This window comes from Tympanuchus pallidicinctus, unplaced genomic scaffold, assembly GCF_026119805.1.
Source record: "Tympanuchus pallidicinctus isolate F22 unplaced genomic scaffold, pur_lepc_1.0 scaffold11, whole genome shotgun sequence".
NCBI lineage: Eukaryota > Metazoa > Chordata > Aves > Galliformes > Phasianidae > Tympanuchus > Tympanuchus pallidicinctus.
The window spans coordinates 13855611-14143968 of NW_026294627.1; the positions used below are offsets into that span (position 1 = coordinate 13855611).

The 288358-nt window shown below is 40.8% G+C and overlaps 2 protein-coding genes across 2 annotated transcripts; both read left to right on the forward strand.

The window, feature by feature from the left end:
- Positions 1–903: 903 nt before the first annotated feature.
- Positions 904–166151, forward strand: DDX10 (DEAD-box helicase 10). Its single transcript, XM_052671318.1, has 18 exons — positions 904–1131; positions 7358–7418; positions 7622–7752; positions 8674–8832; positions 9272–9392; positions 10475–10664; positions 12764–12890; positions 14204–14366; positions 15928–16012; positions 28135–28236; positions 36708–36795; positions 41826–41914; positions 46887–47346; positions 94337–94450; positions 96773–96934; positions 111272–111328; positions 151888–152021; positions 165014–166151. The coding sequence occupies exons 1-18, from the start codon at positions 937–939 to the stop codon at positions 165201–165203; spliced, it is 2628 nt and encodes an 875-aa protein (XP_052527278.1). The 5' UTR covers positions 904–936; the 3' UTR covers positions 165204–166151.
- Positions 166152–260804: 94653 nt separating this feature from the next.
- Positions 260805–266589, forward strand: CUNH11orf87 (chromosome unknown C11orf87 homolog). Its single transcript, XM_052671325.1, has 2 exons — positions 260805–260922; positions 261186–266589. Exon 2 carries the CDS (start codon positions 261325–261327, stop codon positions 261787–261789), a length of 465 nt encoding a protein of 154 aa, XP_052527285.1. The 5' UTR covers positions 260805–260922; positions 261186–261324; the 3' UTR covers positions 261790–266589.
- The last annotated feature ends 21769 nt before the right edge of the window (positions 266590–288358 follow it).

A 288358-nucleotide genomic window follows, 5' to 3' on the forward strand; every position in this document is an offset into this window, starting at 1 on the left:
TGTAGGTTGACTAAATTTAGTTAATTTTACAGGTGTGGGTTTTTTATAAAGACCACTCTTGCCCTGCGCAACCTAAGGCTCCTTTGCCTTTTTTTTGTAGTATTCATTGTGATGTTCTGCCATCCCTTTGTGTATTTTAATGCTTTTAGCTGTGACCAGTGATAGTAACTGGAACTACATTGAGAAGGGTTAAAACACACACCAAATGAAGCTTAAATCCAGCGGGACATACCACGCTACCTTCGCTATGCATAAACACTGGGGGATGAAATGCAGGAGAGCAGCCCTGCTGACAGGGATTTGGTGGTCTTGGTCAGCAGGAAGTGGAACGAGGCAGCAGCTTGCCGAGGCAGCAGGAAAGGCCAACTATGCCCCGGGGTGCATCACGCATGGCACTGCTGGCTGGGCGAGGGAAGGGCTTGCGCTACGGCCTCGCTTCCAACACTGGGTGCAGCTTTCGGGGCCACAGCACAAAAAGGATATATAGGAGGGTGTCCAAAGGAAGGCTACAAACACGAGTATGGGTCTGGAGGGCAACCGGTGTGAGGAGCACTGGAGGTCCCCTGGTTTGCTCAGCCCAGAGCAGAGCAGGCTGAAGGAAAGGCTCTGCACCAGAGGGCGGTGGGCATGGAACAGCCTGCCCAGGGCAGCGGGCACGGCCCGAGTGCCAGAGCGCCGGGAGCGTTTGGACTGCGCTCTGAGACGTCGGCTTTTTCATTTGGGTGGTGCCGTGCGGAGCCTGGGGCCGCACTCAGCGACCAGCTGTCCGGCGCCCGCGAGTCTCCCACGCACGGAGCGGGAAGCCCGGGCCGCCGCGCAGCGCCCCCAGCGGCCGCGCCGAGCCGTGCCGGCCGAGCCCTCCCCCAGCGGCGCGGACGTGACGCACTACAACGGCGACCGGCCCCTGTGTGCGTCCCACGCGGAGCTGCGCGGAGCATGGGGCGGGCTGGCGGCGGCGGGGACGGCGGCGGGGAGCCAGCGGCACTGGAGGCGGTGCGCAGCTTCGAGCGCTGGAAGAAGAAGTACAGCCGGCGCACCAGGCGGCTGCGGCTGCAGCGCAAGGAGCGGGAGCGGCCCGAATGGCAGGTGGAGCGGGACGGCATCGAGCGCCTGGTGCAGCGATACCCGCAGGTACCGGGAGCGGGGCCTGGGGTGGTAGAGAAGGAGGGAGATGCACCTCCGTCGCCAGGGAGCGGGAGCGTTCCGTGGCTGCTGGCGGTAACGGGTCGGTGTGTGGTGGCAGACCGGAGGGCTTCACCTACGTAAGGCGGCTCTGCGCCTCCCCGCGGGCGCTACGGCGGTAGCGAGAAGGGACGGGAGAGAGCGGGCTGAGGCGGGAGGGGTGGCGGTGTCTGTGAGCCGCGTGTCCCGCTGACCTGGCGGCGGTGTCCGCGTGCTGGAGGTGGGGCACAGCTGTCCCCGTAGGTTGTGCCGCGCAGGCAAGCATCGCACGTTCTGGGAGTTACTGGAAAAGCGCCTAGAACACTGTAATGTCATTGGTCACAGCCAGCGGGGGGTCACGAGGAGAAAGGCCTGTTGGATGAGCTTAATCTCCTTTTACAATAAGGATGCCCACCTGGCTGTCCGGGGGAAAGCCGTTGATGGAATGGGTAAAGATTACAGAAAATGGAATTATATAAAGCAGGCAGTCGTTTACTAGAGGACTCCCCAGGGCCATTTCTCTTTAGTGTTTTCATCAGTGACTGGATGAAGAACCTGAAGATCTACTGAGTTTGAGGATTGTATTAAATTGGAATGAGCTGTTGACTCCTGTGAGTCCAAAATAGCTTTGTGGAGAGATCTCAGCAAACTGGAGGTCTAGGTATTCACCAGCCTCTTGGAGTTTAACCACAGCAAGTGCCTGATCCTGCGCCTGGGATGGGGGCAGCCCTGGATCTATGGGGAAAGACTGGGGAATGGGAGGCTGGGAACAGCCTTATGAAAAGGGATTTGGAAGTCCTGGTCCATAGAAAGCAGAATGTGAATCAGCAACGTGTTCAGGCAGTCTAAGGGGCCAACCATCTCTGGGAAATAGCCATCTCTTAAGCTATACCGTACAGCGAGCAGAACTGTAATTATGGATAATGACTTCGGGCAACCATGCATGCTGAGCACATGTCCTGCCAACTTTTGCTGAATTTGGTGGATAAGGAATTTGCTAGAAGGGCACAGCCTGAGGATTGTGGTCAATGGCTCTATGTTCAGATGGAGGCTGGTAGTGAGTGGTGTCCCCTAGGTTCGTCTTGGATCTGGCACTATTAAACGTCTTTATCAATGACAGAGATGTTGGGATCAAATGCACCTTCAGCAGGTTTGCTGATGAGACCAAGCTGATGCTGACATTGATACAGCAGAAAACACCATTCACAGAGACTTCGATAAACTTGAAAGCTGGGCTTTTGTGAACGTAATGAAGTTCAACAAAGCAAAATGCAAAATCTTGCACTTGGATAGTGGTAGTCCCAGATATGTATCCAAACTGGGAAAGTAATTCCTTGAGAGTAGCCTTGCTGAGAAGGACTTAGGGGTTCTGGTGGATGAAGAACTTAGCATGAGCCAGCAGTGTGTGCTTGCAATCTTGAAGGCCAGTGGTATCCTGGGTTCCATCAGAAGAGAAGTGGCCAAGCAGGGTGAGGGAGGTGATTGCCCCCCTCTACTCTGCCCTTGTGAGGCCCCATCTGGGGTAGTGCATCCAAGTTTGGGGCCCCCAACATGGGAAAGATGTGGAGCTGTTGAAGGGGGTCCAGAAGAGGGCTACAAAGATGATCAGAGGGCTGGAGCACTTCTCCAATGAAGACAGGCTGAAGGAAATGGATTTGTTCAACCTGGAAAAGAGAAGGATGCAGGGAGTTCTTATTGCATCCTTCCAGTATTTAAAGGAATTTATAAACAGGAGGGAAATCAACTTTTTACCGGGTAGATAATGACAGAATAAGGAGGAATGTTTTTAAAATGAAGGAAGGAAAATGTAGATTAGATGTCTGGGAGAAGTTTTTTCCTGGTGGGAGTGGTGTTGGAACAGTTTGCTGAGAGAGGTTGGATCCCCCTCCCTGAAGGTGTTTAAGGCCAGGCTGGATGGGACCTCAAGCAAGCTGATCTAGTACTCGATCTAGTGGCTGGTAGCCCTGCCTGTGGTGGGGGGGGGGGGTTGGAACTTGGTAATCCTCGAGGTCCCTTCCAACCCAAGTCATTCTATGAGTTTGCAGCCACTACTGAGGAGGATCCGTGGCCGTTGTACTTGGTTATGCAGCACTCAGCAGTGCTGATGAAGAACTGTTTTATTGGTTATAGTTTGACTGAGTAGAAAGTAATGAGACTAGGAATGGGAGAAACATGTCAGCTACCATGAAGAGGTCATGATGGCTCCTTCGGTTAAGATTCAGCAAGGTGATAGTGTAGAGCTTCATGCTGTCATTGGTTTCACTGATCTGTAAGCTTCAAAAATGGTCAAGTTACTATCTTGAGTCAGATTATTCCTGAGGAAAAAGATGGGCTAATTGCTTCCGCTCTGTGATGTTTTGGTGATGATAAGTAAAAATGATTAATGCAGTCTGAGTCTCAACTTGTTTCAGCAAAGCACTTTTACTCACTGTAGAGATGGAAGTCCTACTTGCTGACAGAAAGAAGAGGAGTTGGTAGTGGTCAGGCATTTATCCATTGGAATGAAGACTGGGTAAATGTATGTTTGTATCAGGATTGTTCTGGGGACTCGCTACCTCAGCTGATTGGGGTTTTTTGCTTTTATTTCTCCAGGAGTGACTTGTGGTGAATACAGATGTGTGATTGCGTAGGTTCCTGTCTCAGTTCTTGTCTCCTTTTTTTTACCTGAAAAGGTTTTTCTCTTGGTCATCTGCATTCCTTCCTTAAGTCCCTAGATGTGGTTACAGTCAGGGTGGGGATTTTGAGGAAGGGGCCATGTTCTGTAGGAGACGGATCCCTACTTAGGGGCAGGGAAATCAAAATGCTCTTCAAGAAGCTCCCCTTTTCACAAAGATCCTTGGCACTTCAGCTATGGCTGGGTTAGGTCTTTCACATACCTTAAGATGCCCGTAGATGCAGTGTGGAATAGGGGTAGCACTGCTGCTGGACACAATGCCACACACCTCCTTCTCTCTCTTGCATTGTCTACAGCTTCCAGCTTGAGAACCACTTCAATCAGTAATACAAGACAGGATTAAACAAAACTAAACATACTAGAAACACATAACATGAACATGCATTTATTGTTGTCACTGTTGGTATGGAGAATGTCTGGCAGGGTAGCCAAAATCGTAGAAGTTTCAATGTGCCCAAGTCTTGGGACCGTTGTTTGTGGTGTGCTGTTGGATTATCTGTTATTTGTTGAGCAAGTGAATATATTGCCTGAGTGGATAAAGCTGTTGATGGACATCGTCTTCTCTGTTCAGTTGTGCTCACAGCCGAGTTAATGTGCTGGGAAATGACTGTGTGAGCTCCTGGTCTGCTTTGTCAAATTAGGTTAGGTCAGACCACCATCTGAAGTGTTTGAAACGAGCGGGCTCTTCTCATCTGGAACAGATCAGAGAGCTCACATGGGCACATTTCCAGCGCGTTAAAGCAGGTAATAACTTCTGACAGGGAAACAAACTGAGAAGCAGAAATTGTTATTGTCTTCTACTGGTGCATGTAGTTATGGAAGAGATTGTCTATCAGCAGATCTGCCTCTTTAGCAGCCATCCCTCTTACTTCTGCCATTCTGATTTGATTTAATGAGGAACCTGTCTCCTTGGAATTTTAAGTAACTTCAGCAGATAGTTTTTGTGTGCCTAGATAGCAGGGCCAAGAAATAAACTGGGAAGCTTTGTGATATGGCCATTCCTGTGCATGCTCTTCTAATACTTTTCTCCCTCCTTCTTTCAAGTCTTTGAAAGAGCTTTAGAGGAGTTCAGTGTAGAAAAGCAAAATAATGGTTGTGTCCACTGTGATTAAGATGTCAGTTCCTTTTAACTCTAGGTGACCCAGCAATAAACTGTACACTGAAATCCTTCAAGCAGCCTCTAATTATTTAAACAGTTTTGGGCTATTAGAGTAGTCTGTTTTCTGTGTCAAAGCCTAATACATTTTAATAATGTATTCCTTTATTTGCACATAATGAATTGCTTTGATGTCAGTGAAATAGTTTTACCTCCTGTGGACGCACTGTTTTCTGACCTAGTGTCTTGATTGGAATGAAATGGAACTTCTGCACATCAATGTGTTGTGATCCTTTAGCATACAAAGTAGTAAGACTGGGAATTGGTGCAACTTGCAGTATTGCATACAATAAAACATCTTCAAAATTATCAATGGAGTTTGGGAACTATAGGTCCAAAATTCCAATTTGTGAAGGTCAGACATTCTGACAGTGATTTCATATGGGAGTTTTCCCCCCTGCCCAGAGATGTACTAGCTTAAGGTCTGTGCTCTAAGCACAAGCAGTTATTATGATAAATAGTTTCATTTGAAAATTTGGTGAAAGTAGAATTGCTCTTCAGGGACACAGTGGAAGTTTGAAGTCAGTCTTGCAAGAGCTAAGTTCTGAAGCGTGTCAAAAAGGGGTTTTAGTACAGGGGTTACTGCCTTTGATCTCAAGGCCAAGTTCATGCATTAAATTACTTACTGTTACTAGCAGGAATTCAGCTGAAAAGAGTAGTGTTGTGATGCTTTAAGCAGGTATAGGTGCTCATAAGAAGTACAGCGCACAGTTTTTTAATAGATAGGGCTGGCAGAGTGCTTGGTGCTTCAAGTGCATGTAAGTGTGATTTGACAGCTCAGTAACTCTTCATCTGAGGCTTTCTGTAAGAGTTGCTATCATAAGTTGTCAAAGACATCTGAGGACCATTTTGCTTGGCTCGTTTGCTGGGAGATTTCTGCTCAGCAATCCGTGAAACGATAGCCATTAGAAATGCACGAGTTGTGTAAGCACAAGGATTGATGTTTGGAAATTGCAGTTTGTGGTTGCTAGTCAGTGTGCACTCAGAGCTGTGTGATCTACTCTCTGCTCAGGCTTTATAGCTACAGGAGTCTTTATTTATTTCCCCCTGAGTTCTCTGCTTTTTTTTTTTCCTTTCTGTTGTTGATTGTTGTGAACTTTGCCAGGAGAAGCTGTCTGCTTCTTTTGATCGGCTGTTGACGGGAGCAGGCTGGAAAGCATTACCTTTGCCTGAAGATCTCTACTTGACTTTTCAACATCTTTATAAATCATTCAGCCAGCTAGTCTGATCAAACATACACCCTTGGGTGTTGGTGTGTGTGGATTTAACATCTCTCAGGTGCACTCAGGTGGATGTATACAGAGAAGTAAATTAGTAGGTGTCAGGACATCAAACTACGTCCTTGTGTTCAGGTAGACAGTATCCATTGCTCTCCCCACGTCAGCCAGGCCAATTACTTTGTGTAGAAGATTAGCATGGTGTCTCCTTTGTGATTCCTTGCTGAGAGCACTAGATATGCAGCAGCAGCGTAGAGATGCCCATCTTAATAGCAGGGACAGTGCAACAGCACATAAGTGTTCCAGATGGCGGTAGCTTCCTTTTCCAAGTGATAGAGAAGCCAGTGAGGAGATTAGACTTCATTCTTATCAGGGAAGGGCATCAATATACTGGAGAGCCACCAAAGTAGCAAGAGCTGGAGCATTTTCCATATGAGGGGAGGCTGAGAGAGCTGGGCTTGTTCAGTCTGGAATGGAGATGATGTTGGGGGGACGTTATGGGGGACCCAGTGCCTGAGACATCATCAAGGAGATACTGTGTCATGTAAGGACAAGAGAAAACAGACATAGAATCACGGAGTTGTTAAGGTTGGAAAAGACCTCAGAGATCATCTTGTCTAACCATCGACCCCTCTCCACCGTGCCCACTAACCCATGTCTCTCGGTGCCACCTCTCCACGGTTCTGGAACACGTCTAGAGATGGTGACCACCACCCTGGGCAGCCTGAGCCAGCACCTCACCACTCTGTCTGAGAAAATCACGTGGAAGTAGAGGCCCAGCATGGGAATAAGGAGACACTTCTTACCGAAGCCCTGAGCAGTCTGCATCAACATCAGAGCTGAGCCTGCTGTGAGCAGGATGCTGCACTGGAGACCTCAAGGCCCTTTCCACCTTCAGTTGTTTTTGTTTTCATGATGTTACAAGTTTTAAATTGCACTGTTTGCCCATATTATTAAAGTATGTCTTATTCCTTTCTAAACAGTTTGTTAGAAGAGTTGTTTGCTGTAGGTCAAGGTAGTATAGATTGTGACCCGCTATTTTGGATTAGGTCACACTGAACTATTACATAGTTTAATAGCAACTTAAAATACTGTTTAATTTCTCTGTTATGATTAATTTTAGCACTGATCAAACTTATTTTGTTTCAGATAAATGCAAATGAAATACAGAGATTTTCAGATTTTCCACTGTCGAAGAAAACCTTGAAAGGTCAGTGTAAAAATTTTCTTTAGAAAGTAATTATATTAGGAATGAATTATTTCCGTATGAATAAATTTTTGCCTTAAACAAACTTTTAGATCATTATTGCCATATACAGTGTTTTGTAAATGGAAAAGCGTAGCTCTGGGTGAGACAAAAATGATTTTTTTTTTCTCTTCCCTTCCATTCCCTTCCTATTCCCCAAATACTAGGACTGCAGGAAGCTCAGTATCGCATGGTGACTGAGATACAGAGGCAAACCATAGGTTTGGCTTTACAAGGTAAAGATGTACTTGGAGCTGCCAAGACTGGATCGGGGAAAACCTTGGCTTTTATTGTACCGGTAAGTAGTTGACATCATTTGCACTTAAGCCTAAGAAGTTACCTGGGAATAAGAGGATGTTAAATACTTATGGTTAATGAACTTGTGAGAAAGGTTGTAACTCAAGTGATGTAAGCTTTCTTAGTCTGCCTTGGCATTCTAATATAAGGAAAGTGCCTGAGGTTCTAGGAAAGGTATATCTTTGTACCTAGGATGCTTAGAAATCTCATTTTGATCCTTGTATCAGTGGGCCTTGTGTGAACTGGGAAGACCTTTGTTTTTCTTTCAGCAATGTATTTTCTTTGTGCAACTCTTGTTGTCAGATTCTATTGAAAACTATGTGTATGGATTACAACTATGGATTAGGCTTCTCCGGATGTTTGGTTTTCATACAACTAAAATTTCAACATTTGGCCCTTATCAGATAAACTGAAAGACAGCAGAGACTGTAGATTTCCTATTCTTGACTGTGTTTTTGGACTCCTTGGAAATCACTTCCAGGTCCAACCAGGAAAACAATAAATCCCCCACTGGGAGTGGTGCATTTGCTCTTTTACTCAAATTATTACAAGCTGCAAATTCCTTCAATTCCTTCAAATTGAAAATATAATTGAGAAGTTTCTGTGTTTCTTTAAAGTGCACATATAAATGCATGCAAAACCCATCATCTTGTGATTGGAGGAAGGGAAGACAAAGTGTGGTTTTGATTATGGAGGTTTTTTGATTTAAACACTATTTGGCATTTTTGCAACATTAAATTGCTTTGGAGTCTGTTCTGTCACCATCAGTACCATCAGAATTCATATATAACCAAACCATGTGAAATGCACGCAGATGTTTCTTCATTATGTACATTAGGAATGCTTTATCTTTTTCTATGACTCTTCTTGTTACATATTTTTCTTTTGAGTTTTTTCTAATGAGAAAGATGTTTTTGTTCAGGCTTTGGAACTCCTCTACCGCCTTCAGTGGACTTCAGCAGATGGACTGGGAGTTCTGATCATATCGCCCACCCGGGAGCTGGCCTTTCAGACTTTTAAGGTGCTGCGTAAAGTGGGGAAGAATCACGACTTCTCAGCTGGCCTTATCATTGGAGGAAAGGTGTGTTCTCTGTTGGAGCCTGCTGTGAGGGAGCATAGATAAGTGCTGTAATAAGGGCTAGTGTAGGAAGGAAACTGCAAAACAGAAGAAAGTAGAAGGAAGAAAGTAGTTAATTGGAAGCAATTAGAGGGACACTAATTTTCCTGTCTAATTTTCCTCCACTATGTCTTTTAAAGCTCTTGTATATTTACCATCTTTACAGGTTATGTGACGGGTCAAACTTTCTCCCAGCCCTTCCTGTCCTACTAAATCAGATTGCTCTGAAAAACATTTGCACAAGCCTCTAGAGTGCGTGCACTGATAAACTGATGTGTGTACAAAACAGGGAAATCTTGATTCTTTCTGTAAACTGTCAGTAGGTTGAGCTGGGCTGAGATCTCTGCTACTGGGCTTCTAGTATGAAAACAACCAGAGCTCAGCTGGTTTAACATATTTTCAGGATCTGAAAGAAGAATCTGAGAGAATCCACCACATAAATATGCTCATTTGCACTCCAGGACGGCTTCTGCAGCACATGGATGAGACCTCGTATTTCTATGCATCTGATCTGCAAATGCTGAGTAAGTTGTTGAGTGCGTCACAAAACATAGAAATATTATGTAGTAGTACATAATTAAGAGGGGCACTCTCTTGGTTATTAACTTTATTCTGGTTTTTGTATGTAGATAAAAGAACATTTAAGTTTGCACACGCACAAATTAAAGTGGGAAGCAGCACAATTCCGTTCTTTTATGTACTTGCTCTCAAAGCATTTGCTAAGAGTTGTGTTCCTTAGGACGATAATAACAAGTAGGTGAGTTAAGTAATGAACCAAAACCACGTGCAATATCCCATATTACCCTTCTGGTATGTTTTAGCTACAAGATGGCCTTTGCTTCCTGCCCCTGGCTCTCGTTTTTCATGGTATGATAATGAATGTTTCTTATAGTTAATTACAGCATATGTATTTTGGGCTGATTCTAGAAAACATACTTTTTGAATTTTAAGCCAGATTAATGCTTCTTCCAACCTGAATACAAATTTCAGCTTAATGGGAGGGTTTGCTCGCCTGTAAGAACTGTGCATAATCTTTAGCATAGCTGAGGAACTTAAAAGCAATTAATAAGCTAGTGAAGCTGATAAATTGCAAAGCCAGGCTTGTTATACTCAGTGCTGTTCATGGCAGTTAGATTAGATTTGCATTAAATGTAGACTCTTTTCTTCAAGTTTTGTTTCTGTTCCATCCCTATGATGCAATGGCTAATTGAGCTTAGGCACAGAAGAGCCTGTTTTTCTCTGTCTTTTATGGTACAGCACTGTTTTATATTGCATGCTTTTGTTTTAGTAGTCGGGCGGGGAGTTGGTAATTTACAGGCTGTCTGCATATTACTGAACTTTTTATTTGGAATACTTAGCTTCCTATGCTTCAGCATGTGAATGGAGGGCTGTAGTGCACAGGTTATGGAAAATGCAATGACTTACACTGCAGCTTTTTAAACCTATTTTATGGAGTATGTGAATATCCGTAGCAAATCCTGTCATATATGGTAACTAATCTCTGCAGTTTAAGCAGGCGTGGATTTTTGTGCTTTACGGATTTAAAGTCTTCAATAACAAAAGGAAAGCTAAAAACAGGTTTTCTCAAATCTGTTTCTCAATTCAGTTCTTGATGAAGCTGATAGAATTCTCGACATGGGTTTTGCTGATACAATGAATGCAATCATAGAAAATTTGCCTAAGAAACGCCAGACTTTGCTTTTTTCTGCAACGCAAACAAAATCAGTGAAGGATCTCGCACGGTTGAGTTTAAAAGATCCGGAGTATGTTTGGGTTCATGAGAAAGCCAAATTCAGGTATGTTGATGATTTATTTTTTTGTGGGAAGGTTAAACAGATCGAGATCCTAGTTCACTTGCTTCTCTGAGTGTTGTTTTCCTGAATCTGAAGTCATGCTTCCTTCTCCTTCCATCACTGTCAGACCTTGCTGCGTGCCATCCTGAAAGCAGGCTGTTGCAAAAGAGAAGTTACTAGTTCTGGCTGGTGTGCTATGGGGACATTGAGCCTGCACTTTGTTTGTGGCTCCTTAGGCTCCTCTTCTGGCTGCAAGTTTATTTTCCTTGGCAATAAGCTGCAGACTGGGCTACGTCCTGGATGAAGTGGTGTCCTGGCTGTGGCATGTGTCACTTCTGAATTGCTACTTGTTGTCTTCTTTGTCTTCCTTCACGCATGTGTGTGCATACTAACTGTGTGGGGGCAGCAGATTTGTGGAATGAACATGGTTCTTCAGTATGTAGTTAATGAATCTGCTACTCTATTGGGACCATGCAGAATGACAGTCTTGTTTGCATATGCAGTATTGGTGCCCAGCAGGAAGTGTCTGGCATATGACTGTGTGCATCAAGACCTGTTGCTTCCAGAAGAACTGAGTTTACTGTGCACGATCAGGACTGCAGCCCTGTGCACACCCAAAATAAAATTGACATGCTGTGCAATTTGGCTCTAACTGAAAAAAAGTGCATGTTCTTTTTTTATGGCAGATAGATTTTGAAAAGGGGAAAAAAGTGAAGAATTCTACCTAAAGCCCACAGAAAAGCAAAATCTTATTCTCTTGGCGCCGAAAGGCTTATGAACATGTATGACTTTTTTACACCTGTCCTAAGGAATGTGTAAATGTTTCTGTACATAAAATGAAGGTGGAGAAAGGTGGAGCACACTGATAAAAATGGCTTACCTCAGAGCAAATGAGAAATCATTGCCAAAATGAACAGTAGAAAGAGGTTGAATCCTGAGGCAGTGTTTTAATGAACTGCTTGTCTGGATTCTCTTTATTGCTCTGCTGATGCCTTCGATAGTATTTTCTTTTCCTTCCAGTCAGTATATTAAATAAACATGATTGCTGGAAAAAAAATGTAGTTACTCTCCTTGTGTCAGAAGAAGTTGTAGGCTTAGCATGGAGTGTTCAGTTTGAGGACTGTCTATTTCACAAATGGTGTTTTTTGAGAAGTCTACTTAAAGTACACTTGAGGTTTTTAAAATATTGGGGAAATACAGTTAGATAACAAACTGAATCAAGAAAAGGAAACTTCCATTTGTTTTAGAGTTTATGACTTCAATACATAGTACATTGTTGTGTTATAGGGACAGTTTCCTCTGAAAGATCTACAGGGCAAAGATAATAAAACAATGCTGTGATGTAATTCAAATTGAGTAGTGAATAAAAACTGGAGCAGCATCTTGTCATTTTGTTCTTCTAAGTGGCACCTTCAATACAATAAAGTAAATTTAAATACCCTTGGTCTGTCCAAGGAGAAGCAGAGGGACTGAGATGAGAATTTAGATGTATTTCCAGGGCAAAGATGCCTTTTTTGAAAGAAGTTATTTTGCAAGTAACTGCAAGGTGACTTAAGATCATAGTTCGGTGCTTTACAAAGCGACTTCACATGTCAGGATGTAATCAGTAATACGTCAATGCTTTTTTTTGTCTGCAAGTTTAGATTGTGCTTTGACATTGCCTGGAGCACAAATGGAGCTTTAATAGCACTAATAGGCAAAATTACATTTTAAGTCAAAGCAATTTGAATGTCGCTGCTTTGAGATGGAAAGAGTTGGTTGTGCTGCTAATAGATGAATTGAGAAGTAATGCCAGAAGTTGCCTCCTGCCCTTCTTCTCTCCCCTGACATTTTCTCAGGAGTTTGATTCTCCTGATAATAGCTTTCTAGTTGGTCTGCCAAAGACTTGTTTCTCAAAGCAGGATGACTTTCCAGCCTGACTTTTTTTTTTTTTTTCCATTTTGTGGGTGCTTGTCAGACACTTGATTTAAAAGTAAAGAAAAGGCAGGCAGCTCTGTAGAATATAAATACCTGTATTTTCCTCTCTTTTATTTCTTTGCTTTAATGTTACGATTACTGTGGTACCTGATTTTTTTTTTTTTCTTTTAATATATTTTTTTAAGTACCCCAGCAACTTTGGATCAGAACTACATTGTTTGTGAGCTTCAACACAAAATAAATGTGTTGTACTCTTTCCTGAGAAGTCACTTGAAAAAGAAGAGCATTGTGTTTTTTGCAAGCTGTAAAGAGGTATGACTATTTTATTTCACTGTATTTTCATTTTCTCTGTAGCGTTCCGGGTTACAGAGTTGAATATTTTGCAGCTGCTTTCTTTCAAAGATTTTAAAGGTGGTTACGTAAGAAAGTTTAATTGTGAAATAGTATGGGAAAGAATCGTAGCATCATCAAGGTTGGAAAAGACCTCTGGGATCATCTAGTCCAGCCAACCAGCCACCATCTCCATTTCTCCATGAACCGTGTCCCTCAGCACAACACCTAGTTTTTTCTCTTGAATGTCTCCAGGGATGGTGACTCCTCCACTTCTATGGGCAGCCCATTCCAGTACTTGACCACTCTTTCACAGAAGAAATTCTTCCTAACATCTGACCTGAACCTTGCCTGGTGCCATTCTCTCTCATCCTGTTGATAGTTATGCTGGAGAAGAGGTTGACACCCCCTCAGCACAGCCTCCTTTCAGGCACTTGTAGAGAGTGACAAGTTTTCCTCTGAGCCTCTTCTCCAGACTGAACAATCCCAGTTCCCTGAGCTACTCTTTGTTAGACTTGGGCTCAGTGTTTTTATTCTGGTTATCTAGGAAATAATCCTTGAGATGTCTGCTTATAGCGCTGTCTTGGGATCATTCTGTTGAAGTTATTAGTATGTGGTTATATGGCACAGGTTTTCATATGACTTTTGTGTTTATCTAATATTTTACTGTGTATTTTCCAAATACAATTGTGAAGTAAATATTCACTGTTCATCCAGTGTGAGAGGTTACAGTATTTTTTGTACTGTGGTTGGCTACTGAGCACAGTGAAGTTGCAGGCTCACTTGTACAGAAGTTCTCTGTGTTGCAGTTGTTATTGAACAGTTTCTGTAACTATCTTTAAAATTATTAGGTATGTCTACTATAAAGTAATGCTGTCTGTAACAGTAAACACTGTCTAGGAGAAGCTGTTGAAGCTGTGTTAAGTGCAAGCAGAAGATACTGTATTCCTCCAGCAGTGTCTAAAAGCAGCTCTTCAGATGGATTGTTGATACTTTGGTCCCTTGCATATGACATCACTATTTGTGTCCAACCTCATTCTTGCTGCTACAGGTTTCCATTTCTGTTAGGAAATTCCATCAGTAGGAATACCAGAACTTTACCACAGTTTCTTTCCTATTATTGTACCTGAGTGCATGACAGTGTTTGTTATTGCGTGTCTTATCTCTGATGTGGAGGAAAATGTTTTTTACTCAGAGTGCTAAGTCTGTTGTGATGTATTGGATGTTTTATTGTGTGATGTTAAATCTGTTTGTTGGTTTCCCTCCCACCCCTCCCCCCCCAATTTGTTGGATAGGTCCAGTATCTGTTCAGAGTGTTTTGTAAGCTCCAACCTGGTCTTCCTGTACTGGCACTGCATGGCAAGCAGCAACAGATGAAGAGGATGGAAGTCTACACATGTTTCGTTCGGAAGAAGGCGGCAGTACTTTTTGCTACAGATATTGCAGCACGTGGCCTGGGTATGTACCCACAGAAGTAGTCATTATTCACAAAGTTAAGATTTTATGCCATTAAAACTCTGTCAGTGACAGTATGTTTTGATAACCTGATTTGTAAGAAATGAACCTGCAGTTTGCTTGGGAGCCAAAACATGCTTCTTAAAGAGTTCTGCTGTTTGTTTGCTGGAGTTGCCAGCTTCGTTTGCTCTTAGTTTTTGTCCCAGAAAGACCTAAACTGTCACTAGTCTTATTGTGATGTTTATTAATAAAATAATCAGTGGAAGCTATTTTTTTTTTCCCCCTCCAGTCTGTGGACAGTTTAGTTTTCCTAGCTGGAAGGCAGTCTGGTCTTTCCAGCCATGTTGTGTGACGAATATCCAGAATGAAAGAAGATGGAAGTAGTGACGTATTGGCTTACTGCATGCCGTAAGGAAGATTTCAGCAGCTTTAAATATTTCTGATGTGCCTGCATCCTGTGGGTTATTCCATAGCATGTGTTCAAGAGGTGTCTGGATGAGGAGCTACAAGGTAGCAATGGTAGTGGGAGGCCGGTTGGACTAGATGACCTTGTAGTCCTTTCCAACCTTGTGATTCTATGAGTAGCACTATAATGCTGTATTCTTAAAGAGGCAGAATAATAGATGATGGGCAGGAATATTTTATAGGCCTGTTTTAGTTTGAGTTTCTTTTCTTTCATCATTGCTTGCTTAATTATGATTTTTTTCTTCATATATTTTATAGATATTTGGACTTTACTTTTTTGTACTTGGCTGATTTTATGTATGACATGAGAACCTTTTTAGGAGTTTACTATTTCTTCTTTCAAATAGGAAGCTCATTGTCCAAAATCCAAGATTTTGTCAGTAATTTGCAAGAGGAAGGTACTCAGAAAATAGAAAACAGAAGTGCAGATGGCTTCTGCACTGCTGACATCTCACTAGTGAGGGGCTAATGTGGGTATTGGTTAGGTTTCGAGAGTATGTATAACTGTCCTATGGCATATGCAGACTTGGTCAGGGAGTAATACTAATTATTTACTGCAGTGCAAAGCATGCTGCTTCTGCATGAAGTACAGCAGTTGGAAGGGTCTCGTAAATGCTATAATTCACATAGAGAGGTGACTCCTTTGGCAGGGTTGGTCACCCCCTCAGTTTTGCTGAGTGTGTGTGATATTTCTGTACTTGAATGGCTGAAGTAGTGCTGTATCACCATAGCCAACTTCAACCCCAAAGAGTCTGTTGGATCTTGTTATTTATTAATGTAGTGTTTTATCATCTATGTGACACAAAGCTTGTCTGCTCTTGTCAAGTGTGAAATTATGTTCCATTCAGTGCACTGTCATAATTTGGAAAATGAAGACACCATTAATTTTAGCTTTCTTTGATGAAGAGGATGACTGTTTATGATATGCTAATACATGCAATTAATTTTATTTTTATTTCAGAGGTTGCACTTAGTGTCTATAAATTGGTTTAAATGATGGTTCCTACAGAAATTAATGCTCCAAAATATTATGTTGCCCTTGATTAGGAGGGTTTTGAGTCAAGTGAGCTTAAATTTTGGCATCTTTTTTTCTTTGCAGATTTTCCAGCAGTGAACTGGGTCATTCAGTTTGATTGTCCAGAAGATGCAAACACATACATCCATCGAGTGGGAAGAACAGCCAGGTTCATATTCACTCCTCATTAATATTTAAATGTTTAAAATTAGATAGCTATCAGGACAGATAATTGGCTGGCTGCATGCTTGCTTGAGAAAAATCAGGACAAAAATTGGAAGGAAGAGAAGGGCTGCTGTCACCAAAAGACGCTTTTGATTATCTAGAAATAATGGTCTAACTTAATCTTTCATTAGTGAGAGACTCCTTACAGCAGAAAGACCGACCATGTCTAGTTGTTTATTCTGATCAGGGAAGATTAAGAGTGAGGAAGTAAAAGTCTTCTTTTGTACTTGGCAGGATTACCTCACTAGCTGAGCTGACCAAATCTGTGAGTGGAAATGCTTGTTTTGCCAATGCAGCGTATAGATAAATACAACTTAAAAGTGTGTGTGCTTTTTCTTTTTGTCATTGCAGACTCTTCAAAAGAATGGAGGTATTTTTTTTTCTTATTTTGATTTGAGGAGGAAGGAATTGAACAATGTTATCTACGAGTTAAATTTTCAATTTTCTAAGTCACTGGTAGAATTCTATTCACAGGGCTAGCCTTAATTAAAATACTTGTGGTTGAGTCCTTCTGAAGGAAAGGAGTTACCTAAAAATGCCTATGAGAACCTCATCCTTGGTTTCTGAAATGGGTTTTTAAAAGAAAGTGAAGTTACTACTGCATAATTTGGTAGATGAAAAACTTTACTCAGTTACCTGAAGGATGACATGCAAGACCTGGCGTTATGTCTTGTACATCACTGAACTTGTTTGTAGTAGGCTTTTATCATCTGTGTTGCAGTGGAAGTGGAAGTCAAGCTTAGTGACAGAACTGTTTCCTAGAGTAGGATTTAGTAGTCAGCACTACCAAATCTGTGTTTCTGGATCAGATTGCTTCAAATTTTGTACTTCCAGAAAATTCCAGAATCTGGAATTTTTAGCCAATACTTTTAAATCTGCTTGGTATCTTTTCTGCCCTACTCTTTCCTGTGTACTGTATTTTGCTATCTACTTTTTGTTGTAGAAGGGACCAATGAATTTTTAAATGCTCTTAGGAACATCTATGAGCAGAATCAGTGACTGTTAGATGTAATTAGATGATATATATAGCTAATTCCATGGGTCCCAACTTAGGGAAAGAAGCCATAGACTTAGAGGTCTGTGAAGTGGTATTTTGTGTTTGTTTTGTTTGTATTCTATGTGTCTTCCTATGAAAGCTTGTAATTCTGTCTATGGTATAATGTCAGAGTGGAAAGGAAAGCAATGCGTTTAGTGCTGTTTAATTGGAAGATTATAAAAGGCATGTTGAGACGTTTTTGAGCTACATCTGTGCTTTAGCACAACCCCAAAGTGTAGCACAGCCCTACACCTTTTCCCATACTTTTTAAGTGCCAAGAATCATTATTAGTAGTTCTAGAAGGCAGGAACTACTATGTAAAGATAAGGACCACCCATTTTTCTCAAAGCTTTCAGTGAGGTACCACTGACTGGGTCCATATTCTTGCATCTCTAAGGGTAGCCAGACCTTACCTAAACTGTGTGTACATCTGGACAAATTATTTGGCTCTGGGCAGCCTGGTCTAGTGCTTAGTGACCCTGCCTGTGGCAAGAGGGTGGAAACTAGATGATCATTGTGGTACTTTTCAACCCAGGCCATTCTATGATTTGAACTGGCAGAATTGAGTCTAATACTGAAAGCAAATTCCTTCTATAGGGAAAGTTTTACAGGTATTTTCTGTCTTATAATCTTGTGCAAAGATCAGAGAAGGTTCTGCCCTACACTGGGCTTTCATTTTGGACAAACGTTAGGCTCTCTTTCCTTGAATTAAAGCATTTCTGGAAATATGATGTAAAGATCACTGGATGAATCTCAAATAAACCATAGAGGGCGGAAGATGTCTACTAGCGTTAGGTACATACTGCGTGCTAAGTAAATAGTGCAGTTTTGGACATGGGTAGTTGAGAACATGTTTCTTTGTAAACTCTGAATACTGAGTAGGAAACTTCACTTGTTTTCAGTAGCCGCAGTTAGGATGACAGAAGCTTGGTTTTTTTTTTTTTTCTTCTAGAAATGTGATAAAAGTGAACTGTAGTTTAGTTGTCGTCATTCATGAAGTTAGATTTAATTACAAATTTTCATGGGTTACAAGAGTGTATAATTGCATGGAATGAAAGCTTAATTAAATATCTCAGCTAATTAGGAGAGTGTGTGAAGCTGTAATTAAAATTGGGGTGCCAAATACTGTTTACTTCTGAAATCAAATTATTTTATGATATGAAAGTAAATATGAAAGTCAAGAAAGAAATTATTTTCGGAAGGGGGTTGAAAAATATTTGACTAACTTAACACTTGTGGATGAGTTCCCACATCTGTTTTTTTGGCAGTATTACTAAGCAATATCTAAAATGAAAGATAAAGATTGATTTTTTTTTTAATTTTTTTAATTTTTTTATTTTTTTTAATGGAAAAGACCACCATGTTGTGTAGGTAGCATTTCACTTGCATTGCATTCTACTGAAGCATAAATTGTGGTTTTAGTTTTTTTGATTTATGGGACAGTAAGATCAAGAACTTCTGAATGTTGGCCAGTAATGCTTTTACTTCATAGTAGAATTGGCATATCTAGATTTTGATTTGTTTTAACTTGAAAAGTATGCTGCTGTTGGAATAATTGAAGCTATTTCTTCCAGCTGCATCTTAAAGTATTTTTGTAAAGTCTTAACTAGTTCAGTTATAAAGTTTCTGAATGGCTGACAATATTGCAGCCATGCCCAAAAATATTTTCTGGCTTGATTTTTGTCATACGGTCTCTTAGTGAAGTCTATTATTTAAAATATCACATCAAAGTATTTTTCTGTGGGTTTTATTTTCAAAAATTCTTACTAAATAAGAGATTTGTAGCAATTATCTGCAAAACCCTGTTCTGATTCTTAATTGCACTTTATGGCTGCCTTTCCTGTAGTCTGTGAAGCCAGAATTGAAAATATTCTTTGATCACTTTTGTGAAACAAGTTGCAGTGCCACTAGGGGACAGCAGAAGATAATACTATATGAAGCACACTGATAACCCTTTTTTTTCCCCCCAAATTGTTTTTCTAAATATAACTGTATATAAGTCATATAGCATGAAAGTAGCCTACACAGGGAAGTTCTTTCAGTCATGATTACACTGATGAGTTGAAAAGATGTTGAAATGTCTATTCTATCCCTCCATTCATGCGTAAATATCTTGTATTTTGGCTGTACTCATCCTGGGGTGTCTCAATAATTAATTACCTTCTTTCCTAGTATTGCATTCTCCCCTCTATTACTTTCCTTCAGAGGAGACTATAGAATCTGTTTCTTGAGTTTAATGATTCCCTCTGTTGCGAGTCTTTTTTATAATGACATGAAAGCTGAAATTTAAAACAGAATAAATCTTTGCTCTATATTTTTTCTCTCTGCTATATCCAGAGCTTTATATGAGTCTGACCCAGGCTCTGATTTCTCATAGTTGTGATATTTAGTTCTGGTAAGGGGGTAGGTTTATTAGGTGCTTAAATTGATTTAGGAAAATCACTGTGGGTTGTTACTGTTTTTTGTTCTTGTTAAGTGTAATATGTGGCTGCAAATGGGCAAATATATTTTGTTTAGCCATATATGTGCAGTTTGCCATATTTTGAAAATTGGAAAGTAGAAAGTCTCACTTTCTGAAGTGAGATACTCTGTTACCTACTGCTGTGTGCTAGCTGGTATTATGATCTAAGCCAAGAAGTACAAGTGATGACTTAGAGCAGTAGCCTCTCTCGTGCTATGTGTATGCTCAAGAATGCATGCCAGCTTCATGTTTGACAAGGCCAAGGGCAAAGTCCTACCCCTGAGTCGAGACAATCCCAAGCACAGATACAGGCTGGGTGGAGAACGGCTTGAGAGCAGCCCTGAGGGGAAGAGTTTGGGGATGTCAGTTAATGAAATACTCAACATGAGCTGTCAATGTGAGCTTGCAGCCCTGAAGGCCAACTGTGTCTGTTGTAGGCGACTGCGAGACCCCCCCACGGTGTCCTGGGTTGCATCAAGAGAAGTGTGACCGGCAGATTGAGGGAGGTGATTCTGCCCCTCTGCTCTGCTCTTGTGAGATCCCATCTGGAGTATTGTGTCCAGTTCTGGAGCCCCCAGCACAAGTAGACATGGAGCTGCTGGGTGCAGAAGAGGGCCATGAGGATGATCAGAAGGCTGGAATACCTCCCTTATGGGGACAGGCTGAGAGAGCTGGGGCTCTTCAGCCTGGAGAAGAGAAGGATCTGAGGACACCTTGTGGTGGCCTTCCAGTACCTGAAGGGGCCTACAGGAAAGCTGGGGAGGGCCTTATTTTAAGGGTGGGTAGTGATATGACAAGGGGAAATGGCTTTAAACTGGTAGAGGGTAGATTTAGACTAGATAATAGGATGAGATGCTTTACTGTGAGGATGGTGAGACATTGGAGTGAGTTGTCCAGTGAGGTTGTGGATGCCCCCTCCCTGGAACCATTCAAGGCTGGGCTGGATGGGGCTGTGAGCAAGCTGGTCTACAGGGAGGTGTACCTGTATGTAGTCGGAGGGATTTTGAAGCTAGATGATCTTAAAGGTCCCTTCCAACCCAAACTCTGCTATGAATTCAATTTATGATAACACCAGCAGAGTACAGCTGATGAGCTACTGCCTGTTCTTGTCTTTTGTTTTTTTCTGACTGACTTGAAAAGAGTGACAACTAGCCAGTATGGCTAAATGGAGGGGAGCATGGCTCTGTGACACAAACAAAACCGAGCTGCGTGGTTCTCAGAACTTGTTAGTAGATACAAGCGCTGCTCTGAAAGTGGTGCCTCCCACTTTACTGTATTGGCTAATGACAACTGAAGTGGATGCTGGAGGTATGGCAGTAGAGGTTGAATGTTGTTGGGAAGGTTCCATTGCGTTTTGTTGCTGTGGCAGAGGGACAGGCTGACAAATGGTGTCTGACATGGAAGTGCTTATGAAGCAAAGGCGTGGAATTGAATTACTCTGTCTGTAAAAAATGGTACCCATTGACATTCATCAATGCTTGCTTAGCATTCATGGAGACTGAACAAAGGCTGTGAGTGCAGTGTGGCAGTAGGTGGTGTATTTCAGCAGTGGTGGCAGTGGCAGTGTGGTCACTCTGCTGGTGCAGATTTTGATGAGTGCAGCATGCAGGCTCTTATTTATCACTGGTGAAAATGCACAGCTGATGATGGTGACTGTTGAAAAATAGTGTCTTGTAGCTGAGGATTGGCTCTCTCAAATAGTATTGTTGTTCTCTTTGTACCTGTTGTAGTTTCCATGGAAATAAATAGGAGGCATATCTTTCAGAGTGACCTACATATAAATAGGTTACTGTCCAAACAAGAGAAGGAAAAGGATATGAAATGATCAGAGAAAAAAAAACAACAAAGCAAACGACAGATGAACAAATCCCTAGGCAATCTCAAACTTCAGAGCTGTATTTACCAACATTTTTTTGTAGGATGCTGGGCTCAAGCCTATGCAACAGAGAAAAAGGAGTGACCAAGGCATTAGAAGAGAGCTAAAGCAAGGAAAAAGAGTGAAACCGTTCACTTCTTGTTGTGTGTTGATTTTTTTTTTGCAGCCCACGGGAAAGAGCTCTTCTCTCTGAAGCCAGAAACCATTGGGGGATGCAGTCTAATTTACTGTTTACTCAGAAAACAATCCTACACTACTGTGTTTACTCAGCTGTATAAAGCAGGCAGACTTCCTGGTCAGTTGTGATTTTTCTTGTTGGGCTGTGTTGGTAAGACCCTCTAGGTGGCAGAGCCCAGTTTTAGAAGTACTCATTGATGCTATTTTTAAAGAAAAATACCTATTCTGAAAAGAGACTCTTGATCATGTAGAAAGGACAGAAATTCTGATATTAGTGTATTTGTTTACAGTGCTCTTTTCTCTCTTGAAAAAAATTCAATGACATTGCCACAATAAGGAAGAAACTCGTATAGAAGATGTGATGAACAATAGATAAAACTCATCTTGCTCTTGGGCTTGGAGAATAAAGTTTTTTTGTTTTTTTTTTTGTTCTGAAGCTTGAAGATTTCACCAATCCTCTTTGTGTGAGAAGGCCTGAAGGTAGCATAAAAAGTTTTACCTGAATTGAGCCCAATATGAGAGACCTAAAGCTGTAATTTTGTTTAAGAAATGTTTTAAAATGGCAGCTTATATAATCAGATTTAATAGTTGAATTTTAAAACAAAACTGTGAATTACTGTGTTTCTGTGGAAGGCCTTAGGGGATAAATATGGATATTAGTTCCTCTTTGTTGAAGAGCATGTGGGTTAGCAATTTTATTCATATGAATATCAGGTTGAAATGGGCTTTCTCAGAATAAAACTCTGTTTTGACATTTTTTGTGGTTTTTTTGGTAGATGTCTTATATTGTTGCTTTACATAAAAAGAGTGCAATGCAGATGAACATGTATGTTAGTGAAATGCTTTTCCCTTCGCTGCTGCAGCAATTTTATCAAGGAACTCGGCATAATTTAGGAACAAATTATGTGTTAGAAACGGTAAAACTTGACTCATTTCACTTTTATTGTAGTCCTTATTATGTGAAGTATGATTGTTGTGTTTTTGGCTAATCTACTGAAAATGCAGATCAGGAGTAGGCCTGGTGATTTGCTCCTGATCAGTGAGGGTGCGTCTCCTGCTGCCATGAATTTTACTGTTACTGTTCTTGGGTTTTGTTTGAGTTTGAAAAAAAAACAAAAAAGATTCTCAGAGCTAAATTATTAAACAAGTAAGATTAAACTCATAAATTTACTTCATGTCTTTGCAGATTTAGATTTCGATCGTCAAATGAATACCAGGCAGTGACGTTCTGTATAAATACTAGTAAGATGCTGCCTGGTTGTAAAGCCCAGCTAGAGAATCTTTCTGAAATCAGTCAAATTTAGAACTGCAGTCTGTTAATTTGATTCAAGCGTTCAGCTTTTGTCTGAGGAGCTAACCACAGGCTCAGAACCTATTTACCAACTTCTTTGGATTTCAAACCATACACGTTACTTTTCTCCCCGAGATGCAAGGTGGTACAACAGGAATGTTACTGAAAACCACTTTGTATGCAGTAATTTAGTTTATTAGGTATGAATCATATACTGTTATTGTAAAACTGTAGTTACGCTTCACTTGGGTCCTTATGAGATAATATGGAGCAAAGTTTTGATTTTTAAACTTGTTCTTCTGGTTTTCTTTCTCTTCAAAAATTTTATGAGAATTTACCTCCTTGCAGGCATGTAGTTGTGCCTTCATCTGAAAGTTTGTTGAGCAAGAAATAAGATCCATTATTTAGGACTATGCAATACTGGCTAACTGTAGTAGAGAGAAATAGTTAAAAATTACCAAGAGCACCATTTCCCTAGCAAAGAAACAGAAAGAATTGTGGAAGAAATATAGTTTCATACCGAAAGTAAATAAAATCAAAAGGAAAGACTGTGTCATGATGGATAAACTACCTTAAACTTTTGCTAAAGATCATTTTGAGCTATCAGTTAGCATTAACTATGAAGGAAGCAATAGCATGGCAACCACTCATTGACAAGAGAATGAGGAAAAACACTTTTTGTGGAGGGCAAATTGGCCATCAGTTGTTGCTAGTCTTAAACTGTCTTCTAACCCGCGTTCAGTATAAATACATCACTCCTACCCTTTGCTTTATAGTGCTAGTGGTGATTTATCTCTGCTTCCATGCTTTTAAGTCGGGATAGAGTTGCAAAGAAGTTACTTGTCTTTTAAAAAGTATTCACAGTCAGCAGGCTCTAATGAATAAATAGATGAACTAGTAGTACGTGAACATTATTTTCAAAGATTTTTTGCAAGTGAGATGCAATTTTCTATAGAATTTGAATGAATAATGTGTGGTATACTAAGGGACCGTTAAAATCACAATGCAAAGATTAATCCCCAAATTGTTTGGTTGAACACTTGAAAGTATGATGACTAATATTGTCAATTAGTAAACAGCTGGGAAAATTGGTTTACTTTGGGGTGAACTTATTTTTTCCAGTACAATTTAGGGACGTACTTAGCAAATAATAAATCATCAAATGAATTCATCTTTTAAGACAGTTGTTTGGTTTTGGTGATAGCATGAAGACTGCAGTCAGCAGGATGGGGATAAATTATAGTTATGTTCAACTCTGTAGAAGTAATCCTTGTGCTGAAGAGTTGCTGTAGCTGAGGCCAGCTCTTGGCTGCTTTGTCAGCTGTATCTCAAAGATAGCTTTCCAATGCATCCTCTCATTTGGTGATTATCTTTAGGATCATAATTTTCTCATTAGTACATTAACAAGTTGTTCTTTTCCAGGAACAAGATAAAACTCTGTCCAAGGAAGACTTCTTTTGATAGGCCTGCATATTTTTTGGTAACTCAACACCTGTGTGAGATAAAACTGATACAAACCTTTCTAGTTTGTACTTAAGATCATTTGTTTTTCAGCCTACTCAATACTGTGATTATTCCATTGTAATGCTTGAGTCTAAAGATCAGCATTAATATTAGACCATCTGTTTTAATTTATTAAATTGCATTCCCAATATAAATGGGCAAAGACTGTTCCTTAAGTATATTTTTAAATATTTAAATAATATTTATATTTATTTATATTTATTATATTTATTTATATTTATGTTTAATATTTATATATAAAAATAAACATATTTATTTATTTTTAAATATTTAAATAATATTTTAAATAATTAAATATTAAGTATTTGAGAGTGGATATTCCCAAAACAGGTGAGGAAAAGGTAACCCAGGTAACTGCACTGATAGTTACTCGAAGTCTTTGAGTCCCTCTAAATTTTTGAAGTCATCTTTGAAAAATATTTTAATTTTCCTTTTTTTTTCCATTGTTTTTCTCATTAGTTGTTAAAAGATGAAATAGTATAGGTTTGGAAACCTCTGTTCTTACCCTTTTTTCATGTGATGATACTACAGCAAAGTAAAGAAACAATTTTTTTTATTTTTAATAACATTTTTAATAACAATATGAAAATAACAATTTTTATATAAAGGCTATGCAGAACTTAGTGTTAAACACTGAAGTTACCTTTGTCCATAGATTCAGATTGAATGTTTGTTTTCTTTTTCTAAATTATGTAAATATGCCTTAAGAATTACATCTCCTGAGCTTGTGCTTCCTGACAAGGATAACTGACACAGCATATACAATTTTAGCACTAACAGCACAGGGCCCTTAATTCACGCCATTCAAGGGTCAGCTTGAAGGTTCATGTGATCCTGCTTGATGTTTTGAAAATGACCTTGGGGATACTGAAGAAAAGGTACAAAAGAAAAATCGAGATAGAACATTTCCTGCTCTGTATTCTTCTGGAGTTTGGGTCGGTGGCTTTCAGAGAGGGTGTCTGCTTTCATTGGCCCGTGACGGGAATTTCTTACGTGATTTATATGGCACTGGCGTTGCATAGTGTGTTGCATGCTGAATATAAGAAATACGTGTAAGCAGAAATATAAGAATGCTAAGTCAGGCACTCAAAGGTGAGAAATGCTGGAAACAAGGAACTGTCCAAACCACTTCTTTCCATTCACTGTATTTTAAGTATTCTACAAAGACTGTCCTACCTAGGTGTATACATATGGTAACATTGAGATTTCTTGTTGCCTTGATGAAAGTGTTCCTCATTTATCAAGAGATTAGGCAGGTATTCTTTCCAGATGTCTGGTCATTCTCATAAATCTTTTGTGAATCCTTTCCTGTCATAGCATCCATTGTGATGGAACTTGAAAAAGGGTGTGTATTGCTCTGTATTCTGAGTTGATGACAGTATTATTGGTAGTGATATCATGGCTGTCTTTCTGTCTAATACAAGCTTTGGGTAAATAAAAGCAACTGTTTTTCTTGTATTTTTAACGGTGCCTAAAGTTCTTTGTGATGAATAATTAGCTGCCTTGGAATTGTGATTATCAACTTCTACCTAAAATGCAAAGGATTCTGAGGTTCAGTAGCTTTCCAGGAATCTGTTGCTTGTTCAGATGCTGCAGAGGCAGCATCCGATTTGTGCCTGCATTGTTGAAGTATTGTCTGGAATTTGGTTAGGTTAAAATAAATAGAGCTTTCTTACAAAGTGAACTTGATCTCGACATACAAGTCATTCCCAGCCCTAATTACTTATTGTATAAAGGAACCAAGAGTTCATGGGAAGTTTTGTCAGTAGTAGCTTATGGTTAGCTATGTTACTGGTGAATCACAGAATGGCCTGGGTTGGAAGGGACCTCAAGGATCATGAATCTCCAGCCCTGCTGCCACAGCAGGGCCACCAACTTCCACAGTTAATCAGGCTGCCCAGGGCCCCATCCCATCTGCCTTGAACACCTCCAGGGATGGGGCATCCACAACCTCTCTGGGCATCCTACCTCACCACTGTCATGGTAAAGATCTTCCCACTGACATCCAACCAAAATCTAGAATGCAGGGGTTACATTTCTGTGATGAAAAATCTTTGTAAAAATTTTTAAAGGCAGGATATTTTTTTTAAATCATCTTCGGTTCCCAAACCCGTTGTGTATAGTAGCATTGAAGGAAAAAAAAGAAATAAAAGTCACCCAAGAACATCTTGTTGTGATGCTTCAAATTCATCAAATGAAAGCAGAACTGTAATAAGAGCTGTCAGACTGTTTTAACTGCAGATTTTGTTGCTGCTTGCATTGCTTACTATACTGTGACAGTGTTTATAGTTTTCAAACAGTTTTGTAGTTCTGTTTTTGCCAACTGCTTATACTTCTAGAGAAATGTGGGCTCCATCTATTCCATCTGAAATGGTTTTTCAGCTAATGGTATGACTGTCATTTGCTTTATGTTAGGATTTTTTTTTTTGCACTCTTTGGGCTCCAGTAAGCTGTCTGACTCCATCACTTCTTACATAGCGTTTCTTTTCCCTTTTCTGTGCACAAGGACTGGGCTGGTGATTTCTTCTGTCACTGGAATTTTTCTTGGGAAGTTATGTGACGTACCTCGTCACAGTCTTGTTCTCTGTGCTTTCTCACTCAAAGCAAACTGGTAACATCTCCTACTCTTTTGCTGACAGTCTGTATAGTGTCCTTTTCCTTGACAGTTATTGGTCGTAGGTGTGTGGTTAGAATAGGTGATCTTGGAGGCCTTTCCCAACCTTGGTGATTCTATAATTCTGTGGGATTTTCTGATGGAGAAAACTGTATGCAATGGAGTTGAGACCAAACAGGAAAATGCATTGGAGTAAGAGCAGCCAAAGGTTATTGTAATGGCAAGATAGAACTGGATGGATAGGGGATAGGAGAGAGAGAGGTATTGGTGCGGGGACAGTCTTGGAATAAAGGTAGATAACAAAGTTAATTTCCCATCCAGAGTACAGAAAAGATAAACCAGTTGTGTTTGAGCTGGATAAAAAAAATTACCAGCAAGACAACTATGAATGGAGTAGGCACCAAAGTTCTGTTTAGTTAGTAAATAAAAGATGATGTTAAAAAGAAATGAAAAATATTTGTTTCAAACAAATGGACTGCTGATATCCATGGCCGTTTGCAGGCTTATCATCTGCTTCTGCATAGGGACTTGCCTCATAGCACCTCTGTCAGTTTAGAGCTGTTCTACACAGTAAGAGGCTGTGGCTCATAACTGAATCTGTTTCAATGCTTCTGTTACAGTAATTCCTCTGTGATCTTTTAGAAAGTAGTCTGAGTTCAACATCCAAATAGAAGTAGTTGTTTGAGTTCAAAGCACTTAATGCCTTTCTAATGCTACATTCTTATAGTTGTAGATGTGCAAAGGAGAACCTGGTGGTAACAAGAGTTGTGATTTTCCTGTTGTACAGTATGAATGCAAGTAGCTGGATCTTGTAATATTTGATCAAGCGTCATTTGATTACCACAGAAACATTTCTAAACTAGGAAAGAATAGGATCCTCTGCTCTGACTTCTTGTCTTAGACCCAGGCATATAGAACTCAAGGTGTAATTGTGAAACCACGTGGAGATAGTGACAAGTCATTTAACTGATTTGGCTTTTCCCTTTTTGGAATGAGGATGGTTGTCTGATTTTTGGGCTATTAATAAGGAAGCAAATGTAATTCTCATAAGTTGTTGAAAACATTTTTTGTTTTTCCCTTTGGATAGGTACAAAGAAGGTGGTGAAGCTTTGTTAGTACTGCTGCCCTCAGAAGAAAAAGGCATGGTAGAACAGCTGGCACAGAGGAAAGTACCTGTCAATGAAATAAAGTAAGTGACTAATGGCTCATCTGTTACCTTTCCTCAGGTATAGTGTGTAATGAGTATGGCAACAGTGATGAAGTCAAATGCTTGATTTGCTTGGGGAGATGGCTTGCTTTTGATACTAATGAAGAAGAAAAGACCTTGAGAGGTTACCTATTCCAGCCCTTCTGTTGAAGATGGGATCAGCCATACAAATTACTTACACTGAATGCCTATTTAATTTGCCAGTGAATATCTATACCATTTTCCCAAGTGATCTCATCTATACTCAGCAGTTCCTGTCATTAAGGCTTTTTTCTCAAGTGTCTGATAAGTTTTACAGTAAATGTATGTGAAATATTTCTTTTATCCTTTGCCAGGAACTTATGGAAAATGACATTCTCATACTTTCTGCAGCTACTTTTCATGTAGCTGAATGTTATCACACTATCTCCTTTTCTTTTGCAGATTAAATAATTACAATTTCTTTAATCTTGCCTTGTAATGTTTTTCAGACCATTTATCATTCTTATTTCTCTTGACTGGAGCTTCCTTACTTCTGGAGAATTTCTCCAGTTTGTCATTGCCTTTCTGAATCAGTTCCCTGATGAACAAGATTTAAAAAAAAAAAAAAAAAAGCATTACTAAATGATAATTTCTCATATTTCATAAAGAAGACCTGCTCTGTGCTTTCTGTACTAATGAAAACTGATTTTGAAAGAGCTGGGGGGAAAAAAAAGAAGCAAAACAAACAAACAGCTTATTTCCAATATCTGTTAAATGCGGAGTAATATACTTGTAGAAAAGGAAAGCCTTAACTCTGAAAGTAATAAATGGAACACAAAAAGCAGTAAATAATTTTTTCCTTAGCAGCACTATGTTTTTTGGTGCTGTCAGCCCATTGGTAAGTCAGAAGGAAAAACAGAATCAGAAGGAAATGTAGGAAAAAAAGTGAAATAAAACCAGCAAATACACTGTGAGCTGGACTCCATTTTGGAAACCTGTGTAGATGGGGTTACCTCATGTCAAAAATGATTGAATAAATCAAGAGAAAGATGGATGAGAGGTAGGAAATAATTTCCATACCAGTAGATAAGAACAGTTAGAACTGTTCTATTTTTGGGAAGGTGTGATTTGAAGGTGAAAATATCTGAGACTGAAATGTAATTAGCTGTATGCAGAGAATCTTGGTGGAATAATTGTTTTTGAGAATAACACAAGACAGGATGAAACTTTAAGTGGCTATTATTACCTTAGCACTTAGACCTTTGGGTTAGCCAAAAATTGTACTGTATTCTTTGAATTCTAACGTAACGATTGAAGGTAAGAAATAGCTGCTGCTTTTACTGTTAGATGAGATTTCTTACAGCTTACAATACAAAATCATTTGAATTAAGAAATGCAAGTGGCTGCAGTTCAGGTTTTGTCATTAGAATCTATTGAGCAAGACTTTCTTAATTTAGCTTTTTTATTGTACATTTAATAATGGGGTGCGTTAAGGTCAGCTAGGATTATGTAGTTGATTGCAACTTGATACGATAGTGGCTTCACAAACTTTAATTTGTTTTTGTAAATGAAGAGGAAGGCACGTGGTCTGCTGCTATGGAGGTGGTAAGCAAAAGCTTGGACTGATAATCACAGACTGATAATCACTGCAGTTTCTACTGAATCTTACTCTTCTGAGTGCACCAACCAGCTTCACAAGGCTGTGAGCTATGAGCAGGACTTTGCGGATGGTTTTCAATGCTTTTTGTCATTTTTAATGTCGAAGTTAAGTATAATTATTCTAAATATGCAATCCTGGACACAAGTTGTCATTTCTGCAGTGTGGAAAAATGTACACGTGGCACTTTGCAGATTTAAAGTTTTAAGATGGACTGCTTCAATTTTAGTGGTTGGCAAACTGTCCTTGCACAGAATCACAGAATCACTGAGGTTGGAAAAAAACCTTCAAGATCACCCAGTCCAACCATCCACCCATCACCAACAGCTCTCACTAAACCAAGTCCCTCAACACAACGTCCAAACATTCCTTGAACACCTCCAGGATCGGTGACTCCACCACCTCCCTGGGCAGCCCATCCCAGTGCCTGACCACTCTTTCAGAGAAGTAGCATTTCCTAACATCCAGCCTGAATCTCCCCTGGCACAGCTTGAAGCCATTCCCTCTGGTCCTATCACCAGTTACACGAGAGAAGAGGCCAACCCCCAGCCCTCCCTTCAGGTAGTTACAGAGAGCAGTGAGGTCTCCCCTGAGCCTCCTCCTGACTGAACATTCCCAGCTCCTTCAGCCACTCCCCATAAGCCCTGTGCTCCAGACCCCTCACCAGCTTTGTCGCCCTTCTTTGAACATTCTTTACAAGCATTACTCCTGTGTAACAGACTGACTGCAGAGCAGCCAGTGAAATACACCATTTCTGGGCAGATGTGGTTATCACTTCTGTGTGGAATATGCACAAATCTCAGATGTTAGACATCTTTTGATAGGACTGTAAAAACAAAGTCAAGCAGCTCCTAAAAGTCTAATTGCTGAAGTTTTCTTTTGACACTGCTGATCATTAAAAAAAAAAACCAAAAAACACAACTGGATGTGGACAACATTTGTAATTTGTAAGATGTCTTTACATCTGCTGTTTTCTTTTCCTTTTAAGCATTGTAGCACCTTACAAGGACCAGCAGTATAACCACAACAGTCTAAGTGAATGTTTTGCTACAAACAGCTATTAATATTTCTTCATTTTGTTTATGTAGGGCTATTAATTTACAGAATTCATGGGGTGAATCTTTCATTTTCCTAAATACCTGTTTAAAAGGCTAAAGGCTTTTTTCCTGACTTTGAATTTCATATCCAAGCTCCCTGTAGAGCCTGTTACAGAAATCAGTCTTCTCTAATCACTACAAGCTGCAAATTTATAGTTAGTGCTTTTAATGATACGTTTCTTCATTGTTAAAGCAGAGCAAGAGAAACTGTAAAATATACAATAATAAATGTAGTGGTATTCAAATAAGGCAGAAAGCTACTCTGAAAGTGTTTAAATGTTATATAGGCATATTTATAATCAGTCTATAACTTTAAAGTTTTAGATGTAAACTGAAATGATTTTTGATAGTACCTTGAGATTGCTTCATTGCATGTAATTTTGTTGACTAGATAAAAGCTGCTTCTGAAGGAGTTATCCTTGCTAAATTTGCTTCTCTGGAAAATTTTACCCAAGGAAGAGCAGCTCTGTAGATATCCAGTGTGAAATACTGCTAGCTTCAGTCTTAGGATAAAAATGCAATTACTGAAAAAAGCTCTGCTTTTGTGTCTCGTGGTGGAGAATACTTGGATACCGATTCTATATAATGGTATTTTTAATACTTGGGAATCCATTAAAACTTGCTGCCTTTTGGAAGCCATCGGTGCTGTATGAATACCCATTCGTGTCAGTGCCCCCAGCTGTACGTGCTGTGCTGTGTGAGGCTGGCAGCTCTGTGCAGCCGCTCCCTGTCCCAGCTCTTCCTCCTCTCTGCAGCTTGGAGGTTGTCCTTGCTGTACAGGAAGCCAACTTCCACACTGAGAGCATGGAGCAAAAATCGCTGCTGCTTGGAACCTGGGTGAAATACTGAGACTATACAATGAAATAAATCCACACCCTCCTAAGTCTGCTTTTTAAACATTATTAATACATGTGCATTAAAGATTAAAATCTGCGAGCAAAGCTTTTCTAACAAAATAGCAATATGATCTTTGCGTTGGCTCCCTTAGAGGCTTCCTGATATGAGCATTTCCTCTGGAGGGTTCAGCATTGGATGAATTACCATCTAAATGCTCAGATGCTGTTTGTGGGAGTTCTTAAAATAAGTAAAAGAAAGAGGTGTTTGTAAGATATCTGACTTACTCTGTACAGTCAGTTTACAGTCAGCAACTTTAGACCATTATTTTTCTCTTTTTTTTTTCTTTCTTAGTTTAACCAGCAGCTTTTCTCTTAGATGTATTGCATGCTGCTGAAATGAAGCTTCACTGCATGTTTCCTCAGAAATCCTTACAAGGGGCGATAGGAGCAAAGTGACTGGGGCTGGAATTGACTTGCACAGCGCAGAGACCCTGTGTGTCCGCGTGATGTGTATGCTGAGTGTGTGGTTCGGTGTCCAATTTGCTGACACTGTGCAGTTTAACATTATTTACGTGTTTCTCATTTTCTCTAAAAGGGATGTTTTATCAGCTGCTTCACACAGTTTCATAGAATCATAGAATGGTTGGGGTTGGAAGGGACCTTTAAGGTCATCTAGTTCCAACCCCCTGCTATATGCATGGACTCCTCCCTCTACACCAGGTTACTTGAGTTTCAAAGGTGTGTACATTACATGTTTGAAAGAATAATTTTGTATGTTTTATAAAAATAAGTCAATACAGATTTTGTAGACAGAAGTTGCGTTGAAAGAAGGAAAGTGCAGATGTTTCTGTGGGTGAGAATCTGCTGAGTCCTGTTGTGTAGTGTCTGTGCTGGCAGCATGTTCATCACTAAAGCTATGCACAGATGTGTCTAAAGCAGAGTACTTCTAACCCAATGAGTGGTAAAGGGAAAGCATCTTGTTTTAGGGAATCATTTGGCAGCATGGTGTTTTTGGTGGTGATTTAATTGTTTTGCTTAAATTGCAATTTAGGGAAGATGGAGAAGACAGAGTATCTACTTAGAGCAGTGCTTGTATCCTGATATTAAAAATGAGGGGAAGGAGAGGAAAACAAGAATGAGTGTTGGCCGGAAAACTCATAGGGCGCTGTCAGATACGGTCTGAGATGGAAGTAGCTGAAATTATTTGTATATCATGACATAGTCAGGAGTGGCCAAATGGCCATTTATGCAGCTGCTGGGCAAAAGTGCAGTTCTAGAAAGTTATATTACTTTTTAATTATAAATTGAGTACATACCGAGTAAGAGAAGGAAAAAACAACCTAGTTAAAATGACAGACAGTGCAATAAATTCCTCTCCTATGCTTTTGGTAGTGGATTCTAGCTCGCTGATTCTTAATTGCTCAGGCGAGCTCGTACATCATCAATTAAGTGTTTGGATTTATTAGGTTTGTCTCCTCACACAGTTACATGCCTATAATTATTGTAAGGAGTTTCATTTGTTTGGAATAAAATAACATACAAACTCATTAAAACCAGAATCCGCTTACTAGCTTTTGTATTTTTGGAATCCCACCATAAGACAAAAACAGCAGTGGTTGATTCTCTTGATGCAGTGCTGTAGAGAAGAGCATCCAGAGTTACAACTTTTTTTGGGGGATTGCAAATTGACTCATTCATTAGCAAATGCACAACTGCAGAATGTGCTTGGGGCAACGTGCACTTTTTAAACATTGCTTAGATTTACACTACCATATATTTCCTTTTAACTTAAACAAAAATCAGTGTGCATTCAAAAAATTGTTATAACCTGCCTGAGATTATTGTCCTTTGTGCCTGAAGCTCCAGTGCCATATTGTATCCTGAAAGTAATGGATCATATTCTTATGATTGACAAATCATTGTAGAAAATAAGTAGCAGCGGGCCAGGTGGGAACTGGATCTTGCCCTGTATTTTGATTTCAGCATTGTGTCAGTCATAGGCATAGCAGCTCTGCAGCTGGTTTTGCCTTACTTTCATTTTCCTTGCAGCTCAGACACGTCCAGCGTGTGGGCTGTGTGCATCCTGGCCCAGCTCATCCTGCAGCCATCCTGAGCTGTCGTGGTGCTGGCTCTTCTCACTGTGGAGCCTGGCCTGGCCATGAGCACACACCCATTGCTCAGCAGCAGCTGAATGTTGGTGTGTGATTGGCACTGGGGGCTGTAAGCAGGGCATGGAGATGGGAAAAGAGCAATGCTAACTTAAGTTATGGCAGATAATTGCATGCATTGTGGTACACTGGCTAAACACAGTCCTGTGAACAGTAAAAAATATGCCACTGCACGTTTCCGTTTTGATAAAGGAAATTGGGAATAGTTTGCAAAAAAACTACAAACCCTCAATTTTTTGTTTTCTTTCTTGTTGTATTTCTAATTCCATTTTCAGTTGACATGCATACATTACCTGTGAATTTTCAGATGGAACGTGCAGAGTTGCAGTCAGATACTCGACTCAAACATTTGATCAGGTCCCTTTACCAGGCTTTTCTAAGCCCTCTCTCACCAGAGTGAGATATCCCTCACTTCACAGTCGTGCCCTGTTCATGGCAGCGTTTTGTGGCTGTGAGAACACACTGAGAACTGCAGCCACTTCCATCAGACCAGACATTGATGCGTTAGTTTCACAAAAACAAGATTAAATATTCCTCTAGTTTTATTTTCTTGTTGATCTTTTTTTTTTAGTGTTTTAATTAAAAAAAAAAATTATTTGTATACACTAACTATTATTTTATATGCGGCCCAAGACAGTTCCTCTTCACTCATTGTGACCAGGCAGGCCAAAAGGTTGGATGCCCGTGATGCAGACAGTGTTTCTATAGCTTCTGAGATTGTGAGGTTGCTGGATATTTTGCCAACATCAAGAGAGGACATTTGCTGCTACTTTCATATTCTTAAAGCCAGTTATAGTATGAAGGATAATCAAATTGATTAGTCATGTTTTGCTTCTAAGCTGTGTTGGCTATTATATGTTTGCTTGTTTTCTTTAGGTGCTTACAAATCAATTTTTCAGTATCAAGTGCAGCAAAAGCACTGCTGTAACTTCTTTTTTTTGCCACCTTTGAAGATGAGCACTGGGTTTACCTGCCCCGTCTCGAAGATCTTTATCTCTCAGTGAGCTGTCTAGAATAGATGTAACTGTGGCCCTAACTGCTCTTTCTTGCTATTGCCAAGTTTCTTTTCACCCTGTGTGTTTATCTAAGTGCCCATTAACCCATGATTTCTGGTTCTGGCTTGAGCTTGGGCTGCACTGGTGCTGTGTGATGGCACCTGCAGCTTTGAGTGAAGACCAGGAGGGGAAAAATTTGAATGTGTGTCATCTCTTAGTAATTTTCCTGTAACTTACCAGTAATTCAGTTTGTTTCTGGGATTATTGAGTGTTAATTTTAAGGCTTATTGTTGATTATTCTTGTGCTCACTTCTTCATTATACCTCATTTTGTGCTTGTGTTCCTTTATCCCGGGGTACTTGCAATGGTTTTTGTACTTGTATTCACTTGAATCTTTCCTTTTGAGTTTCAGGTCATTGTGAAACTCTTGATTTCATCTAGTTAGATTTTTGTTATTCTTCCTGTATTTTGTCTGCCTCAAGATGGTGTATTTTGCACTTGTACCTTCTAATATAATTCAGTGTCACTTAAGCCACTGCTTTTATTTTGCTTTTCTACCATTTTTCCTGTGTTGGAAAAATTTGTTGTTCCTTTCCTCGTTCTTGTTTGATAGAACAATCTCTGTTTACTTTTTCTGTGTTTGGTATTTTATGTGTATTTCATCTGCACTGCATTTCAAGGACTTGTTGGTCACTTTGTATCTCGTTGAGTTTTTCATGCCTCTTGATTTCTGTCTTCCATTTTTACATGTTTGGAGTGAGCTTTTACATGTTTGACTGTGTTTTCACTATTGGATCTTTAATAGAAACTGCAGCCAAACAGTTCTTATGTCCACTGCAGTCTTCTGCTGTCTGTTTCTGATAGACATAGGAAATATAAATAATGAAGGAATAAAGCTTTGTTATCTCAAATTGTTACTTGGTAGCACTTCCAGCCTGTTTAATGGCTTTTTTTTTCATGTTTCACAGTCATAATAGTTTATGTTACCAAAGAAATTACTGTAAGATATTTCTTTCCTAATATTTTAATCACAGCCATGTTTTCTCGACTGACGTATGTGAACAAACCTTCTTTTTTAATTTTGTTTTCTTAAGAGCTGTGTGTTGCTGTACAGCATAGGATGATGTTGCACACAGCAGCAAGGTTCACTGTGAGAAATATGATGGCTGTGTAGAACTCCTTACCAGCTCTAATATCATTTTCTGTGATATAGTGGCTGTTCTCTATTTTCCTGATTGATATCTTGAGGAGGTCCTAAATCTGTTTAATCTGAACGTCCTTTGTTTTTGCTCATCTGCCTGTAACAGAGAAGATAATTTCACTATTCCCAAGGCGATGGATTCTTTTTAAGCTTTCAAAAGTGCTGAGAATTTCCCTAGGAACATTATTATCTCAGTGTAAAGTAGTCCTGTGATTCATTGGGCTTTTTTTTTTTTCCTCATCATTTTTATAAATTCCAGAAGTATTTTAATGATGATTTTGGCTTTGGAGAAAGTTTCACATCCTTCACCAAAAACTGTAGCTGAATAAAAAGTCTGAGCTCCTGTTTCTTTCTTCTGTATTATTCATATAAAGAGTGTGTGCTTCATCCTTAATATGGTTCCACTGTAAACTTTTCAGAGTGGTGATATGTTTGCATTTTTAAGTGATGTGGAAAACATGAAGATACTCCTGAGAGCTTAATAGGTGGTTATTTGTTGTAATTGCTACAGCAAACTACTTTTTTTTTTTTTTAATAGAATTAATCCTGAGAAGATTACAGACATCCAAAAGAGAATGCAAGCTTTCTTAGCTCAAGATCAGGAGTTAAAAGAGAAAGCTCAAAGGGTAAGTAGTCATCTGCAGCTTCTTGAGACATGCTACTTAAATAGATCTGCTGTTAGAATAATTGACCTGCAGGAGTGACCTAGCAGCAGTGTTAGGAACTGCTACATTTTTCTCATGCTTTACAACATGACATCAGTAGAAAGAATAAGCTTGTTTTAGCAAGTGGTGGTACATAATAAAATCTTTCAGGTCACTTTGTTGTACATATAGGTGACATTTAAAGAGCATTACCAAAAGCCAAATGGTGGAAATTTGGAAGTGCCAAAGTCTGAGGAATACAAGAAAAGCAGAGATTCTGGATTAGCATTGGAAACTATTGATTTATGTGAACCAGCATGGGAACAGATGACACATGAAAAGATTCTACTGAACCTGAGTGAGAGTGAAATGAGATTGGGATTGTGACCAGGAGTTGTAGTCTTTCTGTTGAAAGCAAGTTGCAATATTTCAGACTGTAAAAGGAAGGTTGCAGCTTGTGGAATGTCAGTGTAAGCTTCCTCATATTGCACAGGCCAAGTGCACTGGTGACAAATTATGATCATCAGCAACTGCCACAGGAAGTTGTAATTACACACATTTACATCAAAAGTGGCGGAGCAGCTGACTGAAGGAGGTTGAGAGTAGGGGGAAGCCAGCATTATCTTTCTTGGAATGAAAATGTTAACAAGTCTTTCTGGCTTTTTTTTTTTTTTTTTTTTTTTGTGTTTTTTAAGATCTCTTGAAAGGAAGAGAAAGATCTTTCTGAACTGAGCAACAGAAAATAATGAGAGCTTCAAAATAGCACAAGAACAAAATCAAACAGGGGGCTGTCTGTCAAGGTTGCAAATAAGGTCTTTGACTAATTTTGAAAATTGTAAATTGTAATTTCATTACCATGTTGAGCAATTTTTGTTGCAGTTTTTCATTTATGGCCATTAGTGCAATGTCACCTTGCAGGCAAACTGTGTATATGTTCAGTTTTTGAGAATCTTAAAATATGGACAAGTGGTTTGTCGTTGTTCCTCCTTGAAAAGATTTGAGTGTTCAAACAGTCTACAGTGTCCTCCAGTATTCATACATATTAATGTGAATAAAACAGTAGTAATAATGCAGCTGAAATCTTGACCTCAGATTGTTAACTGAAATGTTCAGTTTATCAAAAAATGGGCCCTGTCTGTTGGAAGCTGCGAGGTCTTGACGGTTATAAGAAATAAATTCTCCTCGAGCACCAGAGTGGATGAGACAGCAGTGCAGGGGTGTAGTTGTGCACAGAAATTCAGGTAGGATGTATTTTATTGTGTTGGGGGCATGAGATCTCAGTCAGTGTGTCCTGCGCTTTGGAGGATAAAAGCAAAAACCCTGTTTGAGAAGCATACTTAAAAGGGATAGAATTAAATTCTTGGTTACTAATTGCGTTAAGGAATTTTGCAGTTCATCTTGTGGTTTGTTTGCTGTTGGTTGGAATGAGACAGGGTGAATCAGGCTGATGCATCATCTGCATCATCTGTAGTTCTCATGGACTCATACCACCTTCTGTTCTTTTAATTTTGGTGTTAGATCACCTAGTCTGAGAAACTTCAAAAATATTTTTTCTGCTAACTTGAATGTTTTTGTGTGGGAGGAGATGGGACAGCAGGGTGATGTCTGCCACTGCATTCTCCATCTCTCCTGCAGGGACTTGCTGGGTGCTGTGGCAACATAATCAGTTACAGTTCGAGATTCCAGTCCAGCTCCGTTACTTTGAATTCTGTCAAAATAGTACATAAATTGATTTTTTTCTTAATGTTTAAAACAGTTATCCAAGAAACACACTAATAAAATAAAACTACAGATATGGCAGATTAATACAGCACAGTACTTGATGTGTTTTCTTTTTCTAGTACTTCTGCTAGTCAGAACCATTTTTTTAGCTGCTCCTGTGATACAGCTGTGATATGTTTCTGGTATGTTTCTGATCTGTGATATGTTTCTGCTCAGCATTAATGTTACCCATGAGGGTATGATTTAATTCATGTGATAGTATTTTTGTAACGTTTGGTTGCAGTAGGAAACAAAAACTGACAAACCATCACAAAAGTTAGATCAAAACAGTAGAAAAAGCAGTGGCTAATATAAAATGATAAAAGAGAAGGAATAGAGCTCATACTGACAAAATTCATCTTCCCTCAGCTCTCCAGTCTGGATGCGGAGATGTGACCGAATCTGAGGAGAATTGGATGAAATCCAGAACAGACAGTGTTTTAGAACTTGAAGTGAGGGCACATGAAATCAAATCAGAATTTGGATTAAGTTGCCACAGTTTTGAAGAAGTTATTTGCTTTTTCTGTACTTAATGCTTCTTAAAATTAAGTAGAATAAAGTCAAGTTTCTCTTCCATTTTACACACGCATACAAACACACACACCAGATATAAGATTATATATATATATATATATATGTATGTATAACCTTTTTATTTTGCATTAAGGCTTTGGGGTAGAGAATATCTCTTATTGGAAGTGTTCAGAGTGTGAAATAGCAAGTGAGGTCAGCAGAAAGCTTGAGTCATCACCATCCCTGGATGTGTTTAAAAACTGTGGATGTGGTGCTCAGGGACATGATGTAGCAGAGGGTTGTTAGAGTTAGGGTAGTATGGTTAGGTTGTGTTGGACTCGATGATCTTTAAGGTCTTTCCCAGCCTGAGCAATTCTGTGCTTCTATATTACTACAGAATTATCTTTGAAGCTTCTTATCTGAAAGAGATGCTAATTTATTTGAATGCAGAGCAATACAAACCTGAATCCAGTCTGTGAGAAAGCTGAAAAAAATTGTTTCTATTATCAAAGGGCTGAACCCTGATAGCTGATAAACATTACAACATAATGCACTTGTTTGGTTCATTCTCAGTTGTAGAATCATGGAATGCTTTAGGCAGGAAGTGTCCTTAAAGCCCACCCAGTTTCACTCCCCTGCCACAGGCAGGGCTGGCCCCCACCAGCTGAGGCTGCTCAGGCTCCTATCCAACCTGGCCTTTAAGGCCACCAGGGATGGGGCACCGCAGCTCTCTGGGCAGCTGTGCTACCGCCTCATTGCACACTGAATGAAGGATTTTTATTAACATCTAATCTAAGTATCCCCTTACACAGGCTTGGTACATACACAAAAGATGTGTTCTTTCCACCCCTTATTGATAATTTCTAGACTGTGTGTATCAAAGAAGTACTAGTAAAGTAAGTTACCCAAAAGGCACAATGAGCTTTCTGCTCTGTGGGTGCACTGACCCACGTAGACCTTACAATCTGTAGATACTGCAACTTTCAGATTCACAGAAAAGGTAGTTTTTGTTTAACATAATTTTTCCCATCTGTCACAGAAAGAAGGGACTGTCATTTCTTTTTGCTGTCACTTGCTAGACAGCAGTAGATTAATGAGATCTGCCAACTTTCATGTCTCTTTCTGTAGGTTTCTAGTTATCTTGGTAAAATGTTTAATAATTTAATGTGAGAAAACAAGTATTTTATTTGTACCTTACGATTGATTGTAGCTGAGATGGGGTGTGATAAAATCTTCCACCCCAAGAATTGAGAGATGATCAGCTATGAAGCCACCTGAAAACCTCAGCATTTAAAAAAGCAGACCAGTAAAAGAAAGCTTCTCTAACCAAGTGTAGGACAGCTTGAAAAGCATCTCTCTTAGCTCTTTGCAGAAGTTCTTACTTCCACTGACCAAGGAAAGAAGTATGACACTGTGACTGCTTAATCTATGGTCTCATAGTTCTCACATCTGGAAAAGTTTTTCTCTGGAGCGTTTCACCATAAAAGCTTGGTGTTTCAGATTTTTGTGTCTCTCCTCTGTCTTAGGTTAACAAGCAGTAGGAACTTTTTTTTCCACTTGAATTACCAAGGCAAAAGTTTTCTCTGACAAGAGTGCAGGTAGCAGAACAGGGGTGTGTTTGTAGTGTACTTGAATGAAACTGTGTGCTAGTTTAATTAGCTCTTGGTTCTAGTGCTTGCTGGTTTAAAAGAAAAAAATATACTGTAGTAGTGTGTAACCACAGGAGGCCAGCTCAGAATTCTGCTAGTGCATAAGGAAAGCAGTAAATGGCCAATTTAGCAACCAACTGCTACTTTGGAACAAATGATACAATGTATTGATGAATGAATGTTAGCTTATCAGAACATCACCTGCTTTTGCTGCAGGAGAGAGTGGTGAAATTCTGCAAAGCAATTTTCTATTATTTTATTACAATTGGAATAGGACTAAAACTGTTTATAGAGCTATCAGTCGTGACAGAAGTGCTAATTTCAAGAAATGGTAGGCAGAAATATACTACATAAAAGGAAGGTGAATGCTAAAAGAAGAGCAGGAATCTGTCCTTTGGAGAAGGGTGGAGGGAAAAATACAGCAGAGGATGAAATTGTCCTGTTAAGTGATGTTTCCAGTTTTCCTGGTGAGCATCATGGATTTATTGCAATGTCAAGCTTGGGCTCATATTAATAAATGTCTTGTAGTGAATTTATGCTGACCAGTTGAGCTACATTCATCAACTGCAAGTGTATGATTAGCTGGTGGCAAAGGCAAGGTGATATGAATTATCCTAGGCTGTAGTGAAAGACAGTTACATTGAGTTGAATTGCTTTGTTAGCCAGCGGCTACAGTTAAGGCTGATACACTTCAGACTGATAGCACCTTGGCTTCTTTTTGTTTCCATGTGATTCAGTTGTCAAAATAGAGGAATGTCATTTAGAAATTCAGGAAATGAGGAAAAAAAAAATGTCAACAGTGTTTCTTTTTTGGCTAAGTTGCTGTGTTTGCTTTCTAGTGAAAATAAAAGGGCACACTACTGGCAAATTCAGCCTATTCATGTGCTTTAATGAAGTATTTGCATATTTGAAGTTGTATCACTTCGGTAGCACCAGTAAATTTTGACTGATGGATATGAGGTAAAAGAACTTCAGCCTGAAATCCATTTAGAGTGAAATTTTATTTCTGTTTAGAGCAATGATATAACGGTGATTTTGTGTGTCGGTAATTGAATGAAAAGCTTTTAAATACTTTTATTTTCTTTTCAGTGTTTTGTATCCTACTTGCGTTCAGTTTACTTAATGAAGAACAAGGAAGTATTTGATGTTTTCAAATTGCCTCTAGCAGAATATGCCCTGTAAGTATGGCAGAAAATATGGAGAGTGAAAAGTGTAAAAAGAAGCCTCAATGTGTGTTATAGCTTTAAAATGCTTGTTTAGCTGTTAACACATAACATTGGAAAGTTTCTTGTATTCATATTTCCATGTTTATGCAGTGCTCTTTCCTATTTTAAAATACATTTTAAGTAAGAATGATGTGTAAAAACAGTGTACCTCTACAAAGAGAGGTGAATCGTACAGCAGAAGATACAATAAAAGACAGAACTTGCTGAGTAAAAGGATAGAGAACAAATAATTCTTGTTCAGGTACATCCTCCAACCACGTAGCTACATGCTGGCTATTATCTAATGAGAAATTGAGGTATTTTGTAGTCCGGTTTTGGGTGTGAAAGAAACATTGTTCCCTCGATATAAATTACTTTTCAGAAGATAATTAGGGCTGGGTAAAGATGAAGCAGTTCTTCACAGGTCTGAATAGTGTGCATTTTACTATAGAAGCTTTTGTACATATATTCCACATTTTCTTATGGGAGGGAAATTAATTTTGACAGTTTGACATGAAAGATGACAGCCATCTGAGGTTGTTTTAAAATGTGAAGCTTTGAAACAATCTCAGGGGACATAGGGTAGTCAGAAGGGAACAGGAGGGTGATCAAAGATGCATAATAAATTGATTTTGTGTGTCTTTGGAATTATATACAGAGAAGACCTAAGTCTTCAAACTTGTTAGTAGATGGCATAATGAACTAAAATGTGACAAATTACTTGACTGTGGAATACCTGGTCTTCCTGTGCTATGCTTCAATTAACACGATTTTGGTTTTTTTTTAAGGTAATAAACCTGTTATAAAAATGCTTTGTGGACTAGGAAATTTCTAAGACAACTGGGAAAAATTTCAGCAATTTCCTTACATCTGTTGCCTGCCCCTTCAACACTGTGGTTTGTCAGTGTCTCTAAAACTGAATTGTGGGTCTTGCTGTGCTGAATGACAGAAGATGAGGACTGAAAGGACTTGTCACAAAAACTTAACCAGTGCTTTAACAAGCCTACTAACAGATGGTGGTAGTGATGAAGTCTAGGAATCTCAGTACCTCTTTCTGAATTTCAGCATTTAGTATCAGATATTTATGTAGACAAAATACTCCATAGTTCCTGTTGGCCATCTGAGCCAGAATTTGACCCTTCATGAAAGATAACTCTAATCTCAACTCAGCCAAATTACTAATATGCCATTGCTGTGATAAAATGGAAATAATGGGCAATTTTTGGGTGGAGTAGAACATACAATATGGACTATATGGAAGCATAATCAAAAAGTCAGAAGATAACACATTTAAGAGATAATTTGGAGATTCTGCTCTGAGCAGTTTCTGTTGCATCTCTTCTTTCCCTCTTTCCAGACTGTAAGGCTTGCCTACAAACACCCTGCAGCCCTCTGTCTTTCCATTCACTGCACATGCCATAGCACACTGAATCTCCTCAAAGTATTTCAGACTTTCTTCAGAGACTTACTGCTAGCCTGATAGCTGTTACTGGGCTAAAATCCGATAGAAAAAACATGCTGCACTCAAGTTTGCATTTCAGTATGTCAGGCCTCCGTTGCTCTTTTACCTGGCTTGTCTGTGCACTGAGATTGTTTTCAGTGCTGCTGACAGTCTGCAGAAAAGCAGTGGTCTTTTTTGTGCATCTGTGTGTATACGTGTGCATTTAGGTAGATAACTCTGAAAGTAATGCCTCCAATTTATTTCCATGGAAACTGCAGCAGACACAAAGAGCACAATAACACTGATAGAGCAAATTTACAGCTACAAGACACTGTTTTTCAGCATAGCCACCACCATTAGCTATGCATTTTTGCCAGCAATGAACAAGAGCCTGCATGCCCTGCTCAAACTCTGCACCAATGGAGGTGACCCCCGATTTCACCCCTCATACATAAGTATTCTAGAGATACTGTGACCTTTGAGCTATGATAGTTAATGTTGTATCCAATATCCTTTCATTACAAATTGCTATCAGAAATAATTTGCTGAGGAAGACTTAATCAGGCCTGTGACCAGAGCCAGCCTTCAGGTTTCATGAAGGAGAATCTCCACACTACATAAAAGAGAATTTGTGTTTTCATTGCAAAAGCCAGTGTTGAAAATGTGAACGAAGGTAAACAAATAAGAGAGAAAAGGAGTAATAAGTCACTCTGGCCTCTTGGTTAGGAGTCAAGGTAAAAAAGAGGTGGGGGAATATTTATTTTTTCTTCTTAGGCTATCTAACATAGCACATTTCAATCTGGGGGAGTATGTTAATAGGCAAGTCTGCTGGATTTAGGCTAGTCACTGCTCTAAGGAGCTGCTAAGGAAGTAATTCCCTGTTTTCCTTGTGATTTCCAGGAGGAATGCAGCATATTTTTCTGTTTATCTCTTCACTGATACACAGAGAATAAAGATAGCAGGCTGAAGCCAAGTTGTTTGGGAAATATCTAATGCAGACAACTTCGTACCCAGCTGAATATAGCATTGTTGTTACAGATCGGTGTTACAGAATAGCAGGTATCTGCAGGTGCTGTCAGACCTGAAGTGAGTGATACTAGAATGCACAGTCCATCTCTCTAAACCTGTCTGTCCTGTCACTGACCAGAGAAATAGGGCACTCCACTGCAGCTATAGCCTTGATCCTTATGATGTGGTCAGGACAGAGGTTTAGTTTGTTTTTCTGCTCTGGCTGCTGTCAGCAAGCACAGAGCTGCCCAGTGTTCTGCAGACAGTGCCAGGTATGGCTTTGCACATCTCAGCCCTTGGGTACTGCTTGGCCTTCCTTTTTGCTGTCATTGTGCATCTTTTCTTAAACTCAGGCTTCCTTTGAAATTAATGGCCTGGCCTTAATTACTTTTTCCCAGTTGGTTGCAATTTTGTACACCTGTAAGCAGACAAGGTTATTTCCCATGCCGTTACCAAGATCCTCTCTAGTGTTCTGTGGAGTTTGGGCATTTTTCACATTGCTCTCCCTCAACAGCCTGTGAGATCCAGCCTTCCCTTTCTGATCTTTCTATGGCTACTTCCGTGAGCATCTGAGCTTTCTGGTCCTCTGCAGTGGCAGAGATGTGCTGGAGATGAGGCTGCACAGCACAGAGCTCCCCCTGCCGGGCTCTGCTGGCCGTGCGGTACCCCAGGGTCTGGTTGGCCCTTTGGGCTGCCTGAGCACTGCGTGCACCAGTCTGTTCATATATCCAGGGTTGTCCCAGGTGCAGAATTCAGCAGAGAAGAACATACTTTGTTTTTCTCAGGGCTTGGGCTGTAGAACATGAATCCATGATAGCTTCTTTGTGGCATCATCTCTGATTCTGGCCCAGAAACTCTTGATGATCTTGGTCCGTCTTTTTATTAGTTAAGCGTCTTGCATTTTATCTCCTTAGTGTAGACTTGAAGCTTGCTAATCAAAGAACACAGCAAAAGCCATTTTTCTGTTTGTTTTGGTTATTAATCAAGCCACCTGGAAAGACTGTTAAGTCAGATTTGTATCACTTCAATTGATTTGATTTCTCCTGTTTTCAAGTGCTTTGTACATTCTGTCATCTGAAAACATTTTAAAAGCTGTAAACAAATAATGCATATATTTTCTTTTGAGATTCTGGAATATTTACTTTTCTCAGACTATTTTAAGTCATTTCCTGAATCTGTTTTACTTTAGAAGAAATTGCTGCGTTGTGCTTTTGTGCATTCCTATAATTCTGAACAAGTTTAAGATGCAGTGTGTTTGTGTTTATTAACTGCTGTAACTTCATATCAGAATGAAAAGCTAGTTTGCATAAGAATTGGTATTCTGCAGAAACGATGACAGGTTATTTACAACTGTCTTGTGTTTCAAAAAGGACTGGAAAGAAAAGCTCATTTATATATGAAAATCTTTTAGTGCATCTGAACTTTAGATTGGAAAATTGATTAAGAATTGTATTCTGAGGAAACTATTGCATCTAACAACATGAGGAAACTTTCAACAGTTGTAGAATGCCTTTCTCAAAGTGTTCTCAGTTTGGAAGATACTATAAAAAAGAGATGGTAGTGACCTAAAATCCTCAAGTTTCTTTGGGAATTCTTATAGTAAGAAGTGTTTGGAGGATTTTTATGTGCACAGATTTGTCTAAGATTATCTGCTATTATTTTCTTAGCAATATTAAACCTCTCTACCTACCTCCAAGACTAAGAGCTGTGCTGCTTGGCTTATGGGTCATTTCAGTTCTTGTAATTCTAGTCTTCTTTTCTAGGATGGATAGGAAAAACTGGCAAAATATCTGTTCACATACAGATATGTTCACATGTTCTCTTGTTCTTCTCCCATATAATATTTCTGAATTCTGAAAAGCGGAATTTTTGTCTGCTTTTATAAAGCATTAGCATAGGAATAACTGGGTTTAATAATAGCGCCGTGGCACTCAGATATATGTGCCACAAAGCCAAGGCTTTGCTGTAGGAATAAAGGCAGATGGGATTTCTTTTAAGGTACAAATGTCTCTCCCAGAGCTTTTCCTGCAGCTTATCCATACTGTTTGTTCTTCTGATCACCACGAGATGGTAGGGATGATGTTCTGGGTGTAGTTCTAGCAGCGAAGGATAACGACTTGATGAGTGCTCAGTGCTTGACGTGCCATCCATGTATCTTCAACACCAAATTATATTGGTGTTTCTTCTGCTTATTTCATTATAGATCATATTTAATTTGCTCTTGTCTGCAGGTTTTCATGTTCTTTGTTTTCTTGGTCTTCTCCAGTGTTATCTCAATTGTTTCATCTTCATTCCTCATTTTCATTTGCGTCTTTCAACCTACTGTGTTCTGTTGAGTACCAAACACTATTCTGTAAATATGTTGATCAAAGTGTGTAAGTTTAAATGATCGTAACTACAGTGGAAGCACTTGAGCTGTTAATGAGGTCTTCTAATTTAGTAAAATTTTTGTATCTACCTTTCAGATTAATGTATTTGTTTAATTCCATGCTCTAGATCACTTGGGCTTGCAATGGCACCTCGTGTGAGGTTTCTTCAGAAAGTTCAGAAACAGTTATCAGCGAAAGAGACATCTGAACAGAGAAATCTCTTGAAAGAAACGGAGCAAAACAAAGATACTGTCTCCTCACTGAAGAAGGAAGGAATGGAAGAATGCAGAATTAATTCAAGTGGAAAGTTGTCTGTTAACAGATCAGACGAAAAGGAGAGAAGGAAAGAAACTCAACAATATCCTTCTTCCAGTGAAGGCACTGAAGAGAGTGAGTCTGAATGTGAATCAAAAGAGGCATTTGAGGAGGAGGAAAAAGAAGGTGCTTTGTCAAGCCGCGTTCCAAACACAAACTCCATGCAGTTCTTTGAAGATGATGACGACGACGACGATACTAAAGATCTTGATTTGCTGACAGTGAAACGGCGGGATGTTTTTGACTTGGAATCTAAAGACAGTCCAGCACTGGTAAGTGCGCTTTACAGTAAGACTTATGAATTTCAGTGATTTGATTTTGAACACCCTCTGGAAAGGAGAAAATTCTGCTCTTAGCAGTACACTTGCTTGAAGTCACGTGTGTTGCCCTCAAATATTAGAGATCAGAATTGCTCCCAGAAGATAAGGGGTGTGACTTATGCTGTTATAATTTTATATTCCTAGCATAAAGTAATATTATTTGCATGACATATGTCTTTGTAGTAGTTATAATTTATGAACGTGACCTGAATACTTGGCAATTTTTTGACAGAAAGTGTCTATTTAATACTTTTAAATACTTTAAATACTTTATGTATTACTTTAATAATACTTTAATAATACTTTAAATATTTTATAAATTAAATAATATTTAATTTATTTAGTGTCTATTTAATACTTTGCTTTTACCTTCCTACTACAACCTAGCTATAAACTTTAGTCCTAATTTTGATGATGTTATTGGGTTTATGACACCAGGAACCAAATTGTTGTACATGATGAACTGTTTCCTAATACTGATGGTAACAAATGATCTTTACATTAATGTAAAAGATCCAAACCATCAATGTAAAGATCTTCAAAAATTTTCCTTTCAACAACACCTCTGCTAGTAGGAATTGATCCAAATCAGATGGGAAAACAAGTGAGCACTTCTTATAGAACATGATTATAAAGGTTATTAAAAATAATTATGTAGAGTTTTATTTCCTTGATCAGGAACTATTAGCTGTACTATTGGGTTACTCTGTGCTCAGTATTCTGAGATATGTTGCTTTCATTTAATCTTAAAGATAATGTCTTAGTAAGGTGTTTTTTCTTCCTTTTTTTTTTTTCCTTCCATAAAGCACATTTGGTAAGTGCGTGTTGTGAATCCTTTCCTACCTAGCAACTATTTCTCTGTAGAAAGGATATCCAGATAGCCATCTGCTTCAGCAAGGTGTTTTTTCTAACATGCAAGGGGAGTCTCCTGTTAAGCAGTGTACTTATTTTTTCAACTGATATTTGAATTTTTTCTTTTTCTGTGCTGTTATTTAACAGCATGGGGCACTTGTCATGAACTTTTGCTAATCAGCTGACTAACTGCATTTTTTATAAACAGCATTTTTCCTTTAGTATTTAGTGTGCATAAAATAGTCTTATCAGCTAACTTTATCAAAGCTGAGCACTTGAACTCTCTGCTACCTTCAGGAGGTTGTCACAGTTTCCCATCTGTGGCCAGAAATGTGGAGGAGGATGGGTGTACTTAGGGGAGTAGGTTGGATTTGGGATCTTACTTCTGTTCCTCTAGTTCTAAAACTGAATTGTCCTCTGTCAGCCCATGGCTGGCCAGTGTTAGTACTTGGCAGATCTGAGTGAATGTGATAGGAGCTTGCACGTAGGTTGCTCTGGAAGTAATGCCTCCTATTTTTTTCTTTTTTATTCTGATTGGAATTTCATTACCTTCTGTTCCATGCAGTGAGATACATTGCTTTTTCTATAAAGATGAGATTGGTCAAAATCTGTTTGAAGCATCATCTTCTTCCTCTTACCAGTTCTTCTTAACTCATATTCTTGAATGTAAATTCATGTCAAGTGTGTGACCTGGTCTCCTTGATGCTCTTCTGGAGATGGCAGGCTAGAAAACAACAAAGGATGCAAAAGAGAAGGGGTGAAGCTGGCTGACTTGAGGTGGTGCTGATTCCCTCAGGGATGGCCCTCTGCTCCTGCTGTAGCAGCATCTGCTATCTGAGAGAATAAAGCTGTTCCTGGGCAGCCTGCTAGAGCAGGAAAGCATTATTCCTTGGAGGCACGTTGCAAGGTTAGCATTCTGGCTGAGTAAATACCTAGGTTGTTTATTTTTTAAATTGCAAGTCAATATGCTGATACGCCATAAATCCTTCTTACAAAACTGGCCTTAGGTTTCTATCCTACTAACTGCGTGCTTGTGTGTTTCCAGTTGAATTGAAGCAAATTACAATTTATATGAAATACAAAACATTTGCATAGAAGTGAAGTGGGCCTACATTTGGATGTAAGCCAAAGTGCTGTAAAAGCAAAGTGTTATGAAAAAATGTCTTACGTCAGCCATAAGTGGGAATTAAACCTGCTGATAGAACCTCTTTATGCACAAAAGCAAGTGCTGAAGGCATCCTTTAAAGTGGGTGGAAAATTGTAAGGAAATCACAATTTCTTAGCATGTAGTTTCAATAACTTAAGTATAACTGGAACTTGTTGTATAAGAAACAGTGTGATGTTCAGTTATATCAGATATAAATCAGATATCAATCATGTCACTGAGGAGTGCCTTTGGAAGCTATCTGTGGAGGCAGTGCTAACCCAGGGACAGGAGTCAGCGAAAACATTTATTTCTCTTCTTGGACAACTTTTCAGGTTTTCTTTTTGCCTGTCATCATTCTGTTTAAATCATAGAATCATAGAATCACAAGCTTGGAAATGACCTATAAGATCATCTAGTCCAATCGTCTCCTCATTACCATTGCCACCACAAACACTAAACCACATCACACAGCACGTCATCCAGACCCCTCTTGAACACCACCTCCCTGGGCAGCCATTCCAGTGCCTGACCACTCTCTGAGAGAAAAAGTTCTTCCTTATGTCCAACCTAAACCTCCTCTGATACAACTTGTGGCCATTGCCCCGTGTCCTGCTCGTTGCCTGGGGGAAGAGGTCAAATCCCTCTTCACCACAACCTCCCTTCAGGAAGTTGCAGAGTGCAGTGAGGTCTCCCCTGAGCCTCCTCTTCTCCAGACTGAACATTCCCAGCTCCCTCAGCCGCTCCTCATAGGATTTGTGCTCCAGACCCCTCACCAGTTTTGTTGCCCTTCTCTGGACACGCTCCAGGACCTCAACATCTTTCCTGTAGTGAGGAGCCCAAAACTGAACACAGTACTGGAGGTGCGGCCTCACCAGTGCTGAGTACAGGGGGATGATCACCTCCCTGCTCCTGCTGGCCACACGATTTCTAATGCAGGCCAGGATGCCGTTGGCCCTCTTGGCCACCTGGGCGCACTGTCAGCTCATGTTCAGCTGAGGATCAACCAACACCCCCAGGTCCTTCTCTTCTTCACACTCATCCAGCCACTCATCCCCAAGCCTGTAACACTGCATGGGGTTGTTGTGGCCAAAGTGCAGGACCCGGCACTAGGCCTTGTTGAACCTCATCCCATTCACCTCAGCCCAGCAGTTCAGCCTGTCTAAATCCCTCTGAAGGGCCTCCCTACCCTCAGGCAGATCGACACCACCTCCCAGCTTGGTGTCATTTGCAAACTTACTGAGGATGCACTCAATCCCCTCATCACTTGAAGCAGGTCGCCAGCTGGACTTCACTCCATTCACCACGACCCGCTGGGCACGGCCCTCTAGCCAGTTCCTTACCCAAAGAAGTGTATATCTGTTCAGACCACAGGCAGCCAGTTTCCCCAGAAGAAGCCTGTGAGGGACCGTGTCAAAGGCTTTGCTGAAGTCTGGAAAGACTACATCAACAGCCCTTCCCTCATCTCCCAATCTGGTCACCCGGTCATAGAAGGAGATGAGGTTGGTCAGGCACGACCTGCCTTTCATGAACCCGTGCTGGCTGGGCCTGATCCCCTGGACACTGCGCGCATGCTGTGCAATCTCACCCAAGATGATTTGCTCCATAACCTTCCCTGGTACTGAGGTCAGGCTGACAGGCCGATAAATAGAACATTCGTGCAATTCTTGTTAGGTTGAAGTGTGTAACAGGGGCTTTTGAGGCAGTCTTTTGAAAGAACTCGTAATCAGTTTTAGGTTCCAGATCTGTTGATCACTTATTATTTTAAGATAATCGTGTTGCTTCTTTGTTGTCCTTTCAAGTTTGGCTGATTTGGCAGCCCTTCTTTTTGCTTCAAATGCATCTTCAGATTCTTCTCTGTTGATTTCCATTTCAATTAATTTTCTAGGGAGTCAGTAAAATCTTCTGTAGTGTATGAAGAATTCACTGTAATTGTTTATTTTGCCTCTAAGGAAGCTTTCCAGATGTTTGTGTCAATTGCTGTGCTGTGTAGGAAAGCTGAAAAATCCACAGGATTAAAATCTTGTCTCTGAGTTACAGGTGAGACTTCAAATAAACGGCTGCTATGCATCTCTTAAAATGGTCATCCTAAATGCTTTTAGTCATGTTTCAAATCTGGGTAAAAAGTATTATTTAGGAATTTCATTCTAAAATTTGCCCTCCTTATAGATCTCAGCTGTATGTGTCGTAAGCTACTGAGTAAGTACTTGATTCTGATGTGGATGATTTTGCTTCTGTGAAAAGTTTTACATTTGAAACTGCTTTTCAACCATTGTGAGCTGTGTTTGTTTTGATGTCTGCAGTGCACCTTGTGAACCTTTGGTGGCTTTTGTAATGAAGAATGCAGTATAGAAAGATGTCGCATCTGTCAGGGGCTTGCCTTTAACCTTTCAGTTACAACCTTTGTTAAGCACATTCTGCTATGAGCCAGGAAAAGCTTCCTCAGTTCTGATGTCAGTTGCTCATAAGTCATTATCTTTTCTATGATTGTGCTGCTCATCTAGCAGAAATGCTGTTTACAAAGTTGCTAATGAATGGAGCTCCTGAACCAAGCAGGGCCACCTCTTTATTATAGGTGCTGGAACTATGGCTTAAAAATTCCTTAACTCCATGTGCTCTCTAAAGCAGCCTAACAAGCCTTCTCCACTGCACTGAATCTACTGCAGTATTACACAGGTTGTTGTCTTGGCAAGAAAAAGCTGTTTTGAGAGCATTTCTGTGGTTAAGTTACACTGAAGCACTGTGAAGCTCATATTTAACCACAGAAGTTTTGAAACTGTTTTTTGAAGATGATCTTTCTGGTGTATCTATGATAGCAGTGTACCACACTGCTTATGTGCTCATGTTGCAGCGTGTAAGCTGGTGTGAGTTCAGGTTGCAGCAAGGCACCCTTTGTCTTTTGATTAAATGAGACCCAAGGTGACTGAAATGCATGGTGTTGTATCAGAAATTATGAGGATATCAAATGATTTAAGATGATTCATTAAAATATCATTCATTAAAAACTCCTAGTAGATTATTCAAGCCTGCAGAAATACCCTCAGTTTCATTGTCTTTAATCGCTGATTTATAGCTTTGTTTGATATGTTGCAGTAGTTTCATAGATGAAGATGAGTGAACCAAAAGCTAAGTATTAAAACTACTTTGTTTTGATCAATATTCTCTGAATCTTCAGGATTTGTATATTCTAAAGCTGCAATTTCCTTTAAGATTATCAGTGCCTGAATGCTTGCTGGGTGATGGCAGTGGCGTTATAAATAACTGTTACATGCTTTTTACATGACTGATTTTCTAAAAGTTAAGTGCTAATACTGTGAGATGCTACTAGAAATTATGGAGCACTAATTTTCCAAGGAAATGCTGTTTCCTGCAATAGTAATAAAGCAGAACAACTGATAAATGCATACTCAACGTATCCTGACAACTGTCAGCAGTGCTTATAGTAAATATCATGAAAACCATTCCTCAGTTCTTTATGTGGATACGTTCCCTGATGTGGACACCTGTTGCTGCAAACCTGGCCTAACAAACTGCCCATACGTATTTTTAACAAATTTTTGGGGCAGATTTCTGAATTCTTGTCTCCTGTGCAAAGTTTAGCTGGAACAATTCAATGACTGTGGAAAGAAAATCATGGTTATGATGAAGATTTATGAGCTGTGAGCCAAAATGAAGATCTGGGTAATTCATTACAGTATCACTAATATGCAAATTGTAGTTTAATTGCTATTTTAAAGGGAAAATGTGTACTATTTCCATATTCTGACGTGAAGACTGATAGGAAGATAGGACAAAGGTCGAGAAGGCTCCTGTGTCCCTTGGAGCTAATGCTTCTCGTTCTCGTGGGACTTTGGTTTGTACAGCTGTGAAGTGATGGGGTGGGTGAGCCCAGCATGGGTGGCCTCCTGCCTGCTGCACGCTGGGCTCTGCTCCAGCTTGGATGAAGGAACAGCTACGGCCTCTGGGGTAAAGGTCTCTTGAAGGAGCATTAATCTGAATGAGTGAGAGGAAAATAAAGCAATTAGGGTGACAGCTCCTAGCCTTACTTATGTCAAAAATAAGTGAGCTATAGATTGCCTTGGGCCAGCCTGGCACGGAGGTTTTAGTGGTGTCCCATCCTTCATTATCTATAGCACGCTGCTCCTTTGCTGGCTGTCTGCTTATTTCAGTGTAGGGCTGCTGCCCTCTTTGCTTAAACTGCATGGTTTTTAATCCTCCTACAGGAAATGTCCATCTCCTTGGTGCTTTCCAGATCAAGACAGGTTGCCTCGCCTGCTCCTTTGCAGCCCCATTTGCTGTGCGTAAATGCTTGGATGTTAACGGGGCTGTGCTTGGGCCATGAGATGTCTGGCAAATGTGCCTCTAGAAGCTTGAGGGTGTACTGTAGGAAATCCCTCAAAGCAGTGTATGGGTGGGAGAATATTATGGTGTTTTTGAGTCGTGAACCCCATAGGTAAATGACAAAAATGGCTTTATAATTTTTCTCAGATCCACCATACATGACCATAACCACAAAGTGTTGTTTAAAATGCTGTTTCAGAGTAGAAGTGGAAGAGAAGGAATAAGTCAAAGGTACTTCTGCCTTGCTGATTTTGCTGTGAGCATGCTGACAAGAGAAAACAAATGGCTACGTATGTGCAATGGCTAGCTAGTGCTACCACAGTTCGTTCCAAACCAGGGCTGTAGAAACTGCCCTCTCTGCAGAAGCTGCTGTCTGACCCCTGTGCTGTGCTGCTGGCACACCAGCTCACCTACTGAGCTGATGTTCAGAAAGGTTGTTCTTGAAAACAGAACTTGACTCTCTGAGGAAGTGCAGCTATATGTCCTTGTTGACTTCTTAGAGGGATGCTGTGAAGGACCTTAATGGCTTTCCTGTTTCCCTAATCTCCAATTCACTGAGCAAAAGTAATATTAGTTGCTGTTTTGTTTACACTGACAGTTCCATATCCTTGGCTCAGAGATAAAGAGTGCCTTTAAACACCGGCATTATGGCAGTTTTCCATCAAGTTCACAATGCAAAGGCAGTGTCTTGCAGCCATGAAAGGACAATGTGTATTTCTGTCTCTGTAGGTCTTCTTTTGCCTTGGTGGAGAAATTACACATCTACCTTATGATTTCAAAAAATACCATTTTTTTTACAGTAAATCCCTCTTCCCACACATACAGTCCTAGTATGAGTTTTGTTGGTCTGTTCTTAGGGTGATAGTTTTCCATTGCTACAGAAATGACAAATTCGTGAGGCAGCTTTCCAGCCTGATCCCTCAGGAGCTCACATCAGCCCTGTCAGCAGATTTTTTGTCTCCCTTAACATCATTTGATGCAGATTTGTACCATTTTTACACATTGACTTTTGAATATATGTTAGTGTGTTGATCAGGGCTGCCATTTTGAATCTTGATGATTCATCTAGTATGTAATTTTTCTGCAGATCTTTAGTGCTACAGTAGTTACATTTCGTGGATATGAATGGAAGTGATTATGTGGTCTGAGCTCTCCGGGTACCATAACCCTGTTAATTTACTCTGGCACTCCTTTCTTGAATGCAGCAAATTTTGGTTTTGGTTTCAGGAGGCATCTTACCTGTATCTGAAGACATGGAGAGATTCAGAATCCACCACTGCTATTAATTTGTTCCATGATTTAACTTGGTGTTAGTGTTGTATCAGAGAGGTGAATGGAGGGGGAAAGGATGGGAGCTGAGAATAGCAACATTGCAGCAAATATTCCTTTGGCCAGCAGGGGAGAATTATTTTAGCATTCAAGAATCTGAGAAATGTGGTACTGTTATGGAGGAGGTGAATGATATGGTATAAATTGAAAGTGCAATGTGTGAACACAAATAAAGAGCATTTAGCTTAGGGACACTTCATTACTGAATGTTATCAAATGTTGCAAGTGACTTGGAAGGCATCCCATAGTTCCTTTGGAATGGAAAAGATGGTGCAGGTGTTGAAGGTTGAATATTTTGACTGACTGAACTTGAGTCAAGTTTCTGCTGGCTGGGTCAGGCGTTACAATTAGCTCAAGAGGGCAGGCATTAAAACAAAAGGAAGTTTTATGTAGCACATCTGCAGGTAGTTTTTCTGTGTTTGGTTTCAAGGTCAATGTTTACACTAAGCCAGGGAAAAGTTTTGCTTTCATTAGCCAGCATTATTCTTGTAATCCACTCTCAATCCTTTTTAAAATGGTGGAAATTTAAATCATGAATTACTTTAGCTTCTGTCCTTTTTAAGAAGCATTTTATTTTTAGTACAGCAGAATTTTTCAGTGGGTCAGTGAAGCTAATCAATCGTGACATTTCTCTGTTACTGCTAATCTTTCAATGTGGTTGGAAAAACAACATCTTATTTTAATTTACCTTTGGACACTTTTTAATACACTTTTAAGCAATAGAAGCCTTCTTAACCCATTTATGATGTAAAGGAGAATGTTGCTAATGATGAAAACTGAGACAGCTGTAATGGAATATTTACTGGATATAAATAGATTAATAAATACTGATGCAAGAAATGCTAAATTATTTAGTGGAAAAACATTGGAGAAGGAAAATGTAACTTTTGATTGAGTTTTTCTATCAGATATGATCATGTCACCGGAATGCAGGCCTTAGTTTCTCATTTGTAGATCTTCCATTTGGTGCTGGAATATCAGCTGAAAGGAATTTCACATGAAGCTGTTGTTGTGTACTTGCTTTCCCCGGAGGTGAGGACACATTTGCCTGCTTTCATGTGACGAGACCCTGTGGTCTCTGAGCTGGGCACTGCTGTACTGGCATTTGTGCTCCTTCAGGCGGAGAGCGAACTGGTGTGGCTGAGAAGACTCTCAGCTGTTGTTTCTCACTTAGATTAATTTCTTACCTGTGTGGCTCTAAGAAATTTCCTTCACCTATCGCAAGGCTTCCTTGTGCTGGGACTTTGTGACCGTAATACCTGTAGAGCCAAGTGGTTCTTCAAATCTTCAGATTCTTCTTACAGGCTGAAAGAGCTGAGGTTGTTCAGCCTGGAGAAGAGAAGGCTGTGAGGTAACTTTTCAGTTTCTAAAGGGGAGCTACAGGAAAGAAGGGGACAGACTCTTTAGCAGGGTCTGTGGTGACAGAACAAGGGGAAATGCTTTCAAACTTAAAGAGGGGATATTTAGGTTAGATATAAGGAAGAAGTGTTTTATAGTGAGAGTGGTGAGGCACTGGAACAGGTTGCCCAGAGATGCGTTGGATGCCCCGACCCTGGAGACTGTCAAGGTGAGGCTGGATCAGGCCTTTGGCAACACGATGGAGCTGTGGTGTCCCTGCTCACCGCAGGGGAGTTGGACCAGATGACCTTTGAAGGTTCCTTCGAACTCTGAAAGTTCTGTGATTCTGTTGTACTGAAAAAAGATCCAGAATAAATCGGAGCCGATCACACTTTACGTCAAGACTTTGTGCCTGTTTCAGTGTTAGGAGGGAATCGAGAAAATTATTTTCTTTCGTAGGATATTGGCTGTCAGGTCAGTATAGCAATTAATAGATGCAAGATAATGTCTTCTTGGAAAGAACATACTGTGAAGAGGATGAAAGTCAAGGAGCAATCGGGTTTGCTTGAGTCGTGACATGTGGTGGATTGGGAACCAATTTTTTATTTTCCAGTTGCTTGTTGCTACTGTTGTGTCCTCATAATGAAGGCTAAAGTAAAGGGCAGGACACATCCCTGCTTTTGTGCATCTCAGCACTGTCTGCATCTGTTTTTTGTTGTTTTTTTTTGTACTCACAGGAACAGAACACTTGAGCATTCCTTCTGTCCCAGAGGAGTGATTTGTTGCACGGTTCCTGGTGAATTTTATGGTAAATTTGAAGAAACCCCATTAGTAAAGGGGTAATAATGGTAAAGAATTGAGCATCTGAACTAGAGAAACAGATGCCGGTACTGTGGCTTCTAGCTCTCAAGTCTGAATGCTAGGGAGAAGTGAGGTCAAATCTGCAGAAAATTATGAGAAGCAATTTTTTGCAAGTGTAACCGTATCTAAATAGATCTCTTACAGCTGAAAAATCACTAGCTCTTTCCTGAAATTATTCTTCTGTAAAAAATATTACTTCTAAGACATACATTCCCAACTAAATTACTTCTCGTTTTGGTGGCAGGAAGGCTCAAATCTGTCTTAAACTCATTTTATCAAAAAGAAATTAAAAAAAAATCAGACTGAAGTTCTATAGTGATGGATATTCACCCGATTGATGTTCATATTAAACAATCAAACTTTAAAATCTTGGTTATTGATCAAAGTCTTTGCATGTATTCCAGGTTGTCTTCAGTGATGCTTGTGTAGGGTTATGGAGGACTTGTGGTGGGTGGGGAGGTGATCTACAGCTGTGGAGCTGAGCAGAGGGACTGCAGGAGATGGAGCATGTGGTAGAAGTGTTCACTTTCAGAAATTATGTGGGTGAATACACAAAGAAAAGGGGGGAGAGTGATATTCCAGGTTGGGATTTGTGAGGGAGAAGGAAAATTATAAGCTACACTAATAATGCTTCAGCATCAGCAAAACAAGAAAATCTACTAGATTTTCTTTAAGAGTAAAATCAAACTTTTCGTATTCTTAATTCTCTTGTGCCCTTTTGATCTAGTCCTTTAGAATTTTGTGGAAGGAATGGATGCCATTCAGAGGGGCCTCAACAGGCTTGAAAGGTGGGCCTGGGTGAACCTGATGAGGTTCAACATGGCATAGTGCAGTTTTGGACTTGGGCCAGAGGAATCCCAGACATCCATACAGACTGGAAGGAGCGGTCCTTGAGAGCAGCCCTGCAGAGGAGGACCTGGGGTCCAGATGGATGAAAAACTTAATATGAGCCAGCAGTGTGCTCTTGCAGCTCAGAAGGCAAATGGTGTCCTGGGCTCCATATAAGCGTGGAAGAGGGGTGGCCAACAGGGACATGGAGGTGATTGTCCCCGTTTACTCTGCTCTTGTGAGGCCCCATCTAGAGGACTGTGTCCAGGTCTGGAGCCCCCAGTACAAGAAAGACAGGGAGCTGTTGGAGAGGGTCCCGAGGAGAGCCACAAAGATGATCAGGGGACTGGAGCACCTCCCCTATGAAGACAAGCTGAGGGAGCTGGGCTTGTTCAGCCTGGAGAAAAGAGGGCTGTGATGTGACCTCGTTGCAGCCTTTCAGTACCTAAATGGAGCTTACAAAGAGGAGGGGAATCAACTCTTTGAAAGGGTAGATAACAGCAGGACAAGGGGAAATGGTTTTAAGTTGAGGGAGGGAAGATTGAGGTTGGATGTCAGGGGGAAGTTCTTTCCAGAGAGAGTGGTGAGGTGCTGGAACAGGCTGCCCAGAGAGGTTGTGGATGCCCCGTCCATCCCTGGAGGTGTTCAAGGCCAGACTGGATGGGGCTCTGGGCAGCCTGGTCTAGTATTAAATGTGGAGGTTGGTGGCCCTGCATGTGGCAGGGGAGTTGGAGATTCATGATCCTTAAGGTCCCTTCCAACCCTGGCCAGTCTGTGATTCTGTGTGATTCTGTGATTTTGCCCTCCTTTGCTTGTAGCCTTCATTTATGATATGCATACAAATACTGTATGTTGTTGGAAGCCCTGAATGTGAGCATATTTGCAAAGAGGTGTGAAGCTCTCTCAGAGTCCTCACATGATGTCAGTGGCCAGGTTTACCTCAGGGACTGTTTAGTGGGGCTGAGCGTAACAGCAGCAGAGTGGCTACATGGATGTGGGCAATGTAAAGAAATGCACAAGTCTAACTATGTACTTAAACATAGAAATTTTACTGTGGGGCGATAAGAGTTCTTCAATCATGAGAAATTATACTGTGGTTAAGCAATTCAGAGTAATAAGAGAAACCTGGTTAGTATTTTTAATTGTGAAGCCATTACTGCTTTGTTCTCCCATGCCTGGTTTGCTCACTCTTGGAGCATGGTTTTCCGGCTGCATAAAAATACCCATTTTTCTTGTACAAAGGTTGCTTGCAATGTCTGAGTCAGTTCTGTGTTTGCTAATGTCCTGTTTGTGAACAGAGTGTCTGGAGCTCCTCTTGATTGCATTTGTAAAATGATGGAGGAATGCTGAAGGTCTAAAGCTTTCATCTCTTGTTATCCGGTAATATGAATATGAGTTGTAAATTCAGGCTTATGAAACAAACATCCTTTTTTTAATTCTTTCTGTATATGTTAATAAGTAAAAATTCTACCTGATGATCTCTACTGTGCTTTGAAATCAGGATTTCCTGTTGGATCAGTGAATTATTACTGAGTTTTGCTGCCTTGAGAACTCTTGCCATGCCTTCTCCTTCAGTGGAGAGGCTGAAATTCATTAATGAGAGTGGCTAAGGACTTTCCATCTGTCTGCTATTCAGATGGACCTTCCTGAAACCCAGATGAAGTGTACAGCCTACTGAATTTGCCATGTTCAATCCAAAATGACTTGGTACAAAATAGAAATTCAGTGCTTGTGCTGTGAGACCTGGGGCACCTGAATGTCAAACTCTATCCGATGAAATTGCATTCTTCTCCTGCTTTAATAGGATTGTGAGGATAATATAGTTTAAATTTATAGTTGTCATAAGGATAAGGTCAGCAAGTAGATCAGAGATGAATTGGAATTGACCCTGTTTTCTTTTCACTTGAGTTAATTTACTGACTAGGCTACCAGGATTCAGTCCATGACTAAATTGTGTGACAGATGGGAGTTGTCTTAAGCTTTTAAAAATATATTTATATCTACATAAAATATTTAACCCTTATGTGTATTATATGTACAAAGTATATTTCATGCATAAAGATATAAATCTTATATATTGGTTTATACGTATTTCTTTTATATACTTGTGCATTTGTGCATAAATGAAAAAACCACTGTCCAGATACTTCTGCCCCCACTGTCTTTCCTAAGAAAGTTTACTGTTTAGTCCCTGAACTTAGCACATTTTACACGAGGTTAATTTTGCCATTTAAGTGGCAAGAGCCTGATGATGAATGTTTTAATTTCTGTGGTACTTCTTGCTCAGCTAGGAGTAACAAACTGCGATAGCGATTCTTCTTCGTTTTGTGATTGTCTGGAAGATGCCTCCCGACACAATGCAGTCAGCAAGGGCTGCAGAGAAACAGTGTGTGCCTCTTTCAGTCAATTTTGGTATTGAAGATAAAGATAAAGATAAAGAAGTTATAGGATAAATGGATACAATTGTACAGAAGCTGTGCCTCGCTTCACGGTCCCTTCTCTCATACTTTATACACGTTGTTTTTCCTTTTGTTAGTTCTGACTCAGTCACAAAAACAAGAGGTGGCTGACTCAGAAGAAAGATTTCTTACAGCTCAATTTTCTTTCTGCAAAAAGAGAAATCTGCCCACTCTCCTTTCTTCATATTTATTTTAAAATGCTGGTCATTAGATTCTTGGGAAAGTAAGGTGCCTCCATCTTGAGTTTATTTTTCTACATAATTAGTCTTGATGCAAAGATTCCTGAGAACAGTTGTATTTTGTTATCCCTCTCTCAAGAGTAATTGTAGCAGCACAAGCAATCCTGTTTAACTTCTCTGTTCATTGGGAGGCCTTAGGAGAGGGCCTTATGTTAACCTCTGTAAGGTAAGAAGGAACCAGACTTCAGGAAAACCAAGTCATCCCTTCTGGATTCTTCAACCTGTGTTTATATGTATTCCTTCAGTTCAAGTGGTTGTACTGAGTAACTCTGGTGCATGCCTGTGGTGTGACAGGAGGGGCAGGACGAGACATGGAATCATAGACTGGTTTGGGTTGGAAGTGACCTTAAAGACATCAAGTTCCAACACCTCCCCACTAGACTGTGTTTCCCAAAGCGCCATCCAGCCTGGTCCCTCCAGGCATCTCGAGGCAGCCTGTGCTATAGAATCATAGAATCACCAAGGTTGGAAAAGACCTAAAAGATCATCCAGTCCAACCGTTCACCTATTCCCAATAGCTCCTACTAAACCATGTCCCTCAACACAACATCCAGCCTTTCCTTGAACACCCCCAGGCTCGGTGACTCCACCACCTCCCTGGGCAGCCCATTCCAGTGCCTGACCACCCTTTCTGAAAAGTAATACTTCCTCATGTCCAGCCTGAATCTCCCCTGCCATAGCTTGAAGCCATTCCCCCTGGTCCTATCACTGATGACACGAGAGAAGAGGCCGACCCCCAGCTCACTACAGCCTCCCTTCAGGTAGTTATAGAGAGCAGTGAGGTCTCCCCTGAGCCTCCTCTTCTCCAGGCTGAACATTCCCAGCTCCTTCAGCCTCTCCTCATAAGCCCTGTGTTCCAGACCCCTCACCAGCTTCGTTGCCCTCCTTTGAACACGTTCCAGGGCCTCAATGTCTTTCTTGCAGCGAGGGGCCCAAAACTGGACACAGTACTCGAGGTGCGGCCTCACCAGTGCTGAATACAGGGGCACAATCACCATTGCCTCACCACTCCCAGCGTGAAGAATTTCTTCCTTGTATCTAGTTCGTAATTTATTTGTACATTGTATGTGCACATACATTTATAAATTACATGTAAAAATTTGTAAATGATATCTAAGATGACTTATGCAATTAATGGGAGTTTACCAGTGGCAGTTAGTTTTCTACTTTTTCTGGGATATGAGTTATATAAAAAATGTATACACTGTTAATACTTCACCTTTTTATTACTGTATTTCTTCATAGTTAAAAGTGATGGAACCTGCTTTTGTTTCATGCAAAATCTTTTGCAGCTCTCTGACTTCATTTCATGATCACCTGTCACTTTCACTTTTTATACTGGACTGGCAAAACCCCAAATTGTTGATGAATAAATAAATTCTAAGATCTGAGTGGTCTGCTTGCACCAGAAAGCTTTGGGGACTGGCTGCATACGGAGCAGGCAGTGCTTCTAATTACTGAGTCGAGACTAATTTGGCTATTCTGACAATGAGTTACTGGTGAAAGCTAAACTTTCATCAAATAAAAGTCTTACAAATGAAAACTTTGTCTACCCACTAACTCCAGGGAGATTCAAATTTAAGATATTGATAATCCCAGCTGTGCAGTCAGTAACATCCCAAGCTGTCCCACAGCTGCATTTAGCAACTGACTGAGGTAGGCGCTGGCAAATGGTAGCCAATAAAAGACATCATCTTTCATACTGTTTGGGAAAAACCCTCACTGTGTAAGTTTTTGAAGAGTCACCCAAGACAGAACATTTGAGAAGGTATAGGAGCAGTGATGGCCTCCTTTATTGGCCATGCAGGCGTTGCCAGGTGGCACACAGTGCAGTGCTGCGTTCAGGTAATGTGAGCTATGCAGTAACATGGTTTTTTTCTCAAGTGTCTTAAAGGCACTGAGATACACGGGTAAAGGTGGATGAAGATTCTGGGTAGATGTACTTCAGAAAGAGAAAAAGGGTTTGTTTTGGAAAACTGGGGGCTGTTCTGTGTAGCACTGGGGTGCATCCCCCGCCTTTCTGCCCCTTTTGCAAAGAATTTATATGGATGTTCAGGCCTAAATGGCTGCTCCTCAGTGCATTCACAGATTTGCACATCGACATATCTGAGACAAGAAAGGGTCTTTATGCACCTTTGAAAAAAGACAATATGCTTTTGGATTTTAAGGTGGTAAATTGTAGCTGTCTTTGGTATGTTTGGATAATTACAGTAATGGAAGCAGTATTCGTGCTGGTATTAAAGATACAGGCAGACAAACCAACTTGCTTTACTTCTGTGCTGGCCACATGGCGACCTGCAGCCAGTCATAGCAAGTGCAGATGATTCAGTGCTGAATGGCTCTGTGGACCCAGTAAAAACTGCTTTTAGGTTTAGGGAAAATTTTGGCACGCTGATGTTTTTCTTAGTTTAAAAAAAAATGGACAGACAGACATACCAAAATGCCTCAGCCTTAACTGCATCCTTCCACTCTTCTAAAATATGACTGAAATCTCCCTTCAAAATCGTACTTCAAAAGAAAACCAACAACATTCTGCTGAAAAGTACATCCAGTATTTCACTAGCAATCTAGAGCATTTATTTTCAGCTTTAACAGTTTTTAAGAAAACAAAACAAAACCCCCAAAAACATGGAGAGGGAAGTTGAATAAATTCTTTTTTCCTATTTTTCCTCTGTTGGTAGATATTATTATATCCAAACACACCAGTAGTTTCCGTAAAATCTGACGCATTTTTGATCATGGTGAGTTCCTGGTATCAGCTGCTACCTGTGTGATTTTCACAATCGAATCAGATATTGTATGAGAAAGTATTTCCTGCCTTTTGTTTAGATTGTGACTTTTTAATTTCATATAGTGTCATTTTCTTGTGCTGTGAAACAGAGTGCATCTTTTCACTTATTAAATTATATGCATTGCCAAATTCTTAGTGTATTTCTTTTCAGAGACAAAGATTTGCAGTGATTTCATTTTCTCTATGTAAAAGTTATTTTAGATTTTCTCCATTCCAGTCTGCCTTCTCTGAACTTACAGTCATTACTTCTCAACAGACAAAGAACAAGTTCACCAGGAAATCCAAATAAATGTTACAAAGTAGTAGTTGTGAAGCTGGGACTTCTGGGAAGTTTGTAGCCTGGAGAAAGAATTGTTTCACTTTCTTCAAGAGCGTATTCATTTGTTCTGGTTACCTTTATGCTTCTTTCATTCTAATGAAGAAATCATTGATTGAAGATTGCGTTGCATAAACCATAAAGTTGTTGGTCTAATTTGTGTTCTCATGCTGAAGTTTCATGGTCAGAAGTATCCAAACAAAGAAGAGTGGCAAAAGTCCCTTGCTTGATGTGCAGAAGGCGACTGTGGTTATAAATGAAGTACAAGAAATCTGGAAGCAGATATTTACAATAGGAAGTTGTACATAGTGAAGTAGCAAGTAGTGCTAGCTACTTCTGCTGAGCACAAAGTCATTCTCCATCATCACAGAGAACTCGATAGCCTTACCAGGTATGTTCCATGAGTTAGCATTTAAAATGTTCTAGAACTCCTTTACTTTATGATTCTGCATATATCTACGTGTTAAGATATGCTAATCATAAAAGGTAATACTGTAGCTTTCACTAAATTAAAGGCTAGAATAAAATGCATTAGAGAGATCTAATAGAACCTTAGATTAACTTCTTCCAGCAGTAGGAGATAGGAAGTAAATTGGCACATTTTATCTACATAATTTCCCAGGAGAAATGTTAAGACTTAAAATCTGTACTGTTACAATGAAAAAACCAATACATATTTAATTGTGGTACTGGAAGGACTACTGTCTGAATTTGTCCTTGGAAAAAAAGATACTTCAAGAAAGTGTTCTAAATATCTGTTGATTGTTAACTGCTTGTTTGGCTTTTTGAATTAATCTTAAGATGTAATTTCCAGTTTGACTTAGTAATTTAGGATAACAAGTAGTAACATTTGAGAATCAGTAAGTCATGAGGCAAAATCAGAGGTTTATTGGAACAAAAGTACCGATGTTAAAGATCCTTTGCATCTATGACTCTTTGCATAACCGTAAATATTTGCAGGTAATCTGCTAGAAATAATTGTGAATTTCTTGACACTGGTAAACCCCATGCAAAGGAGAAGGAAGAAGCTTTTTTTCATTGATATTCTTTTAGATTGAGACCAGAAACATCTTTCTCATTTAGCTTCAGATTTACATACCAGCTAGAGCTATCTTACCTAAAGCCTTGAAAGTTTAGCAGTTATTCCATACTTCTTTTTAAGCAATTTCCCCTTAGAAGGAAGGATTTTTGTTGCAAACCTCTAAATTAGGAACCAGTATTCTTCATTAGCTGGAGGGTGTTTTTATTTTTAATTACTGTGTAGCATGTGCTTAGACATCATTAGTATTCCTGAAGGGTGTTAATTTTGAGCAGTTACTTGGCAGACAAGATTGAGAGAGGAAGTACAGTGCTCAAAGCGTTCTTATAAAACTGTCTGAGTGGGCAGTGATGTTTGGGTAATAAAGAGGATAGGGACGTATTTTCGGCTGTGATGGGTGAGTGATGGATGTGAAATACACAGCACAGTCTAGAGACCATTATTCCTGCTGTGCAGTGAGCAGCAAAGTCTGTGCTGGCTGTACCCTGAGATGAGCTTATTGATTCTGCTTTGGTATCAGATGTTGGGCCGACTTGATTTAGTTGCCATTCTGATTTCATTGACTCCCATGCATGTGTGATAAAGGGCAGTTCCCTAAGACGTGTCTCCTAGTCTAGAAAAGGAGGAGCTGAACCAATCTGCAGATGTTATTTCTCTGTTAAATAGTGCAATTAAGTCCTGAGTTTCTTTTTGTTTGCCTACTGACAGGTCTCATTGTGCATGACTTTGATTGGAACTTCCAAGTGCGTTGTTTGGGGAGGTGTTTGGCCTTGCGTCAATGAGCTGCTTTAGGAGAGCAATAGTAGCTGTATGTCAGTGTTGAATCAGAGTTCCTCATGGATAAAATAGTTCTGAGCTGTATGCTGGCACCTGCACGGAGAGTTTACCATATTAAGCTCTGATTCTCATAGTTAGAAATGTATTGTGTTTTAATGAGCCCCTTTAATTCACTTTTGACTGCTAGTCTAGACAAAATGCAGTGAATAAACTTATATCCATTATGACTGTTGAAAATACCATTTATCTTATGTATGAAATGCTCACATTTCTTGCTGTATCGAATGGTTTCTAATAAGTTTCATTTCTATTTTTCCCCTTTAAAAGTAATGTTTAGCAATGACTTGCTTCTTATGCATCAAAATAAAGACAACAAACAAAAAGAAACAAGCAAAACCTCCCCAACCCTCATCTTCCCTCCCCTGCCCCCCAGAATGACGAGGTGCCATGAAGAATTATGTCCCTTCCCATATTTTTCCCTGCAGATATTTTACCTTTAACTTCAGACCATGAATTTTGTGTATGGTTGCAGTGTGATGTTCCCTAAAGTCTTTTCTGGTTTATTTTGTTGTAGTCACATATCACATTGTAGATGTTGGCACTCACCAAACAAGCTAATTAAAAGGAAATTCTCTCGTTTGTAAATGATGTGAATAATTTAAGCTTCAGAATTTCCTTCTTAACCATTTGGTAGTTTTCTTTCATTTGCTTCAGCAATCTCTGCTTACTAAAGATTTTTAGATGAAGAACTCAGGAGAAAACTACATTGAGAGGTCAAATCAGTGTTGATAATGCACTTTTCTGCATGCAATTTTTTAGCCTGGGCAGCCTTGCTTTTTGAATTGGTGCCTGAAATTTTGTTCCTCAGCCAGCAGAAAGCTCCATGTGAGGAAGAGCCACGTTCCCTTGCTGATCTTCTGCCTCAGTTATCTCATTCCCTTGTAATGAAAAGGAAATATATTAAGAAAAATTCTTTGGGGAATGTTAGTTTTATATATACTGTTTGTGTACACATAACTTGAGAGGGTTTTCATTACCCTAGTTTTGTCTTTTGATTCTGATGGCAATTCAGGAGAAAACACGAGAACAGAAGTCAATACAAAGTGGCTGAATTATGACTTAAACTGGGTGTTTTGTAAGGGCAGCTGGAGATGAAAAGTCTGGTGTTACACTGTGTGTTGGCTCGCCCTACATTCATGTGTGTCTTTGCCATTGAGAATTTTCAGATCAAGCTCTTTTGTGGGATGGGATTTTGGGGACCAGTCATGCAGTGAAGCTGTGGGACACATGATATGTTCACACGACTTCTACACACCTGTCTAGAATCATAGAATCCTTGAGTTGGAAGGGGCCATTAGAAATCCTCTAGTCCAACTCCCCTGCAATGAACAGGGACATGCACAGCTTGATTGAGTTGCCCAGGGCCTGATCCAGCCTTGCCTTGAAAGTCTCCGGGGATGGGGCATCAACCACATCTTTAGGCAAGCTGTTCCAATGCATCACCACCCTTCTTCAGATACCACAGGGGTAGAAGGGAAGCCTTTCTTCCTCATTTATAGAAAAGTCTTGTTTCACTGCTGTAGATCACAATGATAAAGAATGAAGTTGTAGCTGGTACTTTGGTGTTTTTGTATTCAGAGGGAGCAAGTAGGGAGCTGTGAAATAGAGTTAGTAGAATTTGGTCTTACTTTTTACAGTCTTACCAAAGGGAGTTAATATCCCCTTGAAATGCTGCTTTAAAACAAATATTTTGTGTTCTTTCCACCTCTTCTGAAAGGAAACAACTGTAGTGCTGGAAAGCCTGTGTAACTCAGGTGTTGGTAGATGCACAGTGAGACCTGACCTCAGATACAGTTCAGTGCATGATAAAGATGACATGGTACACCGTTGCCTGTAACTTTTCCTGGCAAAGTCATTGCTAAATATAACGTTTGACAGGAAACCTGAATAACTTCACAGCTGTGAGAAACAAGAAAAAGTAACCTATATGTACAGTGTAAAGAGCTGGAGTTTGAAATATAAATGGATCATTTATTTTGACACTAGCTATATGTATGCAAATCTTTAGAATCCTCCTGTTGTGAAGCCTGGTAACTTTGTAGCAATAGCTTTTTTATGGGAAGTTTTATGAAAATGTTGCAGTCCATTGTTATGCCTAAATCAGTTCTGTGACACAGGTTGAAATACTGCAGGTTATTTGGCAAACAGCGACAATAACTTGACCTTGGCAACTGGCTGAGTATTATAGCCTCATATATAAATTTGAATGCTGGGGTTGCCAGACTGCTGTATGTGCATTCCCATTGCTGGCATTTTGGATGCTCAGCAAGGTAAGCTCCTGTGGTAGGTAGTTTCTCTTTTTCCTTTCTGCACGTTGCTGTGAATAGGCGATACATTTTTGAAAGTTTATGTACAATTTGAGGCTTCTCTCTTCTAAGCAGTGTTAAAACCCCCCGAAAAGCACAGATCTGGTCTCTGCACTTTCTTAGAAAGTATTCATTCCCTTTGAATGAACTTGAGTCAACTCATCTGGTCCAGACCATGTATTATTTGAGTGGGAGTGGTACTTACATGCCTGAAATAGGAAAGCTAAGTAACTTATATACCTTTAAATGTAATAACTTTGTGTAGCCACTTCTGTGCCTGATGATCCTCCTCTCAGAAATGCTTCTCACCAGCTGCAGAGCCAGCCACCTGGCGTTAGCTAGCGCTGTATTTCCTTGCTTTCACTTGAGTATTAAGATGCACTTCAATAGACCAAAAGTTTAAGAGCACTTTGTGCAGGGTGTTATCAAATAATTGAATTTGTAATTTTGTGGTTTACTGAACTCTGTGAGTATACTTGTCTCAGTGATGTGTCCCAAGGGATGCTTTTATTGCACATTGAATGGCAATCTAAGTGCTCTACTCAGCCACCTTAATGAGTGGGCTGAGCGTGCGATTGCAGAATGAAGCTGTTACTGACAACAGGCTCTGTTTAGATTTGGTTAGAGCAGTAAATAAAAGGTACATAATTTGCATAAGCTTGTTAAGTGCTGTTCTCGAGAGAAACAGCAATAATTTCAGATGGTGTTTGTGGTGCTGACAGCTGACCCATTTACAAATTAGATATTGGGAAGGGTTACAGTGAAAGATTCCAGTCTGCTCCACAGGAGTCTCAGGAAAATGCAGGAAGTGATGAGTTATCCTGTGAGGAATAAGTGTCCAGTCTATACAGATTGTCAGAGGTGAACAGAAAAAGCAGTTTATACTGTACTGTAGTTTGGAAAGTAAGGTTATTTCAAGTATTTTTAATCTCTTGTGTAAAGAGATTTAGTTAGCTCAGCATAAATTGCACGGGGATAACTATTTTAACTGAGAGTTTACATGTTTGCTTTTCTGCCTAAAATAAACCCAAATGAATCCCAATGAAATTGTCTCTAAGTTATTTGCACTGCTTTGATTAAATGTTTTACAACAAACCTCTGTTTGAACCACTCAGATTTCTGTGAGGAAAAGGCTCTTGTGATTTATGGTCTTTCTTGAAGTGGCTGATTGAAAAAGTTCAATATATCATTCTTGTTAAATAGGAGGTTTCTGTATGGCATCTCTTCTATAAGAAAGAAAGAAAAAATAAAGACTTTTAGATTAACTTGATTTGAAAAAGTCAATGGAAAATATCATACCAAAGACAAAAGTAAACTTTCCTGTGAGTCTTTATGTGATTCAAGTTTCTCATTCGGGTGTCCTCTATACGAAGCCTCCTCTTCTGTTTCCTTTCTGTTCCAGAGGATGACACAGTGGCAGTGCCATTGAACATCGATGTTTAGGCCTCGCATGCCACTGTCTCCCCAAAATACAAAAGTCTTGCTGATAAGCCTAGTTATGAAATAAGCATATTAAAATCTTCTCCTTCATTCAGAGATGAGAAGTTCATCTCTCTTGAATCGTGTGCCAATGTGTGCTCAGAACAGAGCTTTAACTTTTGCTTAAGAGGTCTATAGCAAATGTTTGTAGTTTTGTTGTACTTTAATAAAAATGCACAGAAGATTTTTCAGTACAAGGAGTCTTGAAAAATGTAGGTGGGTGTAGAAGAATAAGCTGCAGAAACTGAGACTTGCACTGTTTTATAAACCTTCATTATTCTAAGAAAATATTTGACATAGCTTAAAACAGATTTTAATTTGCAGAATAGACAAACTTTATTCTAAATCAACATTGGATTGTGTTCTTATGGCTTGAAATCATGATTTTATTAGTACTGTGTAATTAGAATAACAAGTGGAAAATTAGGACTCAGCATTTGGGAATAATTTTGGTGATGTATTCCAGGATGTACTTTGTGAGCTCATCCAGCCTGCAAGTGTGCATAACTTCTTAGGCTTTTGGCTACTGAAACTGAAATTAATGGAGGCCTATTGTCCAGGTGCTACATGGCAGTCAGCAATAGGTGTTGATTTTGTGGTAATGAGTCAAGCTATAATTTCTTGTGATCTACAAACACAAACACAGCGAGTTGTTTCTGTGTCACAGAAATGCTTTAACAGATGTAGGTTGTATTTATTGTATGCTATCTGATTTGAAAATGTAGTATGCCCTTGATTAACATCTGATCGTTGCCTCTGCAGTTTGTAGTTCTGTGCCTTGGTTTGTGTGGAAGCGCTTGTAGCTTTGCCCCTGTGATTGAGAGTGATGGAAATAACAGAGCAAGCCTGACGCACAGGCTTGCTTAATCCTCCATTTCCTGTCTTGTAGCATGGCATGCAAAAGGCAAGATTTGCTACTGATTTCAGAATTGTTCTGCCTTGCACTCTGGGATTGTCACGGTGCTCCTTTTTTCTTGACTTTATGTCCAGTTTTAAGCAGAAATTGAGGTAGACAACAGTGCGTGCTGGTGTAGGTGCCTGTGCAGATGCTGGGGTTAAGACTGAGTTAAAACTTATGGACCGTTGTTCTGCTTCTTCAGGTTGCTATGTTTTTCCCTCATAGATTGACACTCCATTGGCTTCAGGAGACTGAGTGCGTGTGCAAATCCTCCCAGAAAGATCAAAATTACCAGTCTGTTCCTAAAATGGATCCAGGTTGAAAAGGTTATACTCTTATAGTGCTGTTATGAAAACAGCAAAATGTTGAAAGAGCAGAGCAGAGTTCTTTTGAAAATAATATAATAGCAATCGCCTAGTTTCAGAACTAACTGGTTAAGTAAAAAGATCTTTCTAAACTAACTGTTAGCACTTAAAATAAAGCAAAAATAGGTATCTACATCCTTGTATGTATTTTATTCTTCTTAGATGTATAGCTTTGAGTCATACAGTTGGGGGAGAAAAAAAGAAAAAAAAGAGGGGAATTTCTTTGGATTCCCGAAGACTGCATGGACTTCAGCACCAAGCCAAAATGCTTGTCTTGTTCCATGTAGCACATACAGCTTCCTAGTGTCATACATGTTTCTGTCAGAAGGGTATTGGAAAACCTGAAGTACAATCAAACCTGAAATTAGTTTTGCTGACCCATCTACCTGTAAGGATGGTTTGTTATAAATAGGAGACCTTGTTATAAATAGAAGCCCTTTATATCAGTACAAAATCCTTTATATAAGCATATGCGAAAGGATTATTTCCTTATATGAGACCTGATGCATTGCTCAGGTGCTTTGTTCCGAAGGCAAGCTGGGTGCTCTCTGTTTTGCTTCCTTAGAAACAACAACAGAAAGCCTGCAGTTCTTACTCCGAATCCTTGCACTGCCCTCGCAGTGACTCTGCTCTCAGTGTAAAATCAGAATTGAGCATTGGTTTGGTAAAGTGTTAAAGTTGTCTCACGTGTGGAATGCGACTTACCTGTCTGATTTGCACATTGTATTTCCCTGTAGCTAAAGAAGGCTTTATGGCTTCTGCACGGGTGCTTTTCAGGTCACCCAATGACTGCGTGCAGCCACATCTGATGGCATGGTGGGAAAGAAAGGGTGCAATGTGACCTCACGTGGTTGGGGTCCTGGTGGAAAGCAGACCTGGCTGTCATCAGTTGCTGTGGCCTCCTCTGTGTCCCTTTCACTAGAAGCATTGTTTGCCACATATGTTGTTGCCTCATTCACCTGATGAGAAGGCTACTGGCATGTCCAAGCTTGCTGCCTTCTACTTAAATAATGCCAAGCATTGTTACAGGTAGGAACATGTCTTCCATCTCTCAAACGTCAAAACGTTCTGTCAAACATTTTGTGAACTTTAACAGAGGTATGTTTAATGTATATGATAGCGAGTTGTTGTCCACACAAATGGATTTCTTGGCCATTTCCCCTTAAAGGATGCTCATATGTGATCAGATTAACCTTTAAAATATTTAGGCTTCCATTTTCTGACTGACTATATAACGTTTTATATAGACAAGATATAAGTTCAAGAGCAAAAGTTTAACAAAGGTAAAATGCACCCATACAAAATACATGAGGAGTTTTAATAATCTGAAACAGTCTTCACTTATTGCATTAGGAAAAGCAATACCTTTAAGTGCCCAGTCCTTGGTCTATTCTGGTGCTTTTGGTCCAGCAGGACTTTGTTTTCTTGAATTATTCATTGTGCCAGAAATCTCCTTGATGGGTTTCGATAATGATATGTCCTAACATAGTTGGTTTAATTCTAAAGATGCCATTATGAACCTTTATTTCTGGCAGGATAGCCCTGTAACACAGATGTCTCTCATTCAGGTATGAATAAATTCTCTCTCTAGCATATTGTCTTTGTTTCTCAAAAATCCTCTGATCCTGTGTTATTGTGTGCCTGCTAGTAGTGAGTTCAGCAGGCCTAATTCTTGTACATAGGATGAATTTTGTGATGAGTCAAGTAATTACTGATTAGTTTCATAGGAACTAACATTGCAGTTGGAAGGAGATCTTTGTAAGTAGCTTGCAGGGCTTTTTTGGTGTGCAAAATGAGTTTAGCTAGTAAATACTGCTTCATGCTGTCAGTGTTTTCTGGCCCTTAAACGATCATTTCTACCAAAATATAAATCAGTGTGTTATCATTTTCTCCTGTATGTGACAGCACATAGAGAGGTTGTGTTCTTTAGAAGACTGTGTACCATGATGGCATGATGAGAGAGGACATATGAACTGGCAAGGCACTTAACATCTGTGAAATCTGCTGACTCCTGCTTTTGTTTCTTGATAGAGTGGAAGTACAGAATTATCCAGTTCTGTGGCAGCAGAAGCAAGCAGTGGGAGTGAATCTACCATATCAATTTACTTTCATGTTTGGGAGTGGAAAACTTAGGTGAATATGTGCATGCCTATTCCTGAGAATATGTAGGCATATACTTTCAGTAGACAGTTTTTGTGTTCAGTAGGTGATAAGGTCTGTTGCTTCTGACCCAGTATAGTCCCAGTAGTGATTAAGGCAGACATTGAGGTTAGAGCACTGTCCCAGTATTAATGATAAGCAGTGTGCTCTTGCTGATGTCTTTACTGCATATATGCAAGTCATGACCCTTACTGACTTCAGTTTGGCATTATAATCAGGTGGGTTCTCTTTGTCTGGAAGAAGGCACAGGGCCAAATGCTTGAACAGGCTTTGGGTAACCTTTTGTTGACCTCCTACTCCCATTAGTCCTTGCCTTATGGGTTTCCTTCAAGGAGTGGAGCATCATGACTTCTAAACATTTTACAAGGTCAGTGATTTTTCATGGCTTGTTTATGCAGTTTATAATGCAGTTCCCATTTTTTGTCTCAAGATGTTACTATAATGTGACTTCTAATTTGAAGGAGACAAGAGTTCAGAATTGTTCACTATAATTTGCTTATGAAAGCTTTAAATATGAAAATTTGAATACCCAAAAGTCCTATTAGTTATTTAGATTCTTTGCTTCCATTGCTTACATAAAAAATGGCAAGCCTTTGAAACAGATGACTGGGATCAGAAGACAAAAATGTTTTCACAGTTTACCCAGCTGCAGTCAGAACATCCAAAAGTGGATGTTTTAACATACAGTTGACCTTGAAGCATTTGGATGGAATTTAACTTCCTGTACCAAGGTGAGATGCTATTTCTTCAACTGTGCATGAGGCTGTCTGGCTGTGGAGCTCTACTGCCCAGTGGTATCGGCCAAGTGGGATCTGCTGTGGGGTTCTGGGAACTAAGCACAGCATTTCAGTCAGGCTGAAATCAAGTTGCAGGCTGTGTTTTATTGGAGGGTCTGTTGGGATTCAAGCCTCTATCTCAGGGCTGTTTGCCAGTGGTGGTATGGACAAAACTGGGAAACTGTAAAGCTAGCACCTCCAGACTGAAACTCAATTGCGTTATTAAGAGCTTCTCCAACACTGAAATCCGCCTCAGCTTTTACAGTGGAGATGAGGCAGAAAATGCCACTTCTCTGTTCTTCGTGAAGTATAGGTATATCAGTAGAGAGAAGGGGAAAATTAAATCTCTCTCCAGGAACAGAAATTTGAAATGTTATTAGCTATCTGGTGCAATTTGTAGAATAGCAGAGATTGAATTTAGTGGTTCTGCAGTTGAAATTTACTGTACCAAAAAAGTATGTTTTTGGAATCCAGCAAGAAGACAAGACAATCCTAGTATCAGATCTATATTGGAACAGTATTGGGTTTGTCAAGTCTTTATGTGCTTTCTCTCTTGTTGAATGTAACTATTACTTCTGCTTTGTAAGGTCACAGTCTCATATGTCACCAGGATATTTGTCACAGTAGAGTCCTTCAAAATGTTCTTATTTATCTCAGTTAGTTTAAGTCCTGCTTTGTATTTGGTTGCAGTCTAAGGATGGAGCATTAACTTTATGAATGGCCAGTCTTACACTTCTTGCCTGAATTACATTTGGGAAGCCATACTTCTCTAACGATTAAAAATGTCTTCTGGTCTACAGCTTAAATATTTTTGGCCTTTAGTTTAGCCTTCTCATTTCAGATTTTAAGTTTAATACTGAATAATGTAAATCGTATATATCTTTCAGCATTTTAGAGGTATATCATTTGATTAATGTCATGTGAAGGAGTATTGTTTAGACCTTCATCATATACATAGTCATTAACCAATATTTACTCCCATCCCTTTAGTCCATGTAATGTACAGGACTCACTTGTGGTTGCTGTGTCCTGAAGCTGTGTAGTACTTCTGACTGTCTGTGTTTCTCTATCTGTTGCAAAGAGTCTGCATTTCTCAGGCAAGATGGTCGGAGCTGATACTGTCATCAGAATGCAGGGGGTATCCAGAATGATACGGCAGTGTTTGGGGTTCTCTTTTGTTCTTGGTTTGTTTGCCTTTTTGACTGCACTCAAGTGGTTAGTTCATGTGTGAAAAATTACACACAGTGATTGGAAGGTCATTCTGTGGATGACAGAGCTAATGTAGAACTCATCACTCTGTATATAATGTCATACAGCTATTTTTCTGTTGTTATGCATTTTCTGTAATTCAGTACATCATTTTACTGTCAAGTTACTTCATATCCCTGTGATCATTCACAGGTAAGCTTCTTTACAGATTTTCTTACCTCGTTATTTATTCATACTTGCTTCAAAATTTATTAGGAATGTATGGAGCTGAAATCTTCGTAGGATCCTGGTACCAGCTTCCTGACATTGTGAAAAGCACTCTTTGAATCTTCACCTTTTACTGTAATTTAACTAATTTTTGATAGATAAGGCATCTTCCTCCTTATCCTCCAGTCTTCTTTTTTTTTTTTTTTTTTTTTTTTTTGCAGGCTGTTTGCTGTTTGCAGTTTGGGGGTAAACTGATGTCTTTACAAAACTAAAATGAATTTCAGAAGATGCCTGTTTGGATTAATGTTTTTTTTCTTTTTTCAGATGGCTTCTATTTTCAGAGCTTGCTGTTTGTCTTCTGTGCTTTTTATTTAATGTATTGTTAACTGTTACTGTAATGTGTATGTTAACTGCTGAAATTGCTGTTTCTGCCTTATGAGTACATTATTTTTCAGAAATACTTAGTGTTGAAGTAAAACTTTATTGAAATTTCAATTTATTTAAGAAATGTGTCTCTAGAGACTAGAGGAAACAGTATGCTGTTTGAGCTGTGGTGTTTCTGAAGCATTGCTTTAAAAAGACATTACAGAGAAGGAAAGTAGTGGAATATTAAATTTGCAATCAGCATAAAAGTTGCGTTATGGGTATAATTTGAAAGACATGTAAGGTATTAGAGTAAACAGCCTCACTATCACTACTTTCATTTAATGATGCACAGGCAAAGTCAGTAATGGATTTATAAATAAGGCTTGCTTCAGTTAGAGGTTAACATCTGCATTTGGACAAAGAGACCAGTATAAAGGCTTGACACGTGCAGCATCTTTTTAATTGCATATTAAAACAACCTGCCAGATACTTTCTTTCAGATTTGTTGCTTGCTTTCATCTTCTCTTAGCCATGTATTTCACTAATTTAGAGTGATATTTTAGTTTGGTAATCGTTCACCAATAACACTGTGTCTCATCTGGCCTTGAAGGTTCTGTATTTGGTGCTGTGTTTTCTTACCTGCTACAGCATCTAGGACATAATGAGGACTTGTAAACTGTAAAGCAGAAGGTTGGAACACAAAGGAGGTGATCTGCCTCACAGGGATAATTACTGAAGAATTATCTCAATGCAGACTTGAGATACAGATACAGTGGCACAGTAAATGAGAATTTCCTTTGCAGGCTACAACTACTGATAAATGATATTAAAGAGACCGGACAAGAAATGTTTAATGTAATCACAGTGCTGGCAATGGGGAGCTGACCCAATAAAAATAAATGCTTTCTATTTCACTGTGCCTTTTATTACTATAGGAATGGAAATTTTTATATGTTGTAAGAGCAGTGGGAATTTTTGCCCATGGATGTCTTGGGCTGAGTCTGTAGAATTTTAGTGAAGCATTTCAGCTCCAGAATATTTCTAAAGTTGATGCTTCCTCAGTTTTGGTCTGTGGACCAACAGTAATCTGTGAGGTTTACTGGCGGCAAGCTGGGCACTAAACAGAGTTAAAAGAAGCTAAGAGGCAAGGTAATAAAAATAAAAGTGTATTTATCTTGATTTTTGTAGACTGTGTTGTAGAAGAGGAAATGCTGACATGAAAGTCTTGCATTTGAGAGCAGGGGAACTTTACAAGTATGTTTCCTTTATTAAGTAACTAAAAACACATGATCTGCGGATGTCAATAATGTGCATTTTAAGTAATCCACATACGTTCACAAGTAGATTCAATTTATAGTTTGTTTAGTATAGGTCAGAAAATCTTAAAGCAGAATCTGGGACTTCATTGCATTAGGCATATGACATACTGTATGTATGCTGTGACACTTTCAGTTTAAGGCAAGAAAACAAGTGGACATAAGACAGACAGGGAAACACAAGATAATGGAGACAATTATGGCTATTGCAATAAGCTGTAGATGTGACACATCACGTGCCCAGCTACAGAAGGAAGTTTTTGTTGTAGTGTTCTATTTTTTCATTCTGCTTTAGATACATAGCACTGTTTGTATATAACTGTATACCCGGACAGCATTGGTTGGTAAAGCCTGCTAGGGCAACAGAGTTCTTTCTCAGCTGTGTCCAGCATGCATGCGTGTGCCTGAGGCATGCTGCCTGGGCCTACATTTGGTGGGAGGATGTTGCTGAGTGTTATCTGTGATAGTAATCCAAGCAGTATTTGTTCCTCTCTTGGGGCATATTTTTTCAGTGCTGCATTACTGTCTTTACCAGCTTGACTTTTATTTTCATCATTTTGCCCAGACAGACTTTGCTAACACTAGTCATTTTCCATGCAGTGCAATAGTGCTCGGCACATGAAGGGGAGAGTACTTGTGTCTTACATGTGGCATTCTCAAGTTTTCCTAGTTTAGAGACTTCAGATGAATTTTCAAAAGGACCCACAGTGCTTTGCTTCCATTTAAATAGCTGGGACAGTTAAATGTCCCTCTTTCCTTAAAAAGCACTTTCCATCAGGTCTGGGAAGTTGCTGACCAGTTAGGCGCTGGGCTTAGGAACAAGCTGACCATGGTGACTAATAGAATGTCTAGATCAGTCGCAACTGGATGTGTAGCAGGATGCTGACAATCCACTACAGTCAATTAATCATCAACATGTGATTTGGGAGGACTGGTGAAGCTTGTTTTGCATGGAGAGAATGAAGAGAGATCATGAATGTTTCTGTAGAAAATATGGTTTGATACAGCTGTTACCTTACCTAGAGATTTCCATGATCTTTTTGGCCACACCAGTAAGAAGCTGTACAGTTGAGATGCTTTAACAAGGCTAACAGCAAAGCAGGTGTGACTGTTTCTGGAATGTTTTCAGGTCTTTCTGCTGTGACTTGTCCTGGACTGTCTGCTGATGGTAGGGCAGGGCCTGCATCGCATGCAGTAGTATGAAGAGATCTGATGAGCATTTGTGTCATCTTCAGCCATTGCTATGGATGAAGCTGTAACTGCTGTGAGAGTTCCTTGCTTATGGGAAGGGATTTTGCTGATGCAGGGTGCTCTGTTGGGCCCAGCAGGGCGTATCAGTAGACATGGGTTGGTGGCTGAGGCTTGTGAAAGGAGCCCCATGGAGGTTTGATGATGTGACCACTCTGACTGCAGCCTCAGTGCTCCGTGGACAACTGCTGACCCATGGGAAATGTCCTTTCTGGACTGATGCTTTTGTACCAGGAAAGTGTAATACACTCTTTGTTGGTTGTTTGTGAACATGGAGGCACGTGACGTTTCTTCAGTGTGTTTAAGTTGTACTTGGCGTGTTGGAAACAGCTGAAAATTATATAATATGTCTGAAGTCCCAGAGGGTCGCAATAAATATGTACCAGTATTTGTTTCTGGCAGCTTAATCTAACTTGTGTCTTCTAGGCTTTTGTATGTCAGAAAGTCATATGAATCTTTCATGTGGAGATCTTCAGCCTGAAACAAAATTTCTCAGCAAGAATTGAGTACAATGAAATTGTGTCCTATGCTAAGGGCAAACTCAAAGTTAAGTAGTGGGATTCTGAAAAGTGGTTGTGGAAAAAGGAAAAATAGCAAAGAATCAAGATAATTGTGTGGAAAAGACTGATGCTGATAACTTTTGCCATTTGAGCTTGAAGAGCACTGCAGTCCAGTGGCACATCACATTATTGGGGGCTACTGGTGCAAAGAGCACAGCCAAAGGCTTGTTGGGATGGATAAAGGTTTCTAGCAAAGCAAATATTCAGTAAAGAACCAGAGCATTTTGTGTGAAAGTCACCCAGACACACGTTGGGTGACAGGCAGTGAGGACAGGAAGGATACTCAGAAGCTTAAATTTCCCTTAAGTAAACCAGTCCTGTAAGATTGCTCCCAAAGGGAATGCTTCTCCAGGGATTCATTCAAAGCCTGTAATGTGTACCTTCAGCTCGGAATCATTCCTCTTGATCTGCAGAGGTGGCCAGTAGAAATTACTTTTAATTTGCTTTGCTGTGTGGTTCTCTGCTCTTCCAGTTGACTTTGTCCACACTGTGTTTGAGAGTCCATCTTCCTTGTTGCTTCAGGCAGAGAGGTGTGAAGTCCTGTGCTCTTACGGAATGCCTGCCACTTGCTCAGCAGAGTATTCAGAAGTGAATGTAATCAGAAGACAATGTAATCTAGGTAATCTTAGAATGGCTGGTTGGAAGGGGACCTTAAGGACCATCCAGTTACAATCCTATGCCGTGGGCAGGCACTGCTTCTGCTGGATCAGCTTATCCAGGGCCTCATCTAGCCTGAACACTTCCAGGGATGGGGCATCCAGAACCTCTCTGCGCAACCTCTTCGAGTGCCTCATCACCGTCTGAGTGTAGATTTTTTTTCTTGAATTTCCCCTATTTTAGTTTAAAGCCATCACCCTATGTCCTAATACGCTTTCCTGGTACATAGTTGGTAGTTATACTGCATTATGAATTGTACCTATACCTTCTAAGTTGAAATGGCTCCTCTAAAGCAGAAAAATAACATCTCAAACAGCAACTGACTGCTGTGCATGTTAGGGTGAGAGGGCTAACCCACAAACAAAACAATTTGCTGCATAGTTTTTAAAACTCTGCCAGAGTAAATCTTTAGCCAAAAAGCTTGCTGAATCATTGTCCTTTTAAATGTGGAAGTGGCATAATGATTGCAGGTTTTTTACATGATCTGGTCTGAAGTTTCACATTAATGCTTTTGATTGTGATAACATATCCAGCAATACTCCAACTATTGTATAGATGCCTGCTGCTCAGTAAATTGCTCACCACTCCATATTTACATCCTGAGTTATGTAAGAATTGCTGATGACTAAAAGCGCAGTATGCCCTGAAGTTAGAACGTGGTAATGATGAAAACTGTTTCAAGTATTCTAAAACGTTTTTTTTTCAGTTCACCTTTGAAAGAAAAGTGTCATTCTTAAGGCCATTTTATTGCTCTCTGTTGTTTTCCTCTATTTCTTATCTTTCCAGTAATGTGGTGATGTTTCAGACAGGATTTTCAGAAGTTATGAGAGGTGCCTAATGTCTAATTCCCTTTAAAATTAAGTTTATTTCTCAGACAGGCCAAGTAATTCAGGAGCATTGTTGACTGCCTGGAATTTGAGGTACTTATGATCTTGAAAATCTTATGCTAGAAAACAAACCCACAGTGAGTCCTTCTGAAAATCCAAGCTTTACATTTCTGCAAATGAAAGATGTATTAGTCTCAAATCTCCAGAATGAAAAATTTGAGGCTGTCTGAACCACAGTCATTGCAGATGAGCAATCCATGAAACTATGAACAAGTGAAAATTCACTGAGTGTTCATGAGAAGTGTTTGTTTCTGCTGTGAGAAGTGTGGCCTTATTTTCCATTTGTATAGTTGAAGTCATGATTTTTTTTTTAGGGCAAATATCTGCTGCACTTTAACCATTTATTTATTTATTTTCCCTTTCAAGAAGGAGGAACAGTTTCTTGCCTGATTTTTACAGTATGGTTTACTGGATTTTTTCTTTTTCAATTACAAGTATGATTTTTATTTTCTTCACATTCATTTATTTTAAGCAGTGAGGATGGGCCTTATCAAAAGATAAATTCCACCAAAGTGGTGTAAATAAGTGAGCAGATGGATTCTAAAGTTAATCATCTATTTTACATAAGCATATATTAAAGGTAGGTATAAAACATATTAAGAGGACATACTTGTAGACTGGCTGTGTGTATTTCACAGTTTTGATTACTGAGCACTCAAGTCTTATCCTAGCTGAAATATTGATCTCTTTGCACTAATGGCCCATAGCTGCCTCATTATTTTTCCCATAGCTGTACTAAATACTGAAACCTACTGATGTTCAAAACAGCAAAGTAGATAAATAAGATAATAAATTATGGCAGTTATCTTCTGGGAACTGCTAAACAGATAGAAAATGTATTATGGTTATGTCCTTGGAAGAAGGTTGCTTGTGCAGTGTGGTATGAACTTTTTATCACACTTCTTGTCGTGTCCTGATTATTGACTACTGAATACTCTGAAGTGCTTTTTCAATTTAAAAACAAATCAGTCAGATTTCCTTATACAAAAGAAAAGTTTCGTGTTAGACAAAGCGTGAGACCATTGCACATTAGATGAATTGAAAGATTACTCTTTATCTGTAATGATCTCTCAAACTCTTCTTGTCTACATTAGCCTGTACTTGGATATGCTTTTTTTATGGTTTTCCTCAGAGCAGTTGAAAATGATAGATTAAAAAGAATCTTACCCACATTTCTGTAAATGGCTATGGGAATAAAATCTGTTGAACACATGATAAAAAGTTACTGCGTCGTAAAAAGACATACTGTTCAAGCATGGAAGAACTGCAAAAAGTGCTTATAAAAGCATTTCAGATTTTTTTTTTCTCCTCCCAGACTAGAAGTAAGTCATAACATCTGTTTTCTTTTAAAAGAAATCAAAACAGTATTTATGCAGCAATACAGAGGGATAACCTCAGTTTCTGCAGATTGAGTAGAAAAAATTGCTTCCTTGAGTTCGCCTCCTGTTATGTATTATCTTAAGTCTGAAATGCTGCGAGTGTTATCTCAAAGTAATGTACTTTGTGGTTTTAAATTCAGTGGCATGTGCAGAAGGTCAAATTGGCTGTTCTTACAAACAGACCTGTTCACAGCATTTACATCTGACTACATTATCATAGTTACATAACTTGAGAAAATACTTAGGAGAAGAGGAATTTAAATTACTCTTTATCTCAAGTAGTTCTATCTTGGATTACTGCTTTTAGAAGAAAAAGATAACTAGCAGTGTGGAGAACACGTATGCCTTCTTACTCATCACTGTTTCTTTTTTAAGATCACAGATCTACAGAAAGAATTTTTCAGCCAAAAAGTTTTGAGAGGATGTTTTTGCTTAATCTTCTACAATAAGATGTGCAGTGTGAATGCATGCTTAAAATCTGTTTTCCACATCGGCAGTTGATTTGCTGTTGTTTTTGATTTTCTTTCTTTTCTTAGCTTTTCCTTGGTGTTGACTCTCTCCATCTACCTTTACATTCTGAAGTTGTGCACTTTCTGAGTAAGCAATAGTGGGGATTCTTCTATCTGTGATCAATGAATGTCTCTTGATATGATGTGAAAGCATTTGAATATTTGCAAGAGAAATGGGAAACAGTTCTTACCATCTTAGAAATCTTGATTTTTCAGGCAGATTGTTCTTATTGGAATAAATATTCTCTACCATACTTATTCCATGCATTCTCTGTAACGACTTCAGACAGTGTTTTTCTTTGTAAGAGACAAGTATTTCCCTTATCTCTCACATAACCTATCTGGAGATTTTTATGGAGACCTCTAGTGAGATGGCAGTAGGACTAACATGTTAGCCCACAGAATCCACTGCATAGGAGTACATTTGTCAGCAGTAACTGTCCTCCCTAAGTTGTGATAACTAATGACTGAGCATAAAGCTATTTTTTATCCTTTTTTTTTTTTAACCTTATCTGTTTCAGTTATTTTTTAAAAGTCCTAATTTTTCACTGCAGCAGTTGACTTGAGTTGCAGCCTGTAAGTCTGCTTCAGCCAGGCTGGGAGGGAGGAGGCTAGGAGTGGGAAGTATCACGGTTATTGTGCATTCCCACTACGTATCCTGCTCCAGACTGGTTTTCTTATTTTTTCTCTCCCTTTTTTTTTTTTTTTTTTTTTTTTTTTTTTGATGGCTCAAGCTTAGTTTATCACTTTGGGCAGTGTAGAAATTTGTGTGCGCAGGAGTTTAGTGAAGTCTCAAACAGGATGACTCTTTGGCGGCAGAGATGTGCAATAAAGTCCAACTAAGAGACATCTGTCAAGAGAGGATTTTTCGACTTAGAGCTATTTCTCAGAAGACCAATACATTTTTTGAATTACGAAGATGAGAAGTAAGCTTGAAATGGAGAAATCACAGCTTTTGTGGCAGTACTCAGAAAAATGTTTCAGGAATGGGAATGTATTATTTAGTCTGTATGGCTTAAACTGTTTCCATCCAGTTATTGACCTGTGTACCAGATCTATCCTGCAGGAGACTTTTCGGCAATTCACTGTGCTTCCAGTGGGAAGGCTGGCAACATCTTTGAGCAGCAAATGGTCTCTACTGCGTCTGCACTTCTAATGTCACTCCCAAGTCCTGCCTTGCACCTGCATGTGAGCTGTCTGCAGCATTGGCTGTGGTGATGATGTGTGGAGAGGTGGGGGTGACTGGTCAGTGCCATTGATCAGGTTTTCTTCCCTTTGCTGCTTTACAGCATTCTTTGCTAGGAGAGTGATATACTTACATCATCTGGTTTGTAAAACTTTGTTCTTAAACAGTTTTCAGTTGACACAAGAGAGGTCTGAGCTATATCTATCTATATCTATTGGTGAATAGCTAGCATGGAACACATTTGCTCACATGGTTATTCCTGAAACATTTTTTTTTTCCTCTAAATGTAAAACCCATGCATCTGAAAGCAGTACAGGTGAATTGAAAAAAAATGTGAAGAGCGTGTAATGTTTTATAAAAAAGAATTAGTGATAATGGAAATAACTGCAACAAGTAGATTATGTTTAATCCTGAATATCTAAGTCCAGTATGTTCCTCTAGAAAGTTCTACAAACTATTTCAAGTATCTTCAAAATGCATTTTATTGCTCACGTATGTTAAGCAGAATATGAGAGGTTTCCCGAACAGTGACAGCGGCAGAGCCTTGAATAACAGCTCAGGAGAATAGATTGTTTTTGAGTGTTAGAATGCAGTTAATTACCTTCCATACATTTTATGATAATTAGTATTGTGATGGACAAATTCTGGTTCCTCTTTCCAAACAACTGTCATAATGAATATCAAAATTCTAAAAAGAATACTTGAAGGAATGTTCTTGCTCCAGGTGTACTCTTCCTTTTTATTCAATCTGAGAAACTGGAGGTGTGCACAGAGTACCACGTGAGCTCATTAATATGTCAGCTTTTACTGGAAGTAATTTGCCTGATAGGTGTGCATTGGGTCTTCTTCCTGGCTGCTGGAACCGTGGGGTTCACATGTGGGGTTCACATGGCGTTCATGTGTCTGAAAGTGCCTCCTGTTTTTATTTGAGCTCTCTCTTTCAGTTTTAGATACCGAATATTTCTTTGTTGCATTTTAGCATGTAGTATGGTTTTCAGGCTTAGTTTTTCACTCAGTTAGCCCCTCTTTTTTTCCTTTTCTCTTCTGTGGTGTGGAGGAGTGTTTGCTCTGCTATGGTCTTTGCCCCACCTGGGTGGCTCCTCTTGGTGTGTTTGGTGCTTGGGACTGTGGAGGAAGAGGAAACCCCAATGTGGTTTGAAAATAGGTTGTGTGCACTCCCTTCTTTGGAACCAAACTCTAATAAGCCTTGTCTCAAAGAAAAACCCTCCCAGGTATGCCACCTAACGTTGCCTCTTCTTTCTCTTAGGAGACTTCAGTAGTGCTGAGGTCAAGTGCAGGTCAGGTGAACACATTTACTTGCTACGTTCTTGCATATTGGAAGGAATGAGTTTAGAGGACTCTGATGGGAAAGAAGTGTGTACCATGTGTTTAAATCCAAAGGTGAAATAAAGCTCTAGGGAGAAATGATGATTATCACACCAATCTACTGCTGAAAAGGTTGTGCTGATGAAATAGACAAAAATTGATGTTGGGTATTTTTCAAAAGATACAAAGATATTGCTATTGACATACATAGGCCATTAATAATACTGCGGTCTGATAATTAAATGGGCATAACTTTTGTTTTTAGCATGTACAAACAGAGGCAGAGAAAGAGCTGAGGTAAATGTATTTATATTTGCAAAGTTTGTATTTCTGTCACTTTATGACCACAGATCAGGGTAAGATAGTGAATTAACATGAAGCTTCTGCTTTGGCTGCTGCTGTGTTCCTGCTGCCGTGTGTAATGGCTGTGAAAGGAGAAGGGGTTTCTTCTGCTCATTATAGGTGGTAAAATGTATTCAGCCTTAAAGAAGAACAGCATGAAATCTTCTCATCTCACCTTTTGACCTAAGATTCACGTGTAGAGTATTTTTAAGCCATAATTTTAATGATGTAACAGCATATATTTAGATCTTAACTGTCTTAATACAGATGTTATTTTTAGAAGATATTTTACTTACAATACAGTGCAGTAGCATAAAAATTGAATCTTTTAACTAAAGTCTCAATTCTTCTCTGCTTAGTTCATTAAATGTTATCTCAGCATTGCATTCTTGCTGCAGAATTCATTGTTCACATCTCTGTGAATATTTGAATTTTACTCTTGCTTTAAGTTAGTAGATGCAGCTTGAGAGGGAAAGAGCTATTCTGGTTCTGTTGGAGACTGAAAAACTAGAAATGGAAGGAAGTAGCACATTTTCAGTATACCTGGAAGACTTAATCATTCTGTTAGTTTTAAAACAAGGCAGAACTCTCTCCCCTTTCTGCTTGTCTCCCTTTGCCTACATTTGGAATGAGAGACTTGCTCCATGTCAGATATTGAGAGGGGAGATGAACAGGTCGGATTTTCCATCTGCTCTAAACTGAGAAATGATACGAACATTGTAATTGCTGGAGATCTGAAGTGGAACAAAAGTTGGGGTTTTCCTAGTTCTTCAATTGTGCATTACGTTGTGCATTTTGGGATTTTTTTGGAAAGTGATGGAAGAAGATGACTAAGGTGGAAGAAGTAGTTTTTAATTTAGTTTGATATAGAAGATAAGTTTATGCTCTGATTTCTGATTTGTCATTTTTTTGTTGAAAACAGCATCTTTGTCATGGCCACTTCTTGCTTACCTAAAGTAGAAGGCCAGAAAAGGGAGTATCGGTAGCACTCAATTAAATCACATTATTTGCGTGTTGATTTACGCATGATAAAGTTTGCTTACTGAGCTGCAGTCTCTAGCTTAGGATAACTGCAAGTGATTTGACTGCTTAATATTCTTCTTGGCTGTAGAAGTGGAGAATTTGTTGGCTACTGTGTTTGATAGATTTTATCAGAGGGTTGGGGTTCTAATGATGCAGCACTTTGCAATGACTTAGGGAAGGACAGAATGAAAACATTTCATGTCTTGATTTGCATTGGAATTAATAGTACTGTTAATAATTATTGTATGCTTCTTGCTTATTACCAGACTGAGATAGTCTTTAGGTTATTAGCCATTAGAATGTCTTTGCAACTATAACAACATCTTTCTCTCAAGTGTACATTGCCACCAACTCCATGTCTTTATATTGTTCATTACAATGTGTGTTAGTATGTTTGATTTTGAGCTACAAGCTTTTGAAATGTATTGTTCATTTGGTCAGGAATTCTCAGTTATTAGCTGTTTTTTATTGTTGTTTTTTTTTTTTTTTTTTTTTTTTTTGCCAAGAAATATAAGTAGTTCACAATTCTGTTACAGCTTTCTTTTGAAGTTTTATTGTGTTAAGGGCTTAACACTTCAGAAAGGGAACTCATCGCTGCTTGTGCTTGTAGATACTGGAGAATTTCTGAATAATGCAACAGCAGCTCTGTGATTCAGTGCATTAAATAAAGAAATCTTCCAGCATGTGATGTAATTATTACAACTCAACAAATATCTTAGTGATTTTGTCCGTATTAATTCTATATAGAAAGCTTAAGATTTCAGCAGAAAACAGTTTTAAACTCTGAGTGTTTTAAAAATATCCTACAGAAATCCTCCTGGTACTGCCAGTTGGAAAGAAAAGTAAGATTTATCGTTGAAGAACTTTTTAGTAGACCTTTCTGTTACACTTGGTTTGTATCTGTGGTGAGAGAGAAATACTGAGTGTAGATCCGTTTAATAGTTCCTCTTTCTCCTTTCCTCTGTTATTATCTATATACAAGTAAAAATCATATCATAAATAACTTTCCTTTCTTTTTTTTTTCCCCTTGAAATACACAGAATAGTAAGTATTTGTCTAAACATAAAACCCAAGCTCATGTAAGTGTACTGCAGAAAATTGCAGTTCTAGCAAGTTGGCAAGTCTTTTGTCCCTTTCTTTTACATTCAGTCTGCTAGATTTTAATCTTAGTTTAGCTCTGCAACTTCCAGGTGCAATTTAATTTGTTTTATTAGAAATAACAGTATGTTGTTTATTAAAATGTATAGTCTAACCTAAGCCTTAAACCCAATCACATACAAACTAACGAAACTAGGATTCAGATACAGTCTTTTGTCTTTTGGGTAGAAGCCTGGCTAGTGCTGTGGTAAGGGCTGTGCTCAGTACTGGGGCTGGATGCAATGCAAGCTTGTTTGTACATCCTGGCTTCCTGCTTTGTTATTAAAATGAGCTCCTTTTCCCAGGGCAGCTGGGCAGGCGTGCCCTGGAAGCCAGGGTCAGCTTGTGGGAAGCCATTTCCTGGTGGCTCCAGCCTGTTTGGGCAACTGGGGCTGTGCGGGGCAGGCCTGCAGCTTGCCTGCAGTCAGCATGGAGCGGGGAGGGCTGGAATAGCTGCTGTGGAGGAATGGACCTCCAGCTGAAGCAATGTCTCCTGCTACATAGTGAGGGAAGGCAGCGTCCATTCCTTCCTTTGTAGTCAGGCTGCAGCCTCAGCCCCCAGCTCTCTGATCCTTTGCGCTCAATGGGAAGACGGATGGCTGGTTGGGCCACATTGTATTTTTAAGTGGAAACTTTTTTAAAAAACTATTCAGGCAATGTGGACTGGCCTTCGAAGTCTGGTTATTTTGGTTCTCTTGATACTGTTCTGCTTCTTTTATAGCTTTGTGTAGAAGGATGAAGTTTGCATCAGGCTGCTGCTTTGGTGGTTCAAAATCAGTAGGAGTGAGACTCTGCCTCTCCTCCAACCTTATCACCATTGTAGGTAATCAAAATCTCACAGTCTGAGTTCAGTAGGTTTATGGTGTTGAGAGGTAATGATATTGGCTGGGCAGTACTGAATCTTCTGATAGTCTGTAATACCTCTCAGCTAAAAGCACTTGATGTGTTGCTTTCTACCTCATAGAAATTAAGACAGCTGTTCTCTTTGTCTGAGACTTAGTAACTTAAATTTGGCAAGACTGTGTCTTATTCCATGAAGAATGCCTCCTGAGTGTGAACTCTGCGGCCAAGCAGGAGGAGTGAAGTGCTCTGCGATAGTACAGATGTGAGAATCCTTGCTCCTATTCTGAGCAATTTCATGAAGAAATACAAAAGAAGTGTGTGAAATGCAGAACCAAATCGATTCGTGTTTCTCAGGGACTGCTGCTGCTGAATTCTGGGTAAAAAGCAGTGTAATAATGTTGGGAGAGACTTATCAAACATCCAGGTACACAACTTTTCTTCCTAGTCATTTCAAGTTATAGATGTGTGTGTGTGTTTGGGGGAGGGGAACCCACAAAAGAAAACTAGGAAAGTATTAATGCTTTTTATATCTAACATAACTGAAGAACTAATTATTTTCTGCTGCTGTTTTTCCCTTCCACAGTAACATAATCCCGTTTTAGCCAGCCTCTGCAGCACATGCACTGGGCTTGCTTTCAGTGCCTGCAGGAGTTGAAATTAAGTAGAAAAAATGAAGTTAGAAAGAAATAAAATGTTACAGTTGATGATTTCTAACACTCTAAGCCCAAAGGCCGAGGCAAGCTTGTATTAGTTGCATTAAGAGAGTGGAAGTGCTTTTACAGTGAGTTAGAGTGTTGTATACTCCAAGTCTGAACTATGGACTTTATCAGTTGCATTAATAAAGAAAATGAATCCATGTTAGAATGGCAAAATTAACTGTCATTCCTGTTTCTGATGCACCAGCTTTGTAGCAAAAAGTTGTAATTGAAATATAGTAAATTCTTACATCTTAGATTTGTCAGTATCTTCATTTAGAAAACATTTTTTATTGAGATTCAGCTAAGAATATCAGATCCAATAAACTAGGAGGAAAAAAGTCTGTTCCTTTTCTTAAAAAAAAAAAAGAAGAAGAAGAAAAATTTACTTAAAAGAAGAGCCTGTTGCATATTAGTTGTATTGTTCCTGATTATTTATCAGAATGTTTGAATTTTCTGTGCTTCTAAGAACTGGTTTTGTTTCCAGTCATGTTCTAATCCAGCAAGTCATCTGACATGTGCATGTGCAGAAGGAAGGCAAAATTTAGGCTTTTGACTAAAAATCATAAAAGCCTTCAAATGCTGCAGCTGAGCCTACATTATATAGATTGACTTGATTTACGTGATTGACTTCTGGTACTTCTTACTCTGTTTTATCTGTTCAGTGATGTTTTTATCACATTTATTTTCCACATTTATGGATGAAAACCTGAGACTAGAGGGCTTTATCCATGTTGGTAACAGGTGGTAGCTGCTTCTAAGTGCAAAGGAAGCATATGGCAGCTGCTGTTTCAGCTGGTTGCCAACTTGAGTTCAACTGCATCGTTTGTTTAACATCTAACAGTAATGTAAACCCTATGCCCAGATCATGTATGCTCACTGTGTTTACATTTGGCTTATTGGATGGTGTAATGCAGCTTTAGAAGTAGGTTTACTGAGGCAGATACTGGTTGAGCAGATTTTGATGCATGGTATTTTTTTAGTGAGCAGGTCAGTATGGGGACCTGCTCTGAGCTCTCAGCTCATCTTAAAATACCCAGCCACGTTCTGCGCTCTGCTGTTAGGAGCAAAGTCTAGATGTCAGCAGAATCCTTCTGTTCACCCGTGCCTGCTGGTGTGACAGTGCTTCTGCTGGCACAGCCTGTAACCTCAGCTTTCAGCTTTCTATTTAATGAGCAGTTAGAGAGAAGTCATTGCCCCTGCTGAAACCACGTTCTCTGCAGCACTTGAGGTTAAACAGACAGAGGAGGTCTTTTAGCAGCCTCCAGCTGCTGGTGAGATGAACTCATTGTGAAAAAAACAAATGAAGCCATGAAGAACGTGGATTGAGTGCCAAGCTGCTGCTTGTAAATTGTCAGGTATCTTCTAGTATGAAAGATGAAAATGGGAGCTGAACAATGAGAATACCTTGAACAATGCAGGAAACCAATTGGCACAGAAAATTATGAAAATCAGAGGTCTGCCAATTGCTTATGTGCTTCTTACAGCGAGTGAATGCACCAGAACCCTTTGTGATGGGGAAGGAATGCTTTTATGTAGCTGTTCAAATGCAGGGTCACAGCAGAGTCCAGCACTGTAAGATTTTGGGTGAAGGAAGCGTGTTGGGTATAGATGACAGGGCTTAGGTGGTGGGGGGAATGGGAGGAGGCTATGAGCTGAAGTGATTCTCCATCCTATATGAAAAGTGGCTGTCAGGTGAGGTCCCTGATGACTGGCGGAAGGGTCACGTCACTCCCATTTACAAGAAAGGGAGCAAGGAGGACCCCGGGAACTACAGGCCGGTGAGTCTCACCTCTGTGCCTGGGAAGATCATGGAACAGATCATCCTGGATGACATGCTTGAGCACACAAGGAATAAGCGTGTGATCCAAGACAGCCAGCACGGCTTCACCAGGGGAAGGTCATGCTTGACCAATCTGGTGGCCTTGTATAATGGAGTGACGGCATCGGTGGACAGGGGAAAGGCGACCGATGTCATTTAGTGGACTTGAGCAAGGCCTTTGACATGGTCCTCCACCACATCCTCATCTCCAAATTGGAGGGATGTGGATTTGATGGGTGGACCACTCAGTGGGTAAGAAATTGACTGAAAGGCCGCAGACAGAGGGTGGTGATCAATGGCTCCATGTCCAGCTGGAGGCTGGTAACGAGTGGCGTCCCCCAGGGGTCTGTCCTGGGACCGGTGCTCTTTAACATCTTTATCAATGACATCGATGAGGGAATTGAGTGCACCCTCAGCAAGTTTGCTGATGACACCAAGCTGAGTGGTGCAGTTGATAACGGTGAAAGAAAGGGATGCCATTCAGAGGGACCTCGACAGGCTTGAAAGGTGGGCCTGGGTGATCCTGATGAGGTTCAACAAAGCAAAGTGCAGAGTTTTGCACTTGGGCCAGAGGAATCCCAGGCATCCATACAGACTGGAAGGAGCGGTCCTTGAGAGCAGCCCTGCAGAGAAGGACCTGAGGGTCCTGGTGGATAAAAAACTTAATATGAACCAGCAATGTGCTCTTGCAGCTCAGAAGGCAAATGGTATCCTGGGCTCCATAAGAAGAGGGGTGGCCAGCAGGGACAGGAAGGTGATTGTCCCTCTCTGCTCTGCTCTTGTGAGGCCCCATCTAGAGGACTGTGTCCAGCTCTGGAGCCCCCAATACAAGAAAGACAGAGAGCTGTTGGAGAGGGTCCCGAGGAGAGCCACGAAGAGGATCAGGGGACTGGAGCACCTCCCCTATGAAGACAAGCTGAGGGAGCTGGGCTTGTTCAGCCTCTAGAAAAGAGGGCTGTGATGTGACCTCGTTGCAGCCTTTCAGTACCTAAATGGAGCCTACGAAGAGGAGGGGAATCAACTCTTTGAAAGGGTAGAAAACAGCAGGACAAGGGGAAATGGTTTTAAGATGAGGGAGGGAAGATTGAGGTTGGACGTCAGGGGGAAATTCTTTCCAGAGAGAGTGGTGAGGTGCTGGAACAGGCTGCCCAGAGAGGTTGTGGATGCCCCGTCCATCCCTGGAGGTGTTCAAGGCCAGATTGGATGGGGCTCTGGGCAGCCTGGTCTAGTATTAAATGTGGAGGTTGGTGGCCCTGCATGTGGCAGGGGGTTTGGAGATTCATGAGGTCCCTTCCAACCCTGGCCATTCTATGATTCTGTGATGGAAACAACCCCTCTTACGTTAGATCTGCTGCTGCCTGGAGAAACTCCTGGTTCAAACACACTCAAGGTACAGTGGCAGCCACTGGCACAAGAGAAATGAGGACTGGATGCTCTGAAAGATGATTCTGGGCATGCATGCAGGGAAGGACTTAGGTTGCAGAGAGACTGCAGGGCTGTAGGGACTCCAGAGGTACACAAGAGATGTCCCCAGAGGAGGACTGAAGCAATGGTCATGTCACCTCATGGTAGCTCCTTGAAGCCAACCTGCCCAACTCTTCTGAACAATGTAAGAGACTCAGACCATGTGAGACAGGGAGGCTGTGAGAGCAACCACTGCACTGACCTGCTAGACCTCCATCTCAGGTTGTGACACTTCTGCTGAACAGCAGATCGTGTCATTCAGAAAGTTCTGCCTAATTCTGTGATCTGTGATCTGTATCTGAGCCCACTGGACCTCTGCACTGTTAGTTGGCATGAAACTAAAGCTGTCAGGAGATCTTCTTTTGAAGTGTGTTCAGTGTAGTAAACTAAAAAATGTGTCCCAATAGAGAGTACAATTTAATTATCTATAAGGTATGCAGAGTTTCTTTCTGATGCTCTTTGCATTTTTTAATCACTGTCTCTTACCTTTCAGTCGTACATCTGCCAAATTCAGCCACCAGTCTTATACTGTGCATTTTAAATGTGTAGTTTTGGAATTTAATTTTTCATTTGTTTTCTTCTCTTCTTCTTCCTCTTTGTTTGGAAATTTTGACCTGTCCCATTTGTTTTTGTGCTACTTTGCAGCATCAAAATACTTCTCAAAATCTCACAGAGATGGACAAGAGGTAGATGTAACTGGAAATACTGCCATTGTATGCATGCTAGGTAACAATATTTGTCCTCTTTAGTTAGAAAGCCTTTTTTCATCGACATACTGTGTTGGTACCAATAATACTGGCAATTCAGTAAGATTAAAAAACTGAAACAGAAGTAAAAGCAACTGTTGAAAAAAAAAAAAGGTTTTGGTAGTAAGAAACGTTACTGTACCAGCTATCAAGCAGTCCCTCTAAGTTCTTGCCCTGGACAATTCCTGTTGTTCTGTTAATGAGCTGATGTGCTCATTAGAGATGAGGGTTTTATGGTTTTGCACAGTCTCAGACAGTTTGTGTTTATAGGATAAGCAACAGGAGTGAAGGAATAGTGTGGCTTTGTGAGCTGTTGAAGATGTGTGTCATTCATTAGTAGTGCCTGCACAGAGCAACAAAAGTCCTGTGAAGTACTGAGGATGCGGGTCTTGCTGTAGTTACAGTTTTCTATAATGGATATGGTCATTACCTATAGCATAGCTCAGCAGTTGTCACAAGCTGTTTGTCCTGTTAAGAAGACTCTGATTCTTCTCTTCTGTAGTTCATACTTCAGTGTATTAGTGGGCTGACTGTAATGACTGTGACTTTGAGTTAATTTTTTTGCTTCTTTTGATGTAGAATAGAAAACAGAATAAAATAAATTAAAAAAAAAAAAAAAAAAAGAGAGAGAGAGAGAGAGAGACCTCCTCAGGTTTTGTTTTCTCCCTGGTGCGTTAGCTACTTTCTATTTCTTATCAGAAATTCAGGCTGGCTTTCAGGAAGTCACTTTGCAGTGCTCCACTATGCCGGAAAGTCTTTGCAGAATGAAGATGGGTTGTGTGTCCTCCCCTAAGCATTCTGCATGTATTCCAGTGGAAATATAAAATACTTGCTGCAATAGCAGCTGTTGTTTCAAATGTCTTCTGTGTGTTGCATCACTTTAGGTGCCTGAATAGGTATGGCTTTTTACTTCTTGGCAAAAGAGTCGTAGTCCAGGAATCTCTGTGTTCTTCGGTTGTGTGTTCTGTGCTACCATCACAGAGGTGGATGTTGGAAACTCTTAGGAGCCATCTAGAGACCTGACATTACTTTTGTAAAAAGCATTGAAAAATAAGTTAATTAAAATAGTTCTCCTACAGTTGCAAACTACTTCCAAAATCTCAGCATTTTTATACCTTCCAATCCCACCACATTGCAGACCAGGAGTTACAAAATAGGAAGGTTTCCGCATCACCTCTTCTGCCTTTCACTGATGCAGAAGTTACTCAAGTTGCTGTGTTACTTTGATCACTTAGTGACAGGTGAGATGAAAGTGATCTGATCAGTTGTGACTGATGGCTTCAGTCAGTTATACAGCATTTCTGCTGTGGTGAGGCTTGCACACTGACAGCATAAGCTGGTGAATTGTGTGTCATTGTCCCAGAAAGGTTCACGAGATTTGGATGCGTCTGGTGCCCTGCTGTGAGTAGGATTTAAAACTTGCTAAGTTTCTAACAGAATAAATGAGTTCCTCATGAAAGAACATGTTCATAGAAAAAGAGGATTTTGAAAAAGGCTGTTAGCTGCTGTTCACTGGGCATCATTCTTGCGTTTGTGCCTTCTAACAATTACGTGTTAATATGTCTAATTGCTCTTAAGAAAGTTCAAGGCATATATTTTGTGATGCCCTCCCACCCATTGAAAGAAAACCCACTAAGAAATTGTGTTTATTCTTTTATACAGAACGCATCAAACTCAAAGGTGAAGAAAAAAACAACTAAGACTCAAGAAGCCAAAAAGATACTGAAGAAGAAATTTAAAGTGAACACAAGAATAGTTTTTACTGAAGATGGAGAGGTAAGATAATTCAGAATAACTTCGTATTGGTGGGAACTGAATTTGTAGTTCCTGTAAAGGCAAAAATGCTTGTAGTCTGTATATATGTACGTATATAAAAAATTATTTTTAGAAGTGTGTCATTTTCATTATTGGTTTAAGTTCTGCAAAACTACTCACTTCCTCTGAGGAACAGAGAGGTGTTGTATAGTGATGTCGTTTCACAGTTATGTGTGTTAAGGTATTTGGAAAAGAACAGTTAGTACATCTACCTGGCTGTACTTCGCTCCTGCGTATTATCTTCAAGGTTAGATGGAATACAGAACTGAGCTTTTCCTTATAGAAATGTAATGCTGTTTTCTTACAGGTAATTGCCAAAGCTTCCCTAAGTCTTGAGTTAATGTGCAAACCTTAGGACTCTGTGATATTCTTTCCAACACTCACTGTTTCTAGATTGAAAATATTGTTCGAAAACCTAAGGGAGTACGAAATTTCCACCTACTGGTGCAGATGTAAAATTGTATCAAAATTTGCCAGTGATATAATTGGATCTTTTCATAACCCCTGGAAAAATGTATTGATTTGGTCCAGAAAGGAGTGACTGTGGATTGCTAGTCACTGTTGGGTTTCCTCACAAGGTGGTAACCTCACAAGGAAGTCTTCACAACGTTTCTAACATTTTATTTTACTTCAAATAGCTTCAAATATGTACATGGTTTTTCCATTTCCAACACTGAGAAAAATGTAGTGGTTTTTTAAAACTTTTTTTAAACTGTAGATCAATTTCAAGCACTTCATTTGTTTTTGTGACCAAAGGAAATAATTTTATATATATAAATAATGGCATTAGTCACAATTTAAAAGGTTTTACAAGTTACTCCGCTGACTAGAAATCATGCACTCACATATTTTTAGATATTCTAAAATAGTTTTCTGTTCTTAAATTACATATACAAATGCTTCATGTGTTGGTGCAACAAAGCAGAAAAGATGTAGAGTAAAAAGTAGGAGAAGAATTATGGTTAGGAAACTATACAATGAACATGACTTATGGGCAGTAAGAAGCTGCACTTAGAAGTTTTACTGCTCTGCATACTTGTCTTTGATAAAAATAATTTCCTTCAGGAAATGCATCTTCTTATCAAACATAATCACAAAAGCTCAATTTTATGAGTGAAAACAGATTGGGATTGCTGACGTTTTGGTGAACAACATGGTGCATGTTGGGAAGCCCTAAAGATGCCTTGGCATCATTGTTTTTGTTTTTATAAGCTATCTGAAAGGCATTCTGTACTTTCTGTCATTTGGTTTATTTGTTAAGAGTTGGTTCTCTGTAAATCTATTAAGCAAGAATGATTCTTACAAAGATGTCTTTGCCTACCATAAGCTCATATGTCATAGGTGTGGGTGTTTTTTGGTGAATTGTAGTTTTTGTTTAGAATTTCAGATATTCAAATGATGTTGAATTTTGTCACATCATCCCCAAGTGAAACTTCAATCTTAAAACATTTCCACTCAAGTTTTCAAGTAACAACCAGTATAAACCTCCTCATCTATTCTCCTCGCTTCCCTAAAAATACGGAACAACAATTATGGTTTCTCATGTACTCTGTGATGTAGACTTTTCTCTTTCTTCTCTCCATTAATATGTTGGAATATTAACTGTTTACTTGAAGATACACTATTTAAATTGACTGCTGTTCTGTTCTGCTGCTTGCATTTTGGAGAGTCATTTTTTGAAAGCAAATATAAATTTTCTCCCAAAATGTGCCATTAGGCACAAGTAACGTGTTGTTTTGTTTTTTTTTCCACAAATTTTTGAAAAACAGGAAAAAGTTCAAGTAAATCTATTGGGCAGTAACAATGTAATGAGGGTTTTCATTTTCAAATACTTATTTTTAACTGAATGTGATTTTGAGTGAGGTATCTGAGTTTATATTGTACAGAGTTTTGTTTTTTTTTTTCCTTTGCAAATGATTGGATTTCAGATTGGATATTAGGAACAGTTTCTTCTCAGGAAGAGTGGTGAAGCACTGGCACAGGCTGCCTAGGGAGGTGGTGAAGTCACCGTCCCTGGGGTGTTCAGCAGTGGTGATGTAGCACTTAGGGAGTAGGGAGTGGTTCAATGGGCACTATTAGTGGGGGGTGGACAGTTGAACTAGATAATCTTAGAGATCTTTTCCAACCTTAATGATTCTGTGATGATCTTTGTTTAGTCCAGAAAATAATGGACTAAATACTACTACTACTAATAATACTACTACTACTAATACTACTTAGGATGTAAGAACTTTATTGTTAAGAAACATTCCTAACTATTTTTTCTTGTCACATATAATTCAGTTAGTGCAGCAATGGCCACCTGTGCAAAAATCCAGTTTGGCAAAAACAGATGAAGAAGATGATGCTACTGGTATCAACTTAGATAAAGTGAGAGAGATACTGCGGGAAGAAGACAAATTTGACAAAGAAGAATACAGAAAGAAAATTAAGGAAAAACACAGGGTAAGTTAATTTCTTCTTCAGTTACTGAAGTGCAAAAGTAGATACTTGATACAGATTGCTCAGTGAGTATATTTAAATATATTATGAAATAGGTGCAACACAGGTTTGTGTAAGTGCATTGGTATTTTCAGTGTTACATAGGACACAGAAGGACTGCTCTGACATTGTGAAGAGCTAATTGCCTCAAAGCCTTATTCAACAGATGTTTATAACAATGCATCTTTGATTACAGCTTTAAAATCTGGGAGGAGTTCAGTGGCAGTGTTATTTTATGGTTTTAACGGTTTGTTTGGAGGGAAGGAGAAGTTTGGTTGTTTTTTCCCCAATACAACTGTACAGGGGGAAGGGGAATTGAAAAAACCTGCAGTGTTTCTAAAGTACCCTGACTCAACATTCAGTAATGCATTTCAGATAGGCGTAAGTGCTAACTTTTTGTGTCGCTGTTATTTAGACTGTTTGGTTGGTTTGGGGTTTTTTTTCATTATTATGGGTAAATGAGAGATTGTGGGACTGTATTTTATTATTGACCTAATTTATACTCAAAGCTTCTAATTTCCAAAGCATTAAAAGTTGTTGTTTTATTTCTCTGCTTTGCAAATTCCAATCCAGTTTGCCTTTATCCACCAATTGCTAGTGATTGATGGTGGATGTTCTGGCCCCAGTTAAGGCTTCCGTTTGAACAGAATTGTTCAGAGAGCATTTACAGAATCTTCAAGTTACATTTGGGCACTGGAGTATCCAGCTGAAGTCAAAGCATACTTCACACATTTAACTTGAAAATCTGCGACTGTAGTCCTCTTGAAATCATGAGATCTAGAAACATCTCACCTCGTTTTTCATTAGTGCAGCATTACATTTAAGAATAGCTGCAAAGAAATAATCTATTGTCTACAGAAAAGATAAAATTATAGTGAATTTTAAAGGAATTAGAATTCAAAGATGCAGCTTGAAAAACAAGGAGAGACTGATATATCAATCTGCCATTTACTGTCAAAGTCATATTGTTTGAGCGATGCTGTTTTATGTTTGGTGCTAGACTCTAATGATTAAATGCTTCATCAACTGGTCTGTTAGCGCATCTTCGTCTCCATAGCACCAAGGAGAATAAACAGCATTGATCAGATATTCACTTGCATTTAGAAAAGCAATATTTCACCTGTGGAGATATGATGGAGAGAGAGAAAGCCTCCTTTTGAAAGCCAGACAAATAAAATGAACAGAATATGCCGTACCATAAATGTAGAATGGTTGTGTTTTTTTTTATAACTATGGAAAGTGACAAGTTTCTCAAACGTGCCTTGCTACCTAGGTATTATTCTTTAGGAAAAGAAATAGAGAGGAGAAAAAAAAAAAAAAGGAAAAAAGGTGCTATGACAGAAAGAAAAATGTTTTTTAAAGAAATCTTCTTACAGAGGGATTGTGAAATGTGTCTTCAGTTTTAAGAGCTGCATTCAAGAATTGCTTGCACATTCAGATTTTTTATTTGTGGCTTAACAATGACAAGTAAAAAATGTTCCTTATGGTAAACCCTTTGTACATGACATAGCATTCAGTTTCCTGATGGTCATTTAATTGTTGAAGTGATCTTACAAAATGTTTGGTATCCTCAGTTTTTACCTTCCCATATTTAAAAAAGATGAAATTGAAATGGCTGGAAAGCTGATAGATGGAGTTCAGAATTCCCTTTGTTGGACTCTCATTTGCTTCCCTGCTATCTCACCACTCTTGTGGTTGAAGATGATCTTCCACCGTCACTTTAAAAAGCATTCAAGTTTGAAATGCCAATTAATTTTAGACAAAAATAATAGAGGTTCTTTAAGGTAAAGTAGCACAGAGGGAATGTATTTTTGTTGCTGTACCTTTTTACAAAGATATGCTTTATGTCAACGTTTCCTGACTGCAAGCTGTTGTTGCTTAGGAAATAGTTGTAATAGTTGGGAAAATATGTCAAGTCCTGTTGGTGTATCTGATGTAAGCAGAGGCAAGCAGGGTCTCCCTTCTCTTGTGTCATATTAAGCTTGTCAGGGGATCAGAAGAGCCACTCTTCTAGTGTGCCATTAAGGGGCATAGAAAGTGTATAATTGGTTAAACTGACACTGTATGGAGAAGTTTCATGGTATAATTTAGAGATTATAGCTAGATGAGAATCACAATGTATCTGCTTTCAGCCATTGGTTTGTCACTGGTACTTTTTTGGAACTTACTGCACTATCAGTGGGGCAAATTGTCAGCCCTGGATTACGTGAAGAGTGCAAGGGAACAAGCAGGGTTTTTGAAGGGTGTTTAAGGCTGGATTAAGGAAAACCTCATTATTTGAAATTCAAGCTGCCTGACAATAGAAAGGAATTACATGGCCACTCTCACTTTGCCTACCCAGTAGTGTCTAAAAAGTTCACCTGTCTCATGAAACTTCCCTCCCTAAAAGTTAACATCAGTTAACAGCAGATACTTTGCTGACTCTGGATCTTTGACGACAATCTCGGTGACCACTGGGAAGCAGAACTGCATCATGGCTGTGCTGGACAAGCCTGATCAGATGCCTGGTCATTCTCTGAATTTCCTATTGGAAGTTCCACTGTATGCATGTTTTTGGTTTCAGACACGGTGGTGAGCAGGGTTGTTAGGAAGCATGCCATTAGCACTCCAATTTGGATTTGTTTGAATTTCTTGTGACTGAAGTTACTATCTGCAGTTTTATATACAATTACCAGAATGAGGATGCTGTTAAAATTTGCTGCTATTTTGTATATATTAACACATCTGTGGTTGATGAGGGAGAAAAAAAAAAAAGATAATATAAGAATTTGGACCATAAAGATCAGTTCCTGTACGTGGTGTACTGACCTTTAAATGTTTGTTGCATGTAATTGTAAATGTGCAAAAACTTGTGTGCACCTTGAGTCCCCATTTTGGGTTTAACGTTAGGAGACATTGTGTTAGACAGTACTTTGCTAGAATAATAGATTTTATTTATGAAATCTGAAGATTTAGCATACCTATGTACATGTATAAGTATGGCTGCCAAAAATGATTACTTTAGTATTTTTTTTATGAGCTGTAGGTTTCATTATACCTAACCTACTACATGCGGTTTATTTTGTTCGTGCTAATCCAATAAAAATAAATAGCATATGTCAAAATGTCAAAAATGACAAATCTAGATCAAAGGACCACAGAATAGTTGGAGGGGACCTTCAAGCCCACCCAGTCCCAGCCCTGTGCTGTGGGCAGGGCAGCCATCCACCAGCTGAGCTGCCCCACGCCCCATCCAGCCTGGCCTGCAGCACCTCAGGGATGTGTGTGTCGGTTCAGGTTTCCTTCTTTTAATTCTTTACTTCCTGCTGCCCCAGGGGATTGCTGTAATTTTCTGTTCTGTGTATTTGGCAGTTTCCATTCCATCCTTTAAATCATTTTTTGAAACATGTTGCTTCTATAAAAAGCATTATTTAGGTGGGTGGGAAAAGCGCTGGAGCACAAGTGCGTTTTGGTTTTGTATAAAGCAAGTGCAGCAGTCCTTACCCTGGCTGAGCACCTCAGTAATCCAGACATCAAAGGGCCTCTGAAGTGGAATGTCTGCCACAGCCTTCATAGGATGGCTGAGAATATCAGCACAGCTTGTGGAGGGCTGTACTAATATTGCTTTGTTTCAACAAGTTTTTTGTGTCCTGCCTGTGGATTTGTGTTTTGATTTAGGCTGTGGGTGGACTCATGAAAACATTCCTTTTTAACTTTTTAAAAAATTGTCATTTTATAGGTTGACTTCCATTGAAAATCCCTCTTTTTGTGGTTTCTTTTGAATAATCTTGATGATGAAAGGTCTTGAGGAAAAAAATGGAACTTCTTAAAATCAAAACTTTCATGAAATAACTTCTTTTATTATTAACTTTTGAGGTGAATGTGGCCTGTCAGCTTAATATGAACTTTTCTCGCAAAATCCTTTCTGATGAATAGCAGACCTACTCAGAAACTATCCACAGGCCATTGCTTTTAAATCCATTTCTGAATGTCATTTAAATGAGCAGAGTTTTCAGTATGATCAGAAATACGTTTTGGTGCATTCGTGAGATTCTTGGATTAGATGAGATGTGTTGCAGTGCCTTAAGGCATGTGCAAGCTTGCAAAGCATCTACACTATAATTAGGTTTCCTTCAAGAGATTCATATCCTCTGTTTCCTTTGCAAATGGGGGAAAATTGAAAATGTGATGGGTAAAAATAAATAAAAACCTGAGGTATAATTGTAACGTAATTAATTCCTATTGAAATTTTGGAAGCAGAGTGAATTTTAGCAGTTGACCACAAGGGAAAGGGCAGTAGCACCAAGAGAGATGATGTGGAAAGAATTCTGCATGAAGGGAAATCTAATGACAGCAGAGAGAGAGGTATGAATTTGAGCTCCTTTTTGAAATGTGTAAAATGTTATCAACAACAATAAAAGGAGAAGCGAATAAAGTATTCAGAAGATGTTTTTGCGCTCCATTTTTCAAGTTTTTAACTGAGAAAGTGCTGTTGTTAGGATGAAAACACTGGCAGAGGGAGATTAGTCTTGCTTTTTAATAACATCACTTTCTTTCAACTGGGTGCTGAAGGAAAAAATGAATAGAAGCCTCGTTTTTTCCTCCCTTTCCAGCAAGTACAATATGCTATGAACTTGAGATGATCAACACTAGAAGATGGCTAAAAGGCATCATTTCCCTGAGCGGAGTGGTATTGCAAGCAAGATACGGTCGTCCTCAGGGGCCTGATACTGCAGGAACTGAGTGTAACTTAGGGAAAGGTTTTGATGGGATAGAAACTTGTGGTTTCGGGAGTGTGCTTCCCCAGTGAATGTAATGAATAACTTTCTGTTAAAACCCATTTTTGAAGTAATGTGGACTGGTAAGGAAATTCAGATCTCATGTGTGATGATGTTGCCTAGAATTTTTTAAAATTGAAAACGAGACATAAGTTTACTTATGGAGAAAGAATTCTTTTTATTATGTAATCAGCCAAATGTTAGAATTGAACTGTGAATTTATTTTTAAAAGCAGTAATGCTGGTGGCTTTTTAACTAGCAGGAGAATGATTGCATCAATTAGTTGGGATGTCAGCTGCTGTGTACAGTGGTTGTCCCTCTGCTGTGTGTCCCACGCCTTGCTGCACTCCTTCGGCCTTACCTGCTGACTAATGCTGCAGCCATTGGCTCTGCCTCCAGCCCCAGCCCTGTGTGCTGGCTGTACGCTTCCCAGGTGAAAAACTTCTCAGGGAGAATTCCTGAGAAGTTTTTCCCCTTTTCCCCTTTTCTGGCTCACCTTTTGCAACCCCCTACCAGACTTTGTCTGTTAATGATTCGCTTTTGCAAATGACTTCTGTTCATGACAGGAAGTTTATGATTTGGATGTGTTTGTATTGTAGAAGCATGTAATGACATAGGCTGGAAGGGACCTTAAAGTCCACTCAGTCCCAACCCCCTGCCATGGGCAGGGCTGCCACCCACCATCTGAGGCTGCCCAGGGCCCCATCCAACCTAGTAAAGAGAAATACAGATGTTAGGCAACACGAACCACTCGTTATGCTGGAAAATAAAAGAACCCATGAAAAATAGTTTTTGGAGTGGGAAATCCAATCACTATGTTAGTTCTGAAGAGCGAGTGCATTGTATTTCAAAGGAAGTAATGTTGGTAAGCTCCCCGTTAGGCAAAGCACCGGGATGGTCCTTCCTGGTGAGCGGCAGCGTGTCCGGTCATGGCATGGTTATGTGGTTGGTTTGGTGCTGTGTGGAGGTAACACTGCTCTCTCCTGTAAGGAGCATGCTGGTGTAAGTGCAGAATATAGAGGGAGGAGGGCAGCAGCTGTGAGGAGCTCGAAGAGAAGCATTAGAGATGGAGAGATGTGTAGAAATGAGTCAGGAGAGGATTACTTTGTTAGAAAACCTGTCTGAATACTTCTATTGCTGTTGTATACTGGCGCTGCTGCTGTTCCATCCTGGGTGCAGAGCTGTTAAGATAAGGAGGCTGGGTGCTGCTTGGTGGACTGACAGCCATCCTTGGCAAGTCTGAGCACCAGAATCTGTTTGATCTCACCGCGCTCACTGCTTGTGTTTTCCTTGTTTTTTTCTTTTCGCTTTGAAAACTGGATGGGCTGCACTTAAAACTGAAGTACCCTATGATTTTTACTAATTTTCCTGCAAAATCAGAGTTTCTGGCTCCATGTCGCTGATGTGACAAAGCAGCAACTGAAATAATGGAGTAACAGGTTTGTGTACACCCTGATGAGGTGTGTGCCAATGCCACTCACAGGAGGGAGAGCCAGAATGGGCACCTGGAGAATGGGGGAGAAAGTGAGGCTTCAACTGGCTTCAGCTGTATGTGTTGAGAGTCTCACTCGGACTGCAATTTGCACACAACAAGGAATCTTACTGTACTGCCTCTGTATATTAATTAGCTGAATTTAATATCTCTTTCTCTTTGGAAACCTATTTTTTAGAAGCAATCTGTATGTATATATTTGTATACATTTGTTAAGGGTATGTATGTTCAAATCACATGGCCTATTGAAAGTACTTAATATCTTGTTAAAAAAACGTCTGTCCTGAAAACATGTTTGGTTTGCTCAGATTTTAGATGAGAAGGGAATCATTTTCATTTCTGTCAACCATTGTCCTGTACTGATTTTGTTCTAACAGTGCCCTTTAAGGGTCAATTTCTGCCAGTTAGTTTTTTTTCTCTTAAATGAGGATGCATTCTGCATTTACCTCTGAGTCCTTCTCCACTGCTTGCTTAATGCTTATGCTGTCTTTGATATGCTTTTGTTGCCACGCTTTCACACTTTTCATATGCCATCTTAAACAGATCATTCTATACTTGTGTGTTTCATTTTCCCTGCCTAATGAATAAGCATCAGTCGTACAGATGAGGTTTTTACATTGTTACTTTATGTTGTTGGTTGTTTACAGAGATTATTTAATAGATATCTAAACCCAAATGTAAACAGATCAAAATAAAAATCAATCACCAAAGGCATAAAAAAGCTTTTCCTTTTTTCCCTGAAGGTATTTAAATTTGTGTATTCAGCAGAGACCAATTTTGTACACTGCGTAATATATTTTTTTTTATCCTTGGCTGAAAATAATACTCAACGTCTGTTCTGTTCAGTTTTATCTTTCAGCTGGGAGTGTTGTTTTGGTGGTTGGGCCACTGTTTGCATGTAGATGATTTCCTAATCTCTATTTCTAAACAAATATTAAAGCACATTTAAATGCGCAGTTAGAAAGAAAAATAAAATGTAGCAATGGCCGAAAAACTGACTGCTGAAATGAAATTTTCTTTTCTGTGTGTATTCTGCCCTCCCTCATTCTGTTTATTTTTAACTTATTAAAATAATAAATAGTTCTCACTGATTTCTAGTTTTTATTCTATCCACCTGTGCAGAGCAAAACCGCTGTGGAAGAGAACAGGATTTGTTTGTGTTGGCTCATGTGCATGCTGATTGTGTATAGAAGATTAATCTTGCTGTGTGGGCTGCTGGTGTGTTTATTAGAGCAGGATTTTCAGATCCCAAGTCGCTTGCAAGCTGAGCAGTTAAAAAAAAACCACAACAACTTTTGCATGTAAGTAGCACAGAGCTGGTGTGAACTCTTCTGAGAGAAACAAATGTGGGATACCACAGTGAGATGTACAAAGTCGCATTTCAGAGCACATCTGTGCTTTAAAATCTGAGCAGAAACCAGGTTTTGGATAGGATGATGCCAGTATGTAAGAGATGCTGTGAAATTCTGAGCAGCTGTTTGTGCATTTTCTGTAGCACATTTGACTCTGAGTCTCTAAAATAACTCCTACTGAAGTAACAGTTGATAGTAAATACTAAAAAATGAAATCTGGTGCTGCTATCAACCAGCAAAACTTTATTAGCAAATGCAGCCAGAATCTTTTAGTCTGCAGAGTGACGTTGCTCTGAATCCCAGCCACTTCTGGAAGCTGTTGTGCTGGACACTGTGACCTCAGCTGTTGCAGTTAATAGATCAGTAGCTCTGAAGTGTAGCATCAGTAGGTAAAGGATCAGTTATTGCAAGTGCAGTATTAAAATTTTTGATCAAAACCTGCAGTTGATGAGCATTTAAGTTTTTTTTTTTTTAAAGATGAACAAACATACATTATATTATTATAATTACTATTCTTTTTTTCTTCCTTTTCTGACTTAGTGAATAGTTTTTATTTCAGCCCACAACTTTTATTTTTGTCCCATTGACTCCCCCTGGCAGAGGGCAGTGAGCAGACAGCTGTGCAGTGCTGAGCTGCCAGCCAGGTTAAACTGCAGTGGTATGAAATGGTGCGCAGATTGCCTTGAGTGAAACTGTTGCATGCCTGCAGCTAAGCAAGCAGAGAAGGTCAGTAAGGCTGGTAAAACTGCTGTACAACACCAAAACCAGGAGTTCGTTTCTTGTAAATCTGAGTATGAACATTGCAGGAATTCTTTCTATACATGACAATAGTCCCTATAGATTAAATATTGCAGACAAACCCCTTGATGAATTAAAATGAACTCTCAATTAACTGTAGGAAGAAGAGGGTCAAAAAAGAAGGGGCTCTCTGGGCGGAAAAAAAACCTGTAAGCTTTCAGAATTGCAGGAATGTTTTTAAAATATCTATCAAATATACACATATATCAATTATCTTTATGTATCAAGTACCTCAGCTGCTAAGCTGTGTTTATGTGAATCTTTCACTTATTGAGAGCTTCACCAAACACAAAGGGCTGCTATTAGTCATTAATTTTTTCACCTTGACCTGAAAACGTGGAACATGAGAGTTTTTCTTTTTAGTAAGTGTTGTCAGTATCTTGAGGGAAAAGTTAAAGGGCATGAGTGTCTGTTTGAAAGTCCAGTAGCGGGAGAGGAAACAGGAGTGTGAAGTCAGTGACAGAGTTCAGCATGTAGCTTTTCTGTATGTTAGAAGTAGAAGCAAAGTGAGCTGTGCTTTTGCCTCGTTGTTAGGACAGAGCTGGTTCCTTTGCCCCTTTGAATGCAGAACAGGTGGAAGGGTTTTCACTAATGGTAACTCTTTCTTGTTTAGTTGAAAACCAGACGGTGATGTGAAACTATGTGATGATGACTAAAGCTTTTCATTCTTGTGATCACTGAAATTACAGACTGTTCTCATTAGCTAGATGTGTAACTGTGGGGAAAACTGATCATTTGCAAGAGAATTTTAAAAGCTGATCAGGAAGGTCTCTGAGCTGTGTAACACTATTTACGTTGGTTTCAATTGGATCTTGAAACAGCAGGAGAGTTCTGGAAGATATTGAGAACTACCATGAAGATACTTCTAAGGATAATAAATTAGTAATTTAGCCTGCAAGTAGTCCACAGCAGGCTAATAGAATGACTGGCTTAAGGCTCCTTACTACAGAGTGAAATGAAAAGAGTATCAGTAAACAGTGGGGCTTTGTGGAAAGTAGGTGTAGTGAAATGTGTTTATGTGTGATTTTGTCAGAACAGAATTTGTTTTGGTAAATAAATCTATCAAATATATTGACATTTCTACAAGCTGTTCACTTGAGCATTTTGATTAATAAATTAAATAAAATAAGATTAATGTAGCACAAATTAAATAGACCAAAATTTCATCAGTTGGAACTTTGCAAACCAGTGGCTCCTGATTCACAGTGGACTGTTTCAAGACTTTTTTTAGTGAAGTGCAGGAAAGCTTTCTTGCTAAGTTGGGCTCAAGCAGAGAAAACTGCGTTTTAAAATTGGTTTGTGAACATGTTTATAGGAATCATAGGATGGCTTGAATTGAAAAGCACCACAATCATCATCTGGTTCCAACCCCCTGCTATGTGCAGAATCACCAACCACCAGATCAGGCTGCCTGGAGCCACATCCAGCCTGGCCTTGAATGCCTCCAGGAATGGGGCATCCACAGCCTCCTTGGGCAAATAAGAATAAGAACCTTGGAGTGTAATGTGAGGACTGTGAGCTCTTCCTTCAGAGATGGATGCCTTAAGAAAGAAAGATATGGGTGATGTTCTGGTTGCCCAGGTCAGTGTGAACTATGGCAGTGGGATTTTGCTGGCATGATCTAAAGGAATCATTGAATGTATAAACAAAAGTGAGAAATGTGGTTGGAAAGATAGTAAGATCTCATATAAATGCCTGTTCCTGGAATATTTGGGAAAATAGACATAAATACTGGGAGACATCTGGAGTTGCTTTTGTTTATTGTAGAAAAGAAAGCAGAGTTGGCATGAGCAGGATGTATGTACATTGAGACCTGAATATGGTCTCAATAAATATGAATATACCTTCTGCCAGTCAAGAGAAGAAGGGGCTAAAAATCAAGTATAAGTAGTTCAGTTCAGTGTAACAGCAGCTTCACTGAAATGTTTTTAAATCTAGAGTTCTTTTTAAACCAGGATAGGAATGTTACTGTAAAAGGTGATATAGTCCTACAGCCTGCGTTGCGGTAGCTAGGTGCATTGATCCCATCTCCTCTTCTTTCTTTTTTGTACTTCTCATTCCAGTCTCTGTACCTTTAAGATCTTTTTGTCTTTTTCTTTAGAGACATACATATATTGTGCTGTCTGGCATATTTCTGTTCTGTGGCATTATGTCAATCTTCTGCTTTCGTAGCTGTCTTTGCAGTGCTCTTTGTAAAATCCCTTGAGCAGGAATTTCAACTGTATTGGCTTAAGCCTGTGGCTGTAGTTAAGACACTATCTAAAATTTTCTGTTCTACCCAATTTAAAAACAGCTTTATCCTGCTTTGTAATATCTAGTAGGTTGTTTTCTAGCTTTATATTCTCTTTCACTTTTTTGAAAGTAAAGTTTGAAAAGGATCAGTGTTTTAGCAGAAAAGTAAGAGAATAATGGTGACCCAAGTGAGCAAAGAATGCCCAACAAAAGCACTTAGAAAATGGGATTGAGAGAAAGTGGAAAACCTCAGTAAAATCATTAGAAAGGTATAAATAAAAATGGTCAGAAATGAATGCAAACTTGACTTGGAAAGGAATCATACAGACTCCCTCTGGATCACGGTAACATCCTGTCTTATTTCCCTTTTGTCTCTGGTTTGCATTATGAAGAAACATTCACTGAATATTTCCAACTTTTTCCCCTTCCTTCGTCTTTCATAAAGATACCTAGCTCATATTTGAAAGGAAAAGCATTTACTGCTGTCTTTCATATTGCTGAAATTCAGGAGATCCTGAAGCCAGATCTTCATTCTCTGTGCTTCTGTATATTCAAACAGAGCTGTGTTCATCCCAATGGAGTCATTTCATCTCTTTCTTTTTTAACCTTGGCCATTTACCAATCTGGGTGCTGTCTCATTCTGCTGCCTGTTCTTGTTTTAATTGGCAGAGGTGGTTGAGTGTAATTTGTATACAGTAAGTTGGTAGTAAAAGTTGCTGGGTTTTAATGGTAAAGGTTGGGGATATTTGGAAGATGTTCTTAAAATCTAGAATCTGAAATCTGATATGACTTATACATATTGACTAATAAATGGTAAATCAGTTTGTAAATGTGGTAATAGTCCCTGGAAAATAGGAGTATGTAAACAATTCTTATATTAATATCTGAATAGCTGGATAAAAACTGACTTTTTGTTTTGTTACAAAATTGTTAATTTTGGTTCTACTCATTGCAGTGCTTTCAGACTCAGGTAAACATACATCATTAAGTTGGTCAAATAATGATAGCAAGCTTGCATATTTGTATATTTAGATAGATGTCAAATCACTTCTGGAAGATGACTTGAACAGTTGCTATCCCACTGTTGTGCAAACATCCAGTCTAAACTTCAAAGCAGTTAATGACTAGCACCAAACTACTGGATGAAACAGTTCTCCAAATACTGTTTTTTAGTATATATCCTAAGCCTGATTTTCTGGCACATTAACCATATGTAAGACCAAAGTGAATCAGTCCTCAGCACCTCCATTTTGAGGTCTTGAAAAACAAGATTCTTTTTTCGACATAAGTCTGCAATGCTTGATTCATCTGTTTCGGCAGCTGAGGGCTGAGAGATGCAGTGGGCTTGTGCTTGGAGTGCTCAGGTCTGGTCTGTTGCCAAGTAGACTAACAGTGTCCACACAGATGACATCTGGTCCCAGTGGCTTCTTTTGGCCCATGTGATGCTGTTGTGGCTTTAAATAAAAATATTGACTGCTTTTTCATGTTCTAAAAGAGCTGAAACAATGAGAGCTGTGTTATGTTTAACTACGGTGAAGTCTTTTTTTTGTTTTTTATACCATGTGCTGAATGCAGTGGCATGTAGGTTTGGATGGATTGAGGTTTTGGTGTACAAAGGTGTCAGCTGCAGCACTGGAGAGCTGTATAAGGCAGAGATACACAAACCTCGTTCAGTTTTTTCACTGCCTGCTTCTGGGAATGAACTTTTGATCTGTTCAATTTTGATTTAGAGAAGAGAGGTTGATCTACACAGACTTTGAGAGTGCTTCAGTTGTTTGGGCAATCGGAAGAACAGAAAATGGCATGTACCACAAAGATGTCTCAAAAGAAATTGAATTCAGACAACAATTGAAAATCTTGGCAGTGTGTTCTGACTTTCTCAGCACCACATGTGTACCATACTACTTTCCCAAGCAGCTTTGGGTAGTACCTTCCTGTATGCTTTGGTAAAACTAGTGATAGTGTTGGAAAATTGAAACTGACTTGGCACTGGTATTATATGGCAGAGTAAGCCTTTGTCCATCTTCAGCAGAAGTACTGCAGTAGAATTACATGCCAGAGCATCAAGAGCACCAAAGGGAAGGTCTCTTGAGAACTAGTAGTGCAGCATTAAAGCACAGGAGAAGAGGATGAGTGCTGACCAAAAGAAACACAGGCCAGAGAGAGCTGAGTGCTCTGCATCAGTGTCATTTACCATGCATGGTCTCTGGGCAGTTGTAGCTTCAATGTGGGTGTGCTCAGCTAGCAGTGACAGTGGCATCTGTGCTCCTGACCAGATCACCTTACTCATTAATTTTATGGTGTCTGCTCTTTAATTGCGATGATAAAGCACCAGAACTGCTGGAGTTTTCTCATCATATCCAAGAGTGATCTGAAATGTGTCTTCATGCTGTAACATGGTTTTCAGCCTTTTCTGTGCCAACGTGTTGACCCAGAGCTGATATTAAAGGGGTGTCCTGTTTATGTGGACTTACGTGCTGGTGCTAGGGACGGCTTATGTTGCTCAAAGGAACAAAGACAGATGCGTCACATAAGCTTTTTTATGCTTGTGTAAAAAAGGTTGAATAACCAATTTTGTTGACGTTGCTAAGAGTTTATGGCCTCATGCTGTGCCAAGGGTGGTTCGAGTTGGATATAAGGAAATGTTTCTTCTCAGAAAGAGTGGTGAGGAATTGGAGCAGACTGCCCTGGGAGGTGGTGGAGTCACCATCCCTGGAGGTGTTGAAGAAGTATGTGAAAGTAACACTGAGGGATGTGGTTAGAGAGCATGGTGGGGTGGGATGATTTTGGACTAAGTGGTCTTTCTCAACCTCAATGATTCTATAAGACAAATGGAAAATAGGGAATGGTGTCCTTTCCTAACTGGTGTAAGTGCCCTTACTTGAATTTCTGTCCTTACCTCATGAAATCGATAATAGAAAGGATGTTAAATTACAAAGACCTGATAGCGTATAAAATAATGTTTCGGTTGGTTTAAAAATAAACAAATCCCAGTAACAAAAAGAAAAGAGAAACAGGGTGATTAATGTCAGTTATGTTAAATATTTTGGCTGCTTCGGGATGTTAGAAATCTGGCTGGCAGCTTTGAATGAGTTTTATCATTGCTTTTTACTCATTTGCCTTTGGTGGAGGCAGCTTGATTTTATTATGGCTCCTGAATTGATGCAATTACTAACAAAAATTCTTCAGTAACATTCAGTAACAAAAAGTAACATTTACTTAATAGTGGAGATAAGAAAGCTATTGAGAATATGTTATAGCTTTCAGTCTTCAGCAATTCTGAAGTAGGGAAAATTATTATTTTTGCTCGTTAAATAGATTGAGTTCCATGTTAAAACAGTGAGAAATTAGAAAACTTACCTTTTTGTGCAGTTTTTATCTGACCTGTTTTAGACAAGTACTAACTTCATCAAAATACTTAACTGTGTATTTCCTTCAAGAGTAGTGAGTTTCAGTGAATTTGAATCATTTTGATATCATTTAAGAGCAAGAATAAGAAATAGTATCTCAAGCAGATCTTTTTGTATATAATTTTTCATCAATAATGTTTAGAATAGATTCCACCATTGCACTAAAAATATCTCGGCGTTTCCAATAAAATCTTAAGTTACTAGAAAAAAAACAGGCTGGGAATTTTGTTTAAAACTGTGGATCTTCTTATTTGTTTTAGGAGAAAAGGCTGAAAGAGAAAGCAGCGAGGAGAGAAGCCAGGAACAAGAATGCACGGGTAAGGATTTGTGTTTGGTTATGATCAAGTTAATGCTTGTGCTTTTCAAACTGTTATTTGATTACTGCATTTATTTCTTTAATAAGCAATGATTTGGTCAATGACTCCTTACAGGCTTTTTCTCCATGCTTATCTTTTGTCATTCACCTACTGCGATGTGGTTATAATGACATTATGAAAAGATACTGAGTAGGGTTAGGAAGTTTGTATGTGTGTGTATCTATTAATAACATGGAAGCTTTTTGAAATTGCAGTTTCTTTATTCTGTACGTCAAGTGAGCTGCCATTTCAGCTGCAGTGCTGATGCCATTTTTTTCCCCTCTAAATACCTGAACATGTTGATAACCTGCTGCAGTACTGAAGGCAGTAAGGTTTTTGGTGAAATCACGTTTAGACTTGTTTCTGCTGAACCTCTTTCTTTAAGCTACAGGTGTTTACACTGAAGTTTATTCCTGCCTTTTGTTAGGCCCCAACCCTTTCCTATCCTTATTCATATACGTGTATTATTAATTTCCTCGTGGCTCTTCTAGTTTTTCATGTTGCATGTTTTGTGATGAACTGAGATTTCATTTAGCTGGAAAGAATATGGGCTGAGGAATATACATGGTATTTCTCATACTGCATCTCCTGTTTCCTATGCTACATGTGTTCCTATTCATTCTTGGCAGTTAGCAGAGATCTTACTCCCTTGAGAAAGTGGATAATGTTCTGTGTTTTCCATGATGACCAGGTGTTGGGAGATAGGAGTATAGGAAGACACTTCATACTGTAGTTCTGAAGTAAGCGCAGTTTAGGATGGAAGGCCTAGTTATAGGATTAATTCTGTCTTCAGAGATGGCAAGTTGTGAGAGCCACTGATGTTGTGACCTCTCAGTGAAGCAGCAGAAGTTTTCTATTTGAAATTAACATGTGAATGTTTATAGTAGCATAGTTTTAATGTACTGAGCAAGCGTGGTAGAAAAATTATGGAATGAATGATTAACAGACATCTGAATATAGTGAGAAAACACTGATCGGATCAGACTGTATCACACTTGTAAATGTTTGGCTGTGTGTTCATTTCACCTTTTCTTGAGATATAAAAAATCCCCCCGTGTCATATTACTCAGCAGCTGGAGAAATAAGGCCATTCTTCTCAGAGGGCTGTGCTTACTGATGTACTTCCCCTGTCCAAATTCTTTGCCAGTCAAATGAATCTCTTCTTAATGATAGGAAATGAAGAGTGGTCTGTGTGTGCTCTATGGGTGTGCACATGTGTACAGGATGGTTTAAATACAGAATCACCCCGTCAAGTTGGATAAGATGAAAACATGTTTTGATGCACACTTTCCTCTCCTCTATGCAACCCTGGCATGCTGGATGCAGCCTGGCAGACTTGCTGTGAGAGTACCAGCAGTGTAAGCCTGTCGTTGCTTGGACTTCTTTTTACCTCTCAAGTGCTGAGCTTGCTCTGTGCAAGAGGAGGCAAAGCTCTGAAGCTTCACGTCATCCTCTGTGAAAACTGCTGGCCTTTTTGTTTTGTTCAGAGGCTACTTTTGCCAGAACTCTGTGCAGTCGAATCCTGTCACTTTCTATGGGACTCATTTGAAGGGAAGATGTTTCCATTGGGAGCAGCTGTGACAGCCTGGAGTTGGGCGTCTCATTTGTGAGAGGAGCAGGGGAGCAGCAGGTGTTAGATAAAGGTGGCAGTTTCAGGCTACTGGGTGTCTGAGGAATTAATTAACAACACTCCCTGCTTTACAGAAGCTTAAAGATGAAGCTACAGTAGCTGAAGCTCTCCATAGTCTGTGTAGGATATGACTCAAGCAGCTCCTATGAGACATCCAGAGGAAAAAAAAAAAAGGGAAATAGTAAAAGAGAGGAACTATTGAAACAGAAATGAGTTTAGCAAATGTATATTGCCTAAGTCAGGAGTTCAAAAACTTTCACATTTTCACTATATGGCTTGTGACCCACTTACTCTGCCAGACACAATTCTTTAACAATTAATAGCATTTTCTCAAAAGAGAAAGCAATATGGAGAACCAAAAAGCAGCGAAGGTATTTTTAGCTACATATTAATGCAGTTCAACAGCTGGAGAAAGGGATTAGATCAACAGCTCAGAACAGCCAGTCACATCAAAGCAGCTGGGGTCATAATCTGTTGTTCCACTTCTACCCACTTTATTTCTGTTTGCTTTAACTGCTTCTCTCATAAGATAAGTTCTTTGGGTTATGGAGTCTTACTTATCATCTTTCAGTAGTATCCAGCCTACTGGGTCTGACCGAAACTCCTTTTTACTTTTCCACTCTAAACATTAACTAATAATTCATCAATCATTACTTTTGCTTCTCTTGTTTGGTGTGATTCCTGCCCTGTTGTCCTGCTGTTTCTTGTCCTGTTTTTATGACTGGGCATTTCTGGCTTTTTTTCTAGAATGAAATTGGAATCTATTTCTCCTGATGTCACAGGAGCCCACAGCAATTGCAGAGAACTTTTTACTCAGCCTTTGAGGCATGAGGGATAGGCTCTGCAAATGGGATTTAATAACCAAATTCTATCATACTCTACTGAGTGTACTGGAACATGCAGTTAGATGTGTAGTTACTGGCAGTGTTATTTGACTCCACCTTGGAAAAATCCTCACACAATAAATTAACTAAGTAAGAAGTGAGGGCTCTTAAAGGATGCTTTGGAGAAAGTATTTCTTGGAATTTATTACCGTTAATTGAATTTGAGTGTAAAAGGATGTGAAATCAGACAAAGGAGCTCTCTTCTTTTATTAAAGAGATGGAGTCTTAGGTTGGGTTGGTTAGGAGAATTTGATGAGAATTTGATGACTGAATTTGATGAGAATTTGATGAGAATTTGATGACTGTTGGTTAGGAGAATTTGATGAGAATTTGATGCAGTATTTCAAGACTAAAAAAAAGCAAGTGGTGCTGATAAAGTTGCTATCCTTGAGCCCTTTCACGAAGCAACATAATGTTTGTCTTGAAAGTGATCTGGATAAAATTTTGTAGTTACATTTTGATATACAAGTAAATCAGGATGCAGAAGCAGAAACATGGATTGCTAGCCTCTGACCTGTGGCCTTGATGGCACAGGGTGTCTCTGAGCCCCTGCAGCAAAGGAGAGAAGTGAATCACTGGATGGCTTGTGTTAGACCTGAAAGATCACCCAATTCCAACCCCATGCCATGGGCTGGTTGCCTCCCACCAGCTGAGAGTGCCCAGGGCTCCCTCCAACCTGGCCTTGAGCTCCACTGGGGATGGGGCACCCACTGCTCTCCGGCAGCCTGTGCTAGTGCCTCACCACCTTCTGAGTAAAGAATTTCTTCCTAACATGTAATCTGCATCTCCCTTCTTTTAGTTTAAAATTACTCCCCTATAGGGAAGTGACAGAGCAGCTCCATGGGCTGGCACTCATGGGCCCAGAAGTACCCTTCACTTCTAGGCTTCCCCTGACATTTAAAAGCTCTTTCTCTGCAAGCAGCTGTTGGCTGCATTGAAGCTAAACATGACTATAGTTCTCACTGAGTTTACTGTATTGCTGTTTGAATGCCTCAGAGTGCTATTGATATGTTAAGATAACTTCCTCACTTCATAATTATTGCTTTTAAGAAAAATATTTTTGAAGGAAAGGCATTTTCCAGATGCAGCTGAATGCATCTGTGGGATGCAGGGCAGGGAGTAGATGGAGAGTCTCAGGATAATATGGTGTTTCCAGCTCCTTCACTGATGTTCTTTGTGATCGTCAGCCAGCAACACCCAACATGATGCAAAATATGATAACTAGCCCTCTCCCCCCCAAAAGAGGGCATTAGCATCTGCTAGAAAGAGCTAGGACAGCATCTGCTAGCTGTGCCAGGAGGTAAAGCTTAGTCATTACAGTTGAGTGAATCATTTCAGCCATTGGCAATCTTGAAGAAGTTAAAAAAGGGAAAGCATTTGTGTACAAGATGTTAAAGTAAAGCTACACAACTTAGCTGCCTTCCTCTATCTTGAAGAAGTTAAAAAAGGGAAAGCATTTATGTGCAAGATGTTAAAGTAAAGCTACACAACTTAGCTGCCTTCCTCTATCTGTTGTCTTGAACTTATTAGCATCCGGTCACTCTGAGAGGAGTCTCCCCAAGCACTTGATGTTTTAAGAATTTACTCTGTGCATTGTGCAAACTGCTTATTTTGAGATTGTCACCTGACTGAAAAGCAACTGTCTAGAATACCAGAAGCTGATTACCTCAAGATTTGTAAGGAAAATGTTGGCTGATTAAAACAGAGAGAAATCTACCCAGAGCACGCTCTCCATAGTGGGAGGGTTTTCCTCTTTCAGAACAGATTGAGGGGGTCAAATAATTGTAATACAGTTGAGGATGGGGATTGTTATTAGGCAGGAAAACTGGTGTCTTTTTGCGTGTGTAATAAGATCTAGGTACTCGGAGTTCAGAGACACTTTTTTATATGAATTATTTCTTTCTGAGTGACTTCAGGGCATTGAGGGATCAGCAGCAACATCAGAGTAATTATGCTTTAACTTTTCTCATGTCTTGTCTTTTTCCTCTGCTCTTCCTCCAACATGTTTTGCTGCTCCCCCAAGAGTTAGTATTCATATATCAGATTTTATATATTTTATTAAATACATCTTCATGTATTTTTTGTAGTTCAAAATTTTCATGGAGTCACAATGGAGTTAGGAATCTTGGTTCTCAAGATTGAAGGGATGTGTGTGAGCGCATCTATAAAACACACCTGGGTGAGCAGGAGGCACATACTTGAAAGATAAAGCTATGACAAATTCAGACATGGATGTCTGTATGTATCGCATCACTGCGAGATGCAATCCTTGGTGCAGCATTCTGTTTTCTGCTCCTTATGCCATGCTCTGTTGAGATTTAACCAGAAACGTACTGTAACACCCTGTTGTCTTTTCCTCCTGAGTGTACTCCAAGGGATTCGTGATAAACTGGCTGAACGTAGCTCAAGAAATCTTTGTGCCAGATAGCAAAGGGATAGAATTGGATCTCTTGAGAACCTGTTGTCAGTAACCCATTTGAAAAAATATAATCAAGATATGATGAAAATTCTGCATCCACTGTATATCGTTCCTGCAGCTACTGGAAATGACTTCTGTTAACTCTCAGCTGTGCTTTTGCCTTGATTTTCTTTTTCCTTGAAAATCTAGCCTGCAGCTACATTCTTTAGGTTGTAGACTCAGATTTGCTCTGGTTGTTACAGTGTGGAAAGAGATGTATGGGAATTTGGTTCATGCTCCTTTTGAATAGTTTCCCAAATTCCTTTGATCGGTTTATTGGTATTGAGAAAGTCTTGTGGGACATCCTGCATCTCTGTGAGTCACTGGTTAACAGTACAGGTGCATTAATTGCCTCCCATGAACTGACTGTTCATTGCTTTAGCTCCCTGAGATTTCTGAAATTGGAGCAGGGTTTCTGGATACAACGCTATTGTGGTCTGGGGATCCAGTACTTGAAGGGGGAACGACTGTTTACAAGGGTGGATAGTGATAGGACAGGGGGGAATGGTTTTAAATTGAGACAGAGGAGGTTAAGTTAGAAACTAGGAGGAGGAAGTTTTTCACGTGGAGGGTGGTGACACACTGGAACAGGTTGCCCAAGGAGGCTGTGGATGCCCCATCCCTGGACGCATTCAAGGCCAGGCTGGATGTGGCTCTGGGGAGCCTGGACTGGTGGTTGTCAGCCCTGCACACAGCAGGGGGTTGAAACTCGATGATCATTGGGGTCCTTTTCAACCCAGGCCATTCTATGATTCTATGTGATTCTACGTTGAGATACTGTGAACTTTATTTTACTCATAGAATACCTCAGGAGTGGATTACCATGTCCCAGCAGAGCTTCAGGACAGTCTGTGTCTTATCACTGCTGTTTAGTAGCTCCAGAGGACTTGGTTGGTTCAGCTATAAAATCTTCCAGCATCACTTATGTGGAGAGTTTGCAACTGAGATGACCCTGAGAGTTCAATCCCTTTTAATAAGTCATTCTTAAAACAGTTTAATTAACCTCAGTGTTCCGTGTTAACTCTCATGTTCTTTTTGCATATCCGAGAAACTGTAAGTAGCTCTGCTTATTATAATTTTGTGTTTGTGTTGTTTTGAATTTTCTTGACAAGCTTTGTGAATTAGCAGAGCAATTTGAATATCAACATTTTAATTACTGGTTTAGTAATTCTAAACTTTCTTAAACAGAATCCCAATTTCAGGTTGAAGTTGTTAAAAAGAAATGACTAATTGATACTGAGCTGTCTGTGCTCTGAGACTTTTTTAAAATCAACATATTCTACAATATTTAAGTTAGGATTTGAAAATGGCTATTGTATGCCTGTAAGAAAACTTTATCTGTGCTTTGTTTATTAAAAATAGCATGCTAATGATTCCAGTTAATATGGCACTTAAATTGCTTTAAGTAAAGCTGTAATAAGCCATGCTTTTTCTGCAATTAAAAATATCTATGATTAAATTAAAATTTCTGTGCTGTAGCTCTGAACATATAACAAGGAAGGATTCTTATGGATTGATTTGCCAATTCTGCACACTGCCATGAAGCTTTTCATTACAGCCATCAGCACATGGAGAATTTTAAATAGGTTCATAAGTGACCATTTATAATAATTGGACGTATCCATAGCAATTGAATTTTGTGAGTGTGATATTCACAAAATGGTATGTAGTGACAGCCTGCTGCTCTGCACCCAGTTAACTGATGATTTAATGGTTACTGAAGTGATTTCCTCATAGTTTAGGGAAAAGCAAAGATTAGGGAGGTCGTGTCCTCTTGTCCTTGAAGGTCTGCTGAAGTAAGGTAGATGCACAATGTACTAAAACAAACGTGTTTTCATTTCAGTGTCTGATATACCTGTACCCTGTGCTTTCTTTTGTGTTTGCTTTCTGATTTATAGTAAACAGAGGAAATGTTTTTTTCTTTAAGCTTCTTATTATTTGCTTATTTATTTAGAGTGGGGGTGGGGTTATGGTTCTGGAGATGAGTTTTGATGCAACATGTCAGTTTGAATTTGTGAGTACAAAGGAACAGGAGATGTGTCTCTTGGATCTGCAGTGATAGGGAATACAAAAGTTAGTGTCTTATTTCACTGTAAGTTACTTCCTTTAATATCTATAGTAATAAGTAATACTAAAGAAATTTCTCCAGTATTAAAGCTTTGAGTTTACACTGTTTAATTGATTATTCTTAGAGGAACTTTTTATTTCTGAATTATCCATTTGTGTTTAATATAATTGAAATAGGATCCTTGGAACTATCCTAGACTTATGTTGACTGCTGAGCTTCAGAATTTTCAACATGTTGAAGACTGAACATTTTTGTTTATTTCAGAACAACAATATTTTGGCATTGGAAAAAAATGAAGTATAGCTCGGGCTATTGAAATTGCAGGATTGTGAATTGAAATAAATGTGTTCTAGCACATACGCATTTCTCCCTTTCTTTTGAATCCTGTGGGTTTTCTTCTGGTTTACTAGGATTGCATAGTTAAATTTAACTCTTGGTAGCTTTAGAATTAAAGAGAGCTTTGGCAGCATTCCATCTACGCTCTTGAATTAGGATCAGCAAATAACTGAGTAATTACTTGAGTCACTGTTTTGAGTTTCTTTCTGCTTTGCATAAAGAAAATATTTATCATTCCACTCCCTCTTCTTCCTTCCCTTCTTGGGCCCATGGATGTCAGGAGCAGGATTCCCCCATCATCTTCTTCCCTGCATGAGGTAGTATGTTGGAGCACAGACAGAGTGATGAGAGCTCTATTCATCTTGTGCAGATGCCTTCCTGAGGCTAAAGATTGAATCCCAGCAGCTTAAGTGATATACATTTTTCCATTTGAATACACATTTCATAAATCTAGGCAATGTATTCGACTCAATAGGTGTATCTAGAAAAACAGTAAAAATGTAAGAAATGAGACAAGGACTTGTGTATTGCAGAGTGCAAACACACAGATTAAGAGGCGAAAACATTCTCACCCGAGCTTTGTATTTCCATTTCATCACTGATTAGATTTTTCATGCTAACTGCACAGCACCATGTTCTGTAAACTTAAATACGGGGAAGAAGAGTAGACTGGGACTTTCTGTATTTCTCTTCTGTATCTCTTCATTCCTCCCCTTTGATTAAAGAACTTTACAAGAAAATTGTGTAAGGTGCTGTAATCTCAGTTCATCAGTATGCAAGCCTTTAATTTTTCAGAATGCTGTCTTGCTAAGGTGACAAGTGTACAGTCTAAGAGAAACTAGCCACTTGGATATCATTTGGAATGTAAATTAATGCCATCTTCTCTTCTTGGCTTCCAAAATATATAGTTCAGTTTCATTCAGATTCATTAGACACATCCTCAGCAGTCTCAGCTTGAGCAGAACACAAATGGTCACTTTATTCCTGCCTTGATCTTTCCAAGGAATAAGAAGAAAGCACACCAGTTTGTGTCTGGTAACCAGTATTTGAATTCTCCCCCATAAGGCACAGATTTTAAGCTTTTCTAGCATCTGTTATATTTTTTGCATGTTTTCAGCAACAGATCAACTGGTTGCTATTCTTCTTTGTGTCTCTGCACTGTCCTTGATGCCTTAACCAACATAGTACAGTCAAATAGCTAGGAACTGATATTTTGGAGACCATATTCTCTATGTCTATTCTCAGTCCAGAAGATGTGGGTAACTCCAAACAACGTAGGTCTAGTGATCTAAGGCTTGCAACAGCTTTCTCACCAAGCTTTTATTTGTGAAACTGAAATTCTTTTGTATTCATAAGTCTTTCTCAGAGGGGAATGCCATCTAGTGAGAATATATTCTGTTGTGAACAGCACATGTATACAGGTGCCTCAGTTGTAGCTCTATAAGTTTTATGCAGATGGTTGAATTTCATAAATAAGCTGGATCAGAACTGTTCAGACCTTTATTTTGCATCTGGTATTAATCTGAGCCACTTCCCAGATTTCCCTATGTGTTTGAATATGTATATATTTTTAAAGCATAGGTTTTAAATGTTGGGATTCAGTTTTGCTGCTTATCCCAGGTACAAACTTCTTAAATATGAGTTAATTGGCTGATGAGCTGGGGTAATCAGATGTGTTTGGATTATGCTGACATCCTCATGCAGTAAGGAAGCATAATTTTAAATTAAGCAACTCTTCTTTCTCGGCATCACCCCTGTTTATATGCTCGGTTCGTGTTGCTTGCAGCATTGTACGTAGTCAGCTATAGCTACTCTCAGCAGTCGTAATTGCTACTAGTGATGAAAATTGATTCTTGCAATCAGAAAACCATTATCTGCATTCTGACTGATAAGACTGCAGTTGCCAATGTTTTAAAATTCTTGTGATGATTGTTTTCAGAATACTCCAGGGTCGTGTAGTCACTGAGATTCCAGCTGCTTTATGCTGAATTTTACATGAGCGTTAAAAGAAAAGGAAAAAAGCTTCTAATGACTCTCTCAATATATTTTTTTCAGACCATTTTTAAAGATTTGTGTTTTGTCAGATTCTTCTTTTCTTAGAGATACTAAATCTGTGGTAGTGCGATATTCAGTGCTTTAAAACAGGGTGTAGTATTTGCTGTAGCTGTTTGTTCCTTTATCAGCTGCATTCATAAATCATGCTGTTATTAAAAGGCTCTTCACCAAGAGGGTGGCTGGAGTAGTCTCCCCAAGCAGTGATCACAGCCCCGAGCTGCCGGAGTTCAAAGGCATCTGGACAGTACTCTCAGACATAGGGGTTGACTTTTGGGTGGGCCCCTGCAGGGCTAGATGGTTCTTGTGGATCTCTGCCAACCTGGGTTATTCTTTTTCTGGAGATCATAGTAAATCCCACACAGCCTTCTTTTTGGAGGAGTCCATTAGGACTCCTGATGTCTTGGTCGGTTGACTCCAGATCTCCTTTGCAGTTTCTTTTCCTTGTGGCAAATCATAATTTTAATCTTCTCTCTTTCCTCCATTTAATACTTCCTTTCTGTTGTTTTTTTCCCCACTTCTTGATTTTTGTGTTTCCAGGACCCTTATCTTTTGCTGTTTCTTCATCTCTTTTGCTGTTTCAAAAGGAGGAGCTACATTCCATCTGCTGCTACCTCTGCTAGGTTACTTTCTGTGTTGTGGAAACTGGGAGCACAAACAAAGGAGGAACAGCAGGAAGAAAGACAATAGTATCATCTGGGAGCGATCTTCATAAATGTGCTTAGTGTTTTTAGGGAAAGGGTGATGTTCATTCTATTTTTCGCTTTTCCTTTTTCTTTATGTAGTGTCTCGTACTTCAAGGAAATGCATTCTGGCTGCGTTCCATTGGGCTGAACCATTTGGTACTGTTGGGTTTTGCAGGGCCACCAGTCCTTTCTTCCAGGGAAAGCTGAAAGAGACTGTGTCTCTCTTGCTCTTTGCACACATTTGTGTTCTGGCAAGAAACCTTTTGCTAAAAGAGCATCAGTGAGAGTTCAGAGCTAATCACTCTTAAACTAAGAAAAGCCAGAATGAAAGTTGGCAGTGCTTGTCCCTTTCTGTATAAATCCAGTGATGCAGATTATAAGAGATGATTCAATGATTTTTTTCCTCCTCATCCTTTGTGCTGAGTCACATCTTTAGCTCAGAGCTTGCTTAGTGTGTACTGACTGGAGACTGTGCATTTTCTTCAGGAGTTTAGTATTTTCATTTGCTCATAGTGAGAATGCCATCCATTAGATAAATGGATTAAAAACCTTGAGACAAACAGTGTGTCCATGTATATTACGAGCTGGACTGCTGCTAACAGCTAGCTTTCTTTGTAACATCTATTGAGTTCTTGATTTTTGCATACTCTTAGGAGACCCTGTTGAGTCAGCACAGCCATTTGACTTATTTCACAGAAGACTCAGGTTTTGTTCTTTACTAACGTTCCTGTGGGGAAGAGAGCTGGATCCAGGAAATGGGAGTTCTCCTTTGGATGGGCAGTTGTGATACATAAATTATCTTTTATTAGATCTTTTATTTATCTATTACTATTTTTTCTTATTACAACTGCTGGCATGGAGTTATATGACATATATTGGTTTTAAAAAGTTTCTGTGGCAGGTACAAATCCATGGAGACTCAGAAACTGTGCTGTGCTGATCCCCTGCAGCTCAGAATGGATGTTATAGAAAAAGATACAGAAATGGTGCCTGAAATTCCCTAAGATCTGGAAATAGGTTTGTTTTGTGGTAACCACTTACACACACAGTCATTGGTAGTGATTTCTGTTTCATAGGTCGCAGCCTGCCTTGCTGGCATTTGCCTGCAGTCTCATTTCCTCTTTTCTTCTCTTGTCAGATTTTCTCAATTATAATCTGAGAATTGAACGGTATCCACAATCATCTGTGAGATTTTTGTTCTTGCATTGTTTGAGGCTGGGAGCAACAGCTGGGACTGGGACCTTGTCATTAGAGGGCTTTGTGCTGCTTTTGGTCTTCTCTTGTGCAGAACTTTCTAAGCATTACTTGTGTGGCAGTTGATACTGAATGTAGGCAACGAATCCTTTAAACTGATGCGAGTTGACCAGATGCCTTTCTGTCTGTGACATGAGAGAAGCAAGTCCTGTATCTTCAGAAATGGTTTGCTATGCTTTGGTAGCAACTGTGGTGGTGCACTGATACAGATCTTCAGCCTGTTTATGGAAAATACTTCCATATAGTTAGACCTGCCTTGTAGGCAGTTAGGCCAAGCAGACAGCTACCACTGATTTGCCACTGAGGAGAAGATTCTCAGTGTAATGCCAAAAGAGCATTTTTAATCCTTCTAATTGCTACATGATTTTCTGTACGTGGTTATGTGGATAGCAACATAGCAGTTTTATGAAGTACACCATAAATGTGTGATCTTCAAGTTACTGTTTATGAGGTACAGTATTTCAGTATATCAAAAATGACTTTTTCGAATGGACGTTCATAAACATGAATTGATTTCAAAATTCAATTCAGCAGCATGTAATTGGATTAGGCTTAGATTATACAAGTATATTGCTATCTTCATTCATGTAGGACAATTTGACAAAGCCTTGCAGTTTTCAGCAAGAGGAATTGTGGGTGGACAAGGGAAGGTGTTTGTATAGTCACAGTCAACTTACATGTACATGATTTACATTAGCAGCTATTTGAGCTGAAAACTCAAAGATCTGTAGGCCTGATGTTAAATAGCAATCTCAAGCAGTCCATTTTATTTGATAATTCATGTGCTATCAAAGATGTCAAAAGTTATTAGCATTTTTTCATTTCCTTTCACCTGATACTTCAGCAGATCACATATCTGTGAGTGTAGTGATTGCAGTACTTACCACTTCTTTCAAGCTATCGACTAACTTAGGAGATACATACAGTTTGTGAAATACATTCTTTCCAAGCACTTGAGCTTGTGTGGCAAACTTCTGTGTATAATACAAAAGGTAATCCCATTCTTTGATTAATATTATGCTACTCTGATTTGGTTTTTTTAAATGCTGGCTACTAAACTTGCAGGAACATGTGCACTGCTGCAGCCTGTTGAGTGGATTGACAATGGGTTTAAAACAAAAGAAAAAATAATTATATATTAAAATATACATTAATATATATATGCATATATGTATTTGCAGTTTATAGTAACATTGTAGATCATATTTAGACTGGATAATGAGAAAGTTGAAGGTGTATCCTGTAGGGGGCCTGCAGGAAAAGGAGGGGAGGGACTTTTTATAAGGGCATATAGTGACAGTACAAGAGGAAATGGTTTGAAACTGGAAGAGGGTAGATTTAGACTAGATATTAAGAAGAAATTGTTTACTGTGATGGTGGTGAGACATTGGAACAGGTTGCCCAGAGAGACTGTGGATGCCCCCTCGCTGGAAGCATTCAAGGCCAGGCTGGTTGGGGCTGTGAGCAATCTGGTCTAGAGGGAGGTATCCCTGAATATAGTAGGATGAATTTTGAAACCAGATGGTCTTAAAGGTCCCTTCCAACCCAAACCATTCTGATTCTGTTTAAGAGTTGAACAAACAAGTGTAGGAAGGTATCAGTGCTTTGTAGCTGCTTAAATACTCCTGCTGTTTCACCTAACCAGCACCCACGAGGCACTGAAGCTGGAAAGATGTAATATGCATTTGTGAGAATATTCCTATTTCATACCTTTTCTGTAAATACACAGTGTAGTTGCCATCATAGACTAGGTCTGAAGGGCCACTGTGTAGCATTAGGTGAACTGTTTTTGTGTTTTTGCTTTGTGCAGAGGTAAGCCCTTGAACTATCTTTCCTTTCTCACTCATACATCACCTTTATTCAGAAATGCTTTCTGTAGTTTGGCTGCATCAATTGGTTTGAGCAACAAAAGCTGTAAAAAAATAAAAAGCAGATTTAGACAACTTGCTGTCAGGTAGATGATGTAACAAGGGACAGCAGTCAAAATCTGTGACTTGGCAATTTCAGATTGGATTCTAGGAAAAGCTTGTTTACACAGAGAATAGTGCTGAACTCCACCAGGTTGCTCAGCGAAGCTGAACAGTTCTCTTAGAGATTTTCCAGGCTCAGATGTACCAAAACCTCAGCTGACCTAATTCAGTAATGGTGGTGATTGGATCGATTTGCATGGGAAATGGGCCTAGGGATCTCAAGAGATCTCTTTCCACCTACCTTTTCATCTTTTGCCTGAATAACACTCTCAGTCATTTGGTTCCTTTCTGCAATATCTCTACTTCTAGAGTCAGACCTTGGTGTTTTCAGTCAGTAGGAGGTGAGCAGATAGCAGGCAGTAGCTAAATCTGGCACTGAAAAAATGACTGTGCCACCTGCTTGTTCCTGTAGAACTCATGCCTTAACACTACACTACATTATCTTCTTCCTTTAAATAGTTTTATTTTTCCCAGTTAAATTATGCGAAAGTTATGTAAAGGTCCCAGTTGACAGATGTAAAGCAAAGAAACAGCTAAAATTAGAAGAGGGAAAATCAGAAGCTGCTAAGCTGTCTGAGTGATCTTACCCGCAACAAATTTATGCTGAATTCCACCAGCTAGGTCCTCTCTGTTTATTGGGTCATACTGCAGCTCAGACAGAGTTCAAGGATATCATGAAGAAAAGAGAAAGAAGGTGTGTTAGAAAACATGCTTCTTTTTAACTTCATTAACGTTTCTCCAAAGTCATCATGTCTCTAAAGTTGGTTGATATGATCAAGGTGTTGGGGTTTGGTCCTTGGAGAAGGGAGGTGCACTCTTTGAGCCTTGAGGAAGAAAAATTATTTATGAACCTTGAAGCTTTTTCACTAACTTACCGTAAGCGTGCAAGTATATGATACAGTTGACTGCTAGAGAACGGACTTTTTACACCATATTCCTGCATCACAAAAAAGTCTTTTCTAGGAAACGTATTTTGGGGGAAATTCTGTCTGGTTTTCCCTTGCTGGTGACTGCATAATTCATTCATGCTGTGGAGAGGAAGGCTGGTTCCTGTACTTAATTGATCTTTTAAGGATTTACTACAGGGACAGAGGTCAGGAATAAGCTTGAGGTTGTCCTTGGCAGCATATTGGCTTTCTTGTGTGAATGTGTTCATTCACGGAAGGACTAGATAGCCATTGCTGTGCTCAGAGACATCTGATTTGATTGCTGTGGAATGGAAGCACTCTCATGGGTCGTCAGTGAGGAATCTTTGCAAACCCGTGCTCTAGTTGACTCTGAAGTGGCTTCTAGTATCTCCGTTATTATGATTAGTAGTGACACTATCATAAAACCATGTAGAAAATACCTAAATGTAGAAAAGACTGAGAAATTTACACAGATTGTATTGGTGACTATTGATCCACCAGCTAAAAGACAAGTTCTATTAATCAACTCTCCTTAAAAAGAAGTGACATAATTCCTTATTACAAGTACATAAAAATAAAATTCTCCAGGTGCTAAAGAACATCTCCTGTATTGTTTATTCTGGTAAGCATTTGAAAGACAATTCCCTGTATAATTAATTGGGCATGGTCTTCAAAAAGAACCTTTGGTTGAAAAAGTTCATGGTTTTACAGATTGCTAATTGCACTGGGCTGTCAGACACAGAGTGAATTAAACTCCTGGAAGACTTCTTAGTGGAAACACAGATGAATATTAAAGAGATAATATAGTCTGCATACGTAAAAAAATGTTTTTCTTTATTTTCCTGTGTTGCTGAGAACACTCACAATAGCATCAAAATACTTCAGGCTTCTGACTGACTGGAAGATGAGAAGATTGACGAGACATCGCTGCACCTGTTGTTACTGATAGTTAAAGGAATGTTAGTACAAACAAATCATTGTGTAATGCACGTCTCTGGTCTGCCTCAACAGGCAGCCATTGACTTAATGCACAGAGCTTCTGGTGATGGTCTGAGACCACTGTGGGCTTTGGCCTCTTCTCCTATTTGACTAGCAATAGGACTGGAGGAATGACCTCAAGTTGTGCCAGTGGAGGTTCAGGTTGGATAACAGGAAAAATTTCTTCTCCAAAAGCGTGGTCAGGTGCTGGAATGGGCTGCCCAGGGAGGTGATGGAACCACCAAGCCTAGAGGTGTTCAGTAAACATTTAGATGTACTGAGGGACGTGGTTTAGTAGGGAAATATTGGTGGTAGGTAGATGGTTGGACTGTACGATCTTGGATGTCTTTTCCAACCTCGGTGATTCTGTCATTCTGTGTTCTTCCAGGCTTTCTTCATGATAAGATCTGTAAATGTAAGGATGGATTTCTGTAATAAAATATGTGGTTTCTGTTTATTTTTAATTTTTGATGTAAACGGGAGGTATGAGAACTATTCTGTTCAGATATGCTTTCTTACAGTGAGAACAAAGGTAATGACTGACTCAGTGTTTGGTTATGGTCAGAATGTAATGGAGACTTTTCCAGACTGGAAGCTGTCTGCCAGCTCTGGAGTAAGTCTGTATGCCCCTATGGGATAATGTAATAGAATGAGTTGTCCCTGTGAGGGTTCAGGGAGGCTCTGAGAGCTCATGGCATAGGAAGAACAGAAGACACAGCTGTACCACTGGTATCAGTGGTACATCTGCATGCCTGTTGGGCTCCTACTAATTAACTGTTACAGACTGTGACAGTGATAGATTCGTGCCCCATTGCTACTCTCTGTTGGTAGATTCTGCTTGGCAACTTTCAGAGAAAGGCCATGTGAGGTTTCTAGCCAGGATGGGTTGTTGTAAGTGGGTTTTAGTTCCTTCTTCACACCTGTTACAGTGAGTCATGCAGATCATTCTGCTGCTTGCTATCCCATTTTAAGACTGCAGTTAAAATGTTAATCCTAAAAAATGACCTGTTCTCATAAGCATTACATTTTTCTTTTGTGTCCGAAATGCTTTTGTGGTCTCTTGGTTTCACATATTCTGTTTTCTGGCTGCAATCTGACCAGTAGAATGTGGGGAGGAAGAGCACACTGTTTTCTGACTGGGTCGTGGCTGCAGGAGTTTTCCTATTTGATGAAGCCTGGAAGTATTCCAAAGAAGTGAAATGTTTTGTAGTTGCGTGTGATGTTTGAACAAAGATGATTTGGCCACAGTGAAAGTTAATTGTGTTGTAAACAGAGTTGTCCTGCAGTTTTATCCTTTTTTTAAAAAATGTTTGTCAGCATGACCTCAAAAAAGTGAAGATCTTTTCAGTGTGAAAGGTGTTTGATACCATATCCAGAATACAAACAGGTGAATGATTTCAAACACACAGCAGGAAATTGAAGCTGTCAAGCTCAGCATTGTTTTTTTAGCTTGATCTGTTGTCACTCTCGATTTCGAGTGGGATTTGTATATTGTCCTTCTGATACTGATCTCTGAAATTACCTTTGGTAGTAAGATGCCCGGCATCTTTGAAGTTGTGTTTATGTAATACCATCCTTTGACAGTGTCTTCACTTCTAAGATTAGGGATCACAGGCTCTATTCTGGTGTGAAATAACATTAAAACAGTTTTAAATAATTGAGCTAGTTACTCTGATTTGTGTCTTATTATCAAACAACATCACACAGGATCTTTTCAGTACATTTTACTTTTTTTCCTGACTTTTAACAGCAGCTTGATTCACCCATAACCTTCACCTCTCACTGGAAATTCTTTCAGTCAGTGTTTGCATATCACTCTTTTAGATGGCTGTATAATGCTGAATTTGTCAGAAAAGGACATACTTGGTCTCTTTGCCCATCAGCCATTACAGCTACTTTTTTTTTTTTTTCTTCTGGTTTTATAATAGTAAATGCATTGTAAGTGTATTTTTGAGCTAAGATATTGTCAACTGATAAACTACAACACTAGTTGGTGGTAAACTATTTTCTGGACTGTGCCACCAACGCCCATCTCACTTGCTGGAGAAGCAGGAGATGTCCTGTATAATTCCAGTCATACTTAATAAACAGGCCTTCAAACAGTTTTTCCACTGTAAGGAACTGCTAAATGAAGCAAGTCTGCTTTTAGCATAATATGAAGTATTTCTAGAACACTTGATGCTGGCAAATGTAAGTCTCATTTGAAATAATGGTGCATGAGTCTTTGCAGATTGTATTTTTAAATTGTTTTATAGCTCTGAATTCTGGAATGCTATTTGTATGTGTCCCACCTAGATAGGCTAAAATACTTTACAATAATTTATCAACCTATTTAAGTACTGCAGACCTTTTGACTGTAGTACTGAGTGCTTCATGATCTCTTAATGCCATTTTCCTCATGGCAGTCTGTGATGAAGATTTACTTCTGTTCCACTCCTATGGGTCAAAAAAAGAGGAAGGTACTGCGTGTGTTCCTTGCACTTTGGTTGACTGGGCTGGAGCAGGGAGCTGAAACAGATTTTCCAAATGCTTGCTTACTTGTCAGTCCTTTTTCTCTGCTATCTGGGAGGATTCTTTTTAGAAGAAAATGTAAGGAAGGAATTAAAAAAAAAAAAAAAAAAAAAAGGCAACAAACCAAAATAAAGTATATGTTGTGATGATCATACAAGCATTTCATTTTATGTGTTACAAAGACTTGAGTGATGGTCAGTGACTGGCAGTGAAGTATTTTCTTTGGCAGTGTGAAACAGAAGGCTCAGACCTCAGCCATCAAGTGAGGCTGAGCATGGCAGCTCTATGGCTCACATGCTTACACACTGCATGGAGCTGGAGCACAGCAAGATGGTGCATTGCTTTTCCAGTTTTCTGTAGCAGCATGTAAAGCGTGGTAAGTGCCTAGCAGTAGGGCTATCAATGGAAATATCTGAGATTTCTTCTTTGTTCCAAGGATTCATTATTTAAATAACATAGCAGTCTTATTTTCATAGTTCTATCTCGATGCTTTTGAAACCTACTTGGCGTAGAGTTAGACTGATTAATGTGTTGGTTTCTTTGTGTGTGTCATCTCATTCAGACTTGATCATAGAATCATGGTTTGAGTTGAAGGTGAACATTAAAGGTCATCTGGTCCAAATCCCCTGCAATGAGCAGGGACACTTACATCCTAAATTTCAAATTGGTTTTGATGGCTCACTGCCTTTTTTAAACCTAAAACCACTGTGCTGGTTTGTGTTGTGGTGGAGAGAACTGGATGAAGTAGGAACAAACTTGGAATGCATTTTTAAATCCAGGAGGGACTGTAATGTGTTCAGTAATTGGTAATATGTCACTAATTCAGTAAGTGGTAGCAACACGTTCATTCTGGAGACCTCTCCAAAATGTAGGATGCATGGGAGCTCCATAATGCAAGATGTTGTTTGAAGTTACCTGAAAATGTTGAGAGGATTTCCAGAAGATCAGGAGCAGTGCATTGCTGATAACACCATCTTGCCTTGGCAAGGCTGTCAGTGGAAAAAAATGTTGATATATTAGGTAGAAAGTAATTAATGCAGTTCTTACCAAGGATGTTTCCCTGCTCAAGCAGTTAGAGTTGTATCAGAAAACTTCATTTGAAAGGATCATGATGAGATGTTCTCACTGGTTTTGCTTCTCTGGTCAGGTGTTTAAGTTAGAAATAAACAAAAAGCAAGTTGTTTGTATGCATTTTACATAGATTTAATATAATAATAGTACATAATAGTAAATTATATTAATTTTGTTTGTGACATCTTTCTGCCCTCTCTGACAGCTGAAGATAGGCTATACTGTGAGAATGCACCTCATGGGTACGTTTTGTTCTTGAGCTCAGGGTTTAACCGGTCACCAAAATATTTATTTATGTATTTTCCTCTGGGTCATTAGGATTAGAGATTTCTTTTTTGCCTTGCTCTGTGGTTAAAGGCAGAGTATCCTTTCAGAATTTATTTGAGTAAAAATGGAGTAGTTGGCTGCAATTGTGAGATACTGGATCCAGTGACCAAGACAGCCCTCTCCTATTCCTGCTTTACTTGTAGTTTTGGTGCTGTCTTAGATTTTGTGTTCAAACAGTTAAATTGCAGTCAAAGTTGTTATTTTGAAATTAAAAAATGCTAAAGGAGCACACGGTTGTGTTGAGTATTCTTCTCTACTTTTGATCTCCAGAAGTGGTTACTGTCTTAAGGGGAATTCTCACTAGCTGAACTTATCCTAAGGGCAGTTGTTGTGGGAAGAGGTTCAGTGAATCAGATGATACTGAGGGTAGCAAATGAAAAGGAATTGAAACATGTCAAGAGATAAAGTGTCATAGTATTGTCTAAGTTGAAATACATTGCAAACATCCATCAGTATCGCAGCATTTCTGACATGGTATTGCTTGTAAATATTGCGAATGTTGTAGCTCTAGATGTAATGCTCACTGCTTGGCTGGTATCGAGTTGGAATAGAAAGCAGCCAGTTGTTTCAGTCACATTTTTTGTATTCAGTAATCTCGATTACATGTCACCATACTCAGAGAAGATGTTTAATCTGTTACTTTTGCTATTATATATACAATGAGAAAAAAATTGATTAATCTCATTTCTGGATTAGTTTTGCATGTTGGTAGGTGATTTCTTCTTGATATTGAGAACTTGAATGCTCAGAAGGGATTTTTTTCCCTCATTTATTGTGACTTTGCCTGTTTGAATACAGCTCCAATTGAAAACAAAGCAAAACAATCAGGTCTGCAAAACAGTGCTTTGTTGAAATACAGGGGAAAAAGTAATTGTAAAGCAAGTGGCTTGATGCAAATGTGTTTGGAGGCGCTGCTATAGCCTCCAGCCATCCAAATGTCCTGAATAATTTTTGAATAAATTAAAGTCCTAATGGCAGCTACATTAATCATAACTACGCTGAAAGAGTTGCAAGCTGGCAATGGTTTTTAATTTTTCTTCTAAATTTTTCTTCTTAAATGGAAAGTTTGTTGAAAAACCTGCTTGTAACACAGTTCTTTGAATGTCTCAGCATTGTTCAGTTGCTCTTACATCACTGGTTCATATTGCTACCTCTTGGATGGGGCACAGTGGGCTCCCTGCAAGGGAGACTGGGACCCAACTCCTTCTGAGCAGGCGCTTTGCTGATAACGTGGTGGCTGACAGAACATTCAGGTTTCTTAAGAAAAAAGCAAAATCTTTTGCCAGCAAAATCAATGCAGAAATATGTGTTTGGGATTTTTTAAAATCCCTTTGGTAATTGTGGTAGCTTGAGCTCTTGAGTGGCTTTGTTTATTTTTCGATGTGATAGAGTAGAAGGACTTCTGAATCATTAGTGTAATTAGTGGATAATTAATAGTAAACTATTGAGAAAGCTTAAAAACGGTGGGAATGGAATAATGACCTTACTTTAAGCTAAATATTAGAGGGAAGAAACATGAAGAACAAAACTGAAAATTTTAGAGCTTTGGGGAAGAGCTGAGACTGATGTTTTTCCTGTGGCATTTTCAGTATCTTAATAAGTCAAGTCGTTAAAATGTGGAAAATTGTGAAAGAAGATTGTAGTACAATTCAGCCACACATCTTGATCTGGGTTTAGGCTGTTTTCTCCCACTGTCTCTGTCCTCTTCATCTTGTTTCTGCTGTCATTTCTACAGCCTGAAGTTAACTCTGCTGCTGCATTCTGATGCATTTGTAGAGACATCTGATTTTAAAATACTTTCTTTCATTTTTAGTACCAGGTGGATTTTTTGGTTTTTTGTTTTGTTTTGGTTTGGTTTGATTTTGCTTTTAAATCACAGTGTGTTTAGTATAGAAGTCTTAGATGCAGCATAGACATTTAGACAGCTGAAAGAAACAGGACTCGGGTGTAATGTGCTTTCAGAGCCAAGCTAATGGTAGCATAGCCTGTCTCGAGAATTCCAGATGAGTTCAGTAATTTGAATGTATTGTTTTACTCCAGCCTCCCAGTAAGGAAACTGGAATGAAGAAAGTGACCTTGTGACTTTTGTAAATGAAGTGCATTTACAAGAAGCACATCATGTGTTAGATTGTACACTGACTTCTAGGAATACAGCTAATTGTTTTCTTTAAACAAATCAGTGTAAATATTATGTGCATGAAAGTAGCGCCTTTATTTTATAGTACTGGCCTGTGTGTTTAGGAAAAAAAATGCTAATTTGAACAGCTTGTGACGAATCAATGAGAAGTTTCTTTGATCTTAAAGATGCCCGCTAGTATTTGTTAAGTAACTGTGAATGGCTGCATATTCTGCTAATTAACATTTATAATTAGAATTTATTTTAAAAGCATATATTGATTGAGGTAATTTGCTAAGTACAGTTGAGCTTAGTGTTCATTTGGGCTTCATCCAAGCTAGGATTAAATGCAAGGCACTATAAATTACAATGGATTTTAAAATTTTACAGGCAGAACAATTTTACACAAATAAGCAAAGAGCAAGTGTTCAGTTTTAGGCTGCTGCATGAGCTGGAGTGTGCTCAGTGATCTGCATGCTAAAATGCAATTGCTTGGTCTTGAATAGTATTTAGAAGCTTTGGTTGGAAATTTGAGCAGCTGTGTGTAATATCTGAGTGTTAATGTGCCAGCTTCAGCACTTAAAAATATCTGTGAGGCCCTGCCAGAAGCTCCTGCTCTAATGAGCTAACAGTATTTGCATGGATGTAATCAGGATTAGCTTCATCTACGAGAAACTGGACACAACTGTCTTATTTTGCAACCCATGGCTGCATTTTATGCTTTCACTTAGGGCAGATTAAACCAAATGCGCTTCCTCAACGCCAATCTTAACTGGAAATTGGCTGCTTTCTGCTTCTTGTTGTGAATGTTAATTGCTAATGGAGAGATGTCAGTCCATATAATTAAGAATGAGTTGGTAGATATTGAATTAATCTTCTGACGTAGAACTGCTGCTGATCATCTCTATAGGAGAGCCAGGCAGCAGCTGTGTGAAAAAAGTTCATCTATAGAATAAAGGTGAATGAATCAATTGTGAATTATTCTGCTCTGGATCACAGGGGATCCCATCCTACTGTGGTTCTGGCAACTTTCACTAAGGTAAAGCTCACGATGAAAAGATTATTTGTTTGTTGAGCATGATGTTTGCCTCTAGTTGGAAGTACTCCTGGAGAAATAAATATGCCTGATTTCAATTGCAGTGGATGATAGACTTATTTTTGTTTCTTACGTATAAATTCATAGACATAATCAGTCCTGCAGTCCTTCCAGTGTAGTCCATTGTATTTTCTTTTGTATATTTGTATTAAATAATGTAAGTTCATGACTACAGGAAAGCATCTAATTGATGTGTAAATGTTCTCTAAATACCTGCTATATGACATAGTAAATCGCTGCTGTTATTAATGGACAAAATAGAAATGAACTGAAGTGAAAAGAATAATTCAACAGGTAATGAAAAACCATAAAGAAATCTAGAGAGTGTGTACCAGCATGAATTATTTTTGTTAAATGAACAAGTGAATCATTAATGACAATTTTGGAGAGCTGGGGAGACGTTTGTTAAACTACAAAAGCATGAAAGGTCTCAGTGTATGTGCTGCCCATTTTTTGTTAGTCACTTATTCTTCTGGAAAACTGACCCAGTCTGTGTGCAGAGGAGGTGGGAACATCAGGCATCTGTTTGCTTGTGATGACTTTTGCCATCAGAGCAGCCCTGGCAGCCCATTTCTCAGTACTGGAGTAATCGCTGCTCATGCAGTGCTTCCAACACACACAAGTAAGGATAGGAACAGGAAAGCTTCAGGTTGAGGGAGAAGCAGTGCTGTGGTCCAGTTGTGGCAGCTGTTTGCAACCATTGTACAGAACAGGTTGGGGGACCTGTGTGCTGCTTATGGGCCATGATTTTGAAACAGTGTGAACCTCCCCTGGCTCTTTGCCTCCTTGCTTCTTGTTTTTCTTAGCAATTCCATCCTGTGTGATTTGCATCGAGCAATTGCTGTTTAAGAATTTGTTTGTTCAACTGAGAAAAATAATGAGCATTTAGTCTGTCTCTTTTATAGAAATATGGCTGTGGAGATTTCTTTTATTGATTCTCACTTTATATGTGAGAAATGTGAAAGATACAACTGCAATTTCAGATAGTTTTGTTTTTCAGATATCCTTGTCAGAAGAATCAGTTTTATTTCCCTGAAAAACTGTCTGATCTGCTAAAACCTACATATATAGTGCTAAATTCTTCACAACTTGTTTTGTAAATAAATCACATTACCAATAAAGCACAGGGATTTGAACACTGGATAACATTTTAAATGCACTTAAGTTCACAATTTAATTAAAAAAAAAAAAAAAGAAAAAAGTCAACATACTCCATTTTGGAAGGGTTCCAGAATCGACTGCTGTCAGTATTCTGTATGAATGTGCCATGATGACTCTCTTTTTAAAAATTTTTTTCCTTGTCTCAAAAATGCCGATTTTGGCTGTCTGTAGCATGATTGTGTCTTTAGACCATTTGTTTAATTCTTTCACCTTTTGAAGAACTCACAGGTTGAGGACCGAATACTTGAAACCTCTTCCGCCTTATTAGAGGTTATGCAATACATTGCTTCTTGCCATTCTACCTATATTGGAAAGTAGACAAAATTCGTAAATAACGTCTCTGCAAGTTGTGCACTTTGGAAAATCTCCATTTCAGTTTTGTCTTTATTCTGCTTCAGTTTAATGAGCCACGTTTGTTCCAATTCAGAGATGTCGGTGGTGCAGCAGCACAAACATTTTGGTGCAGTAGTTCCTGTACATCTTGCAGTCAGTGGCTTTATTTAGCATGCAAGAGGTTTACTGTCGCTCACTTCTCATTCTCAAAAGCAATGGAGTATAATTCGGTGTTCTTCAACAAAAAGAGGATGACTGCTCTGTGCTTTACAGAAGCCCTATCAAAACAAAAGGTCACGAGGAATAACAGAGTCAAATTTGAGAAACCAATTGTCCAGAATTCTCTCCAGAAAAAATTCTGGAATGAAATTCTAGGATTTCAGATTTGCAAAGTGAAATTAATGTAATGGAATGCCTCTATTAAAATGAATTTAGCACATTAGTAACAAAGCAGAAACAAAGCTAGAAGGAAAATAGGTTTTCAGTGTTTGATTTTATTCCGATACTAATTATTTAGTGTTAATTGTCATGTTATCCTCACACATCTTTAAAACATTTTACATCCTCTTATTTGTGCCCTTCACTTCCAAACACCATTTCATCAGCATGGAGACATTTGGTTGTCATTGTCATAAGAGTGGAATAGTGAAGAAATACTATGAAAAGACTTGTCTTACAGCTTATTTACTGTGCAAAATCTAAACTTCTCTGAAACTTTTAATAAGTGCTGTATATTTTATTTGTCTCTGACTCTGTGATCTTTGTGAGATGCTTCTTTGAGCACATGAAAGTGTTGGGAATTCTTTGCACCAATATGTGGCTGTACACGGCCTCTGCTTTCCAGCCAGTCTAAAAAAAACAAAGAGAAAATACACATGAAAAATCAGAATTTTCTGGTGGTAGAGATTACTTTGGAGATAAAGAAAAGACAAGTTAAAGCACAGTTTGAAGATAATAGTACTGAAACATTAGTAGATGATGTATTTTAGCTGTCTGATTTCCAGGAAATGGAGTAAAGTTGCTCAGATAAATCAGAACTTGTTGGTTTCTTTGCCTGAATACCAACTAGTTCTCTCTCCAGCAGGAAAATAGCTTTCTGGTCTTTTAATAAAGGTGTTTTTCCAGAAGAGCTACTTTCAGCTTCTGTTTAACATTGGTTAGCCAGTGAGTCTGTTTGTGCATGTGATCGGGGTCAAAGAGAAAGTTTTAGGATTTGTAAGTATAAATAGGCTGATGAGGAGGAATTTTAGTTTGGACTGTGTTGGAGAGGTGTTTATCCAGATCAAAAACTGAGTGCTGTAATGCTAGGCTCTGTTAATGACAACTGTTTGACAAATATAGAGGGAATAGCCTTTGAAGAAAATGATTCTTCAAGAAACACTGTGGAGAAAAGTGTAATGTTGAAAACTCTTCTCTTGCATCACAGGTCTTAGTTTATGGTCCTGGTAGATATTTAGAATCTCAAACTGCTGGGCTTCCTTTGTTCTTTAAGAGATACTGTTTTTAGGTAATCATAGAACGCTTTGAGTTGAAAGGACCTTAAAAGCCCACGGACTCATTGCCACCCCATGATGAGGCTGCCCAATCCAACCTGGCCTTGACCACCTCCAGGGATGGAGCACCCACAGCTCTGGGCAGCTGTGCCAGTGCCTCACCACCCTCTGAGTAAAGAATTTTCTCCAGACATCTAACCTAAATTTACCCTCTTTTAGTTTAAAACCATTCCCCCTTGTATTGTCACTGTCAGACTGTGAAAAATCGATTTACCTCCTGCTTATAAGCTCCCTTTAAGTACTTGAAGGTTGCAGTGAGGTGGAGAGCCATCTCTTCTCCAGACTGAACAAGCCCAGCTCCCTCAACCTTTCTTCATAAGAAGTGTTTATCTTCATGGTCCTCTTCTGAACCTCCTCCACCAGCTCCATGTCCTCGTTCTGCTGGGGCCCCCAGGTCTGGGTGCTGTACTGCAAATTGGGAGGGCAGCGCAGAAGGGTACAGTATCTAATCTCATTTCTTGCTTGAAACTCACTTGAAATAGTTTATTTCAAGTATTGCAGCTGATAAACTTGCCTCACTTTCTTACAGTTTGAATGCTCCTTTGTGCCCCGGAGGCTGAGATCCTATGTGAACATATTTGCCTGTCCAGTGAAGGTTACAGACATTTTCAGTGTGTGTCTGTATGAACTAACATGGTGTGTGAAGTTCAGTTAGCACTACATGTTTTGGATACCAGACTGAGGTACAGTTGACTATGTTTAGATTAAATGGATTTTTGGTATATGTAAGGGACTCAATAGCTACACCACAGAGTTGGAGAAAACACAGCGAGGAAGGTCTGAGATCATGGGTGGGATCGGTCTGCTGTGAAAGGATTTCTCCCTCCCTGCTGTTTTCCGTGAAGTTCTGCCACCTTTGCTCTGGAAGATGCAGCTTCTGACGAAAAGGAGATGTTTGGAGTTCCATCTGAATGGATCTTTGTATTTATCAAATAGCAGAGAGCTATAGAAATTATTAAATGTGGCTGTTATATGGGAAAATACTGAGAGTGAATGCTGTCCTCCTTAGTGATGGGAGGTCCCCAGTACCAGAAGACAGGAATTTGGGAATCTGAGGGGTACTCTGATGCATCCAAGCAGTTAGGGAATCTCTTTGTTTTCATTTTTTTGATAATTTACTTCCTGACAAAAATAGTAAACCATGCTATGTATCATCCAGAGACCACATCTATCAACTTGTCTGCATGGGAAATATTACTCCAGGTGCTAAAATAGCTTGCCAGCGTGGTGGTTGATGCCCTGAGAGAGGTGCTGCGTTATAGTCAGTGATGTTACCATTTCATTGCAGTTGTGAAGAGAGCTTATGGAACAATGCCTTGAATTAGGATGACACTTTAAAAAAAGGCATTTACAGATAACTTTTTAAAAATGTCTTTTACGCATAATGTATAAAAAAGCATGATAGTGTGCCTACTAAACAAAAATAGACATAGTACAAAAAGTGAGTTTAATTAAAACTCATAGCTGGAGATGTCAGAATGGTGATCATAGGTCTGAATGTGCTTCTAATTTTAATTATATATTCTGAATTTCATGATGGATATTTTGTACTCAGTGCTTTGGGGAGTCATGCATAATGTAGCAAGGAATTTCACTTAACAGTACCTCTAGCAAATGTTCTCTGTGATAATATTGTATGCCAAGTAGAATGTGATATAAGAAATGATTTATTTAGTTGATACAGGTCATTAAATTTTACCCTCAAAATTTTGTGAAAGTACAAGAACTTAAAAAGGAAGCATAACACATTTATGTTAGGTGCGGGAAGCGATAGGTTTGTAGCTACAATCAAATCACAACTGGATTTTATGATCAGGTGGTTGAGGCAGAAATAATTTCAGCGACTCCATAAGGATGAAATTCTAAACCTGTCTTTTGCAAAGAGTAGTGGTCATGAAGAAAGCCAGAAAGTATATTTTGAAGATTAAGTATTCCTGGTGCAGAGATACATGACTTAAGTAAAGTGGACCGGCACTTTGGCTCTACCATTTCTCAGAAGGAGCAACAATAATATGCATTCATGCTTAGCACTGCTTAAAAGTTCCGTTTGTTTTTTGTTTCTTAGTTTACCTTTGTTTTATATAACAAATGAAAAAAAATTCTAAGCCAAAAATGGATTGATTTTTATTTATGTTTTTAAGTATTGGGTCAAGAATGGAAGGAGTTATGCAAGTCCATCATATGGCAGGTGTTGGAGAAAGCTGCTTATTTCTGCCAGTGGTAGAACATACCTACAAATTTGAGTTTGTTAAAGTGCCCACCAACAGTCTTGATGCATTATATGGATTACTGTATATGTTCTGGGATAAAGCCATGATCTCCAGAACTTGTGGGTAACCTGGATCCTGGGTCTGCTTGCAGAATGTATGGCACAGCAACTAAATGTTAAAATCATAACTATGATTTGATTTTTCTCAAAATTCTTTTCAGATTGATAAGCCTGTAAATGTTTTTCTGCTGGTTGGGAACCAAACCACGTGGATCCTTCTTAACTGGAGACCCATTCAGAAAGTAGTCATGCTGATTTTTTTTTTTTTTCAGTACAAGCAGTGGCTCTGCGTCTCAATTTTCAGCACGCCAAAAAAAGTTTTCTTGCAAGCTGTACCCAGGCTGATGAGCTGCATATTACTTGGCATGATTGTATAGGAGAGAAATTGAGGAAATATTTCAAAAACTTGAATAGTAAATGAGCAATCTGTTCTCAGGTTGGTGCAAAAAGTAGCAAGTTTCTGGCAGGAAAATTCGGTATAGACACTAGAAAATATGTTCCTGTGGTGTGGTTACCTGAATAGAGGCAGAAGTTTTTTGTGAGACTGTGGGATCCTCATTACTGAAGGCTTTGAAAATGAAGGTAGAAATGATGTAACTGCAGCTTATTCATTGTGGAAGGGGAGGGAGGCAGTGGCCACCAGCCCTGCTCTGCTGCAAGTCCTGCATGTCTTCTGCTGACACAACTGCGCTGCAGTGCGTACTTGATGGGCTCCTGTGTGAGAATTAGAAATATTCTATCTAGCAAGTTGAGAGAGACAGATTTATGGAGTAGGTCCATTGATTGGATTTTGCTTGGAACCTGCTGTAAGAGAGCACTTAACTGTATTTTTGTGAGGGTTTTCAAATTATCACTGCACTGAGATTAATGGGGCCTCAGTTGCTGTCGGTCTCAAGTTATTGTTACAGCAGTTCAGCTAATTCTTGTCTTTGGCCGTCCTATGGCATATCTGAAAACCAGAATTAAAGCAAAGGTTCTGGAGATTGAAGACTTAAAGCCTAAACTTCACAGAATAAAACTTGTATGAACTCATGAATCTTGTGTGAGGCTTATGCATTGTAGTACATTATTTTTTATTTGTAGTGGAGATGGTGGTTTTCATTACATGACATATACAGAAGATGTGTCATGGAGCTTTACTGAATTCTTTTCCTGATAGAAGTCCATCTGGGTAATAAAAAGCTGACATTTCTGTTTCTGATGTGGCTAATAAATTAATGAGAACTGCTAATAAGTCAACACTCAAACCAGTAGGTCTTGTTTCCAGTTTGCTGTTTCTGTTTCCATTATTTACTTACGTATGGCATATCATCAATGCAAGAAGATTATATAACACCAAGAAGTGAGTAGAGCAAGTGAGCTGTGTACACTGGAGTTCACAGTAAGCGGTAGAGTTAGGCTAAAATTACTTTCTCCGACACCTTTTTAAGCATGCTGTGATTTAAGTCAGTGTGACTAACATTTATCCATGTTTTCTCTTTTCTTGACATTTTATATATATTTTGCAAGTGCTTGGGAGAAAGAGGAGGAAAAAAACCAAACCACCACTACTTCAAATGCATTTTAAAATTAAGAACATAATGGTTAAAAACTAGAACTTCAATAAAAAGACAAAAATAGTTGTTTAAATGCATATATTAAATTAAATTGGGTACATACTGTTTGAGAAGTTAAAAGAAAAATAGGTTAAATTAAGACAATGAAGATGATTTGATGGAAACCTATGAAAGTAATCTAACACAATTCAAGAAATGAAGTTACTGATAAGTTTCAAGAAGTGATGTGAATTAGAGAACAGTTCAATAATGTGAAAAAGTTGACCATGTTTTCATAATAAGTTGTGTACTTCCCTGGTTCAGGGAAATAGCTTTTTCTTCATTTAGGTGTATTTGGTATGTTCAGCTCTAAGTGTAGTTAAAGGTTGAAAAACATACTAATATTTGAGGAACTGCATAGTTGTGTTTATTCTTGAGTTTATTCTTTAACCTCTTTCAGTCTCAGAATAGAAATTAGATCTGAGGCTGTTAACTGTATCAAAATCATTTAAGGTAGGATGCTCAGAAGTGAACTTTACTTTTAGCATCAGAGAATGTATACATTGCTAAATGTCATTTTGAAATACAGCACTTGCGTGGATAAACTTAATTTTTCTTCCAAATATTTGTTGTATTTAGAACTGTATTTAGAAGGTTCGACTTAAAGTATAGATTAGTAATAACCTTTAAATAATATGCACATGCTATGTAACATATTTTATAATATTGCTTTATATTTATTTTAATTAAAATTTTAGTTTAAATCTGTTTTAGTTTTGGATGGAAAGAGACAGTAATTGCTATTACTGGGAATCATTTAGCAAATGGTGGTGGCTCTTTTATCATTTGTTAATGTCGCTATGGAGAACGACTGTTTCCAGGCCTGGGGGTCCCCTGCCCCCAGTGCAGGAAGGAGCTCTTGGATCAGGTTCAGAGGTTGGCCACTAAGATGATCAGAGGGCTGGAGCTCCTCTCCTGTGAGGAAAGGTTGAGGGAACTGGGCTTGTTTAGCTTGGACAAGAGAAGGCTCTGGGGAGACCTCATTGTGGCCTTCCAGTACTTGAAGGGAGCTTATAAACAGGAGGGGGAACGGCTGTTTATGAGGGTGGACAGTGATAGAACAAGGGGGAATGGTCTTAAGCTGAGACAGGAAGGTTTAGGTTAGATGTAGGAGGAAGTTTTTCACTCAGAGGGTGGTGACACACTGGAACAGGTTGCCCAAGGAGGCTGTGGATGCCCCATCCCTGGAGGCATTCAAGGCCAGGCTGGATGTGGCTCTGGGCAGCCTGGTCTGGTGGTTGGTGACCCTGCACACAGCAGGGGGTTGAAACTCAATGATCATTGAGGTCCTTTTCAACCCAGGCCATTCCATGATTCTATGCTGTCTTAATTTCAACTGGGATGGAGATTTTTTTCATCAGAATATTTGGTATCTTGTTATCTTTTGGAAAATGCAAAAAGAGAAACAGAGACTTGAAATAGTAAAAAATAGTGCAAAATTTCATGTTAAGTCCAATGGAAAAGACATTGTCACAAAACACTGAAAAGAAAAACAAAAGGAAAATTCATTATTTGTGTATGCTACTGTGTGAATTAAATCTTTCCCAATTTTAATTAGGATTGTAGTTAGTGATTTAAATTACTGATATAAATTGATCCACCCACTCTGACAACAGATCGTGTTGTTTTGGTGCAGTTTAAGAAGTTATAGTTTGTGCCTGCCTGTGCAGTATTAATAACATTATGTCTAGCCATACCTAAGTTTGATAGTTCAGACAGTTTTGCCAAAATGTAATTTTCTGGGAACCAATAGAGCCATGTTTCACAAAAGCTATTCTCACAAGAGCTAAATGCCAAGGTAATCAATCATACCGTGTACTGTATCTTTTTGTTATGGATAGAATACATTATTTATGGAGTATAAAGATTTTTCAGATGTTGAAATGAACAAGCCAACAAATGAGCAACTGCAAAGGATAAGATGTCCTTAGCTGAAAATTGCAATGTCCTACTTAAAAATTCCTAGGCTAAGAGACAAATTCCATGACTGTGGCATGTTTGAGTCTGATTTGCTGTGTTAGTGGGGGCTTCCAGAGAGCAGAAGTCCTTCATACACTAATTGTGCCTATGGACAGGTGCCAGATCTTCTGCTCTCTTCTTTTTTTGTGCCACTTGTATTTCAATTACTAAAACCAAAAGTTATTCAGTCACTGGAAGTACTTATTATGCTCTCTTTGGACTTTAAAGGATAAAGGCACAGCACAGTTGCACTTAATATTCCTTGACTTACATTTCTTACTGTAACCTATCTCTCTGCTTCCTGAGCCCATGCAAACTCCTGATGCTTTGTCCATGAATGTGAATTTGTGTGTGTACTAATGAGTCTCTGATTTCTATTTTTCTGTCCAGATGAAAACAGTAGTCTGTTTCATTTATGCTTCTTGGGATAGGCAATCCTAAAAAAAAATAGTTTAGTCTTAGTGTTTTCTTTCATGATCACTGAGTGTATTGGCAGCTTTCACTTTAGGCTTGTACCTTTGTCACAGAATCATTTAGATTGGAAAAGACCTTCAAGATGAAGCCTAACCATCCACCTAACAATACAAGTCCACTGCTAAACCATGTCCATTCATTTTCCTTAAATTACAAGTCATTCACTCTCTCTTTTCAGGCAGAGAATCATTTTGTAGCTTCTCTCTCTTCTACCTTTCTCCAGTTCTATTGCACACATGCTGTTATATGTTATCTCAATTGACAGTAACTCTCAGAAGTTATCTCAGGTGACAGTAACTCTCAGAAATTATTCTTAACTTCTCTTATTATTTTTACCTTTTTTTGCTTTGAAGCTGCTTGGATTTGTTTTAGACCTGAAAAATTATTTATTTCTTTCAGTTAGTTGAAAGACATTGCCTTGTGTAGATACAGAATGATATATATCTGGCCTTGTACAGATCTTTCTTGTACTTCTGACTTGACTTTTCAAAGACAAAAGTTTCCTATTTGTGTACATATTGTTATCAATGGTTATTATCATTTTCTGTCTCAGCTGCTGTAGTATCATCTCCACTTTGCTTTTGAATGCCTTTTTACTTCATTAGTATCTATTCAGAATGTGCAGCAAAATTACCTCTCTTCATGTATCCCTGCAGCCCTTAACTTTCAGCACCTGTCATGGCCATCAACTATCGAATGGTATAAAAAGTTCTCACCACTTCTTGCCTGCTTGCTTGGTTTTCCAGCATCACCTTGATTTTTATTGTTCTTGTTTTTTCCTCTCACTTAACTAAGCTGTCTGTGGGTGGCTGTGAGACCTCAAAGGCTTTTTCAAGGTCCCCTTTGCAGCAATGCCTGTGGAAATAGGGATGGGCAGGTGTCCTGCTGTTGTGTGCCTAGTGCCATAATGTTCCCCAGCCAGCTTGCTTCCTCGTTTGTCATCAAACTGTAGTTGTCTGTTCTCCCTTGTCTTCCACTCAACCCTTGTGCTCTGCCAGCAAGTTGTCTTCTCCACTGTATTTTGCAAGGTAAGGTTGCAATCCATGGGAACATGGGTTCAACAACAACAAAATTAATAATATATGAATCTACAGCACCAGTGCTGGCAGTGTCACTTATTGGGTACTTCTTTGCATATTTGAACAAATGTGAAACTGCTGCTGATGTTGAATAGGTCCTGAAGGCAGATAATTTCTTGTTCTCACAGCAAGCAGTCGAGTCAGTGCTGTAAACGGCAATGCGTCTGTGATTCTTTTGCTCAGTTCTGTCTGTAAAAGCACAGTAGTTGTTAGAATAAATTTCATGGCAAGAAATTAATTCAGATTTTTCTCCCTCTAAACACACAGTTTCATGTACGTATTTTGTACAGGTGTTTGCAGTACATGACTTAACCAGGACATTGAAGACATGAAAGTCTTGTCATATAAAACATTACCCATCGCGTGCTGCAAATGTTCTTCCGTTTCTCATTCACTGAATACAAATCCATTGTTTCAAGGAAAAGAGCGAAACAAACCAGTTTACAGAATTACGTAGTGTACAAGGTTTCCATTCTGATTCTTTTGTACCACTGCTGCTAGGAACTTAAAAAGATATGGCAGCTGCCAAACCCAGGCAAGTCTTTGCTTTCAGTCTTTGTGATGTGGTTGTGGCTCTGAGATACTTCTGCTGCATAACAAGAGGATGTAGTTTCTTCTGGCTTGTTCAAAAAAGCCAGATAGTGATGCAAGGAAAATTCTGTGTAGGAACCGTCTCTGTGGGTGTATGTTGAGGTTCCCTGGAGAAGGCTGCTGTGTTGTAGTGTCTGAACGCAGAGACTACTTCGGAGAAGTACTTTCCTGTGTTAGAGCTGGCAGCTGTGACTGCTGTACTTGAAAGTAGGGAGAGGAATGTAAGGATGCAAGGGTTATACGAGGAGAGTGTAAGCTTAGAAACTGCATTCTGCACTGTGATTTTCTGTTTTTTGTGAAAGGACCTCAGACTTTTGGACATGTATATTGGCATGTTGAATTTTCCCAGCGTTTTTTTTTATAAGGCACAACAAATAACTGCCCCTCTCTCTCCCTTTTTATTCCTGTATTACTTGCTCACTTGCAACCAAAATGATACCTTACCACTTAGCATTAGAAAGATTCTGAAATAGAAATAGTTTGGACTGTTCCTGTTTTGAGGCCTTTGTGTTATCAAATGTTTTACACCAGCTTTATTTGAGACAAGGACTCAGTGTGCATGGTGGCATCTCTGTCCAGCTGCTGGTGTGGCAGACACTGGAACCTGTGCAGAGATTAATCTACTACAGCGTTAATTCAAATGCCAGAGATTTTGTTTATGGTACTAAAGATTGTAGTTTTGATCCCTTATGGCATCTAAAACAACTGTGTGCTCCTGGCTGTATTTCATTAGTCTGGAACTATTAGCTTGAGCTTCTGTGGAGTACAGGTAGCATCAATCTCTAGAATCAGCAGTAAGCAGTAAGCAGTAAGTTAACCCTATTGTTTGTCAAAATTTTATATGTTCCACACTGTATTTTAGTTCCAGTGCTACCAACATAGTAACTAAACATCTTCCAAGTTGAAGTTTCATGTCTTAGCATGAATTGTATTTAACATACTGCATTGCTGTTTATCCTGAGCTTTTACATGTGAACTGTGGTAGTTTGCCCTTTTGTTAAATCATGTTTGTAGCTGTGGCTGATAACAGCTTGAACAGTGTTGTATTTACTGTAAGGATTCTACATGGGCCTCGTAGGAGCAAGTAATAACTTAAAAGCGTAACATTCAGTTTTGAGACAGAACCATTATAATTCTAATAAAGATAAGAGCAAATCCAGTGAAATAAAAAACAATCTTTGGGTAGATTCAGAAATTCTCAGCATCTCATTCTGACATTGATGAGTCTGTAGTTGTAAATTTAACAGATCATCTTTCTCTATCTGCCTTTGTTATGTAGCTATTAACTGATATGGTATACTGGTACTTTATTAGAGACCAAGTTTACGATCACTGCAGAAGCTCTTCCAGTATCAAAAAGTCAGAAGTGGATGTGTGGATATTTCTATGATTTTTGTGTTTACATCAGTTCTCAGCTGTGCCTGTGGTTAAGCTATGCTATTTTTCTTTTTTTTATTAAGATGTCAGATTGTTTAAAAGAAATAACGACTAGATGAAATTGAACCGTGTTGTGACTGCAGGTGATTGAGCAGGGGGAATGTTTTGCAGATGAAGCTAAGAGTTGTCTGTCGTTTCTACCAAACCACATGACTGATACTCCTTTCAGAAGAGGGAGGGATGCTCCTTCTGGATTGTGGGAATGCAAGTTCCATCACTGTAGTGTTTCTGCCTATGTCTTCCTGACTAACCTGCAGCCTCAATTTCTCCAGTTTTCGGTTACCAGCCTTTCTGGGCATGGAATTTGGCCACTCATTTGGTTTGTAACTTCTCCTTTCTGTCATGTGCCTTGAATCAGCCTGCGTGCTTCACACCAGGCTGGTGTGACCAGAAAGCAACAGTGACCTGTTCTCTGCTCATTCTACCCTTCTGTATACTGCTTCCTGGTTATCCACAAGAACAAACGAGGCTAGAAGGATTTGCTAAACCAGCTTTGGAGAGAACAGATTACCCGTTGGAATCGGTGTTCTACGTTGACGTAGGTGGCAGAGTGAAAGATAATAGGAAGAAAGTTCACTTGACTTGGTCGCAGTTTTCCCTCTTAACTCGTAAGAAAAAAATCATCTTACACCAGATCCTTGTTTCAGTGGAGATGGTGGAGATGGTGCTCTGAGTGTCACCTCCAGTTAGAGCTGTTGTCATTCGTTTTAGGTTTCGAAGGCTATTGGGGGTGATTAGTGGTCGCCCCATTTAAGAATGGTTTAAGCAACTCTTTCTGTGCCAGATCTGCACTTGATTTGCTCCACTGGCTCCCAGTCAGTTTCCAGTATCATCTATGGTTTTGTTCATGGTCTTCAAAGCAACTGTGGATCAAACACCTCAGCTACATCAAAGACTATATTTCTGTTTGTGAACTACCAGAATAGTTGTATTCCTTTGGGCAATGTAGATGATGCAATGCCAGAGCAACCACACGTCCCATGGGACAGAGTGTTTTGGGTTAGGGGTTCAGGCTATGAAAAAAAGTCCCCAAGGCAATCAGGTGAATGCAGAGGAAGAGATGGCTTAAAGGAGGCCTTACTAAACACCTCTGTGAATGTGCTTTATTTCAACTAATGGTGCAGAAGAAACTCCCATTTTTATCTGAAACATAATTGTCAAAAGGAAGGCAGTTAATATATTTTGAAATGCTGTCAGGTGGAAGATACTGTATGTTTAGAAGTGAAGTACCTGTACAGAGTACCTGCTAACAGTATTTAAAACTTACCTTAGAACTGCATTAAAATCACAAACTGCTTACTGAGAGAGACCACATTATTAACAAAAGCCAAAGGTGACATACCTCTAGAATAACTGAATGTTTTAGTAGGAATAATAAGTGTTGTATAACTTGTTCCTGTTGAAAGACAGAAATCAAGTCTGACTGACTTCTAAATAAACCTTAAAACTCTTCTTTTTAGTTGATTAGAAATATTCCACCACTGTGCTATATCTATAAAGTGCTACGGACAGAATTGACAGTGCTGAAGCAATTCTCTGCCTCACTCAAATTGGTTACCAGAGACTAACAAATTGCTCAAACATAAAACCTGCAACTCCAGATAATTTAATCAAATAAAAAAAAATAAATATCTATTACATTAATTATAAACTAAATGCCTCAATAAATGTGTTGTGTAATTTAAACCTTCGATAAAGCAGCAGCATCTGTGTATCCACAGGTTTTCATAGCATGTTTTTTGGCTTTCCATTTTTATCCCACAGCAGTAGATAGTTCTTTCTTGAATACCTAATGGGTGGCAGAAAGAAGACATCACTGTATTGTTCAGAAAAATGTAATCCCTTGAGTGTCTGTTTCCTTAAAAAGTTGCATTAACTTCTTCATTTTGGGCTTCTCTCAACCCGCCTAACAGATCTGCCTGATCTTCATGTATTCAGCTTTCTCTATAAAGAAATTCAGTTGCCATTACATCTTGTTATAAAAACAGCTGGGTGTTGTGTAGGAGGTACCATGTCTTGAAGCAGGCTCTAGGGGAGCCTGCCCTGTTTGCTTCACCTTATGCATGTTTCCAAAATGCCTTAAGTGAGTCATCACTGATCTGGTACAGTGTGTGGATGTCGGTGAGGTATCCAAACCTTCCATTTTCCTGCATAGGAACTTTGCTGAATTTGTCTGTAGTGATGTCTTGCAACAAGAAGTATTTCATAGGAATATTGTGTGAATACAGAGATGTTTCCATCTCTGTACCGTATTAAAACTGGAAGTTTTCACACGAAGTTTGTGCATACTGATACTAAACTGCTAATAGAAGGGGCCAGCCTGTCTGGTATGGTAAAAGATAGCTAGTTATCCTGTGGCAGAATGAAAATAGCAAGGTAAGGGCCACTGAATCCTGCTTTCCTGACTAGCCTGATTCTATGATTGAATAGCTTTCTGTCCACAGTAGAACTTTGTTATAAATCATTCTGCAAAGCAAATTGTCACCTAAACTTAGACATAAATTACAGACAGTACAAATCTGCTCTTCAGTTCGTGTTGTCTTTGGTAGGGCTTGCTCTAGGAAGGATCCAATTGCAATTCTCTAAATTGCATCCTATTTGTTAGTTTTATCTAGAGAATTTTACAGGTGTTGCCTCATGCTGTGATTTGACGTTTTTTCCTCCTGTTGTTGTGGTGAGTAATATGAAATCACAGAATTTATTCTTCCTGACTGGTTGATAAAAATTTGAATAAAGAGTGAAAAATAATGAGTTGTTCAGCTCTGGATGATAAATGTTCATGCTAAAGTTCTTAACAGTTTCAGGGACGTACAAATATTTTAATGAATATGTAACAGGCAGTGCTCATAAGAAATATGACCTTATGATTTATGATGAATTAGAGGCATCTTTGCCAATTACTTCTTTTGTAATAGTAAGCAGTACTTTGAATACATCTCTGCAACATTTTTGCTGGAAAAGTGGATATGAAAGCATAATGAAAGTGAAGGTTTGCTCTGTGAGTGTTTGTTTCACATGTACATGTATCATAGAATACTTTCATGATAGAATGGTTTGGGTTCAAGATCATCTAGTTCCAACCTGCTATAGGCAGGGACACCTCACTCACAGCCCCATCCAGCCTGCCCATGAATGCTTCCAGCGAGGGGGCATCCACAGTCTCTCTGGGCAACCTGTTCCAATGTCTCACCACCATCACAGTAAACAATTTCTTCTTAATATCTAGTCTAAATCTACCCTCTTCCAGTTTCAAACCATTACTCTTGTACAGTCACTACATGCCCCTATAAAAAGTCCCTCCCCAGCTTTCCTGCAGGCCCCCTTCAGGTACTGGAAGGCTACTATAAAGTCCCCCATATCCTTCTCTTCTTCAGGCTGAAAAGCCCCAGCTCTCTCAGCCTGTCTTCATTGCTCCAGACAGAACTTAAGAACTTATGCAGTGCCAACATTTTGCTGACATAGTTGATAAGGTGCATGTTAAGAGCAGTCTTAGAATCATAGAGTCATGGAATGGCCTGGGTTGAAAAGGATCTCAATGATCATCGAGTTTCAACCCCCTGCTGTGTGCAGGGTCACCAACCACCAGACCAGGCTGCCCAGAGCCACATCCAGCCTGGCCTTGAATGCCTCCAGGGATGGGGCATCCACAGCCTCCTTGGGCAACCTGTTCCACTGCATCACCACCCTCTGAGTGAAAAGCTTCCACCTAGTATCTATCCTAAACCTTCCCTGTCTCAGTTTAAAACCATTCCCCCTTGTCCTATCACTGTCCACCCTCATAAACAGCCGTTCCCCCTCCTGTTTATAAGCTCCCTTCAAGTACTGGAAGGCCACAATGAGGTCTCCCCGGATCCTTCCCTTCCCCAAGCTAAACAAGCCCAGTTCCCTCAACCTTTCCTCATAGGAGAGGAGCTCCAGCCCTCTGATCATCTTAGTGGCCTTCCTCTGGACCTGCTCCAAGAGCTCCACGTCGTAAAAGATGACTGCCAGTAAATGTTGGCTTTCTGTTGCAGTGTCACACATACATGTTAAAAATATTTTATTCCGTATCACAGCTTTGAATAATGTTTCTCTTCTGCTTTTTTTAATATGTATTTTGTATATACTACTTGTATTGAAAGAACAGATGCAGTGGCTCAAGTGAAGAGCTGAACTGGAGGATATTGTTGCAAAGCAAAAAATGTGTTGTATTTTTTAATTCTGTTGTGAACTGTTGTGCCTGAAGTTCCTGCCAACCAGCATGATTTTCAGTCAGTGCCTGTGTTACTGCCAGTAGTTCACAGTGCTACTGAGTCTGATGATACTCTTAGTGATTTCATACACCCAGCTGTGCAATTACCTTTACTTGTATTTTATAACAGTCAAGAACAAAGTGCATGTTTTGTATGTTTTTTTCTTTTTCCTTTTAATAGCATATCTGGCTTTCTGCCCTTTCTCATTGCTTTCAGTGCATTGTAGAAGTGTTGCTGAACAGGGCCTTGCAGTGGTGACTGATCTTACTCCTCATCAGCTCATTTCCTTTCACTTACCATATGTGCCAATATAAAAGAAAGGGAATTTGATGTGGGTTTTGTTTGTGTTTATTGTGGTGAAATATATGCACTTGAGAACAGTGTGCTTTAAAACTTTGGCCTGGAGATAGATGGAAGTAGTGAAAAATCACAACTGTAATTAACTTTAAATATTTAATTATGTGAAATTATTCATAGAATAAAGTATCATTTAAGTGAGTGCTGCTTTGAAAATTCATCTGTGAAGATATTGGTTAGAAATGTAAACAGAAGGTAGTGATGTATTTAATTATAGTTTCATTGGGGTTTTTGTTTGTTTTTGTGGAGTTGGTTTTGTTTTTTTTTTTGCTTTTCACTGTAAGAATGTGTGAATCTCAGGTCTGTGTCTCTTAAAATTGCCTGTAAACTTTTTGTCTGTGTTTTTGTGCGCATATGCAGTTGCACAGCCCTCCAAACTGTCTGCTTTGTTAGTGCCCATTCACAGTAGTAACATTTACAACAGTGGTGCTGTTAAGTCAGGACCACGTGCAGCAGAGCCTGCACTTGCAGTGCAGTCAGATTTATTTTATCATCCAAAACCTTTATGGAGTGCCCTTTTCATGAAAGAATTAGTGAGGCATTCCCACACCTGTGGGGAAACTTGCCTTCCAAAGAAGGGCTGCAAGACTGAGGGGAGCTGAGTCCCAGGGAGAAGAGATGGGAAGGAGCCTCAAGACTGCACATCATTTGCAGTGAATGGCAGAAACTCCCATAGGACAGTTAATTCCACAAATTTTAGCACTTGCGTTTTAACTGGCATGGAAGACTGCCTAAGTTTTAAATCACTGTATTTTATGAAGTACACCTTGCAGAAGTGATTAATGTGTACTCAAGCTCACATCTCTTTGCCAGTGTTTGTGTGGGACAGTGGAGTTTTGTCTTAAACACTTTGAGAAGACTGTTAATAAGATGCTGCCAAAATCTTTTAGATTTGGTAGATTTAATATGAAAGTAGAAATTGAATGTAAATCCTTGAGCTTTGTTATGAATAATATTCTTCAGCCTTTAATAGTCTTGAAGGAAGAGCACTGATGACTACAGAAGCGATTTCATTTTCCTGGGTATACTAGTGATGTCCTTCAGGGGTGGTGAATGGATTTTGTTATAGTGCCTCTGTTAATGGGGTTGTGGATGTGTTTGCTTGTCTTGTAACTCTCCATTTGTCACCTGGCAGGCTGAAGGTGAAACAGTGGCTGTTCTTGCACACAGTGGAAGTGAAGATGAGTTTGATCCAAGTAGTCTTCCAGATCCTGATAAATACAGAGATTCTGATGAAGAACAAGATACAGAAAGTGAAGACAGCTATAGGTACGTACATATCTTCCTCATTGATTTTGAAGTATTCATGTTTTTTAGAAACTGATGTGTTTACATATTAGGAATTCATTATAGTTATCCTGTTGCTTCCACTACTTAATATTTGAGAGTTTGTTTGTGAGGTGGGTACTGAAGAGAAATCTATATTAAAGCTATTATTTCATTTTGTGAAGCTGTATGAGAAAGATACTGAGTGAAGTCCTGCGTGGTTTTTGTCATTTGCTTCACAGCAACAAGTCCATTTGTGTGTTTCTCACAAAAAGCTTGTGTGTTACAGATGCGGAAGCATGTTATTGACACTTAGTGCTGTTAAGTGTAGATCTTTATTTTGCCCTGTTCTAGCTGTCTGGGTTTACAAATCTTACTTTCCACATCTGAATCAGATATCTAAGCAGCTACATATTGTTGTTAGCCCTAGTATGAGTGAACGCTGTGGGGATGCTGTGTAGGACAGGGTGCTGGGACATGGATTTACAGACTGGATAACCCTAAGTAAGCAGCTGGTGACCATATCCCCTGTAGATCTCTCACCAGTGTGTTGGTCAGTAGAACTGACAGGAATGGGTACATCAATAATTTTCCTGCTTTTTTTTTGTGCAAGGAGTGAAAGAAGGTAACTGTAACTAAATTGTAGTTCCTTCTGTGTGTTCACTTCTCTCTCTTGATTCACTATCTGTACTCCTTGTAGAATGAGTGAAAAAGCTGGGTGTAAAACATTAAAATAGCTTTCTAAAAATGGCCAGAAAACAAGAAACCAGTGCTTAACAAGATTCTTCCAGTTCCTACTGTATTTCTGACATCTTGTCTCTGCCCATTAGCTTTTGCTGAGAGGAAGAAGCGTAATCTGTTAAAACGTTCTCCAGTAATGAGGTTTAAGGTTCAGCATTTATTGAGGAGGTTTGCATAAGAGGATTTGCAGATTGCTTTTCATGTGTTATGAGAGTTTAAATGTATCTGTCTATACTTGATGAATGCATTCTCTAGTGGTATTTTTATATTGCTTGGAGCAGGATCAGGTTAATGTAATGAAATTGTATTCTCAGCTTCCCCCAGATAATTTCAGAAATATGGCTAATACTGTCTTTTTAATATACGAGACTCTGATGAGTAATACCTGGGTGTAAGACAGTCATTTGAGCTAGAAGATGCTGTGGAACCCCATTTTGTGGGGTTTGGACCATCTCTGTGCTGATGTGAGCTGTAAGATAAGCAGTAGAACAACAGCATATTTAGGAATTTTGGTTTATGTGGAAGATTAATAAAGGAGCCAGGAGAAGTATTTCAGGATTCTAATGGGACTTGTAGCAGTGCCCACTCTGTTATTTTGCCTTTGAGAGCAAATTCTGAGCTCACTTCAGTAGTAATGCTTTGCTCCAGATTAAATAAAAAAAAATAGCGGACAGGGTATTGTGAGATAAGAGATGGTCATTGATGGTTTGTTTCTTGGAAGAAGAATAGAAGTTTATTGGAAAGGTCTGAAAGATATCTTTGGTAAGAAGTTGGCCATCAAGCAGTACTTGTTTGTTAGTTAGTATGTTGCTTCTAAAGGGCAGATTCCTGGAATCCATTAAGCACTGTACTAGTGCTGTGATGGGAAGGGTTTGTCAGCAACCAAGCGTAGGAAACCTGATGTCAAAGCATGACCTATTATACACTTCCTTACCTCAGGCACTTCCAGTTACTCACAAGTTGTCGCACACCTAGTGTAGGAGAAAGGTATTTCATTGCTGCATTTCATGAACAAGATTTAGCATTGTTTCATCTGATTGCCTTAGCTAGGAAACACTGACTCAACAAAACCATGTTTTGTAATGGAAATGTTTAATAAATATTCTGAAGAAGTTATGAGGGCAGTCAGACTAAAATTAGGTGGGGGTTGCCTAGTATATTTTCAGTATCGTTAAGTAACAATTTACTAGGGGAGATCTTTCTTTTATAAAGTGTTCATGTATCACTTTTTATATTAATCCCTTCCTCAAGGATGTCAGCTAGACGAAAGATTTGCTATGTTTTAAGACAAACACTGATAGAGTTGGGCAGATTGTTGGCGGTTCTAATCAGTACATATTTTTTGGAATCAGCCGTTGACGTGGCCCTCTGGAATCAGAATGTCAGCTCACAGAAAGAAGGTCTTGGTCATTTCCCTGTCCTATAAAGTAGAATGGAAAAGGCAGTGCACATGAACAGGAAAAAAAGGTTAAACCTTCTAACATATTTTCTTCAGCAAATCTCAGAACACTGTGCAAAGGAGATGGGTATGGTTTTTGCAGACAGGAGTGTTGTGTCACAAAGTAACTTAAGGCCAAGCTGATGACACAGATCTGGGAATAAAACTCAGGTACTCTGAGGGCCAACTGCTCTGTCCACTAGGCAGCATTTCCTTGATAACTGATTTTTGTGTGTGTGTTTTTGTGGGTTTTTTGTTGTTGGTTTGGGTTTTTTGGTTATATTTTTCAGTATGTCAAGTTTACATACATGTAACTTAATACCTTGTAGGTGCAGTATAGTCATTTTACTGGTTTTGTCCTGAGCTGAATTACCTTAGAGGGAACATTTTCTTGGAACATCTGGATGCCTACAGTGTTTTGTTTATCTCAAAATTACATTCAAGACCAATCTCCTTGGATGGAAAGAGCAATTTTGAGAACAAAAAATATTCTCTGTGTATGATCCAACATGAGCTGAGATGGATTATTTTTCTACCATATATTGTGTCTTGCCAGGTTTACTTTACTACATGTACTTTAGGTACGTTTGGAGGTTACTTTGGAATGAAGTGTAATGATAGAACATTTTCCATGCTACGATGTTACCTACATTGTGTCAATGTATTTAAAAGGTAACTTAAAATCTGGGAGGGTTTTACCAATGGAATTTACTTTTTAAGTTATGAATTTAGCCTTGAGCGTGGCAGAAAATCATTTATCTTGAAGGTTGGACTTCATTTGGTCTTTGAAACCTGATTGTGTGTGGAAGCTACTTTAACTACAAGGGCTGTTCCAAAAGCAATGCCTCCCACTTTATTATGTTGCCCATGACATCATAGGCAGATAGTGGTGGAATGGCAGTAGAGATTGAACATTTCTGCCAATATTCCATTACATTTTGTTGCCAGGAGACAGATGGCAGCAGAGGGACAGTCTGACAAAATGGCATCTGATGTGAAAGAGTATATGAAGCAAAGGTGTGGAACTGCATTTCTGAAAAAATGGCACCCTCTGGCATTAATTAATGCTTGCTGAATGTTTGTGGAGACCAAACAATGGATGTTAACACAGAGAGGTGGTGGGTGGCACTTTTCAGCTGTGATGACAGTGACGTAGTGATGTGAAAGACAAGCCACGTTCTAGATGGCCATGCAGAGCTGTCACACCACAAAATGAAGAGCATCTCAAATCTTCTCAGCCACAAATCAGTAGATTATTATGACCAGGGAACTGTTTACAGGGTTGAAAATTGCTTTCACTGCATTGGAACCAATACTGGCAGTATTGGAATATTGCAAAGTTTGTGCCAAGTGGGTCCCATGAATGCTCATACAGGAACAGAAGGAACACTATGTTGTTTTGTCAGGACCTATTGAACCAATACATGGCCGAGGGTGACAGTTTCCTGGATTGCATCATTACTGGTGAATAGATGTGGTGTCACCACTATGAGCTGGTGTCAAAATGGCAGTGTGTGGAGTTGTGACATGTAAATTCCCCATTGAAGAAAAAGTTCAAAACTCAACCCTAAGTGAGTAAAGTGATGTGCACTGTCTTTTGGGGTAGGAAAGAGTGATCCTGCTGGATTTCCTCGAACCTGGATCAGCTCTCACTGCTGCATTATGGTGCTGATTAAGCTGAAGGCTTAAACTTCCAGAGTCAGGTCAGAGAAGAAGACAACCTTTCTCCTGCAACATGGTAGTAAAATTGAAGACCATGGAGCACTCTGCCAATCTTGGCTGGACTGTCCTACCACACCCATCCTATAGCCTGGATTTGACATCTTCTGATTTCTATCAGTTTGGGCTGTTGAAAGATGGACCATGTTAGGCAACTTTTCCTGGCAGCCTGTTTTGACTTAGAGGAGCCAAGGAACATCCAATAAAACAAGTTTCATATTGTGATTTTCTTTTTTAGTGTAGCCAATAGTCATTAAAATCTTAGCAATATTCACTTCTTTGAAAAGCATTCTTGCAAATCATCCACTAAATCATAAATTCTGTTATTTTCCCATGCACTGGCAGCTCATTTTTGCCATGCAAACCCTCTTGACTTAAAGATTTTTGGCATTCATTAAATGATGACAAAGCAATTTGCTTTTGCTTCCTTGATTAAAATACTGAGTAAAATGCTTGTGTAAATCTGCCCTGTCTGTTCAGTGCTCTGGGAGTTGTAATCTAGTTGGGGTGATTTTTTAGTTTTTATTGTTTCCTCCCCAGTTTTGAGGTTTAAGCTCTCTCTAGCTAGTCCCAGCTGTTTCTTGGCGTAACATACCTCAAGAAAGCCAACACAGGTTTCAGGCCTGTCAGTCTGAGCTCAGTGCCAGGGAAGGTTATGGAGCAGTGCACCGTCAGTGCCGTCATGCAGCACCTACAAGTCAGCCAGTGATCAGGCCCAGTCAGCATAGGTTAATGAAATGAAGGTTCTGCCTGACTAACCTGATTGTTTTTTGTGATAAGCTGACATGCTTAGAGGAGGAAAGACATTGGGTATTGTTTACTTGAACATTAGCAAGGCTTTTGATACGGTTTCCCACAGCCTTTTTCTGGAGAAACTGTCTGCTGTACGACCACCCATCAGTGATCTCCATCAGGACATGGAGCCTTTCAGCACTACATTCGGTGTAGGATCTCACAGCCAGGTCCACCCATCAAATCCACATCTTTCCAACTCAGAAATTTCACTGCATCCCACCTTCAGCATTTATTTCAAACTGGAGGAGCTGTATGAGCTGTTAGTTAAATTTGCCTTTGAATGGGATTTCCCTCTACCTCTATAATCTGAGTAATTAAATGGCATGAAGCATATAATGTGAGATTAATTTTTGTCTATCTAGCAACATTCTTCATATTGGTGTAAGGCTATGAATGTAAATTGTTAATGAGGTGAAAAATGTAAGTGCATTGAGTAGAGCGGAAGAAAAGTGTCTGGATTTCTTAAAAACCAGTTTTGTACTCAAATTAAGTTTCTGATATTTCTAATCCCTCAATCTCTTTAAATAGAAATGCTGAGAAGGAAGAAAGTTGTGACTGACCTCATCATTACCTTCTTTAAATCTTTATTAGGTGTAACTGATCATGTTAACTCTTAGATCAGCATGAACTTGTGGGGAAAGGAGAAATATCTTAGTTCAGACACAGTTTCATTTGTGATTTTATGGTAATTCAGCAGCTGACATGCAAGTCAGCAGTCAGTGCCACTCGGTTGTGCACTGTGCTGTAGTTTTGAAAATTATGGCCAAATTACATTTTTTTAATACATTCTTGAGTACATTAAATCTGGATATTGATGTTGTATGTAAACCTGATTCTAAGTTGTATGTAGTTCCTGATGTAGTCTATACTAAAACTTATCTTAGAAAGAGTTCAGTTATAGAAATAATTTGTTTGACTATTTATCACAGATCTGTCATCATTTTCCCTTCATTTGAACCTATTCAGAACTGCTTTTCATATTTCAGAGTAGAGAATTTAATCTATATACTGTGAAATCCAAGCGTGTTTCATGTATGCCTATTAGAAATTGAATATATACGTAGATAATACATATGCATATGCATGTATGAAAACAGATATGTGTCTGCATGTGTATATACACACAGTTTCACCACTGTTTGCATGCACACCTTCTGCTTTACCCAGTAAACTACATCTCAACTTCCAGGTTCTCATAATTCTTTATTTCTGATTCTCTCCCCCATCCCACTTGGGCAGAATGTGCAAGAGCTGTGTGCCTGCTGGGTTTAACAGATTGCTCAGAGAGGTTGTGGGTGGCCCGTCCATGGAGGGGTTTAGGGCCAGGTTGGATGGGGCCTGGGCAGTCTGATCTAGTACTTGATCTAGTGGCTGGCAGCTCTGCCTATAGAAGGGACATTGTAATTAGATGATCCTTGAGGTCCCTTCCAATCCAAGTCATTTTATGATTCTATGATTTGTTTCAGTAAACAAGGTATGTTGTACTTATTCCCATTCTAAAGAGAGGCAGTATTTTTCTTACTACTGTATATAGAATACTGTTTTTTCAAAACTTGTTTTAGAAGGAACTTTAATATAACTATTTACATTGTTGAAGTAAATTTTACATTATTTAGTCAGCAAAAATAAGTTTGTTCCACAGACTCAATAGGAACACATGTTACTGTTGTGTGCAGTGGTAACCTCCTGGCTGTAAGCTCTACATGTATGGCTGAAGAAGTAAGAATAACTTTTTGTTGCAGTTTTCTTCAGAATCTAGTATTAATAGAATTAAAACATCACATAAACATTAAGGTTGGAAAAGACCTCTAAGATCATCTATTCCAGTTATCAACACATCACAACTGTGTCCCTCAGTGCCACATTTATACGTTTTTTGGACACCTAATTTTGATAAGGGATGTAATGAGAAATAAAATAGGAAGCAATCATTCTAGAAAATAATTGCTCTAGTAAGTAAGAGGAAAATTAATTGTCCAAAAGAGAGGTGCAGGTTGAGAGAGCTGGGGCTCTTCAGCCTGGAGAAGAGAAGGCTCTGTGGGACCTTATGTCCTTCCAGTACCTGAAGGGGGCCTAAGGTAACCTGGTGGGGGACTCTTAGTAAGTGACAAGATGAGAGGAGATGACTTTAAATGGGAAGAGGGTAAATTTAGACTAGATGTTAGGAAGAAATTCTTTACTATGATTTAGATTAGATATTAGGAAGAGATTCTTTACTGTGAGGGTGATGATGCACTGGCACAGGTTGCCCAGTGAAGTTGTAGATGCCCCTTCTCTGGAGGCATTCAAGGCCAGGCTGGATGGTGCTGTGAGCAACCTGGTCTGGAGGGAGGTGTCCCTGCCTATAGCAGGGGGTTGGAACTAGATCACCTTACATCTGCCTTCCATCCCAAACCATTCTATGATTCAAGATCTGGGCAACCTCTGCTCTGCAAGGTTTCTGTGGTTTAAAATCAGCCATTTGACATACACACAGCCACATTGCCACTGATTAAACAACAGCAATTCCAAGCTGTCTAGACCAGCTCTGCTTCAGTTATCATTTATCAGAGCTTGCTTTGGACTTGAGGTTTACTAGCACTTGGAAACAAGCTGTCCTTGACACCAAATTGCAGACCATGAGTTGAGGTCCCAGACTGTAACACAGCAGACACAGATTCTTTCCTGAAGAAGCATGTGTGAATAATGAATGAATCTGTTAATGAAATACAGTTTATAAAATTTAGCAATAATTTATCTCTCAAATATTGGCATTTTGCTAATCAAACATGTTGTGCCACAAACTTCCTTCCACGTAATAAATTTTAATTCGCAAGGCCATGGCAGCAGTCCTAATGAAGATTAATTACTGCAGTCCCTTTCACAAAGCCCAGTGCAGCTTCTTTCTTATTTGCTGTAAGAATGCTACAGTACAGAGAAATGGTAATGAAAATATATTGCACAGTGTTATTCCCTTTACTGGCCATTCCAGTGATGTAAATCAAAACCACTCAAATTAGATTTGTAAAAAAGAAACAATTGCAGAAAAAAGGAAGATTAATCTATTTGTAATGAAATACCAGTGTAATTGTACTAAAAGCAAAAGATGGGCTGAGTCTGCCGTGGAGCTGAAGTACTACAATCTGAAACAAGAAAAAATATTCAAACCAAAATCAAACCGGCAAGACAATATGCTTACTATTTTTATTACTGCATGGAAAGTATACAGAATCTGATGGGAAGAAGCACCCAAAGCAAATCATCAATGTCTTGCTTCTGCTCTGTGTCCACCTTTACTTCCCCAAGGTTCTAGTAAACAGGTGACAGTAGATTCAAATTGGATGGGTGAGGCTGTACCAGCCCTTGACTTGCCCATTCCTGTCACAGGCATTGCATTGCTGCTCATAATGCAGCAGAATAATCCAGCCCCAGACCACTGGAGTTTCCATGCAGCAGAGCAATTTGAGTTTATACAACAGTTTGAAAACTGAAATTATGAATCATCATTGCTCAGGGTTGAAATTGCTTTAGCTGGAGCTGACCAGGGTATCAGTCAAACCATTTTGATTTGCTGTATGTCCATCTTTCAGTGTCTTAACATTCTGAAATATGCTGCTGCCTTCAGAGATACAACCTGATTTCTGATCTGATTTTATCCAACATCCAGGCACAAAAGTTTTTTTAATATATTTACATTCTCTTGGATAAACTGAACAAACAACAGTTTAAAACACATTAGAGAGCAAAGTTTCAGATCTTGCATATTATTCACAGCTTTTTCTTGAGCTTTTTCCCATTTTGCATCATTCATTCGAAACAGTGGCCGCCACGGTCTGGTAAGTCTCCCATCAATGGCTTCTCTTCCTATACTTGGTGGCAACTAGAAAAAGCTGCTGCCTGCATAGATAACTTTGCCTTTTCATAAATTCTGTTTTCAAGCTGTCCTCTCAGAATCATAAAAGGGCTTGGGTTGGAAGGCACCTCTAAGATAACCTAGTTCCAGCCCCTGCTATAGGCAGGGATGCCTCCCCCTAGACCAGTTTGCTCAGAGTCCTATCCAGCCTGGCCTTGAACACCTGTAGGGAGGAGGCAACCTGATCCAGTGCATCACCACCCTCATAGTAAAGAATTTCGTCCTAATATCTACTCTAAATCTACCATGTTCCAGTTTCAAACCATTTCCACTCATCCTGTTGCTACACGACCTCACAAAAAGTCCCTTCCTAGCTTTCCTGTAGGCCCCCTTTAGGTACTGGAAGGCTACTGTAACGTCCCCCTGGAGCCTTTTGCAGGCTGAAGAGCCCTGGGTCTTTCAGCCTGTCCCCACAGGGAAGTTGTTCCAGCCCTCTGATCATCTTCGTGGGCCTCCTCTGGGCCGGCTCCAACAGCTCTATGTCCTTCCTGTGTTGTGGCCCCAGAGCTGGATGCAGTTCTCCAGGTGGGGTCTCATGAAAGCAGAGTAGAGGGGCAGCCATCTCCCTTGCCCTCCTGGTCACACTTCTCTAGATGCAACCCAGGATACGGTTGGCCTTCTGGGCTGCAAGCGCACACTGCTGGCTTGTGTTAAATCTTTCATCAGCTGAAACTCCCAGATCCTTCTCCTCAGGGCTGCTCTCAAGCCGTTCTCCACCCAATCTGTATCTGTACTTGGGATTGCCCCATCCTGGTGCAGGACCTTGCACTTGGCCTTGTTGAACTTCATGAGGCTCGCATGGGCGCACCTCTCAAGCCTGTCCAGGTCTCTGTGGATAGCATCCCTTTCCTCTTGCATGTCAGCTGCACCGTTCAGCTTGGTACCATCTGCAAACTTGCTGAAGGTGCACTCAATCCCACTTCTTTGTAGCCTACAAAGATGTTAAATAACACTGGTCCCAGCACCTGAGGAACGCCACTCATCATCCGTCTCTATTTGGGCATTGAGCCGCAACCACAACTCTCTGAGTGTGACCACCCAGCCAATTCCTTATCCAGCGAGTGGTCCATCCATCTATTCTGATGTCCAGATGCAAGTTGAATACTGGGAATTAACGGCTATTTTTCCCCTTGGTATGTCCTCAAAAGACAATTGGGTGATTATTTGTTACTAATTAAATTAAGAGAGTTTCCTGGTGTATTGTTGTCAGGGTTTGAGTTACAAGTAGATGGATCCCTGTTGTCCAGATGCATTTCAGGGGCTGGATTCATAAAGTGTGCTTTTAGTGCTTGTGTAATAACAGTTACCTGTCAAAGGACAGTACCTTCCTTTGTTGTTACAGCTGTGCAAATGGCGACCACAGAAATTACTGCGTGTGTTGACAAATCAGCTCTTGGTACCTCTTTGCTCTGTAAACACAGCGCAGTAAATCTTTCCATTGGGAGTTTCAGCCCATGTGGGCAGCTCAGGCTGCTGCAGCAATGAAAAGCTAAATTGCACCAGATGGTGGAAGGAAGGAATTGTAATCCAGCTGTACGTGCCACTTTTTAAGTGTTGTAAATAGGAGACAAAGAGGCACACCAGTTTTGGTCTGGATCAGAATTGTGGATTTGCTTTCTAACTACATTTTTGTGTTAGAAAATAAGTCACTTCAGAATTACTTTATTTTATTTTGGCTGTTGCAGTGGACGCCAGCTGGCAGTGCATCAGTGTGTGGGTATTTGAGGAGTAAGGGGCCATTTATGCCTGTGGAAAGTGACCAGTGATAAAAGATCAGCTCTGTGGGGTGGGCTGGTGGCCCTGAACTTTCTGCATCATGAAAACACAACCCTACAGCTCTCTTCATCACTCAGTGGCTTCTCTGCCATTTTCCTGTGTTACACATTCCTCCTTATTCACTTTGTAGTTTACAGCCTGGTAGTAGGGGTTAAATTAGTGTGAAAATACTCCTGCTGCTGATGTGTAGATACATATTTAGGATGCAAATGGGATCCTGGGCTCCATCAGGAGAGGGGTGGTCAGCAGGGAGAGGGAGGTGATTGTCCCTCTCTACTCGGCTCTTGTGAGGCCCCACCTGGAGTACTGTGTCCAGGTGTGGAGCCCTCAGTACAAGAAAGACATAGAGATCTTGGAAAGGGTCCAGAGGAGGGCGACTAAGATGATCAGGGGGCTGGAGCACCTCCCCTATGAGGACAGGCTGAGGGAGTTGGGCTTGTTCAGCCTGGAGAAGAGAAGGCTGCGGGGCGACCTCATTGCAGCCTATCAATACCTGAAGGGAACCTACACCCAGGAGGGGAGTAAACTCTTCAGAAGGGCTGACAACAGCAGGACTAGGGGAAATGGATCAAAGTTGAAGGAGGAAAGATTTAGGTTGGATGTTAGGGGGAAGTTCTTCACAAGGAGAGTGGTTAGGCCCTGGAACGGGCTGCCCAGGGAGGTTGTGGATGCCCCATCCTTGGATGTGTTCAAGGCCAGGTTGGACGGGGTCCTGGGCAACCTGATCTGAATGTGGATGTTTGGTGGCCCTGCTAGGCAGGGGGGTTGGAACTACATGATCCTTGAGGTCCCTTCCAACCCAGGTGATTCTGTGATTCTGTGATTCTGTGATGCACTATTAATCCAGCACCATGACCCCTCAATAATAACAACAGCTTGACTCAGCACAATCTACCTCAAAGCCTACAGTGAAAATCCTTGTCACTGCTCTTTTTTTTTGCGGAAGAAATCAGAAGCTTCACAGTTGCATTTGAATGTGTTTTATATTTAAATTTGACACCTTGCAAACATCTAAACTCCAAAGTGAAATGCTTTTTGGTGTTTAAAGTCTGTTTCCTAACTTGTGAGATTTCTTTGTTGCTTTAACTGCTGAGATGTTTTGAGCTGGTGTCCTAGATGAAGCATTAGTCAATTAGGAATGCAAAGCAGGCTTCAGAGTCGATTCAAATGCTGGAAATAATTGGCTCTTTTGCAAACAAGCTAGGACTGCTTTTACTTAATGAAGCTTCAGCATCACTGCTTTTAAAGCAGACCTCCCTAATCTGTTCTGATCAAAAGGGCATAATCCCAAACCTACAGTGGCCACTTGGAAGCAGGGCTTGAGGGTCTTTTTGCACACTCTCCAGGTAGGTTTTGTACTCACGGAGCGTCTTGAGCACTGCAGAGTGAGAAAGCTGTCCTTGTGCCAGAAAAGGAGTAAAATAAACATTTGTAGTGAGCACTGAAAAGCCACCCCCATGCAAATGACAGCTCAAAAATGACAAGTTGTGAAGTCCTATGAAATATCCCAGTTTCAGGAGAAGTATTCGAACGCGTCGTCCTCAGCTGTTGCATTACACTGGTTCTTCTGGTGTGGAAGGGGAAGGTCCATGTGAATGTAGGCTGCATCACTTGTTTTAACAGTGAGAATGTAAGGTATTTCTCCTGGATTTTCCCTCCTGTCTCTGTGTTGTGATGAGTGAGCAGGAGCTGGCATCTCCTCCGCAGCAGGTGGGACGGAGAGGGAGCAGCCTGCTGCATGGCCACCAGGTGCTCCTCTGCTGTGTTAAAGTGTGGCACCAGGGTGCACAGCAGCTGCACTCGGAGCCCAGGTCCATCCATAGTGCAGGATGCCAGGAGCTGAACCTACTGTAGGGAACCTGATTAAGGAGGAACTTGGACTTGATGATCTCCAGAAGTTCCTTTCCAGCCTCTGCGGTTCGGTCATTCAGTGAAAGCTGTGTGCTTGGGCTTTCCTGTTGCTGCTGTCATTTGGCCATGTGACAGAAGTGGCAGTTTTAAAACATACGCAGCTGTTTGGTCCAGATTGAAGGCTGCAAATGCCAATTCATTCCAATCTTAGCAAAAGCAGCAGAAGGAACAGAAATTCACCAGGGAAAGGAACTGAGTTTGGGTATGCCTCACGTGGCAAAGAGGTGGTTAATAGCTTCCAAGGACTTATTCTTGAAAAAATGGGAAAGAGGGGCTTGGATGAGATGGACTCAAATCAAAACTGCAGTAAGTAAGGGTAGGATTTGCCAATGAAATGACAATTCTCATCTTTTTATTGTGATTGCAGATTTATTATAGGTGATCGTGAACGCATGTCAGGGTCCACTGACACATCACTAAATCAGCTTTGTCAAGTTGTCTGTGGCTGAATAAGGCGGTAAATATTGGATAAGGCTGATGGTGATATCTTGATATACTGTAATCAATTAAGACAGCAGAGCATTCAGCACCACCTCGGTCTGAGAGCAATTCTAATTTAGGCATGCAGAGTTCGTCAGCTTCTGTTGCTTTACTCTTCTAGATTGTAATTTTGTTTGCTCTTATCTTGACATAAATTTGCCTTGTTTAAAATGAATTGTTTGATTACATGATGATATTGATTACCACAGTTGTTAAAAAAGAGTAATTGATTTTTTTCTGTAGAGAACTTGAGGAGAAGAGTGGAAGAAAGAGAAGAAGCCGCAGTGACAGCGTAGCAGCAGGAGAAATGCCACAGAAAAGAAAGAAGGCAAAATTCAGCCATGAGGAGGATCACCTTTTGCCATTGGATACGGGGCTCTCTCTGGCAGAGGATGAAGAGCTTGTCCTGCATCTGCTCAAGAGTCACAGCTAATTATTTTCCTGCACTTTTTTTTTTTTTTTGGGGGGGGGGTGGGCGCAGACATATTCACAGTTTTGTTGGTAGTCCACACAAAGTAAATATGGCATGTGGGCAAATGGATAGCTGAAGATAGCTGTGGTCCATGTGCAATGGGCTTGCCTCACAGTACCTTGTAGATTATAGACAAGGACTGGTTTGATTTATAAGACTTTCTGAACCAACTTTCCAACCTAAATCCTCAGATGTCATCTTCCCATAATATGTTTATAATTTTAAATCTCCAGATTTTGAAGCAATTCTCTTTTTTAAATTAATCCTGCTTTAAATAAAAACAGGAGGCTCCTTTCTTGGCTGTGTCAGGTTTGCTATTTTGGAAGATACATGTGTACTAAAATTTCTAAAGAAATACAGTTGGCAGCTCAAATCATACTCCTTAAAAATAATTTTTTTGTCTTATGTGTATCATGTACATGTATTTAAAATACTTTATTAAAATTTCTAAGCGTTGGTATGGACTTACAGTGTGTCTTCTGGTTTTGTTATGAAAACACTCATTTATCCGTCTGTTATCATTTCCCCTATGACTCTGTCACTTGCATTAGGCAATTCAGAAAACCACTTTTAGAAGCTAAATTCTTGGGTTTGAGTCCCATCTGAGGGAGGACAGTGTGACACCTGTCCTGGTTTTATGCTTTTTGGTTTTCAGTATTCCGCATCGTACCATCATGCAGTGCACTGGGAGTTGAAGTGTTGATGCTCCAATTCCAGGCACCTCTTCCCCCATACATTTATGGAAGCCATGGGATCTGGCCCTTCCTGGTGGGGCGCTCTCCTACTGCCTGGCAGTGGGTGCTGGAGGTGCTCTCCTAGCCTTTCCAAGCTTTTCAGGTTTGATTCGGTCTCAGGAACTCTTTCTCTCCTATCTTATTTAATTTATTAGTCTCAATTTCAATTAGATTGTATTATATTGTGTTATCTTGCATTCTGATATCATAGTTAGTAAAATAAGTTCTCCTCCATAGATCGTTGCCACTGTTTTTTAGTTCCTTCCTTGAGCCCAGTTCCCATCTCCCTACCCCTTTTCCTTTTCCCTTCCCGTTTTGTGGGGCTGGGGGTTGCAGGGGCCTGCTGCCCCCCTGTCACAGAAATAGATTGATCTGGTTAACTCCATGACAATACTCCAAAAGGAAATAATGCTGCCTAAGGAAGTCAGTTACACAGTGCACGTTATGTAGCAGGAACACCTGAAAGATTGCAGCCTTAAAGTAGGTTTGTTTGTTTGTTTGTTTTCTTTTTTCTTTTGAATAGATTAAATACAACGAATAAAAGATGATTTGTTTTCTAGCCATGTTGAAGTTTCATCCCATCAAAGAATGGCTGTTTATTGCCAATTTTGTGCGTGGTTTCCCCAACTGCTGCACCATAATGAACAGTAACAAGGCATCTGCTGTTGGTTCCTTCCCATGGAAGGGAAGCAGCAGCCATTCTTGTCTTCCCCCCTAACAGTACTGGCACATCATTCAGAAACACAAACAAAACATGGTGAGTATTTACAGACAGTATGGAGAATGATCAAAACTGAATTTTGCACATTTCAGCAGTGAGTTAGACAAAGGGAAGTCTGTTTTCCGAGAAAATGAAGGAGAGCAGGAGAATTCAATGTTTGGCTTGTTGACAGTGTTTTTGACAGTGAAGAGGTCTTCAAAGTGAAGATTGTCTGTTTTAGCAGACCTGTCTTAGTGAAGAGTACATGGCAAGCTACAAAATGGTGAGTAAAACACTGAGTAGGTACAATTGCTTGAGGGCTTTCGCCTGTTACTGCTTTTCAGTAAATCACAAAGTACTCATCGTCTCAAAAAGCAGGGTGTCTGGTATCCCATCACCTACGTGAAGACACAGTGAAGTAAACACTCCTTTCTTCAAGATCACTTTTTGCCATCTTTTTAATTACAGAAATCTGCCAGCATCAATTCAGCAAAAGCATTTGTTTCTCTTACTGTACCCCCCCCTCCCCCTCCCCCCCGTTATCTTTTTGCTCAATTACTCAAGACTGAAATATTTGTCTCCAAATGTGGCATTTCCCATTCCGCCAGCAGGCTGGGTATCATCACAAGAATATTACAGGCAGGGCACATCTGCCATCTGCTCTTTCCTGATGATGTGGAACAAGAAGAAATGACCAAGTTTCACAAATACTAAACATGAAAGATGGGATCTGCTTGGCATCTGAGGCACAGTGTTGTTTCGTCTGTGGTCCCACAGTGGGCCTGGAAAATGCTGTGGTCTGCTAATAGTATTGGTGATGAATCTGTGGATGAAGATGGATCTGTTGTGATGCTGCTGTGACTGTGCTTATGCTTCATTATATGGACTGCTGGAAGGGTTGTGATGAACGTTGTCAGCAAATGCTTCTGCACTGGGCTAATAGAGGTCCTGCTTCTGCACCTGAAGACAATAAACACAAGATTGGAGCGAGGGACATCAACAGCACACGGCTGTTTGAAGATGAGCTGCAAATAGGTGGTAATATGGTGGCATATGCTTCATATTCTGATGTGTTCATAGATCAAATGCACTTCTTTGCATCCGTTGGCTTGCGCATCACCTGGTGTCTCTTCACTCAGATTATTGCACTGAGAAGGTTGAACATAGTTTGCTGGCAGTATGTGAGCTGAACAAACACAAGATTTTGGTCCTTAATGGAACATACCTGTTCACTTGTACAGGTGCGAGGGAAGTATTCATTCCCAGTGAACAGTAAGAGTGAAAGCCAACTACATATAGTGGAAGGGTTGCCTGTGTCTTTGTGGTGTTTTCATTGTCTGCATACATTTTTTCAAGTGCCCTTTGTTTTATACTTTGGAATAACGGAGTTTTAAATGTATTTGTGTCATCTGATATAGAGCCATTATTTCTTGAATTCTCACTGAATTTGCCTGCTTCAAATGCAGCTGTCCTTGAGAGCTGTACACCTTGGGTGGAGGAATGAAGCCATGTGAAAGAGGAGAAGGAAGGTCCTTAAGGCAGGTGCTCCATACGCGGAGCGGAGTGCATCGAAGGGTGGGGAACAAGAGAGCAAAAGCAGGCATTGTTTGGCATTTGACAGTGGCTTTGGGTTGTCACTCCTGTGAGCAGTAGATCTGGTCTGAAAGGCTCCTGACCAACCCTTATTTTAGCTGTGTTTTCTGCAACAAGTGAAAAAGCACAAAACCCAGAAGTTAATCTCAGAAGTGCAAGGACTGGTTTGACTGGGGAGTGTTTTCCAGTGAGCTCCTTTGCATTTTCATATCACAGAATCACAGAATCACAGAATCACCCGGGTTGGAAGGGACCTCAAGGATCATGTAGTTCCAACCCCCCTGCCTAGCAGGGCCACCAAACGTACACATTCAGATCAGGTTGCCCAGGACCCCGTCCAACCTGGCCTTGAACACGTCCAAGGACGGGGCATCCACAACCTCCCTGGGCAGCCCGTTCCAGGGCCTAACTACTCTCCTTGTGAAGAACTTCCCCCTAACATCCAACCTAAATCTTTCCTCCTTCAACTTGGATCCATTTCCCCTAGTCCTGCTGTTGTCAGCCCTTCTGAAGAGTTTACTCCCCTCCTGGGTGTAGGTTCCCTTCAGGTATTGATAGGCTGCAATGAGGTCACCCCGCAGCCTTCTCTTCTCCAGGCTGAACAAGCCCAACTCCCTCAGCCTGTCCTCATAGGGGAGGTGCTCCAGCCCCCTGATCATCTTAGTCGCACTCCTCTGGACCCTTTCCAAGATCTCTATGTCTTTCTTGTACTGAGGGCTCCACACCTGGACACAGTACTCCAGATGGGGCCTCACAAGAGCCGAGTAGAGAGGGACAATCACCTCCCTGTCCCTGCTGACCACCCCTCTCCTGATGGAGCCCAGGATCCCATTTGCCTTTCGAGCTGCCAGAGCGCACTGCTGGCTCATGTTCAGTCTCTCGTCCATCAGGACCCCGAGGTCCTTCTCTGCCGAGCTGCTCTCAAGGACCACTCCTCCCAGCCTGTACGGGTGCCTGGGGTTCTTCCAGCCCAAATGCAAAACCTTGCACTTTGCCGTGTTGAACCTCATTAGGTTCACCCGAGCCCAGCCCTCAAGCCTGTCGAGGTCCCTCTGAATGGCATCCCTTCCTTCCACCGTATCAACCGCACCACTCAGCTTGGTGTCGTCAGCAAACTTGCTGAGGGTGCACTCAATTCCCTCATCGATGTCATTAATAAAGATGTTAAAGAGCACCGGTCCCAAGACAGACCCTTGGGGGACACCACTTGTTACCGGCCTCCACCTGGACATAGAGCCATTGACCACCACCCTCTGTCTGCGGCCTTTCAACCAATTGCTTATCCATCGGGTCGTCCACCCATCAAATCCACTTCCCTCCAATTTGGAGATGAGGATGTGGTGGGGGACCATGTCAAAGGCCTTGCTCAGGTCCAGGTAAATGACATCGGTCGCCTTCCTTTCGTCCACCAATGCCGTCACTCCATCATAGAAGGCCACAAGATTAGTCAGGCATGACCTTCCCTTGGTGAAGCCGTGCTGGCTGTCTCAGATCACATGCTCATTCTTTATGTGATCAAGCATGTTGTCCAGGAGGATCTGTTCCATGATCTTCCCAAGCACAGAGGTGAGACTCACCGGCCTGTAGTTCCCCGGGTCCTCCCTGCTCCCCTTCTTGTATATGGGAGTGACGTGACCCTTCCTCCAGTCATCCGGGACCTCACCTGACAGCCATGACTTTTTATCAGTTTACATCTGTGCCTTACATTAATAGTGATTGATTTCCTTCTGCTGCTAGAACAATTCCAGCTTGTTGATACATAGTTAGGTGTAATGCTAAGTCTGGTAGATTTAGCTAATTCTGAGGCTATGTGTTACATGGATCTGTATATATCATAGTGTACTTTAGCAGGTTTTTGTTCAGTCTTAAATGTTTGGTTTGCTACATACAACAATAACAGAGCCATTTGTTTACTGGATAATTTCTTACAAGTTGTTTCAAGCCTCTTTTGGATGGGAACTGGAAAGTTACAGCACTGAAAAGGTGAAAGTCATGATAACACTGAAGAGATTATTTTTTTTTCTTAATTAGTTAAATAGATTGACACTAAATGCTAGCAGTGGAAGGTGTCTGGCTTGCAGTATTTTCAGGAGACGCATAAATGTGTCATTGCAAAGATACTGCTTTGCCTCAGCATCAGAGAAATTTCTGTTAGGGTTTCACCTTGAAAAGAGCTCATTGAATGAAGCAGCACATTAAATTGGGTGAAGAGTGTGAGAAATTTAGGCTCTGACCTAAGTGGTTGCAAATTAATTTTTACCGTTTTAATAGACTTTTTTTAAAAAAATATGATATGAATGGAAATAAAAAGTAATTTTTGCAGCTGACTGAATCCAGCTGGAGCAGTGAGTGCTGTGTCGTGCTCTCTGGCCAGGCTCATAAAGAGAGAAATGCCTGAAGCAAAACATTAAAAACCAGAGAGCTATGGCAGAGAACATCCAATTCAAACCATAAAAGAAATGCAAGATCTGAAGATACTGAAGTGACCCTAGGGGCTTCTATCATCCTGGATACATGTGATAAAATCTGATAGAAAACACAAGAAGAAAACGTATCTTGGTAAAGGTTGTAAATGGCTGTTTTTCCTTATTGTGCTGCTCTGCAGTTTGACCTGATTGATGCTTGTTTCTTGTGAGACTGATTGTGCTTTGTAGCAAGGACACTGAGCTGAGGTGTGTAGAAATGGCCTCCATGGTTTGGGACGTTGCTGCTCTTTGGGACATTGCTGCTCTTCTGTTGAAGATCCGTGGTCCTGTGCTGAAGTCAAGCTGATTGCTTCTGCACTGAAACAGAAGCCTGGTGCCATCTGTTGTGTGGACTGGGCAGAGGGCTGGTAGCAGTGAAGGGCAGGAGCATCACTTGTCATTTCATAGGGACCTTGAGCAGAGCAGAGCTGAACTGTGTGTCCGGCATCTGCGAGCCATGCAATCCAGAAGGCAGCCCAACTCTATGGGAAATGGAGTTTCTGATCAATAGTTTTAGTAAGAAAAGACGATTACCTTCCCTTTTTGACCGTATTTATTAGATTGCTTTCTTTTATTGCTCTCTTCTCTGGTGTTTGTAACTCCTCTGAATTTAATCTCATCCTTTCAGATTAATTTTTTATTCTTGGAAGGATCAAGTTTTATCTTTAAAAGGTGGAACTAGATGCTAGAAAATTGCATTGTCGACATCCTTGTAAATCATAAAAATTGCTATCAAGGCTTTAGTCTGCACCACGTGCACAACTTTGTAATGAAGTGCTCCCCAAACCTTAAAGGCAAATGGGCCTGACACAGACATCAACAGAAGAGAAAGACCAGTGTAGGAGCAAGACTCTCCCCAGGCCTGCCAGAAGGTTCTGCTGTGATTATTGCAGGAGAGAGGGGGTTGATCCCTTCCAAGGATGTGTTGTGCATTGCCTGCTTTTGTCCATGTCTGACAGGAAGCCATTTTTTGCAAAGAAAATTGTTTATCAGATTCAGTCATGTAAAAATGATTGCTTAAATTACATGAGGCTATCAGCTGGCACAGTTAACCAGGAGTGGAATCTCTTGGGTAGCTGCTATCTGTAAGTTCTGCACACCATCTGAGATGTGTTTTGTCTATAAAACATAGATGAGTTTAATTAAAGTAAATTAGTTTTGTTGAGCAGTATCTAAAATCCTTCAGAACTGAGAAGCAGCCATGCTGAGGTTCCACTGCGTTAAGAAGGATGCAGTGAACGTTGCTGTAATCACATATAGGATGCTAATGGAAGGGAATCACAGGATCATTAAGGTTTGAAAAGACCACTAAGATCATCCAGCCCAGCCATCAGCCCATCCACACCATACCCACCGACCACATCCCTCAGTGGGCATCATCCCTCTCCAGGGGCAGTGACTGCACCACCTCCCTGTGCCACTGCCTCCCCACTCTCCTGAGAATAAATGCTCCCTAATATCCAACCTGCACCTCCCCTGGCATAACCTCTTGTCCTATTGTTGTTACCTGGGAGAAGAGGCCAACCCCCACCTCGGCACACCCTCCTTTCAGGCAGTTGCAGAGAGGAACAATGTCTCTCCTGAGCCTCCTCTTGTCCACACCAATCCCAGTTCTCACATCTAAACATGGCAGTGCACTTGTGAGATGGTTCCTCCAGCCTGTGCCTTCTCTGGCCGTACTTATGTCCTTCCCAACAACTGCATTTGATGGGTTGCTGGTTGGGCTAGGTGATCTTAGTGGTCTTCCAGCTTTAATGATTGTATTATTGTACTGAATTGCAGCTTGGTTTTATTCCATGAACCTAGTGAAAGTTAGCAGACGTAGCTTAGGAACTAATTAAGCTCCTAGTCACCACAAACGTGTTGGCAGGGTCATGTTTTTTTTGATGCAGCTTCCCCAAGTATGGCTTTTAATTAATTGGAGATGTTGCCAGGCCCTCGTTGAAAAAATCAGGATATGGTTTTGTTTTCAAAAGAACTTTGGGTTCCCTTTTCACAAGCACACACTGATGTGAGAACCCTTTTCCCCAGCAGTGAGGTGAGCCCATTCCAGCACACACTCACTTGCACTGAAAAACGTGCTGTCATGCTTCAGTCTGATGTGCTGCCGTGGCAGTACAAGGGCTGCTGCCTGATCCTGGCTCTCGCTGCAGCAGTTCCTGGAGGGGAAGCCTGATGTGCAGGTAACTGCCACCATTCCTAGCGGGGTGCTGCTAAACCTGAGGTGGGGTTGTGCAGGACCAGCTCACAGGGCGAGCTCCCTATTGCCCTCTGCAGCTGTAGCTGCTGGGGCCAGCAGTCCTTGACCTGCCAAGCTGTGCAAATGTCTTTTTATAAATACAAGTTCTCCAGCGAGTGCACTGGGGAGGGTGAAGAGCTTGCATTTCTTAAATATATGTAAGAATCTGCTAATCTAGTTCCTTGTCTAGTGACTAATTAGGCCCATTTACTCTTTCTGCCGCTCATAGCTGCTGGTACGTTTTTTGCAAACTGATGTGCTTCTTCAGCACCTAATTACAGCATAAACAATACCAAGCTGTTAGTGATGCAGAACTGCCTGGCTCAGAGAGCAGCTCTCCTCCAGGAACTTGCTAAATAAAGTCGAGGAAGGCTAAAAACTCCTCATTAAGGTATCTTTTTTTTTTTCCTAGCCTGAATGTATCCTGCTAAGTATCTGGGGTTTTTGTTTCCAACCTGAAAGGGAAGGCAGCCCGGGGCCCGGCCTGCCCCACACAGCCCACAGATGGACACAGAGGCATCAGTCTGAAATTGGATCACATCTCTGTTTGACAGCTGCGGTCCTCCGAGCGATGCTGGATTCTGAGGCTGTGTGTTTCACATAAGCTCACTGTGTTAGCTACACAGACAATTATTTTGAATGTTCACAATGTGTCACTCTTGGTGATAACACGAGGTCTCAGGCATTTAACGATTCCCACTCACACTTCTTATGGGTCATATTCAGTATCCCACCTCACTGTTCTCCTCTGCGTGGTAAATATTCATCATTTTCCCATGTGCTGTTGTCTGTCTGTCTGCACCACCACTGAAATTTCTCTCTGCCAACCAAGCCATAAAGCACTGAGAAGGGCAGTTTTTCTCAACTAAGTGAAAATATGAGCTTGTCTGTTCAGCTCTGCAGTGATCCTAGCATCCATTCTGTGTTCACTTAATGCATGTGACTGCACAGCCTCCGCCTCCCCAGGAGCTGGTGATGCCACACGATCCTCTCATGGCTTTTTTATTAGGGAAATAGAAAGCTCAGTAGCTGTTGATCCATGCTAACCACCTAAAACCGGAGCCCTCAGAGGCTGTCTGAAATGCTATGCTGGGTATCCTCTGGTCATGCTAGACATCCCAACATTGTTTGGAAAGCCAGGTGCTGTCTGTGTGAATGAGTGCTGGCCACGTGAGCACCAGGCCCTCAGCCCAGCGCTGTCACAATGACAGCTTGTCTTTCTGTGCTTTAGGAGAGTGATGGGAAGCACACCTGTGCTGCACCAGAAAATGGAGCATTTAACACATGGGGTGTTTTGAATTTTTTTTCTCTTTCTGTTCTTACAAAGAATAATCCATCTTTTAAGCTAACTTCTGTGTAAATGGCACTTCTCTGTTTAACATGTAGCTCCGAGCAGCATACAGATGGAGCTGGGCTGCATGATGGCTGCTGGACACAAATCCCTGTGCTGTGCAAATCAATCCTTGAGGAGCTGTGCGTGCTTAGGTCAGGCTGTTTGCTGCAATGCTTCAGCATTGCTATAGTGTTGCAAGAATTCAGCAATAATCAGCCACCAACAAAACAGAAATTTGCAAATTAGCACAGCAGACATTGATCTCTCTCTCATCAATGACTGGTGGCCTCACAAAGGCACTTTCTGAGTTGGGTGGAGAAATGATTTTCAAAGCAAAGTAAAGTACTGAGCTGTTTTCTGGAACAGTTTCACCATATTGGTATGTGTGGAAGTGCAGCTGTGAAGATGCGTAATTAATTTAGCTACTTGTACCTTTTGTTTCGAAGCAGTTTCCATATCTGCTGTTCAGCTTCTTGCAGTTGATACACATGCAATCCAACTGCAGAGTTGAGAAAGGGTAATAATTTAATGCAATGTTGAAACAAGAATATATTTATAGGTGAGAAAACAGAAATTTTCTTTATCTATGAAGCAGATTTAATTATCGTCTGAACATATCCAAGACAGGATCTGGCTCTGGAGCTCCTGAAGGCAATAGCACCAGCAGCATGCACTGGTGTCAGGTGTATGCCTGAGCTCACCTCAGTCATTTTTGCATTTTTTCTGCAGCAAACAACAGGTTTGTTGCTGGGGAGTGTTAAGGAAAGGGTGGAGAAACACTTGGAATGAGACAAGGAACTGATTTTGCTTCTGCAAAAACTGAGCTCAGATGTGAAAAGCATCCTAATCTCTGTTCTGGTGGTGATGTTAATTATCATTAAGAATGGGAGAGGCTCCAGCAAGATGATTTGGATCCTGACAGGCATGTCTGGGCCCATCCGTTTAGGAGATGCAGGATGCTTCCAACCCGAGCCATTCTATGATTCTATGATTCTATGATCACAGAATCACAGAATCACAAAATCGCAACGTTGGAAACGACCTGCAAGATCATCTAGTCCAACCACCCTCCCATTCCTATTAGTACCACAAGCACTAAGCCATATCTCATAGCTCATCATTCAGGCACCTCTTGAACACTGCCAGGGATGGCGACTCCACCACCTCCCTGGGCAGCCATTCCAGTGCCTGACCATTCTCTGACAGAAAAAGTTTCTCCTAATGTCCAACCTAAACCTCCTCTGGTACAACTTCTGGCCCTTTCCTCGGGTCCTACTATTTGCCTGGGAGAAGAGGCCAGACCCTTTTTCATCACAACCTCCCTTCAGGAAGTTGTAGAGTGCAATGAGGTCTCCCCTGAGCCTCCTCTTCTCCAGACTGAACATTCCCAGCTCCCTCAGCCGCTCCTCATAAGACTTGTGCTCCAGACCCCTCACCAGTTTCGTTGCCCTTCTCTGGACACGTTCCAGGGCCTCAATATCTTTCTTGTAGTGAGGGGCCCAAAACTGAACACAGTACTGGAGGTGCGGCCAATATTTCTATGATTCTATGACCCTAATTTCCTGGTCCAGGAGAACACAGATTGGGAGCAGCAGATGAAGGAAATGGAAATCAGAACACCTAGGCACCACCTGGAGCAGGCTGTAGTGGGACAAGGGGGTCCTGCAGCATTCATGGTAGTGCTGCTGCCACTCACGTGTCATTTCTCTGCAGTGAGAAATTCCAGCACTGACCAAACTATGCAGCTGTGGAAAAATGCTGCTTGGCCCTACGCAGTCGGGTTTATGTGGTTTGGGGTTTTCTTCAGGACTGCTAACATTTATTTAATGATTGGTCCCATTAAAATGGCCATATTGATTCATTTGCCAGGAAAATAAATGGTGGCTATCTGATACCATACGGTCATATTGATCTTGTAGGAGCTGATGGGACGAAGGCTTTCATCATTGGACAGCACGTTAACACCTTAATTGCTATGTTCTGAACCGTAATTAGAGGCCAGCTGGGTTTCTTGTGGGAATAATATTTATTTTTGATGTTGACAAAGCGCTCAGAGGCACAAGTCATACGCTGTGATTTAACAGTGATTAAAACTTGGCTACCGGCGCGGCAACTTGAGGGAGCTGCCAGCAGCTGAGGCCGGCAGTGAGGCCCTGGATGTGTGTAATTACTTTGTGCTCTGCCACAGACACGTCTCTGCCGCTCTGTCAGTCAGCGAAATATCCGGAGAGTTGTTTTAGCACTTTAATTATCTGCTGTCAATCTCCGTCTAACCAGCGTGGACGTGTGCGCTGTGAGAGCTGAGCAGTGCTATCTAAGAGCAGTTTGCAGAGGGGGGCACTGAGGTCGCGGTCACTGCAGGAGGGCCGACAACCCTGTGCTCTGCCCTCTGTGGGAGCTGCCCCGCTCCCACCCATCTCCCCGCTACGGCCAGCTCTCCCTGTGGCTCACGTGTCCCACCTCCCATGCATGCACTTCCCGCTGCTCACCGGCATTTCATCTGACGGCTCCACAGCTAATTTTGTGCTGCAGCTGACGATGTTGCTGTGGAGCTCTTTCCAGATTTTTCTGGCAAGGAATTCGCTGCATTTTTGGATGTCTAGAGGGGCAGTGGCTGTGCTGACGCTGTTAGAGGGCCGCTCGGGCTTTGCTCTCCTCATCCCTTCCCCCTTCTTTCTCCAGGATCGCTTCCACAGGAGCTGCTCCAGCCTCTCACCCAGAGCGAACCATTTTCTTTTTATTACTATTGAAGGCTGTGACCGTTTTTCAATTTTCTTTCATTTGCGGCAGGTACGAGCTCTATCTGCTTGTCTGTAATTGATTCCTGTTCTCATTTCTCTCCCACTGCCTTCAGAGTGGCTCGGCAGAGCTCTGTCAATGTCTGCAGCTGCTGGAGCTCTGCCTTTGCAACAGCTGCCCCTGCCCGGCCACTGCATCTGCACCTGGCATCCACTCTTGGAGGCCTTTCCATGTGTGCTTTCACAGTGCCATGCCCTGCACCTGCATGACTTCAGCCTAGGGAGCCTGCAAATGATGGGGCTGGGCTCGAGCAGCTTGACAGGCTGGCGGGTGTCTCTGACATGGGGTGTGTTAGTGGGCATGGTGGTGATGGGCTGGTGGTGAGACCAGATGATCTTAGTGGTCAATTCCAGCCTTAATGTTTCTATGACTCTTGGTTAACAACCTGCAGCAGGTAGCTGCAGTCCCTCAGCATGACCTTCTCTGGCTCTCTGCTCACATCCTTTTGGTGTTGCTTCTGGCGTAGGCACCTTGATTTGGTCAAACCGCAGTTGTGCCCCTAGAACCTCATGTCAGATAGGGATCAAAACACAGCATCATCCTCAAGTGACATCACTGACCATCAATGTCAGTCTCTTCTATGGCAGGCAGCTGCAGCATCTGCTCTGGACGAAGCCTCCTGCAAATGCATGGCTGCTCACAGGGTCAGATGTACATGGTTACAAACAAGCTTCTCACAGGCAGGTTCTGTGTAAAAAGAATGCCTGAGAAGTCTGCTTGTAATGAACAATGGGCAGCAGGCAATGCCTGAATGAACGCTTTGATCCTCGTGGGCTCACTGATGTGATTGAAAACTCTCAGAAGTGGCCAGCCCAGGAGCAGCTGCAGGCTTCATACATCAGGTAATGAAATATCCTTGAACTGAAATGGCTGTTAGAAACCTCAAAAAAGAGCCAGATCCAAATTGCTCACCTCGCTACAGGTATCATACATTTTGCAGTAACTGTTCTTGATAAAGCTTTAATGCCAGCTGCCTTTCTGTGCATACTGCAGGTGGTGGCTGGGTGCCCTGGGCTGCACTGGTTGGTAAATGTGCTGCACTGGCTGGTAGATGGGCTACATTGGCTGGATGATGGTCTGAATGAGAGTGCTGCTCATGGCTTCCTCTTTGGACAGCAGCTGTGCAGGAGGCATGGCCTTGGGGCAGGGCAGGAGGTAGAACCTCAGCATCTGGCCTGGTCTAACAATGGGGTTGGTCTTGCTTCCCCATCAGATGAGTACTTGACTTACCTGTTTCTTACTGAGGGTAATACAGTTAGTTGGCACCTCTGGGCTTCATTTTTGAGGTGGCTGCCCATTGCCCGTGGCTCTGGAGGACATCTCACTGGTTTTGCAGGACTGGCTGCTGCCACCTGCTTCAGCACACCAAGCTCTGGGGGACAGCTCTCAGACCCCGGAGAGCATCTACTGGCTGCAGAAAGTTGTCACTGCTTTGGTAGGTGGCTTCTTTGCTCTTCAGACCTTTGAGAGTCTCACCACCATCCTGGGGACTTGGCAGCTGGCAGTGCTAGCTCTCGGTGGAAATTAAAATACTTTCTGCCACAAGCAAATTAGCTTTTCAGCACTGTTTCTTTTACATCTCTTTGGGATGACTTAATGCTCTGGAGAGAGAAAGTTATTTTGTATTTTGCAACTATGCAAAAGGATGTCTAAAAGATGAAAGAACTGGTGTTCCTGGCAGGAATTTGTCAGGTATTTGGAAACAGCAACACAGCTCTACAATGCTGCGTGCTGTATAAAAACGGCCTTATAATTATCATATTTGTTTTGTTCTGTTTTGCTTTGTCTTCTTCCCCCCACTGATTATTTTCATGTATACATAACAGGGTTTGGCAGTAACTTCTTTTTGGCTTACTGCAATGGCATGCCCCAACAGTAACCACCACAGTGTCGGAGCTGATGATAGGGTATAGGTTCTTTTTGAATAACAGACACTGTGGCTACTTAGTGAGCAGCAATGCATTAATTAGAATGTTTCAAAAACTGTAAGGACATGGATATAGTTCAGAGGAAGAGAAGACCTGACATCCAACAGCTAAGGCAATTCAATTCTAATTTGGATTTTAAAATACTTTGAGCACTTATAATGACGTGTTTGAATAAGAGTAATAGTTTGGTATTCCAATGAAAATCCATTTTTGTGCCCAGGGTATAAACGTCTGATGTGAAAGCTTAGAGTGAGGAATATGGATTCCCTTGGTCAGTGTGTTTCAGCCTCAGTGTTTAACTCACACCGTGCTCCTGGTGGGGTGGCACAGAAACTGCTCCTCATACAGAGCTTTATGTAACTGCCGTATATAACCTGCTACAGCTTAACTGCAGCCGTTTAAAAAAGCAATGTCGGCTTATTCCCAAGTGTGGCCCCTGATCAAAGTTGGAGTCTCCATTTTGGGTGTTAAATATTTATTCAAAGTTCAGATCACACATTTCTGGTGCTGCACAGGGAATTCATGATAAAGCGGTTCCTTCACGGTTCCCCAGTGAAGACCAAAATATCTCCTATCTTCTTCCTTTTTTTTCTTATCTTCTTTTTTCCTCTCCTCTCCTCTCCTCTCCTCTCCTCTCCTCTCCTCTCCTCTCCTCTCCTCTCCTCTCCTCTCCTCTCCTCTCCTCTCCTCTCCTCTCCTCTCCTCTCCTCTCCTCTCCTCTCCTCTCCTCTCCTCTCCTCTCCTCTCCTCTCCTCTCCTCTCCTCTCCTCTCCTCTCCTCTCCTCTCCTCTCCTCTCCTCTCCTCTCCCAAAATTATTAGTTTTGGCAGATGGATCCCATTTTCATAGTCCTTCACAATTTTCATAATTCTTCTGAAAGCCTTATTCTTTACCATTTCACACCAATTATACTGAAATTTATCCCTTTCTTCATGCACCATGCATTAGTTCTATCCTGTAGAAAATCTTTGATTCACCTTTTTCTTCTTACATCCATGATGCTGAGCCAGTGAGAGCAGGTGGGCAGTAGCGTCAGCCCTCAGGCTCAGCTACCAAGTAATGTTCATCAAAAATAATTTGCATATCTTGTTCCTAATGACACAGAGCACTCTTTTAATTTAATCCAGGAGCATATCTACATGTTTAGTTCATGTTGTTACATGAACAAAAAAAAAGGTTTAAGCTTTAGACCATCTTGTTTGGAAGAAACTTGAAATATTTAATCACCTCACAGTGCTTTGTTAAACTGAGGTCTCAGGTTTGCCAGAACAGAGGTGTGAGTCTTGCTCTGTCCCTGCTGAAATTAATGTCAACTCTCTGACTCTGAAGATGAAAACCTGAATGGATCTATAGGAGCAATTCATCATCATAGAAGTGAAGCATCATCCTACTTCTTATGTATCAAAGTTTAGGACAGAAAGTCGTTGACCTTCTCCAGGAGAATTGGGGCACACTGAGATCCTGATCACTGTCACGTTGGTGGAAATTGAGAGAAAATCTCCTGAGATGACAGTAAGCAGTAAGCAACCTGCATATGTAGCCCATAATCTCTTTGTCCCTGTGCTGTACATGTTTTCCTTGTAGCTTGATTTGAGAACAAAATCTTAATGTGTTTGAGAAAACCAAAAGTGTCCGCTGTAGTTAATTTATTTTGGGGACACGTGTGCTGAGGAGCTGGAGGAGGATGTTATCTCTGTCCTTGCACAAGGAGACAGACAACACTGTTGTGTATACAAGAGCAGAATTGAGGCTCAGAGGTTAGGAGAGGGATGGCTCTCTTGCTTCCTACACAGCACATTGGAGGGTATCTACCAGAGCAGGACTGAGATGCAGGGAGCAGTGGGATCTGAAGATGACAGGTACTTTCATCAGCATGTTCCCACTGCGCCCACTTGCAGCATTAACTCCTGCCCGGCATTTTCAGAGCAGAGCTCCCGTGATGAGGTACCCATCCTGGTTATTGAAGGCAGGGCAAATTTCTGTGCTGAAATTATTTCTCTGCTCAGAATCACCTTCACTCTCCCCTCCACTCTTTTAGAGGATCACTTTTGTATTCTGGCTTTGACAGATTTTTACTCAATTTAAATCTGAGGACACCCTGTTAACTTGCTCTGAGATGGGGCTGAGTCATGTACATGGAACTTCTCTTGACTGTCCTGCAATGGGGACAATTCTGGGCAAGATGGCCATTTCATACAGAATCACAGAATTGCAGGAGTTAGAAGGGACCTCAAGAGATAATCATGTCCAACCCCCTGTCAAAGCAGGTGTCCTACAGTAGGTCACACAGGTAGGTGTCCAGAAGGGTCTTGAATACCTCCGCAGACTCCACAACCTGTCTGAGAAGCCTGTTCCAGTGCTCCATTACCCATAAAGTTCTTCCACATGTTAGCACCGAAATTCCAATGTTCAAATTTTAGACCACAACTCCTTGTCCTACACTACCACACCATCAAGAAGAACCTGGCCTCATCCATTTCTCTACCACCCCCCATTTAGATATTTATAAATATTTGTCAGATCCCCTCTTCTGTCTTCTTTTCCCCAGGTTGAACAGACCCAGGTTACTCAGCCTTTCCTCATACAGGAGATGCTCCAGGCCCTTTATATCTTTGTGGCCCTCCTCTGGATTCCTTTCTATGAGATCCCTGTCTTTTTTCAACTGGGGAGCACAGAATTGGACACAGTATTCTGAATGTGGCCTCGCCAGGGCAGAGTAGAGGAGGAGGATCACCTCCCTTGACCTGCTGGCCACGCTCTTTTTAATGTCCCCCAGATACCACTGGCTTTCTTGACCACCAGGGCAAACTGCTAGCTCATGGCCAACTTCTTGTCCATTTCATTTTATAGCTGACTTTATGCACATAAGTGACTACTTTCTTTGGGTTTTGGGCACAGTGATGCTCACAGTTATAGAGAATTACTACAAGAATGGAAATGTGTTCTGCTCTGGCGAGCCTGGATCTCCATGTCAGTGGGATGTGGATTTTGGCTGAAGTTTCCAGGTGCTGCTATGGTAAGCATCCCTCTTCATCCTTCAGATCCCAACACACACTTTAATTTTTCACTATAAACTCCAAAAGAGATGGCAGTTGTTACTCTTATTCTCTGCCTTGCGTGGAGAGATGACCTCTTCATGCCTTCATTGAGCTAGATTTACAACATCCCAAGGATTGCACATGTGGAAGAGGTGACAGCTGTTTGACAAAGACCCAGCAATTAAATCCCCCACATAGCACCCTCTGTTCAGATAAAACAACATTTGCCTGCCAGGAAGCACAAAACAGCAAACTGTATAATTACACAGTTAATTGTAGCTGATGACCAGAGAAATTGATAATGCGTGTTAGCATGGAATCAGCTTTCTTGCTTATTTTGCTCCTGATGAGAAGAGAAAATGTTTGAAAAAATACTGTCTGTCAATCTGTGGTCTCATATTTGCCCTTAGCCGATTGGATCGCATACCACATTTGAAAAAGCATTAGATTGTGGCTAGATATGCCATGTTTTACATTCCAGTAGAAAATAACCCTGCAAAGCCCCTTTTGTTCTTGCTGTGTTAGCTGTCAGGAGAGAGGAGAAAGTCTCACTAACTGCTCTCCCTTCTCCCCCCCTCAGTTATTTCAAAACACCTTGGCACTAGGAAGGCAAAGCACAAATCCCATCATTTAAACCAGAATCACATGGGCTCCAGGAAAGGAACTGCTTCAAAATACACACTTCGTATTTTCAAAATGTCCCACAGAGGAGGATGGCAAAATTTCCACTAATTAAGAACAGGCTGAAAAATAGAACTGCAGAATTATTTTAAGTCTATCTTACTGCAGTACCTCTTTATCTATGAGATGTGACATGAATACGGCTTGTCAGCTCGCTTTAGCTCCGCAGTGAATCTTTTTTATCATTCTGAGGCCTGTAAATAATGAAGATTATCTATTAGCAAAGTACTAAAGGTCCTTTTTAACCCACTTCATAAAGGAGTCCTGCAGGCTACCACTGGAGAAGAGCCTGTGCTGCAGTATCTCATTTGAGCAGTAATGCGATCGAATTAGGAGCTATGAGATGTGAATCCCAAGTTCAGTCTCACCGCCGGCACAAATCAGACAACGAAAGAATCCGTCTGATGAGGCAGCTAGGCAAGAAGCAGTGCCTCAGAATAGCCTTTCTGTTCGGCAACTCCTGGGAATTTAGTGGCCCTCTGAAGACCACGCCAAGCTCCCTTTAGCTTTAATACACCTTCATTGCATTGTGGCTCTGGCTTGTGGTTTGGTGCAGTCAGCCTGCAGGACTCCTGTTCTCTGGTGCTGCGGGGAGGCTGCCTGGTTCATCGGATGTGTGCTGAGAGGAGATGGTGCCCAGCGCTGCACTGGAGACTGTGCTGAGCACACGTGATGCCACTCGCTCTGACAGTAAAACCCAACAGGCCCTGGGAAGGGCGGCATGCTGGCAGTGAGAAAAATACATGCGCAGAGTGCTTCGCAAAGGAGCTCCCCAGCTTACTTGTCTCTCCATCCCTACTGTTACACTAAGTTGTTTGCCCTGTTCTGAATATGAAGTGAATTGCATCCTGAATATCTTGCTGGGCAGTTTCTGGCAGGCTGAATGAACATAGAGGGAAAAAAACGCCATAAAATCTCAAATAGATTTTTCAGTTGGCTCCGTTACGTCGTTTGTGCTTGGCTGGGATTTGTTTCTGTGAGAGCATATAATGCTCTTTGGACAGGGCTGTGCAGCATGGCTTCCTGGCAGAGCTTTGGGCAGGATCAATGGAGGCCTGGGAATGGTCAATTCTTTTGTTCAGAATAAGTTCTGCTTTGCTCAGTTTTCTGGGATGGCCAGCAGCACATTCAGGAAGATCTAGAGAACATATGCAACTCTCAAGCAAGGCCCAAAGTAGAGTTAGCTGCAGACACTTGACTGCAATTGAACTGAAGAGAAGACAAAGCTCAGGAGATGAACCGGCAGTGGCTTTCTAGTACTTACAGGGATCTTACAAGCAGGAGGGGAATCAACATTTTACACAGGTAGATAGTGATGGGACAAGGGGAAATGGCTTTAAAGCAAAGAAAGGAGATTTAAATTAGATGTTGGGTAAATTTTTTGCTGAATAAGTGGTGAGGCATGGCACAGCTGCCCAGAGAGCTGTGGGTGACCCATCCTTGGTGGCACTCAAGGTCAGGTTGGATGGGGTCCTGGGCAGCCTCAGCTGGTGGACCAGCTCTGCCCATGGCAGAGGGTTGGAACTGGAAGGGCTTTAAAATCCCCTCCAACCCAAACCATTGTGACTGTGTGATTCTACGAAGAGACAAATCAAATGAGATGAAGAGACACCAGAGGCCACAAATGGAGGCAGCAAATGGATGGAGTCTGCAGTCACTCAGGGAGATATCACACTTCGGATTCATCCAATGAGTTCAGTTTCCATTGGCGTTTTCTCTTTAAACCACAGGGCTCCCATAGGTGCTCAGCTACTGGTCTGGGGTTTTCCCTGTAGATCTTTAGGAATCCTCATGTAGTTTAGAAATACAATCATAATATTCATGCTGTATACAGATCATTTCTTCATTTCTACGAAGGGCCTTGGTCTCTGTGAAGTGTGCTGTTGCAGAGGAAGATGTGAGCACCTAAGGACAGCAGCAGGAGGCTGCACACTGAACAGGTAGTGACTGTGATATTCATAACAGTCACTGCAGATGGGGACATGGTTTAAAGAATTTCCTTCTCTAGGACTTAGATCTATTTAGAAGGAAGGGGACACCTCAGCAGCCTGAATTAACACCTGGCAGCTCTCCCTGAGGGTAAGTACTGTCAAATAAAAAGAAGCAGAGGTCAGGCCTTTATTGTATAATCCAGTAGTTAGGATGAGAGAGATGCTCTCTCTGATATGCAGAAGACCAAGGCCAAATTTCTCCTTGCCTGAAAAAGTTCAGACTGTTTCTCTTTATCATCAAATAAGGGATTTTTGCCCTATGCACGAAAGAAGTCGTGGAACTAGAAAGCAAGCGAATGCATGCAGCTCTCCTGTTCTCACTTGAAAGACTTGGGTTCCAGCCTCTGCTATGTGATCAGTTTATACACTTAATCCCATGACTGCTTCACATCAGCCACCCCAAATATGGCCCTCTCGGCATGCCTGCCAGCTGGGGCCTTGAAGATAAGGCTTTTCCATGGGGAGATAGGAACTAGATCTGAATTTAATTACATTTTACTGTACTTTGTTTGCAACAGCTTTACGGATTGAAAAATAATAGTGATTTTTCTATTTTAAAAAATCCTTATGCAAATAAAAATTATGGTCAGAGTTTCATATTTCTGTATGGTGGCACCCAGTCTGCACTGCCTTAAAGCACAGGGCAGCAAGCACTGCGTTCCGGAAAGCACGTGGGGGACTGCCTTGCACAGCAGCACAGCAGTGTAAGCCAGTGCAATAGCAGCTGGGAGAGTATGCAGCAGGAATGGATTTTGTCAGTTATTTGTTAGGTGAAATACAATTCTTCATTATATTTCTAGTACAGATAGTTTCACCCCATCTGTGTTCGTGGTAACAGATGAGGAAATTTCGATTCATTTTCCTAATGCTTTGTTTTATAATCACCCATATAAATAGCTGAATTCTTTCTGCCTAATTTTAGGTATAGCAGTTCACCATTTTTATTTTTGTTTAATGACCCTGAGAAAAGAATGTCTTTTAAATTCCTTCAAAAACATCTCTTTGGTTGATTTTTTTTTTTTTTTAAATGAGAATCATCCTTTTACAATGAGAATTTTACAACACACCAAACCATTGAAGTTTTTGCAATTAAAGAGATGCCATTTTTATAAAAATCAAACAACAAATCCCTCAAAACAAATAGAGATTCTATCATTCTTTCTCTCATTTTGACAGCCTTGTTTAGTTGACTAGTGCTTAACTCCATATATGCTGCCACCAAAATAGTTTGTACTATGTGAGTGGTTCAGTTCAAATGAAGAATCTTTTTCTGAAGCCCAGAAGCCCAGAAAGGAATGTGCTCCTTTCACCTTTCATGTCCTTTCAGCGAGGACATTTTAGTGTGGTATGAACTTGAGTGAAGATGATATGCCATCCCTCTGTTTTTAATATTTTGCTGCAAGAGTCCTCTATCTTTTTGAAGCCTCCTTTCTTTTCTGTCTATCAGTTAAGCCACTCTGGATGTCCCAGACTCAGCTGGTTGCAAACCACTGTCATGTACTGACCATTGCTCTTCTGTATGGCCACCACTTGCTGGCTGTATCTGCTGGGCATCCCTGCAGGCAATGGTTCGTTCTCTGAAGCCATGCTTGCCCCAGTACAGGAAACTCCATTCCTGTACTGAGTCTTGAAGCTCATCTCCCTGCGAGGCTCCATGCGTAGGTTTGCTTCCTAGAGATTTTCCCTTCTATTTTAGGATGGAAGAAGTCCAGATGAGCTCTCATTTTGCCTCCCACCAGTAGGCTTATACCAGTTTTAGTCTGAAGCAAATGAGGCAGTTTTGTTCCTAAACACTCACAAACACACTTCTGTGCATTTGACTGTCTTTGATGGCTTTCTCTGCTCCAACACTTGAAACTCTGTGGCATGGGAATATACTTGTTCAGAAAATTACTATGTTCCCTGGTTATATGAGTTGGCTCCTGGCCATGTTGGGTATTACACGAGCCAAAATGGTTGTGTGTGAAGAACTTTGTAGAATCACAGAAAAATAGAGTATATCGAGTTGGAAGGGACCCATAAAGATCACTGACTCCAACTTCTCCCTCCAAGCAAGACCACTCAGGGTTTGCTTTCAGCATGTGGAAATGGTGGACCATGAGACTAGATAAGCAGAAATATTCCAACCCACAGTTTTGACCCCTCAGTCTTTATATTTCATGGAATCATAGAATGGCCTGGGCTGAAAAGGACCTCAAGGATCATCTAGTTTCAAGCCCCCTTGCCATGGGCAGGGTTGCCAACCACTAGACCAGGCTGCCCAGAGCCACATTTACCAATGAGTGATAGCTTTAATTTGCTATGGCTTTACAAAGACTCAATTTTACATGTTGTTCACCATCTACTGTTGTCCTTAGTTCCTTTCAGAATAAAAGGATGCGTGGTCTCTCCTCTTCCAGTCTCTTGGTTGCAGCAAGGTGTTAACAGATAAGTGAGAATCTATATGGCATCCTTTCTCATTACACCCGTCACTGATGGTGGTGCTACGGGTGATAGTCCTAGGTATAGGGTTTGCATTCTTAACTCCTGAATTGCAAAATGGTTGAATGTTGGGCTCAAACCGGTTTGTATCTGTTTCCCTTTCACTTTGTTAACTCTTCCTCCTATCCAACTGCAGGACAGTCATCAGGCCTGAATCAGGGCCTGGCCAGGAAAGTTCCTGGGCTGCAGAACTCCCTTCATGCCTCTGGTCTCACCAAGGCTAGCTGCAGTAAGGGTGGTCTCCACCAGCAAGAACCCAACCAAACCAGCATGTCATTGTCAAATACAGCCCCTAAGGATGCAGAGTTGTTGAAGTTCCAAGAGCTGGAGACAGGTGGGCAGTGAACGTTTTATGACAGGACACCCCATGAACAGGTGTTGCTCATTGCTGTAGACATCCACAAAGATGGAAAGAATTATTATCCTGAATTACTCTCTCCAATGTTGGTACCCAAATTCGGTCCACCAGACACAGTTGGGCCTCTAAGACATTTTTTTAACCTGGCCATCACCACTTTTAATCACTTCCTTGTCTTTGCTTTGTTCTGACATTCATGGTGTTGTATTGGCTTCATCTGGTGGTGTTAACATTGGCTTCAATGCTCTTTTCTGTAGTTTAGAAGAGCAGCAAAGATCCCAGCTCCTGCATTTTGAAGGTACAGAAAGCTCCATAAGTACTGGCTTTTACTGGGACAAACTGATGAAAAGTATTTTCTATGTGTCTGTACTTATTATCTCATAAGCAAATTGCAACTACCGCAATCCTTTGGTGTGTGGGTGGCAATACAAGTTTCTGCAGTCAGCTCCTCAATTTTCCCATAAGCCACCTTTTATGGACATGGAAAAAACCCTATATATTTTGAGTGGTTTGACTTCAGCAAGGCCATTTCAAGCAGAAGGACTACTTCAACAACTGACCTGTGATGAAGACAGCTGGGTGCCAAATATCTCAGGTCCTGGGGTCATCTCTGCAAGGGGCTCACAGCTGCTGCCTGAATTCTACGTTTTTACCCAGCTGGTCTGAACAACTTGGCTTTGCTTATTAGCCAACATATATTTCAAGTGAAGGGGAAAAAAAGGAAGACAACATTCTGAAACTGAAGATCAAAGTCGTTATTTAAGGGTTTTGTACATTTGTTCTCAAGGGGTCTTCATAGCAGTTATGTATTTCAGATGCAGTGAGGTGGTCTGGTGTTCATGTGAAATTCTTTTGACAAGTCTTGACAGATGTGGGTGAAGGAAGTTAATGAAGCAAAATCTCTTTCAATGAAATGAAGAACCTTATTAACTCAGCAGCTTTGGGGAAATACTTCCAATCCAGATGGACACCTGACAAGAGCAGCGTCAAATTTTCAAAGGTGCAATTAATTCTTCCCATTTAGAATCACTCAATCTGAACCTTTCTATTAGGTTGCAACCTCTATTATTAGAGTGCTATTAACCCTCCAAACCTCTGCTACTGACATTAAAGAGGTGACTAAGATCGAGTAAACCTCTCAATCTGAGATAAAAGCTGCTTACCTAAGACAGAATTTTCCCATGAACTCTTCCCTTTTTCCAGCAACCCTGGGCGTGGATCATTTATATGGCTGTGCATCACAGTGTGGTGCTTTGTCCTATTAGCAGAAGCAGCCTGGTGCGAGTCCACTTGCAGGCAGTGGCTGGGGCTACTCTCCCTTTTGGGGACTCTGTTGATTACTGGCTGGTGGGAACCTCTGCTAGGGCTGGCTTGGGTTTGTGCTGTGCAGCAGTACTGTTCCTGCCTCTCCTGCACTATTCTAAAGTTTTCCATCATTTTAGAAATACCTGAAAGCTGAGATACTTCATATAATCCCTTTGGCCCAGTGCGTATGTGACTTTTTTGGTTTTATACCAGCTCTGTGAACCTTATTACAGAACCACAGAATCATTATGGTTAGAAAAGACCACTAAGATCATCTAGTCCAACCATCAACCCATCACCACCATACCACCAAACTGTGTCACTCGGTGTGACATTACCCTTGTTGGTTTGTGCTTCAGCTGATGAGTAGAGACTCATTTGTGTGGCATATTACATGTTCCAGGTACTCAAAATTATTGCTATTTCATGTATTCCTGCTCTTTCCATAAGACGTAAGGTGTGTAGAAGCAAAGGCCTCAGCCTCAGCCCAAAGATTAGCTCAAAGACTAACTAAAGATTTCCTCTGGAAGCTGGTGGAAGTGGTGCCCTTTGCTCAGCTAAGGCAGATGAAGCATGTCCTTAAGGAACAGAAAACCTAGAATTAATATTAACTATTATTAATCAGCTTTGTGAATACTGGGGAAGAAAGTATGGACCAGATCCAGGGATGTGTTAGATGGAACAAAATACCTCACTGGGATGTATTCTGCTGTTTCACATCTGTTTCTCATCTGACTGCTCCAAAATGCTGCTTATCGATCTATGTACACCCAGGATCATCCCAGGTGATGTAGGTGGCCTATGAAGGTTATGCATCATCCATGGCTGGATGTGGCTCTGGGCAGCCTGTTCTGGTGGTTGGCAACCCTGCACATAGCAGGGGGGGTGAAACTTGATGACCATTGTGGTCCTTTTCAACCCAGGCCATTCTATGATTCTATGATATGATTCTGTGCTGATTTATACAGAAAATACAGTCAGTATACAAAGCCTCTGGTGCAGCCAGAGCATGACAAGATGAATTCACGGGAACTGATTCTTGGGAGTCTGGATTGCTAAGCTGTTCCTGCAAGACCACTTCTGATGTTAATGAGATGTCTTTGCTGAACGCACTTGGAGTTACCTGCTTGATGGAAATGTGGTGTCATTAGTTGCTCAGATATAAATGCAGGCTCTATGTGGTTTGTGCCAGTGTTGAAAATCCATCCTCTGAATATTAAAAATTAAGCTGAAACTTAAGAGGAGTTGCTGCATACACCTTCTAGTAGCTTTTCCAGGGGAAAAGCTCAATTGTTTGTAATGAGTTTTGTTTCAATATGCCTGGAGATGATAGCATTCGCTATTCTAGATTAATGACCTATGAAAACTTGAGTTTAAATACGGAGGTCATTTGTAATTTGCAGGTGGACAGAAAAGCACCAGCTCTCCCATAATGAGTTTATGGGTTTCTTTTCATTCCTTTGACCTCAAACAACCAAAAAGATTTTTCTTTGAAAAAACCTTTTGCTTCCAGTGATGAGACTCTGTATGTTGAGTTTCAGTTGTGATTGAATTTATACCACAGCCAAGTTATAACCCTGAAAATGGAATTTATAATGGAAATTCCAAATGCAATCTTAACTATAGCAGCCAGCTTGATAGCACAATAGTATTATTAACATTCTTCAAAACCAATGTTCAGTATGAGTCACTCTGATCTAATTTTTATATAACATCTTTTACTTTCTGTAGTGCAATCCTAGTCTAATTTCTAGTCATATGGCAATGGATATATCCCTTTAATTTGAGACACACAAGATGTAGCTGATATCAGTGCTATGGAAATAAGCAGCACTTCCCAGCCATACAGCAGGCCATGATGCTGTATATATTTACTTATCCAGTTAAAAAAAGTCAAGTTTTGGGCAACTTCCACTAACTTGAATTATTAGCTAAAAAATATGTTTGTTACTTGTATAATGCCAATGTTACATTCTATTTCTGGCCTTCTAGTTCTTAGATCTTCACATAATATTAAAAAACAAACAAAAGTAATTCAGGAAGCTGTGAGAGAAAATAGGTTGATTGTAACCCTCCCTATTTTGTAGCTATCATTTTTAAAAACAACATGAAGAATAATGAGCATGAAGTTCTGCCCCAGTGATGAAAACTGCTTGCATTGCTCTCAGATGTGTTATAGTGCTATAAATGTTTACATATTATATATTATTATATGCAAATATATATATACAAGCTATCCTAAAAAGGGAAGATGTCTCCCAGTGGTGAGAACAGGGATGATGAAGTCACCTGGTCCCTCTAGCAGAAGACCTGCATGACCTGGTCAGACCAGAAAGTGAAAATACTGATCTGTGATAAATACAGAGGTTTTGGAATTTGTGTGAATTTCACAGTTAATGAAACATACATTACACGTAAAAAGGGAGAAAGACATTATCTGAAACAGCTAATAGTTTGGGTTCCCACTGGGCTGAAGAGGACACAAAATGCACATCCTGTAGTTTGTTCGGTGGGCTGAAGAAGGATGTTCTCCAAATTCCCCTTTTGGAGAAGCATGCCCTTGCCTCTCCACTGCTTCTTCTGCCTTGTGCTAGAGAGATGATGAAATATTGAACTACATGTATTAAATGTATGAAGCAGAACTAATTTCTCAGGTGAGGTTAAAAGGCAATCTAAGGTTATTGGCTCTTCTTACCTTGCCCCGTCTATCAGTAAGGCAAAAAAAAAGAAGAGGTGTGGTTTGGGGCTGTGAGGCAAGCACTCTGCAGCAGTGCAAAAAGTCTGCACTTTTCTCTGCAAAACAACATCTGACATATAGGGATGTGCTATTACAGATGTAAATGGATGGAAAATCTCAAGGGAATTTGGCATAGCATGGTCAGGCCTCTTCATCTCCTTCTTCATGGAGGATGTGAATTATCTTTCAGTGCCTTTAACTTTTTCCTAGTTAGCAAAAGTCTTCTTGCAGCCCAAGGTTCCTTGTTTTGCCATTCCACAATTCGTAGGGGTGAAAAACCTTCCGTTAGTTACATCTCGTGGTGGGAACAGAGGAGCTCCCCATCCCATCTACAGGCTTTCCAGGACAGGAACTTGCATATACCTTGCAAATCCTAATACAAGCTACACTTCAGGCACGCCATAAGCTGACACTAGTTACCTGTGAGAGCAGCGTCTGTCCTTGGTGGAGTTTGATTGCTGCGTAGTCCCTTATTTCCACAATTTCTAATGGATCAGTAAAGGTACCCAAGTAGAGAAACCCTTTTTGAGTAGGCTTGTGTTTTCCTTTAGTGGGATTCTCTGCTAGAAATTTTTAGGTACCTGCAAATGGAAAAAGGTTGAAAACCACAGTGTCTCTAATGTAAATAGGAAGAGAATTAGATGTCAGTGTTTTCTCTGCTTCTTAAAAACGGAGACATAACTGGTGTTTCAGTGTCTCAGATTGGAATTTATTTTGACATAATCAATTGGCAGATTTTCATTTCTGTCTTTAATAGGTCATATTATCATAATTTAAATTAAAGTTCTCTCACAGTTTAAATATATTTCCAATTTTATCCCCGTGATCTTTTCAGCAACTTTTTCAAATCGGAAGTGTCAAGCCCCCTGGGGAAAAGAGGGTCAGTAGTACTAAAATTTGGTTGACACAGTAAGATCACCTCTTGAATTTCTATTATATTCTGGTTTTACAAGGTCCTCACTATACATTTTTAGCTGTTTGTTTTCACTGTTTGTTCTTACCTGAGATTTTGTGAGTGTGTATATTATTTATGTAATGATGAGCATGAGAAAGTCTTTTATCTCTTATTTTAAAGAAATCCTTCAGGCTATTGGATTGGCTCTTAAATGTTCAAACACGACTCATCAGAGAAACAGTCACTACTGAGAGCATGTACCTTGACGTATTTTGGAAAATCTTTGAAAATAATATGGCTAATACAGACTTGAAAGTCATCTTTTAATCTTCTTGGGTAATTTAGGTATGACTGACTCTTGCACTCCAAACGAGCCCTCCCCATTTCCTAGGGGAATACAATTTTTGCTACTGTCCTACCTACAACTGTAATGAATTTTGAACTCCTGGTTGTCTCAGACAAGCCTAAGAGGTGGGGAGGTGGCTGAAGACCTCCAGGAAGCTCTGCAGAGATCAGGGAATCCAAAGCCCACACACACCTGAGTGGGACATGGGCTAAAAGCAGCCATTAACATGGCACGGGGCAGTAAGCAGTGTGTAGGCGCTGCCTGTGAGGAGTGTTGTGCATGAGGAATGACTCTTGTGGATCCAATACCCTGACTTATGGAAAACAAGACAGTCCCAGGTCTGTTGACCCCAGGAAAGGGTGTTGATGCTTGTTACCTCTGGAAGCAATGTGTACCTTACTGATCTTACTGTTCATTATTTGTTTAGCAAGCTGAGTTTGATGTTCCTCCTGTGCTAGCATTACGATAGGAACATGCTGAAATGTGTAACATACTGATCATCTCCTGAACCCAGGCAGAATCAGGCACGGATGAGCCCTTTGTGATAAATAGTTGATTCAGTGACAGTTTCCACCAAAACTGCACTTGGACAGGAACTGGTCTAATGTAAGTGGTTAGGGAGACCAGAGTGTCTCTGCTGTATGTGTAGACCAGCCTCCATCAAGGATCACCAGCTTCTCCCTGATTCACACATATTCGAGTTACTTGACTGGACTAAGGGGGACCAAAGTGAATCTGCCTTTAAGAGTCCTTGCCTGGCTGGATGTGTTGTCTGAAAGGTCAGAGGTTTTTTTGCTATGCTCAGGCTATGTAATGCATTTTTCTAAAAGGAAAACAGCAAATCCAAATTCCAACTATCAGTTTCTTAGGATTAGAAGAAATCCTATGGACATTAAAATTTCATAAGCTAAAGCCCTCAACAGGAAGGCGACTAGAAGTCTTCAGTGAACAGGAGAACAAAGGAGAACAACAAACCTCACCTTTATCCTTTACCCAGTACTTTATGAGTGTACAGACTATGAAATCATAGGAAGTTATGAGGCTGCTGTGTTTTTTGCAATAGAACCATGCAATTTATGGGTTTCACAGCTCCGTGAGATGAGCTTGGGCAGATCCAGAGCACTGGAACAGGCTGCCAAGAGAGGTTGTGGAGTCTCCTTCTATGGAGATGGTCAAGACCCATCTGGATGCCTGCTGTGTGACCTACTGTAGGGAACTTGCTTTAGCAGAGGACTGGACTTGATCTCTAGAGATCCCTTCCCTGTGATTGTGTGATTCTGCGATATTGTGATTCCCAAGTCTTTCATGTATTCACTGCACACCATGTCTGTAAGTGATTTAGTTTGGCTTAACGCTTTGGTTTAGTGGTAGAAGCTGCCATGTTTTTGGAAGGAAAAGCTATGATGCTCTGCTGTGTTGCAATGCATAAGACTGGAGATGAGGCCGTGTTCAGAGCAGGCACGCTGAGCTGCACGTTTGTTGTCAGGCAGACGCCCTAGTGGTTTAGAGACAGCTTTAGGTCTTCGGAGAAAGCTGCCCTGGAGCAACAACCAGTAGGTGCTGTTCCGTCCTTTCTCAGTAGAGGTCATCTTTCCCAGTCAAATTGCACACTGGCAAGCTGTTCCTTGGGGGTGCGGCTCGGAAATGCCCTCCCTTGTGCTGGTTGGCCTTGTGCTGTCTCGTCCCAGAGCGCACTCGTTGCAGCCCAATTCCATGTGTACGCCAAAGCTTTCCTGCGTGCCTGCTCTTTCTCATCTCGCTTTACAAATTCTGGGCACAGCTGTGTGTTGGAGGAGAAGGAAGTGTTTCCCAAGCGAGATGGAGCATTTGGGTCACTTTGAAGGGGTCACTTTGAAGGTGTGCAAAGGAGTGATGCTTAGGATTTCTCCTTCCAGGCTCTGTGTCCCTGTCCCTGTCCCTGCAGGAGGCCCCTCGATGCCTGTGGCTGTCACAGCGCTGGCACCAGCCTTATTGCTGCTTTGCTCTCATATATCCTCTTTCAACATTCTTGATTATTGGTACTTAAATATAATTACTGTGGATTTTATAGCACTCTGGGACAAGATAAAGTAGAATGAAAACCAGTGAGGCAAATGGCCCTTCCTCTGCTGTTCAGGGAAAATTTTAAGGTATTTTTTTTAAAGATAATTTATGAAAACCCTGATCAGATTATGCAGCTGTGCCTTTCTATCTCAACATCGTCCTCCTGAGAGCACTACCAATAGGACTTGCCAGTAAACTTCTGAAGGTCTCTTAATATTATTACTCTTTCTGCATCTGGAGAAATGTTTTCTGAGGAGGGTAAGTTTACACTTGTCCTAATGAAACTTCTGTTATTAATTTCAGACTGTTTCTCCAATTTATCAAAATTATACTCTCACACTATGCTGCTAAGCATCTCTGATTACTTTCAGCTTTCTATCACCCCTTCTTCATAATTTCCAGCTTTAATAAACTCAACTAGAAATCATGTGTCTGAATCACCCTTTGCTTACTGCTCCAAAGACTTTACCATCTAAGATTTGCAATGGGACTTTATATCTCAATTAAATGGAAAAGAGAAGAGGCGAGAAATCACACATCCTCTTAGTAGAGTCCTGTCAGTTTGTCTTGAAGAAGAGGGAAGGCACAGAGTGATCCAGGAGCAGCCTCTGTGACTTGTATGACGACAGCAGTTTTGGTTCAACACTGGCTGAGATGAGAAAGAAACTTCTACTCACCTTAACTTGGGCTGAGTTGGCATCCTGTGGAAAGCAATCCTTTTCCATATAGGAAACACAAGAAACAGAAGGAGATAAGAAATATCAGTGGTATTGAGATCTTAATGTTCTTCATTAAAATATTTAAGGTGTGTTCCCTATGACATCATTTTTATAATTTATAAAAAGAAACTTTGTGTATTTTTTTCTTAATCACCAGCCTCATCAAACAATTCAAATGCCACCAGGCCACTTAGAAATGCTCCTTTTTGTTTTATTTATTTTAATGGGGAGCACCATTAATAATTTTTTTAAAATGCTTCATCTCTGCCAGAAGACTTTTAGTGGGAGTTTAAGAAAATTACTCTCAAATCAACTTATGATTTTATTCCAGTGGGAAGGTGCAATTGCATTATTGCTCACTTGATGCCCTAATTCTACTCAGCACATATTGCACAAAATGAAGCCATCAATTGCAAAGACCAGACGCTCTGAAGAGGCACTGTATGTATGGAGGTGAGTGGAAAACTAGTGTGATGAGTCTCAGATCTTTAACCGATCCCTTGCAACACTTTATTTGCTTTTCTTCTCTCTCTTTCTTTTCCTGTCCCTCTCCCCTTTGGAGCCCATACAGTTCTGGAATGGACAATTCAGATTACTAGAAGAAATGGCTTTGGAAGAGACCTGAAGGGACAAAGCGATGTAAATGAAAAAGGGAGGCTGAGCCTCAGTACACACAGGTAGCAAGAGAAGCTAAAGAAGGAGTGAAGGCAACACAAGTCGCACAAGTAGAAGCACAGCACAGTGGGTGGATAGGCAGGCAGCTGAGAGTCCGGCTCATCACCACTTCTTGTTGTCTTGGATGCATGAGGAAGCTCTGCTTTGTCAAGTCTCTGTGTTAATGACATGGAGGAGAGCTCTGGCAGGTGGAAGGGAAGGGTGGAGGAACCAGACAGCGACAAAAAATACTATTTCTACATGAAAAGGAAATGATTTTCCTAGTTTTCCTCTGTTTCCAAACAGGATAACTTAATAATCATTTTGTGTTAAGCTGTCTTCCTGGATTTTGTTTGTTTTGCGGCCTTCAGGATAAAGGCAACTTAATATTGCACATTAATGTTAAAACATTTCCTCTTCAGATGAGCAGACCAAGTTTGAGGTGCAGTGACACTAGGGGATGAAAGCCAGAACTCTGGTGGCTGTTATATCCTGTCCCTGCAGGTTCTTGCATTACTCTGGCCTCTACACTGTGAGGCCTGATTAATCTCTGGTTGATGAAGTTCGTTCTGTCTCCCACACAGTTTGCAAGGTAACAATTTAGAAATTGGAGAATGGGAAATAAACTGGTTTGTTTTATGGTACATCCTGGTGTATTTTAAAAGGAAAAAAAATGGCAAAGACAAGGCAGTGTGCTTTGCCATAATTTGGAAGGTGACAAGGTGCGCTTCCTCTGTGAGTTGATCCATAGACTCAGGTATCCAATGAATGCTGTCTCCTGCCCAGAGCATCTATATTTTGGCCAAAGGCCACACTGAGGACTGTGTCCTGGAAGGACCTTGGGAAACCATCAGATCCCAAAGCAGATGTTTGGGCACTCAGGGCCGCTGGCTGTGCACCTGTGAGTTATTTATTTATTGTCTTGCCGATGGTGCTGTCCCAAAAGGCACTTGGGCAGCTCAGAAGCACAGCATGAGAAAGCAGCAGTATTTTCACAATGAAGGAATGAATAGAGGATAATTTATCACAGACACTCTCTTTTTAATTTTAATTCTTTTTTCCTTTTCAGGTACAAGGCCAGTCCCATCTGTTCTGCTTGGTTACTTGTGGCACTGCCTCCAAGGTAAAACAATAAATGATGCCTATATCAGAACTTGCCAGTAATGCAAGGAAATGGCATTCAAACCACTCTGCAGCTTGTGTAAGTCAGTCCCATGTTGGTCATGATGAAATGTGTCATAAAGTGTCATATTTAATCCGTGCAGAGGACGCTGAAACAGAGTGTCCACATCTAGCTAGCATCTCAACATGAAGTGGACAGGCAGGGAAAGGCAGAGCTGAAAGCAGGGAAACACCTTTCCAAAATAGCTCAGGTATCTTTCTTGGTACCTTAATGCTGTATTGTTAAGCCAAGATTGTTTTCAGAGTTTCCCAGCTAACAGGTTTGCTGTGGATGTAGGCAAGCTTCCACCAAGCAAATCCTCAATCTTACATGCTGCAGATCCACTATTTGTTTGAGATTTTTTTTTCCCAAGTTTATGTAGCAGAAAAGAAACCTGCTGTAGTTAGTGTGTGCTTCTGTGGAGAGAAGCTCATGGCTACAAAGGAGTAAGCTTTAGCGGGCTTCAAGAATAACTTTTATTACTTTTGATTTAGCTTGGATTTTGGAAAATAAGCTGGCTTCATTTTCCACTGCTGAGATTGCCATTTGAATTTCTGAATTACTTGCAGGCCTGTAAATTGTGTTACTAGTGGCTTTCAGAGGGAAACCTGGGATGTGAAGACCCATGGAGATAAGGGTTCAGGGGGATGCAGGGCCTGGGGGAGTAATGCACCTGCCTTACTCTCTGAGGAGATGCCATTATGTGGGATGAATCACCTTCCAAGACAGCTATAAATCCCAGGAATTTTTAAGCAGATTAAGTTTTAAAATTTGGCTGTACTTGCATATGCTCAGTGAAAACAAAAGGGTTCCTACAGGTCAGGGCCTCAGGAGGAAGAACGATGCCTAAAATAAACCCATATCACATTAATTCTAAAGCTTGTTTGTTTGTTTGCTTTGTTGTTGTTACTGTTTTTCTAACAGATTAGACATTTTCTGATGTGCGTTCAGTAATAAGCTCTGGAAAGTCAAGAGAATCCAGATGGTCAGCTGCTCCTCTGGGCTGAGAAGTCATTGCAAATAAGAAGCAACTTTTGTCAGGGGGAAACTGCTGTTCTGAAAGAGGAATCACTGACACTTTGGGGACACTACAGGGATGAGTTAATCTCTATATTCCTGTCTCCAGATCCAGTGCTGGCCACTGACTTCTTTGGGGTTGCCCTGAAGCAGGTGGATGGACTAGAAAACAAGTCATGCAAGGAGCAACTGAGGGAACTGGGATTGCTTAGTTTGGAAGAGTCTCAGGCGAGATCTCATCATTCCTTACAATATCTGAAAGGAGGTTGTAATGAGTGGGTATCTTCTATCTCTTTTCTCAGGTAACAAGTGATAGAACATGAGGAAATTGCATTAATTGTGTCAAAGGAGGGTTAAATTGGATGTTAAAAGGGATTTCCTCATGAAGAGTATCTTCAAGCATTGGAAAGGGCTGCACAAGGCAGTGGTGCAGTCCCCATCCCTGGAAGTACTTAAGAGATGTGTGGATATGGCTCTAAGCAGCAAGGCTTAGTGGTGGGACTTGATAGGTCAGGTTGGTGGTTGGACTTGAAGATCTTGAACGTCTTTTCCAACCTTAATTATTCTATCATTCTGTGATAATAAGTTAAGTGACTTTTGTATTGATGTTGTATGACTTTGGCCAGAGATGCTCCTACTTGTACCCCACATCCATGGGCAGGACTGGTGTATCCAACTACACAACACTACCTGGGTTGCTTTGGATGCCCATTCTCAAGGATTTTGCTACTTGTCACACTTGTGGTGAATATGTCACACAGGCAGTATGCAGATCGCAGTCCAATTTTAGCAAAAGCACCTTATATCCCAAAGGGAAAAGTTGGCATTGCACCGGAGGTTGAATGGCTCTGCTTTAGGATCTCATCAGAGTGTCTTGCAGACCACCAAGGATGCTTCTCCTGGAACAACTCTGTCACAGTTCTTGCTGGGTGAGAGTCCTACAGTAAACCTCCCACGGATGAAAAGAGAGAGACTGTGATCTGTAATGTTAAATGCTGACAAAAGAGACATAGAAACTAAAGGGAAATCCAGCTCTTCTGCTTTAATGCATTATTTAGGAACCTTGAGATGTGCTTTCTCAGCCTGCAATGAATACTGAAAGTGTCAGTGATTTTTTTTTCATGAAACTGCGTTAAATGAAGTTGAATTTGCAGTAATATTACAGCTATTCCTTCACTGATATGTCAGCATGACTGTTCTTTTAAAAGCTCAGAGGAAATTCCCTTTACACTAATGCAGTTCTGCAGTGAGACACTGTTGTTTGTGTGTTGTGGTTAATGAGAGAGACACAGAAAAGAACACTGAGCTGGTGTACTGGCAACTGGCCACATGCCCCTGGAGCAGACTTGGGGTGTTGATTCTACAAGGGTATTTTTGCAGAAAAAGCACAATCTTCCCTAAGAGACCAGTTTTCTTGGTGGGATCAACATCATTGTTTAAGAAAATTTAGATTCAACAGAGAACTGCTTCGTTTAACAGTTTTATGTCATTAGGCTTATGCCACAACTTTAAACAGTTTCCATCCAATGTGCAGGTGAAAATACAACTGAGAATATATAAGAATTAACACTAATAATGACATTTTTCCAGGCATAAACAGAATTAGCATTTTGTATGGAATTGACAATATCCAAGGGGTTTCATAGGGGTCTACGCAGCTCTCTTTTGTCAGTCAAAGGCAGAAGAGTCATATTTACCTTTATAATTAATTGTGTTCCTGTCCTTGTTTTTTGACACGGAGTGTATATTGAAATTTCTGTCTTTCCTGGGCCAAAGAGCATCTGTGCACCAAAGAACATCCTTCGTGCCAGGTCAGTTTGCAGTCACAGTGAGACTCTGCCTAAAGCCCTGTAGTCTACTGAAGCTAGATCACGGCAGTAACGCCAGTGAAATCAACATCTGTGACATGAAGGGAACCTGCACTACCTGGTTATTAATATGAAGAAACTGGAGGTTAAGAAGCAGGTGAACAAGCCTTCCTTTGCATCTCATTCCTCCCCCGCCTCTGAATAAACTTCTGCAAAATGATGACATGCTTTATTGTAGTGTCACACTCGCACTTTGCCCTGTGGTGCTGCTCTTATGAGTTGCTGTTAGATGTGGATATGTTCACAGGCCTGCTGTGTTTCTCTGTCAAAGTGATGGCCTGGCTTTCTCATCTGAGAAGATGCATAGTTTTGCTAATATGCATCTGTCACACTTGAGTTAACGTCCTTGGATTTTGTAGATGTGTAAATCAGCCACTGTGTAAGTTGACAGTGTGCTGCACCTTCACCTTTCTTAATGCAGATGGAAATGGAGGAAAAGGGAGAGGAGGTAGAGGAACATCTTGGGTTTCCTAAGGTCTTGTCTGACCTGCTGTTGATGTGCCAGGTCAGGCAAATGCTCTATTCACATCAGCCTCTATCTCTGATAGTGTACAGCAATGGAAGAGTATAAGAGGGCAAATGCAGTGATACTTACCCTAAATTATTAGCTCCATCAATCTCTAGCTGAAAGACTGCATGAGACAAAGAAGGCATATTCTACATTGAAAACCCATGATGGAGTTTTCTTCTGAGCTTATTCAGTCATCTCTGAACCATCCTGTATTTCTTGTTTCCACAGTTTGCTGGAGGCAAGAAGTGCTTGAGTTGGATGATGCGAAAAATTTCCTCCAACAGAAAGAATAGAGGCAGCTCCCTCCTCTAATTTTCGTTTGCTCCAAGCTGTAGAAATTTTGTGGTGCTCCTATGAACTGAATAATTTCCAGTTGTTACAATCTCTTCTTTTTCCCAGTTTTGCCCTCTTCAGCTTGCTGCTTTTTGGTTCAGCTCTGTTGTCATGATTTTTGCTTTTTCTCTTCCAGTTTTTATATTTGCTGATTTCCTAAGCTGTGTAAGCAGATTCGCTGATGATTACACAGAAGGGAAAAATTTAAGGAGTGTATTTTCCCCTCCATTTATTCTGTGTGCTTTCATCAAGAACAACCTGAAAGGAGCCTCTGTCTCTCTGCCTGCCTCTGCCACAGAAGTTTGCAGAGCAGAACCTCCTTTTGGAAAACATTTACATGTAACAGTGTGGCCAGGGTCTTCCTTGCCATCATTTGGTTTGCAGGGCTTTCACAGAGCAGAACAAATTCAGAGCTGAGATCAACCAACAAACCTTTGCAGCGAGGTTCTCAGAGGCCCCAGGGGCCTTATCCTTTTCTGGGCTCCTAAGTGCAAAGAGAACTGGGCATCCTGGTTAGAGTTCTCTAGAGAGCCAGCAAGATGATATAGGGACTGAAGCATTTTTTCTATGAGGAGAGGCTGAGAGAGGAACTGCTCAGCCTGGAGAAGAGGACCCAAGGAAGAGTCTACATGGCTTTGTGCAGTTGTTCAGGTATAGTAAGATTTCTGCACGAGAATATTACCATCACATAGTGGTCTTTATTCTTATGTCATTATTAGTAAATTGAAAATCTTTTTATCTTATGATCATCGTTCATGTACATATGCAAGTAAGACAACTTCATTGAGAATTTGGATTTCTTTTTCTACAGGCACAGAAGAGCTGCCTGTTACAGGCAATTTGACATGATGCAAATGCTAACCTTATTGTGAAGGCAGGCAGCAAATCAGTTTTTGATCAGCTATGAGATCAACTCCTGCTTTATGCTTAAGATGCTGAGGTATTCTGATAACATGAGTTGATTCCTGTAAGCCATTTTTCAAGCTCTCTTCCCTACTTGATGATCAATATAGTCGAGTGTATAATTCATGGTCTTTTATATTCAAGTTTGTATTTTTGGTTTACTGTAGGTGAATGCATTTGCCATTTTAATGAAACATATAACCAATCACTATGCAGTTATTGGAAGGAGGATTAACCTGATAAATGCATGTTTTTATCATACCTCATCTTCAGGAGGATCTGTCTTTCTAGACAGCCTCTGTTGGCAGTTCTGAATGGTTTTTGGATTTAGAATATTTGGGCCATGGCATGTCTCAATTTTTTAAGTGCTGCCAATTGCATTGTATATATAAGTAAAAGGTATGACTACATTCTGAAACTGAGCATTGCACAAAGATGATTTTAAAGGCTTCAAGAAAGCCTCCTTGGCTCTGAGATGACTTGAATTTTTTTTCTTTCAGTAATAAATAGAGCTTGAATCTTTGCAATAACTGGTTTGACTCGGATAGCCAATGCCTGCACTGCAGGGATGACAGGATATGCCCATGATATACACACTCCTTGCAAATGATCTAGTAAAAACCTATGTAGGGACAGTGTAACCTTTGGGTTGCTTCAAGAGATGGCCTTTTGCCACTGTTCATTTTTATTTTCTTTGCCCTTTCTGCTCTTTAATCACAGCTGCCATCTCCTTCCACACACTCAGCCCTGCTGCTGAAGGAACCCCAAACCCACCCCTGCTCGGCATTATTTCTCTTCTTTCACTTGCAGTTGAAACTCTCCATCAGCAGTGTCTTAACGAGGATAAACATACTGAATTGGTTTTTGATGATGTAGTCGAGCACCTTCTTTGTACAGATGCTCATTTGATAAAAGGAGACTTCTGTCTGTGGCAGCTGTTGTTCCTGCTTGCCGTTCCACTTTTGTGTTGGCCTTTAAATTCATATTTCAAGAGAATACACAAGAGAATATCCAGAGCAAACCAACTTCACCTAGTATTAGCTTTGCAGATGCAAAACAGGCCATGAGAGTCTACGAGGTGCCACTCTGCTGGTGGTTCTGCTGAGAACAACCACAGTTCCAAAGCCCCATTAATAAACAGAAGGAATGACTTTGAGGCCTGCGACTGGCACTTTGGGAACCTCCGTTCTTGGCTTTTTTCATCTGTTTTGGTTTATCATGCATACATCTGAGAGAAGTTGCTCCTACTCTGAATGTCCTGGAGACATACAGACTGCTCTTGGAAATGTCCTGTGAGTGATGCTCTGTTCAGAACAGGCTTGTCAGAGGATTGGCAAGTTTAATATTATGTCATTTGTTACTGCGCTGAATGATGTGAATTTCAGTTGAACTACATGGAAAAAGTGACAGTAATAATCAACTATCATTACATAGGGCTTTCCTGCATTCAAATAAATCAGATGCCAATTTCCACTAGAAACTGTGAGGAATGCCACAAATTATCAACGGTTCATTGCAGTTCTTCCTCTGACATGTTGAACAAATGCAGCAATTTCTAAAGAAAATTTCTATTTTCTAGGGCCAGGCAAGCATGAGTATTTCTGGTTTTTTCTTTTTTTTTTCTCCTTTTTTAAAATAATTGAAGTTTATCCTATTGCAGTCAGTTAATCAATTTCTAGCCATGTACTGATCTTTAAGATCTTTTGGCAGTGTAGAAACTAGATACTCCCCAAAGTTTCCCCCAAGAGAAACCTGTTGCAAACCTTACCACGGGGCTGTGCTTGTTTTAAGCAAAATTTGACATTCAGTGTGAAAGGGTAGCATTTCCTTTTTGGCTTGAGTATGGTATGCTCTGTGTTGTTTTGATTTATTCCATACTGGCGTACTTTCCTGTAGCAATTTTGTTCCATCTGCTCCTTGTAAAGCAGGTCAGTGTGATGCTGTTTTTGTGGTAATTTTGCCATGAGTGTGTCTGCACCTTTCGTATTTGAGAGATATTTTCCAGACTCTACCAGTAATGTTTTTTTTTCCTTGCAATGCCCATTCTTCCCACTCTTCAGAGAGATGTCTTGATCTTTGATAACATGGTCACCAGTTCTTTTGGGGAATTGGTGTATTTGACTATTGTTGCTTTCACTTGAATTGGATCTGGCCCGACTCCTTAATTTCCTGAAAGGTGACCAAAATTGCTTTGCTACATATCGATTTGCAATCTGCTGCAATTTACCTCTAGGTCACACTCTCTGCAGTTTGGGAAGAGTGCTTCTGGGTTTTCTTGTGCTGCCTTCTGGTGCTGTCAGCTGCTAGAGCACTTCTGCTCTAGCACTTCTGTTGCTAGAGTGATTTCTGTTCTCCTAAGAGATAGCCTTCATGTACATGCTGCAGGACTGTAAGCATTCCTGGACTGTTTGCTTTTCATTCAGGGCTGCAGGTGGCTATTGCTCAGCTGCTTTTTTACTGATTTTATCACATATAGGCTGTGTCTTTAGCAAACTTGCTGAGGACCCTTTTAACCCTTTGAGAAAGGAGAAATCCATCTAGTGCCTGCAAGCACTATGACAAATGACATGTAGGTCATTTCCTTGGGAAAAACCCCAAATTTTTGGTGGTGGCACTATCTATGAAGCCAAGCGCTTATATAGATTGGAACCTTCCATTTATTCCAGTATCCTTACTCACTACAGGAAGCAGAGACTCGTGTTCTCGATTCGATTTCTTCTGCAGAACAATTAATTATTGTTTTTTGTTTGTTTGGTTGGTTGGTTGGTTTTGTTTCGTTTTTGTAAACAATACTGCCAAAACTAATGACTTTTCATTTCAACATGTAAGTGCTGATTTACTTCCAGGTGCTGGATAACATACCGGAATCCAAACAAGTTTCAGTGATACTCAGATGTGTTTTGAAGTTCGGGGCTTTTTAATTTTTCAAACAAAGCCCAAAGAAACCAAAGAAAAATTGGAGCAAAATGTGTGTATTTTATCAACTGAAATGCGTGGCAGTTAACATCTCTGCCAGTGCTGGGCCCCACTCCCAAAGAGAATGCATGTTTTTTGTAACACTATCCAAATTCTGGTCGTATTTTTGTCCAAGGCTTGTATCCTAATTATAAATAATTAAGATTTTTAAGGGCTTTGCTGCTGCTTGAATACTTGGTAAATAATCTAGCTGCAGAGTTCTGTTAAGAATGCCTTTTGTAGTTGTTGTTTTTGGTCTGTACATGTCCTACATATTAATTTAGACATTACAGGCCTCCCAGACGAAGTAGAATAATAGCAGCTGTAATTCCATGCACAAGAATATACCCATCACAGACAATAATTTAAGTTCTACATACAGCATGTTTAGGCTCTGATTAATTTATAAAACTTCTGGAAGAAATTATGCCATCATATGTAGCTCCAAGATCTCTGGCTAATGCAACACATAGGCTGGTGTTTGAGCTATATGCAGCAGGTATGGATCCGCCCTGGATTTGAACTCTAAGTACACAACACTGTTTCCCGAGTGTAACAGCCCAGACAAAAAATGAGTACCTGTGCTACCTACCTACAGCAGATTTAGCTATTCATACTGCAAGGCACCTACAACTCGTGCTTAGCTAATAGAAAATTACTGAATGTTGCCACGCACTCCTCCTAATATCAAAGGAAAATGGAGGGCTGCACCATGGTACATTACAGCAGATAAGATGAAGGACAAAGCGGAAATAATAAAAGTTGAGAAAGGGCAACAAAATGAATAAGGAATGTAAGACTTTAGAGCCTTTCCATCTAGAGAGACTTTTCAAAGATAATGAGAACTTCCAAAGAGAAAGGTTATATATTGGACAAATGTGAAATATTCATATCATCTACAGAAAGAAGTGGGTGACCTTGAGCACTGCAGTAATCAAAATGGATGGAAATTTAACAGTACAAAATGAAAGGTCAGGTATTTGCTAACTAATAACAAAACCTTTTGTTATAAATTGGGATCTTATCAGCTGGAAATGACAGAGGAGGAAAAGATTTTGGAAGCATTGGTAGATCAGGGAGAAAGTTGCCAAAATGATGTGTCTGTGAAAAGGCTGTTTAAGTAGGCTAGCTGTGTGCAGCGTGGTAGGAAAATATCAATTCCATTACTTGCATCCTTTGAGGACAGCCTATCCACCCATCCTTGCACAACATACAGACCGTTCAAGCTATGTGGGCGACTAAAGATGACAGAAATCTCACAGAATTGAAAACAATTACATTTTGTGCAATCCTTAGTGCCAATTAATTTCTTCACAGTGGATAATTACTATAATTTTTATTGAAACATCTGTAGGAAAATAGAAGGAAAAGTGAAGCAATGTAGAGCAATATCTGTAGAGCTGTAAAATAAATAAGTAGCTAAATAGCTCCAGTCCCAGGTGCCCAGTAGTGAGCAGCGCCCAAAGAGTCTGTAGAGTTGAGAACTTATCCTTCATGGTTTCTGGCTAGAAAATGTGTCAGTTGTAATCCTTGCTGTGCATTTCTCAGCAATGAGTTGAATGAACATATTCAGATTATTGTTTATATCAGCTGCTTCTCTGTTAGGCCCCTTTTGGAAAATGTAGGCAACCCTCTGGAGAGACCAGTGCTGGCAGAATTAAGTGTATTCTGAATACAGTTGTGCCTATATTGTTGTTTGGACACTTTTTATATCAAGAAAATGTTTTAATGTGTCAGTGCTGTCTGCTGTACAGCCACTTGGGTACCTGCTGATGAAATACCCTCTGTCACCTCAGACTGGCATTGCTGCAGCCTGTGGAAGCAAAGCTGCCAGGGAAGGGCTCACTGCTCCTGCTGAAAGCCACTCCCCTTGCTTCCCATCACACAGATATTGCTCAGTCCCAGTCATCTTGAGTCTGGATCTTGATGCCAAATCCCTCAGCTGAGTATGCTTGGGTCACACGAGGCCTTGATGTTTCTTCCTGCCTTTTTGATTCATTCAGCATCATCCATTGAGCAAAAACATGAATAGTGATGGTGGCTTTCACTTCTCAAATACTCTGGGAAGGGCCTTGCACATCTGGGATACCTCCTTTTGTCTTCTGCGGCATGTGTGCTGAGGCTGTTTGCAGACAGCACAGTGAATGCAACAGGATGCCAGCTTCAAGCCTCAGTGTCCTTTCCAGCTCTTTCACCCTGTTATATATCTCAGTTATTATGATGCTCATGCCCAGATAGTGCTGCTATGTTCCCACTGCAGTGGAGCTTCCATCTTCCCTATTTCTTCAAGGGTTCCAACTTTCACCACAAAGTTGCGTCCACCCTCCATCCCACTACAAAGTGGAGAAACGAACAGAGTTGAAAACCTTACCAGCTTGTAGACAAGTGCTGAGGAGTAGCTGTGGATGTGCACAGCTGGGAGGCTGATATCTCCAGTAATATTTGCAGGCCCGCGTACTGTCCAGACGATGGTGCTTTATCATAGCGTTGTTCTCTGCTGTCAGGAGCAGCTCACCACAAATCTTCCAGCTTGTGTAGCACCCATGCCTGTAAATCTTCACATGCATGGCTGCAAATTTACTCAGTATCTCAGAAATTGCTCAGTAGCTCATGATGGGTACTGGAAGATGAGACAAGAAATGTCTGCTGGTCCACGTGCTAATCAAACAGAGACTCAGAGAAAATTTTGCAGTGTGGTTTTTGCTGCAGATAGCACAGCCTTGAAACCGAGTAGCTGAATACCATTGTCATCAACTTTATGCAATAAACCACCTGGGACATCGTTTTGAACATTCAGTCTGATGAGATGATAAGACAACTGAGGAATGTATCAGGGCTTCTATGAGTCCAGGCAGCCCAGGAAGGCTGTGGTGGCCACTCTGAGCTCACCATCTGCTTTCTTAATTGAAATGCAGTCACCTCCTTGGGTCACCAGAACAGTGGCCCCACATCTCAGCCCCAGCTGTGCTCTCTGCAGCCAAACTGGATCTCACTGCTGTCCTCCTCCACCAGGCCATTGCAAGTGAAGAATGGTTTCCAGCTCCGTATTCTCCATGTAGTCAGTTTCCTCTGTCTATTTGTCTACCCTGACAATGCAAATATTGCCAGATATTTATGCTTAAATGGGTGGGAAACTGAATCAAACCATCATCTTTGCCCAATAAGTATCATGGCTCTAAAGCAGTATAAGAAGAAACTAATGATGTCTTAAAAACCTTTTCACCCCTCAAAACTCTGCATGAAATCACTTTTAGGTACAAAATATCCTGTCTTCTGTTGACAAGGGGAACACAGGATGATAATTAAACTGAGAGTGTTCAGACCGTGGTTCATTGTCCTTACCTGTGCTCTGTGACTGAGAGCTCTGATTGGAAAAGAAAAACAATAGCAATTATTTCATGTGCAGGAGATCATACTGAAGTCATCTGCCACTTTTGTAAATGTCCTGAAGGGATGCTGGATGCTTGAGCCACCTGAGGGTTTGCTGTGGGTGCAGGAAAATGAAGAGAGGGTCATATCTGAGGAAAATAAAGGAGCATTTCTTGTTCAGCTTAGCTGGATGGAGGCTGGAGGAGACACAAGTCTGTAACAGTGCTGGTGGAAAGAGCAAAGAAGCTCTGGAAATAACAAAAACAGTATAAGAACTGCAGGCGTATGAGCTGGCCAAGAGGAAATTCAAGCTAAAAGTGAGAAAGTGGCTCCCTGTCACTACAGCTGTTAAGTCTTGGATCATCCTCCCAAGCAAAATATAGTGATAGCATCCAAAATTGGAGCTTGGCATGGCTATTAAATGACTTTACATGGTGTGGTGCCAGCAGCTGACCTCTGTCACAGGAAATCTATCCCTCTTGTATATCCATTTGTTAAAATTGCTTTTAAGTGCCACCAAGGAAAGATACCACCATAAAGAAAATGGAGTACTCATAGAGAAAGATCAGCACAGTACCAATGGGTCACTGGCCTTCCTTCTGTAATGGTACCTCATTGCTCTCTGAGATCTCTGTTGTGATCTTTATTGTAAAACATACATTTTCCATAGGCAAAATTAAAGTTACACAGGGAGAAGAAAACTAGTCAGCCAGCAACCGGGAGTGGATCAGTGCATTAAAATCCAGTCCTGTGTGCTTGGGCACATGCTGTCACAGACAGTGCTGGGCAGTGTTGGGATCTCTCCTGTGGAGTGCAATAGCGAAGCAGTGTTCTGTGATCCATACCACACTGTGAAAGACAGCTTTAAATTTCACAGAATGGAGATTTGCTGTGGAAGTCTGGTTTGTTTAAGCTTCGCTCCTTTTTTCTTCCACTGTCTAGAGGAACTTGGATACCGGAATATTAATATTTTATGTCCATTCACAGACAGGTCTTTTTTCATGCAGGTCTCTGCTAGCAGATGTTCCTTATCTTTTCCTTTTAGAGAGCTGTTATTACCCTCCAACTGTCCCTGTTTCTCTTCGATTAGGGATACAGTAGCAGTTACCTAAATAAAGAGAATTTTCTTTCACATCTTCTTGCATTTTTTTAAATTGTCACTAGGACCACAGGGGTAAATGTGGCTGGATTTGTGACTGATGGTCAACTCTAATGAAGGTGACCTTTCTCGTTCCCACCACCTCTCATATCATTTTACCCCTATTATTTCCTGTTCTCACAGATTACAAGGGAGGCCTGTCTGGCAGATTTAGCTTCTTCCTGAGACAGTTGTCAGAATTCCTGCTCTGGTTATTAAGCTGCAGCAAGGCATCCTCAGTGTTGTTTCATCTGTGGTACCTTATTTATGTTGATGGTACCTTGGGTGAAAAGGAGCTACCTGCTTCTTTTATGTTAATGCTGGAGCAGCAGTCTGTTCACACTACTAGTTTTCCTCCTCTTTTTTATTTGTTTGTGAGCAGCTTGGGCTTGAATATGTCAAAAAACTTCAGATAATCTTCTTTTTTGTTCTCATGAATGCACTTGAAAACACACTAAAATGCAAAGCTCATGGAGCTGGGCGCAAGTCTCTTCCTGATCTTCTTTCAGGGCTCTTTCTCCTCCCCAGCAGATCTGTATTTTTCAATTAAAACAATAATATACTCTTTTACCTAAGGTCTGATTGAAGTCATTGAAAGGTTGAAAACTGACTGTCGTGGTTACTGGATTGAGGCACTTCTCACAGATCTCAGGCAAATTAAGTGAGCCTAGGTAGCCAGAAAGTCATTTTCCGTGAAGTGCATTTTATTCTGAGTAATATTTTGTTACATACTTTTTGGATTAAAAGGGCACTACAAAGTGGTGTGAAGGATAGGAACTTAGATGGAAGCAGCTTAGTCATATGGGCTGAATATGTATGTGCTCTGTCCTCTTTTAATATTCCTACTGAAATGAATTTGCCATGCCTTGTTAGTACAAAACCCATGGAATAGCCTGTACATTGCAGGAGGTTAAGCGTATGTAATTCCAGCAAATCAAACCAGGGCCATAAGTGCTAGCATAATGCTGTAACTGGGCCCATTCAGTAAATGTGACAGTTTCTCATGGTAAGTGCAATACTCCTTCTCCCTTCAACCATATTAATGGGATCCTTTATGAAAAGCATAGGACCTATCTGGCAGCCATTGCGCCCACTTGCCTTCTTTGTCTCTGGAGTAGGAAACTGCAGGAGGAGCTTCGCTCCTGCAGGAGGTTGCTGATAGACTGAACTGTTGAGCAAACTGCACTTGTTGAATTATGAGTCAGTAGAGTGGAATCAAAGGGCATTTTTCTTGTGAAGCTTCTTGATCTCACTGAGCAATCTCAAATCCCATTCACTTCCACCATTTTATTTAGTTACTATTTGGAGCAAGAAAGCAGATTGAATTTGTCAGTAGCACTAGTGGTGTTTTGTCTCTCAACACACAGCAAATTCCATCTTGTGAGTGAAAAAGTTCAGATAGCTTCAATAAAAGGAAAACCTGTTATAAACAATTACTTGGCTGCACCTATTGACTGTTTTTGATGCTGCTAATGAAGGAATAGCTACATTCCAGGGATATTACATGCCTCTCAGATGGTCTATGAAAGAGGGTACTGCTACTCTATACGCTCTTCTTCTCCTGCTGGGACAGGTCACCCAACAGTGTTTGGATGATTCTCAGCTATTCTTAATACTCCCAGTGGCTTTGAAGTCCTTCATTGCACCATGCCCTTGCAATGTGCATAGCGATACATCTCAGAGGTTAACACAGCAATAGTCGTGCTGCCTCAAGACAAAGGTCCATCTCACCCAGCACACTGTCTCCACAGTGCATGCTTAGGCTAAGAGGGTAGGAATGATCACCGCCTAGTGTAACACCTGTGCTTCCAGCACTCAGTGTTTACTTGTGGATAAGAGGTCCCGTCAACATTGCTGTTTTTAATGACTGTGAAAAGACTGATCCTCCTGGAGTTTTTTCCAGACTTTCCTCAAACTTGCTTAATCCTTTTGCCTCCACAATGTCCTGGGGCAGTGAGTTCCATAGTGTAATTGTGCTTATTGCAAAAATATGGCTTTATTTTTGCAGGTGAAGGGAGTTGTGACTCACAGCTATGATTATAGCTTAGATGTCGCTGTTCATTGTAGAAGTGTTGCATTAGATGACCTCTTCAGATTCCTTCTAACTCAAATTTCTCTATGGTATAAGGATATAAAGAAAGTCTTTTATGGTGAGTCTGGTGAGGCACTGGCACAGGTTGCCCAGAGAGGTGGTGGATGCTCTGACTATGGAGACACTGAAGACCAGGCTGAGCACCTGATTGAACTGTAGGTTCATGGTGGGGGAGCTGGACTCGATGACCTTTAACGTTCCTTTCCAACTCTGAGGATTCTATGATTCTGTGATTCAGCAAACTGAGGAGCTCATGACTACAGTCATGGCTGGCATGGTGCAGAACTGCTGGCTACCTAAGCTCCATGACCACAACAGCTCAGTGCTGACAGTTTATTCGCATTGTGCATAGCTGCGTTTGGGGATCCAGACTGAAATCATCATATTTCACACCTCTCCAATGCCTCTCTCATTGCAGTGATTTGTCCAACACTGGCACTTCTGTCCACCAAGCTGGCTGCAGATATATCCCTTACTTCTCCTTTCCTTGAGAATAACATGAACCAGCAAGCCAGCCTTCCCTGTGGTGTTAATGAGGAAAGAGTGATCAGAGTGATCTCAGACAGAGTAAGATGAATTTAAAATGGCTTACGGGCAAAAATAAAAAAGAAAGTGAGAGTCAGTTTCTCATTTGAAGCCCAAATTGACTAAATGGGAAGGCAAGATGACTCCTTGGCTGCTTCTTGATGTAGAACAGTGTGGGCTTCGTCCATTTTTCTCTCTGTCTTTAGCTAGAAAATTGTGACTTGTATTAGAGACAAGTGCTGCTGCAGAGATCCAGGCTGTTCCCTGTAAGAGTCATCCTCTGCCTGGGGAAGGGCACAGCTGCTTCCCCATTCAGCTGTGCTTCCCTCGGGGGACTTAATGGCATTTATGCTCTTGAGCCTCCCCAGCTTTCCGTTTGGCTCTGGATGCAGCTCAAGGCATTGATTTTAAATGTAAAATATTTTGTGTCCTAGTTGTGAATTTGCCTCTTGCTGTATGATGCTGTGGGAGTTACAGAAACTGCCTTTAGGGACGGATTTCTAGTGAGAACCTCTAGACCAACGTTTTTTGCCCTTTTCCCTTCCCTGAATGGCTCATGCTATGTTCACTTTTGAATCTCATCTGTGTTCCTCTGGCTTTTTGGAGAGACTCTGGGGCTGTGTTAGGAAATGAAATGCGTACTGGACCACTGCCCTGGGCTGAGACAAAGAGTGATCCGTGTCCATGGCTCTAAATCTTCATCCATGCAGTTCAGAGTAGCCAGTTGCTGATTGCATTTCTTGGCTTGTCTACCTCTCTCCTTTGCTAGTTGGAATAGTTGGGCAGACCACCCGGAGCAAATCTGCGGCAGGAGACATTGTCACAACACAGTAGTTTAAGTGGTCTAGTTCCTGTTATTGAGAACATTTCTTAGCACTGCTTATTTTACCAAAATAAATGTAATAGGGATTACTGAGTACCAATGATTAGGGTGAGCTTTGCACGAGACTGAACAATTTGGAGTTCTTGGTAAGGTTTTACTGAATACGTTGATACTTCTAATTACTATCATGGAGAAATCTGGAGATATTTTACACAATTAGACAACTTTGGGTAAGAGCAGGAAGATTCCCCGTGGCAAGGACAGTAGCTCTTAGACATTTACTGTGGAGGAGTTAATTCTGAAAAGGCAGTGAGCTGGAACAAATCTGTGGCTCTGTAGCATTCAGCTAGCAATATTTCTGATCCTAAGTCTGTTAATCTAATACCTAGGCTGTCCGATCAGGAGTGGATTTAACACTTCAGGATCAAAAGTTCAGGAAAAACATAACATATATAAGAAATCAGAATTCAGGACAGACATAATTTCAGTCTATTTCAGGCATCCATCAGGAGTTTTTGCTGTTGTTGCTGCTCTTTCATAAAGCTTGCCTGGGATTTTGTGCCCCACTCAGGGAATACCTCCAGTTCCATTCAGATTTGGAAGCGCAGGGCTGAGGGAGTGCTGCCTGTTGGTAGGATAAGGGAAGGTGGTAAGAAAGTGATCGTTTGGATGGGCAAGTGTTTGTCAAAATAGAGCTTGTAAGATTAAATAAATAAGCAGTCTTCACTGTTCAATGGCTTGTGCTCTTGATAGTGATCTCTGCCACTGACGCCAGATTCCCAGGGGTTTCACACACTGCAAGTTGTTATGTGGTAATAATTCAAAAGTTTACTGAGAAAGAAAACTTTTCTAATGCCCAAAGTACAAAACTGGCTCGACTTTCATTAGTAGCTAATACATTTTGGTTCTACTGTAGCATAAAGTAAGTTGAGGAAATGTAGGTTAAAGCCTGACTTTTATTAAATCAGAAACAGTTACAAAAATATTGGTTGTCAAACACCTTTCTCTTCCTTACATTAGAGTGAGGTTTGTCTCTCATAAAACATCATGAGACTGTCCTGGGAGCCTGAGCACTGTCATGCTGAGCCTCCCTGCATACTGCTGCACTGCACATTTCCAGCACACAGCTGGGCTACATTTCTGAAAACCACTATGCATTTACAAACTGAGAAAAAAACAAAGCTATACTGAGCATCATCTTGCTGGCAATAGGTTAGAAGAAAAACGTTATTAGGAACAGCTGAAAAGGGTCATTCATCTTCTGTATATTGCAGCAGCTCAATATTATAGCAGGATAAAAAATACTTGAAAATCTCTGAACACAGCTTTAGGAGTTCCAGAGCATATTGGCAATTGAGATAATAACAAAGATATTCTGTGATTGATGGCAGATTAGGGAAAGTCTTGATTGAGAATTGATGAGCCCCCATTAGTTTCTGTTCATTGTTATGCTGCATCTGGGCCAGCCTCTGGGATTCAATTTGGCAGCAGTTTGTTAGCCTGCAGTCAGATGCAGCCATGGATTTTTAGTTCTCTGGAAGGGACATCTGGTTGTGTGTGATCTGTGTTTTGGTTTTGCTTTTTCATTTTTCTTTTTTTTTTTTTAATTTTTTTTTTTTATGATAGGACTTATAGACTTGTTGACTGCAGTGCCCTGAACATGTTTGGGGAACTTTTCTGTTCTTTCCTTGGTTGGACAGTGGTGGTTCCCCTCACAAGAAATCTAAGTGATTATCTGAGGCCTAAAAGAATAGAAATTCCTTATATTCGAAAGGTATGTTTTGAAGACTGGGAATGTTGTTTGCATGTTTTCATTGTAAGCTGCATGGACCATACACTGCTTGATGGCTGGACTAAATGATCCTAGTGGTCTTCTCCATCAAGGATGATTCACATACATGTTGGATGCATGTTTTTTAACAGTTCTATTTTTTTCTCCAGAAGATGTCAAAGTGTTTTCAAAGTGAGCAGTGATACACAGCTGATTCTGGAATAAGGAGCTGCGGCCGTGCAAAAGCACACAACACAATTTATGAAGCTCTAAAGGGAAAACTTAATTAGGTAGACCTTAAATACTCCTGCTGGATTTTGATCAGTGCAACTGCCACAAAGTGGTAGAACAGCTTTAAGAACGGCAAGAGCTTCATTAGAAACTCAGTTTTATCTCTCATTTGTGGAAAGAGGCACTGCTCACATCACAGTGTGAAAACTGCTGTACTTTGTAAAAAAATCTTGGTTTTAATTGTCAGTCTCAACCTGAATACACTCATTGCCATTTAGCTTATCACATGGAGCAAGAGTACATACAGCCTGTGGGAGCGCAGCAGCAGGACTTGCACTGATTTCAAAGCTGCTCTGCGCTAGGGTTAGAAACTTCATAGGACAATTTGGGTAGTTGCCTATCAAAATTCATGCTTAACACTGCTTCTCTCAGCAGCAGAAATAAGAGGCAACTGGTGAGGGGGCCGTAATGGATCACCTAGTGTTAGGTTCTTCCCTGCTTGGTCTTTTATGTGCTTTCATTTTGGTGCTGAACATTTGATAAAGGAATGAGAAATTAGCTAATTGTCACATAGCACTTCAGATCTGCACGTGGAGATTTGCATTCGAACTATGGAGGCAGCAGGTCTGAAACCACTGTTTGCAGCAGTGCTTGATTAGAGGGAAAGTCTTCTCGAAAATCATCCAACAAAATGGAGCTCTGTGGTGCTGTCATCCCTTGAAGTGAAGGCTCAGCCCTAATCCTTTCAGACTGAACTGACAGCAATTTACAAAATGCAGCCTTGTTAGTGTGATGCTTGCAAAGTTTTCTTGCTTTCATCTGTTCAGTAAGCTTCAGATTTCCATTTTTTTCTGTAACTGGCTGATTCTGGGGCTGCAGCTCATGTCAGACACAGCCTTTCAAGCACTGCATCTTCAGTCCAGCATTGACGACATGTAGCTATTGGACATCACTTAAAAAAGAGACAGGACTCAGTCTCTCAGCTAGACAAGAGATGCCAAGCAGTGTTAATTAGCTGTGGGCTGTACTCTGCAGCAATGTGAGGGTTGCCTTTCTTTCCAAGCACAGCAGTGGCAGGATACAGCCCTGTCTTGCGGGCAGCAGCTGAAACCCAGTATTGGGATTTCACCACGCAGCTGCAACTCGAGCCACTGACAACTGTGTCACCAGGCTTCCAAACGCTGCTCATCGCTCTGAATAGCATCTAGAAACATCAGACTCTGCAGTGAATAACAGCAGAAATGTATGGCACTTCTGAAGCAGTTAACATCTGCTCATATATTAGTTAATTAACAGAGTAATTTTAATCTTTGGAGAAGCCTTATCTTTCATCAGATGTAAAAATAAAAGGAGATAGCACTGCTGACACAAGGGTTGCCCAGGCTGCACACTGATCTTGTCATTTTAAATTAAAAATATGTCCGGAAAGAAAGAGCTGCATTTTGAAGCCTCTCATTGACTTCCCTCCATCTTGGCTAAGGGACTCTCTGGGTGTGACTGGTTCACATCAGTCACACCCAGCCTGTCTTTATGAAAGGTTCCTTTTTACCTTGATCCTTTCTAAATGACATAGTGCAGATAGGATTACCAGCTGTTCCATAATGCACTAATCCTTATATATGTTGGCTTTGCCTAAGTATATTTGACAAATTGTTCCCTCAGATTGTTTGGAATTAATTGGAAATGATGAGACTCATCAGCTATTGCTCATTGTGGGGTAAACATCACAAAATCCTTTAGCAGTTATATCTGTACACCTCTTTCAATACCGAACATTTTTCTAGCAGTGCTTCCACGGGAAAGAGACAATGTATTATCACTGTCTTGATGACACAGAGCTGAGATACTTGAAGTGAATTGCAGCTCCAGATGCCAACACATTCATTTAAATATTGACATGTCTGCAAGCTATCTAAGCTGCTGTTACAGTTGATGGAGATCACACCCACGATGTTTGGAGAGAGGTTTTCCTTACCCATAAAGTGGCTCCACATCGACTCCCCAAATGATTGAAGTTGAAGGGACCTCTGGTGATCATCCTGCCCAACAGAGACCGAGTTTTAAACAACATAAATCATCCCAACACCCCAGAACTCTGCATTCAGGCTAGGCTCTGGAACAGACAGAAATACATTTCAGATATGTACCTTCCCCCTTGCTTTTGATACTGAAAAGCCACTTAACAGACCTTTTTTCTACTTTGTATCCTATTGTTGAGCCAGCTCAGAAAAGGACCTGGCCATTTATCCAGATCAAAAAATGAAGGTTTAACCTTTTGTTGTTGATGCTAATATACTCACTGTGCTGGAACACAAGTGTTTCTACCTAAATCCGGCTAAAACACTGGGATTTATGTGCTGAATTCCAGTTGCAAGTGAATCACTCACTGTAAACATGCTTCTGTGCAGTGCATTGAATGCTTTGGAAACAGATTTTTATTTTTATTTTTTTTTTGCTGTGCTGGGGCAATATCCTTGGGGGAGGGAGTGAGCTCAGCAGAATAATACTCACTTATTTTTATGCTTACTCTGTGACATTTCCCTGTAGCAGCAATTTGGAGGTGTAGTGAATGAAGCCACAGCCCATGGTTCTGGTTCTTGTATGCTGGTTTATAGTGTCTTGTCTCTGAACAGCGCAGGCAGTATTGCAGATGCTAAGTGTCTGCTGATACAGAGCCATCTCTTCTGTATAGCTAGGTTGTTGGGTTTAAGGCTTAGATAAGTGACTACAAACGCTCTGAGCCATCATGAGGTCCCTTTGGTTTAGTTCATTAAGAACCTCTGGCCCTTAGCAGTAGTGTTTGCCTAGTGAGAGGCATTGTTCTGCATGGACTTTGTTCTGCACAGCAGTGCCTAACACATCCTTTCCAGCTCTTTTTTTGTGTTCTAGTCAGTTCTTTGTCAGCTTGTCCCACAGCTGTAGTCAGTCTCATGTATATCAACTTGTTAGTACCTCAGTAAGTCAGACTTACTCTCAAATATGGAAAGCCTTTTCCATCCAGGGCAAGAAAAACAGCAATGTGACCGGATAACATCCTTGTATTCATTATTTAGAACTTACAAAAAAGAGTACCTTCAGGATCATAAAGCACACTGAATATGTACCTAACCCTTCCCTAGTGCCTGCTACTCTTTGCGCTGTGGAAAGTCCATTTTTCTTTCTCCTGGATGTCTGCCTGACCCTGCAAACCAGCTGATAGCTTTTGACATTCAGTCTTCTTTTGATATCTGGTTCCTGTTGGGGCTGGAACAAAGGATAGAGACCTCAGGGGAAAGACAGAATATCTGTCCATATCTCACACCTCTTCAGAGCAGCTATGCTGTTTTAAAGCAAAGATACCAGACTACCTCATACATTATTTACATTAATGTAGAATCATTAAGGTTGGAAAGGTTAGTCCATCAACCCTTCACCATCAGGCCCACTAAACCATAGCATAATGTTCTGTATTAACAGAACAAAATAGTTACAGGATAAAAATATGATTTCTGTGACACTGAAGAGCAGGGCCACAAGACTCTTCCTCTCCAAACCAACATGCTTCCCACCCCACTCAAGGCTTCCAGGCTCTGAGCACAAGCCACCACTGCTGCCATACCCCTTCCCCTGCCCCACTGGGGTGCTGCAGCAGCAGGGAAGTGCTTGGTGCTTGGTGGGGCAGCCTGCAGTAGAAGCAATGGGGTGCCCTTGGTACTGAAAGAAGCTTGCCTGAGGAAACCTCACCCTGTTGAGTTGCACAAAAGATCACCTCTGAATGACTGACACCTGGGAGTATGCCACGGTGTCTGAATGTTTCCAATATTACCTGAAATGAAGGCTTCTACCTTATGTTCCACAATGCTACGTTGGCTCTTGATTAAGTTTGTTTGCCATTAGGTTTCCAATTGATTCTTTTTCTCTTTGTTTTGTTGCTTGCAGCATGTACTTGTTTTTTATTACCCTATTGCACATGTGCTCAAGTGTTCTGGCTTATGCAGAGACCTTTTCTGCAATTGCTTATTCTATGATTCTTCTTCACAGAGCTGCAAGCTCACATTAGTGTCAATGAGCATCGTGACATATTTGCATTTTGTGATCAAACAGAAATGAACAGTTCCTTTTATTGATGTGCTCACAAAGAGTGGTGAGGGGTACAGTACAGCAACGGGGATGATCTGGATTTGTTATGACACTCTTCCCAAACTACCAAATCCATCTTGCTTTATGCTAATTAGATCTCTCTGTTTGGTGATAAAACCAGACCTGGCAGAAAATGGGAACTTAATTAACTTTCATGATACATTTAGGCAATAATAGACCTATGAACAATTAGAAACCTGGATTTACAATGTGCAAGTCTTACAATCTCGTTTACTTTTAAGTAGTTACAAAATTAGTGGATGAATGAGCAATAAATGAAATATATTCGGATTGAAATAATTTCATGCAGTGTGTTCTGGATTTTTGCAGTTAAAAAGTAGTTCGAATTATATTTATTAGAAAGTTTATGACATAAAATGAAAATATACATGTGCCTTAATGAATCAAAATGGATTAAGTTATTGAGAACTTTGGGATTTTATTAGATTCAATTTCATTGAATATTTTCATTCAAGATCTTGAAGGAGGAGGAAGTTGCATGATAATGAGAGCAGCAGCATCACAGAGAGAATGCATACAGAGATAGAATGGTACAAAGGCACCTAAACCTATTGGAAATTTGGATAGGCAATAGTAAAATAAAACTTAAGAGATACTAAACAATAAATACAAAGGCCAGGAATCTGCAAGAGAAGCATATTTTGAAAATAACTGAAGAATATTCAAGAAAGAAGTTTGCTTGCTGGCTGTAGAGATCTGCGCCAAGAAAAGACTAAAAGGGCAGCCCACCTGTTCTGCCTTGTGATGGGGAGAGCCGGGGATGAGTGTTAACTCTGGTGGGATGGTTCCTGCAGGCTGTGGCAGAGCTCAGGAAGAGCTTCACCAGGATGACGCATGGGCTGTGAATCTTGCCTGCTGACATATTTCTGCAAACTAGTTCTGCTCAAGTGCTCTGGAGGAACTGTATTTCTGCACAAGCCTCACCTGCAAGGTGTCTTTAGAGGGAGAGCAGGCATTCATCTGTGAAGATTTGCAAGGTGTTAGCAGAGCAGATCAAATGCAAAACCACATTCAGCTCTGCCAAAATCAGCTCAGTTGTCTTAAGAGCAATGTAAGGAGCAAATCAAGAAGAGATCCAAGCTAAAAGTTGAAATCCAAATGTTCCACAAACATTTGGATTCATATCCAGCCTTTGTGCTTACTTTCTTCATAAGGAAAGAAAGTACGTGCTGGATGTGAACAGTTCTCAGGTGGTGGGGGTGATCATAGAATCATAGAATCATTAAAGTTGTAAAAGACCTCTAAGAACATCCAGTCCGATCACCCACCTACCACCAATACTGCCGACTAACCACGTTCCTCAGTACTCCATCTCCACATTTCTTGAACACTTCTATAGATAGTGATTTTGCCACCTCCCTGGCCAGCCTGTTCCCATGCCTCACCACTCTTCCTGAGAAGGAATTTTTTCTAATATCCAACCTGAACCTCCTATGGCTCAACTTGGGACCATTACCTCTCATCCTATCACTGCTGCTGGGGAGAAGAGGCCAACCCCCACCTTACTAAAACCTCCTTAAGATCTCTTCTAGATATTGATAACCAGCTTATAGACACCAAGATTTCTCTGAGAAATTCAGAGTTTTTCCACTTTTTCTGCATTGTCTTCACGAGTTCCGTTCCCTTCCACCTCTCCAGCTCAGCAGGAAGACAGGGCTGGATCTGGATCACTAGTGACCAATAACAGGGCAGGAAACCAGGAGAAAGCTCATTTCCTACCATGTATCAGCAGAGTCATTGCAGTAGTCAGTGAAGTAGGACAACTCTGTCATTACTGCCATTGAGATCTGTGCTTCAGAGCCAAATGCTTCAGGCTGCCTTGTGAGCACGGCTGCCCTTGGTGGCATGAGTATGGGCTGCATGTGGCCCTGGGACAGCTGAGCCAAGGCAATTGTCCATCACTCCTTTGAGTCCAGATGACAACATCTATTTTGGGCTCCAGAGTGGCAGGATCAAATGCAGCCTTTTGCTTCTGCGCCTTGGATAAACAAAGGTGGTTTTCTCATTTTTCCCTTGGCTTTAGGTGTTGTCCTCTGCTGCTTCCCAAAAAGAGACCCAGTGCCTATTAAGGGACAGAACCTGTAATATCAACAAAGAGCCAAATACAAGAACTTGCACCATGCCCTACATAAAAGACTTTTTAACAGTATTTTATTTCATCCCAGGAGAAAGTAGCTCAGAGATTGACTATGCGTTAAAGCCTCATGCCCTGCTGTCGCTGCATGTAGATCTAATTAAATTAAAGGTTCAGATTAACCAACACAAAGGTCCCCGCTCTAGGGCTCAGCCCCGCGCTTTCTGTTGTATCTCATTCCATCAATTTATTCAGTGTCATGTCTCATTACTCCGCATCACTCACTGCTCCTGAACAACGAGAGGCAATGGCTCCCGCAGTGCCCTGGCACCAAAGCACAGGACTTCAGGGCAGCACGGCTCCTGCAGAAGGCAGTGGCACCACTGCAAACAGTCTGATCGGAACTGTTTGCTGGGACTACGTGAGAGAACTTCCTAATGGGCTTCTATAGGAAAGGATTTACTGCAGGACAGCATAGAAAGTGCAAGAGCAGTGTCGAAGGCTTTTTTTTGCGCAAAAGAAGCTGACTGAGCTGAAATTTTACCTCCCTGCAAAATGCTCTGTGCGTTCACTTTGTGTTTTTACCTTGTCTGAAAACTGCCATTTTAGGAAAAAGCCATAGTATATTTAACTTCAAATATCTACTGATTTTTTATAAATAGCTCTGCAATCCTTCAATTTCTGCTGTTTTTGAGCTGAACCTTCCTGCTATTCCATCACTTGACATAACTGCACCGTCATTTTTTCTGTGTTTTTTGTTTGTTTGTTTATTTTGTTCCAATCTGACTCAGTAGTGTATTTTGGTGCCATTTGCATGGTGACCTGTACTTTCATTCTTTTAGCACACTTCCAGTTCTGTCAGCAGTTTGTCATCAGCTCCTGTGCACAAGCTACACGAGTGCAAACTCGATACCCTGAATGTTTCAGTATTTCTGTCTGTCCACACATTAACATTTCTCCTCATGATGTTTGTGGAGATGTCTGATAAGACAGCCTTATAATGTTGCCTGTGTGCTCTGAGAGGCTAAGATTTATATTGTCAGTTGTGCAGACACACTTCTATATTGCTATCCACACACAAGTAAAAATGATCACATGCCAGAACAAGCTGGAGAAGGGATTAGAAGACAAGAGTTATGAGGAGCAATGGAGGGAGCTGGGATTGTTCAGTCTGGAGAAAAGGAGGCTCAGGGGAGATCTCATTGCTCTCTACAACTGCGAGGTGGGGGTTGGTCTCTTTATCAGATGACAAATGATAGAACAAGAACATGGAGAAAACAAGAAATGCCCAGTTGTGGCAGGGGAGATTTAGATTTGGTATCAGAAAGAATTCCTTCACAGAAAGAATGGTGAGGCATTGTAATGCGCTGCCAGGGAAGCGGTAGAGTCATCATCCCTGGAGGCATTTAAGAGTAGTGTGGATGTGGTGCGTAGGGACAGGGTTTAGTGGTGGATTTGCAGCATTAGGTGATGGTTGGACTTGATGATCCTAAGGGTCTTTTCCAACCTAAATGATTTCATAATTCTGTGAAAAACGTGCATGGAATGAAGCTGGTAAGCTGCATTTTTGCAATATGCATGTCCTAACTGCATCTTGATTTGAGTCAAAAATAGTATGTTACTGTTGAAAATCCAACAAAATAGTACACAGTAAGCAGTATGTGAACAGAATGTCATTGGGCATATGAACTAAAACTGCTCAGCAACATTGAGGCATCTGTTGCAGTATTGTGTCCTGTTTCAGGTATCCTTCTACAGTTTCACAAAATCATAGAATCATTTAGGTTGGAAGAGATCATTAAAAGCCATCTAGATCACCCCACTCCTGCAATGAGCAGGGACACCTACAGCTCTATCAGGTGCCCAGATCCCCATCCAGCCTGACCTGGAGTGTCTCCAGAGATGGGGCACCCACCACCTCTCCGAACAACCTGTGCCAGTGCCTCACCACACTTAGTATAAAAACTTCCTTATGTTCAATCTAAATCTGTCCTCCTTTAGTTTCAAACCATTTCATCATGTCTTGTCACAACAGACCCTGCTAAAGAGTCTGTCCCTTTCTTTCTTACAGCTCCCCTTCAGATACTGAAGGACCATTCTCAGGTTTCCCCAGAGCCTTCTCTTCTCCAGGCAGAACAGCCCCAGCTCTCTCAGCTTGTCCTCGCTGGGAGGTGTTCCAGACCAGCTGCTAGGAAGTAAGGGGAGAAGAATAAAAATAGCTGTAAGGCTAGACACAAACTTGGAGGGAAGGATGCTGAAATAACCAAGTTGGACAGAAGGAATTAGAGAAAACTTACTGAAGTGAGACATGATAATCTTCAAATATGGAAAAGAGAGCTGCACCAAAGACAATCAATTGTTCTCTATAGTCATTACAAAAATGAAGTAATTGGCTTAAATTCCAGCAAGGGAGATTTAACTTAAACATTAGGCTAAATTCACTACCAGCACATCTAGCTGAGCTCTGTAGCAGACTGTTGGGGAGCCTGTGGTTTCTTCATCACTGAAGTTTTTTAGAAACAGACAAGCATATGTCAGGATGGTATAAATAGAGATAATCCTGCTTTGTGCAATGTGATGAGTGAGGTGACCTATAGACCTCTTCCTGCTTGGTTTTCTGCGATCCTTAGAAAATTTCTGCATATGTTCTCTGTTCTCTAATGAGGACAGCAGTGAAAGCCAATTTCTGAGTAGTGATTTGCTTGGGTTGCTTTCACTGTAAAAGCTGGCAGCTACCGGGGTTGTAGTTCTGTATTTTTATGGGTGAGAGAGAAAGGGAGCAAAGTTAGAGAATGCCCTACAGTTTATTTTGTTGTGTAGTCTCTTAGTTACCATGTCAAACTAAACTTGGTAAAAATGTCAATATAAGTTCCAACTTTGTCATTTCTCTCAGTCAGAAATTGAGGCTGTTTCTGCCAGCTGGGTCCCTTCCTTCTGACAGATGCAATACTGCTGAACCATTCATCATTTTTCTTTGCTGGTCAGTCGAGAGAAGCAGCTCACTGAAATGCTTTGGGATGGCTATTGCGTGAGAAATGTATAGAAGTATTTTTGCATTGTTGCTGCTTAATGAAATGCCTTTCAGCGAGTAACAGTATCTTTTGGATACCCAATTTCTCTTTGTTGCTTCAACTTAATTCCAGATATTCTAGAAAAAAAAAAATTAACAGTTTTTTTTCCTTCCTAATATCTACTTAACTTCTTTCGTTCTCTGAGTTCTGAAGCTGACTAAATGATTTGTTGGAAATATATTATGTGATGAATGTGCCTACTTTTATTTGAAAGCAGTTTTGAACCAGTATGGATTTCCGTAGATGTGGTTAGTACTTGTAACGGTTGCTTGATAGTTTGGAGAAAACTGCTGGCTTGTAAGCTGACAGCTCCTTATTCAGGTGGTGCAGCTGAGCTATTAAGCCACAGCATTTCTATTCTGTGACTGGAGAAATAAAATTTTGTAAGCATGTAAATGGTGAACAACGAATGAAGAGTAATAGCCTCTTGTTTTTCAGAGAGCACTTTTCCATAAAGAGAAACAGCAGCTTTTACTATATGAGCAAAATCCTATTTGTGCTCATGTTTGCAACAAATGCATATATTCCTGCCTATGGAAAGCCATTTCTCATTGAGGTGATGGTTGCTTCGGTTTGAAGCAAGATTCCCTCCTCCTCCTCCCTCTTGGTCTATAGAGGCTATGGAGCTCAGACATGTATGGTAGGCTTTACAGCATGGTAGAACTCTGTCTATCATACGGAAATATCTCTGGATGATTCAGAGCTTACCAAAAGTGTTTGCATCACCTGGGAAGATTCTCAGGCATCAAGAATCATTTCGCTCAGTGTGATCAGAACATCTGATGTGCCTTGTGGCCTACAGTAGGGCCACAGCCTTCAGGAGCAGCAGCTGGACACCACTGGGACACACTACAGTGCCTACTGAGGTAGAAGATGCTGGTGATGGGACTACAGAAGCATTCCTGTGATGTCTGCTGGACTCTAAAAGATGGATCCTATAGTATATCTTGTCAGTGCACGAGCTCAGAGCTTGTTTGAGTGATCCTTGACAGCTCCTGGAACAAAGCAGCCATCAGAGTTTGGACTAGCACTTGTTGGTCAACAGCCGTTTGCTGGCAATTAAGCACCAGTTTTATATAAATGATGAATATTAAGAACAGTCCTTGCACTGTTTCCACCTCTGCACATTGAATATTGCTCCACTGAGCATCTATTGCATCTCCTGGCACCTCTGCTTTCTCAGCATCTTCTAGTTTTCCAGTACTTTGTCTGTGCCTTTGAATGATAAAAACAAAGAGCACTGGGTCTTTTCACACTGTTTTCTAATACAATCTGCATTTTTACACTATTGTCTGTAATATTTCTATTGCAAGCAATCATTGTCCTTTCTGTCTAGGAGGTGTAGGAGTTTTTTTCTTTACATCAGTGCAAAAACTTTGTTTTTCTTACTGTTTGCACCACTGATTTTCCAGGATTCTTATTTTCTAGTTACTATGGAAAAAAATGAGGCTTTCATTACAGTTGCATACAGTTGCATATTTTGAGATTTTGTGAGTTTTTTCCATACTTTCATAAAAGGGGGCAGTTTTCTCTCATCTTTTCCTGGTTTCTTTGGGTTAACTTCATAGATAAAATAAATACAATTTCTGATTCTGAATTATTGAGTGAAACTATACCCCTTGCCTGTTGACTAGTAGATATTACTTTTGTTTACTTTTTTTTTTCAATCTTTTACTTATTTAGTTTGCTACGTTTGAATACAGCCCATATTACATAATAAATTTTTGTACCAGTTGTACCACTGCACTCTCTGAACAAGCAGTCAGTGTAATCAGGGAACTATGGGTGACTTAGGAAATTCAAACCCTTGGAAAGCTTTTCAAAATGATGAGTACAGTGGGATGCATCTTGGTCTTTTTTTTTCTCCTAGGATTGTTGAAATAAAGAGTTGGCCACGTTCTAGTTTCACCTGCCTATCAAGATGTCCAAGGAAGTTGTTAATCTGGGCTGTTTTCTTGCAATCCTGTGTATTTCAGTGAGAACTAGGTGCCAGGTATAGAACAGCTGCTCTTGGGCACTCCAAGTAATTTTGTGTCTTACGTCTTTTACTTCTGTATCCACATTCATCTGTGTGTTCAGCTCCTATTTTGCATCAGTTTCCCACAGACTCCCACAGACTCAGGAAACGGAGGCAGCTTTCTCCTAGCCACACTGAATTTCAAGTGTTTCCATATCACTTGCTGCTGCTCATCAGTGAATCAGTTTGCTTAAAACGTTGATTTCTGGCTATTTTCTGCAAGTGGCCAAGGTGAACTGAAATGCAGGGAAGCTCTTAAATCTTGTGCTTGACTTCAGGAAATAAAGTTGTGATTATCAAATCAGGAAAGGAATGGCAAATTGCTTTAACTACTCTCACTGATGACACACTCACAGAGTAAAATAGCTCCGAGGGAACCTTCCGCTTTGCTGGAACAGTTTCCCTGAAGAGCTGGACTGCCAGCACCAGAAGCAATACATGAACAATGAAAATAACTGAATGTCAGATGGCTGTGGTTGCACACTTAAGTGATGTCATGTCACCTCAGTTACCAACAAAAGAAATGTTCTCGATATCAGATGTTTGAATCAAAGATCAGCACCTTGATTTTCATCCATGGGTTTGTAGTCTGGTTGCTCTGTTACTCTATTCCCATGTTTTGGAGGAGAAGAACTTCATGTTCTATCAAGACTTCAAGAAAAGAGAAAGGTGAGATTACATGTGCAGTAGTAGTGCTGCACTGACTGACCGCCAGTCTGATTGCAAGCTATAAGCACAAGGTTGTGGCTGCAGCATGGAGGGTGTGCGCTCTTCACTTTCAAGAGAAGCTGCAAACAGCAAGCATAGAAGCAAGCAGCTGGCAAGAATGTCCTGCCTTTGGAGGGGGAAACGATGGGCTCTGCTCAGTGCCTGCAGCTTAGAATCATAGAATCACCAAGGTTGGAAAAGACCTAAAAGATCATCCAGTCCAACCGTTCACCTATTCCCAATAGCTCCCACTAAACCATGTCCTTCAACACAACATCCAGCCTTTCCTTGAACACCCCCAGGGTCGGTGACTCCTCCACCTCCCTGGGCAGACCATTCCAGTGCCTGACCACCCTTTCTGAAAAGTAATACTTCCTCATGTCCAGCCTGAATCTCCCCTGCCGTAGCTTGAAACCATTCCCTCTGGTCCTAATATAGCTTGCCACTATCACCTGTGCTTTATAGACACGAGTCACAAAGCTGCCATTCAAGGATGATTTCTGCCTTCAGGAGGGAACTTCGATGTATTTTACTTCTTCTGCCAATAACGGTTGTGATTTTCATGTGCTGGGCAAAGATGGTTTCAAGCATTTCTTAGAAATGGTTCTCTGCTTTGGGTTTTTCTGGGTAATTCTGAGCGCTTGTGGGAATTGTAGCACTCTGTAAGCTATTAGGCTTACATTTCCCCCTATAATGTGCTAAACAATAGTCAAGAAAGTGGAATTGCTGTTTTTCTTCATGGTTTTAGTTTCTGAGCTCTCCAGGCTTTGCCAAGCTCAGCAGACATAACTGTATTTAATTTAAATACAACGCAAATGCAGATGCACATAGGAGATCAACAGAATTAATTAGGTTGGGAGTGCTGGGAGAGCCATTGGGAAGGTTCTCACCAGGCTGCAGCTCCCTGTCAGCACTTCCTCCCCACTCTCCAGGTCCATAAGCTCAGGATGACATCTGACTCAGGGACTCCTTTAATTTATAGCACTGACAATTAAATGGCAGTTCTCCAGCTTCTGCCCAGGAGGATAGAGCTATAAAAGGCTTTAGAGGTGAAGCTACTATATTGCAGGATGAATTTTATGTAAAATGCTGGTGTTAATACATTGATGCCCTTCAGCAAATATAGTTACTCAATAAGTCAGAGCTTTTCAGTGATATTCTCTTTGATATTTAATACTATATTCTAATAAGTTAATATACCTATGCATATTTATTCTTCCAGCATCTAGCAATCCAAAATCTGCAGGTGTTCTTTTCTTGTGTGTATGAACGAATACAATTAATTGAGCAAAGGCTCCATGCACACTGGAGTTATGAGTAATTCCTTGATTCTCGTAATCACTTATCTTAATGAGTGGCAAACCAGAACTGAAACAGAGAATAATAGTTATACAACTGGTGCTCTGTCAGTGCTTTGAGCAGTGGTCACTGTTCTTTATGCAGCTGTAGCTTTGCTAATTTGCTGGGGCCATTTCAGCCATTACTCTGAAAGTCCTTCAAAATTTGGTAGATTGAAACAGTTTGAGCAGTACATAATTCTTATGTGATTCTCCAACTGACAATGAAAGAAGAAGAATGTAAGACAGAGGGACATTCCCATGAAAGTGCAGGAAGACATGCCAAGGGGGTTAGCAGAAAGGGAGCCTTGGTGCAAAGTTGTATGTGTTTGTCAGGGAAAGGATGGAGATTTGAAAGAAAAGCTGAAACTGGGATCTTATGCTCTATTGCTTCCTTCAAGTAAAGAAATGGACACATAGTGCTGTTTGGTATGAAGGTACCTTTTGTTGTGGAGTTACACAGGTTGGAAGGGGAAAATGCTGCTGCTGCTGCCCAATGGCTCTGTGCAGGAGAGGACAGGTTTGGGTTCTCCATGTAAGCCCCAGAGGTACTCTTTTCATCAGACAGCACTGAATATTACTTCTCTGCATTCTTCCAAGTTACTTCTGCACAGCTGTCAGATTGCAAGTTGCTGTTCTGAGCATAGCAGGAGTTATGGATGTGGGATTGCACTGCAGTGATGGAGATGATGCTGATTTCTTTTGAAAGGCATGAGCTCTAAGATGGGTATTTGTCACTTTTTTGTCACTCGTGTAGCTCAGAAATGCGCCTCGCTGTGTCGTATGTCAACAGGTGGGGGGAATCTATCTCCAGGATGCTCTGTCCCCTGGCACCGGTGAATTCTATAATAGGGAATTTTGATGAGATCAGGTCGTATATTGTCATGGCTGAAAGCAACTATCAGGAGAAAGAGAGCTAAGGATGTTTGCTTTGTTCTTTTCACATCCCTTGATCTGGCACACAGCTGACAGCAGCTCCTTGGCAGGATTGGAGGGGCTGCTTCTGAGACCCTGGGCTCCTGCAGCCTGGATGTGCTGTGGCTGCAGGTGTAACTCACTGCATAGTCTTCATGGTTGTTTGTTTTGTTTTTGTTTTGGCTCTTGGATATTTCACTTTGATCACACTTTGCCTATTTGATTTATAATATACTGAACCACCTCTTCCTCCAGCCCTAAGCCCCACCTGCTCATACCCACTGCCACAGAAGGGGTCATTACTTTTAGTAAGAAGCTTTCCTGCTCTGGGGGTCTGAAAGAAGTCTGCTTCATCCCAAGTGCCAGCTCTTCCCACTGCTTTTAAGCAGCAGTAATTCCTGTATGAGCTATGCAAATAGCATCAAGGCCAAATAATCTTTCCCAGCATTAACCACTTTCTGTTCTATTTTTAACTACTGTTTTTTGTAATCAAATCCCACACACTCCCTTTTGTCCAGTCAGCACTGTCTTGCAATCAAATCCTTCATTAAAATTCACCATTATAGTGAAAAAAAAAAAAAAAAAAAAAAAAAAAAAAAAAAGGAAAACATATCTCCTTATCTGGATTCAAATACGTGGGTGATGTAGCCATCCTGCTCATCTTAATTCATCCTGTTGGGGAAGCAGGAATGGTAACAGCACGTAAAGTCTATTTCAATTTGCTTTCATAGAGCATATACAATTTTTTTTTTCTAATTTTTTACTCATCAATTGAACTAATCAATTCCCATGCTATAATTGCAACTGTCAAATAATGGAAAGACTATTGTAAAAAAATTTAAAAAGCAAGATCTTGTTAACATCTTGTTAAAAAAAATTAAAATAAATGATTTCTATTTATTTTCATTTGACTCCAGAGGATTCTTTTTCTACCATTTTAAGTCCAAGGACAAAATGCCCAAAGGTAATTGGTAAAATCATTATCTTTAGAACTACTTATAATATCTAGGCTAAACCATATTCTTGTCTGATTCATAGAAGGTTGGAACAGACCTCTAAGATCATCTAGTCCAACTGTCCATACACCAATATTGACCACAAAAACCAGGACCCTAAACGCTACATCTAACCTTAAGCTCCTCAAGGGACGGTGACTCCAACTCCAACGTGAAGATCTGCAAACACAGATCATCTCCCCAGGGACATAAAATCTGTTGGATCACTGGAAGATAATGTTTTCCTCTCCTTAGGTTGGATATTAGGAAAAATTTTGTCTCAGGAAGAGTGGTGATGTGGTGGCACAGGCTGCCCAGGGAAGTGGAGGTGAGTCACCGTCCCTGGAGGGGTTCCAGAAAAGGGTGAATGTGGTACTGAGGGATGTGGTTAGTGGGCATGGTGGGGATGGTTGATGGTTGGACAGATGATCTTAGTGGTCTTTTCCAACCTTAATGATCCTATGATTGTATGACTGTCTCACACTTTGGACAATTTCTTTTTGTCTCCGGACACATTTGGGCACAGGCCTTATACTTTGGTGGACTGACAAAGAGAAACTGATAACAGAAGCCCCCAAACCTAGTGCTGAGAATTTTATTTAGGGCAGGAATGCTTCACTGAGTAGAATGGGGGAAACCAAGATCTCTTGGGGCTGCTGTGCAGAGGGGCTCAGAGCAATGCCTTTGCTTTCTTCACATTTACTTTCTGATCATTTCTTGTCATATGCCTATGCAGAGTTTCTAGCCCATCGTGTTACCCCAGATCTCTCCCAGAGATGGGTATGAGCAACTAGGGAATGGAAGTAGTGCAGATGTGGCCAGGGGTAAGTCAGCATGGGTCCAGCTTGGGCACTGTCACAAAAGAAGAACAACAGAGAAGACTGAATAACTTATTTGCAGCCTCAGATTGGCTGTCACATGGCTCAGAGCTACTGCATATCCCCAGTGGGAAGTTGGGTAGGGGTATGTCATAGTGTGTCTGCCCATCCTCCTGTAAATTGAACCCAACAGGCTGCACAGGAGCATGTGAAAGGCATTTGGCCTGCTGCTGTCAGAAAAAAAAAAAAGGATGCTCAGTAAAGAAAATACCAGGCGATGTAAAGTGAGATAATGCTGGTGGTTTCTGTATGCTAGTAATAACAACCCAGATCACAGTCCTGCTGGTCAGGGGATCCAGCATCATCTCACTATCACATGGAATATTTAAGGTGTAGGGATAGAAAAACTTGTCCATACTATTTGTGTCATAGCCAGCAACACAGCAGAATTTCTGCCTCTGTGATATGAGCAACCAGGCATGGATTTTTTCAAAGCCAGATCCCACTCTGCATTTCTTGCTGTTACAACTGGTATTGTTTTCCCTAGTTCCACATGTACACTGTTGCTTCCAAGTGCATCCCCACAAAACAGCAGTTAATGTCAACACAAACTGATGACTATGTGCCAAAAATTACCAGAAGGATAACCTGCATTCAAATGGGCAGATAATAAACTCATCACCATGGAAATCTTAAGCTCAAACAAGATTTTTCTTATTCATAGCCACGGAGAGCCTTAAAGAAGCTTCATCTGCATGACAGAGCAGGAAGAGAAATGAGTAGATAAATGGAGATCCATCTGCAGAGTGGGAAGCCAGTTATCCATGACAATCTCATTGCTACAAGATGCAAAAGAGGGATTGGTGATTGTGTGAGCTAAAAATGAACAAGCGAGGAGAAAAGGCAGGGTCTGGAAAAGACAAATCCTGCCATTAAACTGTGACTGAAGTGGAACTGGAGAAAAATATGAACAGGAGAGAAAAAATCATCTACAAAACCAGCAGCAAATAATTCCAACAAATAGCCACAAATGCTGAAATTGAACTTCATGGCAGCTACTGAGATAAACTGACAGTCAGCATTGGCTTTAATAGGCTCAGTGCTTTCTCAGGGAGAGAATGGGGGGGAAAAAATTTAAAAACAAGAAAGCTGAACTTTTCATTGGAACAATTTCAAGCACAAGACCCTCATATTTTTTCAAAGCTTTGTACCATCGAGGATGAACTCCAGATCATGCTGCTCTGATAATAACTATTCAAATCGATGCTTCATAATTTGGGAAGATATCTACTTTATCTAGGGCATTTATTTTGTTAATTTATACTGGTGTACCCTCCCACTGAAAGGTGAGATTTAGATCTCCCTACTGTGGGCTACAGCTGGGCTTGCAGCATCAGCTGGAAGTGTTGTGGTGATGGCCAGGAGATCCTTCACTTCGCCTCACAGAGAGAGCTTCCTTCTGCAGAAGGCTACAATCCCTCCACTTGTGCTCTACTGACACTCTGTGACCACCCCTTCTGCCTGGAGTCCTTCCCATGTGATGTATGCCATTTTGTTGTGCTGCAATTTTTTTCTTTAGGTCTCCACCTGTGGGAAAAAAATTGGGTTCAGAATAGCAGCCCACCTACTGGGGAACTAATCTTATCAAAGCCAAGACACCAGAACTGCAAAGATGTGCACTGCCTACCTATTAGTTTCCTGGTGTTTACAGTGGTTGGTTTGACCTATGCTGTAAATCAGAAATGGTCTGGGGGCTGCCTGCCAGCAGAGCCTCCTTCCAGGTTCAGCCTGTAGCAGAGGCACTCCCCAGACAATCCTAATACTTTTAATCTCTTCTCAGTAGAAATTAGAAAGTCCTAAAGCCTTTCCCTGTCTCTAATCCTTTTGTTGTCTTTCTTTAATTCGATTCAGTTTCAATGTGATTTTTGAGCTATAGCTGGCCAGAGTTGAAAGCAGCAGATAATGAAAAGATGCTCCATGGGTTTATTTAATGGCATTAGATTATTGTAGCCATCCAGCATACAAGTTATTGTCACTGACTGCCAGGACTCCAGAACCAAATAAAAGAATTTGCTCAAAGTAAGTTTTTCCCTGTGTCCCAACCAATCCATTAATGATAGGAATCTCTCTTGTCCTGCATCTCAGCTGATAAGATGTATGATAGAAAACAAGCTTCCAACACTTTAATAGCAGATAACGTTTTGACAGCTTCTGTGTTTCATCATAAACCCTACACGTTGGGGAATAAGATAAGAGTTTGTGTGTGATGAAATCACAGAGGCACTGTTGTTTTAAAAAGTATTATGAGGGTTAGAGAGGTAAAATGTGGCTGAGGATTACAAAAGAAAAAGAAAAGCTATTGTAGCTTGCAAAGCAATATTGCAGTTTTGGTCTCAAGAATTTGCTCTGCAGGCTGCAAAATGGAAGGTCTGTGAGAAAGCCCTGGCTCCTGCTGCCCACGTGCAATGTTCTCACCCCAAACAATCCATCATCTACAGTCAGAGCCAAGGAGGAATGAGCAAAGCCTGTGATAACACTTAGGGAAGCAAAGGTGTGAGAACCGTGGTGAGAGCAGGTGGTCCCAGCACTGGGCATCAGTCCCAATAGCTGGGCTGGATGGGGACTTGTTCCTTCTACAGCTCTACTGGCTGCAGAGGGGCCGTGCCAATCTTCACCTTATCAGCTTCTTAATCTTTCATTCTGTTGAGCACAGGCAGTGGGAGCACAGCCTGCTGCGGGATGTTTTATGGAAACAAAACGCTCATCCTGGACTTTCCTGAGTCAACTCATGAGAAATTCCACTGAGACTGCAAGGAGTTGTATGGAGCACAGAGGAGAGCCAGGATTCTTCAAGTGTATTTTCCTTTTTTTATTATTACTACAAGACACTACAGAGGAGAATCAGTCCTGTTGCAACCCATGCTGGAGGTAGGAATGTAATTACTTCTGCCTTCAGCACAAAAAAGCTTCTAAAAGCTTTTCCATTTCTGGGAACAATAGTGTGTGTATCTCCCCAGTGTGATGATTAATGCATCTCCCTCTAAGTCCCTGTCATCCAGTTCAGTCATCTCACTCCTGGAATGTGTGCATTCAGACGTGTGCATAAAACTATGCCACCACCAGGCAGACTTCACCTGGCACAGACTGTAGGGGGCACCTCTAGGCTATGTAAACACCTGAAGAACTTCCTCAAAACTGCTCACTTCTTGAATAAAGCAAAGATTTTGTTTCTTGGACAATGTGACTGAGGCGTATATTGTGACTGGATGTATATTATCCCCACTGGAGGAAATTTCAGAGCCATTTAAGGCTTGAGCTTCATTGTGCCTGGAAAAGTAGGCTTTCTAATGCACGTGAAAATGTTCCTTGAACACCTCCAGGGTCAGTGACTCCATCATCTCCCATCCCAGTGCCTGACCACTCTTTCAGAGAAGTGGCATTTCCTAATATCCAGCCTGAATCTCCCCTGGTGCAGCTTGAAGCCATTCCCTCTGGTCCTATCACCAGTTGCACGAGAGAAGAGGCCGAGCCCCTGCTCACTGCAACCTCCCTTCAAGTAGTTACAGAGAGCAGTGAGGTCTCCCCTGAGCCTCCTCTTCTCCAGACTGAACATTCCCAGCTCCTTCAGCCGCTCCTCATAAGCCCTGTGTTCCAGACCCCTCACCAGCTTTGTTGCCCTTCTCTGAACCCACTCCAGGGCCTCAATGTCTTTCTTGCAGTGAGGGGCCCAAAACTGGACACAGTACTGGAGGTGCGGCCTCACCAGAGCTGAGTACAGGGGCACAATCTCTGCTCTGCTCCTGCTGGCAACACCATTCCTGATGCAAGCCAGGATGCCATTGGCCTTCTTGGCCACCTGGGCACACTGCTGGCTCATGTCCAACCCCACAAACTTGTCCTGCAAAAGGAAGTCCTCAGACACCAACAGGAGTGGGTCCCTGCTTCAGCACCTCAGAGCCCCTTCCCCTGCAGAGCAGCTCACAGGGATGTCCCACAAGGCTCCTTTGCACTGTATCCAAACTCATTGTCTCAGGACTTTTCCTTCTGCGCTGTTCACAGTAACATTCTAAAGGTCACAATAGTGCTGGGAGACTGTTGATTTTGTGCTGGTTGCCTTTGCCACAGTGTTTTTCCTAGAAACTTTGCTTTGTTATTACTGTCACGATTTCTTCTATTTTTATTTCTTTCTGCAGACATTGACAATTATTGCTTGATCACACGTTCTTCTTCCTCCTATCTTCCTTGTCTCTATCATTATCATAGAATCACAGAATGGCCTGGGTTGAAAAGGACCTCAATGATCATTGAGTTCCAACCCCCTGCTGTGTGCAGGGTTGCCAACCACCAGACCAGGCTGCCCAGAGCCACATCCAGCCTGGCCTTGACTGGCTCCAGGGATGGGGCATCCACAGCCTCCTTGGGCAACCTGTTCCAGTGTGACACCACCCTCTGTGTGAAAAACATCCTCCTCATATCTAACCTAAACATTCCCTGTTCTCATTACATGAGAAAAAATCTGTTACAGCGTTTTTCTCCCTTCTGAGAGTGGTACTTCTGTAATTTAAGAGAAATTCTAGGGTATGGAGTTTTGCACAGGTTACTGTCAACTGGTGTGAGACCCGCTCCACCTGCTACCATGAGCTAGCATTCACACTGATCCAACCCCACTCATTGTTTTTAGAGTTCAGCAATTCCTTCATGGTCCGAACATGATTTTTCAGTGCATTTTTTGGACAGCAGAACCTTTTCCAGCAGCCACTTTGTTTAAATGCTGTGGAGGATGCTTGTGGTACCATCTTTTGCTGTGCTATTTTCTTGATTTCATTGTAACCTTTTACTTTCATTGCATGAGTGATGGTGTCCTTCACATTTTCGAAGTGCTTATTCAGATCACAACCTTGGTATCACTCATAATGCTTTTGCAGAGTCCTTGGAGAAATGTTGTGATTTTTGTGGTAATATGAGTATAAATCTTGTCAGGTAGCTCACCTGCTGTTTTTTCAGAGTTTTTTACTTTTAAGTATTTTATTAGCTACACTTCCAGTGTCTCTTGTCTCCTTTTTCTGAGACATGACTAAAAACATTTGTTTTGTACTAATTCTTGTTTTGCATTCACTGGAACAGGTTGCCTAAGGAGGCTGTGGATGCCCCATCCCTGGAGGCATTCAGGGCCAGGCTGGATGAAGCTCTGGACAGCCTGGTCTGGTGGTTGGTGACCCTGCACATAGCAGAGGAGTTGAAACTGGATGATAATTGTGATGCTTTTCCACCCAGGCCATTCCATTCTCTGATTCTTCAGTTTTACCTTTTACTTCCATTTCTTGTGAGAATTGACCTGGCTTGATTGATGTTTATAAATACCTAACGTGGGTGGGATGTTTATAAATATCTAACGGGGAGAATGGATGAGGTGTAGGTGGTGTGTAGCAATAGGATGAGGAGCAATGGCCTAAAACTTGAACATAGGAAGTTCTGTACTAACATGCAGAAGAAGTTCTTTACGGTAAGGATGAGCACTGGAACAGGCTGCCTAGAGAGGTTGCGGAGTCTCCTATGGAGGTATTCAAGACCTATCTGGATGCCTACCTGTGTGACCTACTGTAGGATATCTGCTTTGGCAGGGAGTTGGACTCGATGATCTCTGGATGTCCCTTCCAGCCCCTCAATTCTGAGATGCTCTGTGACTTGAGAACAGCTTAGAGATGGCAGTAAACTGCAATTCCTACAAATTTACTATTTGACACTGAATTGTCTCTTCACTCTTTTGTAAATGACTTACTTGCCTCAGGCCTTGCAAAATAATCAACTCTATTAATGTCTTCCACTTATCTGGAGCTTTGACTGCCTCTTGTTCCAAGTCACTGTATATTACTTGTACCAGTACTATGCATGTTTACAATGCCCACAGGAACAGAAAACCAGACAAGACCACATAAACTAAATAGTTTCCTCATTAACACGTTTAATCTAAACCACCCCATCTCAGTTTCTTGGAAGAAGGGGGAAGAAGAATGTGTTATCCTTGAAAATGCACATCCTGTGTTCATCTTGAAGGCACAATCATTTGAAACTATACATGAATGGAAGGTAGTAATTGTATCAGAGTAGTTGGAAGGCTGATCTAACTCATATCTATAGCCCTCCACAACAGTAAAATGTGCATCTTACTGTATTTGTGCCTCTGTCAGTTACAGCTTGTTCCCTTTTTCACTGGGTTTTGTTGCTTTCTTTTCAGCTGTGTGAGACCAAGTACTATTGTCCTCTTTGCTGCTGCTGCTGAAGCACAGCAAGACTTTGAGACAGTCTCCATGACAATCAGATATGCAGGCTGGATCTTGATGGGGAGGTACATGACTGTGATTTTATCCTGCAGAGTAAGTGTATGCACTGGAGCTGGAGGATGTGGAATTAAACCTGCTGGTCTCTCCTGCTACAGCCAGGCGTGGTGGTGGGGAGAACTCACTTTGCCCTGTGCATCCATCACAGCCACTTTTCTAGGAGATGTTCTCCAGGGGCTGATTTAGAAAAGGATAAGGAATATTAATGGATGAATAACAGCACAGAAAATGGAGCTGAAAGTACAGTGCACAGAGATCAAAATGAGGTACACTATCTGGCTCTGAAATCTTGAATGATACAAAAAAAGGAAGTTTATTCCTGCTTTTTAACTTACTATTTCTTACCTACAGGGCTAAACCCTAGAAATATTATTTCCTCCTCATTATGCCAGTGTGTTGTTCCTTGATCAATGTTTTAATATAAAATGGGGTTTTAAAATACAAGACCTGCCATCTTTATGGATATCAATCAATTATACAAAAAATATTCAAATGCTGTGATTTACAACGTACTGCAAATGACAGCAGACCATTTTATTCTTGGCTTTAAGACATTCAAATGAGGACACATGCTGCAGAATAAAAACGAACATGAGTTCTCTCTGATTAGCACTATATGGCTTCAATTTTTTTTCAGATTGTCCATGCTAATGTCTTTGCCCATTGCATAAATGTGATGGAACAGCTTTAGGCTGATGCTGCTCTAGCTATCAAAATTTGCTCTTCAAGGAAAACTTCAGTCAAATTATTCTGAGGTTCCTTCATTATTAGATTCTTCGCATTTGTGAGCAAAGAAACAGAATAAAAAATGTCCTGAACACTGAAAGACTGGACATTTGTATGCCAGTTTTTAATGAACCTCATGCAAATAGCCATCTAAAGTTAGTGAAGGTGAGGACTGAATAGTATGACATATGGTGAATAAAATCAATAATATTGGAACAGTAATGAAAGCTATGTGATGCTCATGTATCTATTAATATCTGTATCCACATACACCCCCATATATTCTAAATATACGTACAGCAGCTCTAGGTTTCTGCAAGTATTATGAGAATCTATAATGCAGGAGAATGGAGAGAACATGAAAATGGAAACAAAGGCAAAACCACAATAAAGCTGAAGCAATCAGGGGGAACAAAAGAAAAAGAGATACTTATTAAAATTCATTCTATAGAGGAGGATTGTGAATGTAGGGAGATATATCCAGAGAGAAAATGTTTGAGGAATGCTTCTTAGTTCTATGCAACAGATGAAATATCTGACCCTTCATGCATACTGCAACAATAAAGGTGGTCTCTCAAGACAAAAAGGGTAAGGTAAAGCAATATTCATGCATTTTATGATGAATAAAAAGCCATTGCTTCTTTTTTATTAACATGTCCTGCCAATGTCACCTCTAGTCCTTTAGAAAATTTTTCAGTGTCTACTTTGACCTTGACTCCATCTAGATGCTTTGCTCATCTTTCCTCACGAGCCAGTCCTTACCTCTACTGATTCTTGCCAAACACTCCATAACCTTCTTCTTTACATACAATTTAATTTTAATTTCCTAGAACACGCTCTGATAGATTTTAACGACATCCTTTTCTTTTCACCAGTCTCCTATTCCTTCTCTTTCATTAATAGACGCAACTTTACCTGCAAGTTCTACATCATCTTTCACTTTGGAAATAGATTCACAAAATCTAAATGAGGTCTACATGAGAAACACACAGAAAAATCCCTTCAGAGTTTGAAATAATTCAATGCAGAAGTTAATGTAAGTACTGCACTGCTAGGAGGCGAATAGGGCCTGGTGGGAGTGAGATTTTACCTCTATCTGTATAACAGCAATTGAAACAAAGAACAGGCACACCTGGCTCAAAGTTGAGAGAGCTGGTTGGGAGCAGTGCCAGGGCAATTGGAGGAAGAGCCAGGACACTAAAAACTGAGGCCAAGGTGCAACAAAAAGAGTAAAGGAAATAGGAAGATGCAACAACCTGAGACTGGCATGGGTCTTATGCCAGGTCTAAGCCATCATATCCATTATACCTACTGTGAGATTAGTTCAGAGATAAAATTGTTTCTTGAAATGTTGGGGTTTTGTGTTTTTTTGTTTTTTTCCCTGCCATATTTCCATTCTTTTCTTGCTTGCTCATCACACATTTTCAATGTTTCCATCACATTCCTAGTCACTGCTCAATCTGTATACTTCTAATTTAATCTTCTCTTGGGCATCAGTTCCTCCAGCACCTTCATTTGTGTTGTGGTTCTCTGAACTTCCCTGTGATCTGTGAAAATCTCACTAAAAATTGGCACTCCCAAATGAAACGTATCTCCCACACAGCACCTCAGTGTCACAGCTTCTCGCTGCTCTGTACTACCACGTCTTTACACATACACATAAAAATTACATTGACCTTTTTCTACTGTCATATTTCTTAGAAGCTTGATAGCAACTTGCTGCTTTGTATCCTTTTAGTCCTTATTAAGATTCTATCACACAAGAGCCCCCCTCATATGGAAACCACCTCCCAGGCTAATTTTCCCCTCTTCTTGTGCTGACATGCTTCAATGCACTTCCTATGGTGATTCTTGTTTTGATATTTTCGGCCCGTGATGTTAATTACTGTAGTCCATCTGTCCTAATTCTTTGGCCTCTTTGTTTTTCTTGTCTGTTCCCAATGTAGTCTCACCTGTGACTTTCATTAACACACCATTCACTCACCCCTCTGGCTCATTACAGGACATATTAAGATTTTTAAATATTTACTTTTCCTCCCTATAAGACAGTATTCTATCAGCTTTGTTTTGGTTCTTCAGTCCAACTTTCAGACCAGATGAGACATATGCTTTTTTAATTTTGTGCAAGCAGATTATTCAAATGTGCTCCTTAAGGATGTTTTTGTGAAATATGGGAACTCACTTTCTATTCTCTTGTTCTCCAGTTTTGCATCAGTGTAGCTCCTTGGCTTTAAGGGAGAAGAGGATCAGATTAACTATTTTAAAAATATGGCTGAAATCCAAGAGCATTACATTTATTGTGTTCCATTCATCCATTAATTCGGTAATTCCATAAAAAGTGTTAGATTTGTCAGGCGAGATCTATTCTTTATAAATCCTATGTCTTATTTCTCATCATTATATTATTCTCTAGAAATGAAGTGACTGTATTTCTTAAGACTTTTTCTATTGTCTTTGCCAGGATTAGAAGCTAAATGTAAAGAACCATAATTAGTAAGTTCTTTCTTCTTCCTTTTATGAATGCTGAGACAGTGCCACAGTTGCTTTTCTGTTCAGTGAAATGAAGGACAGATAAGGGAGCAGCTACCTCTCCTGAGGTAGTGCCTCCACATGTGGTTTGTGACCCCAGCCACAGAAGGTGCAAGTGATGTGCTGCAGTGTGGCCATCTTGCTGCTCCTAAATCTCAAGACTTTGCAAAACAATTTATGATGAATGTTAGAGGAGCTTTCAGAGAATACATAAAGAATGAGCAGGCTTTGGTTTCAGTTTTCAGGACTGACTGATTTTTGTCAGGTGAAATCACCAAAAGATGTGCTACCAGAGGTCTTACGCACATGCCCGTATAACAGAAGATATAGACATTAATAATTAGACATTAATATTTAAATAATATTAATAATTATTATAATTAATATTAATAATTAGCTTAAACACCGCTAGAATTGGCCTATAATTTCTTCTTGACATTTGTGGCTGAGTGTAAATTAAACAATAGTCCTGAAATTACTTTGAATCTTATTAATCACATAAGCACTGCAGCTGTACTATACCATGGACCTGACCACTCATTTTGAGCTCAAGAGCTATTTTGAAAGTAAAGTAAGATTGCCTTGAGTTAAGGAAGTGACTCCCTACACTATTTTGAAATAGAATCTGCTTCAATGCATTTAGAATAATACATTTCTCCCTCCCCCCCTCCTTCCCCTCGCTCCCCCAGGAGAATTAGAGGCCTAGACAGCAAGTTCATCCAAATTCACATCCCAGAATCCTAATCTGAGATGCTACAGACCTATATAAGTACCTACTTGAAATAAAAAAGATTTATTTAGGAAAATTAATAATAATAATAAAAGACCTCTGGTACAACTTAGCCATCTGATTTGCTGTTCCTTTCTTGTTGTATTTGTGTACATGGCTGGGCTAACTGCAGCAGGGAAAGGGTCAAGACATTAGGCTTTACTGCAGTTCTGTATCTGTTAATATATATATATGCATTGCGTTGAGATTGTGAGTTTTAGACATGACCATACATACTGTTTGCACCATGGCTTTTCATTTACCTCACCGTCTAACCAGGAAAATTCTACTATTCTTATTATATTACTTTTCCAGAGTGCCACAAATTAAGAAATATAACAACAAAAATTGCAGTAGCTTGTTCTGAACTCAGTGACAATCCCTGGGTGAAAATTCACATTTAACAGTGGGTTTAGCTGGCATGAAATGATGATGGTTACGAAGTTAGATGATTCAGACGTGGATGTGTATCTTGTGTAGCTGCGTGCTGCTATGGGAAGGAACTGCCCAATATGGATACAGATAAGCAAAGCACCCACTTCAGCAACTCTGTCTAAAGATTGCATTGACTTAATTGAGATAGACTAGATCTTTGGCTTTCAGAAACAAGCAAAAATATCATTTTTTGATTTCACACTTCTCTAAGTTACATATATTCATTTCTATTTCTATTCTATGTGAACATTTATATTTATCTGAGTTGAACTGCTTACTAGAATGAATCAATGCAATGCAATTCCATGTGTCTGCTTCCTCATTCTGAAGTTAAACCCTAAATGCAAGTGAATTCATTTTTTCCTATTAAGGATATGATCAAAGAAGATGAAAGCAAAGTTTAGTTTCAGTTTAAGCTGTGTAATTTTTGGCTGCACAGACCCAATGGTTTTTTTTCTATGTTGGAGGAAATTAGCTAACTGGCTATAACATTTCCTTTGCATTATCAACTGGCAGTTCAAAGGTCTTCTCCCAAAGCAGAAAAAAGGTCTTCTCCCAAAGCAGAAATAAATTTCCTTTTCTACTGCATGCTATACTGACCAAAAGCATCCTTGCAAAATAATCTCATAGGCAGAGATAGTCATACACGGACCCTACCTTGGTCCCAGCAAAAGCTGCTTGAACTGCTCCTGTGTTTTCCACATACTGCTTTCTCTAAGGGAGTAGCTGCATCCTAACAAGAGCTGGGAGCAGGAATCAGATCTGTTCTCAGTATTCTGCTGTCAGCAGTTCTACGTGCTTCAGATGTATCACAGAAAACACAGAATCATAGAAACACCAAAGTTGGAAAAGACCCACAAGATCACCCAGTCCAACCATCCACCCACCACCAACAGCTCTCACTAAACCAAGTCCCTCAACACAAAATCCAAACGTTCCTTGAACACCTTCAGGGTCGGTGACTCCACCACCTCCCTGGGCAGCCCATCCCAGTGCCTGGCCACTCTTCCAGAGAAGTAGCATTTCCTAACATCCAGCCTAAATTTCCCCTGGTGCAGCTTGAAGCCATTCCCTCCAGTCCTATCACCAAGAGAAGAAGCTGACCCCCAGCTCCCTACAACCTCCCTTCAGGTAGTTACAGAGAGCAATAAGGTCTCCCCTGAGCCTCCTCTTCTCCAGACCCCTCACCAGCTTTGTTGCCCTTTTTTGAACCCACTCCAGGGCCTCAATGTCTTTCTTGCAGTGAGGGGCCCAAAACTGGACACAGTACTGGAGGTGCGGCCTCACCAGAGCTGAGTACAGGGGCACAATCACTGCTCTGCTCCTGCTGGCGACACCATTCCTGATGCAAGCCAGGATGCCACTGGCCTTCTTGGCCACCCGGGCACACTGCTGGCTCATGTTCAGCCGAGCATCAATCAATACCCCCAGGTCCATTTCCTCTATGCATCCACTTCCATCCACTCTGCCCCAAGCCTGTAGCATTACCTGGGGTTGTTGTGGCCAAAGTGCAGGACCTGGCATTTGGCCTTGTTGAACCTCATCCCATTGGCTTCAGCCCAGCTCTCCAGCCTGTCCAGATCCCTCCGTAGGACCTCGCTACCCCCAGGCACACTGACACTTCCAGCCAACTTGGTGTCACAAACTTACTGAGGATGCACTCAATGCCCTCATCCAGGTGATCAATAAGGACATTGAAGAGGACAGGCTCCAGCACCGACCCCTGGGAACACAACTCGTGACCGGTCGCCAGCTGCATTTAGCTCCATTCACCACCACTCTCTGGGCCCAGCCCTCCAGCCAGTTCCTTATCCAGCCAAGAGTGCACCTGTCCAAGCCTCAGGCTGCCAGCCTATGCAGGACAATACTGTGGGAGACAGTGTCAAAGGCCTTGCTTGAAGTCCATGTAGGCTACACCAACAGCCTTTCCCTCGTCTACCAGATGGGTCACTGGATCACAGAAGGAGATCAGGTTGGTCAAGCAGGACCTGCACTTTGTGAACCGCTGGCCAGGCCTGATCCCTGGTTGTCCCGCAAATGCCGTGTGATCTCCCTCAAGGCAATCTGGTCCATAACCTTCCCTGGCACTGAGATTAGGCTAACAAGCCTGTAGTTCCCCGGGTCCTCCTTACAACCCTGCTTGCAGATGGGAGTCACACTGGCACGCCTCCAGTCTTCTGGTACCTCACCAGTCAACAAGGAGCGCTGATAGATAACGGCGAGCGGCTCGGCTGTCACCTCCACCAGTTCCCTCAGCTCTCTTGGGTGAATCCCATCCGGCCCCATGGACTTGTGGCAGTCCAGCTGGAGTAGTAGGTCTGTGATTGTGTCCTCCTCAATCCTGGGGGGTTCAGTCTGCTCCCCAGCCGAGACTACCAGGTCAGAGAGTGGAGTACCCTGAGGATAACTGGTCTGACCTTTAAAGACAGACGTAAAGAAGGCATTCAGAACCTCTGCCTTTTCCTTATCCTCAGTGGTCACATTCCCAGCCTCATCCAGTAAAGAATGTAAGCACTATGAACTATGCAATGCAAAGCGTGTAAGCACTGTGAACTATGCAATAGGCAGATCCTATGGTCTACACAATTGGTATTATTCTAATCTCTGAGAGTTAGACTGCTACATCTCCTTCTGCTAATGTTGTTAGTGTCAACTGTTATAGTCCTGGATATACTTCCTGGGCAAATAAATATCTGATCCCTTCCTGATCTTGCTAAGTTGCTTAGAGTCCAACAGATGTGACTAAGCCTAGCATCGTAAAGCAAAGTATATTTTCTAATCAGGAATAAATGCTTTTCGGTTAGCAAATATAATGAAATCAGAGCTTTTGAAGAGGCATTATAAAAACAATGTATAAAACAGCATCTATATTAAGCTGAATGTGTAGGAACAGCTCATAAAATTATTTTTAGAAGTGGAAACAAAAGTGGTATACATATTTCAGCCGTACAAGAATGAATGCTGATTCAACCAATTAAGAAAATACCTAGAGGACTTCTGTGAACAGAGATGTAAACTAAGACATACTCTTGTCACCATGGTCAAGAATGGGCTCAAGCGAAATATACAAGTAAAAGAGATTGTTCATTTGTATTTTTCAAAATATGAAAATAAAAGATTTTACTAAAAAAGCCATATGGCAACAGTATTGAAAATAGAGGAGAAGAGAGGATCTCTGCTGTCTCCCTCAAGTCCTTGAAGAAGTCTGCAGTGGTTAAGATCTATGAAGATGGAACTAGAAACACAGTCAGATCCAGACAGAACTCCAGGACACCACTGTGGTATAAGACTTAAATTTCCCAACAGGGAAAGAGAAGTCACACTACTTTGCTTATAAAATACAAGTACTAATTGAATGTGATTGGGTCCTGCTATTCATCTGCTGAGCTTTCAGAAGAGGGTATGTGCATGCTTAGTCCTCGCTGGTTGTTAGATAAGAAATGTGTTAACTTAAATCACTTTCCCAGAAGCAAAGTGAGTGTGTGTTGGTTTTCAGCTCAGCAAGGAGCATGTGTGCCCTCAGAAATAAGTGATACCTTGTCAAATTGCTCTGAGGTGTTCACCGATCTCAGATTATACAGACAGGTGTACTGGAAGCTGAAGACAGAAAAAAAATTTTGTTGGGCTAAAACCAATGCAGTTCTATTGATTTGGTGCCAGCTGACGATTGAACCTACTGCACTTAGAGAACAGAGATACCTACCTTGGCTTCACAAATTAAAAAGAGCTCAAAAGAACTGATAACTACAGACTCTTTTCTGGCTTCTTTTTCAAGTCTCAGCAAAGGGGGTGAGGGACAAATAGAGAACAGTTGGGCTGACAGAGATTAGTTAGAGATGCTCAGCACAGGCACATAAATTCAAACATAGCCATCTTGATTAATCCTTCCGTGGTGGATAAAGTGAGGATGGAACGGGGTGGATGAGTGTGCATCACTCACACGAACTTCTGGATGGCCACTAAGACAGTCATCTGTAATGTTAACAAACGAGCACTGATGTTGAAATGCTCATTCGGGTTTGCTAACAGAAACCAGGGATGGTAAATAGGACAGAGAGGTTGAGAGAGACAGTGGGATAGGAGTGACAAGTGGGAATATGTGGAGCCTGCTCTGTTTCTGCTATATATAGGAAGTAGCAGTTATCTTACAGAAGGAAATGTAGAACAAGATGTGCGGACTGGGAGATGATGTGGAACTGACAACCTGAGAAATGCCAGCAGTAAAGGAAATAAGTCAAAGATGCTGAGAAATCTGCCTTATGTTTAGGGTATGAAGAATAAGCAGGCAGTGCAAAGCAAAATGGAAAGACCAGGATATGGTGGTGCGAACTGTGATCTTTTGCAGACTTGAAATCTTGATCTTGTTGCCGGGCAGTGGCTGGGAAACAGATCACTTAGCGTGTACAGAGAGGGAAGGCACTGGAGGGACACATTTGCAAAGAGCCAAAATGATACCTCAGGAAGAGTGGTGAAGCAGTGGCACAGGGTGCCTGGAGAGGTGGGGAAGTCACCATCACAGGAGGTGTTCAAGAAAAGGGTGGATGTGGCACTGAGGGATGTGATGAACAGGCATCGTGGAGTGGGCTGATAGTTGGACTGGATCATCTTTGTGGTCTTTTACAACCTTAATGATTCTATGTTTCTATGAAATGACTTTTAGTTTTCAGAGAATACATGAAGTTGAGTTAAAGGACAGGTGAATGAGCATCCTTGGAGGTTTGACCATGGGGGTTTTCTGTTATGGCAATGGTAACTAAAGCAGCAGGAGCAGCACAGCACTGGAGCCTGGCAGCTGGAACTGACACCAGACTGGGAATGCATTTTATCTGACCTCCACTTCCATCTGAAATTGTGTAGTGAATGCTTACAGTGCATTCTCTTGGATATCAATATTTTAAGATAAATTCACTCACAACTCCACCAGACCACAAATGAAATATCACGTAGACATTATTCAGCTGGAAAAGCAGTTAATATCCCCTTAAGGGCATGTATACCATTTGCATGCATTATATGCCCCAGAGTAATTTAGTCTGACTCCTGTTTTGAAATCCCAGATGTACCTTATTCCTCTGCAGCTCAACAAATCTGAAGTGTATCCACGGCTTCAGAAATAAAATTTTCAGAATGGAGAGATTATCACTGGAGAGTGTATGAGCTGCAGTGATGGGCACATGACGCATCCAGCAACCTACACAGCTCTCCCATTCACACTGCAGGGATTTGGGCTCAGATGTAGGAAGCTCCTGGGGAGACTGGGCTGGGGCACTGAGAAGGAGAGGAGCGCTCATGCCAGCTGCCTGCTGGGGACACTGGGAGGAAGGTCAGTGAGGCCTGCAGGAAGAAGAGCAATAACGTCTGATGCGTGATAAGGTAAAAGGAGAGCATTGGTCTGAACAGAAGGAAAGGACAGTGAACTCTGCATAAGGCTATTTTCATAAAATACTGACTGTGTTCCCTTGGATGCTGCCCAGCCACCCTCACAAACATACTCCATTGACGTTGATACTTCTGAGCCTCCTACTCAGCTTTCCTCAGTCAAGAAGGGTCATGGCAACATTGGACAGAAAGGAAATATGCCTTTTTCTGAACAGAGAGGAGCAGTGATAAGATCAATACAGCATGAAACAATTATCAGACATGGCCTTGCAGCAGTGACTGTGATATTCCTTAATTGTAGTCCTTCCTTGTGCTTCTGAATTGTCTCCAGAATCAAAGGAGTAATTTCCTTATTGTTTCAAGAAATACCCATCACAGTGATTTTAATGCAGGAAAAAAAAAAAAAAAAATCACAAGGGGGTTCTGAGGTGTAAATGTCACAATTGTGAATTCTTTGGTACAGATAAGAAAGTTGTCCTTAACACCATGGACTAGGGGTCTCCCTTGTTCCTCTGGTCCTCTCTGATTCTTGGGCAAACGATGCTTTTAAGACACTGTTTACAGACTATTTCTTTTATCCACAAAAGTTTTGTGGTCTTCCATTTCATGTTTTACATCAGTTCTGTTTGGATTTATCCCATTTGTTGTCCTCAGAAAGCTTCCCCAGGATGCTGCTCCCCAGCAATGTCGCTAACAAATCAGAGACATTCAGTACTTCCTGCTCAATTAAGGACAGAAAAACAACCCTCGTCCATGCAATATCTAGTCTGCCACTGACTGGCTTTGAGCACTTCATAAAAATGTTCGGGAAGGACTGCAACAAGCATCAACAGAATGATGTCTCTGTAAAATATTTTTCTCTGAGTCTTTATTGTTCAGTGATGCATTAAGCCCAGATTTATTCCATTTGGACTTATTCCATTTCTTTTATAAGAAGAAAGCTGCAGCAAACTAAGGGTGTTCTCTTTTATACAAACATGATTTTTTGAACTTCTGCTATCTCGAGATAACTGGGACATCCACCTCACACTGTGCTCGCTGCTGGTTCTTCTCCTCCCTACCTTAAACTCTCTTTGGGACCTACGTTTTTATATCCTGTCACCTGCTGGCAGTTCTCCATCTCCAAAACAGCAAACAAGAGCACAGAGATGTACCTTTGTGGCTAAGCCATCAGCCACTCCTTGTGAAACAGCACTGGAGGATGCCAGGGACTTCACTAACAGAAGGGGCAGAAGCCACTGAGTTGACTGCAAAATATTTGGTTTAATTGCCTCTTATAGGTTTGGTCTGGTCTACCAATTAATGCTGTAAGTGTTGTACATTTCGCATTTCCATCACAGATGATGGGATCCTGGCACTGCTTTTGTTCTGCCACTGACATTTTTTGTGGCCTTAGCTAAACTGCTTTACCTCACTGCTTCTTTAATTGAATTGTGTTTTTGTGGAGTATGATCCCTCTTTAATGTTTCAGCATCATGATGCTGATTTGATGTGGACTTTTAACACAGCAGTGTAATTAAAAATAATGCAACATTGCTAGATTGGAAAAATCAAGTGGTTTTCTTATGGCCTTGACTTGAAAACACTTTCTATTCCATGATGGTCGAAGATTTTGCCATGTTTTTGAGGAAAATAGAGAAGGATTTGTAATGTTATGCACTAGGAAAGCTTTCAAAATGCTTACACAAATGCTTTCAATATCACTTCACTTTTCATGCTCCTGTAGCCTGCCAGTTTTACACAAATCTCATCATGCCTAATTTTTTTCCTACAAAACAAGCTATTAATAGAAGTTATTTTTGCTGCTCCTCTACACTAATCCTTTGTTTGCACACAAAAATTATTTGTGGCTGTTTTTTGTTTGTTTGATTGTTTGTTTTGTTTTAATAATTATTTCATTTGTTTTAAAAAAGTCTAGCTAATTATATAAAAGAAAGAATCTGCTGTGCCTTTGCAATGTTATTGACCCGTTTTGCAGAGCAACATTATGCTGTAGTCTCCAATGTTCTGAAAGCTGTCTAGTTGCTTTTCTTTTCCCCCTCAATTTTGGTTGGTTATATTACCTTTGAAAAACTAATGTTTAGTTTGACATTCAGCAATGGAGATTTCACCTTTGCAAACTGTCTTATCCGTACTTTCACTAGGTTTCTGTTCAAAGGCAATCCATTATTTTCAAAGACTTTCAGCAGGCAGCAGAAAAATATCACTGTGCCCAGACTGGACACGTGAACTGATCAGGAAAATGACTGTTGGAGTTATATTTGACCATTCTGAAGAGTTTGGCAGATGGATTTATAGTACAAGAGAATGTCTGAGTTCACCCATGCATGTGCAGTTCACCTTTCACAAAAGCATTGAACCTCTTCTTGTTCCTTTGCTCTTTTCTCTTGCCTTTCATACAAATGCATTGTTACATGTGGCTACAAAGAACAGAATGCAACCAGACAAGCTATAGCCTGCAGTCACAGTGACAGGATCATTTTGAACCACTTTCAAAGTTTCTCATGTTAATGACCGGCAAGTAGTTAGGCCTTTTCATAAGGCTGGGTCCAATACCCAGTGATGGCAACTGTGAAACATAATTATTTCGCAAATAGCTCTTAAGACAGAGGAGTTGCAGTCTCTCAGATATGCAGAGTTCGTCTGCCTTTAATTTGAAAAGCCTGAAGAAGATACAAACTGTGCAAACTCATAGTCCCTTGCTAATTATACTTTGTGTTTATATAGCAGCTCTATCTCAAAGCTCTCTCCAAACATAAAGACTTCTAGTACTTCTTTTATGTAGGTATTATTATCCCTGTCATTATCATTTTTGCATTTTCCATTTGATAGGTGGTAAATGAGCAAAATCACACTGTGAGTCAGTAGCTGAGTGGGGAATAGAATATTGTAGCCCTGACTTTGTCCCTTGCCTTAATTACTAACATGATTGTTATTTGTGGATTGGAGTGATGCAGATTGTGTTCAGTGTAAAATCTCAACAAATAAGTATGATTCTTTTGATCTCAGATTTTTGTTTGTATGCCTCTCAAACTAATACTTCTAATTTCTTGATCTGGCTTTAAGTAGCTAGCAAGAGATGCTTTTGTCTTCTGATTAAATAGGAATCAACAAATTTCCTTAAATTGATTCAATTTGTGTAATAGACTGGAACGGCTCAAATGAGGCTTATCTATCAAGTAATGAAGTATTTAGGTGTTTAGTTTGTGTCCTATTCTAATCATTGCAAAATTGTTATGGAATGCTATTGGAGAATACTATTGGAGAAACTTTTAAAAAGTTTTTATAAGGACAATAACTCAGCTGTTATCAGTCAGGCTTTTTAAAAATAATAGTACAGTCCATGATGACTAAATTAAGTTAAAATACCTTGCTGGATTGATTTTAAAACGAAAATTTGTAAACAAAAAAACAAGAACAAATTTTGGCTGATATGAAAGGCACACCCAAACATGTTCAGTTGAAATACACTGTTATAAAATTATCACCTTTGTGAACTAGGTGGGCAACCTCGTTTTCTTGTTTTTCAGGATTGTGTTAATCTGGAAAAGCAACCTAATGATTTCATTGGCTCAAACACACACAGCTTAACTTCAAAACATCCCACTGCCAACATCCCACTCCTTTGTTTTTCTGCTATCAAATGTCATAACAAATAGTGGAAGAAAAAGCAATTGCCATGACTGTCTTGTACTGATAAAGTACAGTCCTGTGAACAACTGAAGATGCTCTGAGAACTGAAAACATGGTTTGCCCATTATGAATCATAAGGCATTCTCTAAGACATCAAGATTGTATAGGACTCCAGCCAAAGTCATTGCAAGCAAAAAACGTTCAACATCACAAGTCAGATTGATCCCACTGCTTTTTATGACCCAGTGTTTTTGTTCCCCTTCTTTCCAGTGCCTTTTGTCCCTGCCATCAGCTGGGAACAATCTTTGTCTTCTCTAATATGATGGCACACTGTGAGGGTGCTTGTCACAGACAACAGCGGTCAAAAATGCAGTCAGTAAAGCTGTATGGGCCCATATCCTTGCTGCTGTGCACTGCTCCTGTGAGTAGAATCACATCCAGAAAGTCTTCTCACTTTTCAAAGGGCACCATGCTTCTCCTACCTCTAGGTGTGAATGGTCTTGCAAACTAAATTCTAATCTCTCCAACATTTCATCCAGAAGTTATTTAATCTATAATATATAAATGGCCTTTTGAACATAGACCAGAACCCAGGTTTTACTTTCAAGGTGCATTCCTAAACAGCCAGACTCCAGAACTAAATTCCTTGCCAAGTTTCTGTGCAGCATGCTTGGCTTCTTTAGCCTTCTGTGTTTTCGTAGTCATCGTGACGGGCTGCAGGTGGTTACTGCTGCCTTCTGCAGTTCTCTTTGGGGAATTAAGTACTGAAAGTTTTGAATTTCCATCCTTTACTAAGCCAAACACTTTCTTGGCTGAGGGCTGCAGAAAGATTTGGTATCTACCCCAATGTTACCATAAAAACCTTCCAGCATTTCTGGTGAACAGTGGCCCTTGTCCTGCCAAATTCCCTGACTGCTGTTGTAAAGTGTTCAAATTAAAGTGTCCTGCTTTTAAGCATATTCCTCATTTGACAAGGTTGGATGGGGCCCTGGACAGCCTGATCTGGTGGGTAGCAGCCCTGCCTATGGCAGATTGGAGCTGGGTGGGCATGAAGGTCCCTTCCAACCCAAATCAGCCTATGATTCTATGAATCCGTCTTTGCAACAAAATAGATTCAGCATACAATAACCTTTCCTACTTGCTCCACCTACTGAACTAAATAATGTTGGATGGTTTCTACAAACGAGATCACTTTCTAGGTGACTTGCCATGCTTATATTTTGTTCAATATAGTCATATTCACAATCTTGGTATGTCTGACAACTGTGGAGGAAAAATCCTGGTCTTGTGCAATTTGTCTCATTAGTTTTCTGTATGATGTTTCTTCTGTGCCATCCTGGCACTCTACAGGCTGATCTTCAGTTCATCCTTTTTTAAATGACCCATCCATTTGCTCCTAAATCAGATCTCCAGGTCTCCTAACCTTTATTAGGCAAGTTACAGTGAACTCCCTTCTTTCTTTCCTTCCTTTTTCCTTCCTCCCCTCTTTCCTTCTCTCTCTTCTCTTTATTTCATTTTTCCTACAAAAGACAAAGCACAACACAGGTTCTTATTCTATCTCAGCTATGTTTCTACATTTGCTCTCATTAGGAAGACATTCTGTTCTTGTAATACTGTCCCTGGGAGTTTATGGTGCATAGTATTACTATCTTCGCCATGCACTTCGTAGTGAATGCCCAACTCTTCTGCAAACTTGTGGAGTAAATATGACAGACTGGAAAGGAACCCACAGCACTGAAAGTGGCAAGTGACATAAAACTGCTACAGCATTTCTCTCTCTTTTTTCTTCATCGAATCACAGCTTACAGAATTTTTGATGTGTGTTCTCATAGGAATTATTACATCTCTCTAACCAGAGCAGCTAAAACTGCACTTAGTACTACATACTTATAGGTCTGTCATTGAAATGACAACTGATGGTTTTGTGTTGTATAATTTTCTGTTACGTAATTTCCATTTCTCGTAATCTCTCTTCCAGCTGTTACGTATTGCTCCCCAAATAATAGCTATTCACAGCTGTCACATCTACACTGTAGCTCCTCTGTTTCACCAGCTCTTTTTTGTTCTATAAAATTCATTCTCATGTTCATTTTCTGACTAATCATTTAATTGCTGTTCTGCAGACTCAATCTTCCAAGCTTTTATTTTTCACAGTGATGCTTTATTCAAGTGACCCACAAAGATGGCGAGAGGGTTAGCTAAACTCTACTCCTGGCCCCTCAGGACAAACAGAAATATTTGCATCATGTCCTAATCCTCTCCAATAAGCAATGATTTAGTTTTTACTCCAGTTTTTACTCCTGAGTGACGAAGGTCGGAAGAAATAGGAAGCAGGGCTAATAGAAAAGAATGACAAAACAGGAATTCCTTCCACATCTGTAAGCTACGGGCACTTCTTATCTAAGTCTGTAGAGAAAAGCTGTGGTATCAGTACTTTTCTTAAGTATGTGCAAAAACAGCTAAAATGCCTCCTTCTCCAATGCAAGGACACTGCCACATTCAAATATGTTCCTGCTCTACAGCTTTAAAAAAGCCAATCACTTCATCAAATGTTTATTACATTTATATTTTGTTCTTATTTCCAGATGATACTCTGGCTGTTGTTTTTTAAAAATTATTATTATTATTATTATTATTATTATTATTATTTTAGAGAGAGCTTAATGCTCTCTCACAGCATCTCCTGATTAAAATTGGATAATTCATTGGCTTTCTCAAAGGGTTTTCAGTCTAATTTCAGACACGACATGGCAAAGAGTATTACAAAACTTTGCAGAAGAAGAAAGAGAGAGGAAAACAAAGAGTTCAGTAATAAGAGATTACATGGTTCTCCAGGAAAGCCTAATATACTCTCTGGTGAAGCAAGCCAACTTTAAAATGAAAACATAGTAAACAGCTGCTTTCCTGCTGATATCACTGGGAAAAATAAGCACTTCTAAGGGGAATGATGTTATTTTTGTAGAAATGGATTATTCAAACAATCCAACATGATATCAGGTAAATGCAGGAATAGCAGAGTGAAAATCTTGAGCTGCTGTCTGTGTGTCACAGGCTTTTCTCTTTTAATAGCCAATAGTATCATCAGCTGTAAAATGTCCCCTTGTCAAGGAAGGGACCATCTCTCCAGCAGCCAGGAAGCTCCATTTGCCTCCTGGGTCTTTGGGAAAAAAGGGAAGAAGTGCCTGCAAGGGACCACTGCTGAAAGCTGTCTGACCCAATCTCAAAGCAATTGGTAATTTCTTGATCTTTCCCAAGGGTAGTTGCTTGTTTCCTTGACTGCAGGGCATGGTACCATTCAGAGTCAGCTCTTAACATTTCTAATCCTTAGTTAGAAAATATGAACATACAGAAATTTTGCTCTGAAGAAGTTTGGAGGTGATACTGTCATTAAAATTAATCTTCTTTCTCCCTGTTTCTAAATTATACTCTCAGAAGGAAAAGAAAAAAACAAAACAAAACAAAACAAAAAAACTGAAGTTGTGTAAATCTGATAGACATAGCTTCTATAATTTCAAAAATGAATTCCAATCTCTGTAAGAGAAGTTGGCTGATCATTAACATCCTGGTTACAAGCAGGAGGACAGACAAGTCAAAAGCATGGGGTTGCTCATAATTAATTTAAAGTATACAACAAGAGAAAAACATATTTCCAGCAGTTGGCATTGGAATTTCTTTTACTGTATTGATAAGGAGAAAACAGGAATGAAGCCAGGGGTCTCTGAGGTGCTTACCACCCACGAGAGGAGAACAGAGCAGAATAATAATGCAGTACTACCGAGTTCCTGCTTCACACTGTAGTTGAAGGGGAAAAAAAGGATTATAAAAGGCTCTGGGCAAACTGTGAGCTATGTACTTCACCGAGGAGCAGTGCAGTGAGCCTGGAGTTGACTGAGCATGGATTTTTTTCTGGTAGAGATAGAGGCAAACGGCTTTGTCATCCATTATGCTTTTCCAGTTTTCTTAGATTTCCTGACTGGAATGAAGCCAGGGCACTACGGGTAGCTGGAGGCTTGTCGTGTGCACACAATGAGCAAGAAAACACCTGCCTCAGCCCAAGCCCTGCCTGCTCATCCTGCTTCAGCTTGGAAATGGGAGCCCCTTCTCTCCTGCATGCAGGCAGCAGCTGTTGGATCTTGGACTGCGGGGCTGCATGTTCCATCCACACCAGTGCTGCTTCAGTGTGCCTAAGGGTCTTCAAGGAGCACAAAGGCAATCTGCCAGGATCACTCTTTCCAGGCCATGGGACAACCTGTGGGAGGTGTGCTTCCTTTTTCTCTCTCTTTTCCCTTTAGTCCAGACCAAATGGCAGCCTAAACATGCTCCCCCTTAGCACACTCTGGTGTGATGGAACAGCTCTATAGCACTGAGGCTGCATGAAACCAACAAACCATGGGGCTGAAATGTGGCTGAGCGAGGGCTTTATCCCATATTAAAAGCTGGAGTGAATGATGTGTTGGATTCTCTCTGAAATGTATGCAAATTGTGCAAAGTGAAGCAGGTGAGGCACTGTTAACATGAACTCAGATCTAAGTTGTGTACTGCTGTGTTTAAACTCCTCCCTGGTTTAACCAAGGAGCATGTGCTTCTTTTTCTCTCAGTGATATCCACTGCAACAGCCCCTTTATATTTTGGCATCCGGAAGCCATCCCAAAGTTTAAAAATAATAATAACTAAATTCTGCACTTCTGAATTCTCTGAAAACTCTGTAAACTATTAGGAAGAGCAAAAAGATTAAATCTGAAAGGTCATTACCCTGATGGGGCCTTTCTAAAATGTAATGTCTAATGAAAAAGTAAATAGCACTTTTAATGTGCTGTTACAGAATAAAATCCTGCCTTTCTTTCCTTTTTGTATTCATTTTTATCCAGATCAGTAACTTGTTAGCAGACATATGTATGCTGCAGCTAAAAAAGCCTGTTGTCACAATTAAACTGGAGACCTGCATACTCTATCAGACAAGCCAATGTTGTCTATTTCAGGCAACTAGCGTTGCCTGAACCCATTTTCTACTCCTGCTGCCATTTAGCACCCTGCTGAATTCAGCAATAGCTTAGTAACCTTCTCTAGCCAGCATCACATGCATCCTTTTTTCCCCCTCATTGTCCCATGTGATAATTTCTTCTTCAGAACAAGAAGAGAGTATTTTTCTGAAGTACAGATAGAAATTGAATATGTAAAATTGTCCTGAAGATTCATAAAGAATCATGTCTTAAGAACGAAGTAATTGTGAGCCCACATCACCCAGACTGTGCTCTTCTGGAAGGCGTAGGAGAATGAAATAGAGTCCCTGCTTTGGAGCTGGGTAACCTGGCAAGCAGCATCGTCAGTCACAGTTAAGCTATTTTCAATCAAATATCTCTCAAAGACACTTATATTATTTTTGCAAGATAAACACTTACAATGTGCAGGATATTAGTTGACCTACCAGTGCATATGAAATACAAATCTGGTCTCTCTTGCTTTTTAAAATCCTATTCACAGCACGAGGCTTTCAGACCACATTTAAATCACTGGGCTCCACCTATAGCAGTGAGTATGGAGGGACCGAAGGACTTGTGCACAGATGGCCTTTATCCCAAGGGGAGACTGCAAATTAGCATGCGGGTCATTGGCATTCATCAGGTGCCGTGTCTGTCTGGCAAATGATGACATCAATCTCGGTGCAAAAGGGATCATGCATTATTCTATACGTAATCAACTGCTAAATTTAAAGAGTAAGGGCAATAAATTTGTTTCAAGAAGGGTCATTAATAGCCAAGGGCCTGAACCATCAAACCTTTACTTACATGAGCAGCCTTTGCTCTTACAGGCTATCTCATTAGGCTGCTGCCTTGGCAAAAAAAAAGGACCGTGTAAGACAGGGCATGAGGAATTAGCATCTGAAGGAACAACTTCCCTAATTAACAGATTAAAACATAGCCACATAAAAAAGTCTGTTTGGGAGATTTGCAAATACATGCGCTGCCTGCTTCTTACCAACGTGAAACCAGAGAACTGGGAGCTACCAAGGTTGTAATGAATCCAAACATCATTGTGAAATATAAAAATTCCCCTACGTATAATGCCATCTATCACACAGTGACCAATGCTACTAGAGCAAGAAACCCAACCTCTCTGAATGTCATACTGTATGTATACTATGGGGAAATTCTCTACAGGCAATGAGCAATATATTTTTGAAAGAGGGCACTCACATCCTTTATTTTTGTGCTAAATAAAAGGTTTTTCATTACTGCAGTATGTACTGGAGATGCATTCTTTTCTTGCATGTTTATGTTCAAATCCAATCATGTCAGTGAATCAGAACAATGGAATAATAACACAGCTACTGGTCCACAAGAAGACAGATTTTTCTCCTGATTTCTGAGGCTCACTGTATTCTGATTGTGGATATTTGAATCCATAAACTTTGGCTGGCTGCAGCTAGCATGAGCCAGAATGCCAACTACTGTACTGTGATTTCCCTTCTTCTCTACAGTGCTCCTCTTCTGACTGTCTCATTAAAAATTCTTGCTAGGGCAAGAACTACCTCTGCTCTTTGATTCTTTTAGGTGAAGCAGAGATATTTCAAAGCTGTAAATGAACACAGACAGCAGAGAGGCTGAGACAGCAGGGAGAGAGTTAAAAATCTGTGGAGATTTTGATGCTTTCTGCCCTTCTCCAGTCCCCAGGCCCATTTTTCACTCCTTGCAGCTTAGCAAAATCCTACTAGTTAGAATAATTATCACACAAATACACAAGACACTCATGTTTTCACTGTTTGCTAATCCTGATAGCCGGGAATAATGAGAATACCACTCTGAAAGTAAATAAAATATCTTTGACTCATCCCAGGGATTCCAGCCCAAGCAGTCTGGGTGGAAGGAGATTAGCAAGGACTGGGGAGGGTGAGAAAGGAGGAGACACTGTGTGACATGGGGGGCAAACATCAGGGGATGTTTGTGGGGACAGACATCAGGTGAAAGGAATGCACAAAGGATTTTAAATGTGTTTAAAGCAACTAAATTTTCAATACTCCTGTGTTACCTTTTGAAACAGTTAAGATCTGAGGAGAAAATATGTTAGTGCTACGTGAACCTAGTCCTATCTGTTAATTTATAACAACTGTATCTGAATTAGAAAATTCTTTGCCTCTAAAGTTTACTCAATCCACATTTTTTGCTATTACTGCCATGCACAGAACTAACATCGTAGGATATCTTTTTAAATATACTAAAGCTGCCAATGCTGTTTTCTGTACAAAAGGCCAATCTTATGGGTTTTGTGGTGGTGTTTTTTTTTTCTTTTTTCCCCTTGAAAAAAAAAAAAAAAGGTTTTCTAATCAATGAGCTAACATCTCAGACCTGCTTCTACAACCTCTCCAATTCTGCCTGAGCACAGACCTGCTGGTGTCTGTCACACTTCACTGCTCATGAGGGAGATCTGAGGATTTCTGCAGGACCACAGGGCATGGTGGGCACCTTCCATGCCCTCCATCCTGTTTGTAGCCTCTCACCCAAACACTGCTCTGGGAATAGTCAGAGGAAAGAGGCAATGTCCAGAGTGCTGTTTTGCAGCCTTAGCTGCAAGTAACCTTGGAGGTTATCTCTTCTAAGGCAGTGAGCAGAGTGTGCATTAATGCAGATGTGCACATTGAAGAAAGGCATGGAGGAAGAAAGGGTTATGGAAGCCATAACATCAGTGAGGACATGGGTATGCAAGAGGGGATGTGCATGTGTGCAAGAGATGCCTTGCTGAAAACACACAGGGAGGTGTGATATGGGCACTGCAGGGAGGCACTGAGCGGCACTGGGGGGCTGCATGGAAGGAGGGTGGGCAAGCACTGGGCAGCAGCTGTCTTTCAGCTCTCTGGTGAGCCTCCTCTCTGCAGCTCCTGCAGCATTAGGTATTAGGTATTACCTGGAGAGGGAAGGAGCAATGGGAACAGGCATTTGGGTTGGTTTAGAGGAAACCCTGAGTTGTAGCTCCTTTGCAAAGGGAATAATTAAGGTTGGAAAGACCACTAAGATCACCTGTCCAGTTATAAACCCATCCCCAGATTGCCCACTAATCATGTCCCCTAATTCCACTTCTCCATGTTCCTGAACCCCTACAGGGTCAGTGACTCCACCACCTCCCTGGGCAGCCTGTTTCAATGTCTCAGTACTCTGAGAAGTTCTTCCTAATGTTTTCCTGTGGCCAGCAGGGAAAGGGAGGTGATTGTGCCCCTCTACTCAGTTCTAGTGAAGCCCCATATGAGGACTGCATTCAGGTCTGGGAACCCCAGTACAAGAAAGATGCAGAGCTCTGGAACGGGTCCAGAGGAGGGCCACTAAGATGATCAGAGGGCTGGAGCACCTCTGCTATGAGGAAAGGCTGAGGGAACTTGGCTTGTTTAGCTTGGAAAAGAGAAGACTCTGGGGAGACCTCATTGTGGCCTTCCAGTACTTGAAGAGAAGAATACAGGAGAGAGAACAACTGTTTACAAGGGTGGATAGTGATAGGAAAAGGGGGAATGGTTTTAAACTAAGACAGGAGAGATTTAGGTCAGATATTAGGAGGAAGCTTTTCACCTTGAGGGTAGTGACACACTGGAACAGGTTGCCCAAGGAGGTTGTAGATGCCCCATCTCTGGAAGCATTCAAGGCCAGGCTGGATGTGGCTCTGGGCAGCCTGGTCTAGTGGCTGGCAACCCTGCACATAGCAGAGAGGTTGAAACTAGATGATCATTGAGGTCCTTTTCAACCCAGGCCATTCTATGATTCTATGATTCCATGATTCTAATGGTCAACCTGAACCTCCTCTGGTGCAATGTGAGGTCATTCCCTCTCATCTTCTTGCTGTTATGGGGGAGAAGAGGCTGACTGCAGCTTCACCACAATCTCCTTTCAGGAAGTTGTAGAATGCAATGAGGTCTCCCCTGAGCCTCCTCTTCAGACCAAACAATCCCAGTTCCCTCAACCACTCCCCACCAGACTTATGCTCCAGATCCCTCACAGCTTTATTGCTTTTCTCTGGACACACTCCAGGGCCTCAATGTCTTTCTTGTGAGAGCCCAAAACTGAACTCAGTACTCGAGGTGTGGCCTCACCAGCACCCTGTACAAAGGGACGAGCCCCTTCCTGCTCCTGCTGGCTGCACTATTGCTGACATAAGCCCACAGCAGAAGGCTGGAACTAGATGAAGATTATTTTGAGGTCCGTTCCAACCCAAACCATTCTACCACCCCTGACATTGGCCTCCTTGGCCACGTGGGCATAGTGCTGGCTCACATTCAGCCTGCTATCAGCTAACACCCCAGATCCTTTTCCTCCTGGTACAGGCTTTCCCCCAGGCTTCTCACGTGGCTCCAGGCCAGCAAGACAGCCTCTATTCTTCCTTGAAGTCCTGTTTCTGCCACTGGTGCCATAGTGACCCTGCTCCTGGCTCCCTGTCAGCGCACAAGCATGGGACTGAAGGCATCCACTGGGCCCCAGCAGTCATCCACAACCCCACCACTGTTCCTTCTGGAAAACTGAGGAGCTTCATCCTGAAGGTAAATATCTTTTTTGGCCCCGTCTGTCTAGTGAAAGCATTCTTCAAATCCCAAGGTCTCTTCTATTTGGGAACCACTCGATTTTTAGCTGAAGCACGCTCACGGGCAGCCCACAACCCCGCTGCACACGAACACCCCGCCGCGCACGGAGCCCCGGCCAGTTCTGCAGACACCGCGGTCCCGGCTAGCCAGCACACGCCGGCCCCGGGGGCGGCACGGCGGGAGGGCCGGGCGCCCGGAGGCAACCTGTAGGAGGCGGCGCGCCGCGGCGGGCGCAGCCCGAAGGGGGAGGTACGGGACAGCAGCCCGCCGCCAGGAAACAACGCTTCCCCGCGACGCGGGCCGGCACCCGATCGGCACCCGAGGCCCCGTGCCCGCGGCCGTGCGAGGGGAGGCGGCGGCCCGGCGTGACGTCAGGGGCGGGGCGGTGCCAGGCTGCGGGCGGCGCTCCCGAAGCGGCTCCGCTCCGCGCCCTCACTCCGCGCTGCCGCAGCCCCCCAGCGCCCGCGGCGCCCGGGCGCTCCTTCGCCGCCTCTGCCGCCGCAGGTAATGGGCTCCCGGGGGCGGTCGGCTCGGCCTGCGGGCTCCGGTCAGCGGCGGGTTCCCTCCCTCGCCGCCGCCGCGGCAACTAGTTGGGGCGAGCGGTGCGCGGGGTGTCCGCCTCTGCCGCCCCCGCCCCGTCCCGCGGCTCGGCTCCGGCCGCTGGCGTTGGCCCCGTGGCGGGGCGCGGACCGGGGGCTGCCGCAGCGGTGCCCGGGGCGGGGCGGCGGGCAGGGTGGGCAGCGCTGACGGTCCCGCTCCCTTTGCAGGCTGCTCGGTCGCGTTTAGAGCCAGCGAGAGGCTGTGCCGGCGGCACCGCGGGCATTGCCGGGAGCGAGCCCGGCCCCCACTGAAATTCCGGCGTCTTGAGAGAGGGGAGGAAGATCCTCGTCTTCCGAAGCCTCCTCAATGAGTGCCAAGCTCTCCAAGGAGTTGAGGCTGTCGCTGCCGCCTTGTCTCCTGAACAGGACGTCTGCCACCTCGAACGCCAGCAGCACCTGCATCACGCAAGTGGGTCAGCTCTTTCAGTCCTTCTCCTCCACCCTCGTTCTCATCGTCCTCGTCACCCTCATCTTCTGCCTCATCCTCCTCTCCCTCACCACCTTCCACATCCACAAGAGGAAGATGAAGAAGCGGAAGATGCAGAAGGCACAGGAGGAGTATGAGCGGGACCACTGCGCCCGCAGCAGCGGCGGCAGCCGGCACCCCGCACCGGGAGAGACTCCCGCGGAGAGAGACAGCCGCCTGGGAAGACCCCTCCGGGACTCGGAGATCCAGCGGCCCCCCCCCATGGCAGCCCCCAGCTCCCAGCCGGCACAGGCAGCTTTGGACACAGCTGGCGTGGGGCTCTTGCAGACGGTGATTTTGTCATGATGGTTTAGGGGAACCCGGGAGAAGGCACCTTTGTAAATACCGGAGTGATTATTCTAGTCCTCAAAGAAGAAGAAAACATTGCTAATTCTAATGAACGAACAAGCCCATGATCCAAGCGCATGACAGCTCACATCGCGTTTCTCATTGACTGTGCAAGCAAAGGATGCGTCTTTGTGCTGGAGAAGGACCTGCACGCAGCGACCATATACCTAGCCTGGAGGAGAGAGTCAGGGGCAGGGATCCCTTTTCCCTAGTCATTGTTACCTCCAAGGCTGGGGTGATCCCACTACTGGATCCCCCCCTGCCCCCGTTGTCACACTGCATGGCGTGGCTGGGGTGCGGAATGGGGGGAGTGGCAGGACTGGTGGGTGCCTTGGGACCCCCCCTGTCTTCTTGGAGCAGCTCTCTATTGTGCTTGGATCTGTGCCCCTGGCCCACCCTTCTTGCTTCTCTCCAGGACTGGATCTTGTTTTGTGTAACACCCACCCCCAACTGGGTTTAGGTGAACTGCAGTGCCCTGCGGCCCCATACTCCAGCTGCAGCTTTCCTCTCCCCCCCAGCATCCATCATCTCTAAATGCCCTCCCCATGACACAACCCCCAAAACCACTGCCATTCTGCGTGGTGGCATGAGGTGATACACCTCAGGGGAAAGATGGCCTTGTTCCTCTGGGGGTCCCAAAACAAACCCTGTTCTGCACCAGGCATCCTGCTCCAACCCCGCTGCAGTTAAAGCTTCACCTCCCAGCAAGGAATCCTGCAGCAGAACAGGGCTAGCTTCTACTTTTTTAGGCTGATACATATTTTTACCCCTTATAATCTAGCAAGCAGTTAAGGACAAACAACACTTCAAATTTCTTGCCTCTCCTCTTTTGAGGAACTAACCAGACAGTTGTGCAAAATATCAGCTCTTAATGCTCAGCAGGTATTTATTTTGGAAGTACGGTTTCTCCCTAGCAAACAGCAGTGGCTTTTGTCAGTGGTGGGCAGGTGCGGTGCTGCTGGTGCTGTGTGTGCTGGAGGAGCGTGGGGCAGCGTCTGGTGCAGCTTTGCTTAGCGATTAAATCAAAGCCCATTCCTTGAAGGTGCCTTAACAGAGTGCCGTATCCGAACTTTGAAACATCTTGTGTGGTATCATAGCAGAGGCAGATCTCTGCTGTGCATGTTAACATCTAAAGAATATAGCAAAGGAAAAGTAATCCCGAGGGATTTTCTAATTTTTTTTTCCCCCCCGTATCCTGGCATTCAGAGTGATGATTGATGTGATGAGGTAGCTGTAGCCCACAGGTTGTAACATTCTGCTGTTCTCTGCCCCCTGGTGTGGCTGCTGGGTTGGAGAGCCCTTGTGCTGACAGCACAAAGGTGAAAAGAGGAAAGGGTGCCACAGCACTCCATAGTCCATGGACAGCACCAATATGCAGGGGTTTCAAGGCAGTGCTTCTCTTAACCCTGTCTTACCCCTTTGTGATCTTGCCTGGTGGGAAATTCCTGTTGGGTTTCAATGCGTGCCTCCAGCATCCAGCTCCAGGAGCTGTTCTACCAGCTGAGGTTGGTGCAGAAATGAACACGGTGTTGGTGGTGTGGTGTGGTGAGGTGGGAGTGATGGCCGATGCTTCCTGGTGTGACCAGATACTAACGGCTACTGCTGTGTTCTTGGGCAAGGAAATGGGCTTTGTTTTGTTTCCCCTAATAAAGGATGCATGAACTTTTGTGTTTAACCTCCTTATGCAACCGCAACACAGTATTGCACCATAGGGAATAGATTTAGGACAGTGAGAAGTGTTCAGTGAACAGTAACGGAGCTTCTTGATTGTGATCTCCACTAAATAGAGATATTATTTTCCCCTTTATTTTGTGCCTTTTCTTAAAAATCAGTATATAATTTTGAGTTTTATAAAAGCAATAAGATGTTCCAAATCACTCCAGTGCATTTCTGGTTGATGGTTTCACTTCTTTAGCGTCTCTAGTCAGACACTTTTCCTTCTGCCTTATGCACTCAAGGCATGCAATAATTCCCCAGAAGTGTACTGCTTGTCACATCTCATTGCAGTTATAAAATTGCCCTATTTTTGAGGAAAAAAAAAAAAGGATGGAAATATATATATCTTTATACATATTATGGATATATAGATATATATATTATTTATATAATCTCATGACACTAAGAATAGTGGCAGAAATGTAATGAATTAAAATGTTATCATGTAAACCTCTATCCTCTGTTAATTAGGTTTGATTTAATATTTTAATATCTCTGTATTTATGTAAATCTGTGTAAATTATGTGGTCTATAAGTAAAATTTCATACTGACTTTAATTTTTTCAGAACTGTGAGCTTCTTGTGGTGTCATTCAAGGTTTTGCATTTCTAAAGTTAAATTCTACAGGATGTGAGAAGTTATGAATTCCTGTTATCACACAGAAATGCTGCAATAAGGCTCATGTGTACTCCCAGTGCATGACCCTACCTTGAAGTATTGTGAGCTTACAAGGTTTCATTGAGCGGTCTCAGGAGATCTAGTTGATACAAGCAGGGCACGTAGGTTTTCATTTTCATGAAACAATAAGCGATCTAGGGAATAAATGTGGATTTTTAAAACAGAGTTTATGCTTGGAGGTTCTGTCAAATCAATTGCTTCAAAGCCCTACAGCTACAGCTAAATTCCTGCACTTAGCATTCAGTATTAATAAGGCTGATGCTTCTTCCCTTTCCCCTCCTACTTAAACTAGAAGTGTAGGAAATTGTTCATATTTCTAAAGCATACATTTTCAGCTAACTGTGAAACTGCCCAAAGGGTTTTGAATCTACATATTTTATGCAAGTGTAATATCTATGTATCTGTATCCATATATTTAACTATTTTTGTGTAACCTTTTCTACGATATTTGATAGAGATGCCGGGTATGTGCCATTCTCGTACGTAAGGAAGGATTTATACCCTGTCAATATGGACATTCTTTTTCCTGTGAACTGTTAGAAATTTGCACTGGTTTTTGGCAAGTTAGGATGAAGCCTGGACAGTTGGAGAACAGACCGTCCTTCCTCTGGTGAGGTCCACATCCTCTGCCTGGATCTTCCTGCTTCGAAATCAGAATCAGGGCCTGCTGCTGAACAGCATCTTGCTATAAGAAGGAGTGCTGTGGTGGCCCGGCCCAGTTGTCCCACTGAAGGAGCATGACTGCTGCTACTGGGTGCGTAGGGCTGCTCACAAACTGGGTCCCAACGAGCCGATGGTTCCTCATCCTGCGGAGCGTCCCTGGAGCTGCTGCTTATCTCAGCTCCAGCAGAGAGCATCCACCACCTGCAAAGTGAGATGGAGCCTGCCCATCGTCCACACAATGGGTGGTGGCATCCCGCAGCCCTGCTCTGTGCCCAGCACTGTGCTGTCTGCTTGGACAGACTGACATGTGTGTGTGGATCCTGTGTACGTCGTGGGCAGAGAGAGTCATTTCATTCACATGTATCGGTCCAGCATTTCTGCTGCGGGGGGGCTGTCTGCTGCAAAAGTAATCTCTGAGATGAGATTTGCTAGCTCATCACCCAGACACGTTTTAGCTTTTGATAAATCTGCCCCAGACTTACATCTGTGTATACATGGGTATATATCTCAAAAGATCTGCTAGACAAAAAGCAAAGAACAGAGATAACAGAGATTCCTCCTTATAGGCCAAATTGTCTTTTGACTAAATTTTTTTTTTTTAATTTTTATTATTTTTTCCCTTTAGTTTTTAATTAATCTTAAAAGCTACGCTCTTCAATGTAAATAGCAAGTTGTTACGTGAGTAATGTTTTCCACAGCATTTCTGAGTAGTTGCTATCTTGTTTCTGGAACTCTGTGCCCAGTGTTTTGAAGCAACTGTGTTCTTGTTCTGTTGTTATGAGTGCAACTTTTATGTAGGAAAGAAAAAGAACATGATCTAACTCCTTAGAACAGGACTCAATTATTGCAAATCTAATTATAGGTCTTGGTTGCTCTTTTCTTTCTAGTAGTCATTTCTCTGCACGTTTGTATTTTTTCTATGGGTAGTTGAAACCCTACATTTTAATGAGTACGCAAGGTATGGTGGGTAACATGAAAAATGAAATAGGAAAATTTCTTTTTCCTCTTTTGTGTAAATAGCAAAATTTATAATGACTTAGACACCGTTTCATTACAGTTCTCATCTACATGGAAGTTGGCATGACTCGTATACAAACCTTTAACAGCGTTTTACTTTATGTTAAGTATTAGAACTACTTTTATCCAGGACTGACTTTCTCATCTTTCTGGTATCTGACTCTTTTTTCCACTGCAGCCACATTTTCCATCTGATCACTGAATAAATTCCTAGTAGAACAGAGCGTCTTTCTGTTTTCAGTTTTTTACATGTAGTTCTCTGGTCCATATCCAGCCAAACTCCACAGCACAGCAAATGTGCTACGAACTTGTGAAGACTGGAAGGTGTAGGAGCCCTGTGGGGAGAGCTGACTGTCCTGCAAGCACACGGGTGCAATTCCTGCTGAGGTAGAGGGAAGCCTCTCCATCCACTGCCTGACTGGGTGAATGGGGATTCCTTGCTGCCTCAGCAGACAAATATCAGCCTCCTTCATGACACTGTTTCTCCAAAACGTCATTTTCTATATGACAATGGATCTCATTTTGTAAATTACCTGTAATATTTCTCATTCATGTCAAAGCAGGCTTCATTGCTCCACTGGCACTGTATGTTTTCTGTGGATAACTAGAGTCATTTGTTTTCCAGCCCGGTACCTCCACAAGCATCAATTTTGTATGAGTTAGGAAATAAATATTTGGTCAGAACACTGTCAGTAGAAATTGTCTTTATTTATATTTTCTGATTATCCAGTTGGCTTTTCTTTGTTGTTTTCTTCTTTGAAATGGAGCAATATAATCTGTTCATTATTTTACTTCTTTAAAGAGGACAAAGATTTTTAAGCAAGCACTGCAAAACACACAGAGAAAAATTTCACATTGTAGAGCAGAACAAGGTCATACTGGTTTTGTTGGTTTCAATAGAATTCTTTGTTCTCTTCAGACCCCCAACCAAGCAAAACGCTTACCAAAAATCATCTGAAGGAATTCATGTATTAGAGGCAGTTTGCCTTTTGCTTATGATTTTAGCTTTGCAATAAGCACTAACGCACAACCACTGACAAAATACAGGCTAAAACTTTTCAGACATTGAATAATCTAAAAATAAGAAAGGATCCTAGGGGATTAAGAACACTGCAAATAAGGGGGTAAGTGTACCACATTAGAAGCAGAAACAATGAGCTCTGTAACACAATAAAAGAAATGTGTGCTGGAGGATAAATTCATAGTTGTAAGCAAGCACCTTTAAATTTTATTCCTGGCTCTGTCACTCTTTTGTTAGTCTCTTAACTTCCAAGCTATTTATGTAGTAACAAATATACAACTTACCTATTAAATAATGACCAAGAATTTGCAAATATGCAGCCCTGATACGAATCAAATAAGGCTTATATGCACCAAGAAAGTGCTGATCCCATAATACCAATTAAGAGAGTCTTTATGCTGATCACCTGGCTTGAATCACCCAAGTGCTTACATTTGGCAGCCAGGTCCAAGTGGCAGACAGCACAGCTGGGAGATGGATGGCTGGGCAAGGTGCTTCAACAGCCATGCCGAGAGGCTCTCAATGGAATTTTTTTAAGTTGAAGTTGAATGTGTATTATGAAGGAGAGCCAAGAAGACTTATGCTTATTTCACCATTTCATCACTCACAGCACTTGTCTCATAACAGTCCTGCGTGGCTTTGAGCAGAGTGCTGACTAAGGTATTAAGGATATAGAAGTAGAAAGTTCTTGGGAATAATCCCGCCACTAATGAAGCTGATGGCAAAACCTTCTCAAGTTCAGTGGGGTCCAAGATTACACAGATCTCACTTGCTGGCTGTCCATCCCTTGCCAGTGCAATCGGACTGCTACCCTCATTATTTCTGGAGTATTTGTGGGTTTCTCCCGTGGTTTGGCTCACGGGCTGTATCCAGCTCCAGTAGGGGGCAGCAGGGAACAACCTGGGTGTTACCTGTATGTGACATATTCGTGCTTACCTTTCTTCAGTTTTCTTTACGGCCCGTAATTCATTCTGAATCTGATTTTCGACTAGACAGCCAGTCCTGTGAGTCTTTCCTTAGGATGAGCTGTGTTTGCTGGGCTTGCTTCTTCCTTATCTCTCCTGACAAAGCAGGATTTCTCTCTCTAAATGATCATTTCCTTTGATTTCTACAAAGATTCCATAAGACTTTTCCCTCCTTTTGATCCAGCATTAACACACCTGTATGCATATCTCTGCTACTTTTGAGTAGCTAAGCTTTTGAGAAAGAGCTGGGCTTCCAACAGCCTGAGAAATCCTGCCATGTGTCCCAACACGGCCCATTGGCTCTGGAGAAACATCACCTTTCTGATTAAACTGCCAGCCCCAGACGACAAGCTGAAACTGCTGAAAAATCATCATTCTTTCATAACAAGAATCACTGTAAGGAAAAGTAGCTGTTTCTAACAGGGGAGAGTACATAGACAACAGGATATGGTGATAGTATGCATATTAATGTTTTTGTAAAGCCTGTGGGACAGACAAGGTCAACTTAATTTCTAATAAAGGCCAACCTCCTGGTCCATATTTTCTTTTTCTAAAACACTTTATCACAATCCATTCTTTTACTTCTAAATATTTGTGGAACTACTAGACATATACTTTTACATGTTAGACATATACATTTACCTTGCCTCACAGTTGGGGGGCCCTTGTTATCCATAAATACCAACTGATCTGTTTAAAGTCTATTTGTTTTCATCATAGAAATGCAGCTTCTACTAAATCATCTGATAGACCTCAGCAAAGGAAAGCCTTCATTTCGAGAGCATGTGCTGAAGCTTGCTCAGTCTGGTGATGGTGGTGCATAAATCGGGACAAGTGTCCAGCTGATCCCGTGCAGTCACTTTGCAAAACTCAATGAACAACTTTTGACTGCTTTTGAGCAAACAACAAGAAACATTCAAAGTCTGAGACAACCTTGTCTTTTTGCCTATTGACAACAATACTAATTCAACACCTCTCTCCTCTACCACGTGGGTTATCCTGGATTAATGTACTTCTAAAATGGAGCTGAATATACAGGCCTTTACCTATGTGACAGAATTGCTCTAAAATCAGTTCCTCCAGGGCTACCGGGGCTATGATGAACCTAGCATAGGAGTGGAGAAGGCAGCTGAGATATGACAGACTGGGCTTAGTACTACTGTCTGCACAGGACTGTAGCCATGCGACAGAGGGTCTGTGTCAAAGTAAGATTCCTGAGGCTGGTCTACTCACAAGTGATAAAAACAGAGCAGTGCAGAACAGCTCTTTTGCTATGAGAGCTGGGCGTAATCTCTTTTATAGAGAAAAATCTCAAATACTACAGCTTACAGAGAAACCCTCAAGACTGCTATGCTCCAATTATGGCCTTTTCTGTTTCTTTTCAGAATGTTCTTTCAAACATTCTAGAAAAAAAAGAATCTCAGATTCTGTCTGAAAAAGTAAGCAATATCACACCGTAAGCCATGTTAGAAAGGCACCAGGCTGACAAATCTGGATTTGTTCACAGTCTGGGCATTTCACCATCAGTGTTGCCACTGCTGCTGTGAGAGGCACTGAGGAGGAAGAGACCTCCCTTGAGAGTGCAGGCCTTGCCCCAGCTGCACCCGCACTGTTGGAGGTTCCATTTGCCTTCCAGCCAGCATCTCTACCCCACACTACCTGAATTCAGTGTTAGGCTTTCACTGATTTATTTTACCTGGATTGAAACAAGTTATGGCACAATTGTGTGAATGGGTAGCGAATGAGTTAGTAAATTACAAGGGAGTGTGGAGCAAAGGGGAAAGGATGTAGGGGTGCTGAGCCCTTCAGACCATTTTGGGAAAGAGGACTTAGGAGTCTTAGCCTAACTGCTGCTTAATATCCTTCTAGTGGGTGACTGGGATCAAAATACAGACAGATCATTTGGGGCCGCAGGGCTTCAGCTCTTGAATAGTGCCATGTTCACCACTGCAATACCCACAGCCTGCTTATACGCTATGGCGTCTGGCTGCACTCCCCTGCTTTCTTCCCTCCAGCCACTGAATGACTTCCATGTGTGTCCAGCCACATACAGTGTCTGCAGCTGACCTGGTGTCTTACTCACTGACCTGGTTTCTTACACACAGAACAAACAGAGCTCCGTGGCTGACAGTGGAGTGACCTGCGCCAACCAGGTCCCAGCTGCTTCTCTCTCCCTCCCAGTGCAGACTTCATTGTGGGTTCATCTACTCGAGGGAAATTGCTTTAGCAGGCATTGGACTACATGATCTCCAGAGGTCGCTTCTGACCCCTATGGTTCTGTAATTCTGTAACTGCCAGACCAGCCACCCACAGGTCTTATAAGGTCTCCACACCTTCCAGTCCTCAGCTATTCTTTCAGAAATAGTTGAAATTAACCAATGAAGCAGAAATGTCTGGAGGAGGACAACCGACAGGCAGTTGGGCAGTGAATGTGACGACACAATAATGCAGTCATTAATGAAATAAGCTATTTTTCACATCTCATGAATTTTAAGTACATTTAAAGACTTTTCTGGTGCCTGATTCATAGTTTTGAAATGTTTAGATTTGGCAGTGCTGCTCAACAATATCGTTGAAGCCCATCTGTGCTGTTTATCTGCTCTCTCTTCTACCCCCAGGCATTGTCTGTTTCTTTTGATTTTCCAGATTATGACCCTTTGAAGAAAGAAGTTAGGGGTTTGTTTGATAATTGTGGTGGTTCCATTAAGCTTGTTCAGAAGGTGAATCATAGATTCCTAAAACTAGATGGAGGGATACAACTACAAAATGATCTACTGTCTGTCACAAACAGGATTTTAATCAAGTAATTCAAGTCCTGCCTGGCATGAGGAACATTCATTTTTTAGAGAGACAGTCGCAGCTGATTTTCAGACTGAAAATAGTGGAGCATCCAGTTCAGACTTTCAGAAGTTGTTTCAGTCACTACAAAAGTAACCTAAAAAATAAAAATCTTGTCCCTTCAAGGCAATAATTTTTGGTATGTGGAATAAAGTTAGCACATGCAGAAGTTATTAGGACACTGTTAAAAACCGACATCTGGCAAGGAAGGTAAGCCATCTGTGAAAATACAGTTCCTATTACATGCAATAAGCCAAGCAATCTTCCAGTTGGTATAAATTCACAGCACTGGGAGTGCAAACAAAACTGTGTCCTGGGGGAAAAATATGCACAAGTATTACATATGCAACTGTGTACCTGGAGGTGTCAGCTGAAATAAATGAGATGCTTGTGGTAGCTGCGGAATTTTGTCTCACAAAATAAACTACATTTATAGATTTCTTCCTTCTCCTTCATTCATTGTTTCACCTTATTCCAATGATTCTTTAGCAAAAACATTTTGTGCTGAGCATAAAAAATATTTTTCTGTGCCACATCAACACCAGAGCAGGTGAAGAGGTTTTGTTTGGCTTGACACTGCCTTGAGTGAGTGAAGGTCTGGATTGAAATCCTGCTGAAATTAATCATGGAATAGAATCATCAAATTTGGAAAGACCACCAAGATCATCTATTCCAAGCATCAACCCATGACTGTGACCACCTTAGATGATGTCCTTCAATGTGACATACACTCTTTTCTTGAACGTCTCCAGGAATGGTGACTTTACCACCTTCCTGAGCAGCCTGTTCCAGTGCCTCACCATTTTTTCTGAGAAGAACTTTTTCCTAGTATCCAACCTGAAATGGAAATAGAAAATTGGATCATATTCAATGGGGTTTCAATCACATAACAAATATTTTGAAGCATATCTTATTGTTCTGAGGTCCAGTGTGCATCAAATGTGCTATATTAGGAAGTTCAAATGACCTTTTACATTTAAATATCTGAAAACTATTTTGCCTGTAGATAATGCAAAAATATTTTCTAAAGAAGACTGAAGGACATAGAATTGCTTCATCTGATTTTTTTAAATTATAATTAAGCGTGCACTTTAATGAAAATGTTTTGGCTGATTACAGAGATGTGCACCTTGTCAAGAGAAAAACAAATAAAATGTAGTATAGTGTCCCACAGTTGTAAGCAATTACATTTTGTGTCAGCAGTGGCCAGGTCTCTTCTCATCTTTCTTCCTATGAACTTTGCAGTGGTTGAATTGATTGCATTGTTAGCAATTGCAAGTTTAATTCAAGTTCTTAAGGAATTTCACAACACAAAACCTTTGGACTCTAGGGCTTTGTTGCAAATGGACGTTTGTTCCCCCTTTCAGCACTTGTGAAGACAGTCACCTTGGCCTGTGTGACCAGGGAGATGCCCAACAGCAGCTGGGTTGAGGCCTGGGGAGAAAGGTTGATGCAGGAGCTCAGAATTCTTCAAGCTGACTGGATGTGGGCTAAAAGTTTTTGGCTTGAGTTGGAGCTGTGAGGAGCCAGGACACTGAGGTTGGTCCTGCTGCAGCTGGAAAAAATTCAACATTCTTGTTTGTTCAAGAATGACTACAGTTAAAGCACCTTAGTGGGTTGCATACAATGACATAGGCTACATATGATCCACAGCTTTGTGCATTTATACATATAAAAGTATGTGTTTGCATATCATATATGTACGTGTGTAGATATATGTATATGTATCATATATAAACTATCAATCATACACATACAACAATAGGGTATGATTGCTCCTCTTGAAGCCCAGGATTTAAATTCCAAGTTAATGAGGTTTCCAGAAAAGTTTTGCTATTTGTCCTTCTCAAACTTCCTTCATCTTGTTCTCAAAATGAATAAATAAATAAATAAATAAATAAATAAATCACCTGTTAGAGAAAGTTTTGGTTATTTATAACAGCATAAACAAATGACATCAAACCTATTCTCTTTCAGTCTAAGTTCAGAAATAATCCTCATTTTGGTTTGTCATAAGAGCATTCATGCTTACCAGTGAATATCTCCTGGAGTATGCAGATAGATATAAGACAACATACTAAAACAAGATTAATTTCAAATAAGTCAGAAAAGAGCCATAGGATAGTGCAGGTAATATATGAGAACCTAAACAAAAGCTAAAAAAATCTGTTCTGCTTATTCCCTTACCCCTGCTTACCCCTTACAAGCTGGAAGGTTGTTTGCCCTACATGGGGAAGACTTTTTTTTTTTTTTTTGGGGGGGGGGATGAATAATGTGTTAGAATAAGGTAAAACAGCATGATGTGACATAAAGTGTGAAAACTGAGCCTACATGCTCTGTAGTGGAGTGATGGTGGATTGGGCTATGGCACATTCTTATCATAAAGAAGTTACATGGTTGATGCAAAGATTTCTGGTCAATTATGTTTCTCAGATCGTTTTCTACAGGAGACTGAACAAGATGATTATATTGCTTTCCTTTAGCTTTCAATTGATTGATTCATGGTATACATTTTTTATCATAATGTATCTATTTGATGTATAGGAATTAATTTTTTTTCAGGAAATTGCATAGAAATTGACTGTTTTTTAAAAAAATGTTTTTGTATATTTTAATGTCAGTAGTGTTTTTTGATTGGGATAACATTTTCTAAATTCAAGGCTTTCTCTTTGATTTTTTTCAGCACACCCTCAGGCTGCACGACGCATTCAACAGACAGAGGACATTCAAGATGCTTGACAACAACTGGCAGATGCCTAATAGTAAAGTCCACCTCAAACAGTGCTCCGGTCTCCTCTTCCACTTCATTTCAAGATATGAACCGGAAAGTTAAAAAAATATGTAAAGAAAGCAATTTGAGCAAAAAGAATATCACTGGATCAATTCTGTATTTTCATAATTCAGGTTGAGCATAAGCTAAAAATACTGTGGGATTTAAAATCTTTCTATTGCTTGAAGACTAAGCAGTTGGAAGAGAAGAAGGTTATCAGGAGTAGTCAACATGGATTCACCAAGGGAAAATCATGCTTGACCAACCTGGTAGCCTTCTATTATGTCATCAGTGCCTGGGTAGATGAAGGGGAGATCTGTAGGTGTTGTATACCTTGACTTCAGCAAGGCGTTTGACACAACATACTTGTTATGAAAATTAGAAATTGTGAGATAGATGAGTGGATGGTGAGGTGGACTGAGAGTTGGCTGACTAGCAGAGCTCAGAGGATGCTAGTCAGTAACACAGAGTCTGCTTGGAGGCCTGTAGCTAGCAGTGTTCCCCAGGTTCAGGGTCTGATCTTGTTCAATATCTTTGTCGCTGACCTGGAACATCTCCTGTATGAGGAAAGACTGAGTATCACGGGTCTGTTCAGCCTGGGGAAATAAGGTTGAGAGGGGGTCTTGTCAATGCTTATAAATGTCTAGTTGGAGGTGGAAGGCAAATGGATGATTCCAGGCTCTTCTTGATGGTGTGTAGCGATAGGACAAGGAGTAATGGCCTAAAACTTGAACATTGGAGGTTCTGTAATAACACGCAAAGAAAGTTCTTTATGGTAAGGGTGACAGAACACTGGGAAAAGTTGCCCAGAGAGGTTGTGAAGTCTCCTTCTATGGAGATATTCAACACCCATTTGGACACCTACCTGTGCACATGCTGGTGGAAAGAAAGAACTTACTGAAGAATGCAGAGCCTTTCTTCAAGGGTGGAATGGAAATAAGTGGAAGGAAAGATAGGAAAGGAAAAACAGAAGCAAGAGTGGATAGGCTTCCAGGCTTTGCTCTCCTGCTAATCTCTTTGACCCACTGGTAATCTCTTATGACTATTTCCTGAACTGTGTTTTTATCTTCCCTGTCACAAAAAACCATCTGCCTTGCATGAGGGCCATGAAACCTGACTCTCCCTCATCCTATTCCTCCTATTTTGTTCAAACCCTTTGGGCTAGCAACTAAACCTACTAACAGATCCATGCCTATTGCATAACTTATGCAGGAGTCCAAAACTAGGAGAGTGCGTGTTGAATGGTGAACTGTTGACTGTTTCCAAGGGTCCTGATCAGGCTTTGGTGGCGATCATGTGCTCAGAGTGCCATGGCTGTGAGCAGCAGGGGCAGAAAACTTTGGGTATTTGGGAAGCAGCACATCAGCTTGATTCTTAGTGCATCTTCAGGGTTAAGCAGCAACTAGGTGTGGGAACTTCAACAAGCGTTTGAGACCATTGCCTGCTTTAATCACGTAAATACTTCACAGGATATCACCCAATTATTACAACAGGGAGCAGTTCTAAAAGTGGCAGAGCTGAGTTATTTTATTGGATCTAGCTTTAAGCATCTCCCCAGAGCTGGATCTAGTGAAAACTTTCTCCACTCCAACCCAATTCTATCTTATAGTAGATACCCTTATTAACAGAGCAGCTTATATCCTTGCATAACCTCTTATCCAAGCTCAGATTTCTTTGCAAAACAGATGTATTCACTCCCCATGGTTTTGTCTTGCTCTGCCTCCTTTTTAGATCCAAATCTATAACAAGTTTATAATGAGGTGGTTAGCTATCTGTATAATTTAAACTATAAGCTCCTTGGGGTATGGCCTTTGTTCACATGTACCAGGCACACAAATGATTCTATATAAACACAAGGGATATGCCACTAATTAACAACCACTCAGTTCAGCCGTGCTTCCAAGGGTGACTTAAATAAGTGGGGGCATTTAATGCTATCTATTTGCTCTGAGGATTGTCTTCTAAGTAGTGCAAAGTGAGAATATCATTTTAAGTGTATGGAATTGTTTTTGACATTAATTCAGTCCCAGATGTGTTGAATTGTTCCAATATGTGAGGCTAAGAAGCTGAAGCTATTGCATGGATATGGCAGGTTGGTAATGTGCTTGATTGTAAGGAAATTAGAACAGTTGTTGAAATGTTGTCATCTGAGTTTAATTTCCAGTGGATTTACATGAGCATAAAACTCACGGATGAAGTGATATTGCCCTGGATTTTGCTTTTCCAACAGCATATTTCCACTGAAGTATTACTACTACAGGTAATATTTTTGCTTACTGAAAATGGCAAAATAATTGTAGATGTCATTGTGCATGTGACAGTGACATTCTCTTCTAAAGGGCCCTTTCTGTAATGACAGTGACCTCTGTTTCTATCGTTGTTCATAAAATAACAGAACTCATAAGATTCCAAGTTTCACAGTTACCAGGAGCAGCAAAATGCTATTCTCAGGTGTAAAAACACATGGCGTTGCACTCCAAAGCAAAGAGTACTGGTCACATTGGTCTGTAAATCTCTTAATTCATGTAAAAAACACTGCACATTGAGGCAGGTGATACATTCACAGCTCAGGAATGGAAATCTCCAGTCCGTTCCCTTGGCTGCTGTAATTGTGCTGTAAAAACTTCCTGCCAGCACGTCTGGTATCATACAAGCAGCTACACCTATGTGGACAAAGAAGCTGTTCAGATCTTCTTAAAGATAGTCTGGGCTTACAGACTTCTCATCCATCTTTGACACCCACTGACTGACACTCATCTGTACCACTACTGACCTGTTCTTGAATTAACTGCAGAGGACTACAGCTCTGCTACTGATCTTTTCAGCCTCATTTTTTTGTATTAGTCATCTGACAGAATGATGACATACGTGAAAATGGGTGTTGTAAAAGCTAGGGAACTGGATAAGACCTTGCAAGCTAACTGCAAATACCAGGAAGAAGGATTTAAAGGTGGATAAAATCAAGTATTTAACCTCAATGGGAATCGTACAAGTTTGAGGACTGTTAAGTGTTTGGGACTTACCAGCATGGGCCTCCTATATTGAAGGAATATACAATATGTTTGGATCATCTTTGGATGTTAGAAGAGACTCCTTAGCTACTGGAGTCCTAAATTCAAATCTTTCCTCAGTCTAATGGAATTTTTACATTCTGAGTCCAGACAGAAAATGAATTATCACTTAATCACAGAAACAGTAAGGTTGGAAAAGACCACTAAGATCATCCAGTCCAACTGTTAACCCAATCCCACCATGTTCAATAGCCATGCCCCTCAGTGCCACATTTCCGCATTTCTAGAACCCCTCCAGGGATGGTGATTGCAGCACCTCCCTGGGCAGCCTGTGCCACTGCCTCACCACTATCTTAGTGAAGAATTTTCTCCTGATATCCAACCTGAACCTCCCCTGGCACAACTTAAGGACATTCTATCTTGTCCTATGAATGTTACATGGGAGAAGAGGCTGACCTCCATCTCACCACAGCATCCTTTTAGGCAGTTGTAGAGAGCAGTAAGGTCTCCCCTGAGCCTCCTCTTCTCCAGACTGAAAAATCCCAGCTCTCTCATCTGCTCCCCATCAGGCTTGTGCTCCAGGCCCTTCACAGCTTTACTGCCCTTCTTTGGACACGTTGTAGGGCCTCAATGTCTTTCTTGTAGAGAGGGGCCCAAAACTGAACACAGGACTCAAGGTGCAGCTTCACCAGTGCTGGATATCATACCGAAGAGTGGATGGATCTACCTCAGCATTTTTGACTGATTATTCCCTATTTTGCATAGATTGGTTGATTTTTTTTTTTTTTTTGACGTAGGATGGATATTCAAGCAGAACAGTTTATTGGATAAGAATCCTTTTCTCTTCCTAGTACTACTTCCTGAGAGAGAACAGATTACGTCAGATAGGTAGAATGCAGGGGACTTCATTTATATGTATGCAAATACAAAATATATCATTGGATGGAGTGTCCCTTAGCAAATGTCTGTTGAAAGCCATAAGGTAGAGATGACAGGTGTTAGTAAAGCTCATGCAAGGCAGGTGTGAAGCCATAAAATGAGGTAAGCTACAGGTTTGGAAGAGGTTGCTGGAGGTATTCTTCTGATACAGTGGTTCTTGAGTCACTCGAGGAATCTGATACAGGCCTGATGGGCTCTTTGCTTATGGTATACTGGTGCTGTATTAAACTATGTTAGAGCCTTTTATTCTTTTCTGCACTCTGTAATGGACACCAAGTTTCTGCTTTGACAAGTATTCCATCTTGTCTTTGGTCTCTTCAACTCTCTCTAATATATATGACATTTATCATAACTATAAACAGAATTTGAGATGGAGGAAAGTGACCTCCTTTGGCATATGCTGGACATGTAGATGATGTGTCCAGCAGTTGTGAATAAACTGATTGCCAAGATGGGGGCTGAAAGGAACTTTAGTCCAGTTAAGACTATCAGATTTTCAGAGTTGTCTTTGCAGTGTTCTGCACAGGTGATAAAGACTAACTGACAGCTTTTTTTAACAACCTTAAGTCTTTTTTTCCCCCATTATTTTAGGTTACTTGTGATCTATTTGCTCTCCCGTGTTGAAACAACATGATTGGAAGTATTTTGTGATATGACAATGAACTTGAAACACCCTTTTGATGCGGATAATTACCACGTGGTTATCAGTGGTTTCAGGGGATGAGACTCAGTGAGTCAGTACCATGTTATTCCTTTTTTACTGTGGTACAGAAATGTGAATTCAAGTTCTTTAATTTTCAGAAAAGATATGGACTAGATTTCCCCTTTACCAGCAGCGTACCTATGAGATGAAATCTATGATAAGGAATGCAGCTGAGCAATTGCAGAATGCCTCATCCTACCGGGCTTGTGAAATTAATGCCTTGCCAGATAACACTTTTTCAGTCCACATGGTTCAGTGCATAGCCTTTGAGATTCTCACCTGCATGACCTAGACCCATAGTGTTGCACTCAGAGAGAAATGTCTGTCTGGCCTCAATCAAAAGGGCATACTTTGGATCAACTTCTTTTCCATCTCTGTCTTACAAGTCTGCCCAGTCTTACAAAGGCAGACTAGGCAGCCTCAGTGAGATGAAAGAACACTGCCCATCTGAAAAGAGTGAGTAAAATTTCCTTTCAGAGCACTCTGAGAGGAAATGGAGGAGAATCAGGTTTATCTTTTCCTGCTTCCCTTCCAAATCTAGTTAAGGGGTTGTTTGTCCTGGACTCAGCTTTCTCTTTGGCAAACCTAAAATCCATGTAATACTTCAGCATTGACTTTAGACACGTCACTGGACTGTTTCTGTTCCTCCATGGCAGTAGGCGAGACATTTGCAGATGGTAGGTAGGCAGAATATTTCTTTGAGAGAGGAATGAAGTCCGTATAATATTTTAGGACGTCAGGTCAATAAGAAATCTTGGCTAGAAAGGTGGATAGGATAGAATGGTGGTGCAAATCCCTCTTCTGTTATTTCCATTGTTCCTTGCTATTTCTCTTTGCCATTTGCAGCAACTTCTGGTTGAGGCACAGGTTAAAAACAAGCTATGTAATTTCAGTTCCAGAGAACATCCTGCTGTTTTCACAGGTGAAAGATCAGCTTCATTCCTTGGGTTGCACCTACATTGCATATCCATATGCCATAGAGGACTATAAGCACACAATAACAGAAAATAAATCTGGAAGAAATATCATCAGAACATGAAGTTTGTGTTTCCCTTCCTGGCTATATCAGAATGAGGGATCTGTCTTTCCTTGGTGAAGAGTTAATTAATCACATATCATCAGTTTTGTACATTCTAAATCCTTTAATAATTAACATGAGTAAACTGCAGGGCTTAACAAAAGTTAGAAGTGTATTTTTATGTGCCTTTTTCAAGGACGACACAACAGTGCCCCATTTGCAAGTGGCAATCAGCTTCGACAGAAATATCCCTGGGGAACTGAAACCAATCTGAGAGTTAAAGCTTTCCAAGTTCTTGTCAGAGCTGGTCAACACAGCATTCCTATTGTAGTTCTGAAGTAAGTGCAGTTTCCTGTCATACTGAGGGAGTTCAAAAATTATTTTTCATTTCTGTTCCTGAATATTTGAAGTCTTGACCACCTAGAAACACAGGTAGATTTTGCACAGCATTGGAGGGGAAAGGAACCTGGTACATCTCATCCTTGTAGATAGGAAGAGATGGGGACACATATGTAGGAGGAAGAGCCGTGGTTCCCATAGCCATTTGTACTGACTGTGAAGATTTCAGGGGTCTGGAAACTGAATTTGTGTTCCTTAGAAGGGTAATGCCAGAAGTATTAAAAAATCTTTCTATAACTTAAATTTCTCTGGTTGGGTGTGAGATCCCAGTCTGCATGCTACACACAGAGTCTGAAGTCTCAGTACAACTGCTCTTCACAGTTCATTCATTTCTTGATTTCTTCTCTGCACACCAGCGGGTTTTGATTATTTTATATCATGTTGCATAGATTCCATAGGGACAGTAAGAGATACTGGGCAATAAAGGCCCCTAGTACTCTACATCACCTTTAATTGAAGCTTAACTTTCCTCTGAGTCACCTTCAGACCACAGAGAGCTTTCTATCCAACTCTGTTCTGCTATTACTAAGACATTTCCCAACCATCCCTCTCTGTCTATTTCCTCTAGAGAAAGAGTTTGGAAAAGAGCAGTTCTGAAGAGCTCTGGTCCACAAGGCACAGATTCTAGTCTAGTCTTGTCTGGTTATTATAAATAAACACAGTCCTTGCATCAGACAGTTCATAACCTGAGCAAACAGAAGAGTTAAAAGGTGGGCGGAGAGATGGAGCGTGGAACTGGGAAGTCATCTGTCCAAGATCACGCAAGTGATCAGTGCTAGAAGTGGAAATAATGAAATAGCAAACATCCTGAGCTCTCTGCCCCTTTGTGTAGGTGATGCTAATTGCTGCCAAGATTTCTGCAGATGACTAACCATCAAGTACATTTTAAAATAGATTTTTCCATGAAAATAGTTTCCCAGCCTTCTCAGGTACTTATTCTTCCCCTAATCCAGATATTTATCCTTGAGATGTGAGACCTACTCTAACACAAGCACAGAAACACAGTATCATGACGACTGAAGAGAGCACTTACAGACACTGCTACTCCATCCTAGGAAAGTGCTGCAGTGATGTGTCTGGATTGCTTTAGCTCTAAGTTTCATCTGTAGTCAGTGGAAGGAGATACTATTCAGCCTCCAACTGGAGACAGCTTCAGTAAATGCCATAATTTTGGTGAGATAAGTTTGGACTCTAGCAGAGGAGGAGTGCTTAGGAATGCTTCAAAGAGAAGACAGACAGGTAACTGCTTCCAGTAAATAAAGGTCCTTACCACAGCACAGTGTAAATGACTGAGATATGAAACGTGCTCACTGACATTATTTATAAATAAAAGAAAAAATGAGGCCTGATGACAACATTTTTTCCTAGAGGTTTTGACTTTTGCCACAATTAATTTTGTGGCCTGCTCGGAGCATTCATCTACTGAAAGGATCATACATAGTTTCCCCTTTTTTTTCTTAAAATGTCTTAATTGTCAATTCACATAAATGATGATAAAACTGCTCCTGGAGCCTTGAAGCATGCTGGCTGCAAATCAGACCCAATGCTGTCATTTCGTTTCATAAAATGGCTGTTTCAATGAGAAGCATAGCCAAAGGGGAATATTTTGACTTTTCTTTTTTTTCCCAACTACTTATATTGTTTCCAAATAGTTGAAATCTACTTTAATAGGACAAAATGATTCTTTAACCAAGGAGTTTCTTCTAGTTGTCATCTTGCTTTTGGATTTATTGGGGCACGCTGATGAAACTGTTCAGTTCTGGCTTATCCATGTAGAGACAAAGTACTGACAAGTATTTTGAGCACATTCAGGTAAAAAGAGTTTGAATAATTTGGGGTGTGATTTACCCTGATTGAGTCTGGCTGGCTGTTGGTCAGTATGGACTGAAGCAAGCATAGATGCTTGTGGGATGTGGGGAAGAAGTGGTGGGGAAGTGGAAGCTTTGGGCATATTTGTGACAAAACTATCTGAGTTACCTGTACCAGAGAAAGGAAGGTGGACAGTGATGGGAAATATGTGTTATTTGAGAAGGACAGAGAAAGGTATTGACCAAAAAAGTGGAAAGAGTGAGAGGCACCATCCTATGTAGGGGATCAGGAGGGGGAGCAGAGCAGGGGAAAGGTCTTCACTATTCCCTTCAAGAATGACAGTGCTAATCCCCAAGCCTCTTCCCTATTTGAGCACGCTACTGATGAATCCCTGACTAGTACTGTCAAGTGAAGGTCCTGCTGTACATGCACAGTGTAGGAAGACAATATAGTCCTACTTGGAGGACTTCAGATGAGCTCTGGGCTACTCTGGCAGGGAGAGGACTAAGCACTTGGTGCTCAGGAAGGCTCTTCCCTCAAATCTGCAAGCAGAGCCAGGTATCCTTCCACTCATTTCACCTTCAGCTACCTAAAACAGCTCTATGAGAGTAAGTGCAGAGGTGTTGAACCTGAGACTACAGTTTCCCTTCCTCCCTTCCTCCCTCCCTCCTTCCCTCCCTGCCTCCTTCCCTCCCTCCCTCCTTCCCTCCTCCCTCTCTCCCTTCCTCCCTTCCTTCCTCCCCCCCTTCCTCCCTTCCTCCTTTCCTTCCTCCCCCCCTTTTTCCCTTCCTCCCTTCTTCCAATGATTTCATTCCTTTTAAGAGGTGAGACCATATTAGTCAGTAGAGAAATCTCACAAGTGAGGCACTGCATTTGTTGATAGTGGTGTGAAAAAGGTATTGTGGTGATGAGTATATATTAGAAGTATGGTAATTATCAGATTACAAAAAAATACCCTTTATTTTTATAGGAAATACCAAAAATGAAAAGAAACCTCCAGTCCTTCATATTTAATTTTTTCTTCCTGCATGTAGAGCTAAGACTCTGGGAGACTTGGAGTATGAAGGTAGTGTTATTATTGGCATCTAAAACACAGTATGACAAAATAATATCATAGAACAATAACAGTAGAACATACATCTTGATCTGAAGATTGGATCGTTCTTATCACAGGCAAATATGCCATTTCGCCTTGTAAACATATCAATCAGTTTTCTGGTGAATGCAAAGGTAAGAAATACAAAGCCTGAAGTGCTGCTGAATGTTCCATTGTTCATTAAACCGTAGTTCAAAATTTAATAGTAATGAGAAGAATGGGAAACGTCAAAACAGAAATGACAAATAAAGGAAATCTAAACAAAAAGCAAAGTAATAGACTTATACTTTGGAACACCTTGGAGAGGCCGTGAGATTTCTGTTCAACTTCAAGAAAGAAGCTAGGATTTCCTAGATCTAAGCAGATGAAAAATTGACAGAACAATTTTATATTATATTTGCAAAGGACTAGATTTATTGCATACTTAGACCTGCCAAAGGAAATCATTTATCTAATTTAACTAATATACTATATGATCCTTTTTTCCATGGCTAAGACCTTCAGAGGAAAAGCAGCTGAAATATAGACCCAGCAGCTCAGATTCAGGAAGGAAAAATAAGGAGTTGTTTGTGGCCTTCTCTTAGTCCCAGCTGTTGCCTGGTAACTGTCTAAAAATTAACTGTGCATCACCTGGCTTCTAAGGACCATGGCATCACTAGGAAACCTGGCATCTGCTGTGTTTTACATCAAAAAGAAGAATTTCATGACTTAGTTGTTTGTGTTTTTTGAAATCAGGAAAGAAATTCAGCTATACAGCTAATGCACAAAAGGATGCTTAAGTAAAGTTGCTTAAATTATTGCACAAACTACAAAACAAACTTGTTTTAATTTAAGGAAGTTTCATACAATCAATTTCTGTTGGAACTACATGACATGCTACTCTTTTTTTTTCCCCTTAGATAGTGTAAATTTTGTCTTTCTTTTCTAATACCTGCAACTTCTGAGAGTCACTCAAACCTTGAGTTAGACCAGAACCTGAACACGAAAAAGAAGCAGTGGTGTTAATATTCCTCTAATGAAAAGCACAGCAAACACCAGATGAACCCTGACCAGAATCATAAAAGAAACAAGGTTCAAAAGCCTTCCCAGGCTGCTTGATGTTCCATTTTGAACAGCTGTTAGGCACGTTTTGTACCAGTTGTTCCAGTGGAAGTGGTGAGATGACTGTGAAGTTTGGTATGAGTAAGGATGCATTACATTTAACTGTGTGAAACCTGCGCTCTACAAAGAGTGCAAATAACCTGGGATTTCAAGCTCCTCTTCCTTTCTTTCTTTTTTTTTTTTTTTTTTTTTTTTTAATAATTCTTGCTGCTGAATGCTGAATCTGAAGGCTCTGTAGTGAAACACATTCCAGTGTATCAGAAGACTTGGTCTGAAGCATTTTTTTTCCCCCAAATTGTTCACTTAGAGCTTCTCTGTCAGGTTATCATTCAATACTCATCCTAACACTAATTTTCTGTGCTTAAAGTGCTTTTGTTTGGAGAACCACAGAGATTTCAGTTAATTAAGCTTCAATACCCGTGTGGGTGCATTGTTTTATTGTCTTAATTCTACAAAATGGAGAAGAGAACCACAGAGCGATTAAGCAACACCTACCCAAGGTCGCTTCATTAATTAACATTAGAAGTTTGTTTTTAAAAAAGAAGGTAAGCATATCTTAGCTGTACTAGATATCAGAGAGCTACTGGAACAGTTTGAAAATCAAGGATTTGGTTTACGTAGGCTCCTGAATTGGGAGCAGAATTAGAGAGTACTTACTTCTATCACTGGAAATTTTACTCTGCTCCCATGGTACTTTAGAGATCTTAACTCCCCTTCCCATACTGTGTGAGGTCTGCCAAAGGTCACATCCAAAATGAAGACCAGATACACACTCTTTGTTAGTTAAACTCTCTTGAAGCTGACACGTGAGCTTAGTTCTGGACACAGGAAGGTACGTCATTATCTGCTTAACTGTAAGCTCGTAAGTAGTCCCACTTCATTCCCTCTCTGATTGTGAAAAGACTTGAATTTTAGCAAATTTACAACTCAGTAGGAGTGGGGACTGAATGAGCTATTGTATCAAGTCTTTGCATAGATGATGCCTGCCCTTCGTTGTCGATAACAGAGGGATGCAGGGTGTTTGTCTGCACAGATATTCATGTCTTCATATTGTGGGTATTCAAAAAGAACTGTATAAAAGAACTGTATAAATATACACACCAGGATATGACTTAAAAAAGAGAAAGCACAAGCAAGAGGAGCTGGTCACCATGCTTATTTGGCCATTCCACGCACATGATCAGTTTAATCTTACCTAACACCTCATTAAATTGCATTTTTTGCTATTTTCTTGAGTGAAGTATTGCCTGTTCTGTATATATGCATGTGTATGGGAGTCTCAGTGCTTGCCATCATGGATCAGTGCGTTCATATGTTGATGGCGCCAGTAAAAGGAGTGAGTGAGGGTAGGTATGTAAGGGTAAGGTTGCAAATGAATGACCAATTGGTGAGGAGGTGGTGTGGTCTAGGTCTTAGGGATGCATGTATGTGAGGGAGGCAAGGAGCTGGCCACTGAAGAACGCAGAGGGTCTGGCCAAATTTCCAGGAGACAGTGGAACACAGGGGTAAACTGAGATACACATCGGCACATGTGTGTCTGTTCGCAGGAGGCAAGTAAGGAGAGTGAGTGTCTGGGGGCAGCTGGGGGTCTACCCTGATTTCAGCTGAGACAGAGGTTTTTATCTCCTTGGTAGTGTCTGGTATGATGCTATGTGCTGACTTTGGGAGAAAGACAACGCTGATCACACACCAGTAGTTGTTGCTGAGCAGCGGTTGCACAGAGCCAAGGACGTTTCAACTTCTCATACTGTCCTGCCAGCAAGTGGGGCAGAGAGGGCACAAGGAGCTGCAAGGGAGCAGGACCAGCACAGCTGACCTAAAGTGACCAGAGGGGCATTCCATAACCTATAAAGGGAAAAAATGTGCAGGCTGTTGGTATATGGAAAAGCTAATCAGCCATTTCTTCTGGCACCCGAAGACCTCTGCACACAGCTGAGCTATTTTTCATCCAAAAAGGTGTCATCAAAGGACAAAAATAGTAATTTGTTTTGGGAAGGTCAAACACAGGCATGTGTGGTTCTTCAGAAAGCTAAAGAAGCCTCATAAAGAAGCTTATAAAGCTTTTTTAGCACTGTTTTCTAGTATCACAGGTGACACACTCATCTAAAAAGCGCAGAAAGGAGAAACTTTTATCAGCAAGTTTTCTCTAATATCAATCCTTTAAGAAGCAATCAAACTGAGTTTTTATATTTTTATATGATTGGAGTTGCTCTTTATGTGCAGCGAAAGGAGTATTTTGGAAACAAAAGAAGGATGTTTTTATTTTTCTCCTAAGGAAAATAGAAATCCAAATTTTCATCTTTCAAATTGCTAGCTTGAAACCCAAGAATGGCTACTTTCTTAAGTTGGGAAGCCATGCACATCAGCATATTTCACAATCTTATGTATTCTTTGCACAAAAACACTGATGACAATCTCTATGATAGACAATTTGGATCCCACTCATTTTGATTACAATATTTCCATTTCTATTTTGGAACGACTGCCCCAGTACTTTCACATGAATGAACTAAAGGGCTGGAAAGTTAAGAGAAAAATAACAAGGCAACAGAAATGGTGAGTGTAAAATGAAGCAGTGAGTGAAGAAGGGTTGTTCCCAATCACTCTGTTGCTGTGGAGACCAATTTGAAGCAGTTCTGGAAGAAAAGGAGCAGGTTGTTTAATACCACATGTGTTGTATGCCAAGTTCTAGTTTACTATATAAGGCCCCAGATGTACAGACCCTCAAGTCTCCTCTGTGTTGCCACAGTCTATTTAGTAAAGGCGGTATGGCCTTTACAACACAAGATATTTTGAAAATGAGGATGACTTGTTATGAAACTGATTCAGAGAAACGCTTTTCTATTAGAAAAAAGAAATCCCCCTGGAGTAAGGTGTCTTGAGGTCACACACTCAATCTTAGGAATGAGCTGTTAGGAAATAATTCATTGGCAACAAACTGAGGAGGGCAGGCAGACAACACAGGTCTGTGAGGCCACACACCACTGGTCTGGAGCACCTTGTACTGGTACTCCCCATGCTGCAAAGGCTGCACGGCAGCTGCTCAGCAGCGCTGTACTGGGATACTGCCTCAGGCTGTGAGCTAGAGTCTGAATTGCTCTTTGTGCTGGTTCAGGTCCCCCAAGGCACAGCCCAGGCATCAGTAGGAATATATGGTGTAGCTGCAACCAGCCATACCAAATTACTCCTTGTCATAAGCTGGTGGAACGGTAACGAGCCAGGGGGATCTGGAATGCTGGTGCTTTTATCAGCATGATGATAATGGGATGTCTTTAAACTTTAGGCTTATTATTAAAATTGTAATGTTTCCTCCCTGCTTCATCAACACTTGAATTAATTACTGATTAATATTGCAAGTGCCAGTTTTCACTTTGTAATATTAACATTATCCATCACATACTCATCACAGATCTTATAGAAGTCTGTAAAAAAATTCACCTGGTATTAAATGAGTGTTAAAATAATGAATTAAGGCCTAACAAAGTCACTGCACTGCCTTCCCAGCCACCTGGCACAGAAAAGCAGCCTCCACTCAGATGGAAAGTTGTTCATAACTGTGCGAATGACAAGTTTAAAAACATCTGATAAAAGCCCTTTCTGTATGTTTGGTTTTTGAAATGGACAAGATAATAAGCTGTTCTCTCACCTAAGCTTTTTGAAAGACAGTTTAAAAACTGAGTCTTCTAAAGGCAAAGCTGTTGCAATAACTTTAGATGGGACCTTTTTCTCAGACCATCATTTACCTACAAGCATATTTCACAGCCTGGGAGATATGAGGCATGTCTGTGCTGGAGGCACTCACTGTTCCACCCACCAAGTTTATTTTAATTGCACATAGCATAAATAAACTCACTGTCCTGCTGGAGCGCCACACTCAGGGTGGCACAGCAGTCAAGTCTTTAATTTCTTACAGAAGCACTGGATGGAAAATGACCCTAATAGACTAGGGGAAATTTATCAGATCTTGGCTAAACATAAGTTAATGATTTGTATTAAACATACTAAAATGCTGGCAATAAAAATGATCACGTTGTTTGCTGATAATTCCAACTTGGGAAATAGTTCGGGACATTTCTGCTCAATATAAGCTGAAGGCACACCTTCAGCCTGAAGATTATTTCAGCTTCCTTGAATTTGTCCTTCAAGTTCCCCTGTCAGCGAATTACCATTATCGATGAAGTTCTGCTTCCCCAAATCCAGACTTACACAGCTAAAGCTATGGGCAGTAGATGCCTGCACACCTTGGTGGCACCTGTATTTACAGCAGCATCCCAAATTCATACTACATATTGGGCTACAGCCTGATACATCCTCACTAGATAAAGAGGAGGGCAAGAGGCTGAAGGGGAGTGTGAGGTGAATTGGATAACAGTATGAGGAGAAAAAACACTTCATTCTCATTTGACGTTTCTGAGTGCATCCTGTCTACTCTCTGTCATTCAAGTTATACACCTTCTGTCTCAGCTATTGTCTTTATTCTGGGTATAAAACAGAGACAAACACAACTGCAACCATGTATATTTAAAGGTTTGCTGAGTGCCACTCGCAAGTGAGGGAGTCAAGTGAGGGCTCATTGTTCATTTGGTATCTGCACATCTGCTATCTGTTTGATAAAATGAGCATGCCAGCAACGATCCATTTTTTTGGCTATAACTTTGAGGTCAGTATGACCAAGACCAACAAGGAAATGGTCAGAGTAATACCATAAACAAGAGGTAAGTTGGTTTAAGTGGTTTAAGTGTAAAAATACAACTCTTCAGTAGGCTCTAGTGTTTTAGATTGT

Bases quoted from the DNA above. Each gene is read 5' to 3' on its own strand.
- CUNH11orf87 (XM_052671325.1), top strand. From the start codon at position 261,325: ATGAGTGCCAAGCTCTCCAAGGAGTTGAGGCTGTCGCTGCCGCCTTGT.
- DDX10 (XM_052671318.1), top strand. From the start codon at position 937: ATGGGGCGGGCTGGCGGCGGCGGGGACGGCGGCGGGGAGCCAGCGGCA. The intron at 41,915-46,886 runs GTAAGTATGGCA...TCCATGCTCTAG, and splicing joins CCTCTAGCAGAATATGCCCT to ATCACTTGGGCTTGCAATGG. The intron at 94,451-96,772 runs GTAAGATAATTC...CATATAATTCAG, and splicing joins TTTTTACTGAAGATGGAGAG to TTAGTGCAGCAATGGCCACC.